This window comes from Nipponia nippon, unplaced genomic scaffold (genome assembly GCF_047370975.1).
Source record: "Nipponia nippon isolate SJK-2023a ecotype South Korea unplaced genomic scaffold, ASM4737097v1 scaffold_9, whole genome shotgun sequence".
NCBI classification, from domain to species: Eukaryota; Metazoa; Chordata; class Aves; order Pelecaniformes; family Threskiornithidae; genus Nipponia; species Nipponia nippon.
In genome coordinates this window covers 16,460,983-16,740,873 of record NW_028262413.1, presented here as the reverse complement: position 1 = coordinate 16,740,873, position 279,891 = coordinate 16,460,983, and the positions used below count along the sequence as shown (strand labels likewise).

The 279,891-nt window shown below is 37.6% G+C and overlaps 3 protein-coding genes across 7 annotated transcripts; 2 read left to right on the top strand and 1 right to left on the bottom strand.

The window, feature by feature from the left end:
- Window positions 1-44,445: 44,445 nt before the first annotated feature.
- Window positions 44,446-256,664, top strand: CACNA1D (calcium voltage-gated channel subunit alpha1 D). Of its 5 annotated transcripts, none has more exons than XM_087742997.1 (49): window positions 44,446-44,541; window positions 46,771-47,089; window positions 49,573-49,678; window positions 120,516-120,655; window positions 124,549-124,691; window positions 126,122-126,274; window positions 127,238-127,434; window positions 140,872-140,975; window positions 153,380-153,549; window positions 162,433-162,520; window positions 163,241-163,267; window positions 169,484-169,644; window positions 170,235-170,460; window positions 170,605-170,812; window positions 172,812-172,932; window positions 173,989-174,103; window positions 174,820-174,889; window positions 175,515-175,584; window positions 176,394-176,538; window positions 181,166-181,295; window positions 184,147-184,206; window positions 188,665-188,771; window positions 189,889-189,976; window positions 190,481-190,588; window positions 190,759-190,811; window positions 191,071-191,217; window positions 191,919-192,120; window positions 193,335-193,493; window positions 194,839-194,949; window positions 200,551-200,634; window positions 200,964-201,047; window positions 212,011-212,049; window positions 212,467-212,595; window positions 213,324-213,389; window positions 215,111-215,202; window positions 216,537-216,696; window positions 217,953-218,080; window positions 218,195-218,291; window positions 219,878-219,980; window positions 221,090-221,191; window positions 228,112-228,242; window positions 241,642-241,758; window positions 243,261-243,628; window positions 243,939-243,965; window positions 244,901-245,050; window positions 247,338-247,501; window positions 251,415-251,536; window positions 252,313-252,633; window positions 253,720-256,664. In XM_087742997.1, the coding sequence occupies exons 1-49, from the start codon at window positions 44,505-44,507 to the stop codon at window positions 254,011-254,013; spliced, it is 6,543 nt and encodes a 2,180-aa protein (XP_087599123.1). In that variant the 5' UTR covers window positions 44,446-44,504; the 3' UTR covers window positions 254,014-256,664. The 5 variants fall into 5 exon arrangements, with proteins under 5 accessions (XP_087599123.1, XP_087599124.1, XP_087599125.1 ...); XM_087742998.1 differs by lacking the exon at window positions 140,872-140,975 and adding an exon at window positions 140,283-140,386; XM_087742999.1 differs by lacking the exon at window positions 200,551-200,634.
- A 3,649-nt stretch (window positions 256,665-260,313) lies between these two features.
- On the bottom strand, window positions 260,314-273,295 carry CHDH (choline dehydrogenase). The gene is made up of 9 exons (XM_087743002.1): window positions 272,730-273,295; window positions 271,103-271,227; window positions 266,238-267,046; window positions 265,638-265,789; window positions 264,489-264,618; window positions 263,687-263,821; window positions 262,376-262,518; window positions 261,457-261,559; window positions 260,314-260,871 (listed from the first exon to the last, which is right to left on the bottom strand). The coding sequence occupies exons 3-9, from the start codon at window positions 266,989-266,991 to the stop codon at window positions 260,453-260,455; spliced, it is 1,836 nt and encodes a 611-aa protein (XP_087599128.1). The 5' UTR covers window positions 266,992-267,046; window positions 271,103-271,227; window positions 272,730-273,295; the 3' UTR covers window positions 260,314-260,452.
- On the top strand, window positions 272,734-275,401 carry LOC148050118 (uncharacterized). The gene is made up of 2 exons (XM_087743003.1): window positions 272,734-273,726; window positions 275,387-275,401. Exon 1 carries the CDS (start codon window positions 273,006-273,008, stop codon window positions 273,645-273,647), a length of 642 nt encoding a protein of 213 aa, XP_087599129.1. The 5' UTR covers window positions 272,734-273,005; the 3' UTR covers window positions 273,648-273,726; window positions 275,387-275,401.
- Window positions 275,402-279,891: the final 4,490 nt, after the last annotated feature.

The window sequence follows — 279,891 nt, the reverse complement described above, 5'->3', positions numbered from 1 at the left end:
GTTGGGCCAGGCTCTTCTGCCGGAGCTGGCACAGCTGAGCGATGGCCTCCACGCTCCCATGCTGCCAAGTGTCCAAAGACACTGACTGTTGCCATACCCTGCCAAGCGGAGAGCTGTGCTCCCTCCCTGCCGCCTCCCCTCTCAGCCGGCTGGAGCTCCATCCAGGAGGTTTCTGTCAGACATGTCTCTCAGGTCCAGCTCACACAATGCTGTGAGGAAAGGACTTCAGTCCTTTGTTAGAGAAGGGATCCTAGCAGCCACCCTACCCAGCTCCGCGCCCTGTGCTTAGGCCCCCTGAGCACGTTGTATGAGATTTTCAGTTGACTTCTGAGTTGTCTCCCCACATGTGGACATGTTGTGAAGAGAAATAGCTTCTTCATTTCAATGCAACAGATTAAGCTAAAGGTCTGTGTATTGTTTACACTGCAAGAGGACATTATTTTTATTGTTATTATTTATTTACTGACATTAGTAATACAAAGGTTTCTGAGTTTACTGCAGGCTGGCGTATGAAGTGTGATGAGCTGGGTCACAGGCTGGAGGAATTATCTTCCAGTACTTTGGGGGTGATGCTGTTTGTTCACATGTTTGTCATTATCTGGTATCTGAATATTTCACAGTCTGCGTGGGATATGGAATTTTCAATATTTTTAAAGAATTTTAGAATTAAAGACTTTATTTTTCTTAGGTATAGTAAACATATCAAGTGTCCTATGTAGTACATATTTAAGTTTGCTGGAACAAGTACAAGGTAACATTCAGTGCACTGAGCTTTGTTCCTGCAATTTTTTTAATCATTAGTGGATTTTAGGAACAGGAAAATGTAGAGTATTTATTAGGACCAAGGCATGAATGACTTCCAAGATAAGATCACTGAGATTCAGCTATCTTTGTAGCATTCTGTGCAATCTGACAGGAAAAAACAGGATTGTAAATTTCTAAATAAAACCATGTTTGTGCAAGCTTCTGACCCTTCTAAGAATGTTAAGAATTTCCGCTAAGCTCTGTATTACCACAGATGATGTTCCCCATGACAGGTGGACATACTTCTGATTTTAATACAGCTTTACAGTATAATCGTCTCCTGCAATGGCAGACATGTAATGCACATGCTATAAGCAAGGATCCAGCAGTTGTGTGGTTCCATAAAAACCTTTCTGACAAGCAGTGGCAATATCAAGTTCCAGTATAATATGATTTTTTAAATTATAAAAGTGAAGCTTATTGGAGAGAACATTAATTTACCTGTTTTGATGTCAAACAGTTCTAGTATAAAGTAAGAAGACATTTCTTAGAAAAAAATGTAATCTGGACACAAAACTCCTGTGTACTTCATCCCAGTAACTCACCCCTGAATCCCAAGATGTAAGCATCAGTAAAAAAAAAAATAATAATAATAAAAAAAATCATACAGAATGCCTTAGAGCTCCATAAATCTTCCATCCCCTTCTAATGGTTTTACCACAGGAGGGCCCAATCTAATCCATAAAATCTGGGTTTTCACTGGTTCTGTTAGTAAAGTACATAAAACTATTTCCGTCAAGGGCAAACAATGACACTTACTATGATGTAAAAAATACTTTGATGTAAAATGTCTAGTTATTATTCAAGAACACTCTATATAGGAAAAGATAGTATGAGGAAGTTAAAGTTTGAAAACAATCTTTTATGAAGAGACAAACAATATTCTAAGGGCTCAAATAAAACAGAAAGAAAATGACAAAAACTTTTTTAAGAGCTGGTTTTAAATGGCATCTTAAACATCTGCACCAAAACGCTTCTTTCTGCAAGATTGCTGTAAAGCAAAGGTATCTTTCAAAGTAAAAAACTTACTGGCAAAGGACAGCCTTCTGCTGTGTGAGATCTTCTCAAGTGTGAAAACTCCTTGGCTTCATCTTGAATTAAAAGTGAAACATCAGGAGCATTGATAAAAAAACAGAAGTGGTGGTTTCTGGTTATGGATTGTTTTCCTCCTTCATCTGCTAATTCCAGTTCTGCATTTTAGTGAATTTATTCTCCCTGCAGTTCTTCACTGTTCTTGCCTTGGAATAAAATCTTTTATATCAGAAATGAGTCATATGGCCTGCCATCTGCTTCCTCAACCTTGAAGTACACCAAAGTATATAGTATACTTAGACTGAAGCTGTGACCTCAGTGTAAACTGAAATGTTAGTTGTATCCATTCAGGCTTGTTCTGTGATTATGTGTATATTGCAAATCTCTTTGTCCTCCCTTGAAGCTATGCAGCAGTTACTGCTGGGGAAATGTTCGTCTATCACTCTCTGTTCCTGATTCTTGTGCTGAACCAGGCAGAAGTGGGATGATGTACATAGTGCCCTTTTGATGTTTTCTCTGTGAGTGGAACAGATTCCATTTGTGTTTCAACAAATGAAGAGAACGTTATGTTCTATATTTCAGTTATTCAGCTGAGTTTTTATAGGACAGGATATGATGATTTATTACCCTAAGTACTATTATCTACTTGATATATGTTAATATTAAGGTAGGTGAAATAGTAAAGACCCTCTTTTACACCTTCAGTTGCTTGTGACAGCATGGCTGGGTCTTTCCATTGATGTCTGCTCTGATGTTTGCAGTTATGTTCTACAAACTCTTTTTCTGGCCCCTGTTTTTCACGCAGCAGATTACTTATGTATTCCCAAAGCTCATTTGGGCTGCAGTCACTCCTTTCAGACTTCATACAGAAAAAGTCTTTTTCAGTCTGCAGCCCCTTTGTTTTTCCCTTGTTAGCTGAATATCATCAGGAAAGAATATATTGCTGCTGTTAACATGATGGAGGAGTGCAGTAAGCATTCCCAGTCAGTGCATTTTCCGTTATTACTAAAAGCTGAATTAGAGTCCAGTGGAGTCCAGCAAAGCTGAGTGACTCATAGAGCTCATATTCTATCTTTGCTGTTTTCCACTTGAAACAATTGTCAGAAGTTTCTGGTTTCATGAGATATTTTGCAAATGATACACTTTTTATTGGTTTGCTTACGGATGTTTTTCTCTGAATTGTAATAGCAGGCAATTCTTGGGCTATTGATTAGTAATTGCATTGTTATCTACACCTTAAATTTCAGTGATAATGGCTGTAATTCTACAGATTGTTTATTTGGGCTTAGTCCTAGCTAGGGCAAATTGTCCTGATGATAACTTCCTTAATCAATAATTTAATGAACTTTTATTTTGCATTTTAATTCTCTGAGCAAGCCTGCAAATGTTTAGCCTTTTTTATGAGATGCAAATGTCTCTGTTATTTTAAAGTGGTTAAAACAACAAGGGGGGTGCATGCTAGAATTTTGCAAGGGTTGCCATTTTATTTCATAGGAGGCATTACTTGAGCATTTTTATTTGCTTATTATTTATTACAGTGTTTACTTCAGTTGTATTCTTTGCTCTACTGTGAATGCACATTTGATCTTTGCTATTGGTGAGTCTGACAGTTCCTGATACTCAGTCTCCTTACTATACCTCAGTGTACAAATAGTTCTACCTGCAGTGATTCTCCAAGCTGATAAAGGATAACTGAAAACTGCTACAGTTGGAGATTATGACCCATCTCTTTGTAAAGGAGATTTGTAAAAATCTCACCTTTTGAGGATTAGCACAGAAATGGCCTTGCATGCTACTGAACAGCAGTTTATACCATATTTATGTACATAAAGAAAAGTTACCTTTCCTGGCAATTATTCTGCTCCTTAGGATTGCCGGGTGAATCACAAGCCTTTCATAGGTCTTCCAACTTGCAGTATGGTCTTGCTGCACTAATGCTGCATCCACAGGTACCTTATTGCATATTCATGGTGACAGATATTTATTTTTAGCTGTGAAAAATCTTTTTCCACCTTTAGAGGAAAGTTTTCTAAATTGTTACACATTATAGTGCTATAGGGCAGCAAAATTTTTCCTTTTTACCTGAGAGTTTTTAAAATTTGGATACTCTGCAGTATCTGTTGGTCATCAAATCAGTTTCCTTTTCTCCTTCTTCCCCTGGCTACAAAACTAAACTTGTTAAAACACTTGCTGATTTTCATCAGGATAAAATACCACCAGATGTACAGCTAATGTCCTTTCCTTGGAATTTTAGTAATTAATTCCATGATAAATTTGTCAATTCATAACGTCCTGCTTGAGTGATACACTCTGGGGAAAAAGCAAAAGAATTAGAGCGCATGCCTTGCAAGAGAAAATAAAAGAAATTATTATGTTGCTGGGTCAAAAGAAAGAGAAAATTAAAAAAAGAACATGGCAGTTTACACATTTGATATGTAAAAGGTTATTACAGAAATCAGTTCTCCACACTTACTGGCAAAACGACAAAATGAAATCAGGTTAATGTACAGCAAAAATAATTAGGCTGGATCCTAACAATCCAGATCAGTAGGAATTGTTAAGCAATATAACAAGTTACTGAAGGATGTTATGGTGTCTCCCTCACCATTGTTTTTTAGGATCAGATGATACCATATCTGTGAGGGATGATCTTTGCATACTTGTTCTTACCTCTGTCCATGACCTTTTAGTTAAGTATTCCATTTTGATATTGTATCATTTCTCTCCCACCTTTCTCAGGAGAGCAGTACCCCTTCACTTCTGCCAAGTCAATTGTTTAAGTCAGAATTATGAAATAAACCAATCATGTGTTTCTACAGTTCTTCACACCAAAGGTGACAGTTTCTGGGCTGGGTTTTGTCAACAGTTTGTTTTGTTTTTTTTTTTTTTCTGAGCATGTGATTACATCTGCAAATACAGTCCGGATGGATACAGAGCAGTGGTAATCTAAACAATTAAAATCCATGGGATAGGTTGGTGTGTAAAGTGATTCCTGGTTTTGGAGGATCATCATATTGAAGTGACAAGATATAGAATAACAGTTTTGGGACTGCTGACTTGCCCAGCTGTAGGTGTGGGATTTTTTCCTATTTCTGTGCTGTACCTAAAATAGAGATAATACATAACTACTTTGTAGAGTATCTGAGTTTTTCAGATGTTGCAATACTGAAATCTGAATTTAACTATAAATTACTTTGGTCTCATTTTGTCAAGTAATAGTTGCAGTCATGATTCTGTAACAGGAATGGATGACTTTTTCTTTTTTTCTTCCTTTTTTTTTTCTCCCTTTTTTTTTCTCCTTGTACAACTGGCAGAATGTTCTAGAAAATGTGAAGCAGGAAGCATTAAAAACAACAGTGAATTACTGAAATAATGTAATTTAATAAAGGAAAATGACATACAAAACCCATTTAGCCATCTATGTGTTCGCTGCCATTTTGAACATGAGTATTACCAACAGTTATAGTCCTGCTAAGAGATGCTAAAAAAACACAGAACAAAGAAAAAGCATTAAAATACACTTACAATTCAATAAGATCAAAAGAATGAAAATACTCAATTCGATTTATACAGTAAAGCTGTTCCCACAACAACAGTGCAAGAGGTTGAAATAGGTCACAGGCAGCCCTCCTTACATTGCTCAAGAACATTAGAAGGATTAATCATTTATGGATTATCTCCTAGAAACAATGATCTGGCGCAGACAGGTAATCCAATCTCCTCTATCTTTCTAATCTGGTTTGCCGTTTCACAGGGGATTGTGGAAGGGTGGCAATTTTTTCTAGGAAGACATTGCCTGCCAGCTTGAAGCATGTAAATTGCTGGAATTTGCATCAAAATATGACAGCTCTTCTCTGACGAAGGTAGGTAGTGAAATTAGACAGGTGAAACTAATTTTTTTTAACTAGAGCACAGAGGTTTGGCTCAGAAATTATATCATGTTCACCCTTAGTTATAATCTGTCACTGAACAGAGTAAAGAGAGAAATTTATCATTGACATAAATCAGAACTAGAGAGAAAACGTTATTCCTGGGACTCTGCATTTTACATAAATATCCAGTAATGTGTTCTTCCTGACTAAATTTGTCCAAAAATTTAAATACAACTTACTTTTGAATACAAGCCTTTCAGTGATCGCAGCCTCTGTAAGTACATTAGACGTAGGTGTACAGCCTGACTTTTACTGATTTATATACTTAATGTAATATGTAGGGGTCGGTACATACATCTTGAGCCAGTTTTGCCATACTTTATCCAACAGTAGATAGAAGGCCTGCTGCTGAATATATTAGAACTGTACTAATTTCATTACTGAAAATGAACTCTATTGCAAATCTCCATTGTGGCAAATTGGCAATTGGACAAAATATTGCAGTAGCAAAGGTGCACCATCAGGGATTCTCTATTGCTTATTTCATTTTACATGTAGTTTCTGTTTTATTGGTACAATAACATTAGGAAAAACAATATGCAACTACTATCACAAGGCAGAGTAGCCTGTTCTCCTAAGTCTTCTTGTACAGATTATTGACTGTACAGATCAAAAAAATTACAATTAGATTAGCAAGGTTCTGCTCTGTACAGAATTGAGAAATACATCAGGAATAATTGTGCATCACAGTAGATACCCTGAGCCTTGAGAAAGCTACTTTAGTAGAACTATGTCAGTTTTTAACTTGGCCAATTTTTAATTACTGAGTTATCTACCTTAAATATACTGCGTCAGTTTTATGGCATTATTGTGTGCTTATATTTTTGTTTTCTTGTAAGCATCCTTTTGTATCCTTTAAGGTTCCTGAGTCACTTTCGATGCCTCTAGGTATCTAGCCCTTTAAATATTGAGATCACATAAATCATAAATTTTAAAATGTGGGTTTATATGCTTCTTTATCTCTGAAGCCTTGCTGTAAAATAGCAAGTCAGAATTCCTTTTTAATGTTTTTAGATGGTCCTCTTGCAAATTATGCACATATCAGAGCAATCATCTTTAAAATAGGTTAGATAGATAAATTTTTTATGACCAAATGTGTATTTTTCAATAGGCTTTTCTTGGTGTGGTACAGTACTAATAAAATAGATGCAACACTATTCTGAGAGTAAATAGCTTCTAGAGCTTTTCAGACATGACTGGGAACAAATATAATGTAAAACAGCCAGGTGATTTTGCCTGCTTTTGATGCTTCTTAGGTGGTCCAGTGTCAGAGAAATGGGAATCAGTAAACTTGCATTTATTTCATAGGTTATTAAACCACTTCAGCTCTCTGTACCTTCCTTTTTCCAGCCATAAAATGAGTACAATGTATTTACTCATCATTATAAATTTCATTGAAATACTTTTTTGAAGAGTAATATAAACAGTAGGCATTATGATGATATTTCACTCATCTGGGGAAGGGCTGGTGGATCGCTGATCTACCACAAGACCTTGTTTGAAGGTCAGGGCAGCAGCTGCGTTGACTGCTGTCATCCTAATGCTGCAGTCCTGACAAAGGAGCAGGTTCAGGAATGCCGCTGTGCTCTGGCAGGGTGGGTTTCCTCAGGCCCCTCGCTGCCACCAAACACCCTCTCTAGGTGCTCATCTGCCTGCTAGGGTTGGGCTGCAAACTGAAAGATACACGTGCAGCCAGAGACCTAAGGCACAGCGCTGGTTAATTCTTAGCATAAGCACATGTATCTCTTGCTCTTTGCTTTGTCGGCTTTCTCCAGGATGTATCATGTCCAAGAGTATTCAGTGACATAACCACGTGGATTTAATGTGCGTTGTGTGCTAAATTCTGCCCCTAACAGTTGCAGTCAAGAATCCATAACGTGTTTCTGCTTTGAACTGAAACTCTGAACCAGACCCACTCAGTTTGGGACGGGATGGCCTTTCTCCAGGGAGTAAGGAAGGCAGGCTAAGAAAAGTGGGAAGGAGTCACCATACTGGTGAAAAGGGAAGCTCAATTACATCATGACTATGTAAATAAACTGGATGAGATCCTAACCTCTTCTTTGGCTTCTTTTCACCAATTAAGTTCTGGCTGATGGAGAATTCCTTTGCTATAGTCACGCAGAAGAGAGACATAAAGCTGTCTGCTGAAGATCCTCTGGGGACCCCTGTGGTTAAGATGTGCAAAGAATGGTATAGGAAGGGCGTTTCAAGGGGAAGGCATTAACACGCAATGCTGTGGAAACTTGCAACCAAACTAGCACAGAGCTTAGTGTAAGAAACTGCTATAGTTCAGGCAGGCCTTAAGGGCTGTGATGGAAGTGCAATTGCAGCCTTTCATTTTGAGACCTCACGTCCCTTGACTCTGATGTTAGAAAATAAGTGATCTGATAGTAGTGAATTACTTAAGAACAAAAGCAGTAACATCTTATTTAATTAATTTCAAATGGGTTGCGTGCAGTTATGTGCATAAAGCAAATGGCAGTCAACTAGTAAAATATTTTCTACAAAATTCTTTGTAAAGATTTACTGAATTTTTGTTTAGAAAGCAAATGTAACTTTAGAGATTAATCTACAAATTAGATTGCTTACTTTGGCATGTTTTCAAAGGAAAAAGAACTAATGTGTTGTGTGTTGAAACCATCCGCTGCATTCATACAGTAATTTTTCCCCAGTGGTATTTCATGATAAAATTACTTTTACATGTGGAATTAGTGTACTGAAATGATGAATCCAAAGAGCTTGTGTAGGGGTAATACATTTTGTCAGATAAGGATTGAAGAGCTGATGAGCATCTCTCCAATAGATTGTAATAATCACAAATAATTATTTAAACACCTCTTGAGTACCAGTTTATATGACAGGCTCTAACAGGTTCTTTCAAAACTCTCATGGTCAATACGATGACTATTTCTCATTATCAAAATTATTACCTCTTCTAAAGTCTATATAATCTATGTGATTTTCAAAACAATTAAATTTAACAGAATTTGAGAGCTGCAGTGTAAACAATGCATGCATGCAAAACCAGCTGAAGGACCATATCTCCTCTCACTTTTTCCTTCTGGTGTGATGCCTTCCAGAGCTGGCCAGTTCAGCCGCGCTCTGCAGTCCTGGAGGTCTAAACCCAGTGCCTGCGTAGCTGCCCAGCTCCTCCTCTGCCTGTGAGTGCTGTCTGTGGCTCATGACAACTCACAGAGAAATGGGTGATGGGTAGGTCAAACTTGCCACGTTTGCCTTTCCCCTGTCCCTGTGTGCATGCGTGCACCTGACGTTGGTCAGACACAGACAGGGTGTTTTGAGGAGGCCTGACACTTCCATGACAAAACAGACATGCCAACCAAGAGAACTGAGTTCCAGAAGTGGTGAACTGTCCTACAGGGCAGAAATGACCAGATTCCACTATTTACCCTTACAGAAAATAATTCAAAACCAGTTACCAAAAAATAGAACAAAAAAACACCTCTGTAAAATATTTTCACTCTGGGACAAAACTGGCATGCAGTATTTTTGCCTTTTTTGGATTAAGAAAAATTCTGATCAGCTCCATTTTCATGACAGACTTGTCACCTGACTAATTCAAGCGTGGTTATGTCTAGGAGGTAAGCTGAATACGGAGGGAGAGCTGTTGGTGTACCTGTGGTGTGTGGAGGGGGAGTGTGGGACGAGCCAAGGCTGATCCTCCTGCTCTTTGCTTTAGCTCTCAGTAGCAGGAGTGTCCGCACAGAAGTAGCAGGGGAGCTCAGGCTGAAGGAAGGTTTTAGCAGGCAAAGACGGCCGTGTCTTTGCAATGTATTTGTGTGGGAAGGGGACTGTTTGACTTCGGTAATATCATGGGCATATATTTTTTGTAAGATTTGTTATAATTTCTTTCAGTTATTTTTCTTGGGTTTTTTGGGCTCAGTCATAAATTCCAGCTGTAATGGGGAGCTGGCCAAGTAGGCTGTGTAAACTTTTGAGATTTAGCACTTCAGGGCCACTATGTGATGCACGAGCTTCTGCGACACGAGAGCTAGGCAATGCTGTTGGCTTACAAACAGCTGTGGGGGGTGCTTAAGTTAAAGGAGCAATAATCTGTTATTCTTTCTCCTTTAGAATATCCCCAAAATACTACTGTGTAATATCAGGGGGTTTACATTTATTCAACTTCAGATATTCCTTTTTTAGGCCCTAATCTACTTCATGGTGCTTGTTTAATGGTCACACTTCTGCAAAGTGCTCTCCATGGCTTAGTGGCACCATGCCAACTGCTGAGAGGTTTGAAGGGTAGTAACTATTTGTTTGTTTTTAAACAATGAGAGGCCTACTAAGTAAAATCCACTGCAAGTGAAAGCTAGTAACTGAAACACTGACTTTACCAGATGGGTATGGCTGCCAGTATAAGGGCACTTTGTCAAACACTTCAAGAAAGAAAAAAATACATGTATAATAATTAAGGCGATTGTACAAATGCATTTTGTTTATTACTGTCATGTCTGCAGAGCAGATAGAGAGACTTATTAAACTTACTCCAGTCCCCATTAGTTCTTTCTAACCTTGACAAAAAATCAGAGCGCAAGATAAAAATATTGCCTGTAGTCTATCTAAGTTGATTTTTCATTTGTACCTCTAGTCAGAATTTAGTTATTAATGTTTGCAAAAACATATTCTGGTATATGGGCTATTTGCAAACCGTTCACTGAGATTATTATTTAAGATATCTCTTAATTATAGTTTTCAGTTAACTAAGCAATATTGTAGTGGTTCTTGAAAGGCTCCCAAAGCCATCAAGCATTCTCCAGAGGATGTGCTAATGAGGCATATAATGGGACATCAAGATGAATTTATTATTTTAATTTATACATAAAAAGATTATTTTTGATACTTTTGTTACCTGTGTCTCATTAAAAATAATTTAATACTAGAAAATGTTTTCTCTGTAAAATTATCAAAAGAGAATATCTTGCTTATTTGTATGTAGCCAAAGGAATAGAGTAGCAGCAGGACTTGTATATATACTTCTATTATAATTAGCAAAACGGTAATAGAGGAAAAAGGCAACTAAGACGTAGATCTGTAGCAAGATCTTCTGTTCTTAGATTTCTGAGGCTTCTGCAGTCCTTTGGGGCTCAGGTTTTTCTCATATTTCAGCCGGAATTGCCTTTTTTTTGTGCTTCCACCGACCTTATAGAAGAGAGGAACTTTGCAAATCTCCATAACTTATTTTTCCAATGGGAAACTTTGCAAGCATATGTGTGGCAATCAGGAGCTTCACTCATCTATGTGAGCAGGGGAAGCTGTTACCAGCCTTACTCTGGATCTGAATGACCCAGACTGACCTCAGTGGTGGGCTGTTAAGGACTGCTGGCTGGGCTGACCCTTTCAGCAAGTCCACAGTCATGATGACTATGGTCACCCTCGTGAATGCTCACTGGTGCTAACATCAGTGCTATTTAAGGGAGCATCTAAACTTGTTCTCTGACTAGTCACTAGCTGAGGTGTATGGCTATTTGAAAATGCTCATTTGGTGACCTTTGGCCTGCATCCAGGACCTATTTCAGTCCTAACCTTTGGCTTGTATCTTGGTTTCTGACTCAGGCTCTTGACCTTTGGTATTTAGCCTGATTGCTGGTCTTTGGATGCCAGATCGCTTCTTTTCCTATGCTTGGATTCTGGTTTCAGATATTAGCTCTAACTGCTTATTGCAGCTTGGCACTTAGATCTTATTTGTGCTTTTGAAATTTTCCCCTTAGGTCACTAATTGTACTTCTTACATTTCTTTTTCGGCCTTTATGTAAATGATTCAGAACTCTTGTAATCAGAACAGCTCTACATTGCTCAGTTCTAAATGCATCCTTTCTCTCACGGGTCATTAAACTGAGGATGCAGAGCTGTTTGGACACTCCACCAGGAATCCTTGATTCCTACTCAACATGGGTAGTCGCTTGGTTGCCTTTGTGCTCACACTTATTTGTTAGGATGGCTCCTGGCCTCCGTGCAGGTGGGTGGGTGCCCATCAGCAAAGCCTCAGCCCCAGGTGGCCACGGGAAGTCTGCTTTATGGCTGGACGTTCCAAAAAACAAAACGAGTGCAAGCCTGATAAATCGCAGCCTCCTGTTTGCTAGAAATCTGTTGCTGAGACACCAACCTGTAAATTGGCTTATTTGAGCAAACGTGGCAGAATGAAAAACTCTCCATAAATTAAAATGAAATCCGTTAATTTCCTCCTAAGACATTTGATATGAAATGACAGCAAAATCATATTTAAGAAAAATAAAAACAACCCCCAACATCCCTATAGTATTTTCAGCAAAAGCACCACAAAATTCTGTCAGTTTTGAAGGTCAGATGGCAAGCTTCATGTTCACAGTCGTGACTACATGCTCACGTGAGTCTGTTTCCCTGGCTTTACAGGGACTGTTCGCATGAATAACTACTCCCGCAGAGTGAATAAAGGCATTTGCAATCTGGTCCCAGCTGGAAACTTATTTCTGAAGCCAGTTCACTCCCTTTGTAAAGCACAGATTCTTTATTTTAGCTTGTTTTGTATTTAGTTCAAATGATTTGAGATCTTTGGGTTGACTGCTACTCCATTCCAAATCGCTTCCTACTGGAAGAGACGTACATTTCAGAGCTCTTAATTCTTTCTGGACACGTATTTGGAATAGAGATATTCTTTTTCTCTGGGAGGAGAAGTGTAATTGCTGCCTGCCTGGATAACAGTTAATTAGCAGTCTCCTCACCAGTGGACGCCTGGCTAAATTCACTCCTTTGCTGAGTAATTTATTAAATAACTACAAGACTATTCAGGCAGCCCCAATAGTATCTTATAACAAAGCACTAATTACTTGGTATATTTAATGGCAAAAAGCGATGTAAGGAAACACAGGGCATATACTCTCAGTGGCTTACGAGCCTTTCTGTCACACCTTTCTCTTGGATTACAGAGCTCAGTGAATCAGATCCAGTTGTTCCTCAAGTGAGGATGCGGCATAATTCTGGAGGAGTTATTGACTATCCTTTTCTTCCACGGTTAATGCAATTTCAAACAGGAATCACTGTCATAGCCTTAGCAAGGCTGCTTAGATAGGGAAAATCAGTCCCACTAAGTGCTGATGCTTGTGTAGTGGCTTGGGAAACGTACGGAGGAAATGCAAGATAAACCTTTTGCTCGGCTCCCCTGTCACATCGTTGGTGGTGTGGCTGTCCATTAAAATGCCACTGGCTCAGTGAGAGTGCTGGGGTCTGCCCAGATCACTTGGTAGCTGTCAAGTGGATAAGACAAGCTTTCTGGGGAATGTACTAAGATAATTACAGGAAGGTGAAGTTAAATTGCATACATGTGCTGCACTGAGTGCTGTGAGCAAAGGAGGCTTTATTCTGTAGTACAGGGACCAGATGGACTCGGTGACTGTTCTTTCGGTTTCTGGGGAAGAATTCAGTACATATGGTCTGGAATCAACACCTCATTTTATCAGTTCAAGTCACACCACCACACTTTTCTCCGCCTGCCCCAATAATAATTTTTGTTGTCGTTTTATAAACAGAAAATCTACTGGTGAGTGCGAGCAGGTATGTGTTAAGGCAGCGTTTTGAAAATTGCCGGCTCTTTATCTCTTTTGCTGAACCCCCCCCCGGAGTCCAAAAGCCCAAGTTCTTTTCTTCTCTTTCCTGCAGGGTAGAGACAGCTGTTATTTTGAAAAGAGAGGCTATGTACCATAGCCATTCTTCTCAGGAATTCAAAAAAAGCACAAGCTGTCTGTTACTCTAATGCCTTATCAGATGGTTTGCTGTTTACATATATATAATATACTACTGTATAAATTGTGAAAATGGAAGGTCAGTAGATTCAATGGTTAGGTCTAACCTTGTTCTTTTAGGACCAATCCTTGCAGCATATCTAAGGTATCTTAGTACGCAAAAGGTATACACAAGTATTTCCTAGGTATTGCTTAATGAGTAATACCAATGGTCAGTTTTAATGCTGGGATATGCTAACTGGGGAGGAAGCATACTCCAGTTTTTCAGGTACTCCTTTCCAATACATTGTTCCTGGAAAACCGAACACACGCATGTTAAAACGTTATTCTACACAGCATTGTAGTTCATCTGTTGCAGCCTTTCTTCAGGGAAAGCAAGGATTAACTCCATATCTTAGTATACTGAGTAATTTAATGTGCTACAGAAGATTAATTTGAAGAGAACCCTTTTTGCAAACTAGTAAGTAGACAAGCAAATGTAATAAAATTGGGGACCTGGCTTGGTAACTCTAGTTTAAATGTATATGACTGTACTTCATGGTATGGTCATATAAAAAAAAATTAAACCCCCTGTAGTCTATTTGTTAAAATAATTTAAATTTTAATTTTATCTAGAACTTTTCTGCCACATTTTGAATTTGTGTGAAATCATGAAGCTTCATTTTTCATGAAATGTGTATGGTACAAAGAGAGAAACTATAGTTTTAGATATTCATATATAATAGGCAGAGACCTAAATAATAAGTTTTGATGTCTGTTAGTTCTTCCTTGAGTAAACGCCTGCCCATTCTTGAGAGGTGTTTGTGGTAGGGCAGTTTTGTTGTTGTTTCATCCCACAATTTTAGAATATTAAAGCAGTAAATAGCACAGAGAAGAAATTTTTTGCATAATGGAGGCAACTAAGTCAGACCAGGACCAAAATGTGTTAAAGAACAAGGCTGAAACATTGCACTGTCCTCTTGTTACAGAGCAGAAATCATGGGTGTGGACAACACAGCCCAGGTCATTTTTGGGCTTTGGCAGGCTTGACCTTGAGTCAGCTCAGAACTTTTTTCATATGAATAGCAAAACTGAACTAGTCTTACAGGTAAAGGAGAAGCAGGACCTCATGGTCCTCTAAATAATTTTTTTTTAAATTTAAAGGAGTAGTTAGTTTTCAGGGCAGAAGGGGTTAGTCATGATCCTTTAAAACAATGATGATGATTCCTTTTTTATCTAAAAATAATGTCTCCTTACTAAAATGTTATCAAAGGCTGTCTAGAATGTTTTTGTTTTAATTAAATGGCTAAGTGGAATTAGGTAAAGAATCACACTGAATTCAGAAAACTTTCAGATGGTGGTGCCAGTTTGCTCTTTATGAAGATCCGAAGGATTGCCGTCAGAATAGTTACTATTCCAGTACTTGTATATCACTGACAGCTGGAGCTGCTGTCTTTTGTTTTTGCAAAACTAGCACTGAAGTTTTATTTCATCCTGGTTTGTTTACACTGACTTGATGCACACTTTCAAGTGTTTCAGCAGCAGGTATGAAGATGATTACTTTCAGAGAAGGAATTTCCATGGATTCTTTATATTTGGTGTCACGTAAGACTTGTACCTTGCATTGTGGACTCTGTAGCTCAGTCTTATTTCTCATATTTTAGAAAGCACACCTATAACTTGTGAGACAAAAAAGTCATCGAAGCTATCATTGTCCATTGCACTCAGGCTTTGACTCTTCCTTTGTATTTCCCATTATGCATTAATAATGACATGGTGACTGATCTCACTCACATTTTATGATGCACAGATGCTCCATATGTATGATAAAGACCTGCCAAAGCCTAGGAGGCGCTTTTTTTTCCTCCAGTGAATTGATTATCTTCAAAGTCCTGCTCCATGGCTTTTTTTTTTTTTTTTTTTTTTTTTTTTGCAACAAGATCTTTCTCTTTGTCAGGGAGAGGAATCAAAGGTGCCTTTAAAGTAGCCTGTTTCTCCAGCTGACGGATCAGCCTTAAGATGGTGTTGGTTTAGGATGTGCTAGAGGGTTGGATGTGAGAGGTTTTACAACTGCACAACCTCCACTCTGATGGCAGGGGTTAAATTGCCTTTAACCTTCTCCAAGTATATACTAGCAAAAGATTGTTCTGGCTACTGTTTTTTCACTATAATTCCTATCTACTTCATAGATCTTACACTTAGATCTAAAATCTAATGGCCTTCAGGAAGCAATTAATATAACTTTCTACTGAAGTTATATTTCACTCTGAATCAGAGGCACTTCCTCTGCTCTGGCATCCCTCTGTGTTGGAGCAGGTGTAGTGGGTCTATTCCTGCATTCTGCATGAAATTGGCCCCTTTTGCTCTTGCCACAAGTGGGTTTGGACAGGAACTAAATAGCGGATGAAGCATCCACCATGAGGTCATTTTGCTGCTGTTACATATCCCCATATCAATGAGGCTTTCCGTGGTAAAAGTTTGGATGCATTGCGGGAAAAGGTAATAATGCCTTTCAACGTGAGAGTTCCCACCTTGCAGAGCTATGGAGGAGTGTCCTTCGTGGCCTTGCTCCCCTCAGACCCCTTTCTTCTTCTGCACCATTTTGAAACTGCACTGAGACCAACCAAATGTAAGTTCCCACATCATTTCCAGCCTGGCCAGAGACACTTGCAGAGCATGCTGGACCTTGCCCAGACTTCGTGCTTGGAAGTCTTCTCAGAATCCCAATTCTTCTACACTCAGAATCCCAATAAAAAATCTGGGGTTTGGAGAATAGTACAGTAATAGGTACTGAATAATTTGACACACATTTCTGACTGGCTGGTAGGTCATTTAAGGCTTTGAAACTAACTATGTAGAAAAAGGCGTGGAAGCTATGTTTGGGATAAAAGCATCTTTTAGGTGTCTTTAGCAGTTCACGACGATGAAGATTGTAAAAAAATAAGTATTTGTTCATATCTTTTCAAGAGTGTTACTTTTCTGTTAATATAAAATATTGACTTAAGAAAATGCTCAGTGCATTAGCTTTTAAATACCGCTAAACTTCATAGTCTCTGAATTTGGTATAGGCATTAAATTAGTAGCAGCTCTTTCTAGTCCCTTTTTTCCCTCCCTCTCTGAATATGGATCACAGACACAGGATGTACAATTTAGAAAATGTGTTCAAGGGCAGACACATACCTAAAAGTCAGGGCAGCTTCAGGTAGTTCTTTTTAATTTTACTGTTTCTGTGAAAGCTGATAAAATTAAAAATTTCCAATAAGCTGTAGAAAAAATAATTTTTACTGTTGGAAAATACCTAATTCAAAATGTCTTCTAGTAATATGGAAGAACTTGATATGGAAAACATTCAAAACATTTTAAAAATAAAATTGAATACTCCATTTCAACATTTCCATTTTTCATTTGGATCTTTTTTCATGTTCAAACTTTTAGACGTACAGACTATAATATTTCATTATTACTGTAAAAATATTTCAATGGGACCAGGTTGATATTTCCAAATTAAAAGACAGTGGAATCCACATTTTACTTACCATTTTGGGGTTTCAATATTTTTTACCCACTTAGGATGAAAATAAATTTTGAAATGCCTGTATTTCCTAAAGGATAAACAATTTATTACTCTGACTAAAAGGGTTTTTGCCACAGAGCTCCCTATCATAGGATCCGTATCCTTGTTACACAAAGCAGCATGCTTCCTCTTGCAGTCTTGACTATTAAAGCATGAGAGCTGTCAGATGAGAAAAAATGTGTAGCGCATAAGAACTGTGTATCAGTAACACATGGTTTAAAAATCAAAGGAAATTAAGACAAAAAAACCCATGTTTCTTTTCACCTTAACATTAAATCAAACAAACGTTAATTAACCTTCAGAGACAGCAATAACTTCAGAAAATAATGGCTTTTCCAGGATTTTCATCAGTGGAAGGCCCTTGGTCTCTAAATACATAGCACAGAACTGTTCTTACAGTTCCAAGGGATTATTTAAAGAAAAAAAGAAGTCGCATCAAGATTTTCAGTCTCACTGAAGTCCACGAGCATTGGATTAGGTCCTTAGATCCAGTTATGTAAACATTTCTGTAACATTTTTAGACTGTAATGTTTGGAGTGTTACTATAGAACACTGCAGTGCTTTTCATAGCTTGATGTTTTAATACCTACACTCGAAGAGCTTATAATTTATTTTCCACCTGATACATCCTCTTCCCATGTTAACATATACGCTGGTATTTAAGAGTATCACTCTTTCTTTTCTGTACTCATTGAAATATGTGAAACAGCTGCCTGCGGTCTGACAAAACATACGAATGTTGCTGAGCCTCAGTGATCCTTAACTTGTGCCAGAGGAGAAGTTATCCTTTGCATTTTATCTTGCAGCTATTTCCTGTTTACCTGTGGGTAAGAGTCGGTTTTTTTAATCCACTGTCGTAGCTCCTCATGCCTAGTGAGTGGATAAATACAGCCACCCATCTGAATGCTGCCTTGAAGACTTTCAACCTATTTTCTCTTTTTCTTACTCTTTATAATCTTTATCCTTCTATAGCTTACTCCTTGTATAAAGAGTCAGTGCAAAATCTGAGGTCCTTGCCCAAGAATGCTTAACTCCACTTAAAAACCTTGCTTCAGGTGTTACCTGGGGCTTCAGTGACACAGAAAAGCTGTGCTAGAGTTTGCAGAGGAGGCCTGGAGGCAGAGGACTAGGAAACGCTTGGGTTTGATTCAGGGAGCCGTATGTTCAGATACAAGATGAAGACAATACTCATCAATACTTCAGGGGAGGTTTAGATTGGATATTAGGAAAAACTTCTTCACCAAAAGGGTAGTCAGGCACTGGAACAGGCTGCCCAGGGAAGTGGTTGAGTCCCCATCCCTGGAGGTATTTAAAAGACAGGTAGATGTGGTGCTTAGGGACAGGGTTTAGTGGTGGACTTGGCAGTGCTAGGTTAACGGTTGGACTCGATGATCTTAAGGGTCTTTTCCAACCTTAACGATTCTATGATTCTATGATTCTATCATTCTGGGGTCCCATTAGAAGGAAATGAGGACCTCAGGTTTAAAAAGACCAGACTCTTCTGTTAATTCTGCATAGTGCACTGATTTTATACCTAATTTTTCCAAAAATGTATCTTACTACTAACTGGGTAATGTTAAACTAAGGGAGAAGATTGATCTAAAAAGAGTGAATAATAGATGCCTTGTATCAGAACCGCTGAAAGATCGTACACTGACAAAAATGAAATGTGGTCCCTCACTCATAGTTCATTCATTCTCGACTCCTGTGCCATCTGTTACGCTAGCACAGTGACACGCTAAATCATTGCATCTCAAAAGCATCAGCATTTTGCACAAAGGAAGCAAACTGAGAGTGCCAGGAAAATGGTTTTGAATGTGTGACCTGTATCTTATGCAAACAGCATGCCCTTCCCTGACAACACAGGCAAGCAGGGGAATAGAGTTCCACCTCTTCTCTGTGATAAATGACAGTAAATTTGATATTATAACATGCATGTGTGTCCTGAGAAACTTATGACAGAACTGTGGTTCTTAAGCAATAGCATTGTTAATTACTACAGTGAAAATAATTCCTTTGCTATCAAATTAAACTGGTATTGCGTAGACGTGTTTATTTTAATATTGCCTTTAATTCCCTGTTTCTTAGAACCATCAGAGCTCTCATAGGATGAGCACAATATAATTTTTCCATGTTCAGCAGTTGCACTGCTTTAGGAATGATGCACTAGACTTTCTCAAACACTTGAACATATATTATGCACAGCTGCTCTTCTTCAGAAGCTGCTGAAAGAATATCACAGTACAAACCTGCACTCATTTATGAGGTCAAGGAAGATGCTACCCTAACAAAGTCAATGGGAGTAGGTGACCTATATCATTGTTATCTTAAGGTCTTTGTAATAACAAATTCTCAATATGGGAACTAAGCACCTTCTTTTTTGACTTACTGGCGTTCTTCAAATCCTGATAAAATTTTACTGAGATAATAACAGCAATCATATGTTGCACAGATAGTACTGTTCATCTCTAAGTGCTTTTTAAAGATAAGAAGCATCTTCATTGATGCTGTAACAAAATTAAATGGCTTAGGTGCTAAGTCCCACACCACCTACTGACAGAAATGGGGAGTGAGTAAACCATCCAGTGCACCGAGTCTGTGTAACAGTAACTGCATCTTTGTTGTTCTTACTGTTTTCTATGAAAGTAATCAAACCTGTTAAAAACTTTTTGAAAATATAAAAAATAATAAGTAATACTGTGGTTCTACACACACTTTAACCTAGCATTAGCTAGCTCTGTTACTGCAAGAAGTGGTCCTAAACCTCTCTGACCTTGTCCACAAGCTGACCCATAGGAATGCAGATTCTCAGAGGCTGGAAGGGACCTTGGGAGGTCACCCAGTCCAGCCTCCTGCTCAAAGCAGTACTGATCTCAGACGAGTTGCTCAGGGCTTTGTCCAACTTAAAACTGACCCACCATCATAGCTTAGTTTTAATTTAACTCAGTTCTTTACTCTGGGTCATTCTGCAGCCATACAGGTACCAGTATTTAGGCTGACAAAGGAGCTGAGGGGACGAAGCAGAGGGGCAAGTGAGATCATTTCTTTCAATGGCAGTACCAATTCATGCTACCCTACAATGTAAGGCTTACTGTTGGACTAGAAGAGATATTTTGATACTATGCTCAGTCCTGCTTTCTTCTTGTATTTGGACATTTGTTGGAGCAACAGTCTCAACTCTGAAAGAAGGAAGGGAGAAAGGTACTCTACACTGCCTGAGAGAAATCTCTTATGTTAGTGGCACTTTCCACTCCTCAAACCAGTCCAAGCAGACATATTTTCATACATTCCCTAAGTGAAGTCTGATATCAGCTGTTCAGATGTAATATTTGTGTGTGGTCTGCCTCTTCTTTCTAGCTTATTTATTTCCATCATACTGCAGCATAAATTTAACTTAAATTACCATACTAATACTTAGCCTTCTGGATCTTTTAATCCGTTCATAGTAGTTTCATAACAATATATCTCACTGAGCTTTCAGTGCAATTCCCTCTCTATCACACCATCTTAACAAGAGAAGGGATAGTTCTCCTAGCTTCTTGCATCATGCTTTGTAAGATACTGTTTGTTCCTGACATGTGAAGGTATCTTAGGATGCTGTCCTTGAAGCCTTTGCTTTCCTTTTCACTGTGTTCTTATTGTGTCTGTCTGTGCCTTAAGTTTTATGCTCTGCCAAATTTTAGCCTGGAGTGACAGCAGAGAAATGAGCATTATAATGAAAGTGCTGACAAACCCTTAGCTGTAATGACGTGAATGGCACAGCTATCATTTGAGTTTGCTGTGTTCTTTACTTTAAATCTTTAATACTATTTTCTCCTTTTATCCTGTGTTGAGCAGTGGGATTACTCAAGTGGTTTACGGCTTAGAAGTTGTGCAGTTAAGTGCGTTGTTCAGTGGGGTGGAAGGACTCCTCTCTGGGGGCTACTTTCTTCATTTTAGAGGTGTGGAAAAGTTTAAGGTTTGAGGAGGAAAAACACTGTTAGCAAGATGTTCGATACTGCATTGCCATTCCAGCACTGCCATCCACTTTGCCCCCTGTGACCACTCACTCTGATGACACCTTATTTTATGTACCTCTGACTGAGGTGAGTGTCCTCTAAGGTGGAAGAAACAGGGCACTTTGTATTGTAAAGGGGAAAAGAGTGAAGCCTTAGGAGTGAGAAAATTTAGCTCATATTAAAGAAGTAGATGATGTAGGCATTAATATTTTAGACTGTAAGTCATTTGAAGCAGGATGTCTGCATTCCTGTGTGTATGGATGCTGTCCAAAACATTTCCGACATTACCACAGCACAAATAATGCATGGACTAGACATGAATCCGTACTGAAGTGCCCAGTCTCTGTCTGCATGTACCTAACATGGCAGCAATGGAAGTAACGATCCTGTGGAGTTTCCCATTGATTTCAGTGAAAGCAGAAACAAATTTTCAAGGGGCTTTTTGGATTAGATCTCTAACTTTTCTAAAATGGCAGAAGTCCTTTCATCTTGAATATGCCCTGCCATTTTATACTAGACAAGGATTTGGCTCTGAGGATTGCCTCTGGACAATATCTGCCTGATTCCAGTTGGATGCAATTACTGTGTGGGTGGATGTGTGGCTCTTGCTGTACCATGTGACCAGGTAATGCTAAAGAAGAGGGGAACTATAATCCCTTTAGCTCCATCATATATCTTCCCCTGGTGACTGAGATTAGCACTGTATTAATTTGAACAAAATAAATATAGTATGCATATATTAAAAAAGATAAAACAAGATGTATGTGCCGAGGGATGTTAACAGCCTACAGACATCGACTAACATGAGCCTCAGGAAGGTCAGCCCCTTCCTTCATCTTCATCTTCGGACATGGAGAAAACTTGACTGGGCAAGGCCATGAGCAACCTGCTCTGAGTTGGTCCTGCTCTGAGCAGGGGATTGGACCAGGTGACCTTCAGAGCTCCTTGCCAGCAGATATCGTTCTATGGATCTAGTCTATTAAAAGAAAGATTAGTAGTGAAATCATTGTCCCTTGTGTTGTGAATCTGACGAAACTACCGAACCAGTGGGTGCTTAGACATGCCTGGAGGGAGATTAATAGCTCTGGCAGGTTCATTGAAGGAAGACCCTTCGAGTGTGTTATACCAGCAACAGATTAGCTCATTGCTGTCAGCAAAGTTAGGGTACAAACTTTGATTTGATCTCCTGTGCTTCCCTGTCACTATGAGGTCTGTATTTCTCTCATTCTTTATTACGACCTTCGAATCAAAATGCTTTTGCCTCAAGAATTCACCTGCTTTGTCTGAAATCATCCCACTTTTCCTTTGCTTTACTGTATGGAAATTATGTTGATTCATGGAGAAAAGATTACTGTGCATCCTACCTGCCTTTGCTCTCATTTTTTTTTCTGCTTTTCACATGCGACAGCATTATATTGCAGGCCTTGCACCCACTTCTCAAGTTCTCTGGGTGTGATTTGGAGAGTTCCTGCCACCCTGTTGCACAGATGTGGCTGCCCTGGGGAACACTGCTGCAAGCTGCTTTCCATAAGAAACAGTACAAATTCTTCACATCATTGTCTCTCCTTAACTCCCCTTGGTCTTTCAAGATTTCGCTACCTAAAGAAGGCACTCAGACACACTGTCTATACAACTGGGTGTAACACTTGGTTTCTTGAGGCCACAACTACCACCAGTTAGTCATTAATAGTCTTTTGAGGGACAATGCTAATAAGAGTGAGAACAGCAGCAGTGGGGGTGATATCATGCTTCTCTGAGTCAGGTTTGATTAAAGGAGATAAAAAATCATCAGAAGAAGCTTCTGAGAATCAGAATTGCAAAATAGGTGATAACAGCCTTCAGATTTTGTCTGACTCTTCAGCTAAAACAGTTTTCTGTATTTCTGGGATCTTCGTTTCCAACATTCTGCTGGTCATAAAGCATATGAGCACAAGAAAATTTATGGAAAAAGATCCAAGTAACCTGCTTGCTTTATTTTGCTTTACCGTCATTGTACTCCAGAGCCGATCACAGCAGATGTAGGAAAGTCAGAACTTTTGGGGTGTTATTCTTACCCTAGACCTGTAATTGCAACAGAACTTGTTTTATCTCTGATTGCCTCATCTTACCTCATGTAAAATGCAGATTTTTGATTTATATTAAAAAGGAGGATTAGAAGCTTAATCCATTCATCTTTGTAAAGTATTTTGAAATATTTAGAAGAGACATGTGAGTCCAAAGTTTTGCTGGTTAGGAGCCTGCTCTGCTGGGTGACAATGGTATTAAAATCCAGATGCATTTTTTGATTGCTTTTCTGGAGTCTTGTTTTGCAGTGTGACATAGAGTTCAGAAAGAAACCTTGGCAGAAAATGCAGTTATACAGCACCTCCAGAATGGATACATGATGATCTCAGTAACTCCTGGGTTGGGAATATAGGTAAAGGAGACAGATACACATATTTTCTTGAGTGTATAACCAAAGTTATGCAATGATTAGTAAGACTTAAGTGTTAAGCATTATTCTGATTTCATTATGATTGCTCTTTGAGACACAGATATGAGCTGAAGTATGAAAAATACTGATCTGTTGAGTGTCTAGTAAGCTTTGAGAAAACTTCCAAAAGCACCAACATAACTATGTGTAATAAATTCTAGGCTTTTTGTCCTTTGTACCACTTTTCCAAATAGGTTATGGGAAGTCCAATGTGTCAAGTCAAGAGGAAACCTTTAGAAAAGCAATTATATATATTCTGCCCAAGAAGCCACACAATTTTGCATCCCTGAATACAGAGGCAATATTTGACACTAGAACATTCTGGTATATATGGCAACATGTAAACCCATGTTGGTTCATACCGACACTGTATATGTGGCTTAGCCAGACAGCCATGGAAAGAAATGTTCTGCAAAGAGACAGACACGTATGTGGGTGTGCTCTCAGTCATCTCTGCCCAGTGTCCTTTTTCTGGCAGCCTCCTTTTCACTGGATGCTAAGAGAAAATGAGAATTTAATTTTCCGAGGAACTATGGCAGAGACCTGTGGGAGACAACAGTCCCTTCAGCTGCCTCCCTGTCTTGGGGCTCACTCACCAACTTTGACTAAGAGCTGCTAACACTTGTCCTAACTAGTTTAGCTTGTTTCTCTTTTCCCCACTGAAACGTATGTACTACGTCATCAGCAAGTCTGTGTTCTATTCTGAGAATTACTTTCCTGCAGATTTCCCTATGGAGAACTAGCATCTATCTTGCAGGGAGAAAAAAGTGTGTAGATGTCTGACACATTACATTTTCTTCTATATTTGCCCTTCATTCGTGTACAGCAAGAGGCTAAAAATCGTCAAGGATATTGCTTGTCACTCTTATTTGTGCATGAACATACACATATAGACTTATGCAGAGACATGGAAACTTTGAATTTTAAAACAGTAAGAAAAGGTTTTATATCCTTGTTTATCCTCTAGGCACTGTGCTCTCACTTTTCTTTTGATGCTGATGGGAAAGAGGCTTATTAATGGGCTGGCTCAATAGACTTGTTAAAAGATTTTCTTTATAATAAAGGAAAAAAACACCCTCTTTGAAATTCCATCATTGAATGAAATTGCATCACTGATTTAGTCTTTATTTTCCAAATGACTAAGCATCCCATTTTTATGCAGAATAAAAATTCTTGTCAGGAAAAATTGGTCACAGTTCAGATGTTTTCTAACAAGACATCAGCTGCATCATTAGTATGGTTTTCCTCTCTAAACTGAGCATCAGCTTATATGAGAAAGAAGTGATATGCTGAGCTCCACATTCTTCCTCCCTCTCTGATCTGCATATCGCACTCCATTGCTGTGGTACATTAATTCTCTCGTGACCCAGCCATTCATAAATTAGCTCTCTCATCATCACTACAAAGAGCACAGAATTACAAACTTTAGTAAGGGAAAAATCTTATAGGTCAGCCCACTCCATTTCCTCACCGGTATAAGATTGTTCTATGATACCTAGAATCTACATATGCCTCCCCACTAATACAAAACAGTGTCTGTGGACTAGGAGCAAAGGAGAGAAGCAAGAAAGATGTGCTTGTGAAGGAGTGGGAGAAACCAGTGGCACTGAGTTTCCGGATTATTCTGGTGGCATAAGTGGAAACTGGGACAACCACCACTGAGATAGTTATTTTCCTCTCCCTGAAGAGTTTGAGACGCTTCCGTCTCTCCAGTGAAGACCTGGTATCCTTCTGTTTAGAAGCATTTCTCCCAAGGAAGAGTCATCCTGTCCTTTTCCCCACAGATTTCAGTGCAGAAGGACAGAAAAAAGATTCCTATTTTTCAGAACATTTCATTTTAAAAAAGATGTATTTGATATGTGAGAAACAAGCTATATATTTGTTCTGTATAGCTTGAAATGAAATACATGAATGTTATCCCAAATGTTCTAAAGTTAAATACAGTTGTATGGCAAATTTTGTTTTCAGGATCTTTTTCTAGTTTATGAGAATCAGTCTCATACAAATTCTATTTGCTTTGGTTTTAAACCCAACCTTGCGTACACTTTTTTTCTGCACAAAGCCTTGCGACGTTGTGACAGCTAGTGTATTTACAGACGCACACTATTCCCAGACGATGTAGTCAGACGAAGGTAACTTAGTAATTTTATAGAGGTAAATCTTCACACAACTATTTATCTTCTGAAATACAATCTCTCTAGTTTTTGTGTTTAGAAGATCGTTTAATAAATCAATTGTTGACCTTGTCTGCTCTTACAACTATCAGATCCACTGTTGTACTACGCACTGTACGCAGCGTGCAAAAGAGTTTGGAATGCTGTGTTGTGTTCACACAAATGGTATGTAATTTTTGGCTCAAGTTTAAAGGAATAAACCCACATAATTTTCCTAATTCTGCCATACTTTAATATAAAAGGCATAGTGCTTTATGTTTGAGAAAACGTAAAAGCTTAAACTCTGGTTATATCTTTTACACCCATTTTGTAGTATACTGACTGAAAACGTCACAGAACATGATGGTTCAGCGTTCAAGTCACTCTTATGCTCCTGGGCCGTAAGAGTGAAAATGTATTTTGACAATGCCATTCAAGCTGTACATCTAGCCAACTTACAAATATCTGTTGACAAATATCTGTTTTATTTCTCTGTGGAACTTTGCTTTACTATTGTGTGTTAAGACATGGACATACAAATGTATTTCGTAAGTAGCCAGTGACAAAAAAGATTATTTTATACATTTATTTCTTACACCCAGTGGACCTGTCAGTGCCATTCTTTATAGTGATGGGTTGTGGTCACTCTGCTACTGAAGTGAGAGTCAGCTAGTCTCCTGGAAGATACAGTTCTTTAAGAGTCTAGCATTTTCTTGATTATGAACAACAGCTTTATTCAGGTCAGGCAATAATTCCATCAGCTGAGCTCAAAAAACATCTCATGGAGCATTTTGAGACATTCCTCTAAGGCAGTTAAGAAAAGTTTCATTCTTATGACTGCTGCACAGCTTTGCACATTGTATTTCTGTTTCAGACTAATGTGCAGGGTGAGCCCAAAGTCAAATGTCCACTGGGATTTTAAGCTTAGTTCTTAACCCAGTTCAGAATGAGGATAAATGAAAATGGCCAGTTCTGCAACTGGCTTCACTGCTGTCAGAGCTAATCGTAAGCTTCTGCATGAACTCCTAGTCCAGACGAAACCTGGTAGGGACTGTACTAAGCAAGAACATTTAGTTTCTTCAGTAAAGCCTTCTCTTTATGGGCATGGAGCAATGTTCACAGAACCAATGGAAGAAATAATTTTCTTGTGGTAACTAAACATCAAAATCACACACACATGCACTGAAATGCAAATGCTACCTGCTGCTGTGAATGCAATTTGAGGAATGACTTAACAAAGAGCCACAATGACTAGAGAGGAGTTGAGGGGCAGGAAAAATAGAGAAATAGTTAATTAACATTTCTGAAACCATTTCATTGCTCACAAAAGTTCATTCATCTATGTGCCTTTAGCTGGGAGACATTTTTCTGTTGAGATTTGGCTACACAATAATCTGGATTATTATATCTCCCTCATTGTCCTTTACACTCAGTAATGTCAAATACACGTAAACTGAATGAGAATCTTGTTTATTGTAAGAAAGGGTAGAAAAAGAGGAGGCAAACGATAGACAGTATCTTTTTTAACAATACTCTAAAATTATTAGATACTCCCAATACATATTAATTAACAGCTGATGGAGAATTCAAACCCTGCAATTTTGAGTTAATTCCCAGATTTAAAGAACTCCAGTCAATGGGAAACAGCTGATGATGTATCCAGATCACAGAGATTGCTTGGTGGGACATTCCTGTGTTTGAAAAAAGTGAAAAATGCAGCCACAACAATTCAAAAGTTGGAGGGATAGTGGACTGATCAGCCCTATTTTGGCATCCACTTTATTAACCCTGTTCACACTGATCGACTCCCTAACATAAATGAAACTACTTTTTGGAGAAAGGAGTGTTCATTGTGTATAAAATTGCCAGAAAGAGACTCTTAAGGAACTAAAGGAATAGTTTGGAAAATTTTATTCTTCCTGTACATATTTAACTGCTTTCTGTCTAAGCCCATTTCTAAGGTTTTATTACTTCAGTTTTTCAGTACTAAATAACGTTTATGAAAAAATGATGGGAAGTTCAATAGTTGCTTCTTTTTCCAGATTTTTAATGGATTTGTGCAGGGAAAAGCTTTTTCTAAAAGATGCCTTCAGGGAAATGTCTTTTACTTTCTCTGCAAATGTATATTGCTATGACCACTAAAATGTGAGTTTGGAAATGAGAGTAGGCAGTAGCAGATGAGGTACCGTTACTGCTGTTTTGGGAACTGGAAAAAGATGTGATCACAAAGCGACAATTCCCTACTTTTTGGAAGTTTAATCACTATATTCTTCTGGCTGTTGTAGTTTCAGGAGTAAAGGGAATTAAAGGCATGTCATAGTTAAATATGGAGAAGCTGTTTCTAGTCAGCTTTGCACTCAATGTGTGGTCATAACTTTGGTAAAAATTATGTTCAAATATTATTTAAGAAAAGTATAATATGTATAATACGTAGTGTGTGATCTTTTAAAAATCAGTTTAACTTAACTCAGCACGAATGTGCACAGATGTATTAGTTTGTATATCTGCAGCACTGCGAGCGAAGTGGCCAATTTAAGCACATGATAGTAGAACCTCCCAGCCCACCATCATATGATATCTTTCCTTCTCTTTCAATGCATTTTTTAATTGCAAATCCTGCTGCCTCTGAATCGCTGATGCAGGCAGTCTCCAGCAAAGCCATTAGCCATACCTTCAGCTGCAGGCACCTGCAAAAAATCCCATTCATATGGGATTTCTTGCTTCCAGAGCTGGGAACAAATTACTTCCGAGGCACCTGCCCCAAAAGAATTAGGCATCATCATAGTAAATTTAGAAGAACTTTAAAGATAGCATTAAAAAAAAAAAAAAAGGAAACAGAGTAAATAAAGTACAATGCAGTATAGATACTCTATAAATAAATCATGCATGACTAAAGTACAAACTTGCAAACCTACCAATGTCAAATAGTATTTTGTAACAGACTGCCAGCCTATCAGGAAGGAAAGCTTACCCAACTGAAGAATCAGAGAGAAAGCTCTGAAGGTCTACGCCTTCTAAATGGAAACCTCTCCAACAATGGTAATTCAATGTGAGAGAAACATCATCTCACAGCAAAGCTCTTACTATCTTTTCACAAATGTAAAATTACTTTAACCTAACAGGGCACGCAGATACACGTATTTTGTCGTTCGCACTCAGGTTGATTTATGCTAACACTGCTAATTCTCTTCCTTCTTGCCTTTTGCTTCTGCTAGCTTAGCTGAATGAAATGATGTCTGTCTGAGACCTGTGCTTCCTATAGTTTCTTGCACTGTGCGCTTCAACATACATGCTTAAATTACTTTGAATAGTTTCTTATGCTGTCTTATATGCTTGGCTTTCTTAATGGGTAACTGTTGTTAAACCAAAGTTTCACAGACTGAAACAAATATTTGATTGCTTAGCTGAAATGAAATGATTAAATGTAAAGGTGAAAAATGTTACTGCGTCTTTCTAGGAGGAGCTCTGGTCACGAGTTGACTTCCTTGTTTCCCTAGAAATTTTTGAATACTTTCTGTAAAATCTTATAAAATCCAGGATTTGTGCTTTCTGGAAGATAAAGACCTCTGCTTGTAATGAAACATAAGGTTTCTGTTGAGATACGAATGCATTAATATAACGCAAAGGAAGGTCTATATGTCTATCAGACTTCTATTGCATTTCTATACTGATCTATAAAAAAAAAAATCTCATTTTCATGCTTGAATTTGTGACATTACTGAGTTTATTTATTTTTTGAAACTCAAAACACAAATCAAAGGAATTCCTGTTCAGTATAAAGAAGAAATTTCAGTGCCTTTTATAAAAATGCCACAATCCCACCTACCCACGAACAGTCTTTCCTGTTTTCAGTAATAGCTTTTGAATGTGTGGAGATATATGAACCGCTAATTTGTGCCTTGGAAAGATGTTGAAAGAATGATCTTCACTTAGCATTGATTCTACATGACAGTATATAAAGTACAGAGCTGTAGATTTTAAAACCATAAGAGACCATTGTGACTGTCTACTTCGATCTATGTAATTTTATGAATGAATCATTGTATCACATCCAACAGCTAGAACTGAAAGAGAACTGAGCTTTTAGAAAAATATCCAACTTTGATTTGAAGATGTTCAGTGTTGCAAAGTCCTTTGCAGGTGCACAGTATACACCTTCTTCATAAAGAACATCAGAAAATTTTTAATACATTGTATGCCACACTGCTGTTATCATCCTGTTTTAGTAATCAAAAGGACAGGTCAAATACCATAGAGAAGTCTAAATATAATACATTAATGAAGTTATTTTATCAAAACATATCAGTCTCAAAGAAAAAAAAGCAGCAAGGTGGTCTGAAAGATTTATTTTCCATTGCCCTATGTCGACTTGCATGAATTATATTACCTCCTTTAATTTTTTGTTACTTAAAAATTCCAGTGCTGGCTTTTCTATTATTTTGCCCAGGATAGCTGTCAGGCTGACAGACCTATAATTACCTTGGTCCTTCCATTTACTCTGTTCAAATTTGGCACAATTTAGCTTTTTTTCTGTCAAGCTGAATTTTAGTATTGAATTCTCCTTCCAAGCTAGGAAATTGTCCTTGGAATTTTTAAAAATAATAACTGACACTGTATTGTTCACATCATGAGACCACCAGCATATGTCATTGAGATATAAAATTCTTCTAAATAATTAGGCTTTATTTCTAAAAAAAAACCCAACACCTGTAGCAGTGGAGGACAACTTAAAATATGATACTTTTTTTTAAGAATTAACTTTGCCGGAGCAAGAATTTGAATACTTATTCTCTTTAAGTGTTGAATTCAGTGGTCACTGAGCATAGGATGACTTTGCAGCGCTGGAATTTCTGCACACAGAAGTGCAAGTTGGCATGATATGTTGTATTACTACTTAAAGATTTATAATAGTTTATTTAGATGTTAAATGATGACAAGTGAAAACAGAGAAGGACTATCTTGCTAGTTATTCAGTAATTCACAAGAGCAAATTAATCTTCAGGAGAAGTCAAGATCATCATGGGTTGATTAGGAATTCAGAATGGTCCTTCGAGAGAGCATTCCTGTTTACCAAAGTACTGCACTACTTTTTTAAATATCAAAGAAGTAAAAGACACTTGGGGGCTTTTCTGGAGTGGCCACATTCATTCTTTCTTTGTTGCAGACACACAAACAAAATCAAATGTTAGTTCTTAGTAGTGCTTAAAGTAACTATATCACCATGGATAGTGAATAAAGTCTTTGCATGACTAAAGCTCTGTAAAAGAAAAAAAAATTGTTTAGGAAACTTTTTAAAATTAATATGCTAGTCTCTTAGATTTCCCTGTAGACTTCCAGAGATTTACTACTTTAATACTTTACGTCCCATACTAAATAGTAGATGATGATTAAAACTAAGCTCTAATGATTCTCCTGGCTGCAACTTCATTGCCAAAATATCATGATTTGAAGACTGTTTTGCCACTAAAAAGTATTACACTATTCAATACAATGTACTTTCCTGAAGACTTGTTGGTTTATCTTCACAAATTTGATTCTATATATGTCCATTTTATTTCAGTGCCCATTTTAATGGCTTTAAGTTACTGTAAGTTACTTCAATAGTATTACATAATTTTTCACAATTTTACTCTGTTATAGAGGTATTCAACTTTTTCCTTCTCCTTTTCCATGAAAGATCACTTAATATTAAAATGTGTCATTTTCATCTCTTTAGATGATAATAAATTTTGCCATGGTTTATTTTATTTACTGCTAGTTTCAGTAGTGATTCTATTGCAAACCATGGGATCAATGTATATTTTATAGTGTGTAGAATCTATTGTGACATATGTAACAGATTCTTTGATATAAATAAGACTATTAAAAACATGGACCTGAATTCTGCCTGCTTGTACACTGATTTGATTGCATTGTCACTGGCTTGCTATCTAACATCAGTGAGTTTTCTTCCATTTAATCTTCATGACATCATTGCTGGAATAGTTTCTGCAGCAAAAAGTTAAGTCCTAATGCTATTGAAACTAAGAGCTCCCTCTGGTTTCAGTAACTCCATGATTTTATCCTAAATGCATAACCTTTCCTGATGTTGATAAAATCAATACAAAGCAATGAAGGCTACTGTTTTGGGGTGCCCACAAATAATCAGATTGATTGTAATTAAAATTCCACCCAATACAGACAATTAGTGTTGTGCTTACGTGGGATGCAAGCCTACTGAAACCTTATTCTTTGGTTTCATAAGCACATACGTAAACCTTTGCACTGGCTGTCATTGCAGGGGTGAGTGCACATACGTAAACCTTTGCACTGGCTGTCATTGCAGGGGTGAGTTTTGGCCTGATGGAATAGATGCCTTCAATGGCGTTTTGCCTGCTTGCTCCAGCAAAACACTTGGCTCCAAGTTCTGCATTGCCTGTGATTGCTCTGTAAAGCAATTAGCTAACTAGCCTTGCTCTTAAAGCTATGCTGATATCAGCAATGATGGTGGTGGCCAAAGAGTTTTGGCATGAATCTCTTTAATGTAATGTCATCAAATAGAGTATCCATAGTAGTTTCAGTACAGCCTGAAACACGGGATAGTGTAGGCTATTAGGGAAAGGTCAGAAAGTAGGTAAGAAGCATATCCGCAGACATTTAAATTAAGCAGCATTCAATGACATAAAGGTGAAAAAACCACAAGGTTGTTTGAACGTGCATTTAGAAAGACAGGTATCTTCGGAGAAAAAGAAATAAAAATTGCATAGTGGTGAGTTTATTTAGTGTGCAAATTCTGGGCAGAAGTGTTCTGAATGAAGAGAATAGTTGGATAAAATGAATTTTGCAGCCTATTTTGGCAGTTCTTACGCTTCAGACATCAGTTCAATAACCTCTTCACAGCAGAAAATGTGTTAATTAATCAAAGAAAGTAAACAGTATTACTGCATACTCGGGTACAGAGAAGCCAAGAAGGCACTAGCTTCTCTCTTTTGCTGTGGTTGACTAAATTACTTGATACAAAAGTTTTAATTAAACTAACTTTAAGTTACAACAAAATATTACGTTCTTTAATTTTGTCTGATAATATCTTTTGAATCTAAGAGGGTCAGTGAGTTCCTTCCTTCATGCTGCTAAATCTAGGGCCAGTGATTTGATGAAGGATGGGCCTGCTCACCTTTTATACAAAGAGCTGGTAGAATACAAGGTAAATACCCTGGTGTGAAGGTTTTCCAGCCTTGGGGTTATTTTACAGTGCTGAAATATGGCTCACGACTGATCCTAAAATACCCATTCTTTCAGATCTGCCATCAGATTTTAATCGAATCAATCTTAAGGTTTCCCTGACATTGTGAATATGAGTGCTGCCACTCTCCAATGGTTCTGCCTAAATAGTGAGACACTAGTTTCTGTGAAAAAACAAGGACAGAAACTGGGGAGAGGTTGCAGACTATTGTCTCAGATTGACTTCACTTCAAAGTAATGGAAAATGAAGTTGCAAACATACTACATTTGCAAAGGTTGTCCCATTGTGGATTGCTATGGAATGCTTTTTATTTCTTCCTAATGCTATGCATGGTTACCGATCTCATGCTTTAATGTTGGTAGGATCACTCTGGCCACTCCGGTTATAATGAGTCATCTCTGTTTTCCTGGCTCTTTCAGATTTGGTTTCTGAAGGCTGGAGTAGCGTTCACTTATTTTTGTGTTCATCTTGAGCTCTTTCTGCAAAATCACTGCTAAAGGGTCACTGTTGTTTGAAATTTTCTTTCAAGTATATTTGTCACAAATAATCTAGCCTCACAGCTTGTCTGTGTTATTGGTTATTCTAGATGGTACAAAGGTTAGTTCTTATTTTATTGCTCTTAAAATCCTATTTTTACAGTATCCTCCTCTGGAAGTTGTGTTCTCTTTCCTGGCATTTCACTTTACTGCATGGATATTGAATAGAAGTGTGCATTTACATTTCTAGCTTTATCTTGTCATTTTGTTAAGTCGTCTCATGCACAGGTTCTGTTAACAGCTCAGTAGCTAATTCCTTGTTGATCTTCACATCACTTAAATATTTTGAGATCCGTTATTGTTTTTCTTCCCTTTCTGAGCAATCTCACTTTGTCAATTCTGGCAGCCTTAAACACTGTTGTTGTTGGGTTTGGGATTTTTTTACAGCCTTTCAGTTTCACTTCATAATTCTCTTAATCCTCTTCAGATTTCATGTTCTTATATATGTCATATACCCTTTATTTTTCCTCAAGAGCTCTTCTGACATTCTTAGTCATCCACATCAGTCTTATCCTTTTATGCCTAGAATAGCCGATCTTGCTCATGCTCTCACAATCCCTTGACCTCTCTCCCTTGCCCCAACTCCTGTTTTGTTCATTATTTAGCACTGGATGTGGCTGGATTGAAAGAAATACCAGATCTCATGGAAGTCAATGATATTGAAGTGTCTGCCTATTTAGGGGAAGCATTGATGTTTAGCTTCAGTGGTTCTGAGTCAGCCTTTGCCCCCAGGCCACTGCCGCATTGCTGGCTCATTTGAACAGCAGAGAAGGTGATGCTTGGTGATGCAACAGGCACAGACTGAATAGACACAGATTTTACTTGCCAAAAGGTAAATCTGTATGTAACCAGGATGCTTAGGCAGAGGTAAAAAATAAACTTAAATTGTCAGATAATGTGCTGAGTTTCTAGGAAGCCAAAAAAAGTCCTTCTGTAGAGTGTACCAGCTAATGCACTACGCATACATGGCACATGATTTTACAGTGGGCACCTGTGCATCAGAGGCGAGATCAAATCTGTTTTCTATACACATACTCCAACCCTAAACCTTCGTATTTGGATATAATTTAAGTAGTGTTTCTGATGAAGTTATAACATTGAAATCTTGTATCTGAAAACAGAATTAGAACTGAAGGATGGAGAAAAAGAATATTTCACATGGGTTTACAGTGTAGACTATTTGACAAAAATCCAGCCTACTGAAGAAGCATTCCTGTCTATTTTTATATAGCTTGATTCCCCATGTTTTCTAAGCAGTTTAACAGCTTATTATTCTAAAAAATAGGTTCACAACAACCCTTTTTTGAAGTCCCTACTACATTTGCTCTCTCCATAGCTCTGAAGGTATGCTTCCCAGGCGTCTCGGCACCATGCCTCACTGCCATCAATGAGGAACATCTTAATCCCTCATTATAATAAGCTACTCCTTAACTAGAGCGAGTGTTCATGTGTGGGCATATGTATGTTGCGTGTACCTCAGTACCTGCCTGCAGTGAGTTTCCAGATGAGATGTACTGGTCCAAGAACACGGGCAGCAGGAAATTCAGCATTAGCCTTCTTTTCTTGTGTCAGATACTAAAGGTAATAAAAGATCTGCAATCTTTTTTCTTCTTGTTGTTGTCAAAACTGCCTGAAATTTTTGAGCTCTTTTTTCTCCTTTCCACTCTGGAAGAAAACATTCAACTACAATTTGTTCTTCAATTAGCACTGCTCTGTGGAGAGATGGTACTGACGGAAAGAGGTACTTTGCAGACATCTTTACATTCTGGCAATCCAGGAGTACATCTAGGGGCTAGTCTAATATCTGACATACATTAATTTACCTTGGAGACTCTTCAAGTATATGCCTGACTGCAAGATGCTAAGAAACTGTATCGTTAGCCAGGGATCTCCTTGGCAAAGGTCACAATCATTTGTATTTCCATTGAGAACACCATGTACTAAGGGCTAAAGCAGTTCTGAGGTTCCTCTGAGACATCAAAACTTCAAAAATAGTGATGGTCGAGACAAAGTCTTTGGTAGGATTTTTAAAATAATTGTGTTGGTCTCTTTCAACTTTGTTTAAACCTTGATCTTTTTATCAAAATTGTGCTGAAATTTATGAGAGACTGTGTAACATACAAGGTACAGCTGTAACATGCCCAGGTTGTGTGACTTTAGAATATGATTTTGCATGTGTAGGGCACTCAAATGTGTTTTATATTGCTAGGTACCTATATTAGCTATATTAGCTCTCAGGGGGTGTACTAAACACCATTTCTCTCTCATCAAGTGTTGTTTTACCCACTGTATAGTACGTAAAGTAGGTCAAAATGTGCTACAGCTAAGCAGAGCCCTTAAACCTAAATCAACATAATTTAAATTGAATTTCTAGGTGAAATTCACCATTTTGTTTGTTTACTATTTTCTAAATTCAGTATGAGACAAGAGAAAGCAATCTGTATTTTCAGAGAATTAAAAGATGTCCATAAATAAGCTCAATCACTGGCCTTTGTACAGAAGAAAACAAAACAAAAAAACCCCCATGTACTAAATCGGCTAGAAGCTGAAAATAAATTTTGAGATTGTACTCTATGTTGTTGGCTGTTTTTTTTTTTTTAAACTGTGTATTTATATGGAACAGCAAACACAGATTACGCCTTAGTAATTTTTATGGCTTCGGCATCTGTCCCTTTGCTTTTATTCACATATTTTCATAGCCATAATCTCTAGTTTCTTATTTGATGATGCAAACCTTTCAGATGCAGAAATGGATAAAAATCTTGCCGAGTCTAGTGAGAGTCATTTTCAGGAATAATCCTTTTATTCGACAGGAAATAAAGACCCCGGGCAAAAAAAAAGCAGCATGCATATTAAATGACTGAAGATATTAGCGTCCAATGTTTTCATAGCTAGGTTTCTGCATAAAGAAATGCTTGGAGAATCGCTCTACAACAGCAAACTGGAAAAGCCCCAAGACATAATCCACCTGAGCCTAAGTTTTATTTTGCATGCATAATAGAGCTTTATTGTGTTTGAAATTGCGGAGTATGTTGACAGGTCTGTCAGCTATCTCAAGCAGATATCCATAATGGAATATACCCCCTTCATCGGGAAATGGCACCCTACTTTGAGATGCCAGTTCCATGGTCATCGAAAGGAGCTTTACACATAAGTTCAAAGCTGTAAGTGAACTGCATCAACAAGCCAACTGTGTGAGGCAGGTGATTACAGAATATTGAGATTTGGCTGCACTCGCTGATTTTCAATTAGTTTCAAGGGCATGCAGAAGAAAGCAAAAGTGTGACAGAATTTGTTAGTTGTTTTAGAAACATTACTATGATGCAAAACCAGAATATTTCCATTAAATTAAACACATCATACCAAATCCTCATTTGACGTGCTTGGGCAGCAATGCCTCTGATGAAAACAAAACCCCAAACCCTCTAAGTAACAAACTGTACCCCACAAACACCTTTTGATAATTGCACCTGCTAGCTGGAAAACATAAGGAGAGAGTCCATTGTGTCCTACAGAAGTTTTGTTATTTGCAGCTACTCTATTACTGATTGAAAGCTCCTCTGTTGCTGTGTCTACTACTAGCATGATCCCTCAGTGCTTTTCTATAGGGATTTGTTTCCCTAGTCTATATCAAGCTGGTCTTTGTGTTGTCAAGGGCTACACAGTGAAGTCTTATGATATGAAAGGATATTTACTTTGCTTACTTATTTATGCTTTTGTCCTTTCAAACTCTTTGAACAGCAGTGAAAGCACAATTGTCAGAGATTTGACCTAACATGGTTCCGTGTTCTGTTGAATGTCACCATAAAGCCAGGAAGAAAAATTTTTGGTAGGGTAGCAATCTTGATATCCATTCAGAGACGGGGAAAGGAATTTTTGAGCAATAGGCAACTCATAGATGTGTTTCTGTATCCATAAAACAAAGACTGAACATCTATACGAGATGTTCACGTTAAAGCCAAAGATGGGATCTTTACATGACAATCTCCATTCCAGCTAGTGAGCCACTTTAAAAATGATTGTCATATCATCTACTGTTCAGATTATACCACAATTTCTAAAATATTTAATAACTGTAATCCTTTACTTCTGTGAGTAATTCAGCTCATTGGATCTCCTTGTAAGAATGTCAAACTTCAAAGAAAAAAAGCTTTAAAAGTTTGCTCCAGATCCGAAAACGTAGACTTCTACTTCAGTAGCATTTTATACTTTTTCTCTCATTCTCTAAAGCAGTTACTGTGACTCCTCCCTCATTCTGTAGGCCTCTGATTTTATTATTAGCTGTGGTTCCTGTTTCAGTGTGGGGTGCCAACATCAACAAAGAGACCTGGCTATAATTTCTCCAGTAGGTACCAATTAGCACAGATAGAAAGCTTTCTTTTTACAGTTGTTAGCTCCTACTTGCTCTAAAACTTGTTTGTGCTTCCTGCTAGTCCTACTTATTGTGAAAGAGGTACAGGCAAATCCTGCATGCCTTTGCTGCAATAGAATTTTGCCTTCCAACAAAGTAAGTTTGGAATACGTTTTGTGTTGTATCCATTGCTGAAATTAATTAATCGGATGAAAAGATCAATATAAATATTCACTGTCAGTTTCTTGCAGTAAGTGTAGGCTGTCTCGCACACTAGGTAGTGCGTATTCCTGTAAAAGGAAGACAGGATCATGTGAAACTGTGTCATGATGCAGCCCCAGAATGAAGTAGGACATTCCTTGACCTTGGTGTGCTGAACGATGCAGCTGTAGTCTCTTCACGAGCTACCTTTGACAAGGAATGCCTCTCAAAGTAATTTTAAAAATCTATTTGGGAAAGATTCTGCAGAGAAATTTGCTGAATTCATGTTTCCTGTATCTGGCAAGTGAGAAACATTTTTTGAACCCCAGGTAATGTGTTGTGTTTAGTAACTGGAGCAGAGACAGGTAAACTTGAGAATTTTATTTCACTCGGTACTCTGCTATGTGTTAAAAACCATGAATTTTTACTTACTCCCTAATCTCTGTGTCAGTTTCTTAATATTTAATACAGAACTAATGAATTTTACTCGTTGTGGCAAAAATACTTTCAGATAACATAGCAGAACAAGTTGGTTTACATTTGAAAGAATACATTTGTGTTTTCCTAGGAGAAATCAAAGGGCTTTGTAGGAAGAGGAAAGACTCTTGCCCAAAAGCGTATCTTCATTTGGGCTGGGCTCCACTCGGGAGCAGTACCTGGGCAGCGCCTCAGGTGGCTTCCACGGGGTGCGGCGGGAGAAGCTCCCGGGGCTGGAATTCCCACTTGACGCTGTTGGACCCGGACGCCCCCTCTTCTGCTGCCTCCCATGGCGCCCGCCGAGGGCTGGTGCTGCCTGGCTGTTGTCTCCTGCAGTCGCTGTGGGAGAGCCCCCACACAAACATGTTTGCTTCTGTCTAAAATCTGTGCAGTTTTTAGTAGTCTTCCAGCCTCCGGTGCGGGGTTTTGAAACTCCATCACAAGCCACCGTCAGAATATCCTGCAGAAGCTGGAGCGTGGCTTGTATTTATAAAAGCTATTTGTTTGCATGAGGCACATGTGCTGATACTGTGAGTCATCCATCCATTTTACTGTGACATTTTCAAGCACAATTATGTGTAGTGGAATTTTTTTGGTAGCTGGCTATGTTGCCCATCTGTGAAATCATCATTCTACTGAGCACCAAAAATAGAAATTAAACTCTTCAGAGAAAATTTTGAATCTACTTAAATGACAGTTTGAAATGTGTTCCTGCAGTCAACAGTTTAAATATTTTCTATCCTAAATATGGATACTCTAAATTTAAGGTGATGTAGTCCTGCTGTCACCACTTCGGTTCACCTTGCTAGCACAGTGATATAGTTGGAAATAATTTCTGGCTAGGAACCCAGTCTGGTGCCCACCAAAGCCAATTCACTTGGGCCTCAAATGACTAGGACTGGCACAGGCATGTGGGGCTTCTGGAAGGTGGGTAACACTCAGGATGGAAAGTATTAATCATGGCAGATCACTAGAGAAAAACGTGAAGACAATCCATGACTGTAGATCAGAGGGGAACAGGGAGAAGGTGAAAAAGAAGACCACTAGGAAATGAAGCTTTGAGGTAAAGAACAATAGAATATCTAGTAACTTCTAAGTGGCTGTGTTTTCAGTCAAATTATCAAAGCAAGTTAGTGAAAAGATATGGTAAACACTATAGCTAGGAGAGGGAACTGCTGGAAGAATATAAACTGTGCTGCTGAGTAATAGCATCCTAATTGAAGCCACAGAAAGCCAAAGAATCTAATTAGTCAGGAAAAAACATTTCATTACATTCTTAGTAATTTGTTTTGAAAAAATCCAACTGGATTTTAAATTTAACAGATTTTCAATATGTTCAGAGCAGATTACACTGTTTATGGTTGCATATAGAGAAAATGAAAAATATAGTTTCAGAGACATATACAAGAAAGCATTTAATTCAAAATCGTGTTTGCAGTTGTCCCTACTATCTGGGTACCATTATATAAAGTTCTGCTGAGAGGATGGAAAAAATAAATTAGGACTTTTGTTGAGTTGGTAAGCATTACTGGAGACCATCACCCATTTCTTTAATCCACAGGCAATCTGAGATATATTTGAAGCTGTAGCTCAGCCAAAAAAACCGAAAACAGCATTGTCTGCGCACCCCGCTGCCTTCCCTCCTTTACTCCCTCTCTCCCTCCCTGTTTCTGTACAAGTTTTCACAATGAAATTTTTTTCACAAAATGTACAGCTAGATCTCCAGCTAGACAGAAGCAGTGTTACTCACTTCATTTACATTTAGCTTTCAAAAATTTGTATTTTTGGTGAGCTTATATGCAAATGATTACATGGTAAGACCTCAGTGTGGTAGGTTTCTTGCATCTTGAATGTTTTTGTCAAACACTAAAGAGAGAAGAAAATCAAAATTATGCTTAGTATTAGGATACTTTGCTCATGCAAATTAATAAAAAACCAATTATGCAAAACCATAAAAGACTATTTTTGCAGAGAGCAAATAAAAAATCAGTGTTATATCCTCTTGGAAGTTTTTTACCTATTAAATCTCAAGTGTGGAAGGTCAATAACATGGACAATTAAGCCTCCCTCTGATAATCGTTATTCTGCAGTGGATTAATGTATTATAAAATCCATTTATGCGCATTTTTATCTATTTTTGAGATCCCAGTTAATGGGTTTTCAGAAGTATGCACTTTTTATAGTTGTCCATATAAACTACATTCATAATAACAAAGCGCTATTTTAAGTTCTTTAGAGAGTCATCATTACTTGTACTGACATCAGAAAGATTATATTCACTGATCTGATATAAACAATATACGGGCATATTTAAATTTCATCATGGTCTTTTTTAGATAAAAATTTGAACAACATCTTCAAACTCAAACTGTAACTCTACCATACTTCAGATGAGAAGAATGAAAATAGAAGTCTTTAGGCAAAAAGAAAAAGAGGATGCACCTGAAAATATATGCAAAATTAAAAGGAAATACATAACATGGACGGGAATGAATCCTGCAAGTCCTTGTTTGCAACATAGCCATCTTTCATTAAAATATTCTTCCCATGTATAAAGATAGTAATAGTTTAGTATATATTAGCATGCTAATAACTTCAGCTGGACTATTAGAATTAATAATGGATTAACCCGCATGAGCGAGAATCCCTGCCTTGTTCACGACTAGGCTAGTTCTGTTGCTTCCCATTTTTTATAAAATTACGTACTTGTTACGTAAGTTCCTCCCACATGCATTGCAATTGGATTTGTTCTTTCTTCCTGCAATGAACTACTGCACAGTATTGCTGTGCACTGCTCCACAAGTTCACAGCTGCTGAAGTTTTGGTTAAGTAGGTTTATCCTTCTGCGCAATGCTCCTAAATTCTTAATGGGCTTCCACTCCTATGATGTCCGCAAGAGGCTGCTTCTTTGGCTGCTTCTTTCCCTTAGAGAGAATAAATCCCTGACAAGAAATAAATGTTATCGAGGGGGAAATTATAGTAATTTAGTTGCAAATCTGCAATAAATGTATGATAATATTAAATGTATGATAATATTAAATGTATTTGTTCCCTGCTCTACCATTCTTCAAGATACAAAGTACACTGAATATGGTATAGCATAGAGTGTATGACAGATGAGGACATCCATATTTCTTTTTTCTCTGAACAATGGTTGTTTCCATTCCAAATGTCATCACTTATTATGGTAGCTGGTACACATTCTAAAACATCCATATAATGCTCACCATTTCATTCAGGAATGAGTAACTAATATCAAAGTGACATAAAAGTGAAGCAATCTTAGTGAAATAGACACAAGTTTCTAGAATAAGAAGGGAAAACAGCTGTTTAGAGAAGAATTGATGGCTTCAGTAATTAGCACTTTTGTGACTAAACAGTTCTTGAATACTTTCTCAAAACTTTCTACAAGGACTTGCATTTCTTTTTTAATTATAATTTTGATTTTGAAAACATAGTAGATAATTTGATCTAGCAATAAAGGGCCAGTTAGCTTTTGAAATATGCAAAACTATATGCTTACAGTTTTGGACCAACTGCGAAAAATTTTTTCTCTCTGTTTCATGGTTTTATTGGGAGGCTTACGAAGTTTGCCGAGGAGTATTTGGTAGCTTCCAGTACATATTGCTATGGTCCGTTCTAAGGACTGGGGGTTAGAAAATAGGCATTGGCAAGGTCAGAATCTAGGAATTTCATGACAACATTTGCAAGGGAAAGAAGCCCTTTTCTATGGGATGCTTTTTGCTTATGTTAGATCCAGGCCTTATTAGTTATGAATTGCTCAGTAGTGCCTCGGTGCTTAACTTCATAAGCCTCATTTAAAAAAATGATTTAGATACCCAAGTCTAGATTTGTAAAGGTACTAAGTGCCTAAGCAGGTTAGGCACTAACTCCTGCTAAGCACGCTAGGTGCTTACTTCTAATGCTCGCAGTGGTTGTTAGGCAACTAGTCTTGATTTAGATACTTTTGAAAATGTACCAAGCATTTTTGACACCTAAATATCTGACTGTCGAGAAAAGAAGTTCTAGTGACTTTCATGAACATTTAAGGCAAGTACCTAAGCATGTAGTAGACTGTTTTAATCTGGAAAAACATGCACCGTAATGATAGAAACGTGTCAAGGGGGTGTGGTACCTCCCCAATTAAACCAAACCAACAGATTGGCTCACGACTGCAACAGCTGAATCCATCAGGTCAGAAGATTATAAAAAAGGAAGTGCTGAAACCAAGGCCAAGAAGTGGCATTGGGGTTTTCCTGTCTTTAAAAGACTTCTCTCTAAATCAGCCTGGCTGCTCATGTTTTTTTATCCTTTAACTTACCAAGGTAACACCAAAAGGAATAGGCTCCACCTAACAGAGAGCTTCTTATAAAGCTGGAGGATATCAGCAGTATTAAGGTTTTCTTGCTCTTCTTCTAATTACTGTCTGTAGTTGTTATTCATTATAAATTAGATGGAGATAGTTGTGGATGAAGGATGGCTAAAAGAGTGGATAGGGACACAAAGAAGTGGCAGAGGAAAGGGATGGTAGAAGTGGTTTCACTGAAATGTTTTCTTAACAAAATACCACCTTTGTCAAAGATAAAGGTTCAAAACCACCAGGTTTGATCATTGCTTGTTCAAAAAATATCCTGAAGTACTCTTAAAAAACTATCAGGAAAACAGATTGCAGAGAAAACAAACTTTAATTTTGAGGAATCAATTTTGTTTTGAATTTGCATGTCTATAATCCTTACTTTATTTCATTAATTACTTTTTGTAGTGATTGAAATACTTGCAGTAACTGAAGGCAGCTGTCCTGAGTTTTCTCCTTTGCCTACACCTCGTGGCCTCTGCAGCCACGTGTATCAGTACGCAGGACTTCTGTGGTTGTTTCAAGACCAATGAATCAAAACCTAAATTAAAGTTTTAGGGTTCTGCAGAGAAAGGTAACGCCAAAAATAATTTTTTTCAAAGCCAAATTTATTCAAATTATTTATTTGGATAAGCTTTGAAAATCTCGGGGTTAGCTCGGAGCCAGAATGACGGCGTTTCAACAGGTTAGGGCAGTAAGCAGGGAGCTCGAGGTTGCAGTAACTATCTGGGCTTCCCCCGGGGGCGGAGGCCGCGGGGTGAGGAGCGGAACGGAGCCCCCGCGGGGCCGGGCGGCGCGGGCAGGGGGGGACGGGGGAGGCCGTACCGGGCCGGTGAGCCTTGAGCCGTCAGTACCGAGGGACACGGTCGCCGGAGTGCGCGGAGAGGGAGACGCTAAAGCCGCCTACGTCTCGGTGGCGTCCCGGGCGTTACAGCGGTACCTGCCCCGTGGGGCAGCGGGAGTCGGACGGGAGGGGAAGGGGCTGAGGGCGGCCTGAGGGGACGGGGCCTCGGCCGGGACGCGGCGACGGCGGGGAGGGTGCGGCTGAGGGGCGGGAACCAGGTGAGGCGGCGTGTGAGGCCGGAGCCCGACCGGCGGGAGAGGCTGCGCGGCGGCGAAGGGGTTAAGGCGGCAGTATTGGGGTTAAGGGGGCGGCGGCGGCAGCTCTATTTGCGGCTGCCGGAGCTCCAGGCGATTAGAGAGCGGCTCCGCGCCCCCGCCCGGCCCGGCCGCGGGAGCGCGGCAGCAGCAGGTGGCGGCGGCAGCAGCGAGGGAGTTAACCCTGTGGCGGCGGCAAGCAGCAGCAGGAGGAGGGGGACTGAGGAGCAGGCGGCGGCAGCAGGAGGAGGGGGATTGAGGAGCAGGCGGCAGCAGCAGGAGGAGGGGGACTGAGGAGCAGGCGGCGGCAACAGCAGCAGCAGCCGGGTTGCTAGGGATGGAGAGATCCCGTGTCACCCGGATGTGAGTGTCATGTTGGCCCAAACTCTGAGGGATTTGGCAGCGGCGAAGCATCAGCAGCAGGAGGAGGAGCAGCCCCTCGCGCGTCGCTAGTCACTACCATGGGGGTCGGGTAGCGGGGAGCGCAGGGGGCAGCGCACACCTGGCTCGGGGTGGGGTGGGGGGCGTCTCTGCCCTTTTTTGTTTTTTCATTTTCCTCTCACACGCTGGAGAAAGTGAGAATAATGCACCAGCAGCAGCAGCCGGAGCGGCACCCCGAAGGTAAGAGCCGGAGCTGAGGGGAGGGAGGGGGGAGCGGGGGAGCATTTCTGAGGGATTTGGGAGTCGGGGATTAGGGAAGGGGTTGAGGATGGGGTGGGTTTGGGATGGGGAAGGGATGAGCGGCTGGGTTCCAGGAGGGACCGGGAAGGGCAGGGGATGAGGTGAAGGCGAGATAAGGTGCTGTCCTCGGCGTGTGGGAGCGGGTTTATGCGTGTCTGTCTCTTGCCCCGAGGCCGTTAATACCAGCTGGCTGCGCTGGGGGAGGACACGGCTTGGTCTGGCTTTCCTTCTTTATTTGTGTAATTGTGGATAAACCTGCCCGGAGATGCGGCGGGCCGGGGCAGGAGGGCAGCGGGGGGCTGGGGCAGGGCGGCGGGCGCGATGTGCTCGGCCCCCTGCCCGGCCGGGGCGCGCGGGGGCGGGACGCGGGGCTCCTCAGCGTTAATCCCCTCCGCCGACGGGCGCCGGCGCTGCCACATCCCCCACTGTTGTTTTTAAATGATTCCTCGCTCCTCAATTAGCAGCAAGTTTGTGGTTTTGCCCGTGCTGGGGGCCAGGGGCTCCCCCGAGGAATGCAGGCACCCGCGTTTTGTTTCCCTTTCAAGTATTGATTTAACAAGACGATGGATAGATGGAGGGGTGGGTGGGTGGTTTATTTGCGCCGAGCCACGTTTCATGGCATCCCAAAGGGCAGGCGGAAGGCGGGGGAGACGGCTGTGCCATTGCTTTTTTATTAAAAAAAAAACACAACAAAAAAAACCCCCCAAAAAACCCAACAAAACCGCGGAGGGGGGGAGCAAGGATGCTTTGGAAAACGTTGGAGACAAAATTCCCACCTTTGCCCCCGGTGTCAGCCCGCCCTCGAGGCGGCACTGCCCCCCGTGTCACCCAGCTGTTGATGCGCCGCCCGCTCGCCCCTGGCCAGCGCTCGCCTCTGGCTAGCGCTCGCCCCGCTGGAGCCTTCGTGGGCGACGCGCGTGGGCCCCAGAGTGCCCCCCGCTCCCGCCCCCGCCGCCATCCCGGGGAGCCATCTTAGTGCTCCCGCGTCCCCTCGCCCCCGGCGCGCGCTGCCGCCCCTCACGCAGGCAGGGGCGCGAGCGGAGCGGGGCGGCGGGAAGCGGCGGCGGCTGAGGCCGGGCTCCTCCGCATCCGCGCATGTTCGCGGCTCTCGCGTCTTTCTCGGTGTCTGTTTCCCCCCGTCTAGAAAAGGAGGGGTGTGCTTTTTGTGGCTCCCCTCTGTTTGACGAGCAGCGATCGCTGCGGAGCTATTTTCTTCTCCTGCCTGGGTAGATCCATTTCACAGTCATGCCGCCTGCCAGCCCTAATTCCCAGCACGTATTTTGTGCCGTTCCTCCATTTTTTTTTCCCCACCCAGGCATCTTCAAGTTTTGAATTTCACTTAGGAGTCTCTCCTTCCTACAGGTGCACGTAGGAGTAGACTCTGTTGCTCTAGTCAAAGAGCTTGCAAGGAAGGATCCTTGCGAGGAGGTGGTGTTTTGCCGCCTTTGCTGTCATCTGGAGAAGGAGGACTTTATTATTATTTGGAAGGTGCAGTTTATTTTGTAAATCCTTGTGAAAAAGCAAAAACAAATCCCATTCCTTTATGGTGGTTTCATGGTTGTAATTTCTAGTGTGAAAGATACCCGTGCTTTATGAACGTGTTTATCAGCAGACAGTATTGGATTTTTTATTTGTGGGAGGCATCCATGCATTTTTCTTTGAAAATGCAGATTAGGACAAGGTTTAACTTGCTTACAGGACTTTCCCCCCTCGCTCCCCATAGTGTTGGTTATTCTTAATTGAACAATGTGTAAGTATTTTAAACAACTGCTTTTTTGACCAAAATGAAGTGAGAAAATAGTAAATGCTAAGGTATACAGCAAAGTTGATCTTGAGGAGTAGCTATGTTTTTATTAGATAAACATGGTGACAGAAAAGCTGCCATCCAGTTAAGAAAAAATGCAGTAAGCAGAAGAATCAAAACATGGAAGTGTTTGCGTAGCGCTTGCCTTGGCGCTTGGAGTAAACTTGAAGTTAAAATACTGATTCCTGAGCATTTTTTGCTACTGTTCAATCACATATATGCACACAGTTGTGCTCTGTAGTGTATGTAATGGAAGCATCACACTGCCAAGAGGTCTTAAAATAATCTTTTTGTCAGAAGTATTGTGACACATTTTAGCATTAAAAAAAATTATAACCAAGTACTTTTTTCTTTTTGTCCCACAGAGGTGAACTATGCAAGTAGCACCAGAATTCCTCTCCCTGGTGACGGACCAGCTATTCAGTCAAACAGTTCAGCACCATCCAAGCAAACTGTTCTGTCTTGGCAAGCTGCAATTGATGCTGCTAGACAAGCAAAGGCTGCCCAAAATATGAGTACCACCACAACCCAGCCTGTAGGATCTCTGTCCCAAAGAAAACGCCAGCAATATGCCAAGAGCAAAAAACAGGGTAATACGTCTAATAGCCGGCCACCCCGTGCCCTTTTCTGTTTATCCCTCAACAACCCAATACGAAGAGCCTGCATTAGTCTAGTAGAATGGAAGTATCCTTTGGTGCAGTTTCAGTTTTACAATCTGTTCCTTGCGTCTTCTGAATGTATCAAGGGGATTGTTTTACAGCATCTCTTATAGCATCACAGCTAACGCATTGGTTCACTTGCACCTGTGGGTAACTGTCGTTAATGTTGATGGTAGTTAATTTTGCTTAAATTGCTGTTAAAGATATACTTTTAGTTTGTGTCATAACGACATAGAATATAATTTTACTGAAGTAGCTAAAAGTCAGAGAAGAGCTCATAGCTATTCCTTTTTTCTTGGTGGAGATGGAGAAAAGTTTTCAGAACTTTAAAAAGCTACAAGCTTACATTCCAGCAAATCTCTGTATTGCATTTGTTACCCTTCCAAATAATGTTGAATGGACAGGAGTGCATCTACCAGTGTTAAGTGGGAGATGACCTAAGATGTCAAACCTCTATCTTCCACACTGCAATTTCGTGTAGTGCCGTTAAGGCAAATCAGTCAGATGTAGAAATCTTTTAAAAAAGATTATTTTTCCAAGTACTAAAAGTAGGGAATATTTTTAGTTAAGCCGAGAACTCACTCTAAGTGCATACAAGTGTCTGAAATATATTAATCTTCTGAACTTTTACAACGTATGTCTACCACCAAACATATTTGGAAGCATGTACATGTGTAGATAGGAGATGAGATATACTGCCCTGTATTCATGATGACTTGCATGCTGGGAAGGATTGGTTTATCTTTAGTTCAGTGGTTGTGATGTGGAAATATGTGGATTTCTTTGGCAGAACTGATAGCAAGTTGGTTTGGTATTTAATTCTCAAGAAGAGGTTTGAAATAGAAAATAGTTTTGTTGAGGTATGAGGAGAAAAATGTTTGCCTATTAGCCATGGCAACGTCCCTGTAACGGGAAACCGCTGTTCAAGAGAGTAGATTACTGAAGTAAAACTCGTTTAGTTACTTTAAACAGAACAGCCAACCTGGCAATAGAAACTGTTACTCATTTATAGGGCTTGGGTTTTTTTCAATTCTTTGAACATAATTCAATTGCAAATTAAAGATTCTGCTTTCATTTAAACTGGTAGAAGTCCAACTAATTTCAGTAAATTGGCCCCTCCTTGGATAAGGTCAGTTAAATGAAATTACTATGGATATAGACTGGAATAACTCAGGGCAGAATTTGTCCCAGTAGCACTACCTCATAAAACAAGGTTGTCAATCTTGTGCTGGTATCATTTCTCATTTCATTCTGGAGAATGCTGTATGTTAAGATGTGTGTTGTAACTTTATTTTCTACACAACATAGCAGCTGTTGATGTTGATAGACTTTGTGAACATCAACTCAGCCCTTGAGGTGACAAACTTTTTGTAGGCCAACAAACAAAATTTAACATATCTTAAGGGGCACATGGGCTTTGTAGGAGTTGGGGTTTTTTTGTTTTTTTTTTTTTTTTCAGGAAAAATATTTTAAACTGACAAAAATATGCTTTTGAGTATATTCAGTACTCTTCCTTTGAGAATATTCCGTACTCTTCCCTCAGTCTTTTGTGGGACTCTTATGGACATGTATCAGGAAGTTGTGCATTGCATTGAGGAAAGGATGTCAAAAATCTAAAAGCCAAAAATACTGCCTTTCCAGACTTCCACAAATAGGTTCATCTGGGTACCTTCCTGCTGTAGTTACAAGAAAATAATGGAATACTTTGGGGGGAAAGGCAAATTAGTGGTGAACTTCATAGGCATGAATTTTAAGAAATATTTTTTTTTCTGGAAGACAAAAGGTATCTCTAGGTTTCAACTGCTGTCATTCAGATAGGGTATAAGAAATGCAGCTGCAATTCATGCTGTTGTCAGTGTGAAAGCCCATAGCCTCTCAGTATGCATGGCTGCCAAGCCGCTAATGATATTCTATTCCCCAGTCTATTCACCTAAAGTTTCATCTGTCCTGGCCAAAGCAAAATTCTTCAGGAGTCCAGCCGTCAGAGTCATGAAGAGGAGCTCAGAATTGTACAGCTTTCCAGCTCCCACACAGGAGAACAGTTGCGATTTGCTGGGAATCTTTCTCTTGTGCTACTATGAACTAGATCCCAAAAGATTTTCCTTCTTTGGACAAACACATTTCTGTTAACACTAATGAGACTTATGTGAGCATACAAGGACAGAAGAGCTCAATAAGTATTCCTTACCCATCATGATGACCTACGTATTGATTTAAGAGTGTATAATTATATTCATCTCTGGAATTTAATATAAAGTGCTCTGTGGCAGCAAGAGTAATGGTTTTCTCTTTTTTTCAAAAAGAAGAGGATGTTGAAAGATCATTGTGATGGAAAATAATATGATACGGTGATGTAACTAAAGGTGATGAAGCGTTTGTCACAGTTATCAGTCAAAAGATTGCCTTAGAAGTAAGACTTGTTTTACAAGTGTTGACGCTGAAAGGAGAACTGGGCTTAAAAGTTTGTAGATACTCATAATTCATGAATTCCTTAACAAGATTTTCCAGACCATTTGACATATTTATACTACTGTCTATTTTTGCCAATTGTGTGGCCTTAGCTGTTTACATCCCATTCCCAGAAGATGATTCTAATTCAACTAATCATAATTTGGTAAGTACTCTTGAATTTTTATTTTATATCTGTTTGCTATACGTTTGAGTTGATGGTCATGATTAGCTGCTTGCATTTGAGACTGTAGTAAGTATAGATAATTTTAGTAAAAAAAGTAAAATTGGCATATAGTGATACTTTAAAATAAAATGTATATGGAATTGCTTTGGGGTTTTTTCCAGTTTTAATATATGCTCCCTTATGTGATGTGTTTAAAATAAGATTTTTCAGCAGTGATGTTCTTTGGAGGGGAATGTACATTAATGTTATGCTGCATGTATATGTATATTTGTGTGGTATAAAAACTTTAATTTGAATTTCTAATGTTTATGTTGATTAAATATATTTACTAGCTGTTATTGTGTTTCTGACACTTGTTTCACCCTTCTGAAGTTTACTGCCTTTCCCAATATACTTGTCTAGTCTGTTTTCATTTTTTAATGGTGTTATTTAGCTGTATATTTTACTAGATATTTTCGTTTTTAATGAGAGGATGGTGGGAAATTTTACATTAATACATTTTAAAGTGATAGGAACATCAATGTGAATTTTAAAAGCAGTCACTGGTGGTATAAGTAATCTTTCAGAAAGGGGTCATACTGCAGTAAGGAGTGTGTAGAGGTGTAGTTCTTCAATTGAAAACAGCATTGTGCTTGAAAATGTATCATGAAAACCGATTTTGTTTTAATTCTCTATTTTATTAAAAGTTATAAAGGCTATCAGACTCAAGGGTGATATTGAATTACGTTGCAATAATTTCATTGTTTATACTAAACACCATCTTGAGATAGCGGAGTTCAGTGGTCCTGTGCACTAAAAATCTGCAAGTGACTTCTTTCTGGGGGGAAGGGGAGGTTTGTTCATGAAATACAGGACTGGATTCTGTATGTAATTTTGGATTATTTTACATGGAAAATTTAGGTTGATATAAGGCCTTCTATTTATGAACATGTTTGTGTAATTTGTGGTGTGTAAGCCTGTTTATTTTCCTAAAAGTAATTATTCTGTGCATGTGATGCATTTTATATATATATATATATCTTATCAAGATTAAGCAAATATGGACAATAAAAAATGCTGGCGAAAGGCAGAATAATTCAGGTCAATGTAAAGAACAATTTATGCAGCTGTGTATTGAGCCAACCAACAGTCTTTCTCTCTCCTTTCTCCCGCCCCCACCCCCCGCCCCGAGAAATTCAGGGCACAAATCTCCATAGCTGTCAATCCACCAGGAGATCCGCTAATAACTAATTCCACAAAGCATTACATGAAAAGGGTAAAGCAGTTACTTGTGTCAGAGGCTAATCATTTTGAAAGAAATGTTTTTAGCATTAGTTTTGTTAGGCTAACGTCTGGTATTTCTGACCTAATTCTACAGTGCGCTAGTATTTAGAAAGAAATGGACATTTTCATCCCTGATGGTTTTTCTTTTTTTTTTATCTAATGTGGCCAGGTTAGTCTAAGCAAAAATAAATTACATTTTTTTAAGTAAGAGATTCTTATCCATTTTAAATAGAAAGGGTCTTGAACACCCCCAATTATATGTATGCAGTTTACTTGACCATGTAAATTCTCTCAAATTCCCATTGAAATTTGCATCCTGTTGATACTGATGTTGAGTATTCCGCTAAGTTTGCTTAAAGAACAGAATTTACCCTGGCAATGTACTTTCAGGTGCTGGGACAGATGCAAGCCCGATAAGGGAACACACAGGCACGTCCTGTGTACCTGATCTAATTAAATAGTTCTGGAATGAGCAGCATTGGCTTTTCTTACGACTAAGGTTCTACACAATGAAATACACTAACCAGTGATCTGAGTTCACTTATCTTCCTCTGGTATTTCACTGATGTTTTTCCTAGAGTAGACCCACTTCCTTAGCTGAACTCTTAGTGTGGATTCAAGTGTACTGTGAGGGAATATCATAGAAGAACTGAGTTAGAATTCTTCAGGCTTGCTTGGGAGCCTGCTTGAGTGTGCATTTCCTGATGCTTTGAGGTGTATGTATGGATATATATTTGACAGAGAGGGGTGTAAGTTGTCTTATAGTGGAAGTAGAGATTATTCTGTTGAATAACGTTCAGATCTTTTGTGATACTGGTCTAAAAAACAGACCAAATCTTAAAAATCAGTCTTAAATCTTATTAATAGGTTTGGTAGGATTTTAGCCTGCTGCTTGTAGGCATGTTTGTCTTCCATGAGCTGTACACTACCAGTTTGATCTTGCTAGGAGACTGTACCCCACTCCGGCTTTAATTCAAATTGGAAAGTTGAGAAGAATAAGATAATCTCCTCTCTCCTTCCAGCCCAGGTGTTTGGTCCTATCAAACCCCACAGCCTCTTCTCCCTGCTTGCTTGTCTCTGGACACAAGCATCCATTGACACTGCACAGATTGCAGCACTTGTATCATTTAGTGCCTTGGGTGGGAAAAGACCAGAGTGAGGAACAGGAACATGGTCTGCCTCCAGTGCCTTCACTTCCTCATTATGTAAACCCCAAAAGTTCAGCTTTATAAATTTTAGTTTGCATATGGATATTATAGCTAGGGCTTGGTTCTTAGGGAGTAAATCAATGTTGCTTCATTGAGTTGAATACGTTAATTGCTTTTCATCCACTAGCTGAACTGGCTCATATTTTTTTAAATTGGGAACAGAAAAATTAAATATTTATGCATGTGGGTTTGTTTTTTTTTTTTTTTTCAAATAAAGTATACATAATTTGTAATCAGCCATGGAAAGAGGAAGCAGTGGTACAAGAAGGCAAAAACCAGTGGAACACTGGTAAGTGGGAACTAGAAATAGAAACTTCTAGTTTTGCTTGGGCTGGACAGAAGACAGTTTGCCTCTATGAGAAGCTGAGCAGTTGAAGTGTTCATTGTTTATGACTTCAGGAAGTCTGCAATGACAACCTCAATCCAAGAGTGTACATGCAGAATAGGTATTTATTCCCCTTTGTAATGGGATGTTAGAAGACGGCTTCTGTATGATGGAATTTCCAAGACTTGTAAGAGAAACCTGAGATAGAATTTCTGAGTCTGTCTTCACCTGTGACTGAGCCAGTGAAACACTGACCATATGTCAAGCACCTAAGCACTGGTTGAGCTGCAAGTGAGCACTGTTCTTACTTTCTCATGAATGTTTCAACATGTGGTGTCTAACCAACACAAAGTCAGTTATGCATTGTGGTAGTAATGGCAAAAGAAACTCCAGCACAAATTAACCAAAAATATAACAAACATTTTAAGAAACAGGTAGGTGTATCTTAAGAGAAATAGTAAATCAAATGTATGCATATTTATGTATTTTTTTAAAAATAGGATGTATCTTGGGTATTTGTTATTCTTGAATCTGAGCCAATTTTTAATCTTAAATATCTTAAGATAGATGTCTGTGAGAAGGTTCCACATGCTTGTTTTTTGAAAAGTAGACCGTTGCAGAAATTGACAGTGCAAGCTAAGTGTAAGGATGGGACAATTGTGTGTTTCTGTGTTGTTCGCTCATCTTTGCTGAGATGCAAGTTGTGATTATTGATGTTTTTGTGATAGAACCAGCAGCATGCTATGAGATACGAGATACTTATGATAACTTAAGGAAGCAAGAGAGGGTTTCTTCATGATATCAGTGACTAAATTAAGCAGATGATAATCACTGATGGATAGGAGTCTCATTATTGTTGTTTGTCTGTCTTCTCATCTTCTGAGTAGACAAGCTGAGATTTCTGGTTTTCCTTTTTGCCATTCTCTGAGAGTAGATGGTGCACTACAGCTATCTTGCACAGTGGATTCGTGGTCATCCTTATTCTCTCTCAAGAATGATGTGTTAGTACTGGGTGATACAAAACAATGCATTTCAGTCAAAGCAGAAGTGCGGAGTTAAATTGTGACTGGACTGTGCTTGACCCCTTGCCAGTGTTACAGTTCTATGGGAAAGTTTATGTAATCCTCTGTCTGAAAACACCTTGAGGTGTGTCTCTGGGGTGTGCTGGGAGAGGCAGAAGGAAGGGATCTTCTCTTCTGTACTTGGAATGGAGCAGTTCTCTCCTGTATTTCTGTACTGCAGAGAGTGCAATACAGACTAATGAACTTTAAAAACAGTTATTGAACTTGATCCTGAATTATACTTAATTAATAATTAGTCCCTAATCAGTTAATATTCTTTTGCAAGTGGGCCCAGTTCTTCTGCAAGTAGATGGGTGAAACTTATTGAACTAAAGTTTTTTTTTTTTTTCTCTTATAGCAGTACAGGGCCAGTGGGATGAAAGCCTCATAAGCTCACTAGTTCATTCATATTTTAATGTTTCTTTCACCTGTCTTCAGAAGTTTCAGGTGATCTGAACTTTCCATGCTTGATTCAGCTCTTCTTTTGGCAGTGTTTCTTGTCTGAGCTTGATAAGAAGCAGTTTCTGGCAGGATGGGTTTCCTGTATATATCTTTCTTCTGTTTCTGTCTTTTCCATTTTTTTCCCCCCATCTGTGTTATGTTATTTTCCTTCATGTCTTTTGTCTTCGTTAACTTCCCACTCCTTTCTTTCTTGTTATCTTTTGTCTCTGCCCTCTGGCTTCCCTCTGTGTTTACTCTTCTGTTTGTCCTCTTCCGCATCATGCTTAGCTCTATCTCACTCTCCCACCTCAATTTTTCTTTCTTCTATCATCCTGCTGTACCATGTTCTGTTCTCCTGTGCTTTGCCTCCTACTGACTTTCCCATTGGTCTAACTAGCACTGGGCTTCTTTACAATGTGCAGGCAGACTGGCACAATACAAGTCTGGATTTTGGCCACAATTGAGACATTTTTGCTTATTTTTTTTTTTTTTTTAAATAAGTAAATGTGAACAATAAGAAAGCATCCATACTGAGTCTATGAAAACTAGTCCCCTGGAATTGAGTCTGCTTTGGGTGTACTGCATCTCTTGTGACTAGACCTTGAAGGTTTTCACTGGTGACACCTCTACTAGAGAAGAGATTGACAGCCTGTGCATTTCGGGAGACTTACTTGCACAAATTACAGCAAATTGGCAAGTGCAAAGTCAAGTGAGTAAAGTGCTTAATGCATAAAGGGCTGGAACCTAATGATAGTTAAAGACTGTATGCCCCTGATAGCAGGATTCTTCAGCCTTGTTTCTGACTACCATTGTCAGTGGGGAACCCTCTCAAAGAGTCTGGTTCTGCATTAAAAGAAGGTCTCTCCAGCCTGTGCTTACAGAGTAGGTTGGGTGATGGTCCTGGATATGTTTCTCCCAGGGAGCCGGGACAGGGAGAGCCATAGTGGGCGGGGGGACACTGCTACAGAGAGGTAACTGTTTGTGTCATATCTTTCAGTCAGAGATTTCCTCTGTAAGTAGATTTAGGTGGATCTTTCAGTGCCTCCAGCAATAGCAAAGCCGGTGTTGTCCCTGAACTGTTGTGCCTTCAATCTAGGGCACAGCAGGAGAGTACTCTGAGCAGAACCAGTTGAACTCTTGACTTAGAGGTGTCAGGCTTCCTATCCTTATCTTATTAGCAACCCCATGACTCATTCAGTTCTAAGGCCACATGACTAATTAATCCATCCATTGAAAAGGTTTTTGGTTTTTACCTTCCACCCAGTTAACCTCTATATGTAGCTATCTGACAATATTGTTGTAGAATGTTATTAATTTTAACCACATGTAGAATTATTTATTAAAGATTTCTGTTTAATTGCTAGATGTTCTATAATGTGTTCTAGAAAGACTTCTACATATATCTACTGTCTTTGCTGTGTTTACTTTTTCAGTTCAGAGGTCTCTGAGGCCTGGGTGTCTCTCTCCTCACTTAGAACATCTTCCAATCTAAATAACTTCTTGTCACTCTGTTTCCAGTCTTTTTCTACTTTTGGATTCTTAGCTAATGCTCTCTCCTAATGTCTCTGCTAGCTGGTATAAAAGTCACCCAAGTAAACTGTTCAGCAAAGATGCAAGATAATTTGGACTCTACTGAAAATACTTCATTTTGCATACAGGAGAACATGATGGAGACATTGTAATGTTTTGTGTGTATTTCACGAAGCACCTAACTACTGGTACTAAAGGCACTAGATTAATTCTTTGTAAGGGAAAATGTCATTACGTTTAATTTGAAAAAAGATTCAAAAACGTTGGATCCAATCGTAACCGATATACCACAGGAATTTTATGTTGCATATCGATTCAAGTCAGCAAAATGTATTTATAGCTTTGTGTACAAGTAGTCAGGAGGGCCTGAGAGAAAGTCAGTAGTTTAATTTTGAAAAAAAACCCCAAATGTTAGGAATTGTCCTTTTTCTTTTCACACAGGCTTAAAAATGTAAGAGGCTTGAATTCCCTCCTCATCAGTTTTTGTGTCTATATGCGTATGTAAATGCTCTGAGGGATAGCTTTGATAATTTTTTCTGCTATTTTTAATGTACATCGATTACCCTGGCATCTATTTTCTCATTCAAAAAAACATGAAGTAACTATTTAACTACTGAAACAGCCTGACTTATGTTTCTGAAAATTAATAGTAAAGCTATTTGATGGCTATTAGGTGAGACAATATGCATCAGTAAGTAACCTTTGCACAACTGCAGAAATGCCTTAATAGATGACATTTCTGCAAGGGAATTATTAAAAAAAAAATGATAATGCTGTACTGAGCCCTATTTTCATATTTCATTTTTTTTATATTACTGGCAACCCAAAATTTCCAGTAGTATGTGTTACCTAATTATTATGGATTGCTTTGACTTTTATCAGTGCAGATCATGTATTTAGAAAACTTTTTTCCCTTGTGTTGTAATGCATACCTCTGCAAAATAGATGAAAATTCTGAGTTGGTAGTGTCTTACATCCGCTTTGTCCTGCAGCCAGTTCCTAGGCCTATTCTGTCTGCTCTGCACTATTCCAGTAGCATGAAATAGCTCTTGAATTTTTTTTATAAACATAATTACATGTGTCAAGTCCATCTCTAGTGGTGAATGAAACAGAAATTTTATTTTGTACTCTGGCTTGGGAAAAGGGACATTCCTGAAAGAAAGATATGACCAGGATGACTGGCAATTTCCAACTGGTAGAAAGGTCACTTGGGTTTGTAGAGGTTTGGGAATAACATGAACTAGTCCTTGTTGTTGTTTATTTTATTTTGTGTGCCCCAATGCAACTTCGGATCTAGCTACTTCAGCACAGATGAAAATGGCTGTTGGGAGTGCGAGAGTATGAGAAGGTCTGCAACTTAGTTTTACAGGTTTCAGTTAATGACACTGCAAAAATAATTTCCCCCTTTTTTTTTTTTTTTTTAAAGCAGGAGATAGCTTCTCAGTTATCCAAACCGGAAGGCCTTACAAAAAGATGTACTTAATAATTACCATTTGAAAGGAACTGTTTTTTCCGTGTTTGAAGTTGCAAGCTCGTTCCTGTGGGGAATTCCTACTAAGGGCTTGTCTCTCCTTAAAAAGATTTGCTGGTAGTGCTTCACTGGCAAACTGCCTAGGGAGACAGAGCATACACCAGAAAGAGTTCTTTATTATAGCCTAAAGTCAGTCTCCCAAATGGAGTAGTGCTGCGCTGGTAGGAGGCTTCCTCCCCCTGCCCCCTGGTTTAATTGTGCTGTGTAGAGCAGTGATCCCCACTCTACCCCTCCTGCCCTTCTCTTCCCTTACTCCCTGCTTGATAAAGGTACGCATAGACTGGTCGCAATAAAAGTAAATCTGTGTACTTCTAAATACACAGAATAATCTTAGTAGTTACTATATCAGTTGAATGGTCAGTAGGAAAGTAGTTAGATTTGACATTAAAATTGTTGTAATTCAGATCTAAAGTGAGCATTTAAGATGAGTGGGAGAAGTTTGTACTTTTCATACAAACTACTGGAATAGAGTAAAAGTTGATTTTTAAATGCTCTGAAAAAAAACCCATGAACAAATGTAGGTTATAAAACCAGTTTACTGACTGTATGTAAAACATGTGAATTACTAATTTCCTCCAATATTGAGCATGTAAATTTAACAAAATACTAATCTACAGCTTTATTCCTTGACAATAGCTGCTATGCTAAAGGAAACCCTGAAAATTGTTTCTGAAGTTTCAAAAAATGAACACACAAAATTGAGAATCTTTACATGTTGCCATGTATCATTGCCACACCAAAAGCAGATTGCCATAAATATACTTGGATTTGCTTTATAAAACCTATCTTAAAACTCTAGGTTATGCAGAATATGGATGTTTACTTTCTTCTAAAAACATGTTTCATATAAGAAGCATATTATGCATTGAGAACTGTAGTGGTTTTCTGTTGTTTTTGTTGTTTTGTTTTGTTTTGTTTTTTTTAATATGGTCTCTGTGTGTGTGAGCACTGTGTCTTGAAATACCACAGAGTTGGGATCCATGACTTTTGAAAGTGCTGGTCAAGACTTGCTTGCTTAACTTGAGCAGAAATGGAGAAGTTCTGGGTACTTTCCAAAAGCCAGTCCCTGGATATTTCAAAAGACGCATGTAGCTGTTAAGATCAACTAAAATGTATTTTCTGATTTGGTGAGCTTTAATGACAAACTGTTTTCAGTGATGGCTAATTGAATGTGTGATTTGGTTTACCATTAATTTTGTAAGAATTCAAATTTGTTTATCCTGCTGTCATGCACCAAAACCTTTCTTTTGCTGGGCCATCTGGAAGGACAGGGCCATGAAGAAAGGTTAAATGAATATATAGTGATAGTGGGAGAATGTTAATTAGGATGATTTGCTTTTCAGTGTTAGGGTTTTTTTTGTTATTGTGTAATCCTCTGCAATAAAATTCTCATTTAATGAATTGCAAATACAGCATCATCCTCCCCCTTCAGAGGAGATTGAGAGCATGCCCTTAGTTCCTGCTTGTATAAAATTCACTTGGTAGCACCGATTAGCAGCCTACTGTTGTTTGTGGATTTTTTTCATAGTCATTTTTATGAAGAAAAGTGCTTTTAGAGTTCCATTCTTGAAGAATGCCTTGATTAAACTGTGTGAGTCTTCTCAGAAACCTAGGTGCTTGACTTCAGCATTTGAAACCAAACTTTAAATAAAGATTTGAGATTTATGCTCAAAATTTGGCTGTGAAAATAACATTTTTCAATGAAATCAACACAGCTGACCAGGATACATCATTTGACTGTTCATTGTTAGTAGGGAGTATTATTCTAGAATAATATTGTAGTGCTTGATAGTAATATAAAACTTTGAAATCACGAGCAGATTTATTTGCATGGATTTATTTATACCATTATGAAGCAAGATGTTTTTCCTCTTATTTAAAAGTAAAAGGTATTATGCAAGTACATTTTCAGTTTTGTTGAACAGCTAAAAGTTTGGGCAGGGCCTAACTTTTCTGTTGTCATTACGTGGTGGTTTTCACAGTGGTCACTATTCATGTGGGTAGAGAGCTGCTTACAAGTTTGAAAGCTTGTAGAATTATACCTTTTGATAATGTCATTATTAAGGATCTGAATCTTGCTATTTGTTACTGTGGTAAATCACATAATGCAAACTGTGATCAGTGTTGGTCAGTATAACAGAAGGGATGATGCTAGACAAAGAACTTGCAGAAGATCAGAATTTAATCTTCAAATTTATTTTTATTGCATATATTCTAAGAAACTAGTATTTGATGTGTCTTAATTCAGGATAGTAGTTCATCCTAATTCATTTGGCCAATTGTTTTAGTTGTCCTCTTCTCATATGATACAAAACAGGTGGTATGTTGAATTTTATTACACTTGACAGCTTAAATATGTTGTTCTGAGCTACCAGGTTGTATTTCAGTAAAATTGTGTGGAAGATCCAGTGGCACAAAGGAACATACAGAGCCAGTTACATTTGTATGGCATAAAAGCTGGAAAGCTCTTTGCAATGTAAGAACATAAATATAAGAAATGTTCATTAATAAGGTTCAGTAGTTTAATAATTACACTTTTCTGGGTTGGCTGATGGTGGCTGCAGCAGTGCAGCAGCCTCCAGCAAGATCGCTTCTTACGCCACTCAGCTAATCAGAAAAATGCAGTCCTTCCAAGGTACTGAGTAGCAAATACCCCAAAGCTGTATTATGTTTATCAGACATTTTGTTAGTGCGGTTTTCACTCTGATGGATTTATTATGATGCCATTACTTTTTTTTTTTTTCAAATACTCATCCAGAATCCTTTAAAACACATACCAATGATGTGTGGCATAAGTCAGTTATTCATCATGAAATGATATTTAAGTAATTACATGCTTATTTTCATCCCAAGAAGACTTACTAGTTCCGAGTTCAGGTAGCTTTTATTGTTCAATAATTTATTTCTTGCGATAGCAAAGGAAAAAGCTGAAAGAAAACAACCTACCAAATTACATAGATCTTGTACGCTTATTAAAATAAGGTCTCAAAATCTCTTGACACCACTGACTTCAGAAAAACTAAATTAAAAAAAGTCAGTAATTAAAAGGAACAACGTTAAACCTAACTGTACCTAGAAGTCTCATGGTATTAAATGATGCTCACTACAGTTTCTGCTCTGATTGATTGCTAGAGCAAAGATGAATACTTCTAGGTACAAAGTCTCTGTGACTGGCCTGCATTAGTAATGCAAGGCAGCTAGCTCTGTCTCTTGTTGAAGTGCCTCAGCTGCCATAATTCTTGAGGCATAGTATAGAACAGAAAGTTTCTCTATGTTCTAGTACCAAATTCAATGGTACTTAAAAATTTTTATATTTTGTCTTAAAAATAATGAAACTATCACATTTAATTGAAATTCCCTAAAACATGGTTTCAGCAGAAATTTCATGTTATTTTACTGGCTAATGATTCAGTTTTATGTTCACATTGTGTTGGGTGTGTTGGTGTAAGCCCATATTAAGACCAGACATGCCTGCCATCTGTATTCTTAATACAGTAAGAAGACCTTACCCTGAACTGTAAAACTCGCTGGAGGCTTTGCAAGCTTAACACCCGTAGTTAATGCAGATTGAGCATAAGTAGACTGAGCATGCACAGCATAGGTTAGATTTGTGACATTTTTAAAGGACTTTGTCTCCTGTAGTAAAAGACTATCAGCTGCTTCTCATCTATGTTTTCCCTAAGCGCTATATGGCTGAGAGCATTTATCAATGTGGATGAAAAATACATGGGCCACAAGTTGTGATGTAGCTAAGGTTGTTCTTCCAGAAGCTTCCTATTAAAAAGGGGGGGGGGAGAGAAAAAAAAAAAGGCAGCTTTTGCAGTCACATGCTATATGTATATGTCTTTGAGCTCTGTAACTTCTGAGAGCATCTGATTTCAACCAAATACAGCAGAAACAAAGATTTCAAAGTTAGTTTTACGTGTTTTTTTGAGAACAGGAAGAGAGTAACTTTGTGTTCCCTCTTTCCCCCAAAGGCAGGCTGCAGCAGGAGCCCACATGTCATACCAAAACTCATCAACCAATGCCAGGCTGTAGGGATGAGGCTTTCTTAATTTTCATGCTTACAGAACTGCTTGTCTCCTCGAAGAGGAACAGTGAATTATGCAGGTTAAGGAAATAAAATGGTTTGTTGCCATAGTGGAAAGGGTAAGAGAAGGTAGGTAAAATGCTAGCCAAGAGCTTCAGAAACGAGCATTGAATTTTTTAGTTTTTGCTTAACTTCTTGTATGTTCTTGGACAGGCTATTTATCTTTTTATTATTTTAGTTTCCCACCTGTAAAACAGTTTTCTGCTCTAAAAGGATATCAAAAGGAAAAGTAAGTTTGAGGCTGTGAAATGTTCAGATATGGTGATAGGCTTCATGTGAACAATAGAATGAGATCTAGGGAGTTCTCTGAAAACAGTCTCTTATTTTGTCTTTATTTGGAAATAGTTTGGCTGACTTTCTGGTGAACACTTTCTGGTGAATTTTGTTGTCAGAGGCTATATTTTAAGTTTGAGAACGTAGAATGTTTTGGCAGCAAATTTTGGCGAAGAAAAAGTGATTGGTAGTGGCAATATAGGAACAGAAGGAACAGCCACTGTTCCCATAGTGATAGAGCAAAAGCTGTTTACCTAAATGTCACTGCAGTAGGAAAGGAAATTTGGGGGAGTTAATGTTAGGTGTCTCAGCAGATACAGTAAGCTTCCATACGGTGTTTCATGTGTGTCTGAAAATGCGAATGTTAAGCTTCTATTTGTTACATTAGTAGCACAAGCACTCCTCAATGTTTTTTTTGGTGGGAAGTCCAGTGACTTCCTTGAGCAGGTGATCTGCGAATGAAACCAAGGCAGGCAACATCCCATTCAGCAGAAATCGCACATAGCAAAAGAAAGCATGATATTTTGAGTGTTCACAAATATGCTTATGTGAACTGTCCAGCTGGCGGGAATGGTACCACTGAAGGTGTTTTTAGCATGACCGTGTGACACATGGATGACAAGGGTATTTTTAGAAACCATTGCAGCAACGTTGCTATTGATCCAAATATTGTATACTTCTTAGCCCCAAATAATTATTTTAAATATATGTATGAAAGCTCAAATACAGGACCTTAGTACTCATTTTACTCAATTTTACTTTCAGACAAAAGTGGGAGAAATAGAATTCTGGAGACTTTTTTTACATTGAAGCTTTCAGGAAAGTTAGCTAATCAGTTAAAGCATGGATTAGATAAATTGCCTTCTGAAGTGTTGCACAGTATGGGGGGTGGGCGTGAAGAGCACTGACTGTTGGTATTAGTGTCCACACAGGGACACTGTGCGGGGGTTTATCTAGTCCCCATTGTCCATGTTTGTGAATGAGACTGCTTCAGAAAGTATCAGAAGAAAAGCAACAACTGAAAGGCTAATGGAAAGAAAGCGAACTTAATAGAGCAACTGCACAAAGATGGTATATTTTAGTGTGCTATGACATAGCATGTTTTAATAAATAATCTGATTGAGCTTAGTCCGTTCTTTGAACAAAGATAAGGCTATGCTGGATTATTTTGCACATGCTTTGTTCTGTTCCAGTGAAAATAGGGTGAAGATTTACAGATGATTTTGAGGCGTTGACACAAGCGAGTGTTTAGTGAATGGAGGGTTTCCAGTGATGGGTTAAGTAACATGGGTTGTAAGCACATTAGAATTGTTTTTTTCCTGCCTTCAAACAAGTGTAGAGGTAACAAAATACAAATGTGTTACCAGATAACCTTCACGCAAATTGATCATGGTGACTGAGTTAAGGAAACTATAGATTCTGGGCTGAGGATACCGGAAATATTTAGAGAGATGAATTAAAACTCTGTGCTTAAGGTCTCCTGTAAAACAGCTGTTTTCTAATGGTTAGAGAAGTGATAAATTATCAAGGATGCATCAATATTCTTCATACAACATTTATCAATATAAATGCATTTCTAAAGAATATGGTTAAACATGTAAGAAAAGTAGATGCCTTATTTTGTAGCTAGATTACTTCGTAAAAGTGCACTTTGAAAATGCCTATTTTGCCTGTAAAGAGGATATCTTTAATTCGAGGTGGTGATGCTGAAAAAGGTTTAATTGGCCCATGTGTCAGCCTCAAGTTGCAAGACCAATGCAGTCTTTTTGGATAGCAAGATTCTGTGTTCACAAATGTTGGTTTAAATTCTATATTCTCTCCATATAAAAAGACAGAATGGTTTGGGTTGGAAGTGACCTTAAGGATAGCTAGTTCTAACCTCCCTGCCATGGGCAGGGACACCTTCCACTAGATCAGGGTGCTCAAAGCCTCATCCAGCCTGGCCTTGAATACTTCCAGGGAGGGGTCATAAACAGTAATGTTATTTTCTTTGATATGTGACTTTGTGAAATACTACTAAAACGATAAAATGCTTCTGAATTTGCTTTTACAGAAGTACAAAACTTTTAACATTCTTACTCAAAAGTTTAATCTCTAATAAAGAACAAATTTTACATGTAGATAGTTCAGTATTTGGAATCCTTGGAGTGCAGAATTTATTTATTTTTGTAAGATGAATGTTTGCAATTTTCATTTTGTTTGTAAGAAGAAAACTGGTAGTGGAGGCTCCAAGCTGATACTTCCACCATAATAATGTGCTTTCATCTTGGCAAGTAATGGAAGCTCATCTGTTCTTCTGTGAAATAAATCTTGACTAGTATGAACTGATAAGTAACCTAATCAACTATCAATGAACTTACAGGATTTGGGCGCCTCTTCATAGTCATTGTTTGCACACTCATAGTCTGTGTAATTATAGAGTATAGTGCTGATGCCTGTTCTTCGCTAAACTATTAGGGAGGTCACTGAGAACAGAGATACTTCAGTTTCCCAGACAAGGGTCAGATATGTGGGCTCACATTTGTCTGGAGGAGGCATTTCCTCAACTGACAAGCAACATTCAGTGTGCCAGACACTCCAACACAGGGTCAGCACTCAGCATGTAAGGTGATCGTGAAACATCAGCTGTTTCTGCATTGTACAATTTGTAACCCCTTCTCAGTATGTGAAGACAGGACAGGGAAATCTCAGGGTATAAGAGCGCAAGTTTTCCTATCCTTTTTCCTGTAAAGCTTTGGAGGAGTAACCACAAGTGAAAAGTCCATGAGTTTAAAGTCCATGGGTTTACTGTATGCAGGGGCGTTTCAGGACGCACCCTACGAAGCTGTGATCATGTATTTTAGCAAAGATTTGCAAAATTGCAAATGCTTCCTCGCTTTTACTTGCTGTTACTCCAGTCATGAATAGTGCATGTTAAAGCCCTACTGGAATGAAAGAAAATCCTTGAAGCTGAATCCTTGAATTTGAATGTTACTATATTAATTTTTTAAGTTTGTAGTGGAATATTTGTTTCTCTAAACATGAAAAAGGGGTAACTCTAGTTTATCTTGACTTAGAAAGGGAAGTTAAAAGGGCTTATTCTGTTTTGAGCTGTAATTCTCTTTTGAAGAAGTCAAAGGTTCTGGACTTCTGTGTGTGTGTTACGGATGAAGCTGCATTGCTTGAAGATTTGAGTCTCTTCTGCATTTTAACAGTCTGACAGCTTAGCAGTAGTAATGGTGGTAGATGCTTCACTAGAAATGCGTTTTATAGCTTTGGTTTGTAGGTGAAAAAAGAAATTTCATGAAGTGTATTAAAACATTAAATAATATTATCATTCTATCTAGAAGATAAAACTGAGACTGAAATTTTTATTTTAAAATTATTGCTTATTAATATGAATCAGTATTTGTATCTCGTTGTGTATTGACTTGATTAGAAATGATTGGATGCTGCTCTTGGACAACCCCAGTTGCATAGTGAATCACTTTATGCCGCCTTTTTGATGGCTGCTTGTGTTTTAAATTAATACATTTTACTTGCAGTTAAGACGTGTTAAACACAAACACTTAAACTATAATGACTTACCTAATGAGTGATAAACTGCTGTGGTCTTATGATCACGTGCAAATACCTAACTCCCATGGAGCAGACAAGTTTTCAGCTTTCAGATTGTAACTAATTAAATGTTAGAATTCTTATAACTCTGAGTAGGATATGCAGTCTCAAGGGATTGTACTTTTTTAAGCCAAACCTACAGTGTGGATATGGTAGATAAACTTGCCTTCCTAAATAACTAGCTTCATAGTTCAAGTACTGTACCTGTTTTCAAATCAGAAGCAGCCTACCTAGGTTTAAGTTTATATTTTGCCATTTGTAGTATTAACTCTATTATGGATACTTTGCTGCATCTAATTAACTCCTTCCTAAGCACGGCTAAATACCAAAGGCTGTGCTCTCCAGAAGAAGACTGAAGAATTCGCTCACCTTTGAAAACCTATAGATAAGTACCTGTTACAGCAAAACTGTAAAAAAAAAAAAAAATCAGAGGGGAAAAATCGGAGTGGATTAATTTTTCATAAATGTCATGGCTTCATGATGAAATTTACTCCGTCAGTAACTGTTAGGTTGATAAAAATTTATGAGAATTGATTGCCTAATTTGTTAGTTATGAGTTAGATGTATAGTCACTCTACCGAAATAGTTGGATTCTGGTGCATTTTATTCTGTAGCTTTTCCTAATAGAGTTTTTCTTTCCGCACTAATAGATTTTTATAAATAGTGAGATATAAATGATGAAAATAACATTTCAAAATACATTAGAATTGGTGAATGGTTTCCCTCAACTTCAGTAATAGTTGGATGCTGCTATATTTTCCGCTAGTACATGCAAGCATTACTTGATTATTTGATGCTATATCTATTCAAGAATGCTGTAAATAAAATATTGCATATTTTAGCTTATAGTTGCTAGCTGTGACTTTGTATAAGCAGTAACAAGCAGTAAAATGTGTGCTATGTGGTTTGCAGTGACCTTTGTTGCTGGGAATAACTGTAAGAAAAAAAAAAATCAAAGACATGCTTAGAAATTTTTTGTTTGGAGGGCTAAATATGGCCTGTATTCTGCTGTCCTAATTGTGCATAGTGATTGGAGACCTTTTCAGGTTGGACAGACACAGATTTTTCAAAGGGCAGAATCAAGCACTCACTTGTGTTTTTAATTTTACAATACTGCATATATATCAGCCTAAAATGGAGCAGTGTGTGTGTTCTGAGATTTCTAGTCTGCATACATTGTTTTTATGTAAATTTGACAAGCATTCATGCCTCTAAAAAGGATTAGCGGTTGTTTTTATCAATAATTTAAGCATCGTAATTAGTTGGAAGTTAAATGTCAAGATTTTTCTTTCAGTTGGATGTGCCCCAAAATTAACTTGGTCATGCTAGAAGCAACTCTGTTTCAGCAACATTTTCCTTAATGTAGGAACAGCAAATTATAACAGCTGTACTGGGTTACAGCATCAAGCCCCTAATCCTAGCTCTAACACTGACCAGCAGGGGATGTATAGGGAACAAAATAAATGCATAGGACTGGATCCAGCAGTCCTCATCTCAAGAACGTTCTGAGGCAGAGGTAAGGTCTTTGTGTTTAATGGTTTTAAATGAGACAGTACACATCACAGTTAATAACTCAGTAGTTTCATGCCATACTTTCTTTAAACATTTTGAGAGAACATCGTCTGGTCACAGTGCTTTCTTATTAATTGTTCTCAATTTTTCTAAAGATGTTTCAGCTGAGATGTTTTCTAACATCTTCCCCATAAAAAAAAACTTCTGTTATGGACCAATCTCCCACTCACCTGCAATTTTTTTGTTACTCTTTCCATTGCTCCTTTAACAAGCTATTTTATTCTTTTATGTCACCATAGTAGATATTTTTGCTTTGTCTTTCTGCACCTGTAAGGAAGTAAAATTTAAGAATGCAGTGATTGTTGCTGCAGAGGTATTCTTCAGAAATGATGTTTTGAACCAGAACTGTTCATGGCATGATGACGTTTGGATTCCTGGGAAAGATGATCTGAGAAGCAGTCGTGTATAGTGTGTCATAATTCAGTATTGTATCAGATTGATTCTGACCCAGTATTTAACAAGCAGTGACCTGGGTTACTAGAATATTCTGGTTTTGTTTTTCCTGCCTTTTGAAGGCTTTCTGGTCTCATTTAGCATGTAATAGATAGATACTATTTATTCAGTAACAGATACTATTTATGGGGGAATAAAAATATTTTCTGTTAAAATAAAGCAGATGTCTTCTAAAAACTGCACTTAATTGTATCTTGTCTGTTGTTATTAATCTAATGCTTATTTTGGCAAGCATAAAGTTTGAAATTCAAAAGTAGTTGATGTATTTTCTTTGTCAGATGTCAAATAGAATCAAACAGCAAAGTTGATTGGTTTGATAATATTGGTCTAATTTCCCTCCTCAGCTGCCCCGCAATTTGAGTTACTTTTTGCATACTGCAACTACCTGCCCAACATCTGATTTTCTGTGTTTCTGAGATTCTGAATTGTAGCAGTATTCCTTGTGTAATGGAAGGGATAGTAAGAAAAGTGCGTTCTGAGAAAGTGGCGGCTGTGATCATAATATATCTGCTGCTTCTACACCACAAGTAAACAGTGTATGCATGTGGAACTTGCTACATCACTTAGGGCTGTGTCAGCTATGCCTTTCAGCAGATTTCACACTGTCACAAGTTTCTCATTTTGATTGCATCATTTCACTGTAGCACTTTTGAGTAATTTTATTGGTAGAAGGTAAAGCCAGTAGGTCCTGGACAAATTCTGGTAATGACTTTAGCTAAATCAGGTTATCTCCAGATATTTTAATATAGTTTCTGCACATTGTTGGTAATGATACTCCATTGCATATACCTACATATAACGATGTCTCAGAACACTGTTCCTGAGTGTACCATGCTTGCAGTATTTCTCATAAAAGTATATTCTAGAATCACAGAATCATTAAGGTTGGAAAGGACCTCTGAGATCAGTGTCCAACCTGTTAACCTCCTTTCAGGTAGTTGTAGAGAGCGATAAGGTCTCCCTTCAGCCTCCTCTTTATTGTAGTATTATGAAATACGCTTAACTTGTTAGTAAATAGAAACATATTCTATATCATGCCACTATAAATTTGTACATATTCTCTGGTGTTTTTTGTAAAGAAGACAGCCAGTAGTGATGTAGGTAAGCTACAGAATATTGAAACATTTGTGAATCGAAATGTGTGGTGGATACAATTTAACAACTATTTCTTGCTTTATTTTTTTTGTCCCAAGATTTTAGTCTAATTTGGTATCGTATGTTACTGATTATTGTGTAGTTTTCTTAAAAACAGTTTTCTATTACCAGATTACCAAATTAACATACGTATACAATAAACCAGTAGTGTATTCTTAGTCTTAAAAGATAATGAAAGCAGCTGGTTATTCCAGCTGAAGTAGGAGGAGGAAAACGCAGTTGGACTGAATTTGATCAACAATAGGCAGCAGCTGGTAAAAGAGAATCAACTGTTCTGTTTTCAGCCCACTTACACTATCTTCATTACCAGATGAATAGTAAATTAGTTAATCAAGTAGTCAGCATGGAAGTATCTAGGAGAAAATAAGACACTGTAGTTAAACAGTAGAAAACAGAAGTTCAGTTAGAATTCAATTGTGCCAAACTATGTTTGTTTCTGTTTTGTTTAGAAATCTATCCTCCCTCTTTTCTTCCTAAAATAAGAGTCTTTGTAGAAGTGTTGAAGGCCTGGAGGGGACAGTACTCCAACCCTGTTTCACGAACCTTTTTTTTCCCAGTCCTGTAAGAGATGATGATGGCAATCACATCACTGCATTGTTTTCTGGTGAGATTGACCAAAGTCTCTGTATGAGGCCCACGTTGATAGAAGCTTCCTAATTATTCGTTGGAAGAGCTTTGGGGTCCTGTTCAGACATGCTTTTAATGACCGTGGTGCTAAATTTGCTACTAGAGATGCTGTTCAGGAAGGAGGAATGGGAATGCTTCTGGGGAGCAACCTTCATTATCAGATACTTCTTTTGGCCTACAGACCAAGTGTTGTCTGTCTTCAATATTGCAGTGGTTCTAATACATGAACGCCCAGCAAAGTTATGAAAAGGTGTGTTACCCTCTTAGTGAATACATATCACTCCACTCACGCTTTTCTTTTCCTAGCTTGCCAAGCAGTTGGTGTTATCCTTCAGCTATCCTGGCCTTCATTAAAGTAGGCATTAAGGAGGAGGGGACTGCATATTTATTTCTCCTGAGAGTTCTCCATTTTCCAGAATCTTTTAATTATCTCATTGAGAAAGATAGCTACAGTAAAGCAGAGAAGATGATTAACAAGCAAGGGATATAGTCTTCGCAGAGAACATGCCTCATCTTTAAAATTGTTAACTTCAAAGTCTTCCAAACTCTAAAAGTTAAAAACATGGGATTTTGTTTGGCGGTTGGTGTACAGGCTTCATGCCTGTATACTTACTGCTGTTCCTCAACAAATTTATGCCTACACCTCTGCCATTTTTTTCTCTGTCCATTGTTTCATCAATGAAACACATCTAAAAATCATCTTAAAATTGCCTAGATTATGGAGGATTCTCTGACTTCTAACTACCATAAAACAAATCGGAAAGTCTCCAGAATAAAGTAAATGTTTTCCATTTATAGAGGGATGTGCATTGTAATTTAGGGGAAACTATAAGTCTTAATACTGCATAAAAGTAAGAAATGAAGGTGAGAAGCCATGTAAACAAGCTTAGAAAAATCCCTTTCCTTTGCTTTATAGGAACATTAAAGAAAAATTCCTAACACTTCTAAATTCCTTATCTGCCAGGAGCATCTCTGGTTGCTTGCAGATAAAACAAATGGATCCCGTTTTATGTTCACTGGTTTGTAATGTACAGTGTAGAAAGTCCTCAGTGGATAAGATCTTCAGAACTACTGCTTTGGAAGTCTGCCAGTTTTATTCAGGAAATTGTTATTGCTGAAATTGATATTGTTTCAGTAGAGTGTGTGTGTGCATGCATGTACATAAATATACATATATACTATAAGTTTCTAAGAATATACATATGATACCACATCAGTCCAGAGTGATTCCTCTGTATGAGAAAGCAGAGCAGTTGATATGTGGAAATTTTTTTTAAGAGAACTAGACCAGTCAAAATGGTCACTCATTGGTCCTAATTTATTGTTTTGGGTTGGTGGACCCGCTTGTAGAATAACCAGAATTTCTGCCCCCCTTCCCTTGCCTTGATTGTTGAATGTAACTCAAATTTTAACTGGGAGACTGTTCTACTTCCTTGAAAAGAGCACTCTCTTTAGCAGCTACTGCTGAACTGAAGTATGTAGTAATCAGTACAGTAATGATGAAACTACATTACAGAAATTCCTTTTTCCATTAAGATGCTTTTGGATCACTGAGAAGAGTTTCTATGAGTTCTTAAAGGAGAGTTTGTCTCTAAGTGGTACAGATTACTAAGTAAGGAGCCATCTCACAAGCAACTACATTGCTTGTCTAAGGTCAGCAGACTCTAGTGAGGAATCTCACAGATTATTCATCTCGGCTGAGCTTTGTGCTTTTGTCTGTAAATTTACATCATTTAGGAGGCTAGACAGGAATCAATAAGCTAACTGGGTCTGCTTGGTGTACCCACACTATGTGGATACGGGACTTTGGTAACTTAATACTGGCATGCCACAGTTTAAAAGAAAGTTTCCATGCAGGATGCCTACGAATTTCAGTTGCCCTTGCTGCATCCTCTGTTGGGGGTCTGTCTAGGAAAGTCCCAAAGCTGATCTGCCCATAGGGCAGCTGATCACTGTCTTCCCATCCTTCTACCCTGGCCACAGGCATGCACTTCGAGTGGGATGAGAAACTGGGAGCCTGATAGTGTGTTCTTCTCTTCCATCAGCACTATCTTCTGTCCTCATGATGTGGGGATAAGACAAAGTTGGGCTGAGGTGGTAAATGGGGCCTAAGGGAACTCTAGCCACTGTCTTGCTACATTTGTGCTGGAGGTCTGCAATGATGATGTAGTTCCTGAGAGCAATAAAAATTTTGCAAAATGACCAACGTGACTTATGCAGCAGGATGTACTATTAATGATGGTATCTCATCTTGACCAGAACCTATGAAATTATTAGAAAACACAGAAATTCTGGAACACATGCATCATTTTCCAGTCTTTATAAATTAGTGTGTTTTATAGTACTTTTACATTTGTATTCTGTGTTTTTGTGTTTTCTGTCATCCTCCAAAACGCAGGTTAGTGCATCTTTTGAAGTTGTTACCATAATTTTTATATGGTACAATTTGCCATTTGTTTAAAAGTAGGAAGTTGCTCGGTGCTGAAGGCTGATGTCTGTAAAAGTTCTTGTACTTATTGAGAAGAATCTTTTCATTAATCTCATCAGTCCGCTGTAACTTTCATTTTTGTCTTCAGATGTAGACAACAGCTGGGAGAGGAATGCTCTGGGTTGCTTTCATTGCTGATAAATACTTCAAAAATCATTAAAAAGAAGGCTCTTTCATGCTGAGGAAAAATCCTGCTTTGTTGTCTGTCCTTCCATGAAAATGTAGATGATTTTGTGTGTCTCATTAGTATTGTTATCTGTTACAAATCTGCCGACTGCCTCTAGAAAAATAAGCCTGCAGTTTTTTAGCACTATTCTCAGCTATCATAATGTTGTTTTATCCCTCATCAGCATTCATTGCAAACAGCATCTTACACAGGGAGCTTGCAACTCAAACTCTGTGCATTAATCCAGTTTTGTTTGGGGGGTGGAGGCGGGAATAAATAGCGAAGTCCTTACTGGACACACTGCATGGAATTGGTATCAAGGTCATATGCAGTAAGAAATGCAGTGAATATAAAATTCAGTTATATGAAATTATAGTCTAGAAGATTTTTGCTTTAGACCAGAACACTTTTAAAATTTTAGTTTGTGTCAAAACTTTGGCCCATATGAAGGTTTTCTGGATAGCTTGTAAAGAAATGTCAAGTTTCTATAGCCAGATGTCTGTTTTGCAGTGTCAAAACCTATTATATGCCAGGTTGTACAAAGTCAAGATGCTTATGTGTAATCTAAGATTCTCTCTTTAGGTCTTTTTCTAAAATGAGATTCCTAATATCACATTCAATCAACACTGGTATTACGAAATTTGCTTGCTTCATCAGTTGCTTTATGGAACACTTTTAGGTAAAAATGTACTGTGATATGCTGAAATTCTAATTTATTTTTTGTATTTTAAACAGTGACAACATATAAAAAATAAGGCAATAATATGTTTAACACAAGGTTTAGCAGTTACCAAAGGGGAGCTCATGACTCGAAGTTCATAACGCAAGTGCTTTTGTATCTTAGTCTTTATTCTAAAATTAATTACATGATTGAGGATTAAAAAGGTCACTAATAAATGCATATCTGAAATACTCATTTATGTCTTGGCCGTATAGTCTTCAACTTGCAAGCTGATTTGAGATATCTAGCTGTGATAAGAATGTGGTCCATCACCTTGGAACAGCTGAAGTGTCAAAGATGTACAAGTTTTTCAGTGGTTTTCAATACCTGAGCCTGCAGTTATGGTGGAGGAGGGAATAGAAGGATGTTGGAATGTGGATACTTTGATTGACAGCAGAGACAATGCACAGGAATCATGTTGTATCATTTTATTTGTCTTTTATTCATAATGTTGTGAGAATTGAGGTGTGGTTGCTTTCTAATTATACTGCTGAATTTGCTTTTGGAATTTTGGGGAGGGATTTCAAGATCATGTAATTCTTTAGATTTCGGGTGTCTGTGCCATGTAATGTGAATTTATATGACTGTGAGTTGTGGTCCTCAGTGCCAGTTTTACTTAGCAATGGCTATAACTTTTAAAAATGACAAACAGTCTAACACTATATTTGCTTTATAATTACTCTGTTTACCAAGTCTCTTTTGCTACCAATAAACTTGCATATATAAGGAATTTATAGGCTTTGTTTCAGAGGGGGGAAAGAAAACCCCAAACCTTCCAAGAATAGAAACCATACAGAGAAGTTTTGAATATTACAGACAACTGTGCATGGTGAACTTTCTTTATTGTAGCACTATTTTTTTCTTCTTTAAACATAAGGCTTTGGCATATTTGAAATGAAACTAATGTTAAGCTCATTTTAATGTTTCTTGAAAATCCCACACTTAATTCATAGTATCTGTTCTGATTTTTCAAAGAGTATGTATTGTGGTGGAACCTAAGTAGTCTTCTGAGAAATTTTGGGGGTGGTTTTTTGTGCATTTTTGTCACTTTTATGATTTCTTTTTTTGGAGTAGGTTATTCATTATGAAATTTCAAGAATGTTGGGAATTGTAAGAATGATCAGCTAAAATGGCAAAAAAAAAAATCATGAAGGTAAATAGGAACTTTCAAAAATCACTTTTGTTCGGTGTGGTTGATGCCCACTGAAACATTTAGTTCATTTTTCTTCCTCCTCTTAAGCATCAGCTTCCCATTTAGTTTCTTCAGTGTCTTGTGTAAGCAGTGCAATTTAGGAGAGTGAACTTGTCAGTTTACTTCCTATCCATTCATTGTGAGACTTGGACAATATACTTGAATTCTATTAGCCAAAATCTTAGCAAATTCTTACCTGTTGCCTGAATATATGATCTGTGCTAGCTTTCTAGCCTGTTAAATAGTTCATTGCTTATTGAACAAGATGCCTGGTTATGAATGTACACGCATTTAGCTGACATCCTATTGATTTCAATGAGTGTATTGATTTCAGTAACTGTTAACAGTGTAATTTAAGGGATCCTAATCTGTCTCGAGATGTTAATTAAAAATTAGTAACCTGAAGATGTAAGTTATGTACTTTCCTGTATTGCTTACTTAACACTGTACTCCATTTAAAAGGTGTTAAATGAACAAATACTTGAGTTTATCCCTGATGATGTTGTTCTTTTTATCTAATTCCTTGTTTATAAATCTTTGGTTTGTTTTCTCATTTCCCTGTTTTTCTTACCCTCTTCCTTTCTATTTCCAGTTCTATTTTTCTTTTGTGCTATTTGAACTGAAATTGCCGTGTCTTACCTGCTGGGTATTGGACTGGCTTTTTGGAGTTTGCTTGTGTATGAACTCTGAAAATGTTTTTCATGCCAAGTAGTGTGACTGCTTGAACTGTATAGAGCACATGTAAGGAAAAATATGCCTTCTACCACTATGTATGTAGAAGACATTTAGTATTTTCTTGTTTTACATTATGTCGAAGGAAAATTCTTGATAACGCTCACCAGCATTTCCTAACTATCTGTCACTTGGTGGATTGTCTGATATTTGCTTTTCTTTCCGGTTGGTATTATTTGTACTAATGATGGTACTCCTCTCTTAGAACTTGAGACTAGTAATGATTGCTTGACTGAATTTGTCAGGTCTCTTGCTAATAGAACAAAGATGTAAGAATGGGAGCCCATTCTTATGGCTTTGGAGAGAGGCTAACACTTCTGATTATGTTCGGAGGCTGGGATTAAGAAGGACCAGCGGCAGAACTCTAGGTGCCTTCATCTACCCATACAGCCAGGGAATCTAACATACAGAGGCTCAAGGACATGTATTCCAGTTAAATATGCTCCACATTAGGTTTCCTTGCAGAACAGAGATCCGAGCCTATAAATGGATGATAAGGAAATTAGGGGTGATAGTAGAGGCGAGACTAACACAGTTATTTGGGAGTGAATTCAGAGCACACTGAACGTATTACTTCAAACCTAATTTTAATACGAAAACTAAATTTGTGCCAGGATATTTGGTGAGAATTGTCTGTGTTTAATATTCTTGTTTGAAAGTAAAATATTTAATAAACTTGAAATTTTGTTCAGATACTGGGCAATGTCCCAGTTTATGATGCTGTTAAAATGAGAAAGTGTTTAGAATGAGTAGTGTTGAAAATGACAACAGAGGCCTTAATATTGATGGCATTTAAGTATTAACCAGGAAAATAGCAAGTAGTGGGAAATAACTATGTTCTTATGTAAACTTTGTAATTTGATATGACAAAAGGTTGTTTCCTTAGAAGTGAAAAGAACTGGATTGCTTCCATTTTTTAGTCATGTAAACTGGTACATGTACACTAAAGTGTACACATACAAAAATATTTTCCGCGTGTCTAAACTAAATCTTTGGTGTTATTGGTATTATAAACCATTGTAATTCAATTTAAAATGTCCATATGTGCTAGCATGGGAGTTGGATTATTTTGTATAATTATCACTTTTGAGCTATTAAGCATTTATGATGAGAGTGCAGTAAGTCTTCTGGCCTCGTTTGTTGATGTGAAGTTAGTTAGTTTAACGACAAGGAGGGTGGTAACTCTTCAGGAGAGTAAATGGATATTCTATACCATTAAAGTTTCCATAAATGAATGATTCAGGAATGCAGTCTGAAGAGTTTCATAGTTGTAATGTTTTTCTGCATGTATTCAAAAGCTGAAACGGGGTATCTTTTTTTATAATGGGCTATAGTGCTGTTGAGTATCAGAGTTTTATATCCTGCTCTCTTTTATTTTACCAGTACCTGATGAGCAACTGTTACCATCCAAATATTCTTTGAAGTCTGGTTTACCTAAGCAGAAGTGATGGGCTTAACAGGACTTTCTCCGTTTAGTAAGAATTACATAGATGAATCATGTTTTGTAGTCTTGGATGCTAGCTTTATTCTTTTTTCCTGCTAGAATGCCTGCTAGTGTTCTCTCTTGAATGATGGGCTTGGGTGCTCTTCAGAAGAAGCAACCTCAAAAATTATTTTCAGAGGAATAGGTTTCTTTACCTTTGTGTTGAGCTATTTTTCAAGCTGTAAGGAGGCTAAAAGTTTGCTTATGGTGTGTGTTAAGACTATACAAATCTGATTTTTACATGCAGATTTTTCTAGTGTAATATATTGATTGAAAGGTAAATTATGAAAAAAGTGCAAAATCTTTGCAGAGAAATCTAGCTTTTTAGATTGTGTTATAAAATGAAGTCATGAGAAACCGGAGAAGTGGAAAAGGATTTTGCATAGTAGTATAGACTAGTTATTCAATTCCTGGCTTCCAATTTTGATTTTGGCAAGCTAAATGACCGTATCTTTATTCCATTATTTTTGTGGGGCTGAGGAGGAAGGAGGGAAAGAGAAAGAAGAAAACTGTTAAATGTTAGAAAATTATAAGCATTTCCAAAACATTTAGAATTGTCAAAAAGGTTAGGTAGGACTTCTTTGCATCATGAATATTATAAATACAAAGATTATATAAAGCATTTATGGTTGCATGTTCAGAAGAGCTGTCTTATGAAAAGCCTTACTTCTTTTCTTAAACCCAAGCACTTTTAAAATTTAACATGACCGTTAGCCTGAAAGGTAGAATACATTGACAAAGGTGGGATAAATGTATTTTGCATAAACTCATGTGGACAGGTTTTAAAACCTGTTAAATATTATGTTAAGACTGATGTTCAAGTTTGAGGTCAAATTCAATTATACATATAAAAGATGTTATGTTATGAGTAGTTTTAAAAATATGTTGGAATATATTAAAATCCAGATTGATCGTTAGCCTCCTGTCTCTTCCTCTCTGACAGAGGAAACCACTGTCTCGTATCTGCCAGCCAAACTGTTGCTGTGGTTGTTCCCTACCCTACCATTTCAAAGTGAGTTAACTAAAACAGTTTAAACAATAAGCCTCACTTTTCAAAACTAAGCAGTGATGAGCAGCTAAGAATAGACTGAATGGGGTTCTCCTTTCTGCTACAGCTGGATCCAGATGATGTTTGCCCATAGTTTCATTTCCAAGTTTGACACATAATCTTTAGTTGACAAGGTTTCCCCTCTGTGAGGGATTCTGCAACCAGAATCTCCTTCCTTGTATTGGAAGTGCAGGAGGTGACAGAGGTTGAGAGCTTTCTGTTATTACACGGCAGCAAGGATTGGACCAAAGCAGGCAGAAGTGCTTGAGTTGAGGGGATTGCATGAAATTGCCTGTGATGGATTACAGTCTATAGTCTTTTCTTTCAATCAGTTTACACCAGCATTTGAATGCTGTGAAGCTTCCTTCATTTGTGGAGGGATGCAGTTTCAGCATCAGTGAAGAAAAAGAACTGAAGTTCTGGGAATGGAAACCTGGGGGTTTTTATTTGTTTTGGTTTTGCCCTCTGTGGACCACTTCCGTTTTGCAGATAAATGGTACTTACATTAGCACATGGCTAAGCTGTTAATTAGACTAGTTCAGGTAATAATAAATCTTTTTATGCTTCGATGCATATGCAGTGTAGAAGCTTTAATACATACATGAGCATGCAACATTTGGTAACGAGACATTATTATCAATTTGTTAAGCACACAATTGGTACCTTTAATGCTATACAAGGCATGAAGCGACAAGTTGCCAAGTTGTTCTTTTAGTTATACTGATGTTGCCTGTAATTTTGCAGTTCTAGAATTATATCTGATATTAGCCCTGGCTTTGGGGGGAAAAACAAACATAGTATCTGAAAAATAATTAGTGCTGTTTTTTAGGTATTAACACAAACAGGTGATTTAATTATTGCATTTAGCTTATCCTGTAGTGAGAAATTCTCTTGTGATGCATACATGCAATGAAGTGAGCTCAAGTCTACTCTTGGGAGTTTAATTATTTTTCTTGATTTCTGCATTGTTAAATATGTGCAGTTTTCGATTAGGAGCAGCTTCTCTGTTTTCATATTTTGTAAGGTAAGCTGACAAATGCCTATAACAGTCTACATACTTACAAGTGAAAAGTGTGGATATAATTTAAAGCATGTTGTGTCAAGCTGCCATTATCTTAAGGAACAGTATGCTTTGCCAGTAATAGAACATCTGCTCTCTGTTGACATTGTCAGAGGTTGAGGTCAGTAATGGTATGGTCTACTGTATACTTAGCAAAGAGCAGAGTAAAGCTTTTCTGTTTCTAACGTGTTCTGCGAGTTGTGTTTGCCTCCACCTCCATCATTGATGTTGTCTGATTATAAAAAACAGTACTGTTTGTAGTTTCCTTACATGCATTTGCACGTTGGTTTTACTATGCTCTCGGAGATGTGAGAAGCTGCTAGTATTCTGATCTGACTATAAAACATAAAAGATGTTGTCAGGCACACTTCTGGTGAATTTCACTTCTTTGATCATCAGGATAATATTCTCATCTGTGTAGCATATCTTCTGAAACTTGGGTCTTGGAAATACAGGTCTGTGGTCAGAAAGATTATATCACACCAAAGCTGACAGTGTTGGGTATTGCTGAGGAGCGATTATGAGAGTTTAGATGGCATCAGAGAGAGCTACTAAGGCTAATGGGTAGGAAACTGAGGTATAATGTAGGTGATCTGAATACAGCCCCTTGTGTCACCAGACGCAGCGGAGGAAGGGTATGTGATCAACAGTTGCTGCTACTGTATTGTTTTAGTGACATTCTGCTGATGCAGCAAAGCTGTGGCCATAGCAAATCATACAGCAAAAATACACTTTTCTGGGCATGTTTTGCTGATACTTCTGGAGGAAAAGGCACCTAAAAGGTGTTCCTGTACCAGTGAAAGCATTGTCAGTAATACTCTACCAGAAATGAATATGCTATATATCTTTTATGAAAAGCATAAGAAACTGAATTCTGCCCCCCACGATGTGAAATTATCACTAGAGTCTGTTTTGGCCTAACAAATTTCTAAGTGGTTCAACAGCAAACCAGAAGAGCTTCTTCATTGTCCTGGAGTATTTCATTAAATAGATTTAGGAAAAAATAGGACAAGATCTTTGTTTCTAATTAAAATGCTAATTCATAATTACAGGAGACACATATGACCTTAAATTACTGTGTAATAATCTGTTTCTTATCAGATCTTACTTCTAAATGGTATAGTAGCATTAACGTTTCTTGTAGGAGTGGTTTTGGTGATCAAAAGCAGCTCCAGTATAGCACAGTACTCTCTGGTCAGTAATACATCTTAGGTACAGAGTTTGTTTTTAAACTTAATGTGAATGCCCTTCATTAGGAAGTAAAGTACAGCCTCTCTGAAATGCTATCAAAATTATATATTTGTGGTCCTGCAAGCTGATCTGGGCACGCCAACCTCTAACCCTGTATGGAGAGCTATTAATTTTGCTGGTGTGTTGCAGCAGTGCCAGGAGAATAGAGGAGTGTGTTCACACGACGTGGTTTTAGCCTTGCTTAGATGTGCAAGCAAGGTGCTCAAGGTTGGAATGTGTTACCAGGGATCTTCTAAATACGTTGTATAATTGGATCTTGTTGATTACTCTTCCTGTCCCTCTGTGCTAGGTAAATATTTTATTGCATTTGAAACACAGATACTGATGTAGCATGGAAGTCTGGCTTTAGGCACCTGCCTTTATATTTATACTCCTGAAGCTTTTGCTGACTGGCAATGCAGGGGCAGTTCTCTCCTATGACTGTGGAGTTAAAGCTTTTATGGTGTTGCACATGTGACCTGGGGGCTGTTTGATGGCAGCTTCTTTCTCATTCTACGATTTGCTTGGGGATCATTTTTATGTGTTTGCTTATAGTTTTACGTCTTGCTCTTTCTTCAGTGGTCTGCAAGTTATGTCAAAATTCAGTATATATGGTGTGTTTTACACAGGTTATGTACTTCTTTGTTCTCTTTGTTACCCCCAAATTGGTTTGCACCACTCCAAGTCTGCATTTCTTCAAAACACCACCGGCGATTTGTTTGTAGCCTCTGCTGTCAGCTTACGCTTGTGCTCTCATCTCATCTTTCCACTTTTCAAGGCCTCTGCTATCATACCAGGCCTGTATTCCTCCACACTAATCATAAATGTTTCATTCTGTGCAAAATAACTACTTGTTACTGCTGTCTATATACAGCTATGGTTACGCTATATGAAAATAAGCAAAAGTAAAACAAATCAGGTATAACTACTTGGCTGTTAGAACAAATTGCTGTTACAGCTAAACGAAGTGAAAAGAAAGCTTCAGGTGGTGGAGACAAGTTCAGAGAAAGTCTGCCTGGTCAGCCTTGGTCCTGAGACCCAGCACACTGAGTGTGGAGCCTGTGCCTCATCAGTGGCAATACTGTATTTACAGGACTGCAGTTTGTCTCTGTGATGTGACAGAAAAGAGGTCAAAGTAATCCTGAAAAGTTGGTATGTGAGAATGGATTGCAATCATAAGAGTAATTAATTAATGTTTTAATTTTTTGGTTATAAAACCTGTACAGCTTCTGAGATGTCCCTCTAAAGAAGTGGTTATGAGGAAGCTGTGTAAATTATTTTGGCAGCAGGTGTGTTCCCAAAACTCTCATTTATCAGAAAGAGTTTGGGACTGGTGAGGGGCGTGCATGCTGTGAGGAGCACATACTTACAGATACTTGCAGAAATTACTGGATTTACAAATGTATAACATTCATGTTATGTAAACTCTCTTTCAACTTAGAGTTATACGTTAGAAATACAATGCATGTATGTGAACTGCAAAGAAAAGTTTAGAACCAATCCAGTAAGATCATAACTGTTGCTCCAAGGTGTGCTGTGCGACTTCTCACTCTATAATACTGAACATTTTCTTGGGTCAGTACCTTTTGGGGACAGTTAACTACAGGGGGAAAAAAGGACCGGTGCTTTATACTGACACACTGATGCTATGGTAATATAGGAGTGTCTGCATGTGAAAGTTGAATAGGGAATGACCCTCAGCAAGTGTAGCTTGCACAAGATAATGCCGTCACTTGTTCTCTTCCTGTGTCCTGTTGCCTCAGAATTGCAGGCATATCCTCATGGCATAATACGTGCTATTAGAGCTATCTCTGAGGGAGATATTTTCAACCACTGCAGTGCAAATGCGATGATAAAACTCGTTTCTAGTTGACTAATCTATTTAAATATTAACTGGGAATAAACTGCTAGTATAATGAAACCTTACATGTCCACTCTACCTGTTCCCACTTTCAATATAGGTTTTAGAGTAGGAAGGAAATACTTGCATAGTTGATGGTGGTGCAGGTATCTGTCATGGTAGTTTTAAGGCGATAACCTTGAATTTTTTCCTTCAGAGAAATCCTGAGATTAATATAACACTCAAATTTAGTCTTAGATGATCTCAGATTCCTTACTTGAATATAGAGTTAATTTCCAAGCAGCAGTGTTACTCGAGTAACTCTGTAGCTTCCCAGTGTTGCTGCAATAGTTTTCTAAATTAAAATTGGGAACAGTCATAATTGTTTAATGTGATGATAATAAACTAAACAGATTGTCTGTTCATTTTAAAAAGGAACTAAAATGCACATAAAATGACAGGAAAAGGCAATTTCGGTGTCTGCTGCTCACATGGGATTAATTTTCAGATGTTCTCTGACAAAAGTTGAAGCACAAGAAATTAAGATGAGAAAGAAACCACGTAAGTGCAGTTACATTTTATTTATCAGATTCTCTGGTTTACTTCTGTTTTTTCTTAATGTGCTCAAAAGCTTGGATGGACACATGGAGCAGAAGAACTAAAATCAAAATGAAATAATAGTATTGTCCTTTAATCTGTTGACTGCCCTCATGATTATTTGCAGGATCAAATCATGTGTTTGTGTCCTTACTGAATGCGTTGTACACAGTGCAGACCTTACACTGTGTGAATAAAAGTTCTCACAAAAGGAATGAAGTTACAGGATTTTTTTCTTCAAGGAAGTAGCTTATCTAGCCCTGTTCCTTATCCAGCTACTCCTTGATTAGGAGTGGTTCTTCTCTGAACTCAGTTTTGTTTCAGTCGTACAGAGAGTAAAAGAGGAATATGTCAGCTTTGGAAGAGAATGCTTCCTAAGTTCATTCTCAAAACCAGCGTCTTTTCTCTGGAAAGAATAATGGCAAGACTGATGACTAATAAAAGCCCTTCTTACTGCACTAAATTAACTAAACAAGAGCACAGAAATGGGGAAACTCTGAAAGTATGCAAGAAGAAAGTAGAGGAAATATGTGTATGTATGTATATATATAAGTACATATGTGTGTGTGTGCACATGACTGCAGACTGATGAATGAGTCTTGGAGTAACTGATACTGGAAAAATTGCATACCTTGAATAAAATGATAAGATATAATGTTCATACACAAGGTTAGTTCCCTAAAGAAGAGAACTTCACACGTGTCTTTTATGATCTTACCAGAGGTGTAATTCACCTCCATAGAAGGTTTATCTGATATTGGAATAACTGGGGGGAAAAAATATGGAAAAGTTTTAAGACTGGTGGAAAGCTAGTAAGTACGCTCATTGATTGTGCTTCATACTGCTGAAGAATTGTGTAAGAGAGAGCATTTTTTTTTTATTATAACTAAATAGGATTAATGTTTCATTTTTTAAAGAACACAGTTAATCAGCAACAGCGTCTTTAGGTGTATTTTAAAGGCCTATTTAATTTTTTAATGAAAACCAAACCAAGTAATTCTTCTGTTAAACTGGAGCGAAGGTACAGGTCAACAAACATAATTATAAACAATACTGTGATTATCCCCAAATAAATATGCTAGGCCTAGTTACGCCTGTCGGTCTAGTTTGATTTTTAATGTATTCCAAAATGCCTTAGTCCTGGAGACCTATATCTGGAAGTCTGCTATTGGAATTTTGGTATCAGAAGAAAGAATGAATAATTTTTAATAACGTGTTCAGGTAACATGATCCATACAACTGTGTACAAAGATAGTCATGTTAAAGTGGTCATGGTTTATGTATTGTCCTGGTACAGAGTCTACCTATAAAGTTCTGTGCTGTTACAGAAACCACATTCTTAAAAGTAAGATTCATCAGGATGGAAAGAACGTTGTACCAGGCTGGCATGGAGATTCACTGGCAGAACACTTTTTTTCCTGAATACTAATTTCTTCTTTTTTAACCTTTTGGTCAGGTTAACTTTCTAAGGAGGTGAATCGCACCTCGTGTAAGATTACAAAACCCCACAAAGCTGAAGTTCCCTTCTTTAAGACATTAACCTCATATATGAACATGTTACAATTTTGTATTTTTCCAGATCTCGTGACATTTTTTTCTTATGTATAGCTATGAATTGAAAAATCCCAAACAACTCAACCATTGCAACTTGAAAAACAATTGATCTATTTTCTGATCTTGGCCAGGTATATCTGCTCACCTAATGCTATTTTTAAAATTCTGATATAGACATCCAAAGCATGAAGAATTATGGCTTCTTTTTTCTTTTAACTTCTCCCTGTGATTAAAAAAAAAATAGTAGTAAGGAAATGGTTGCATTTCTACACAGCACATAATCATTTCTATGGGAAATCTGAGCAGTTAAAAGATAGCAGCTGTTGCAGCACTTTAAATTGCTCTCAATGGAATGTACTATTTTTACTGGCATTTTTTGTGGATGGTTTTGCAAGCCGGTTACCAGGAGCTCAATTATATAATCCTGGTTTAATCACAGACTAGTGTAAATTGAAAGAATATTTTGCACAGAAAGCCAAACTGATCTGGCTCATTGGCAAAGACCTGATTTTGCAGGAAAACCTTCACGGTTTTGGTCAATAAAAACATGTAGTAGCACAGGTGACCACCTAAGACCTTTTCTGGGAAATGTGCTGGCTGTGCAGGTCACAAAAATGTTTGAAATTGTCATTCCTTCTGCAATAACTTTTAATTATGTAATATTTTGGATTGAATTCTTTCAAGATATACAGGAAGAGTATAAAACATGAGCCTGTGGGCTGTATTCATGTCTGAAATTACAAATTTTTGACTTTTGTTCCAAGCACACAGAGGAGAAAACACTTCTATATCTTAAACAGAAACAATAATTCCGTATAGGACCTTGTAGGGTTTAAAGTGTTACCTAAGCTTCTGATAAGGAAAGTGCAATACAAGTGCCAACTATTAATAACAGTTAATCTGAGAGAAAGAGGATGATAGGTTGCTAACCTAGAAGAAAGATTATTCATAACATATGCATGCTTCTTGTTACGGGAGAGAATCTTTTTCTGGTTTCTATATGCACTTGAAAAGCCGTGTTTTGGAACACTTTCAGCTTGGTTTCTGTAAGTTTTAAGATGGATAGCTAAGAAATTGCAGGAACATCATCTAGGCCTTTCTTTTTTTAAAAAAAAAAATCTCTTAGAGGTTTATGATTAAAGCTGTTTTATCTACTGATAAGGTAAATCAAAGATAGTTTAAATATATTCTGGTCTGAACACTTTCCATTTCTCCTTCAGTAGTCACTCTGTAGAAGTTTTTCCTTTTGGAGGAGTAAAAGACAATGAATGCTGAAGTCACATGCCCTGGGAACTCGTTAGCTTTTCTGCAATCTTGTAATCAGAGCTCCATATAAAGAAAACTTCCTTTGTGAAGGTACTAATCTAGGAATTAGGCCTGTATTAATTATGTAATGGGAGTTGCTTTAGATGCAATTTCTAAATGCTACTTTGTTACAGATGACTCTGCTCTTGAAGTGACATTACATTTAGTAAGCAATATGCTTAAGAACTCTAAATCATGTTTGCCAAAAATAGGTAACATATTTTGTTTTCTAGCAGCAGTCAGCTGTGACTGTCCCTTCTAGCAGCAGAATTACTTTTATCATGTAAAATCTTATTGTTCATTTTTTGGTCCAGCCTGGACTAGGAGGAATCTTTGAATTGATCTGCTTACAATCCCTTAGTTTTTAAAATCTACTTTTATGCTTCCACTTGTATAAAATGCTTGGATTGTAGTCAAAGGAGTAGAACATCTGAACAAATCATTAAACTTTTTAAAGAAAAGAAGAATTCTGTGGAAAGGGTAAATATATGGATTGTGTTTAACTGTGAGATAGACACATATTTTGACAGGGTCCTTACTAATTTAGTAATAATACGATCCATATGCAATTGCAAATTTGTTTTTGTTTGGTCTTTATTGATTCACAATATTTTGTTAACTTACAGTTAAGGATACCTAGGTTTATTTACTGTTACTGTATTAATTTAAATTCAGAGATAAATGGTCAGCAAAAGGCAACACCCATCTAATATTCTTTCAAGTATTGTGTTAACCAAATTGAATGAGATTTTTGCAAGCAAAAAACTAATATCTAATTTCAGTGCTCAAGCATGTTCATGTAACCTCACTTAACCGCTCAACACTTTATTTTGTAGGCAGCAGTATAGATATCTTTACAATAGTTGAACCAACAAAATTCTGTGCCTGGACTGGCAATTTCTAGTACCATATCTCTGGCTTTTTTCCCTGCATAAAAACAGCTAAAGCAAGAGTATGACTATTCTTGCTAGAGGAGAAGTTTAAATATTAACTATCTTATCTGTGATATCTGTCAGGTTGAGCTGATAGAGGAATATTGTCCCAGGTTTTATCATGACTTATTTTATAACCTGTACCATAAATTACATACATATAGAATAACAGATCATCTTGAGTGCCATTACGTGGCACGTGTGGGACAACCGGGGGATCAGGCTGAGCCAGCATGGGTTTATGAAAGGCAGGTCCTGCTTCACTAACCTGGTCTCCTTCTATGACAAGATTACCCGCTTAGTCGATGAGGGGAAGGCTGTGGATGTTGTCTACTTGGACTTTAGTAAGGCCTTTGACACTGTTTCCCACAGCATTCTCCTGGAGAAACTGGCTGCTCACGGCTTGGATAAGTGTACTCTTCGCTGGGTTAAAAACTGGCTGGATGCCCAAGCTCAGAGAGTGGTGATAAATGGAGTCAAATCCAGTTGGCAGCTGGTCACAAGTGGTGTTCCCCAGGGCCTCAGTACTGGGGCTGGTCCTGTTCAATATCTTCATTGATGATCTGGACAAGGGGATCAAGTGCACCCTCAGTAAGTTTGCAGATGACACCAAGTTGGGTGGGAGCGTTGATCTGCTGGAGGGTAGGAAGGCCCTACAGAGGGACCTGGACAGGCTGGATCGATGGACTGAGGTAGCTGTATGAGGTTCAACAAGGCTCAGTGCCGGGTCCTGCACTTGGGTCACAACAACCCCATGCAACGCTACAGGCTTGGGGAAGACTGGCTAGAAAGCTGCCTGGCAGAAAAGGCCCTGGGGGTGTTGGCTGACAGCCGCCTGAACATTAGCCAGCAGTGTGCTCAGGTGGTCAAGAGGGCCAATGGCATCCTGGCTTGTATCAGAAATAGTGTGGCCAGCAGGCCCAGGGAGGTGATAGTGCCCCTGTACTCGGCACTGGTGAGGCTGCGCCTGGAGTACCGTGTGCAGTTTTGGGCCCCTCACTACAAGGACATTGAGGTGCTGGAGCGTGTCCAAAGAAGGGCAGCGAAGTTGGTGAAGGACCATATGAGGAGCGTCTGAGGGAGCTGGGGTTGTTTAGCCTGGAGAAGAGGAGACTGAGGGGAGACCTTCCCGTCCTCTACAACTACCTGAAAGGATGCTGTAGCTAGGTGGGCGTTTGTCTCTTCTCCCAAGTTACAAGCGATAGGATGTGAGGAAATGGCGTCAAGCTGTGCCAGCGGAAGTTTAGGTTGCATATTAGGAAAAATTTCTTCACTGAAAGGTTTATCAAGCATTGGAACAGGCTGCCCAGGGAAGTGGTTGAGTCCCCATCCCTGGAGGTATTTAAAAGCCGTGTAGACGTGGTGCTTGAGGACATGGTTTGGTGTTGGACTTGGCAGTGATAGGTTAACAGTTGGACTCGGTGATCTTAAGGGTCTTTTCCAACCTTAACGATTCTATGATTCTGTGAACAATTGCTCATAATTAGAATTACTAGAACTGCTTTTATTTAATAAAATAACTTCTATAGGAATTTACTTAAGTATCAGAATGGGTATTCAAATGTAGATGAGTACAAAAGTACAGTCTATGAGTACACATTGGCTTGAGAATGAAGTTCAAGTAGTTGTATTTTAAATACTCAGTTACAGTGGTGCAGAGCTTTATTATAATAAACCATAGCTTCTTTGCAGCTAATGAGTGCACACAGCCCACAACCTTAAGTCAATGACTAGCTAATTGTACAACCTTTTGTTTTTCTCCTATTTATTCTGAATCTTCATTTAAATTGGGGTTGCTGAAAACTTCTGACATGAATAACGAAAAAATTATGATCTGGTGAAACAACATTAACTGTTTCTGATACAGAGTTCACAACACCATAATCAGACCCTGACAGTTCTTTCATTTTCATTACTGGTTTAAAAAAATCTTTTGTAGTATGGATACCATGGTGAACAAGTTTTCAAACTTAGTTACTTATCACTTTTTAAAACAAATGATTTACTACATTCAAAATTTTTTACACTCTTTTTTAGTTGTTCTACAGATATTTTTCTGCAAAGAACAATTTTTTTTTTAAGGTGGTAGCTGATTTTAAGTGTTTGAAATTGAGGCACTCCAAATTCCACATATTCTTCTGAAAATTCACTTGGAAATAGAAATGTTATTCATTAAAGATCAGATTTGTTGCACTGTGTTTACAAAGAGAGAAAAACATTTGCCTTCCAGGCTTGTGCAGGAGCAAAAAGGCAGAGCCACTTGTTTAATATTATTTTATATCTGCCCTCATGGTTCCCAGAAATTATTGTTTGGTCTTATGATTCAGGTTAATCTGGCAGTTAAAAAAAAAAAATGTTGATCCCTTAAAGGAGGCATACAGTTTCAGTCACTTTTTGCCTCTTTGCCTTAGACAGGTTCTAACCACTCTCTAGGAGGCACGTGGTATTAACTGGACAGGTTAATAATTTGAAATAATTCTGCTGGCATATTTATTCACTAACCTTACACACAAAATACCAGCCTTACTATCTTATAGACTTGTGCAAGCCAAGGTCAAAAAAAATTTCTCCCCCAAACTGGCCTTTGCTTGATCTGCTTACCAGATGGAGCAGTGCCTACTTCTGCCGGTTTTTTCAGTTCATAATATATAGCAAATGACTGGTAATGAGTGGGTTCTTCAGCAAAATGTCATTAAGTTCATGTCCCACACACATGCTAGCTTACTTCCAAAAGTGCAAACCAATATTTTAAACCTTGTTATCATGTGTAACCCATTGTAAGTAGTGAAATTATTTGTGCACACAATGGGACCTTTTAAAACTTAGGGTATGATTCAGCTGTTCTTGCATTAAAGTACTTACTCAAGGTGTAACTCTATTTGTTTTGATTATTAGATGGTTATTGTAACACTTGATCAGAATGACTCCACTGTTAATTAGCCTCCAAGGACATGATGATGTGATTCATCCTCATACTGAACTATTTTTAGTAAATATTTATATTCTTACATAGTACTGAAAGGAAATGAACCCCAGTATGTTGACAGAGGAAGGAGTAAGTCCCTATTCTGGAGGTGTTCTAAGGTCTAGATTTAATAGCAGTCTTTTTTTTCCCCCACGACTGGCTTCTATGAAATTAAGATTTTCTAGACCACACTATTACTGAACGTGAACAAAGATGTCAGAGTTGGACATAAGAAATTAAATTTGAAGAAATTTCAAATCACTGGTTTCAGCTACGTACTCATTTTCTGTATTTAATATGGCCACTGTCAGTGTCCTTGAGCATGTTGGTAGTTTTGAGGGATACTATATATATATATATCTATGTGTGTGTGCGCGCAGAAACATGAGATGACTACTTGTTCAACTTCCTGTATAAGACCAAATTAGAGGGTGAAAAATATCGTAATACAGAGGTGGAACTGTTTTGTTGAATATGCGAAGTTTTGGGGGGGGTGGGTGTTTGAATATTGATATCATTCAGTGAATACTGGCTTAACAGGTACATTGTTTTGCTTCTACTGGGTTGGTAGGAGTATGTTTCTCTGCACTGCCATTATTCTGAAAGCACAGGCTTTTGGGTGCTTTTTCTCAGTTTGTTGTTGCACTAACTTGTGCTGATGTTCTTCAGAACATTGAAGCTTTTACTTTATCTTAGTCTGTCATCATGCTTTAAATTAAAGATCATATCATAACAGGTAATGAAAGGATATTCAGTATTTACCTACATTCCATTCTGTACAATTTATGAGCTTTTCTCCGGTGTAAGATTTTGATCTCAGTATTCCCAAATAAGGTAGTAATATTTCAAAATTGGAAGAAAGTCATGCTGTAAAACATACTCACAGAAATAGTAAAGTTGTCAGCAGCAGCTTCTAAAATACATCCTTGTTAAATATTTTAGGATTCCATCATGTTCTCAATCATTTCCTTAGAAGGGACTGTGATCACAGTGTAGAATGTGTTACTTTTCTTTGAGCAATGCGTCTGTAGTCAACAAGAAATAGTTGGAGGCTGATGACCTTCTAAAGTCCTGCCAGAATTCCAGTTAGAAAGTTACTCTATGGCTGTAAGGAGGGAATTAAGAATCCTGATGCATGAGAATAGAGGCCTCTGGGAGCAGAAGGTGATTTACATGTACCATGCTTTTCCTGAGGGGTCTCTGTTAGCCTGCTGTTTTTAAAGCAACAAGCTTTAAAAAAAAAGACATAAATAATTTCTGGGGACAGGTAATTTCCATATTTTTCTGCAGACTTCACTGTTGGGTAAAGCCTCCAGAGACACTTTTTGTTTCTTCCATCACACCAAGCTACTAGGAAGGTGTTCTGATGACATATGTGAGCAGATCTTTCTGATTATTTGTACTTGGGCATTCAGATAGTAAGAAGAAACAACATTAGAAACTTAATATTTTAATGGTGTGGAGATATGAGTGAAATTCATTCTGATAAATTTTGAATTTTATATTTGTGGTTTTGGGTCCTTGATAGGTAGTCACCTGTTTTACTGAAAATAACTGCATTCAAAGAGTTTTTTAAAAAATGATATAGCTAGGACTTCATTAAATGGTAGTAAAGATGAATAAAATTTAATCCACTAACCAAAGCATCTGTGGTGGTTTAAATAATATGAACTATTGAACAAAATAAGCTATGCTTTCTTCAGGCCATTTGACATAAATATCGATGCATTAATATAAGCAACTAAAACTAATTTGGCTTTGCATTCTTAAACTCCCCTTTCCAGTCTCCTTAGCATGAATATAGTGACTTTTTTAATACAGTTTTTGTTAGGTTTAAAAAAAATTTCAGTAACATATAACCAAGCTGCAAGTTATTTCTCAGAAGCTTCTCTAGAAGCTTATGATTATTTCATCATGCATTCAAAGAAACAAAATACTCCAGTGAGAAATGAGATCATGCAGCACATGCCACTGTGTTGTTTTTTTGTTGATGATGTTAGTGCAATTTTACTGAATATAGTGAATACGAAGGAAAGAACTCTGTGTTTGGGTAAAGTGGAACTTTTGCTTAGCTCTACCTTGTGAGATCAGAAGATTGAGCAAGGTTACCTCCATAAGCTACAGATATACCTGTAGGAGCAAAGAGAACCTGAAGGAGTTCTGGGGAAAAAAAGAAAAACAATTTGAAGAAAAAAATCATTTGGTCAAAATCTTATTTTATCTAACTTTTGCTTTCCAACTGGGCTGTAAAAATCTTTCCCATCATGTTCTCTTAAACATACAGTTAAAAGGCTTCCTAAAAAACACTCCTCACTCTCCTCCATTGAAAACAGATTCTTTTATTTAAAACTATTGATAATTCACTTCCCCTACAGTTAATGAAACAAGCTGGGTTAATCTCTGCAGTCCCAAAGAAAATAGTAATCTATGAAAGCAATTTGCACGTCTTTTTCTTCCATTAAGTACTCCTGCATTTCATTGCTATGCAATTGGTGCTAATCCAATTTGTTCCCATTATGCATTAGATCACATGACTTTGCCTAGTGCAAATTACTGTCTGTGAAATTATGGTAGACTCACTCAGTTTTTCTGAACTTAATTTTGTGTAGGCTTAGTTGTGACTACTGTTAACTGTGTTCGTTCTTTAAATTTTGTTTTACTTTTTTCTTGCGAATCTAGCTAGAGATATTTGTATCCTCTTTAACCTTAATTGCTTCACCTCTCATTTTAATGTGCAACTCTGCTAATCTTGTACTTGTAATTCATTCCATGTTTTTTAGGTTATTGTGTATCATTATTAATTTTCAGAGTAATCTGATTTAGAGTACCTAAGGACATTTTATCAAGATATGTCAATGCCTACATATAATAGGACTGAAAGAGTTCTGCATAGGCCATGAAACACTTGGACTGTATTATTACATTTTTTTCCATCCAAATACTAAACCTCTCAGATATAGTGATCCTAAATGTCTTAGTGCTAGAAGCTGAAGCTATACAAACTCTGAGATGTAAGGTGAAAATTTTGAACAAGTGGTATAAATAATGTTACAATGGTTTGACAGTATTATAGTAGATGCCCCATGTGTATCTGACCATTCTAAAAATCCAGATGGGATGCTCTTTGCTGACTGGCATGCTGCTCAAAGAAGGCGGAAGCAAATTTATGTTTTTGTAATTGTACACAGGTTTGTTTAGGGACCTGTCAGAGCTTTTAACCCAGCTCTCTAGTGAATGACACAAGGCTTGAGTATTCACTCCTAATACTTAAACACAGTTTCATGTGGTGTGGTTTTCTTCTGACAAGTTTACATATGGTCTCAGCCAAGAAAGAACAGAGAAGGTCAGAGGTATGTTTTGAAGGCAAAATGGAGTTACTAAACTTATTAAAGGACACTTCTTTATTCATAGATTAATTTCTTTCCTCTAGGTTGATTGAAGGGCACTGCTTTTTTGCCTGAAGGAAGGGAGAAGCTTTTATTCGTTGAGTTGAATCACTCCCTTGTTTTTGTAGCTATAAAATCAAGTCTGGTTAAAAAAACATTTCCCTGGGTTGCTGTGGCAGTCATTGTTTCAGGCTGGCCAGAGGTAAAACCAGTCTTAGGCTTTTGTCATATGGGGTATCAGATAATGATGATTTCTGCTTGGTTTTATAGGTCTGTTGCCATTATTGGTAACTTCTGTGGTCCCATCTTCAAATTCTTGGAAGATGAAATCTGGTATCAAGCTAGCTTTGCTTTCTTCTTTTCTCCTTGTGCTGAAGTTACTTAAAGGATCCACCTCTTGATACATCTTCAACAATTCCCCTGATAGATGATATGTCTTCAGTTATGGTTTGCTGTGTCATTTTATTTTTTATATGGACTCTTTTATTTTCTGAAAACTGCCTTTTTTCCCCTGAAAGATAGAACATCTAAGATTTTAGCTTGTTGAACAGTTTTCAGTTTCACTGCTTGCTTGAGCATTGCCTTCATTCTCCAGCACGTTTCTGCTGCTTCGATTGTACCAGTGTAACTCCGTGTACAGCTGTGTTGTGAGACAGATCAATGAATGAATTTGTGTTAAAATGGACCCTCCCCACAGGTTTCAATAAACTTTTTTTAATTGACTGGAACGACATATGCCCAGTAGTTGTTCTCATGTAGTTGAAATGGTGTTGCTTTTGTGAGAAAGAGTGACAAGACAGAAAGAGGGAAAAATGCTTGGTTTAATCCAGTACCACTGCTGGAAAAAAAGGCTTGTCAATGTCCTTCCCTGCATTTCTTATCCTCTAGCAGACTGGACCTAAAACCATAGGTAATTCATTGTACGTAGAACTAACGTAAAAGGAGTAACTGCGGAAAACCTAGCCTTTAAGTTGAAGTCCAGTAAAATACAGTTTGGTTTCGAGGCTGAAAGTACTAAACCAGAAATGCCATATGCACATGGTGTAGCATTCTGAACTCATGTAAATTCATGTAGCTGTGTCAAGTTTGCTAAATATTTTTTCAGTAGATAAACTTTTCATTGACACTTCATGAAGTGCAGGTATTGTCTCTTTGGCCTACTAGGTCTTTTTTTGATTTAGGAATCATCTGACCTACTATAGCTGTCAAAAACTCCTATAAGCTCCATATAATATGCCGTGAATAATTGAAGAGATACATGATCGTGGGCCATGTCTGATGTGAATCAGAATTTTTGCTACTGGGTGAACTGACGTGGATATACTGTGAATTTACGGCCTCAGCCTGCAGACTTGTCTCAGTTCTGAATTCTCTGAGCAGAATTTTAAGGGAAGAACAAATTTTAGCACACCACTGGGACTTGTGGGCTCCGACCTTCCAGCTGTGGATTTCTGAAGTTTGAATGAATACATGTCAAATGATTGCAAAAATATTCCTCAACACTATAGTAAAAATAATTTTTTTTTTGAGACATAGTATTTCAAAGAACATTTCTGACTCCTGTTTTCTCCTCTGTCTTTAAGTCTTGTAGGCTAATGAGTTTCCTTCCATTTGGAACTGATTTTAGTGTTGGCAGTTTGATTAGAAGTACATTATCATGGTTGCTTCTGTCAATGGAAGAATTACAAATACTATGCGCAGTTGTCAAGTGACTCAAAGTATTGTAACAACTATACAAGTTAGCTGCAGAGTATACAATATTTAGGCCTTGCAATGCTTTACTGGAAGGTAGTTATGAAAATGTTGAGGGAAAAGGATACCAGTTTAACAGACTTCTTTTTTGGTCTTGTGTGATTTTAGAATGAATGTAATGACATCCATTCTACAGAAAGTTAAGGATGTAGTGTCAGTATACGTTGTACGGTTCAGGGATGGAAAGACTTAAACTACATTTTTAAATGTTGGCATGGTTTCATGATTGATTACTTTTAATGCACTTTCTCTGGTAAATTGAGGTAAGGTAGCATGCAAACATACTAGCACTTTAAAATGTTTGTCATCTGTAGGTGTGTGATGCCATATAATAAATAGTCTGTTGCAAATTAATTTTAAATGCTAAAAGAATTGAATTTCTTTCATAACTGATGACTAAAATAGCTGCTTGCTTACATCTTTCGTGTAAGACTTGTACAGCATTCATCATATTGGTATCTAACCATCTGCATTCTTTATGGAAAGTGAATTTATTGCTTGAAGCAAACTGAACTTATTTATCTACAAAAAGATGTTATCCAGACAGTCTTCATGAAAGTTGTCAGATGCTTCATTGTGAGCCCTCAAGTACTGTAGTTACTGTTATCTACTTACAACTTGGTCTGGCTGGGCAAGTGATTGAAGACAGAAATTAGAATGGATTCTGAAGAACTCGACCTAAACTTTATTAAATTGATATACTGACATTTTTCAAGTAGGCAGAATGTAAGATTCTTACCATGTAATCTGTAACTCAGGGCAGGTTTCCCTCAGCATACCAGAAGCATTCAGCTCTTTACTTGAATTCTTCTGTTTTCACACTTAGTAGAAGAACAGAAAATAAAAAACGTTGTTATGATTTACAAAGTTATTTCCTTCTGTAAACGTATGTATGATCCTTCATTTACATTAGAGGTCATATTTGTAATTGAGTCCTTTATCTGTACTGAATGTTCAGTTCAAGTTGTGGCAAACTGAATCTTTGCATAGCTAAATACAGTCTCAAAATTTTAGTGTATGTTATAATATTTAAATTTTAGTAGTATTTACTAAGCAGAAAATAACTTCATCCACAGTTCAGTCAAGGGTAAAGTTAGAGTATTAGCTTTTTCTCTGTTTCTGCCAAACAGATTGTCCAGCTATTTGTTATGTGGACCCACACGGTAGAATTTACCATGAGCATACTAGTTGATTATACTGCAGGCTACAGAAGAACGTTCAAAGAATCCAGTTTCAACCACTATGCACCTAAATTGCATTTAAACAACGGTGAAAGGATTTATATCCTGTTATAACCTACTCTTCAGCTATGTTTTAAAGTTTTAGTCCTCTGCTAAATCTTTTCCTACATGAACTTTCTGTATTGGTGTTCATCCTAAACTGAACACACACAGGGTTTTCAGACTTTTTGCCCTAATCTCATTTTGCTGATGAAAAACAAAACTTCATGGAAATTTTTATGAAAAGGGTGTCAGTGACATTTTAATATTAACAGCATATGGAAGCTGCCCTCTCACACGAGGGGGAAAAAAAGGCTTATATTTTTGCCTTTTGCTTTTAAAGAGCAAAGATATTCAATGTAGTAGGAAGCAAAAATTAAGGAATTAGAATTTTGTTTTTTAAAGAAACATTCGTCTGCATTATATTGGTGTGGCAAGGAGAAATTCTCTAGATTAGGATTGGAGTAGGGATAATTTACGTATAAATAAATAAAAGCTCTGCATTTACATTTTCAGTTTCTTACTTCTGCTTGCTTCCTCTGGCTCTATATGTTAACGGTATAGCAAACATATGGAAAAGCTTCTGATGGATATATATTTCAGTTTTCTCCCTTGCAGTCTACAGTAGTTGGCCAACATAAAAATGTCAGGAAATAGGACCAGGTCATACTGACCTGCTTTCTTTATTTTTGAAGGGTGGGAGAATACTTTTCTATCCTTGTACTGTCTTTTAGATGTATTTGGGAATACACCCAAATAGAGGGGATTGGTTTGAAATCTCCTCACTTTCTCCCCACTTCTCAGAGCATGCTACTACAAGGAGTCACTGCCAGTTACAACATCTAAAAAGTGTTACACTTTCTATTCTCTGCTGTACCAATAGTTTGTGTATTACATATATACAGGCTATATTACAATATACAGACTATAGTCTGTAATATACAGGGTATGTTTTACAGTATGTATACGATACACTATAGTCTGTATATTTATCTAAGTTACCGTTAAAATACTGGAGAAAATGAGATGCATATAGAATTTGTACATAGCAGTCTTTTAGCTCTCCCAGCTCCAGCAGAGTGGTGTTGGCCCAGATTCCCGGTGTCAATTTGCAATGCCTGGTTTCATCACTGCCATATATGCTAGTGGTAGATGGAGGGTGTGGATTTCTGCATATGATTCTTAGATGCTGGAATAGAGACCCTAGACAGCCATAAATTACAGTTGTAATTTATCAGACTACTTTATTTGCCAGCCAATACCAGGTTTTATGGTGCTATCAAACTGCTATGTCTAGCTGGTATACACTGCAGTCTGTGGTTTAATTACAGAATACACAGGGTAGATTTAAAGTTACCTAGCTTGGGCATGAAGGTAAGTGCAGCTGCAGTGTCTGTGACTTCACTCTACAGACTGCAGGTTACTAACCTGTGCTGATGTCATGCTGCTACAACTCTAAGGCTATTAGTATTCAGCTAGATTCAGTTGACGCTAGTCTACCTACTTATGCCATGGTCACTTCGCTATTAGCACTATAGGTAAAATATATATGTATATATAAATAAGATAAAATAAATCTCCATGCATCTGTCCTTGATGCAATCAAGTTTACAGTATATATGTGTATTAACTACTTTTGGCTCAGTTAAACCAATTGAACAAATATAGAATCATAGAAGTGTGTAGGTTGGAAAAGACTTTTAAGATCATCAAGTCGAACCATTAACCTAGCTCTGCCAAGTCCACCACTAAACCATGTCCCTAAGCACCACGTCTACACATCTTTACACATTACACATCTACACCTTTGGGGACAGGGATTCGGCCATTTCCCTGGGCAGCCTGTTCCAGTGCCTGACTACCCTTTCAGTGAAGAAGTTTTTCCTAATATCCAACCTAAACCTGCCCTGGTACAACTTGAGGCCATTTCCTTTCATTGTGTGGCTTGTAACTTGGGAGAAGAGACTGACCCCCACCTCACTACAACCTTCTTTCAGGCAGTTGTAGAGAGTGAGAAAGTCTCCCCTCAGCCTCCTTTTCTCCAGGCTAAACAACTCCAGCTCCCTTAGCAGCTCCTCATAGGACTTGTGCTCTAGACCCTTCACCAGCTTCATTGCCCTTCTTTGGACACGCTCCAGCACCTCAATGTCCTTCTTGCAGTGAGGGGCCCAAAACTGAACAAAGTATTCAAGGTGCGGCCTCACCAGTGCTGAGTACAGGGGGACGATCACCTCCCTGGTCCTGCTGGCCACACTATTTCTGATGCAAGCCAGGATGGTGTTGGCCTTCTTGGCCACCTGGGCACACTGCTGGCTCGTATTCAGCTGGCTGTTGACCAACACCCCCAGGTCCTTTTCTGCCAGGCAGCTTTCTAGCCAGTCTTCCCCAAGCCTGTAGCGTTGCATGGGGTTGTTGTGACCCAAGTGCAGGACCCGGCACTGAGCCTTGTTGAACCTCCTACAGTTGGCCTCGGCCCATCGATCCAGCCTGTCCAGACCCCTCTGTAGGGCCTTCCTACCCTCCAGCAGATCAACATTTGCACCCAACTTGGTGTCATCTGCAAACTTACTGAGGGTGCACTCGATCCCCTCATCCAGATCATTGACAAAGACGTTAAGCAGAACTGGTCCCAGTACTGAGGCCCTGGGGAACACCACTTGTGACCGGCTGCCAACTGGATTTGACTCCATTCGCCGCAACTCTTTGGTCCCGGCCATCCAGCCAGTTTTTTACCCAGCGAAGAGTATGCCTGTCTAAGCCAGGAGCAGCCAGTTTCTCCAGGAGAATGCTGTGGGAAACAGTGTCAAAGGCCTTAGTAAAGTCCAGGTAGACAACATCCACAGCCTTCCCCTCATCGACTGAGCGAGTCACCTTGTCATAGAAGGAGACCAGGTTAGTGATGCAGGACCTGCCTTTCATAAACCCATGCTGGCTGAGCCTGATCCTCGGGTCATCCTGCACGTGCCATGTGATGGCAGTCAGGATGGTCTGCTGCATGACCTTCCTTGGCACCGAGGTCAGGCTGACAGGCCTGTAGTTCCCCAGATCCTCCTTCTGTCCCTTCTTGTAGGTGGGCTGGTCACATTTGCTAACTTCCAGTCCCCTGGGACCTCCCTAGTTTGCCAGGACTGCTGATAGATGATGGGAAGTGGCTTGGTGAGCACTTCTGCCAGCTCCCTCGGTCGCTTTGGGTGGATCCCATCTGGCCCCATAGACTTGTGTGGGTCCAAGTGATGTATCAGGTTTCTAATGCTTTCCCCTTGGATTATGGGGGCTTCATTCTGCTCCCCATCCCTGTCTTCGAGCTCAGGGGGCTGAGTACCTGGAGAATGACTGGTCTGACTATTAAAGACTGAGGCAAATAAGACATAAAGTACCTCAGTGTTTTTCTTGTCCTTTGTCACTGTGTTTCCCCCCCCATCCAATAAAGGATGGAGATTCTCATTAGCTCTCCTTTTGTTGCTAACGTGTTTGGAGAAACTTTTTCTGTTGTCTTTTACAGCAGTAGCCAGTTTAAGTTCCAGCTGAGCTTTGTCCCTTCTAATCCTCTCTGTGCATAACCTCATGACATCCTTGTAGTCCTCCTGAGTTGCCTGCCCCTTTTTATGAAGGTTGTACTCTCCTTTTATTCCCGAGTTCCAGTCAAAGCTCTCTGTTCAGCCAGGCCGGTCTTCTCTCCCGTCGGCTCATCTTTCGGCACATGGGGATGGCCTGCTCCTGTGCCTGTAAGACTTCCTTCTTGAAGAACGACCAGCTTTCCTGGACTCCTTTGCCCTTCAGGACTGCCTCCCAAGGGATTCTGTCAACCAGGCTCCTGAACAGGCCAGAGTCTGCCCTCTGAAAGTCCAAGGTAGCAGTTCTGCTGACCCCCTCCTTACTTCTCCAAGAATCAAAAACTCTATCATTTCATGATAGCTGTGCCCAAGCTGGCCTCCAGCTGTCGTATCACCCACCAGGCCTTCTCTGTTCACAAACAAGAGGTCCAACGGGGCATCTTCCTCAGTTGGCTCCCTCACCAGCTGTGTCAGGAAGTTATCTTCCACACACTCCAGGAACCGCCGAGACTGTTTCCTCTCCGCTGTATTCTATTTCCAGCAGGCATCTGGTTAAGTTGAAGTCCCCCATGAGAACAAGGGGTAGCGATTGTGAGACTTCAGCCAGCCACTTGTACAAGGTTTCATCTGTTTCTTCATCTTGGTTGCGTGGTCTATAACAGAATCCCACCATGATATCTGCCTTGTTGGCCTTACCCGTATACACTCAACCCTATTGTCACTATGGTTAAGTTCTAGACAATCAGAACATTCCGTAACGTACAAGGCTACCCCACCGCCTCTCCTTCCTCACCTATCCCTCTGAAGAGTTTATAGCCGTCCATTGCAGCACTCCAGTTGTGCAAGTCATCCCACCATGTTTCCGTGGTGGCAACTATATCATAGTTTTCCTGCTGCGCAGCGGCTTCCAGCTCCTCCTGTTTGAATATGATCAAATATGACCAAAGCTTAGCAGTAGTTTAGAAGTAAAATATCTGTTGTGATAGACAATCTGATGACACACAAGGTGAACGCAAAGCGTTTTTCTCTAACTTAGAGCAAACATACTCAGTAGTGTGAGAAAGGCAAGAGAACGTGATAAATATAAGCAAATATGGTGTATTTTTTCTTTGCAAACATGTTTTGCACTGATTTTTTGTGGAATTTGGTGAAACTTGGAGATAAAGGGAAACTAGGGAGTTAAAGCAGCTTGATATCAGCTTGTCTTCAGTTTTCTGTCTTCAGCATGTCAAAAGAATTTCATTGTTCCATCACTGTAGTAGTATTTTGCTGCCTGACTTCAGACTTTACCTGACTTGTAGTGTCTCAGGTCCTCCAAGGAAGCAGTGTTCTACATAGCCAGCAGCTGGGGGTTTTCATCTGGAAAATACCCTGGATCACCTAGCACTGAACTAAGTTCTCTTGGCCTTTTCTTGAGACCTTTTATGCTTTTCCAGAGGGGAGAATGGATGGCGTCTCAACACATAATTCTTCAGAAATTAAAATATGCCCTGTAATTTAATCTTATTTGATAACACATCTGTACTCCCCTTTCTTATGTTATGAACCAAAACCTAACTAACGTCGTTAGTACTCTGGTGTTCTTGGTTGTTAGATGGGATAATAGTTGCAGTAGTCTATAGTCTAACTTTCAAATTATCTTCTTTCAGCTCAGCTAAGTATCAGAATGGTGCAGTCTGTAGTATTTTTGTTATCTTTTGGGAAAGCAGGTTAATGTGAAAAGGTACACTCATTCAAGAGAGAGGCAAAGAACAAATGACAGCATTTTAAATGATCTGTGTCAGTATATGCTGTAGAAAACATGAAAATAAACAGTTACATAGCATAGTCCCTGATAATCATACTTCTGGAAGACTGCAAATAAAGGTAAAAAAAGCATTCTTCCTTCTAATGTGAACTATTTTTTACAGAAATGTGGGATACTTCAATAATCTCAAGCACTCATCACCTGGCTAACTTCTCTCTGCTCTTCTTATTGCTTATTGCTGTCACAGAATCTAAATGACAAGCATATAGCCTGACGACCTAATCTAAGCATATTTTGTAACAATAGTAAAAAGGCATTGCATTTGTCCAGCATCTTTAATTCAAAGAAAGCATTTCTACAACAAAGTATCACTGGATACCTTCCAAATTTTGGATTCAGTCCTGCTCCTTTTGACTTAAAAGAGAATATTGTTTAACTCTAGACATGATATATACACGACAGCACAGACATCACCAAGGCTTATGTAACATGGGAAAAGACAACTTTATGCAAACAAACCAGAATAATCCTTTTCTCTTCTAAGAAAATTCATGTGCATTTTAAGGATCCCCACAGGTGTGAAATATTATGGAGCTCTATATGTTTATGTAGAAAAGAGAAATGGTTAAGGTACTCTACTGAAATGGGGTGCTTCAAAAACTGTCGTAAGAAATTTTGAACAAATGTGACTGGAAAAACTAGTGTTGATTCTCTGGTGGAGTTCAAGTGGTGACAATTCTGATCCTAAAGTAAGGATTTGAAGGCAGGGAGTTTAGAGAGATTTTCTGAAACAGAGACATAGAAGAAATGCATGTTTTTAAATTACGTAACAGATTTATGTGCATACTTTGTCACGCTGTGGAAATTGCTTTCTGACGGAGGGTAAATTAATCATCCTCTTTTGGATCAATTCAAATAAATAGGTGCAGAGGAAGGATAATAGGATGACTGTGAAAAGAAAACTTATTTCATAAGAGGGAACTGTAACAGCATGATATTTTTCAGCTAGGAAAATTGAAGAATGAGAGAGAAGCTCATTGGGGGAACAAGAGGGGTAGAGAAAAGCTGTTTAAGCTAAGGGATGGTGTTGGCACAAGAGCAATTGGGTATCAACTAGCTGTGAGTAAAGTTACATTAGAGAAAAGAAGAGCATTCTAAACACCAGAGGAGTGAGATATGGGAACAGACTTCCAGTAGGAGTGAACAGGACATTCATTTTTGCAGGATTGGGCCCCCCAGCTTCACATATTATCTAAATGCTGTCAACTCTGCTGGAAAAGAGTGCAGCAAAGAATCAAGAAATATAATAGGAAAAAGATGCAAATCTCAATTTACTGACTTATTAATAAAATGTCTCTTGATCTACCCCCAAACCTAATGAAGTGCTAGACTGTATAATTTTTTGTGAAATTATTGTACAAAAAATAAGCTTTAGAATATCTGCAGAAACATAAAATATCCAGAGTTTATTCAGAATGGTTACTTGGTGCTACTGCTTCTGTTCACCAAAAACTTTGAAATTAGTGATTGATGTGTTATTGAGGTACATTGAGAGTCCTAAGCAAGTAATTCACCTGCTTCAAATAGCTATAGTCTCTTAGGATTCAATAGTAGTGCACGTTTTATTTTCTAAATGTATTTTTACTTTCTGGTTTATTCTTTATAGAACAAGAAAGATAGTATTTGTAAAGCAAAAGTCACTTCCTTAGTTAGAAAGGACTGTAGGTATTTAATTATATATACTTTTTGTAATGATGAGGAATTAATGACGATGATTTATTGGACTATAGTTTCACTATGATTTTTGAGCTCCTTTCCTAAGTGATAATATTTTGGAAATGTATAGATTAATCATAACCTGTGAAATTAGGAAAAAATGAGGTACTTGGGCAGAAGTGCTGAAATGTCTCATACAGAGAAAGAACCTGATGGAATTATAATGCAGATGAGACTAAAGGTGGAGAACTATTTTAAATATAAGTCATGCTTTCATTCTTGTTAATCTTATGTTTGGTACAACAAGAACCATCAAGAGTATCATAGATACTGTCACAGGACAAATATTATGTAATGGCGTGGAAATATTAAAATGTAAAGTCCATACCTGTTTTGAAGCAAAACCTAGATTTATTTCTGAAAAGTGGGTGATGTTGGTAAAAATGTAACAATAGTTAAGGTTAACCATAAATAAGAGGAATAAACGTAATATGGCCTTTTTATTTCCGTGAAATTGTGCGTTTTTTTGTTTTTGATATTTCTTTTGTGTTGAATAGCAGGGCTAGGTCTTTCAGTACACTTTTGCTGCAGGGATCATAGGAATGTTTTATGTAGCTCTACACCAAATACTACGGTAGGAAATTACACAAATGCTGGATGCCTCTCCAAAACTAAATGACATTGTCAGACAACAGAAAAATCGGTCTTTAAAAGACTCACTTCTGTTTATGCCTGAAGAGTTGTGTTCTGTGATAGATAAGTGAGTCTGGAGTCTTTCGGTGTTGATTCTTCTAAAATTCATATACTAGTCTAATTTAGCTGATTTTAGTGGCATTACTACCAAATTATGCTAGAGGAGAATCAGGCAACTGATTTTCTTGGGGGGCCATATTCCGTTTTAATTAATTGTAACTTTAAGGCTAATCTGCCTTTCAAAAAAATAACATTATTCTAACCTATTGTAGAAGTAAAGCTATCTTTGTGTTCCTGTTTTTGTCTTCTTCAGTGGTTTAATACTCAATTCTGAGAGTCATCAGTGAACCTTTGTATCATAAGTATTATAATATGTTTCTGTGAATAAATGAAAATGTATATTTTGCGTTCCCATAAATATCTTTTAGAAAAAACCCTAAGCTTTTAAATCTGAGCTAAGACGCCACTTGTTAATTGTGGCTCAGGTACTTTTCAAGGAGAAAGGCCAGATTCTTGGTCAACACAACAAAAATAAAACTAAGAAATTAAGATTATTCTCTGATCAGCAAGCACATCATACTGTCTCCAGTGTGTTTTTGCATGCCACTTTTTCTTCTTTGGCATCTTTCATTTTTTAACTGTATTTCCAGGATAAACTATGCAGATTAAAAGCTTGTAGTTTTCTGTAAACTGTATTAATTATACATGGAGTACACACATATTCAGTGCTTTGAAGAGCTTTCTTCAAGTGTGTAGCTCTATCAAATAGGGAAATAAAAGCATTAGTCTTACCTGCTGTGAAAAAAACAAATGACTAGTTGATATTTAAAAAGGAAATGGTATCATAGTTTAAATACCAGGTTTGAAACATATGATCATGTTGAGAATCGAGGTTCATTCCCTGTCATGGTCAGTACAGATTTTAACATTCCAAAATAAATACGTTGTTTACTACGTGACCTTATGATTCCTAAATCATCTTGTATTTAAGTACTAGTAAAAAATTAATGCATGCAGTCCAGGTGGTCATTACGTAGTCTGTTACATTCTTAATTACTGCTTTTGAATATGGCCTATATTTATATATAATTTAAGGACCGTGTCTGCTTCCAGAATAGACAGATTTTAGGTCATAATTTTTAGTAATCTGTGGGATTTTTGGAGATCAGAGTAATTGTAATTATTGTTACACACTTTTCTGTGAGATGCCTTTATTATAATGTACAAGGCAGAATTTGTTGGTGGCATTTTTGCCTATTTTTCTTAAAAAACAAACAAACCCAAAACAAACAACAAAACCCTCCAAACATCAAGTTGTTCAGATGCTTAAAAAGGATGTGAACTAAGCCATGTAACATGGCTGAATTTCCCTGAAGGAGGAGGAAGGTGTCAGTTACGATTAATGTGAACAACGTTTATGGCCCTTGAGATGTGACCTCTCATTACAGTAAATGTGACAGCATGAATTACTTTCACTTACACTGAACTACATTCAGCTACATTAGTTCTGACACACCTCACTAGGAGACTGCTGCTTTGATAGCTTTAACCAAAGGAAAAAAAGACAAAACTTTGGAGTGCAAATGTGTACGTCACTTAGGCAAAACCATTGCATTCTGACTATGAAGTATTATTGCCTCAGGTTTTACACACTTCTATTACATCATTTGTTATTTCCACTGGCACTTTCAGGTTTATGCCTTGGGCACTGGAGAATATGAAAACCACATTTTTAATATGCCATGTATAATAAATGTAAATGCTGACATTTTTTAAAAAAAATATTAGATGAATTATCCATTTTTTTGTCAGATAGCAACCTGCACCTTTACTTGGAACTATGATAAGCTGGGTTTACTAGCTATCAGAATGTCCCATTTGGTATGGCGTAACTCCCTTTGATGTTTATTAACACTATCAATTTATTCTTACAAATTAAATATATCGCAACACACGATATTTATCACTTGACAGAAGCAGTTGTTATAATGTCACTACTTTTTCCTTCAAGGTTCAATTATCATGCTTCAGTTCCTACCTCTAAGCTTTCATAGAAAATAAAAGATGCCCAGGGCAGAAGTCAACCTTTCACTTTTGCTACAGAGGAGATGCCATCTATTTCATGCTGTGCTAAGTATTCCATCGAAACATGAGTAAAACAATGCCTTTGGCAAATCATAAGATAGAAATAGCACTGAGCAAAAGAAATGGCTTTAATTAAAGCATTTTTTTTTCCTCTTTGAGGACTTTGCAGAGTATTGGGCATTTTTTCTGCAAAGATGAAGACCCTTTTTTCAAATTCAAGGGATTGGTGGTGTGGAATCACACTAGAAAACTTGCAATGTAAATTGCCAGTTAGCAAAAGAGAACAAAAAATCGCGGTTGCTTATTCCAAAGTGATTCTGAATTAAGGCTGTTTAGGGTAAATTCCTTTTAGTCTTCATCCCATGTTAAGGGCTAATTTTCAAACGTCAGTTTTTCCAATATTTTCACTGGCCATTCGATGTTGTAGTAGTGGATTGTGAAAATATTTGTAAATGTTTCAATAGCTATTTTAAAAAACAATATGCAATATAAACTTATTTCCATATGTCAGCGACTTCCAGGCCATTAAGGTACAAAGATTTGTATTTTAGTTGTTATACTTATTAAAACTTAAAATAGAATCATAAAATTTTTTGAGCTTTCTTCAAATCATTGAAACAGCGGGAGTCTAATAGCGTTTTCAGTTCAGCTATTCTGGGTGTGAAATATCCTCACTTAGGCAATCAGATGCCCTAGAAGTGATGAAGATTTTTTTGTTTGTTTGTTTGTGCAACAGAGAAGATTTAGGGGCTAATCTGAGTATCTCCATTGTTGTAAGCAGGAAGTTTGATACCAGAGAGAGATCATAAATGGTTTAGAATATGTCAAAACAAAAAAGGAGTTTGTGGCCCAATCCTTGTATCCTACCTGCATGGACAAAGCGGGATGGGTTAACAGATAACACCTTATGTTGATAACAATGAGTTTTCTCCTGCTTCTGAAGGTGATGCATACTATTAATTCAGTAATTTTCTTTATGCATTTTTAACCAATGATGGTGTTTCATGCCATCAAACCAAAGAGAAGCTTCACAATTAACTCCATTGGATTTCTTTTCTGCTGTTCGTGCATTTAAGTCCTCACTTAAATGTACTGATGGTACCTGACTGTTTTTAGTTGCAATACATAGAATTTGACTTTTTGCCTTTACATGACACCCAACAACTCCTCAACAAAATGGGAAGATCTGGATAGACTGTCCATGTGGGCCAGGTAGGCTGAGGGTCGTTAGTAAAATCACAGTATCGCTTAGGTTGGAAAAGACCTTTAAGATCATCAAGTCCAACCGTTAACCTAGCACTGCCAAATCCACCACTAAACCATGTCCCTAAGCACCACATCCACACGGCTTTTAAATACCTCCAGGGATGGGGACTCAACCACTTCCCTGGGCAGCCTGTTCCAGTGCCTGACTACCCTTTTGGTGAAGAAGTTTTTCCTAATACCCAATCTAAACTTCCCCTGGCGCAGCTTGAGGCCATTTCCTCTTGTCCTATTGCTTGTTACTTGGGAGAAGAGACCGACCCCCACCTTGCTACAACCTCCTTTCAGGTAGTTGTAGAGAGCGATAAGGTCTCCCCTCAGCCTCCTTTTCTCCAGGCTAAACAACCCCAGCTCCCTCAGACGCTCCTCATATGGCTTGTGCTCTAGACCCTTCACCAGCTTCATTGCCCTTCTTTGGACACGCTCCAGCACCTCGATGTCCTTCTTGTAGCAAGGGGCCCAAAACTGAACACGGTACTCGAGGTACGGCCTCACCAGTGCCGAGTACAGGGGGACGATCGCTTCCATAGTCCTGCTGGCCACACTATTCCTGATACAAGCCAGGATGGTGTTGGCCTTCTTGGCCACCTGAGCACACTGCTGGCTCGTATTCAGCTGGCTGTTGACCAGCACCCCCAGGTCCTTTTCTGCCAGGCAGCTTTCTAGCCAGTCTTCCCCAAGCCTGTAGCGTTGCATGGGGTTGTTGTGACCCAAGTGCAGGACCCGGCACTGAGCCTTGTTGAACCTCCTACAGTTGGCCTCGGCCCATCGATCCAGCCTGTCCAGACCCCTCTGTAGGGCCTTCCTACCCTCCAGCAGATCAACACTTCCACCCAACTTGGTGTCATCTGCAAACTTACTGACGGTGCACTCGATCCCGTCGTCCAGATCATTGACAAAGACGTTAAGCAGAACTGGTCCCAGTACTGAGGCCCTGGGGAACACCACTTGTGACCGGCTGCCAACTGGATTTGACTCCATTCGCCGCAACTCTTTGGTCCCGGCCATCCAGCCAGTTTTTTACCCAGCGAAGAGTATGCCTGTCTAAGCCAGGAGCAGCCAGTTTCTCCAGGAGAATGCTGTGGGAAACAGTGTCAAAGGCCTTAGTAAAGTCCAGGTAGACAACATCCACAGCCTTCCCCTCATCGACTGAGCGAGTCACCTTGTCATAGAAGGAGACCAGGTTAGTGATGCAGGACCTGCCTTTCATAAACCCATGCTGGCTGAGCCTGATCCTCGGGTCATCCTGCACGTGCCATGTGATGGCAGTCAGGATGGTCTGCTGCATGACCTTCCTTGGCACCGAGGTCAGGCTGACAGGCCTGTAGTTCCCCAGATCCTCCTTCTGTCCCTTCTTGTAGGTGGGCTGGTCACATTTGCTAACTTCCAGTCCCCTGGGACCTCCCTAGTTTGCCAGGACTGCTGATAGATGATGGGAAGTGGCTTGGTGAGCACTTCTGCCAGCTCCCTCGGTCGCTTTGGGTGGATCCCATCTGGCCCCATAGACTTGTGTGGGTCCAAGTGATGTATCAGGTTTCTAATGCTTTCCCCTTGGATTATGGGGGCTTCATTCTGCTCCCCATCCCTGTCTTCGAGCTCAGGGGGCTGGGTACCTGGAGAATGACTGGTCTGACTATTAAAGACTGAGGCAATCATCAAGTTCTGTCATATATCTGTAAAAGCATAGGAATGTCTAATATGAATTCATGAGCACATTTACATAGAACCCACATGAGATTAAATTACCCTAGCTTTTGGGGAATGCCTAATGATTTCTATTTCATTTTTATAAGTATTGAAGTACATGAAAGCTGGAAAAATATAGCGCTGACTGCACGTGAAAATCTTCAGCAAATGCATGTTTTTGAAATTCTGTGCTGATAACTGAAGAAAAAAAAACTTTTTTTTTGTTTTCGGCTCTTGGTTTCTCAGTGATTTGTATCTGATCAAAATAATATTTTTTTCTTGCTTACTTGGAAGTAGTAGAGGTTCCACTTCTCTAGGGGAAAAAGCCTAATTTTTCCAAAAGGGAAGTAACTTTTGTTCCATGTAATTACTTTCAAGAAGACAATTTGTAAATATGCTTTAGGGGCTATCTGACTGAATAGGTGGGAGAAGGTCACAGGGACTGTGACATTTTACATCAGCTGGAGAGCAGTTTTATAGGTGGAGAAAAAGCAGTTGTTGGTATACTCAAACTGTCTTATAGTGATAACAGAAGTGAACTTGAAACAGTGACAGAGCACTTATGAATATATTGTTGTGCACAATGAGTGCTCTGGAAATCAAAACTGATATCCCCGATAGGGGAATAAAGAAAAAAAAAGACTTAGATGCAGTTCAGATGGGAAAAATAAGAATAACAAAATAATCTTCCTGAGAAATAGTGTTCTGTGTGGAGAAGTGGAAAATGAAATAAGAAATTCAAAACCTAAATACATCTCCTGGGCTGCCAAATGGTATAGGAACGAAAGAAAGAAAATTATTTTGCATTGTAACTTTAAAATTAGAAAGATGCACTTAGAAGTGTTTGAGATTTTTGAGTACCGCTTACTGCCTTTAATATTATGGCTGGCTATGTGATTAAAAGAAACATGCGTAGTCATTTGCAGAATCTGGAGCTGTAATTGTAGCAGCCACTGAAGGGGCACTAACTAATGTCAATAACATTCTGCAAGATAGAAGGAAAACTGATTCATCCGTAGAGAAGACAAAAATTTGGCTTCAGGGCAGGCAGACTCATATTTTCCTTTCTAGCAGCAGTTGAAGATTATCAGTAAGGTTTGATCTGTAGATCACAGGAAGTGAACAAAAATATTTTTTCAACTTTATTCAGTAATCTCAGTTTTGTTTTTACTGTGGCAAGTTTTCCTGATACTTTAGCAATTGCTATCAGTAGTATTCCATGTATTTATTTCTTTCAAAATTAGTACATTTATTGTTACTTTTGTTAAACACTTTTCTATCGCGGTTAGAATGAAGAAAAGGGTAAGGCTTCATGATCGTGCTATTACTAGAACTAAATATCTTTTCATTTTCTAATGAATTTCCAGAAGAGCAGGCCAGTATTGTACCTGAGCACAGCTGAAATCAAAACAGGTATATCAGTGATCTTTTTTGTGGACTGGGTACAAATTGGTATTTTAGCTGTGCTATTTTTTGAATTTTTCTTGGAGCTCCTTTATAGGGAGCCATTCCACCTCTTAATATTTCTTCTCCTTCTGCTCTGTGTTTGCAACGTATGTCCAGGCTGCTGTCCTTCACTGTAGGGAGCAAAGGGCTTCCATTGAACACTGTCATGGCAGAAGAGTACGTTTCTCCCTGCAGCTGCATTTTCTCTGCAGATCTGGATTTTCTTGGTTATGGAACAGCCAGAGCAATCTGACCCTCAGATGCGTAATGAAAATATTCTCATGTTCATTGAGCCTTCTGTTCGAGTTGAAAGAATTATAGAGGTCTTCCCTTCCATAGTTATCCAAATACTTACTGGGCACAAAAAATGGGAATCTCCGTGCATTTTATTGCTGCAAGGAAATGCCAATTTCTGCAGCCAAATTAAATTTTGCATATCTGGAATTTACTACAAGATATTATTTCATAACAAAGTCTTTTTCAGTGGAAAAGCTTTGATTTTTGATGATTGTACAATAAAGCTTTTATTAAATAGACACTTCAACCATTTGGTTCAAAAACAGCCACAGGAGAGGAAGAGTACTAGGAAGAACTTCTTCAGCAAACTGAGACAATCAAGGATAAAGTTGTGCTTTAACATTTTCATGGATATTGCAGACCATTCTCCTGTCAGTTTGGATAAATGCATTTTTTTGTTCTTCACGTTGTTGTTCTGAACAGTGTCTACAAGGAGTGTTCTATCCTGCCCCTTTGTATAGTTGAAAATTTATTTCTTCACCATCATTGCTGTTGACATTTTTATAGTTTATGACTCCTAACGCTCTGGCAGGTTGTCCGCTTATAAGTAATGCAGTCTTCCTAGGCTTATTTGAGTGTTATCTTTTATAGTGCAGTACTGCATGTTACCTACTAACAAATATAAAGTAAATTAATGTGTATCTAAGTAGTTAAGAAATTCTTTCTAGAAGGAAAAAATTCCAAAGAGATGATAGAGCATGTAGCATGTCATTACCAGAAAGGCATTAGATCTTTCACAGTGGAACATGTTATTTACCGATCATACCTTCTCCTCAGTATAGAAGTGTCATATCCACATCATTTATTGCATTCAGTACCTTCTGTATGAAATTCTAGTGATGGTCTTATGTTAGGAAATGTTCAAGAAGAAGCTAGGAACTAAGTATATATTTCTCTGATCAAATGTCTTAACATTGTTATCCTAATATAAGGGATTTACATCCTCTAGTACTTTTCAAAGCCCTTGTTGATTTTTTTTTTTTTTTTTTATAATACTTTAATTCTGTAGCCTGCTACAGAAGACCCAATCCTGGTCATGGAAGTTGACTGCTCTACACAAGCAGAGGATTTGAAGAAAGTGTTCTTTTCTTGATCTTGCTGGCTTGCAGGAGACAATAGTAGACCACAGGTGTAGGACATAGCTCCCTGGTTGACAACTGGTCTGGGGGTCTGCCATGTAAAACTTGAGAAGGATGATTAGAAAAATTCCAGTAAAGTAATAGACCTAACCATGTCCTCTCTTCATATTCTGAGACTTCAAAGTCAGACCAGGACATATGGTAGATACAGATCTTGCTTGTGTGTTTCAGTTTTTGAAACCCTTAATCACGGGCATTTCTTTAACCTTCTTCACCATAGTTTAAAACAAGCAAACAAACAAAAAACAACACAACAAAACAACAAAAACCCCCAAACAAAAAAAAAAAACAAAACAAAGTAACACTAAATTATTTAGCCTTAGGTAATGAAAGTTTCTATCCTGCTACAGGTATTTAGAAAAACAGACTGTCCCATTGGATAGGTTTTTAACGAATCATTCTGTAATTTTTAAACTGACAAGGGCAAAGAGCTATTGTGGTCATATACCTGACAGATTAATGAGTAAAGTACTGTAATGAAACTATTCTGTTGGTTTTACCCAGTTCTTCTGTAATCAAAGTGGAAATTAGATTTGCAATCAGATGGATAAATCCAGGGCAAAAACACCTACTCAATGAATACGTAACTGTTCTGTTTCCCAGCTGACACTATCAGTGCAGAACATAACTACAAAACCAATCTGTTCTCTATATCGTTTTTTAATCTTTTTTTACAGAAAGTCCTTGGTGTTCTAAAAACACAACACTGGAACATTATAGAGCTGTCAATGAATAGTTGACCCACAAAAATGTTACCTTTTTGATCTCACTTCCTTTTCATTTGGGATGCCATATTCCTTCAGACCGACTTGAAGAAAGCTTGCATGAAGTATCTCCTGAAAAATAATCTGGCTGTTGGGGTAGACTTTTGCTTTGGCATGCTTACCTACATAAAAGCTGAACACAAAGTGATTATTAACTCACATACGAGAGACACTCTTTCATACATTTCAGAACTGTATTAGTCAAAGAACAAAATAAACAGGTTGGAAAACTATGAAGCAATCAGAAAATGGACATAGGTAAAAGTGGATAGACTTAAATCCAGGCTTTGCAGTATCACCTGAATAGGTTGATGATGTTTCTATGACAGTCTTTTAAGAAACGTACATATAGTATAAATACATATTTTTAAGTATGGTTAGCAAGAAGATGCATATGTGCTCACACAAAACACGGGGAAAGCTCACATAGGAGTATTTTTAGAGCAGAATTTTTTTTTTCCTTATATGTTTCATATTGAAATGTTGAAATGCATTATAGTTTGCTCTGATTTAATTGGTGAGATTTTGATCTGGAATTTTTCTGTTTTAAGGAAAAATCATTTATTTTGGAGATTTTTTTTTTTTACCCACCTTGCCCTTATTTTTTAGTTTCTCTTTGAATGTTCTTGGAAGTCTGTATCTAAGAAACAGTTGTTGAATGCAAAAAGTGGACTTATTACTAGTCTTGTAGCATTTGAAAGTTTTCCAAGTTCCAACGTATATTAAAAAAAAAAAAATCAGTAGAGGATTTACTGCTCTCAGTGCTCCTGTCTGTTTTCTACTCGTGGGTTTTTGCATGGTCAGAGGTGAATTTATAGGGATTAGAAAATTCTCTTGGTTTATAAATTCTCAGAGAATTTGAAGATGTTCACTAAAGCAGCTGACACCTAGTAGCATTCTCACCCCCCGCTTTCTAGCGAAAACCTGCTCTCTTACAAATAAATAAGACTGCTAGCAATTAACAAAATATATTTAACATTAGTGCTGTTTTATGACTAGATGCAGGTTTAATTCATCACTTGACCCTGACTCTAGTCAACTATGTAAGGTAAGATTATGTGACAACGTGACAGTATACATAAATGTTGTCTCTTCTGCTTATTTTGCTGACCTTAGTTTCCTGAATATCATCAACTAGAGGGTGGCAGAAAGACACCCAAGTAATTTGGATTCTATTCCACTTATATTCCTTATTGCTTACTTGGCCTGCTTTCTGTTGTGCAATTCAGATTCTTTGGCATTCTGTGCTCAATCTTCAATAGGAGTTGTATGGATTTAGGATTGAAACTCACATTTCACTGCCTGTTAGCATTTCTACAACTCACCTTTCACACCTTGTAACTATACAGTCAATGCGAAGTGATTGGTTCATTGTCCCTTTATTGATAATTTTTCTGTACATGGTAAATTTATGGGGGGTCTCTTACAGTTTTAGTCATTTATGAGCAAATTTCCAAAATCATGCCATTTACTTTGTTCCTTCAGAACAATATGAAACAGAAAGATAGTCCGTGCCTCTATAAGGGCGTGTAAGGGAGTGGGAATAGTGTATTTAATAATGTACATGCAGAATGGATATGTCTGTTGTTTCCACCTAGCTGTTTTTCAGCAAAGCTCTGTATTACCTGTGAGACAGCAAAGGGAGTTCCACCTAAATATAGAAAAGGAAAAAACTGGACCAAGAACTTGGATTTTTCCTATCTAATATTATGAATGGAAAATAAGTATTTAGCATATGTACTAAATAGAGCTTTTACATGAACAAAACCAGCACAGATCCACACAATTTCCTGTAACAGTATGAAAATCTGTCATTTGGATGCAACATTTCCCTGTCTGCACAAATTCTTATTTACAGAACTGAGGTGTTTAACTGTATCTCCGTTATAGTGTTATTTGCAACGTAAAGTGGAAAATAAATGATCATATTAAAAGTATGAGAAGCAATTACACTCAAAGATGAAATGCAGGTCTACAGTGCATTTAGAGGAAGTGATTACAGGAAATAAAAAAAAAGTAATCAAAGTGTTAAACATGATCTGCTTATTATTATCTCTGGCTGCCAGAATCTGTCAGATGAAAGTATAGGCGTTACTGCTACCTAAAACTCTCTTTGAAGGTTGACATACATCACTGAAATAGTAAGTTATTCAAATGCTATTTCAGACTACATTGATAAAAAAGGGACTTTAAGAAACTTAATTATGCTTAATCTTAGTTACACTTAATTACACTTCAGCATATAGCTTGCACATCCATTTTGTTCATTTGTTCTGCTCAGTATTTGAGATGCCCTATTGCACATTCTTGCAAGCATAAATGCCTGCTTGAGATCTAGAGGGTGGAACTGTTTTTTATTTGGGCTATACCAAGTGATTGTGAATTCACAGTTCGAATGAGATGAAAAGATTTTGTGTCCTCTTTGGAAACAGTGAAAATTCTGTGAGTGAGATTTATTGCTTGGGAGGGAATGAGAAATTGAAGGGAATGTGAAATCCCTTCAGTTTTATACAAAACTGGTTTAAGAATGTTAATGATGTGTGGCACCTACTTAGTTCTACTCCTAAATATGGAGTTTGCATTTGGTATTGACTTTTAAGTATCAACCTTGCTATCAGATGTACCAGTGCTAACTGCCAAAGCATCTGGATCTGCGGTGTCCTATAAAGATTGGAGATATTTCCGGGCCTAATGCCAAATTCCTGCCCAGAGTTGCCCTGAATTTTACATGTGAGCCAATGTATTAATTTCAGTTTTATTATTCCAGACTTTCACAACTAAAGCTAAATTTCTTACGCTTTTTGTAGTAGTTACTTTTGTAAATTCAAGAACGTACTTGGACTCTGACTGCTGGATAGTATCATAAAGGTTAGGAAATGTATTCTCAAATTTTCTCAAACAGGCTTCTGAATGCATAAAGACATATTATAAGTTAATATATGAAAGTGGCTTAGCCATATCAGTACTTTTTCCACTAATCCCTTCCGAATTTCTGAATTTCAGAAAGAACTACTCAGATATTTGTCCACACCTTCGTAGAACATTTTTATTTAGCATATGTATCTCGATGGGATGTCTTTTTGATAGAGTTGTTCAGCGGTTACCATTTAAGGAGGAATGCTAATACTCAACTAGAAATGTAGAGATCATTTAGTGACCAAAAGTAGAATCCGTATGACTAGTTAAATGGTTCTTTAAAATACAATGTCTGCACAAGCTGTCTCCTTTTCCACACTGGAATCCTAGTCCTCAGGAATTCTGAGGTCTGTCCAACTCGTCGTGCTGAGATCTGGGGATGAGGGTGTCCTGGGAGCAATTTTAGGTCAGGGGACATTGCTTGTCAAACGTAAAATGGTCTCGTGTACGTGGAACATCAGGTGCACTCAAAGTATGGAAACAACATCTATTGGCTTATGTCTGTATTATAAAAGTATGATTATGGGTATGTAGTTATATTTTCTGAAGTTGCTGCAGAGCTCCTCTGTCAAAAAGCAAAGCTGCACTTACAAGAACACTAATGCAGACAGCTGACATACTTGAGAGCAGTAGTTGTGTTCCCTCAGGTGGATCAAGACTGACCAGGAAGATGCAACGTAATTTAATTGGATTGATCAGAACACAAATCCTTAAAACGTTGTTTTTCAAACTCTCCCTCCTTTGTTTGCTATTATGTATCTAAAGACATAGTTAACCCAGTAGTTATCACTGAATTCTTGAGTGATAAATAATTCCAGTTGCTCTAATAAAGGGAGAGTAATTTCTGTGTCTAATCTAGGAAGTATTTAATCAACTTTAAAAGCAGAAACAAAGTAAAGCTTTAGTGCTGTTTTCTTTTTGCCAGGTATATGGATTTCATGTTTGTTTCATTTTCTGTATTGGGACACTACTATAATATTTTCCACTTGTGGCAATAAATAAGTTTACTTTTCTTTTTTTGGTATTACTGTGGTGCAGCACACAAATGATTTTCAGGGGAATACAGGTATATGAAGTGAAAACTTAAATTACTCAGTTACTTTTCTGTCTTACAAATGCTGTGTTTTCCCAGTGGCAGAATTTGAAAGAATGGCTGTTTGTCAAAAAGATAAATGTCTTTGTATGTTGTCAAGGCATCAGTCACACATCTTATTTAATAGCACGTGATTGATTATTAGTCCACAAATACAGAATGAAAAAGTATCTGGTTTTGTGTATGTCTAAACTGCAGAAAGTTGATCAGTTTGGTTACTTCACTTAAATTGAGTCACTTCATCTGCCAAGCATGTGTGTCACTTTATCTGATGCATGTTGTTACTCTGTTATTACATGTATTTTCCCAGTTAAGAAATAATTCCAATCTCTAATGCCCAGCGAGCAGAAATTAGTATGAGAAGACTTAATTACATAGCATAATAGATTAAGGTTTTGCAAATTAATGACTTTTTATTTTGAAACAATTATCTTGTGAGACATTTTAAGTTAAATGCAGAGTTTTGGTACATCACATTACAACATGTAACAGTAGCTTTGCATATTTCTTTCAGAGATTTTGAAAATATGAAGATAATAAATGATGACTAATGTGCACCATCTGGCTAGGGTGGGAAAAAAAAAAATTCTTCCTGAGCAACAGGGTTTCTGCTAAGCTGATTTACTTAAGAAAGCAAATGCATTTTTTTGCTGAGAAAATGAAGTTCTAATGGCTTCACTGAAACTCAGTGAATAAGGGTAGCCTTTTTTTTGTACTCCATGATCAATATCAAAGTGGAGCACATTGGTCTCTATCAGAAGGGCAATGTATCTTATCAGTCCTGTTGTTTCATCATATGTTCAGAAAAGGACTGCTGGCACTTGAAGATTTTGAGCAACATTAACAGAAGTGTTAGACAGCCTTGCAGGAATCAGCCCCCTGTAAAGAGAGATGACCTAGCTCTGCATGGTATCAAATCAGTGAACAAACTACTATGGATGTATACAGCCATAGAATTAGATCCTTAGTAACACAGACATACTTTTGTGCTTCATACCTTCTTTAGATTTACAACTGTCAGGTTTTTTTCTCTGCTACTTTTGTGATGCAATATAGAACTAAATGCAGTAATAGATATTAGAAATTATGTACAAATTCTAATTCAATCTGTGCAATTTCTTAGAACCAAAATTGTCTTCTCAGTTTCTTTTAATACAGATTTTGTTTTTCAGGCACTCAGTCTTATGTATTTCCTTATTTTTTGTTTGGTTGCCTTATTTCTTAGTGTTCCTACTTCCATGTTTAATGAAATAAAGTATTCAGTTATAGATCTCAACTAATTTGAACAAAATAAGATGTGCAGGGAAAGTTTTCTCTACTATAGAGAAAAGAAAGCAGATAAATGTGTGCTTTAAACAGTTAGAACTGCAGTCTTCACTCTGTATTTTAAAATGATCTCTTACTGCTTTAGATTTATTTTTACATAGCAACCCTACCTCTGCAACTCTTCAGTAATACTGAAAATGATATGATAGATTAAACGTTATTTACTCTTGAGTAATGGTTGCTTAAGCTCTGGACGTGCTAGGTGATGCATGGCCTACAGATGTATCTCAGTTGCAGAAGCAAAAATTGATGTCCATAGTGACTGGCAAGAAGTTACGGAAGTGTGAGAAGGGACTGCCAGTACCTTCCTGAGGGTGAGCAGGTTAACTTTGCAGTTGGTGTTAGAACATCTACTGGCTGCCTACTTATTAAGAAAAAACGAACAGTCTATAAAGAAAGCACAGCCTGTACTTTGAATATTGTTAACTACTCGGCCAAATCATTCATCTGGCCTCTGTGGAAGACACAAGTTGGGATGTAAGAAAAATAAGTGAGTGTGCAAGAGCATGAAAGAAAAAGAAAGGAAGGAAAGGAGGAAGGGAAGAAAAATTAAACCCTGGAAAATTATAGGCCTCTTTGATTGTAGATGTATAGAAATATCTGTGTTCCTTTTCTCAAGGTTTTCAAGCAGTCGTGGCTCTTGGATTGCCCAGTGGCTGTTGTTAAAAAACATCTTTCCCTTGTGCCATTGGCTCTGTTAATAGCATCATCCCTGATTCTATCTTGTATCCATTATGAATATACATTTCTAGGGGCAAATTCTGGAACCAGGCATATATATGCTTTACAACAGGGAACAAGGATTGGAGGAAACACTTCCATTCTTCCACAGAGAGGAAGGAAAACTTTCCCAGTATTAAACATCAAGTAGAATGCAGGGGCTTTTACGTGTTGAATGTGTAGTTATACATGCCCTGAATCTATCTGTACTTTTCCCTGTGATCATGTAAGGATTATCAGTCATATCAGAATAATAGAAATTACAGAACTGTTAACTGGGAGAGACCTCTGGAGGTTACCTCGTCCTTCTGCTCCTAGCAGGACTGTCACCAGCAGTAGATCAGGTCAGCTGTATCTTTGCCTTGCTGCATCTTCAAAACTTCCTGCTTTGAAGCTGCACGTTGCCGTTCTGCACTACCCTTCTGATAAAGAAGTTTTTTTTAACATCCTGCGAACCTCCAAACCTGCAGCTTGTGGCTGTTTCCGCTTATTTTACCATGTGCTGCCACTTAGCATTTGGCTTCATAGTCTTTTTAACCCCCCTTCAAGTAGTTGTAGAGTTGTAGTCTACTGTTAGATGTTCACTTAGCCTCCTCTTTGATGGAGAGGAGATCTTTCCTTCGCTGGAGTCTGCACTTTCTCAACACTCTTTTTGAACTAAGAGACCCGAAACTGTAGTAGTGTTGCAGCCTCACAGCACTGAATAGAGATGGATAATAATTTCCCTCTATCTGCTCACCATGCTGTTCCTAATACAGCCCAATATGGAATTTATCTGATCTACAGTGAGCACATATTTAACTTGGTGCCCACCGTGACTTTCAGGTCCTTTCTCAGCCCATGTTGATGTGGGATTATTTAACCTGAGGTGCAGAAATGTACATTTTTCCTTGCTGAGGTTCATGTGGCTTCTGTTGGTCTAGCTGTCAAGGTTTCTTACGGTCCATCTGCTAAGTGACACACACTGACCTTAAGCCCACCATTGGGTTTTAAAAATGAGCTTGTCTTCCATCCCATATTGTTTGAATAGAATGTTTGCAATACTGTTTAGGAAATAAGAAATGGTCCTGCTTCTGTAAAAGGGAAATAAAATAAACAGGAACAAGACCAATATTATTTTGAAAGATGGATACTAAGTGATAGGGTAGTTGTTAGATTTGAACTGTCACATTAAAATGAACTGCAAGAGTATGTGACCATTAAGCAAGTTATACTGGGGCTAGGACGGGTGCCTAACCCAAATAGCAGAAGAGCATTACAACATTCTTTGAAGGGGAACAGTGAAGGGCAGAGGTGCTTTTTAGGGTGGAATCTGGTAGGTTGATGGGTGGAATGAAATTAAATGTTTGCTGTAATAACAGGACACTGGACATGATGATGCAAGAGCTCACCTTGGCCCAGAAGGTCCCATCCAGTCCTGTGTCCTATGTTCCCTTTATGTAAAGAAGCTGTTGAAATTTTGCATATATGAAACTTTCTGTCTCTTTTGTCTCACCTTTTCTTTTACTACTATGATTTTGATATATATTTTGCCCATAGCAAATGCCAACCGTAATATTTTTTTCTTCCTTATGTTGTCTTACATTATTTATTTTTCTATATCCAAGCTGCAGACTTAGTTATATGTAGAGAGACAGAAATAGCTGTTATTGCGAAATGTGTACAGGGTGGGATTTGCTTGAATGTAAGCGTTTTTGCAGTATGTTTCTCAGGAATGCTGATAATTCATGTTATTGTAACCTCTATGGTGCTCTCTAGCCAAAGAAATCTGATGGCTTTTGGTGCACAAACCATTCACATTTCTTCTGTGAGGCCACTTCACTCTTGTTATCCAGTAATTGTTCCAGTTTACTGGTGATAAATTAAGTGGACAATTTGGAAATGACTATTAGGAAAGAAATCTGGAGGAATGAGGAGAAGGAGGATGTCCATCAGTTTCACTGTGCCAGGAGATCTCATGCAAAATATAACGCAGCTGAGGAGAAGCTGCCTTGGGTGAAGCTCTACAGTGTTTATGAACTGTACTCAAAGCAGAGGAAAAAGGCAGGAGTGTGGGACTGAGCTGAGCAGAGAATGAGATCCAGGAATCCTTGCTTTGCACTAGGAGAAAGTCTTACCTCTCATAGTGATCCCAGGGTGCTGCTTGTTGGAGATGAAGACCTGGAGAGGAGTAGGTAGTTTATTGATAAGCCTCTACGTTTATTAAGTCACCAGTGCCAGATTTTATACATGGATATATCACGTAATATACATAACCAACATATACATAACCAACCCTAAATGGCCTTTTCACGGGGAAAAGAAATCTAGCCTCACAAATTAAAGACTTTGCACATGAGAATATGAAGATCTTTGTTTAAATTGCAAACGGTGACGGCTTGTTTTTTATTTGGTTGTATGTGAAAGTGCCAAGCTGTGTAAGAAATAGCAAATACATAGTTTTGTGTGTAATGTCTCTGCTATATTTGAGTATATGATAGTAGAAGATTGTAGTCCTTACTGAGCAGTTATAGTCCATATAATTAATGCTGTGTGTGATAAGTGAGCAACATCATGTGTTCTTGAACAAGTTTAAAAAAATGAAACATTCTCTTTGTGTCTTTTATTCTTGGCTCTAATATTTGCATAGCAACAGATAACTAAAGAAAGTATTATACAAAGTGATGAAATGATGATTTCTGGGGTAAAAAGAACAAATGTGTTAACTGATCTGTTTTGATAGCAGTGACTTCTACAATTTATCCAAATCAAATATGCTATTACTATAGAAAGAAGAAGCCACAAAAAATATGCAATTAGCTAGGAAAAGAGATTCAGTGTATAACTCTGTTTAAAGTAAGAATTTTGGTAAAAAGAAGAAACTAATAATGTTCAAAAAAGCATTGAAACAAACTGAAGTTGGAGCTTCAATGATACAAGGTGGTGATATATTAACTTAGAATTTCTTCAGGCATATTAGGTTGATTTAAATAAATTCTGGTGATGTGAAAGGAAGAATAAGTCAATGTAAACTTCCACATCAAGATGAAAAAGATACAAGACAGTGTGAAATTAAATGAAGACCCTCTTTAATAGCTTATAATGTTTTGAATCTCCTTAGTATGGGATAACTTTCTCAAACTCCCTTATTAGGTAGAACTCTGTGTGTCCTAATTAAATAAAGACTGACGTAATGAATAGTGAAAGCAAGTATACCACTGCATACCTTTTAAGAATATTTCCAGGGCCCCGTTCTACGACATTTTCTGGTTTTAATGAATGCAAAGAATCCTGTTGACCTGGATGGGACCATTTGCTTAAGCAAAGGTACAGTATACTTCCATGTTTGCAGAAATAGAGCCTTTTTCTCTCACAGAATATGAAAACAGGAAAATTTCATGCAATTATGTAATTATAACCTTGTCAGTAGAGCTATCATTAAGTGCTATGCAATTAAAACCTGTAAAGTAAACTGCCATGAAGTATTGTATCTCCCTAGTCCTGATCAATACAACTTATCCACTTACTGCAAATTCTGACTAGTAAAAGCTGTTAAATTACATTGTCTTTCATTGTACTTTTTTGTCTTTTACAGGAAAAAGTAGAATATGCCTTCCTGATAATTTTTACAGTTGAAACATTTTTGAAGATTATAGCATATGGATTATTATTACACCCCAATGCGTATGTTAGAAATGGATGGAATTTATTGGATTTTGTAATAGTAGTAGTAGGGTAAGTAACTTATCCTTCATTATACAAAGATTTAAAATCTTCTTTACAATGAGGTAGATATAGGTCTGTTTGGCTGTGAGTAACAGCCTATGCTTCATTTCTATTCCTTTGGAGTAAAAGAATGAACTGATATAAGTGAAAAATTCAAAACAAAGTCCTGAAAGTTTTCAACGCTATCTGTGGCTGCAGGCTGTGTTGCACAATCAAGTTTATAGTAAAAGTTCCCAGGGAATTCTGAGTTCTGCCAAAAATTTTCTGTGGTTGTTGTCTTGCAGAATCTTTTCCATCTGATTTTTTCCAAGGTGAACTCTGGATGTCCTTCCATGTGATAAAGGTTGATGTACTTAGGTCCATAAATTGTTGTGTCATTTATTCATTTATCCTTATACTGCGGTTGTGTGGGGTTCATCTATTCTACAAAGACCTCTGGGAGAACCCACGTGTTTCAAAGTGGAGGAGAGTGGTCAGGGGAGACAGAGTTTACCAAGTGATTCCTTGACCTTCCCAAAATCAGAGGAAAATTGAACACTTAAGTGCTTTCCTTTGAGGTCCTGCACATCAGGCCCCAGATATATATGATTTTGGCTTGCGTGAGGGAGAATGTATGCTAAAAATGCCTTTTTTTTTTACCCTGTGTGCCTTGCTGGTTTGCTCTGCTCCTCAGAGGAGGGACTGCTTGGGCCTTATGCAGGTTACAGAAGAGTGGAGAGTGGAACATCCCACATGTACATTGTACACCTGCTTATGATAAATAATGCATCTGGCTTTTTTGTCAGCAACTTTGTGTCAATGGTTGTGCTAGTTCATTAGAAGATCCTACCTTCAGCTATCTAGGGAATTGATCTTGAGGCATATATTCCTCAATTCTCTAAACATGGAGGAGATTGTATTAAAAAAAAGGAATTTCCTGTACTCTAAATTTTGTTTATTGAAAACATTTATTGATATAGCACATGGAGAACATTACCCACATATAACTTTGTATGTTGTGGCTGGCTTACAAAGAAGACCTTAGCATGCAGTGTGCAATTCTAATTTCATTTTTAAGTTCAAACTATATCAAGGTTGCCTGTAATTGAAAAGGCCCAGAAATTAGAGTGTGTGCTGCTCTTAACTTACGTCATTACATAAAGGGAAAAGAAAAAGACATAAAGTAAAGGAATTTGTGGTAAAGCATTATTAAATTTGGGCAAGTATTATGAATGTATGAATACCCAATTTATAACTATTTAATTCTGAGATAGTGAATGTTACTGAGAAGATTGTATTTGGGCCAGTTGCTTGGCATTGAGGCTGTTTTGGTTCAGGACTAAAATTTGTGTATAAATAGAACCTTCATCAGGTCAGGTCATTCTCGACAGATTGGCCTCTGTGCCTGAAGGGGAAGCTTGGTGGGCAGGTGTGGAGACTATCACACATAAGAGCTCTGTTCTCTTGCCAGGCAGTCACTTGAATAGACCTTTTCCCTCTTGTCAAGTGACCATGGAGTTACAGTAACCCTGGAGCAGTCTAATTAACATGACCTCTATCTTTGGCTGTGTCCTAAATACATGATAACTAAAAAATTTTCCATTAACTCATAAAATGCTCATTATTGGAGACTAAATCTAGTTAGGTCAAATGCTCACACTGAATGCAAGGAAAATATGAAGAAAAAAGGACTACATCTTATCAAATATGTAAAATACCACAGTAATATTTAAATGCTAGCTCAAAACCAAAAGTTTTGGAATATGAACCATGAATTAGAATATGAACCATGGCATGTGTAGGTTGTCATCAGTCTACCAGGAAGACAAGGTGGACCCTTCGTAACATGTCAGGCACTGACAAAACTGTAAGCAATATTTTTATTCTTGCACTCTGCGAGCAATATTTTTGTTTCTTCTTTTAAGAAGAATACAATCCACATTAGCAAGTAAACAAGCATGAGTCCATTTACTTAATTACTGCTTAAAAGCCCAGTGAAAAATTGATTTTCACATATAAGCCAAGGTGGATATGGAATCACTTCTGGACCTGATTTTATTTGACTAAATTCATTGTGAAGTTTCATTAGGTATTTTAATAGCTTTGAAAGAGCTGCCATGGTGTCCTATATTGGATGTATTAGATGAAATTTGCTTCATGTGCTTTCTCAGCAGAAACTGTAGCAGTCCAAATGCATAAATCTTAATTATACCAAAAGAAATCTCTACTAGTAAAAGGGGAGCAAGTATAGAGACTTTTTTCCACAACATCAAATTTGACATTTAAACCTTGGTAAACTGTACAGGAAAATAAATGTCAATTTTAAAAATAATAAAGGAGATCAATGGTTTTATACCTAAATGGCTTTATAGGATAGACAAAATGACAGAGCTGTAGACATAGCTGTGAATGTAATGTTTTCTCCGGTCTTTCTCACTTCTCTCTGAAACCAGTGAGAGTATGAATTGCTTTCAGAGCAGTCTACTACTTGCCTGCATGCTATGCCACATAATTTCCATTGATTTCTGTGAAAGAATAAGGTCCTGGTAGAGAAAGCTTTCATAGCACCTTCCTAAGCCTGTAGCCTTTTAATTTTCTGAATGATGTATGGACTGACAGGTGAAAACAGCTTCTCTTAATTCATGACTTGATTCAGAAGTCTGTTTAATCATGTCTGCCTTTAGAGCATGAGTAGTCACTCTGAAATCATTGAGATGGCTCATTTTCTTAGAATTATGCTTCTATTAAATTATAGGGCTGAATCAGGACCTGAAATATTAAACGTCTGGGTATCTATGGTTATAGCAGTATGTAGGTTGCTGGTGTTCAGTCTAAGATCTGTAGTCTTCGTGGCTGGGTTTCACTCTGGAGGAGAATGAAGCAGAATAGGGATGGGTATTGACTGATACAGATCAGTTTCTTACGGGGGGAAGAGAAGAAAGTCTTCAATATTCTAGTTTGGGCAACCTATTAAATATTACCTGGTTTCTAGCAACTATCCAGCATGACAGAGTTGTGAAAACTTTTCTTGACAAAACCAAAAATCTGCACATTTTAGGAGTCCTTTACAAGCGTGAAACATTTTTCAGTATTGCAAAACTCTATTGACTTGATAATCCTTTCAGGAGAAGTTCAGTTTTGCAACTACTGAACTACAGACTCTGTGCAAAGAATAATATGGTTTGCATGGTCTAGCCACAGTTTAGAAAACCATGCATCTGAACTGCAGGTCCAAACTAAAATAAACCTAAGATTACTTCGCACTTCAAGCACTTGCATCACTTTGAATTGCTGATGGAAGTGGGAAAAAAAAATAAAACTCTTGTCTTCCAAACTGTTCTAATGAATGACTAGCTCATTTCTGCACTGAAGAAATAGAATATAATAAATGAGTCATCTGGGAATATTTTTATCCTCGAAGATATTATGTGTAAGAGACAAATCTTTTTGGTGTTATTAAATGTTGGACTCTAATTAATTTTCACATATTCAATTTTTGCTGACTGTATTTAGAATATTGAACTGCGGTGTCACTTGAAGTTCATATATTCCACCAAAATTAAAACAGGTGGTTTCTTGTGATTATCTATTTCGTGTTCTAAAGAGAAGACTAATGCTTCAAACCTTACAGCTAAAACATGTGAACAAAGAAGTGGCAAAGTAGCTTCATTTATTTAAAAATAGTAGATTGTGTATACAAGCAGAATGCTAATTTATTGGACACTGTGTGATCATCTCTCTGGAGGGATCAGAAACTCTTCCACTTCATAACTCTTCCTGTCATGATTTAATGTGTAAATATACCACTCATTTTGACAGCTGAACAGCTTTTCAGAATTATCTGCAGTTCAAGTAATTTCCTAATACCTTTGATTGCATGGTAAATGGATGGTGATGACCTTACCCTTCATCTCATTTTCTAGATTATTTAGTGTAATATTGGAACAATTAACCAAAGAAACAGAAGGTGGCGGCCACTCAGGTGGCAAACCTGGTGGCTTTGATGTCAAAGCCCTAAGAGCCTTTCGTGTATTGCGACCTCTCCGACTTGTATCAGGAGTGCCCAGTAAGCTCTTTTCTATTTAATTCCATCAGAATGAATACTGTAACTGACCTGATTATTTAACTTTCTTGTTCCAGACACTAACAGAAATGAGATAATATAAAGTTGATTTTTTGTTATCTGGTTATATATATAAAGTGAGTTTGGAGATGAGTGATACCCTATTTCAAGTTGAACAAAGGATTGCGAATTTATTCAGTGTATGATCTTCTTACACAGCTCAATAAGCAGACAGGGGAATACACTTCCTTTTTAGAAGCTTTATGTAAAAGTAAATTAGATGTTAAAATGCAAATACACCAGGAAAAAAAAAAAAATCAGATTTTTTTGTTCCAGAACCCTGCAGATCTGAAAGTGTAGGTGGTCCTAAAACAGTTTATATGTTGGTGAGTGTATGCCAAAGCACATTACACATTTCATATTTCCTGCCCCCTCCAATGCACATGAATTCCTTCTGTTTATCTCAGTAGAGCTAACAGATAAATTAGGAAACTTAAAAAGTAGAACAATATTATTTAAAGAAAGCAATTGAATTTTCTGATAATCTTTCCTGTTTTCTTTTAATACGTTATTAATTACTAAAGCTATTTGGGCTGAATAAGAGGTTCACGGCTTACAATTCAGCTCTTTCCAAGACATTTGAAAGAAGAATCCTAATGCTGTATTTATTATATCATAGTCTGTTACATGGAAATGATCGTGGTGGTACGTATTTAGCAAAAGAACTTCAGTGAAGAAAAAAGCAGTCTTACGAAATGTCAGAAAGGAAGTGTATTAAAATAAAAATGAGCCATATTTTGTTCTCATTGGTACTGTGGCAGCTTCATTAGTCTGGGATTTACTTCTTTTGGTAAGACCAAAATTTGGCTAAATATTTAATTAAGGAGAAAAGAAAAGAAAAATGAAGTAGTTTTGAAAGTGATGTGAGGGATAAATGATGAAAAAGTAAGTTTGTTCAGAGTAAAAATGCATTTTCCCAGGTAACTATACTCTTATCTATCTCTCCAGACCAAAAATACAATTCTACAATTGACCGAGTGTACATTTTTCTCAGGACTTGCCAGAAAGTTGTGGTTGTAGCACAGAACTTTCTAAAGGTCATATAAAATGACCTACAGCCACATACTGACTACATGCCCTTTCTTTCTAAAAAAACATAAATTCTTATGACACATTTCAAGCATTGACTTCTATGGCATAACCTTTATTAACAGAGGAAGTAATTAGACTTTGACATGAAGTTTTAGATTCTTATGAAGTATTTTATATTACAGGAACATTTTGTGGCTCTGGGCAGTAGAAATTTTTTTTTTAAACTGATTCATTCTGCATGCTTGTATCATTAATTTCTAATAATGTTTAATTATAGAAAATTTGGTAAGGCAAGACGTAGAAGTCTGGTTCATATCTTGTATCCTCTTTTTTTCTTTTAGGTTTACAAGTTGTCCTGAACTCCATTATAAAAGCCATGGTCCCCCTCCTCCATATTGCCCTTTTGGTATTATTTGTAATCATAATCTATGCTATTATAGGATTGGAACTTTTTATTGGAAAAATGCACAAATCTTGTTTTCTTATTGATTCAGGTAAGTCATGAATTTGACTAAAATAAGGCATTCGTTCTGTTTTCTTTCAAGTCTGGGCGATTTCAGTTTGGAATAGAACAGAGGCCAAAGCACTAAAAGTGTTGCAACCCCAGTTTTCACTGTGGTTCATAATTTTAGAAAGAGTGCATTAAATTTAAAAAACAACAACAACAATGCAAACTAGTTAGAGACTAGAACATGCTCTGAATAGGCTTTCATTTCTGAAATGTGTAACTGAAATGTCAGTAGTGAAAATAGTAAGGGTGACTCTCTGCAAGGGACAACTCAATAGTTTTTTCTAATCTCTGATCACTGAAGAGCTAGCTAGTCCTATTCCAGGGAGGATATACTTTCCTGAGTTCACAATCTGGCAGTGTCTCTCCTTCAAGATTTTGGCAGTGTGGTAAGAAGTGCATTTCTAAAATGAATAATGAAAGAAAACAGTGTTCCTCCATCCAGGTGAAATGGTGAAATGAAAGTGTTTGTAATGGGAGAATTTCAAAGGAGTGAAACATCATGAGGGAGAGTGTCTGATGGCTATGGGTACATTTTTATCAGCTAAGTAATGAAGTAAACTCTATGTAGGAATTAGTCCAGACCTGTTTCCTTGGTGGTCCATACGTTAATATGAAGTGGCATGAAGTGAAGAAACAGCAATGAAGAGAAAAAAAAATAGCACAGGATCATTCTAAAAAGATATGTTGTATTATTACATGCTTCTTTCCACTGCTTAATTACTCGATCTCTTTTATACAGTCAGTTTTGATTAGCCTATTTTAAGGCTGTAAAGCCCAGATATGAGAGACACTAAAAGCTCTGAAGCTCCCACAGGTTGCCTTTCTCAGCATTTCTCAGGTTGATATCTGGATTTACCTTCCAACAGGGTTGATGTTTCTTCATACAAAGAGTTAACTCACAAAAATTCAAGAACTGAAAGTTCTGATTTTTCTGTGCAATTTTCAGATATACTAGTTGAAGAAGATCCAGCACCTTGTGCGTTCTCAGGGAATGGACGTCAGTGTGTCATGAATGGCACTGAATGTAAGGGTGGATGGGTTGGACCAAATGGAGGCATAACCAACTTCGATAATTTTGCATTTGCAATGTTGACTGTGTTCCAGTGTATAACCATGGAAGGGTGGACTGATGTGTTGTACTGGGTAAGTTCATAAATCACTGAGCTTTGTTTACTTTTAAACAAGCTTCAATGTTCAAGTGAGAAATAAGCTGTGTTTTACAATACCATCAGCAGGAAATCTTGGTGAGTTTTTCAGGAGATGAGCTCAGCTGCATACTTTTTCCAGTCACAGCATCGTAAGACTGGACTCCTCAGGCTAAAAAGACATTTTAGAAACAAATCTATTCATTGCTTATTTGAGTTTTTTTTTGCCTATTCCATTTGGATAAATGTAATATTACATTTATGTCCTTTGGACTAGCAGTTTTTCATGCAAGTACAGTTTTTAAGTATGTCTTTTCTGATTAAGCTTAAGAGCTCTCTTTTTGCCGTATTTCTGCAAAATATTTCACAATATTAACATAAATTAGAACAAAGCAATCTCTCAACTGTCATTGCTTGCCATGGGGACTGCAAATCATTTGTTAACCATTCAGAAACAACAGATCATAAGAGCTGTGGGCCTGACGTTGTCTCTGTAGAAGCAGCAAAAGGTATTCAAAACCCTAACTGTGTAAGTCCCCACCGTTAAATGCTACTCTCACGTCAGGTATGGAAGCACCACAGTGTTACAACATAAACAGACAGCTGGACACAGACTGGGAAACTGAAGATATATTTAGTCCTGATTTTACAAATGAGAACGGAGGAAAAAGAACACAGAGATTTTTAAAGGACTATTTAGGATCACCTAAATATACAGGTAGGCAGTTCTCTGCCTAACCCCATTCCAATCTAAGGACATTATGTTCTTTTGAGAGTCTTTAAGCACCTAAATATCTGATGTGAGTGACTTGTCCAAAGTCATTCAAGAAGTCTGTGACAGAACCTAAATCAACGAGAATATTCTGTACTACTTGGTACTCGGCAGTAAGTCTTTGCAGCTATTAGGGCCTTGTAACAAATACATTTCTAACAGTTCAAATATTGGAAAATATTTATGAAAGAAGAAAATGATTACTAGTAAGGATCACTATTAGCAAGCTGTTAAACATGGATGAGCTATCTCAGGATGTATCTTACTGGAACTATACTCTAGGTTATGTTGCTCACAGCAGCTCACATTTTGCATTCCTTTAAGTTTGTCTGGCCAAGTGGGACTTTTTACTAATAGAACATCTGTTGTGGAGTATTGGATGCAATTAAGGATGTAGCATTATCCAGTGAATGAACACTTAAAATTAAGTGGTCATTTGTTGTAAATCAAGGTGAAATATGCTGTTACTAGAAAATACAACACCAGAGTGTAGTCTCAGGTAAAATCTGTGATACTAGAATATAGAATGTGGAGATATTTTTATGATAATGTCACTGTTAAAGATAATTAAGATTATAAACTGGCATTCTTTTAGGTTTGAAAGAAAAAAAAATTTGGTAAAATATGAATCTCTGCTTCTACTCTCTTATCAGAGTTACAAAATTGGGTATAAACATGCAAACCTTCAATACTAATGAGTCTAACAATAATGCCTAGCTACATATAGGCTAATGCATTGTTTCTCATACTGTAGGTTTATCAACTCTTCAGGTTTTGCTCTCCAACTCTTCCTAATTTTCTCAAAGAGACTGTGTGAATGTAGAATTAGTACGTGCTTTATATGATTTGTGTTCGTGATGATGGCAGTTATTTTTATCCCTCCTGAAAGAAGAGAGGTTTGCCATCATTCTCTAGAAAAAAATACACATGTAACATCTTTCAAGGCAAAAGTATGCCCACATTTCAGTATCTGATAATTCCTTCAACTGTCACCAATTTTTTCAAAGAAAATTAATATAAAAACTTTGGGGAGTTACTGTATTTAGAATATGATTGTTACAAAAGATACAGAAACAATTTAAGCTGAGTGGCTCGGTATTAAACATTTTCTCCCCTAAGAATTAATGAGCTAATTGATCTGATGCATTGTAAGAAATCTTTGTAGAGTCTCCATTGAAATAACAAAAATTAAACCCCTTAAAATAGGATGCTGAATATTGTCATGATCAGACAAAATGCAAGGCATAAGAAAATTAAAAATTCAAAAAATTCAAAACTGGACATATGAGTTATTTATTTCTCTATGAGTTCCCAATGTAGAAGATATTTACAAGTACATAGATGTCAGTTCTACAGATGTCAGTTCTACAGGTGATACTGGGATTATTAGTCAGAGAAGCAAATATTTATTGACCTAGGGAAATGTAATCAAAGTCATATTCAAGTGGCTTTGGAATCTGTCTTAACTGACATTTATATTATTAAATTATAGATCTGGATTCTTTCTATCTGTAGACCAACAAACTGTCCATTGCCAAGCTGAAATTACTTGCTGAGGACAAGAGAAATGACAATTTATATGTTTTAATTTTATCCCTGGATTAAGCTGAGGTAGATTTAGCTATGGCTAGCTAGAAACTGGAAAAGATTTTATTTTAATTGCAAATTGTGAAAACGTTAAGGGTATACCAGATTGTAATAAAAATGTCCAAAGAATCGAAGGAAACCATTTTAGCTAGACGTGCATGGGTTTCGTGGGTTGCTTTTTACTTAGAAATCTGTTGATGATACACAGACTGAATGATTTTTATATAAAACATAAACAAATAAAACCAAACCCACAAATATTAGAAACTGCACAGAATTCTGATTTCCATTTGGTCACTGCGTGAACAGTAAAATTAACTATATAGGCTTATCTTGCTAGCAGGTGTAATCTTAGTGGGTGAAATATGTGCAATATTTTGCATCATGCTATGTGGCATTCTGTTAGCAAGAATGGCAGCTGAAAATGACAGCTTCCAACAACACTCAGTAGCACAGCTCGTTGTCACCTGGTTAACAACAGTAAACTCAGCTTAAAAATTCTCCAAGCATCAATAATTATTTTTCTCTTATGCATATCTATTATAGATTGAGGGCTTGATCCTGCTACTGCTAGGGACAGTAAACTCAGCTTAAAAATTCTCCAAGCATCAATAATTATTTTTCTCTTATGCATATCTATTATAGATTGAGGGCTTGATCCTGCTACTGCTAGGGCACCCTTCAGATCCTGGTGACTCACATGGACATCCTGCTGCCCACCAGTTTGCATCTGAATCCCATATGTCCTATTATTTTTTAGACTATCTTCATCTGGCTGCTTTTCTCCCTCTAACTTAAGTGTAACTTACTGGATAGCGTGTATTATGTGTTTCATCCACAAAAAATGTGACTCCTTAGTGCCAAATGCTAGACTTAACTATGGAGGTTAAGGGGTAGTGTCCTTGTTTTCACCAGCCAGTGCAGCATATGTGTTCCCAAATTGTATAATACATTTGTGGCTGCACATCTGGACATCTTCTCCATTTATATCAGGACTGTGTTTATTCCCCGTCACAGGCCTTTCTGTTTGCTCTCTAGCCCTAACTGAAGGCTCATGCTATTAGTTTTGGATACCGGTGCAGTCCTTATTATTGGCAAAGTGGCAGCCTCTGTGCGCCCAAGTTTTTAATGCTCTGGCTCACATTCTAAAGCTGAGAGCATGGTATTCTTTGCCTCATTTTCAGTTTATGCTAGCAAGCACTCAAGAATTACAATATCTGAGTCTTTATTTGCATATCTGGCTCTAGATTTTTTCCATGTCTTTCAAACATCTAGATTTATAGTCTATTAATGGCAAACACGTATTTTGTAAATTGCTTTTTATTTTTAGCGATTTCACTTGATACGTAGGAACACACATAACGAGCAGCGGTACTTGCCAGTAAACCCCCCAATTTTCCTATGAGTACCAAAATTATCACATTTATTTCTTCTTGTTTTCACCATAGTGAAGTTATCTTGAGTTACTATACTTGAATAATCTACACTGGCACTACTGTAACTTGAATGAGAAATGGGCAGCGCCTCTGTGAAACAAACTATTGTGTGATGGGTTGCCAAAACAGTTGATTCAATGATGGAGCAACTGTATTAGCGACTACTGAATTTTACTAAGTTAATTTTATCGGCAGACGTTGCATTACTAGCTCAAATATTAACAGTTCCTCCGTTCTCTGACACCTAGCTAGCACTATTCGGATTGATCTTGGAGATTTTTGAGATTGAAGCACTCAAGCTGAAATTGTTGAATAATGCTACATAGATGTCTTACATGGTTTTGCCTATTAATACACCTACTGATATGTTAACAAGATATTCTCTCAAGGATTCATGTTTAAAATACACAATTCATTACCTGAAATGTCTAAGCAATCTAAAATATATCTAAAACTTGCATAAGGTTTAAGGAAAGGGGTGTCAGATTTTTTTAATATACCCTTTACTAATATGTCAACTTCTTAAAACTGTGTCCTTTACTACTGTTTGATAGTAGCAAATGTTATCATCAAAGAAATACTTCATTCATAATTCTTCTGCTTTTTGTTATAAAAGAAGCGTGCACTTAGAAATCTGTTTCTTGCTTTAGAAATTAAGCTTTGTATGCCCCAATATACTCCTGGAAGCATCTTAGAACATTTGAAGAAAATCAATCATTTCCATAACACAGTCTGTTTAGGCTGCACTGCACTTTGCATATGTCTGCTATTCAGGTGTCTACACAGCCATTGCATTAATGTTACTGGAAGTAACATATCAAGATAGAAAAGACTGTACCAATATTTCTTTCAATGTATTTCCATAATGACATCCAAGAGCTGTGGCTTCCTCACTAGCTTTCCAGTAGTACAAGACATCTGTCTTTATTGTGCATAAACTAAAAGGTAGAAAATCATTATATGTTTGTTTTCTAACTGGATGAGAATTTGAAAGAATGGTTGTAACTCTCACGTAAACCTATGCGTAGAAAAGAAAATAATTACAATAATAAAACAAAGCAGTCCATTGATTTTTCAGAATGTCAATCAGATGATCAGGGACTCAGACAATCTTCTAATCATGTCACTTTTTAGAATGCTCCTAGTTCAAGAATCCTAAAGGACAGCCTACTCAGAAGTATTAGAAGGGGATATAATGTACTTGAAACCAGCTGATGTGCAGCCAAAGATTTTCCTAAACACAAGGAAATATTTTGCAAATATTCATCACAAGAAAACCCCTTGGCTCAGGCACAAAATGTATTATTAGTCCATAAACAAAAAGTTGCAAAGTATCTTTGAAGTATTATCAAAACTGTCATCAGTGTGCTGAGCAGGAATCTCTAAAAAATATCTTTCAAAAAATGTGACCAACAGTCAAATAAGCAATAATACTCTAGAACTTTGAATTGAATGATTTAATAAGCCAATGGGAAAGAACTACTTTGGGTGATTTAAGTCATATTTGTCACATTACAGCTGCAGAAATGGAAGGCACGTTATTGCATCCAAACAATACTTGTCAGCAATGAATTTCAGCTTGCAGTCTGAGAGAAGTCAAAGGGTGCTTGACAGCTTTTTTCCTTGTGTGTATCAGCTGCACATATTCAGCAAACAATGTTAAAAATTGTGAGGGAATATGCTGGAAAAATCTTAGAAAATATTTCTGCCTTTGTCTGTTAGGTACTAAGGATAGCTTAATGCTCTTCTCTTAGCATCACTCAGCACCACTCACAGGTCATCTAAGGGAGACTTCAGTGAAACAAGGCAGCTCATCCCGAAAGGCATTGATGTGCTGGATGCACAGTGCACCCAGCCTTTGATGACTATATAGCCAGAAATTTAACACATGATATCCAGCTGGAGAAAGAGTGATTGAAATTTTGGATGACAGTACTAATATACTGCATAAATCACACTTAAGAGCCAGGAACTGCAGGCAGGATTTTTTGAATTTGTGTATTAATTACTTGAATCCAATTTCATGTTAAAATCTAGCTTAACCCCCTCACGTTTTAGGTAATGATTTGGACTAATTACTTTTTTATATCATCTCGATATAAAAAGCTCTGAATCAACCAATTTTAGATTGCAAAGAGACAAGATTTAAATTGCCAGTAACTGAGAAACCTCAGAAAGAGAGAAAAGGGAATGATCAAATTCAAACATGCAAACAGAGCTACAAAGCGAAGGAATGTACATATTAAAAGTTTGCATTAGCGTTGAAAGGGATGATCGTATAATATGATTTTTTTTCAAATGATCATCTTAACAAACAGAACCCACCTGAGGAGAATTTTAAACTATGTCAGAGGGAAATATCTTTCCCATGAAATGAACTTGATTTACTTCGACAAGATATCTAGTATCTTAGTCTTAGCTGACTGCTGACCTGTACTGCAGTCAAAGCATGGAACTAATTTCTTGTCATAGATCATTGCAAATACTCAAAAGAACATACTATTTCTCCCCAGAAAGTTTAAATAAAATGGATAGAAACTGGTTTAGAAGTAGGGTAGACTTTAGGTAGTGCTAAGAACTCCACTAGTTGAATAGCTAGAGTTTCTTCAAAAACTTTGCTGCAAGAAGCGAACAATCCATTTAAAACCATCCTAGTTCCCAGACTGTCCCAGGATAACAGTTTAGTAGATATATTCAGATTTACTTTGAGTATTGGGGTTCCATTCATTGTTTCTACGTAAACTAAGCTTAACAATTTGACATCATCAATCCGAATAGTACATGCTATTATGCTTCCATTTTTTTGTATCCAGCATATGGGAAATATTAAATAGATCCAATTATTATATAATGTTGTATGGTACATATATAGGTGGCATAGTAGATATGAAAAGAAAAAAGGTATTTAGTACGTATCACCAAAGTGGATACTATTACTCTATGCATTGTAATACGTTGTAGCTAAGTATTTAAAAATAAACACACTGTTCATCATATTAGTTAAATCATTTCAGTAGTTTTTTGAGCCCTTAGACTTAATAAACCAAATCAGTATGTAGGTTTTATAAATTTCTTATGTGAAATTAGTTTGGGCAATATAGATAAATAGGTAGAAGCACTAACAAATTGTTAATCCTAAATTAACATGCTGCTACCAATGAAGGAATCGGACACTTCCATTTTGTTATACGTGGAATACAGAGTTTGTTAAGCCTGGTAGAGTCCTCCCACAATCCAATAGAAAACCTTCTCTGGGTTACTACTTCGGAGAGGCAGTACTCATCATTTTGTTACGGTAGTGTCTGTCTGCTCTGAAGATTCAACCTGGGATAGCTACTTGAAAATAGAAAATAATTTTTTAGCTGTCACATCTAGGCTTTCCTTGGAACAATTATCTGATTATTTTTTCCCCCAGTTAAAGACAGTAAGCCGATTAATGAAATGCCACCATCAATAATTAGCTAAAATAGCATTAGATGCAAAATAAAGTATCTGAATGGAAAAAAAATATTAAGACCTGCATCTAAACTTGTTTCTAATCAATATTAGAAGAAAACATTATAAGCAATCAGCTTTGAAGAATAAATGCTTTACATGACTACCTAAATTATACACTTTATTAGCTAACGATGGATAAAAATAACAGAAGGTAGAAATTGAGGTCTGTTCAGATAGATCAAAGCAAATTAATAAAACCGAAGCAGTGTCTTACAAGTTGAGGTTTAACTTGAGAGAGTCACTTATATTTGTGCAACTTTATACCACTGTTTACGTACAGAAGACAGAAGCCAAATTTAGAGGTGATTAAGTAATTATGAGGCTCTCTAGGTACTGTAGTGATTTTTCATTTATCCAAGGGATATATTTCTCTTTAGCCTACCTTAAAGCCCAAGCCATGAAATTCTGATTTTTCCAGTTGTTGCTGAGCTGAAATGCTTAACAAAGCAGTGGTCTCTGAGCTCACATCCCACCGGTGTATCTCTCGGCTTATTTCTGTGTCGGCAGTGCAAGAAAGTTGAGTCTGGCCAACCAGGAGAATGTCAGGGAAATCTGTGCTTTAACTCCAGAACCCAGAGAAGACTGAAGATAAAATTACATGCTTTTACAAACCAGCCCAGAGGCTGCTATGCTTCAAGCAGACCCTGTTTTAAGTCAGGTTTAAGTTAACTCCACTTTAGCCTAGAATATCCCAGAACACAACCTTTGAAGCTAGAAGGCTTTGAAAAGCTGTCTGGTATGCTCTGCAATGAGTAGAATAAATAGCCTGTGATCTGAGGTTTTGTGAACCTACATTGTAGGCTTCAAAGAATGCAGGATTAGTCCCATTTCATAAAATACTGATTTCTGAAGGATTTTTACACCCGTCAACAGACTGAGTTTGTCAGTCTTAATCATTTTTAAGATTATTAGGTAGATTATAGGTAACAATAAATAAACGCACCAGTTATGTGTCTATTGGAATGTTATAAAAGGAGAAAGGTAAAATTGAAACCTGAGGAAACTAAGAAACTTAAGAAATTAAATGAGTTGGAAACATTGTGGAAAACAATTCAAAATAGGTTAATGTGTCAGCGCATTATATCTGTAATAGTACAAATGCAGAATTAGAGGTGTTACTGCATTGCTTTATCATTATCCCCAGGTAAAGCTTATATTAATTGATACATACAAAGAGCTTGCAACAATTTTCAGTAAACCAGTATCAGGTGTGCAGAAAAGTAAGACCTTGATCTGCATTCAGTTGTATATGGGGATTTTACGTACAATTACCACAGATAGGGATAAATGAGACACTTTAATGATTTCTAATTGATGTTTTAGATTGGAGCATGCCATCTGCTGCTGTGTAATACTAATGGTTATGTCTGCTGTAAATTTGGCTTTCTCCCTGTTTCACTTTGGAGTCTTGGTCTCTGATCATCTACACAGTTAACAAGATAATTCACTCCAAATGCCAGATGAGGCAGTTTCAGACTGTACCAGGTTTGTCCTGTCAGCTCAAGATAATTCAAGACTTGCAGACATATGCTCACAAACATATACATGTAGATATAAAGAGCCAAATACACAATGAAAATTAATTATTCTCCACCAGTTTAACTTGCATAGAGTAATTTGTCTCCAGATCTGGTAGCATCAACAAATGGGCCCTTTTACAAGGACGTTTGAACTGTTAGTTATGGCCTCACTCATGAAAGGGATAGGAAGAGCTTCAGAGTTCAGTTCAAAATTCTTTTCAAAGCTGTTTAAACATACAAATCTAATTTAATACCTGTATGAAAGGAGTGAAAATGCAGAGCATAGCCAGAAGTGGCATCTCTGAAGAATAAGCATATTTAAACACTTATCTAACTGAGTAGTGCACATCTACTGTTATGGTGAAACAGAATTACGTGATATGAAAAATACATTGTCCTTCATATCATCCATCATCTTATCTGTCCTGTGGTTGACATGATGGACAAGCTAATTAGAACTGAAATCCAAACAGTAAGACTAGATCTAGAAAAAGGCACAAAGAAGGGCAAGAAGGATAACACTTGGGGATCTCTTTGCAATAGGTGTTATGGACACAGAAAGCTTAACGGACTCAAAAAGAGATGGGACAAGTCCATTGAGAGCCATTAAATATGACACCTCCTTTGGTATAGTACATCCCTGAGCCACAGAGGGTGGGAGTCTTGCAAGACTTTTTGCTGAGGATTTGAGATGTGATATCACCTAGATTTCCTGGTGTTACTTTAGCGCAATTCAGGAGCTTTTTTTGTTTATGTTTCTTAGTTGCAATTTCCAGCGCATCTGGAATTTGTCTTCATAACTTCTTATTCTGCACTTTGAGTGAGAAGTCAGCATTAATCCTTTCAACTGAAAATACCTTGTTTCTGAGGATGGAGATTTTCCTGTGCTCATATATTAACCAAGCTCTGCCTCAATTTTTAATTAGAAGGCAAATTGACTCCTTTAATCTTTCTTTAATTGAAAGTTATGGAAAATGCCACTTGACGTGCATGAAATGAGCAGCGAAGTTTTCCAAAAGGAAAGGACTTCTTTTTATAGTTTCATCTCTGGTATTAATGCAACCAGAAATATTACTTCATTAATAGAAATTACAATGCATTACTTGAATAGAGTTTCATTGTCTCTAGAATTAAATGATAAAATTTTTGAGTAGATGCAGTTTCAGGCTGTTGCTTTTAGGAATTCAGTCTTAGGTTAGTACAAAGGTGTTCTACTAGATTAAGGGTTCCTGAGCTAGGAATGCTTTTGAATTAGTTCAGCATCTGCCCAAACCGAAGCATTTCTTCTAGCACTGGTTAGCTGCAGTTTCCAATTGTTATATCACAGGGCATTAGTCCTAGATAGATTAGCCTAAAACATTGGGCTTAAAATCAAACTGCGTAAATGAGAAGGAATTTTTTGTGTATGTTACACACTATAAAGTGAATGAATGAAATGCAAATCACAGTTACCTATGCTAATAGAGCCTTTATGACAGAACATGGAAATTTCCGCTTTGCTCCTGGGTTACTAAGTTAGCACAATGCCTGGCTTCTTGAATGTGTTCTCTTTGTGAACAAAAGAAGTGTATCAAGTTGGATTGCTGTGATTCCCAGAGCTCTTTTTTCTCAAAGTAAAATTGCAAATATTAATCTTTCAGGTTTTTCAAAAAGATTTATAGCAGGAAAATGTTAGCATCAACAGCAGATGAACTTCTGCCTTCACTCTGAACTCTGCTGACTTGCAAACAACTGTTTGCTAACGGTATAGCAGTTAGATGCAAAATGCATTCATATGTATTTGAAATTTAATCAAAATGTTCTCTCTTATCATCTATTGTTAGAAAAACACTTTGCCTGTATCACATGAATAATTTCTATGAAGCAAACTCAATTCTAAAGTAATAAAATAATTATGAATATGCATTTAAAAGACAATTGAGTAAATTTTATTCCTAAACCTTAAGACTAGATGCCTGCAATGGAAAGAAGATGCAAAGGGCAACACACGTTGAGACGGTCTGGGCAATAGGGTATTTTACTAAATACCTGAGCGTCTTCATTGTTAAGACTTCTCAAACATAGGGGACTCGCTCTGAGGGAATGGGCATGGAAGACTCAGAAAAAAACCCCACAATTTATCTCCTTAGCATAGGCGCAAGTATTGCTAAAAGTATTGCACGGGAGACTAAGTATAAGTAGGTCAGTATCATGGCAGCATTATGAAAGACTTTATTTTCCATATGAATATGCTTCTGCGGAATTGGACTATGGAAACTTGGGATCTTTTAAAATTGAAGGTAATAATACCAGCCTTTCTGAATGGCTATAACCGTTCTCCATTTTAATTTCTCCAAAATATAGTTTTATTGAAATTAAAAGGAAAAAATCCAAATCAAATATGTATTTTGCAGTTTTCTTTTTTGTCCTAGCAAGTCTAAGTAATTTTAAGTTACTTTTCAGTACCTCAGTTCAATTACTGAAGCATTTTAAAAAATGGTACATAGAGAGATTATTTTAAAGGATGCATTAAGAAGTTGTGTAAAATAATCTTCTTTGGTTACTTAGGAAGTTTGTTTACTTCAGCTAGTATAAAGTGGCATTATTACAGATCACCATTGAAGAAAAGTGGCTATGGGCCTTAACCTGCAAAGACTTAATGCGTGTGCTTATATCTAACCATCCATAGGGCCACCTTGCAGAAACTGAGATTATGATACATTTTCAAAAGATAGAGGAAAAAATAAAATAAGTAATACCATTTGAAAAATGTTTGTTCCCATGTTTAATATGTCTATTCCAACAGAGATGTTAAAGACAGGAGTCAAACTTGACTATCAATAGAGCTCAAAGCCTAATCACAAATTTCAGGTACAACAAACACAACAGCACTCACAGAAGAGGAAAAAGGTTTGCCCAAAGATTTTTTTACAATACCATATCCAGCCTCGAATGCTTATGCAATTTTTATTGTCTGCTGAATTTTCATGGCTAGAAAGCATCTTAAGAAGAATCTAGTGCAAGCTTGTTGGTATAAACAAAAAATCCAGAATAATTCCTCTCCCACAAGAGAGATTTCCAAGAAGTTCCAAGTCAGAATTATTTTTGTAACTTATCAAAATGTCTTTTTGCACCTGAATGCTACACAGAAACACAATTTCCCTGTCTTTTAAAATATCTGCTTTTCTGAATAGACCTTTTTAGATTTCCATGGGTATGTTTCTTAAGTCCATATTCTGATAGTTATAATGAGATCGCTAAGAATAGACAGTGGAAAAGGCCTTTATAGAAAAGCTTGTGTGAGTCTATAAAGAGTGTATTTAAAGCTCAGTTACTTCAACCTTACTTTAAAAAAAAAAAAAATCAGTAACAACTTTTTAAACTTAATTTAACGTTGATCTTGATATGGTTTTCGTTCAGCAATGTTTCTGGAATATTTCCATGTTTTCACTATGTTTCTAAAATTTGATTTCAGTTTTTCATTTTCCTAAAATTGTGTTCATGTTTTTACACAAATTCATTCTCATTTATTTCTTTTTGAATTAATGTAAAATGTCTGACTGCCTCCAACTGTAGTATTTCAGGAAAAAAATATTGAAATTCCATGTTACAGAAAAAATAATATTGCTTGTACTGTTGAGATTCATGTTACTGTTTCTTTTCTCAAAGGATCATTCATGTAGCTAGGACATACATGAGCTAAAAAGCCTAATATTTCAGTATACATTGTAAGCACCATTTTAATTAGTGAGATCTGAAATTTAGTTCATGTTCTAGGTATTAAAGAACAGAACTGTTGCAGTGCTCCATTTATGTTTGATAATATTTTTGATCTGAATGCTAGGTTCACTCAGTATTTTTTTTTTTTTAGAATATGTATTAGAAATGCAAAGTGATTGTGGCCAGTACTTTCTTTCTTGTATTGTTCTTCTTTGAATACTGAAGGAATGCATAGAATGCTCTCTCACCTGAATGATTAAATTATCTTTTTCTCTGACTCTTCATTGCTATTACTATAGTGATCTACTCTATAAGATCATCTTATTTCTTGCAGATGAATGATGCTATGGGATTTGAATTGCCATGGGTGTATTTTGTCAGTCTCGTCATCTTTGGGTCATTTTTCGTACTAAATCTTGTTCTTGGTGTATTGAGCGGGTAAGCATACACCTTTTTCATCATGAAGGCAGAGTCCTGAATTCAGTTGCCATGAACACACAGGTTATCTTATACAGGTGAGGCTTCAGTTGTGATGACGTCTTTTAATAAACCTCTATTTCTTCCTCCTCTAGTTAGAACAGAAACAGTTTTCTGTAGCTATCATATAAATAACATCCAATTGCCAAAATCAGAGTTTAGACGTACCAGTATATATTTTTCATGTCCATACTTGTGGCAAAATTATAAAAAGGACTAATAATTCTCCTGCACTTATTTAAATGTTATTTTGATTCATCTTCTAAGGCATCACATCTCCAACATAATTTGGGTAAGTAAAGAAATTAAATGTTCATTGATTTTTTTTAAGAACTGAGTAAGTCATAGACTTTCAGTGTTGAAACCTACGTGATCTGGCAGCTGCAAAAAGGACTCTGCTGTTTAATGAATGACTGAATCATAACTTATTTCCTTACATTTTACAGGTAAATGATGCAATAGGATGTGAATGGCCATGGATCTATTTTGTTAGTCTTATCATCCTTGGCTCATTTTTCGTACTTAACCTGGTTCTTGGTGTACTTAGTGGGTAAGCAGTTGAGTTAACATTGTGTATGCTACTGCTACTTGTAAGATGGCCTCTGCATTTACTCAAGCTTCTCAGCGATGGCTTTTTTGCATGCCCTTGAGATTCTTATGTCATCCTACCAGTGTTTGCTCTTTTGACTGAACTGTGTGATTCTAGTGCCTGTATCTGTCTGACATCACATTCACCATGCTTGCCAAAATATTTATTAAATGAGGCACTAATCTCCTTATTCTATAATATTCCAGCAGGGAGAAACATTATTTTGCGCACAGAGATGGGTGGTGCACCTGTACAAATATTCTCCCCTAAGGTTATAGAAAGGTGTCCTTTTCTGAAAGCCCAACTTTTGCTTTTGTTCAAATATCCATAAAGTAATTGAAGTGTTATTTGTGTTTACCAGTCACACTGCAAAATATTTTTAATGGGTGCTTCAAGATCTGTCTTACAGAAAGAGTACGACTAGGTTACCTTGACACAAAGTGTTTAGTGCTTCCTGTATCGTAGAGCTGTGTACTGCTGTGACAACCTGCACCAGCAAGCTGGTATATTTATCAATAATCAAGTATCAGTTCGTGGTTTAACCCCAGCCGGCAACTAAGCCCCACACAGCCACTCACTCACTCCCCCGCAGTGGGATGGGGGAGAGAATCAGAAGGGTGAAAGTGAGAAAACTCATGGGTTGAGATAAAGACAGTTTAATAGGTAAAGCAAAAGCTGTGCATGCAAGCAAAGCAAAACGCAGAATTTATTCACTCCTTCCCATCGGCAGGCAGGTGTTCAGCCATCTCCAGGAAAGCAGGGCTCCATAACGTGTAATGGTGACTTGGGAAGACAAACACCATCACTCCGAACATCGCACCCTTCCTTCTTCTTCCCTCAGGTTTATAGGCTGAGCATGACGTCATATGGTGTGGGATATCCCTTTGGTCAGTTGGGGTCAGCTGTCCCGGCTGTGTCCCCTCCCAGCTCCTTGTGCACCCCTGGCCTACTCGCTGGTGGGGTGGGGTGAGGAGCAGAAAAGGCCTTGACTCTGTGTAAGCACTGCTCAGCAATAATGAAAACATCCCTGTGTTATCAACACTGTTTTCATCACAAATCTCAAACATAGCCGCCTACTACAGTAGGAAGAAAAAAATTAAATTAAATTAAATGAAGAAAATTAACTCTATCCCAGCCAAAACCAGCACATATACTTGTCAGTGGGAGGTTGTCACAGCTTTTTGTTGGTTTGTGTACTCCAGACTTCAGCCAAGAATCAAAGTGGTGTCAGTTGTAGCTGCATAATGTGGTTTAAAACTGTAGTTTATGGCAACAGTTTGCAAGGCTTTCTTCTTACAAAGCCCCCTTACTGAGGTCACAACTCCACTTCCTTTACCATTTCCTGGTTTCTAACACACTTGAGCTTGGAAAACTCCAGTTTATGGTAAAGATATTTTCTGATAAATGAATAAAAGATCCTGCTAGCATTTGAATACGAAATAAAATTATTATTATTATTGTATGTATTAACTTTTAGTTATACAACAAATGATATTGTTCTGGCAATCTTAGGCAAGCTATGCCATCTTAGTTAGCCAACAGACAAATTTCTTTTGCATAGAAAGCAGCCTGACACTGTAGTTGATGGTGTCATCAGACTGCTGATTGTGTGTGCAGCCCTATTCGTGGCTTTGCCGTGTTGTACATTAGATTTGAAAGGAATTATAATGCGTTATTATATTCCTGGAAATCAAGCAATCAAACAAACTTTCCAGTTGCTGATAAGATAACTATGTTACAAGAGCATTTTTATCTGATGAGTGGTTTTACAACGTGTTTTTTAAAATCTTAAGTCATTTATCTGTGATAGATTACTGTTGCACCCGGAAACTAGGGAAAGCATAGTTTTACCTTACTGTCAGAATCACTTTACAGAGCAGATGTTTAAAAGCAAAGAGATAGTGCTAAAAACACATTGCTGATTTTTAGATTTAATCTCTTCCTTCCAAGACCTACCCTGTAAAGTCTGATTTATACAGCCATATTGGCTTTGTTTTATTCAGGAACAAATGTGTAAACTGATGCAAAAGTAAGGACCTAGCTTTCACGTCACAGCCACGCTGGACAAACAAAATAAGAAAGAGAAGGAGAGATAAATGAGGGTAGTTGTGGTATAATTTATTTCTTCTTTTGATACTGCTACCTAAGGTTGCTGTGTGACTAGACTTCCTACTGAAGTCATTAGAGGATTAGGTTTTCACAGTTCGTTTCTCTGGCCCTTAAGAAGGTCATAAGCAGCAATTAGTTTTCTTCCTGTTGTGTGAAGGTGTCCTGTGGTAACAGTTAACTAAATAGCCCCCTTTTCCCTTGGATGACTCAAATTGTTATTGGTTTCAGGTTTTTATGTTTTTAAAAATAAGTTGCGGGGAAAGTAATGCCACATTTGGTATTTTGTTGCACGTATTCGTTTCTTCTGCTGAAGCCTTGGAAATTTAGAGAGACCCTCACAGCTAAGCTTTACGTTTGATTTAATACATTTAAAATACTTTATAAGGTTTGCAACGTTATGATACATATGATATTTGTTGGAATATGGAGTTGTTCTTTAGCTGCTGTTGCAATACAGGGGAAGAGGTGTCCTCTTTTCCTTGGGTTCCATTCTGCAGACAAGAAATCACCACTGATTTCTAGGTATTGCTTGATCCGCAGAGCTCTAATGCTCTTCAGAACCCTTGCTGGCTTGCCTTTGATTTCCAGCAAACAGAAATGGCAGTGTCAAGTGTGATGTGAACTCTCCTTAAGTTCATAAATTCGTTCATTTCTAAGTTTATTTCCTGCCATAGTGTCACCTAACTGCAGTGTTACTTGAGTGTTCAGGGTGCTCGATGAATTGTTTGAATCCATGTTTGCCCTAATGTATTTAGGGCCCTAATGTATTAATCCATGTATTTAATGCAAGAGCCTTCCTAACACTCCAGTTTTTTGTTTTCTATGCTGAAGAAAATGATACTAGTGAACTGAGACATGTGATATATAAATATCACCAATGATAGACATTGAGAGCAGAAGGAGAAAGGAAGAGAGAGTATTCCTAACAGATACCTATCATACCAAACTAACGTTTGGTACATAAGTGAAGAAAATGTCCTCGCATACTTGTTTGAAACTCTGACAAGGGCCAGTGTGGAATACTGTTACACTGATTTATTTTGATCGCTAAATGCCATTTGTATGCTAATAATAAATATTTTTCACGTATTTTGTATTTAGACCTACCTGTCTAAATTTTATGGGCAAAAATGATGTACTAGTAAAATACTATGGATGTGTTTGTATTCTGTAGTAGAAGGCTAATATTTTTCATTCCGAGCCAGGCATTGAATACGTAACACATGCATTCTTTGATTTTTATTTAAGAGTTATTAGCTTTTACGTTTTACGCTCTTCAAACCATAGCATGAAACTTGGTTTATTATAAATCTACAAAGAAAGTTAAATTTTACTAAACCAATCAAAGTTCAAGAATGCAAAAATTATGCCAACTTACTTGAAAAGCATGGCTTTGCATACAGATTTTGGAAGTGGAATCTGAATGCCTAATACACTTTTTCTGTATGAAAGTGTTACTTCCTGTAATATTGAGTTATGCTGTGTACATTAAATCTGTCTGCTGTTTTGATCTGTTTGCAGTTTTAAAATATTCATTCATTCTCTTTGCACTCCTTTGTTACTCTGTGACCATCTGGCCCTTTGTATTTCTGTAATGCCTCTTGTGCACTGCATGTTTGATGTATTTAGATACTGTACAAATGGATGAGAATGATGATTTGGGAGATCTTTTGTTTTGCATCTAGCTGTTTCTGAAGGTGAGTATTTCCTGGTGATCCATGTCAGTTTTGCCTGCTGAAGGTGACATTCTTAAAAATAGAGTTCGTATTTTTAATAGAAGATGTGTAAATTAATAGTAATAATGTGTGTGTGGAATCTGCATGTGGTAAATATTGTGATTTCTGCATGGAAGCTGACTGTGGAGATCTTTTTCTAAATATTCCCTTGAGTAACAAGGATGAAGAGAACTCATAGGCTTGAGGTAACTAAGCTTTTTTCAAAATACTTGTTTTTTTACTCTGTATTAGACACTAGTATTATTTATATTATTCTCAAAGTGAATTCTCAATTGAAAAGCTATTTCAGTTTGCAGGACTCTACCAGAAAAGGCATTCTAGAAAAAGACTCCAGGTCAGGTTTTAGAAATGGCTCCAGACCCATCTTAGGCTCTAGTGCCCTCTCGAAAATTACAGAGTCAGCTTTAAAAGACACCAGAAATGGTTCCAGCTCCAGCAATGACCTGTACAAATAGTCCTAGACCCAGCTCTAGAGATGCTCTCCAGAAATGGGCTCTAGATTCAGCTCTAGAACGGGATTGTGAGGTAAACACCTCTAGAGCAGCTCTAGTAAAGGCCTCTACAAAGCGCTTCAGAAAGGGCTATGGGAAGGGGCTCCACAACATGCGCTAAATCCATGTCCAGTAAATAGCTGGCCAGTTGAACCTAGATCCAGCTCTGGAAAAGACCTCAAGAAATGGCTCTAGTCCTGTTCTGGGAAAGAGTGCTAAAATTGGCCCAAGATCTACTTCTGGAAAGTGCTCTAGAAATGGCTCTAGGAAAGGGCTCTAGTGATGGCTCTTGGTCCAACTTCAACAGAGGGCTCTAAAGAAGGCTGTGGCTCTGGCCTCAGAACAGACTTGACAAACAGCTCCTCCCTAAACATATTAGAAAAAATTGACTCTAGGTCCAGCTCCAGAAATGTATCTGGAAATGTGTTTGGAAGTGTGGTTCAAAACATGTGCATGTTGGTAATTTCTTTCAGCACAGTGAACCTAGCCCGACACCTGAAACTGTCAGCTGATCTTTCACAATAAGACTGCATTTTTTAATTCTTTCAGTATTTGGAAATACAGAGCAAAATGCTTGCAGCTCTGGAAAGCTGCCATAGATGTGTTCAGATATCTTTGCATTTTCATTATCTTGGGCTGGTCTGCATTTTGCTCATTCACATTACAAATTTAAAGCTGTAATTGGCTCTGAATAACTGTTTTAGCTCCTAGAAATTGCAGGGTCATCATGACATGGTCACACTCTATTTTGATTGCTGTATCTTTTGAGCCAGCAGCAGCCAGTGGGCTCAGTCTGTAAGAGATGCCAGAACACCTTTTTTTAACTTTGTAAAAATCCCTCTGGTTATGATGCAAGGATTAGGCAGTACATCTTTGGGGCAACTTCACACTTGATGAGATGGCACAGAAATTGCCACTGAGGAGCTGCCCGGCAATTCTAGCTCTGTGAAGGATGGTGGACTGCTTCAGGAGCCTGCTTTTACGTGTAGCTTTGGTTACACACAGTGTGTGTAACAGACATAAACTGGACCTGTCTTCTCCGAAGTCATGAAATACTAGGCACAGAAACTGGGAGCTGAGGACAGGCCTCCTCCAAATATTCCAGGATAAAAGACCAGAGCATATCGTGACTATTGGTGCAAGAGACAATGAGATGAAATTAGAAAGTTTCATTAGAAATTATAAAGTTAACGTTATTAGAAAGTTAACAAATAAAGCTAAACCTTAAAAAAGTAAGGGAGTTGAGAGATACTCATCCACCCTGAAAGTACCTTTAAAAGTGTGTTGAAAGTTAAAATAAATATGCTAGTAATTCAGCATGCATTAAACTGTTTTACTATGAACAGAGAAAATAATAAATTATAAAGCTTCATAACTTATTTATCAAGAGGCATGGCTTTTAATGATGCATGATAATCTATTCCTCAAGATAGTCCTTATCATTAGGGGATCGTTTCCACTGACAGCATTTTCTGCTCAAGGCGTTAGTATTTCTTTGGGTAGCCATGGGAACAAATAAGACCTTTCAAACACACTTTAATAAATCTCTATAAGTTGAATTTATTGCCTTGCTAAAGGACACCAAAGCATAAGCTTTGACATGCCCTTATATACATCCTCCTACATAGAAGTCTTGCAGGTTACTAAGAGAATGTTAATTTTTTCCATTTCTTTCCTACAGTATTATTTGTAATGTATGTACATAATGATTCTAAAAGCTAAGGGTACGTACTCATCCATGATAATCTCATGGCAATATCTGTCAATTAATGTCATATAAAATATGTTGGCACAGATAAGCTTATACACCTAAGAACTGTTGCCTACGGTACATATGGAAAAAAATCCTAGAAAAAGACATTTGAATAATGATGCACCAAATAGAAAACCGCAGTGAACTGTCATCTGTAGTCTTTCAGCAAAAGGGAAATGAACTGGTTTTGACAGTGTTGCTTTTCACAGCAGAGGGAAGGCTTAGTTTAAAAAAAAAAAAAAAGAGTTATGGATAAAAATTTAACTCCCTCACAAACAGAATATACATTCAAAAAGAGGAGAGGAGACTTCAGCTCTAGATCTCAGCAGGTTATAAGCTAAAGCAAGTTCTTTTGATTGCTGTGTGGCTGGTAAAAATAAAACTCAAACACACATAGATACAAAACAAGGAAATATCCTTGATTGATCAATCAAATATACTAACAATAAATAATTAGCAAATACTTTCAGCTGTATACAGCAGTAACTCTAACCAGCTGCTTTAGACAGAGGCCACTAAAGTCAATGGGAGTAGTTCATACTCTTGAATAAGAGCTTGAAGGGAACTGATTTTATTTCAGTCCTGTTTGAACTTACCACACCAAAGCTTCTTAGGGATTAGTCCTGTGAGATGCTTGCTGATGAGCTCCTGGCAGGTAACAGACCACATCAGTTTCAAAAACTGTGTTGAGAGTGCATATCACAATGGTGGGGTGAATACGCTCTGGGGTGTGGTCCTACCCTCAGTACTGCCAGTTCTTCCTCTAAGAAATCCAGTGTGTCCTGAGCCAAACAGGTCTCTACTCAGGACAGAATGAGCACATCTTAATATGCAGATATAATAAGTCTGAAACATCAGATCTCAGTTTTGTTGGTCTATCAAATTGTTCCCGATGTTGCTGTTGCCACAGATGATTCCACTACATTTATGTGCACTCTGGCACAATCACGCTGTACAGGCCCTCTGCTACACAGAGGTACTGGAGCCGTTGAATATACATTTTGTCAATTGCTAACAAACTATATGGAAATAACTATGGGTGGGTAACACCAGTCTGCATTTCCCCATCAAGAACCCAATGCTCCTTGTTCAAGGAAAATTCCTGGTAGAATTTTTTTGTGCTGCAGAAATAATTCTACAGTGTTCAGCCTATGAGTTTTTATTATTTCTAAAAGAAAGGGTAATGATGATGTATACAATCTCCAGTAATTAAAGATGTGTTGTTACTTAACGTTTTTTATGTCTCTCTATATCTGTTAACACATTGCACCCAGCTATGAGCTGTTGTCCATAGTTATCTGTACGGTTTAAGCAGTTTGAGTTCTCTGATTTGATTCTGCTAATTTGTTGGTTGGTATGGTTACCACTGTGTGAAACCTATTCTGTGAGTCTGGTGGCCAACACTGTACTCCTGTGTGAGTACGTTTTTGTTATTACGTGACTGTTCTCTGTGAATAAACGAGAGTCTAGGATGTCTGGGTGACAGTTCTACATATAGCATTAGCATAACACTTTCCACGTACCAGACCCGGTGTGCAGTGAGTTGCATACTGCAGTAGATGAATTCTCTCTCTCACTGCGTTTGCAGTGACACAAAAGGACAGTAATATGGCCAACGAAGAATTAGTGTCCTAGTTTATGCTTAGACATCGAAGGCAACTGTTTATTTCCTATCATCAGTGCTTAGTGATGCACAAGAGATACAGCAACATTCATGTTGCTGCACAAGCCCCCTTATGAAAAATGTCTAGCCTTTAGCATGGAAGAACTTTCAGCTGATAGGAGGCCAGTGTGGGTGTCTCCTTAGTTATTAGGTCCGTGAATTACAGAGAGAAGGGAGAATATACCAGATACTCATATTTAAGCGAATTGTTGTCTTAGGATTTTTGGTTTGATCCTGCCTCAGATTAAGGTGTGAGAAACAGAGAGCTGTAATTGAATCCCAGTAGGTACTCCCTGCTGCCACCTCCATCCTGTTGCATCAAGCCATGCCCAGCTGATGCATACCAGCAGGAGTTATTTCACTCTGTTGAAGAAAGAAAAACCTGGCATAAAATGATTGCCCCTGACTATCGAAGCATGAACTCAAAACCTGCATTTTATATGCTCTGCCTCGACAACCGCTGGTGATGATGGTGTTGTGCCTAAACGGAGAACTGAGATCATCTTTCTGCAAGGAGACAAGGAATTTTTGGGCAATAGAAATAAAACTTACATTTTACATAGTAGCTTAGTTATTACTAAAAATAAGTTAGATTATGTAGGTGAGCCTCCATATAATGCTTTACTTTGCAAGTAATGTCTCTTTTCTACTGCAGGTGCAATTGACTGTTATTTACACTATGGCTGCAATCTGAAGCTTTACTCAGTTTACAGGATATTGTCATATGCTGCAATTTTTAGTCATATTTAACTAGATCAAAATTAGGCTGGCTAGGGCTGGGTCATCTGATTTATTTGCATTTGCAGTGAAATCAAAAACTGAACTGCCTCTATCTAGGTGGCAATGGACTGTTTTGAAGAAAAGATATTTTTAAAGGCAAACAGGTAATTAATTATACAAGGTGTTGTTATACAAGTTATGCAGGTCTGCTTTATAAGATTCTTCAGAAGCAGAGACTTGCAAAAAGCTCTTTCTAGCACTGCTAGCCTAAAGTCCTAATTTTGAAGCATATTATCCTTTAAAATATGAGACAGTAGTAAGCATGGCTTTTTCTAGTTGTTGAAATTAGGACAAAGACACGTTAATTGAGTCCTATGTTTTATGAAAACTACTTAAATCCGTTTTATTTTTAAACTGAAATTTTACAGGCAATATGCCTGATTTTCACTTCACATATGCTGGTCAAATCAGAGTGGCCCCTCAGGATTATTCAGTTTGCAACTTGGGTGGAGACTGATGTAAATCACATTTTAGTGGAGACACCCTTGTGAGTGCTAGCAGAGTCACAACAACCCTTTGAATACAATTTTTGTCAGTTTAGTCAATGAACAACCCCCTGCCCACCCCCGATACACACTTTCAAATGCCAGATCCAGGTCATTTTATCAAACCAAAATACAATACATTATTTTGAAGTTAGCTCTTAGCACAGGCCTTTGTGAAACCTAATCTTTACAGAGCTTAAGTCACTTACCACAATTGATGTGCCACTTCCTAAGCCTGTCAACTTTATAGGCTTCTGGACTGAGTACTGGGTTGATGACAGCCAGGGAGGCCAGTTCAGGCCATTAGTCCAACCACGTCAGGACCTATGCTGCCTACATAGCCAAAAGCTTTTTCTTTCTGCAGTGGACCCAGCCTATGCTCTCCATAGCCATGAAACGCTGTACAAGCAGCTGTCTTATTCCTCCTTCCAGGAGATCAGCCAATGTCTACATATCTTTGTCTAAATATTCAAATGTCTTGTTGTCTAAATGTCTTTGAGCCAATGTCTCTCCCTCGTCTCACCCCCATCATCTTTTTCAAATAACTTCTTGTTTCTTGGGAAAGAATGCTTTTGTTCTGCTAACAGGAAACTCACTACGTTCCAATTCCATTTAATTCCATTTTCTTATTCATGGTATTTCAGTAAAAGGAATACGTACATATGTGTGTCTGAGGGATGTCACTTCATTGTGACTGTGATAGAAAAATATACCATAGAGCCAGATTCCTCCCTCCCCTAAGAAAATGCAGTCTTATCAGATGTTATACTTTGTTACAAACAGTCAGGTTTCAAAAATAAAAGTAAAACTTTTAAATATCATGGAAATTAAGCACCATTGCATCTCTCCCTACTGATAAATTGCAGCAGCATTTAACAAGACAAGGTCTGGCTTCTGTGCTGTATTAAAGGGAAAGGTCATAGTTAGCTGTGTATATAAAAAACTGTGTTTAATTCTTTGTGTACAGCCATTTGTTTAATTCTTTGTGTACAGCCATTTTAATGTAAAGTCAAAGTTAAAAGGTAGTTCAGTCATGGGTGAAGTGCTGTTGAAAATATTAGCCTTGCCAACTGTTTCATTATTATATGGAGTGAAGTGAAAGAAATCATTTAATAACAGCAGCTTTCATTTTACTTTACCCACACAGATCACATATCCTTCACCCTAACAAAAAACACCCAAAGGACCTAACTGAACAAAACAGCAGTACTTAGTAAAAGCTAGCAAGGCTTGTTATTTCTGATTTCATACTATGCCATGATAGCTCTTTTTTCAAAGGTACTGCCATGGAATGAGAGTCATGAGTGTGTTGCCTCAATCAGATGTAAAGGACGCTCTCTTTGCTACTCTCTCTGAGAGAAGCTTAAACCCAGCATTCCATAAACCAAACAATTTCTTGTGACATCTTCTGCCAAAACAATGAAATCGTTTTGTTTTGTTTTGTTTTTAAAAAGCAGTTATCCCTCAAAGAGATCTGTTGAGCTCTCTTTCTTTCATGAGCATTTTTCTGAAGAGATGGCCTTTTGAAGGACCTCGTCCTTGGATGCTAGGTGAAGGATAGCAAATGCAAAGCAAGCACTGGCATTCTTCAGCTTCATTACAGTGCTATCAGATGGAACAGGATGATCTCCACATGCCAAACCGAATTTTTGTTGAATTAAGTCCTCAACTGTAAAAGGTGTAGTGCCTGCCTCTTAGCTTTTGCAACAGAAAGCTTTTTAGCTTTTGCAACATAACATTTAAAAAAAAAATACAAAATCTGTATGGTTGCATGTGAAGAGCTTAACTCTTAAATTTACTAATGTCAAAGCAGAAATCTAGTGTTTAGAAGATGTGTTTGAAGACTGCAAATAAAATAATTAAAATTAAAAAAAATCCTGGAGAGATTATATCTTTGCAATTCCAAATAAGTAATGTCTGTCACCGAACTGAAATACTATGTTGAAGAATTATGAGAATTTCTATTATTCTACTGTATTTTGTTAGCAGGGCAACATCATATTGATGATTGTGTTCACCTTGTTAAAATATTTTGCAAGTCTTACACTAATTTCCTAACAGTTTTCCACTTGAAAAAGGATATTATTGGGTGCTTTAATAAATTTCCCCTTGAGAGTGTATTAATTCGGGAATATTTTCAAGTAAAAGTTGACAATAAAGAACAGGGTTACAAATTCATAGTAAATGAAATTACTACAGCCATTTTTTAGGTTTAATTTCAGCCCTATTGTAAGATTAACAGGTTAGTCAGAACAAGCTTAATTTTAAATACTGAATCGGTACATAGTACAATACAGTTGAAAAGTTGCTTGCCTACCCCTAATCATACATATTGATACGCAGATAAAGCGGAAAATGTTTGATCCTTCTAGCGAAGGGAGTTAGATGTTTGGAGCTGTGTATCACACCACATGTTGTAGTAATGTCGGCATATGAATGTCACGGTCCAAGAATTTACTTGATAGTGGTTGAGTCATACATCATTAAGAGAATCATAGATTCATGAGGTAAATCAGGTTGGAAAGACCTCAGTAGGCCTTTTTATCCAACCTCCTTCTCAAAGAACAGGACTTCATTATTTTAACGATCATTCCATGTTAATTTAGGGATTGACCCAAATCACGAAGCTAGACTAGACAGTCAAATGCATTGTCTTGAGACTGGGACAATGAGAAAGAGGATTCAATTTATATAGAAGGATTCATTTCTGATCTGTGAGAACAGGATTTCTAGGTTCTGTTACAGAGAGCAAAAGGGCAAAACATCCAGATCTCAAACAACACAGGTGTCTGTGCATGATATAATTAAGAGAGAGCTTATTAGTGGAATTCTGTGAACCATGCCCTGAAATAAGTATGTTTGGACATGGCCAATAAACTGTGGCTGGAAGATGAAGGATTTTAGAACTGGCTGCCAGAATTTCCTTTCCACTGAAACTAATACTCACATCTCTAAAATTACTTCACTACTGCAAGTTGATTTCTCTTCGTAGCCATTACATAAAACTGATTCTAAAGTCTATATAGAAGAGCACGTAACTAAATGGGGGGGTACATGACTCTTGTGATATGTGAAGAGTCAAGAATATGATATGTGAAGAGTCAAGAATACTGCTTAATTTTCAATTAAATCACAAGAGCTCTGAAAGTTTTGATGTAATATGATAGGGATTTGCCGTGACTTCTTTGCACCACTGTCTTGTTTTCAAAGAGGCTCCCAAATCTTCGGTGTAGTTTATTCAGTTCCTTTTGTATGTCAGTATGTTATTCTGCAATATCAAGACCTAGGTCAAAATGCCTGAAAGTTTGACAATCAGTATTTTTTTTCTGCTTTGTTTGAATTTGATAGAGAATTTTCCAAGGAAAGAGAAAAAGCCAAGGCCCGAGGGGACTTTCAGAAACTACGTGAAAAACAGCAGCTCGAAGAAGATCTGAAGGGATATTTAGACTGGATTACACAGGCAGAAGACATTGACCCTGAGAATGATGAAGAGGTTGATGAAGAAGGCAAGCGGAACAGTACGTGTTCTTTAATGTGTGTTACACTGAGGTGAATGCAGCCTATCTGATGTCGCTTTCTGATTTCCAGTTTGCAGAAGTGTTTGGTAGCAGAGCAATCACATCCATTAATATATTGATACTTAGTTATGGAAGATAATTTAGAATCTTACAACAAAATTCTGCTCTGAGCTGTCCATGTATAAATCATTGCACTCAATCGCTACTCAGACTTAAAAACTTGGTTTTATTTCTGTTCTGTAAAAAGTTAGGGCATACAAACTATGTGCCACTAAGTATCATTGTAAATCCTTAGTCAAGAAGAATATGTGTTTACCTATAGGTGCATGCAATAGAAATAATAACAATATAAAAAGCTTAAAAAATATGGCCAAAACTACAGTCAAGAAATAACCTTGTGCTAATAGTGAGGATTTTTTTGAGTTTTGAGGTAGGCAAATGATATTCTGGATCTTTCTGAAGAAAACTATATAAAATCTTTTTTTACTAGATTTATTAACTGAGTGTGAAATAAATGAAATCGTGGGATTTTTGTTCGACACTAGGATATGTAATTATTACTTACTTACAATGTATTTATTCGACAGTGGTGTATAGCGTATTATGGGAAAGGTAATATATGCTGTAGTGGTCCTCTAGTGTCTCTGACCTGAGTCCTAACATAAAGGAACATGTTAGTTCCATGATATTGCAACAACTGTAAAAGTTATAATCAATTTCTCTATGTCAGAAATTTCGAGTAACAGCAGTATTTTAATGTCATAATTTAGTGGAATTTATTTTAGCCTCTTTGCCATGTTTACGTAGTAGCAGTTAAAATTTTCATGAGAACTTTTAGTGCTGTACATAAATGAGAACATGGATTCAGGATGTGGTTTATGATTTAATACTAAACATAAGATTAAAGTCCAAATTTCAATATATATACTAATGCTAAACAGCACCTATTATTCGTGTGATACTCCAGAAAGTCATGATATTTATTCATTTGGATGCTATTGACTATATATAAGCAAATGCATCTACAAGTAGTTTGTCAAAGCCAACTCAGAATATTATTTTCTGTGTTGAAATAATACATTGTTACTGTTCTTTTTCTTCTAGTGCTGCTAATTTATTGTGAACTGTTCCTTTAAGCCATAGTACTTTTCAGAAGTAGTAAAATAGTGAAAATTACATGGTTTGATATTGAGGTATCTGTTTTTAAACTTATCTCCGTATTGCATGCAGTTAAGTTTTTAAAAATCTTTACATTTTTGAGTTTCATAATTTTGTTAGTCCTTTAGTTCGCCATAAAAGCAGGGTATGAAACTGTGTTACTGACTGGAAGGAAACAAGATGATTTTATGAGAGGCTGGAAAGCAACTTGTGGGTTGATGTTAATGCCAGCATCACCCAGAAAGGAATAATTTATGTCTATATGAAAATCTGTAGTACAAACAGAGTTTTTATCTAGAGCAGAGCAAAAAAGCCAAAGTTGGTTATTGCTACTAATGTTGTGTGGAAGGAATACATAAACTGTGGGTTTGAGTATCAGTAGAAAATCCTAAGACTGAGAAGTAAAAGGTTGCACATTTTATGAAGTAAATACACTTTGTACAAGACTGCTATGTAGAATTGTAGGTGATGCTGAATTTGCACAGAGTGTTGGACAGCCATGCTGTCAGCTATGGTGCTGATGGTTTGCAAGTCTGCAGGTGAAATCCCAGGAACTTTTTGCATCCTGCTCAAATTGGATGTTTGTTAATATGCTGCAAAAAAACCATTTGCTCCAGCATTCCTTGAATGGCTTCTAGGTCATACAGGTCTTTCATAAATCAAAAATAGTTGTTTGCTTAGTTGTTGAGTTTGAGAGAGCTTTTGGCTCTAAACTGTTAACTTAGACATAATTTTTAGGGTAAGTTAAGAGTTGGAGGAGGCTTGCAGAGTAAAAATAGGAGAAGGAAAGTAGTTAAAAGAACTTTAAACAAATCTCAAGAATTTAATTTCAGGCATGCGTACGTATTTTGAGTGGAAATTTCCAGTAGATGGGCAATCTCCTAGCACTCCTCTGGCTTTGTGCACACGTGCTTAAATGTGTAGTTTGGAATTTAATTTTTAATATCAGCTGCAACAGGGTGTAAAGGAGGAAGGGCTGCTGAATTGCTCCACCTCCTTGCTTTCAAGACACGCTCTGCTGCATATCCCATTGCACGGGGAGGTATAGTGAGAAACAGCACAAGCTATCTATCCAGTTACTCCATCGGAAGCTTTTGGGTTAGGAGCATCGTTATGATAATGAGCTACCTCTTTGGGAGTAGGTGAAATTTAGCTGGTTATCACCAGGTTAATAATCTTGAGTAATAAGCTTAGGAAATAAATTTAGTCCAAATATACTGGTGATGTGTTTCTAGAACTGGCTTTGAAGCATAAGGTAGGGCTGGGTCCCAAGATAGGCAGAATAATCATTCGCAGGCTTCTAGGCAGCTGTGTTCCTACTCTGAATACCTAAATCTCTGGATGATCAAGATTACTGCTGATTTATGGTGATGGAAGATCACCATAATGCTCTTCAATGATGTGGAAGAGCTCTGGGCTCAGGATACAGAAGATCTCTCTGTGGCAGGAAAAGGTACAGATTTCAAAGGCAGTTAAATCAGTGATTAATAGCTTCTTACATAATCCTTTAAAAATGTAGTTTAGGTTCCTGCAACCCCAGCATTTAAAAATTTCTAACCAGAGCAGTCATTAAGTCATTTATATATGAACCCCGTGTACTTGTACATCTCTGTTGCTGATAGTGGGCAGGTATTCAGTGCTGTTGAATAACGGAATACCTTTTAACTACTAGAATTGTAAATATGCCTTTAGTAAAAGTCATTAAGTCTTTATTATGAACCAATAGCTAGTTACCCTGAAGTCAATGAAAAACTTCCAATGACTTCAAAGTGTTGGGAATTTAGCTCAAAATACGAAAATTAGTGAGAGGTGAGGGATTTAGCTCTGATTAGTTATGCTGCCGGTAATTTCAATTTGTTTTGCCTAACATTGCTTGTGTTGTATATGGACACGTTTTTATTTTTTGCGTTGCAACTGCTGCCATCTACTGTGTAAATGCTGGGATTACATGTACTTAACACGAAGGGGTTACATTGGCTGACTTAATGGAAGAAAAGAAGAAAAGCAGACTTAGTTGCTTTGGCCGTTCTTCCAATAAACATGGTAAAACATGTTCTGATTTGCAGTTGAACTTTCTTTTGTGCCTGTGCTGCATTTGATGTGTTATCTTTTGAAAGCGCATAATGTATGCATTTTCTGTAACAAAGGCATATACATCTTTAGCATGTAGACACTCATGCATGCAGTTCTGCTGTTTTAAGTGCATGTCTGAAATAGACTGGTGCTGCAGTGCTCTACCTTCCTAAAGCATAGTCTTTAATCCGTTTAGCTTTCCACTGAGGTGTCTTTGTCTGTGACTGTTCTTGTGGAAGCATAGGTTTTCTTTTTCCAAAATCAGGTAAACCAGATAAAAAAAGTGTATTTTAAATTCAGGTGTGAAGAAATTAATCAAAGTATTTTACAAGCTTTATAATGGATCATAGTGTAAGCTTAGAACAGTATGATGATAATAATTACTATTTATTTATAATACTTTTAACGTAGAATCTAACAAAACATAACAAACTTTTACTGGATCTCGTCTTGTTACTGGTGGTTTTGTTTCTGTAATTTGTGTTTTATTCAATTCCTCTCCCACCCACAATGGAGACAGACAGGGGTTTTAAAGTATGATAGTTATTTTCAAATCTGCACTCTTTTAATACTGGCAAACGTATTGATTTGACATAATCACAATTGTAGTAAAAGGAGATCTAGTTTTAATCCTACCTACAACAAAATTACTGGAGCAACTGACATCCTTACTGTCCTAAGAATCACTATTGTGGCTCAGACTGAGGCTGACAAATCTGATCCAGTTACTTTAGAGAATGCAGAATATTAAGTCAGACATTGCTAGGACCCGATGGACTGATTTTTTACAAATACTGAGTCTGCTTGAAATTATTTGTGTAACTGTTACATATATTGTCTAATAGCTCGCACAGCTTTACAGACTGGAATAATTTTTCTATAAAAATTGCTATAAGACAGTGGTTGCAGTCTTACTTTGGATATGTGTTTCAACATAGCCCTTAAACTAGCAGGTTCAGGTTCTGATGTCAGTCATGAATCAGCATGGAACTGTCTGGAAACTTGCTGTCATCTACCAGCTGCAAATGCTGTCTCGCTTCTACTACCTGACCTTGCTAGTCAAACGCATTCTTAAGCATGCGTGCACTGACTTACAGTTTCATCTGTGTCTTGAAGGGCAGGTATACCTCTTATGAGTAGGATTTTTCCAAAGTACAAATTGGTGGCCTAAGTCTATTTCTTTCTGTATTTGTGAGACTATTATGCTGATCTGAGCAGCTCAGACTTAGACTAACAGTGGATTAGAAATCCCACCCTAAATATTTTTCTTTGTATTACCTGTACCTCTATTTCTATTAAAAGCACCAAATCTGTAGAGTATACAGCATTCCCAAGATTCATAGTGTCATCCTTCAGCTAGAAATGGTTGGTTCAGTGATGCTTCTGTAATGAGGACTGATTATTTCGCTCTCCTTCCACTGCTATGCAACCATTCAACCTTATCTTGAGTTTCCATGGGCTGCCTATAAAAAGAGAGAGCCTATAAGAATGATTGTTGGTAGTATCAACATTAAATCTACACTATAAAAACAGATACCTCACTACAGTATAATGTAGAACATCTTCCAGGCGGTCCCTCCTTAAACTGAATTTACCCCGAGGAGCTTCACAGTCAGAGTAGATAGTACCACTTCTTTCTGATGTGTTTCCTGATCACACAGCAGACTTAGGAAAATTTGTGATGAATTTGCAATGATAATGTTGCCTCTTTTGTGACTTTTTGTTTGTTTGTTCTGTTCTCCTTTTTGACTACCTCAAAGATTTGGTGTAAAGGATTCAGAAAATCCATGTACTGATTTAAGAAAGAATTAGGAGAATTTTGGAGCTCATGGAATTGGTTGGATGTTACTAGCAGACAGAAGATGACCATTTTGCAAGGTTGATCTAAAATTTTGCCAGTATAGCACCTTTTTAATAATTGTAAGATTCTCTCCAGTAGCTATTACTGGTTATCTGACTAGCTCTGCAGATCAGTGCGCTTCTGCAGCTCTTTTCCTTCAGCACGTGTAACCAGAAAGCTACCCAAGGTGCATCAGTGTGGAAATGAGATCAGCCTGTGGATCAAAAATGCATAGCTGAAGTTGAACCAGATTAAAATATTAATTACATACTTTCTAGAGGAAAACATTTCCAACAATAATACTTGCCACCACAGTTCAATAATTCAGGGTATAATGTAGTCTGCTTCTGGATTCTACAGTGACACTAAATTGTCATATAGCAGGATTATGGAATTTATTTCTTCTGACTCCATCTGGCCAGGACATATCAATGCTGATGGACACTGACTTGCTCTGAGCTATGCATTAGTTAGGTTATATCCTGGAGTGTAGTTTGAAATCCCTGCTCCAAAATCTGAAAACTGTTTAGAGTAAATAGTGAACATTATAACATGAGAAAAACAATCTATTTTTTTATCTGCAGAAATAAAATGTGGTAGTTGATATATTTGACCTGTTTTCTGTATACTCAGGAAACTATTAAGCTGCATGCTATATGGGTTGTTTATATTGCCTAATGCAAGCATTCTTTCGTTTGAAACCAGTTACCATAATTGAAGAGAGATGATACTATCTAGAAGTCTAGATAAATCTTTCCAGAAGAATACCAGTAAAATAAGGGCAAAAGGTGAATAAAGAATAGAGAAAATTTGGTATCTTCCTTTGAGTCTTATCAAAGCTGGCCTTCCTGAGATCAGACGGTCTTTCAAAAGTTCATTCTGTGTGCTGTACTTTGCCCAATTAACACCGCCCTTAAAAAAGCTGTGATCATGAAATTGAGTCCTTTCAAGGCTTGCCAGGTTGCTTGCATTAGCGAGAGTGGATGTGGTCATGCAGTGCTGTTGCTGTTATCTTCTGGGTAAAGATTTAATGACTTGCTAGCATTGCTGGAGCGAGACTTCCACATGGTGCCTTTCTCACTACTTCTGTCAAGTTTTTCTTTTGGCATACATATAAATTACAGTGTAATGATAGCTGAGTTTCTAATGTAAACTGAACTGTCTATGGTTCTTTTTTTCCTCTTCCATTTTTGTAACACAGCACCTGCAAGTCACTAATAGAGCTAGAGCAATAGCCCTGTCTGAAATAGAGAGTAACATTCTGACTGTATGTAATTATTCGCAGAACTGACACTGGCTTCAATAGGGACAAAGATTATTTTTTTTTTCCTTTGGTATTTTGTTTTTCTTCATGCAGTCATATTCAAAAAGGGCTGGTATTTCTTTATGTGGGTTAACGCATCAAGTCAGGATAGACTTAAAAATTAAAATTATGTTACCTTACTCTTTTAAAAATTATTTGGCATGTATTAGAACAAATAGTATTTGTGTGACACTGAGTGACACTTTATGAGGAATTGGATTCTAGGTGCTGCTTTTAGATCAGGGAGGGGTTGATAAATTTGAAACACAAGTGTGAGACACATTGCATATGTAATACTTGCAAAAGTGGGCCTAGCTCTGTTTTCCTGGCAGCTCTTAGTGTGTGAAACAAGACTTCTGCACTCATATTTTGGAGTTGCCCATCACAAGTGCTAAAATGTTCATCATTAAGTGGCTATAATGTTGTGTTGCCTAATAGCATGCAAGTCACCCAGCACAAGACAACCATTTCAGTTATTAACCAGACAGGGAAACTCCTTGCATTTATTGCAAAAGACCCTGGCATTTTTAAAGAAAAGCTATTAGGTCTGAAGGTCTGAGACAATGTCTGAAATAGTTTTGTAAATTTTTTTTTTCTTAAACCCTTTAAAATTTTAATACTTGAATTTGGATATCATCAAAGATTGTTTGCTTTACTTTTGAATGAAATTTCTTTTGAACTCTATGACTGTAAGCCGTGAAGTTAACACAAGACTAGCAATATTAATTTTTTAAAATCGATTTGTAAAGAAAAGCATGGTATTAGAATTGAGGCACTTGCAGGTGCTAACCAGGGGTTTTTCATGTATAAAGCAATTACAGTAATATTTTAAAAGAATCATCAAAACAGAAGAACCTTGTGAAAGAAGGTTTTGCTGTGCTTAGTGCCTGAAGTGCCTGAAGTTTCATTCAAACACCTGCATGGACATTTTGGATCTTTCTTTGTTATGCCAACTCTGTGTTTAACATTTCATGTAATGGTGACTTACATTTATGGGGACAGATTCTCAGCTGTTGCAAATAGTAGCTGAGCATCTAGCCTGCATAGACCTGTCACTCTCTACTTGGGTGGAATTGGTGGGCATGGAAACCAAACTACCATTTACCACTTCCATGTATCTCTATGTCAGTGTTGAGGCAATATAGAGGCTGTGCAGAGAAACTAACAGTTCTCATTTTGTACCTGATCTGTAGACAAATCAGAAAATTCAGGGCCTGATTCTTGAGTCTCACTATATTAAGATGTGTGTAATTAAGCCTGCTTTAAGCCTCCTTTAGGCTACCAAAATAGTGAGACATCCCTAACAGAAATAGGCATTGTAGGTAGCCCTTCTGCCTTCAGTACTCTCAGTCCACAGATATTGGCTTAAACCCTCTCCAACAAAACAAAACAAACAAAAAAACCAAATAAGCAAACCATCAAAACTGCAGAAGGTACTGAAATTACTGTAGACCAGCAAGAACAAAAGAAACACAGAATACCTTTAAGATACTCTGGTTTTCTTTTGTTCTTGCTGTTCTACAGTAATTTCAGTGCATCTTCCACCTCTCTTGTTTTTTGCTACTTTATATGGTATTTCTACTGTATAAACCAACAATGTTAATTTTCATCTTTGCTTGTTCCTGAGGTTTTCCTTTCATGCTTGCTTTGCAGACATGGAAGTAGTGTTCTCCCCTAGGAAGTACTCAGAACTTTGGCTGTTCATCATTTCCTAATGCCTTTTGACATATGTTGTCCTCCCTCTATATTTCAGCTGATTTGAAGATAATTGGTGTTGACCAATCTGCAAATGAGTTTTGTTTAAAAAACCATTAGCTACAATTGCTAACTATTCCATAATGATCACTATATGCACAGTAATTCACTGTGTAACAAATGTAATAATGCCCTTTTTATTAGTAGTAACTCTCATCATCCTTTGTATTCTGCCATTCCCAGTGCTCCTTCCTGTCTGCTCATATAGTATTTGCAGGCACAGTTACTTTCTAGCGTCTTGCCTTGGTAATTCATAATGGAAGTAAAAGCATAGAGTGTCAGTATGATCAGAGTGTGATAGTTCCTATTTTCAGAAGAACTTTGATGGCGTTTCTTGGAATTAGCAAGCATGTTAGCAACACCTAAACTGGTAAGCACCTCCAAAGTGTTAACAGAACACTTATTAAAATGAAAGGTGACAAAGTCTAGCTCAGGTTTATTTCTTTACCAGGGGCAGCATGCTCTTTGTTACAAAACTCCTCTACATTGTATTCTGTAGTGCATCTTCAACAGTTATGTGAATCATTGGAAAGAAACAAAAAAAAGCTACGATACACTCTGGAATTCTGTGTGCTTCCTTTTGTTATAAAAGGAGGACTGATGAAGTGTCTAACTTCATCTGCTGTTCCTCAGATCTTCCAAGCTCTCGTTAGAGCTGCAAAAGTGGAGGCATTCTTGCAATAGAACAAGAGATGACGTTCTGTATAATGCCTTGCTTGGCTATCAATCTAAAGTAATTTCTGTCTCCTAACAGCAAGCATGCCCACCAGTGAAACTGAGTCAGTGAACACAGAGAATGTCAGTGGGGAAGGAGAGAACCCAGCGTGCTGTGGGAGTTTATGGTGAGTACATGGACTGTTTTCAAGTACCCACCCTTATAATCTCAAAATTTAAAAGAATCATTCTTTCCTCACTGTTTATTTAGCCAAAACTGCTTTCAAATAGTCAAGCTATGTATGACACTGGGGGTTTTTTTTCCTTTCAGTAGTTTAATATTAGACAAATTATTACAGCATTAGAGCACTCCTAAAATTCTCGAGTTAAGAAGATATAAAACAATTAAACTAAACTTCTAGTGGAGTGATGTTTTCCTGAAAGCTTTTATAAAATATAGTTATTGTCCAAAACAATAAGAAAATAACAGAAGTCCCCTATGACGTGTAAAAAGAAGCATTTTCTGTTAAATTGTGCATGATCTGGAGAACATGTATTTTTTAGGCAATAACTGAATGTATGGAAGTATTTCTGTATCCCATGGTATTTGCTATTTATTTGCACAGATTTTCATGACTTCCATGCAGCTTCTACATGAGCAGTTTATTTACTCAGTTTTAAAGGAGATTTCCTTTCTTTCACTTAGAAAATTTGTAAAGCTTTACGAATGGTATTTCAGAAAATAAATAACAGACAATAGAATGTCAGAATTCATGATGCATTTTGTTAAAAGCTTGGGTTTATGTATATGTAATTCCAGTGTATTAATTTGCAAAATTCTAAAGAGAACAAATTTGTGTTAATTATTTTTTCCACATTCTTAAAAATGTGTTTTCCTTTTCTTCTAGTCAAGCTATCTCAAAATCCAAGTTCAGGTCAGTATTTTCCGTTCTCTTCATCACTCTTTTTCCTTGTGACTATTAACACATCATGATCATCTCATATAATTATTCTTTATTTACTGTACTTTAAATTTTACTCTGTGAAAATTCTTCCTAACAGTTACTGGTGAATACAAAAGTAAAGTATCCATGAACACTCTTGGAAATCAAACTCCCTGATTTACTTTGCTGATATTTGTGGCTCTCTTTTCACTTACTAGGAGCATTTGGGAATATGAGCTTCTATTTTCAAGTAAGATTGCAGAAGGGAAGTGTTATAAGCAAAATTAAGAATTAATAGTCCTGATATAGTAGACGCTGGATGTACAAGTACAAAACCAATAGGTTTCTTTATTTTGATTTTATTTTCCAGTCTTATAGGATACATATTTAGGATATCCTACTTATAGGATAATCGCAAACACAGAGGAGATACCTCTTTCTCTTTAAAAAGGTTAGGTTGCTCCATGAAGGAACAAAAAAAATAGCTATGTGATTTAAGGTAAGTAATCAAGTGATAGACTTAGTGAGTCACGAAGGACGAAGACACTCCTACAGTTGCAGACAACCCACAGAATAAGTATTTTTCACAGAAAATTTTCAGTGAAAAAAAAAGGACAATCAAGAAGATTTGGCAACATCTGGCATCAGCAGTTCTGGCAACATCTGGAATCATTCAAATTTTTTGACCCTAGTAAAACTGATTTCAGTATTGGATATATAGCAAGTAATTCATTGGTGACAGCAGTGTATTCTCCTTGCAACAGTGGAGAGGAATAGCATATCCAGGTTTATTCTACTAGCCTTAATAGCTCTAATGACCTACCAGCGCTGACCAGTTGCAAGCAGTTGGAGTGGACTTGTGTTCCTTCTGAATAGTCGTCTTTCTTTTTTGAAGAAGAGTTCCCAGGCAACAGTTCACTGGTGCTTTTCTACACTGAGCGTTTTTTCATGTGACGCTATGATCAAGCTTTATTTTGTCATCCCTTTCAGCCAGCAAACTGGTGACAGCATATAAATGTGCCTCACTCTGCTGAAGATTGTGGCCAATGGAGATCTGGCCATTTAGGATGGTAGTGAATACACAACTAACTTTTTAGACGTTTCATCATTAGTTATAAAAGCTGTATCATTTCTTGTATGCCTTCTGCTACGGAAACTGGCCTTAGCTACACCAACTGAATGGGCCAGTAATGTCCATGTGGACCTTTGAGCTTAACCCTTCATGAGAATTATGAGAGAGAAGACTGCTTTTAGCTTAATAAAGAGAAGCGATTCAGTGTGCTAATGGTCTGTAATTTCTCTTGCCGTTCCTTCCCGTTACCATAACAGTAGAACAAATGGAACAATTTGTTTAGTATTTCATTAGCTGAGAATCCCAAACAAGCGTGATTATTTTGAATGATGAGATTGTCTCCAATCAACCTTATAGCATATTCTTTATTGCTATGAAGCCTTCTCATGCTGGTTTTAAAGGAGAAACTTGAATATGAAGTGGTCATATGAAACTTCAAATACCAGGCAGTGCAATGCACTGCTATTATACTACATTCTCCAAGTTTGGTCTGTTTGCACAGTGAGCACTCATAGAAGCATTACAGAGAAAGCAAAGTAATGCCTATGTTCTGAACTGTGCCCATTATTCACATTTTAAGGAAAAAGAGAACTCCAGAAGCTCTGTTAAATGAAAGCTGCTACGTCATCTTTGAGAAAGGAAAATTTCTACCCAAACCTGATGTTTTTAATAGTCCAAGCAGTGAGTAAGAAGCAGTCAGTGCCATCCATCTCTACAATCATTGTTCATAATCAACACATCAGTTTGAAAGAATACTTATTTGCAAGCCAGAAAGTCACCAAAGTATCTCCAGCTGTCTAGATTCTGTCACTGTCCTAAATGTCTTTTACATGATCTCTTTGATCAGATCTTTACATGATCTTTGATTCATACATGTATTGCTGCATCTGTTCACAGAAGTTGTGGCAATTGGCAGTGGGACGTTGGTGTCTCTCATTTGGAAGTGCTGCAGGGGTCTACAGCTGCTTGAGATCTTCAGCCATACTGAAAGTTTTTAAGCTGAATTTGGTAATGGGAATTCCCCCTTCAAGTTTCACGTCTTTACTTGTAGCACTGTAGAAAGATCTATCCCTTTTAACGTAATGAATCCATGTGAGGAGTAGTATTGAGGCAACAGAGATCAAAATTATAGTTGTGCCATTGTCTTCCAAACAGATGTGGCTTGCGCCATGTCCCGGATGCCTAAAAACAGCTGACAACCTCTGTTATCAGAGAGTCAAAGCACTTTGAAGAGCTGCTGGCTTTGCAATGCCGCTGAGAACAGAGTGTATCTGCTCTTCTATCTGTACAAGGATCTGCAGACTCACAGTCCTCATCCCATTGCTTCTGGATACCCAACATCTTATATTTACAAAATCCATTTTTCTGATAGTCACAAGAATGTAATTTTGGTGTTTTTCATTGGAATCACAAGTTTCTAAAAAGCTCTTGTTTACCTAAAATACAGAAACTCTCAGTTCTGCAGCAAAGCCCTAGATTATGTGTTCAGCTGTCAGGGATGTCCTAGCACATTCTAAACCAAATGTTAAATCTTGGTCTAATTCCCACTCTTCTGGCGTCATCCTCAGTCCAGCTTCAGGAATGTTATTCTGCAATGGCAGTACACTGTGTTTCAGGGCAAAGTAAATTGGGACATAGCTTATCAAAATGCTTTTTATTGCAAGCTAGCCTACCTGCTGTACCACAAGTGAAAACAGAAATTAATCCATGGAAATATGTTTCTATACAGTCAGATCGGTACTTGGTTGAGAGAATTATATCCTATATATGGCAATTATCTGCCAGTTTATTAAGTGAAGGTATATATCAGCCACAGATTATGCTAGGATATATATGGGTAAATATGATCTGTGCTGCATATTTGTAATCTTCCAGGTGGAATTTGAAATGTTTTGGTACTAGAACAGCTGTTTTTTCTCCTCACATGGAAGCAACAGAGCTATGATTAGAGGAAGATGGGGATCTGCTAGTTGAAGAGATTTGTGCACGTTGTCCTCTGTGAAGATCTCTCTTAAAGAATTCACTTCCTCATTTGTCAGTATGATTATATGATCACATTAACCATCAAGTCATGCTAAAAAGCTGGTACTATGCCCTGAATCCTGTAGCTACAAAAATGAGGAATGGCAAAATAATCTCAAAGGCGTCTATTTTTTCATAATGAATGAGTGCTCTGGTGCAATTCTTCTGTCTCATATTTTATAAATAAGAGTAGTGAAGTTTAGGGTCTCTGCACAGATGTTAGCACCCACAATTACAGAAGAAATCATCGTGGGCATTAATATTTACTTCTCCCTGAACTTACTGGTGAAAACGTGAGGCATACCAGTTTTGCAGATGCAGGGATTATGCATGTGTTTCTAAACAGAAAGTCCAGTTCAGGAAAATACCATGTTATAATGAAAGGCTGCTGTTAGAAAATAATCTGAATGAATGTTCCTATCTTTGCGTAGGTCTAGTAGCAATACACAAACACACATGAATAGCAAGTAAATAAACTAAACTTCATAGATTCTGCATGACTGTCTGAAACTGAGTTCAGTCAGACTCAATGCAAAGCTGGATTTCCCATGTGTGGATTCAAATTTAAGACAGGCCTAAAGGGCCAAACTCAAATACCCGAGTGAATGAAAGTGAAATTGGAAACACATTTGTAACAATAATGATTTGCTCATAAATAGTTATGAAGAAAAAATGATAAATTATTTAATGAGAACAAAACCAGTGAATAATTTAGTTTGTTGTAACAAACTATGCCAACTATAGGTGTCCTCTGTGATTTTAATATTTATTCAGCTGCTATATTTTGTGAAAAATGCTTGATAATTTCATGAAAGCAATATTTTATCATTGCAAATTCATGAAAATGGAATTTCTCTTCAAAATAAAAGGGTACATTTCATTCTTCCAGAAAAAAATTATGCTATTTGGTTAAAACTAGGAGGGGCAGTTACTAAAATATAGAAAACTGTTAAGTGAAAATAGTGTAATTCGTTTTCCTATTTTATATAGCTGCAGGTTTTCCTGGCACAACAGGCCATCTATTTCAGTGTGCTTCTCACTATTTATTTCTTTACTTGTACCATCTAATGAAGGTAGAAAATTACTCCTATTCTCCTTTTTGAATTTTTGCTTTATTTCTGTAGGCTTTTTACATATGCTTATATTATTCATATACGTCTACATGTAGGTGCTGTTGCACACCCTTCGGCAGCATTTTCATACGTGTACCACTGTTTTGTCACTGATTCCACAGACCTTTGGGGGGAAAAAAAAGCCCCATTGGCTTCAGAGAGCTATGAGTTATTCACTTGGAGACTGTTTTTGGCTTCTATGAGTAGAGATATCCAAACAATATTATTCTTGTCTCATAAGACTCTTGTCTCATTTACTTCAATGATAGGGTGTTCTGTAAGTGTAAAAAAAGGCTGTTTTACCTACCCAGGGAGTGAACCATCCTGATGATGGCCATGGACATAGTGCTATTTAGCAGGGGACTGGCAAGATAAAAATGTTCTTGAATACTGTGTTACTTTAGGTCAGGACAGGATATTTTTCCTTAATATGGTTAGAATACTGCAAAGGCTTGAAACATCTTTGTACTGATGTCTGAAACCAATATGAATTTCCATTACTACAAGTACAAATTTAAGGTGCGTAAGGAGAACTCAATGCTTGAATGCAATGCTAAGTTCAGTTGTTTTTATGGTGTTGTTATTGCATATTGGTGCTATTTTCTGTGACAGATTTAAAGCGTTTCTGATTTTATACATACTAAATACAATACCTGCTAATTCAGACACTGAAAGCATTAAGAAATTCACCTAGTTATTTGTAACAATTTTCAGAAGCCATAGTTCCATGTTTGTGGTACTGCCAAAAGGGCTGCAGTGCCTTTCCTCTGTCTCAGCCACTCATTCTTCCCGCTCGTTCTGTGATGTGGCAATGCAATGAATTGGATCAGACAACTGACCGGCTAAAATCAACCCAGAAAAAAAAGAAATTGGTTTCCACCAGTCAGTTTTCAGGTCTGCCTCACATCATTAGGGCTAGTTTTTGCAAAAGGGAAAGGAGATAGCAGAACAAGGAGAGCAGACCACCCCTTTCCATTACAACAGATTTATGCTAGACTGGCTTGACAGTGAAACTGTAGAGAAAGAAGCTTATACATGCACACTCTTCTCAGTTCTTTGCTATTTTTAAGTTAGGTTAAGCTTCCATTGGGGTCTGAGCCTGCTCTGTGCCTTGAATTTTGGATGAAGCAGTTGTCGGTTCCTGAAATTCATTATCTGAATCCACGGTTGTAGTTCTGGGTGTGTGAATTTTATATGCCTCCTTTTAGGTAATATCAAGTGCTTCCTAATCCTTCTCTTCCTATGACCCAGCAATATATTTTCTTCCTGTTTCACAAATGGAAATGCAACCCAGGGAGACTTACTGGTTTACTAAAGTTCCCAGAAGTGAAGCAGAGACATTCAATCTAGTTTTATGAGTCCAAAGCTAAGCTAATACCCTCACTTGTGAATCCAGCTCATATCTAGATAGGGCCTGTTCGCTTGTCCTTGATTGTCACTCTTACTCATTTCACAAACATTTGCCCACTGACACAATTTCAAGGCACGTCGGTAGAAATTTCTAGAAGTTGCTGGCTGAGATTTCTAACATTATAGGGTAGATTTCTAAAAGTTGACCTCAACATCCTGCCAGAATTTTGCCTGTGGTTTAACTCAAAGCCTGCGTTTTCAGACTAAATGTTATTTGAATTCTAAGTTGCTTCTCCTGGCTTTTCTTTACTGCTATTAAGTGTATGGGGCCTGGGAAGACAGATATATCTTGTTACTCAATGAAATATTAAATGCAGCTAAATCTAATGATGTCACAGGCAATTAGAGGCTCCAAAAGTTGCGGTTTACATTTAAAAATCTATAATGAAATCTAAAAAAGGAATAACAAATTAGCACTCCCTAATCTGCATCTGGTAATAGTTTACACAACTAAGTATTGCGCACACATTTCTGAAAATACACCGCTCATGCATACATACTTGCACTATGTTTTCCACACAGAAGAAATCCTCCTTAAGTTCATATGTGTTTTCTGTCATAATAATAAATATGTTTTATTTGAACTTTCAGTCGACGCTGGCGTCGCTGGAATCGATTTAATCGAAGAAAATGTAGAGCTGCAGTAAAATCTGTCACATTTTATTGGCTTGTTATTGTCTTGGTCTTTCTGAACACATTAACTATCTCATCGGAGCATTATAATCAACCTGACTGGCTGACCCAGATCCAAGGTACAATCAAAAATTATTTGTCCTGTTTTTGGCTATGGATACTTGCATTCTTATCAGTGCCTACTTTTGTACTTTGCCATTTTTTTGTTGTTTGCTGTCCTGAAGGGTATTCAGCCCAGCCACAGGCAGATACAAGAAATGACTGAATGTATTTGATTTCCACAACTGTAATACAGCTTAATGGCATACCAGCAAAAACCTGACAACACCAAGTTGTAAATACCTGTACTTTTTTTGTTAAACCGTGCTTGAAAGATGAGGAAAGAAATGGTAACTGGCACAGCAGAACATGCTGTGGGCTGTGTTGCTTAATTTACAGTGTGGACTCAAGCTGTGAGTTGAGCAGCCATGAACTGCACAACGGATTGAAAAGATGAATAGTTTATAAGTGGCAGGAAGCTTTACATCCTTGTGTAACTTTTGCCACTTAGGCAACAAATACAGTCCAACATAAAAAAACAGTACTTCCTTCCTAAGCAAAAGGCTTCAAACTAGTATAGAAAGTATAGTACTAATATGTTAAAATAAAAATGGAATCTATGAGACAATTCAGGAATGTCTTTTCTTTTGTTTTTAATATTTTGTTCCAGATATCGCAAATAAAGTTCTTCTGGCTTTATTCACCTGTGAAATGTTAGTAAAGATGTACAGCTTGGGCCTACAGGCTTATTTTGTTTCTCTTTTTAACCGCTTTGATTGCTTCGTTGTTTGTGGTGGCATTGTTGAAACCATTTTGGTGGAGTTGGAAATTATGTCACCCCTTGGAATTTCAGTGTTTCGCTGTGTTCGTCTCCTGCGTATTTTTAAAGTAACAAGGTAAGATTAACTAATACTGCTAACTTTAGGGATAGCTGAAGGGTGATCAGCAATTCTTTCGTAATACTTCATCATGCGCTGCTCTTTTACTGTTTTGTTTGGGGTTTTTTTGGTGTGTGTTAACACACGCATTTTAATTTGTAGGCACTGGGCATCCCTGAGCAACTTGGTAGCATCCTTGTTAAACTCAATGAAGTCCATTGCTTCACTGTTGCTTCTGCTTTTCCTCTTCATCATAATCTTCTCGTTGCTTGGAATGCAGCTGTTTGGAGGCAAATTTAATTTTGATGAAACTCAAACAAAACGGAGCACCTTCGATAATTTTCCACAAGCTCTTTTAACTGTATTCCAGGTAACTTTCTTTCATCCCGTATGAAACATTTTACCTTTGATGATCAACAAAACTGTTTAAGAGATCATGTTGCCTGAAAATAAAATCACGAATACTATTTATTCAGTTTACTTTAAGTAGCATTCTGCTCATTCAATTCAGTACTCTGGTAACTCTGCACCATTTATACCATTTGTTTCATGTCTTACTTGATCTATCTATGCAACATAGCTGTCATATTACTTCACAAAATTAAATCTCCTTTGTCCATCAAATACCTGACTAGAAAAAGAGGTGGAATGTTATTTTTATTTTAATCAAATTATTTTCTTTAACTTCATTAGCTGTATAAAAGTTCAGCTATTCCCAAGCAGGAAAAAATGAGAAGCATTGTAAGAGTGCGTATTTGCATATGGGTCATATCACTTACAATATAAAAAAAAGTATGAATTTCTTTAAAGAGGCACTGTCAGGTTTATTAAAATTTTAAAGCAACTTGTCTGTTACTTGTGAAAAGATAGGGCTATACTTAGAGTTTACTTTCCACTATTTTATGATCCTTTTCATTTTTCCCCATTTGGGTACTGGAATTAGGCTAATTGTTTTCATCTTTCTAGCCATTTTCACATTCAGCTTTGCACATTACCACAACATTTGGTTTCAGACATTGTAGGCGAGTGTTTAAAGTTGACATTGCAAGACTCAACTTTATGTCAACTTCCTATGTCTTTGGTTTCATCTGGTGACGGCCCAGAGCAAGCAAAAAATCCTTCCCTGTAATTTTAATATAAGGAAATCTTAATAAGAAATTTCCTTAAGAGGAGAAGTGTCCACATTTGACCAACATTGCCCCTTCAAAAAATTAAGGCTGTACTTTCAAACTCAGCTGAGTTAGATTTTATTCAGATTTTGGGCTGCCTCATTTTCAAAGGAATGAGGCTTCCTTCAGTTTCAGAATACACTTAGGAGCAACCAACCTGTTAGGTGCTCAACAACTACGAAAATCAGCTTGAAAAGTTTAACTCTCCAAAAATCAATTTCAGAAATTGGCATGCATATAGTTTTCTTCAACAACCATGTAATTACTTGGAAGCAGAGGCAGTATTACATGTTTTCTCGGGATAGAACTGGTAATTTTTAAGATGTTACTTAGAAATATATAAAGTGGCCCTATAACCTGCATTGTAATGCTCAGAATTTTTGTCATAGTACAGAAAAAGTGGAGTTGCATCGTTGTAAACTGTCCTTTTGACTAATCAACAGATTTCTGTAAAATTGTTCTAGACTTACGTGAAATTATGGGAAGCAATAGCCAATAAGAAAATCATGTAATTCTCCCGCAGCATTGAACTCCATTCAGTTTAAAATAGCTACTATTTCAAAAGCTATAGTAGTAGTGTATGTGTGTGTGGTACATCTATTATATAATTTATGATAAGGTGGCCAGTCCCTGTTAAACTGAAATTGGGTAGACCAATTTGCAGAACTAACAAATGGCATACACTAGAAAAAATTTGTGGCCACTATTTAAAAAAAAGAGAACCTTAAAACATATACTAACTTGATTTTCAAGAGTGATGAATATTTGCAGGCATTACTACACATGTGGCATTACTAAAAATTGGGGCTCTTACTTTTGCATGCCAAAAGCAATAAAATTATAGGCTTTTATTTTTATTATTTTTGCCTTTGAAGTTCAGTGATGTAAATGCATAGCATAAAATAAAATAAAATAAAATAGAATAGAATAAAATAAGATAAAATAAAATAAAATAAAATAAAATAAAATAAAATAAAATAAAATAAAATAAAAGCCGATAGAGTTAAACCCAAGCTTTCAGGAGATGCTTATTTAAATGGAAATTTTAAAACAATGCATGAAAAGATTATGGTATTGCTTTATGTATACAGAAGGTTAGCCTTATTGTGTATTGTGGTCAGAGGAAACACATTTCTCTATATATCTATTATATATTGCTCTTTTTGATGTTGAGTTACTAATAATGTATCTGCTTCTTAGATTCTAACAGGTGAAGACTGGAATGCTGTTATGTATGATGGCATAATGGCATATGGTGGCCCATCATCGTCAGGCATGATAGTCTGTATATATTTCATTATCCTCTTCATCTGTGGTAACTGTATCCTTTGCAGTCACTGGAAACATCTCCAAATGGGGCTGTGTGCCAGGGACATATGCAAAGTTTCTCTAGGACGGAGTAAATTGCAATGGACATGCAAACACTTTCTGCATGGGCTAAGTCCTTTAAGTAGACTTTTCTTTGTACACCCATTCCCTAATGAATGAGATTCCAGTGAACTCCAAGTCCATCTTGAGCCACCACAATGGCAGAAAGCAGAGAATTTTTTCTTTCTTCCTTCAGTGGGAAAACAGCCTTACTCTACCTGCTTGTCTCTATTTGACATCTCTCCCTCTGAAAATGCGTGGATGTAGTCTGATCTAATTTCCTATTCATCCTTTTGACGCTTGATATCGCCCTGTTAATTCTGACACACACCGACAGTGGAGCCAGTGATCCACTATATAGTGCAGGGACCAGATGAGAGAAATCTGCACGGAGAAATGCTGAGTCAGTTAGGATTAAGTCTGCTGGAGCATTCCCCTTCCCTGCCTTCAGTGTTCTGGAAAAACTTCCTTGGCCCCATGTAGCAGCAGAAACTAGTGTCATTCTCAGAAGTTCTTAAAAGATCAGGAGGTGGTAAAAGGGCAAAAACATTATATTTTTTGTACTATACAGTACTTGTATCACTATTTGTACTTAACTGATATGGACTGAAATACAGAAGATGATAGAGGTTGTTGTAGACACAGAAGATAGTGCATTATAAAAATGAATTTTTCAAAATGCCTGAACAGTCTTCACTTTTAATAGACAGTGTTTCATACTTGAAACTTGCTCAGGCTAGCATAAAGCTGAATTCCATTTGTTTAAAAAATAAGTCGAGTATTCTGCTATTTTAAAATCAGTGACCCTAATGGATCTCTTCTTATTTTACACCCAGTGTTAATCTAGTCCATTAAATGAGTGTCATTTGCACTACACTCCAGCATCACACATCTCTACACCGTAGGTTGGGAACATGTGTTTTATATCTCTCAAGTTGTCAGTGTTTATGCTGATAATAAACCAAACAAGTATAGTAAGGCATAATGTCCTTAAAATGATTTGAAATAGATATCTTGCTAAATGTCTTCTTGGCCATTGCTGTGGATAACTTGGCAGATGCTGAAAGTCTAAATACAGCTCAGAAAGAAGAAGCTGAAGAAAAGGAAAGGAAAAAGAATGCGAGGTAAAATAGCATGGGCATGTTGAATAAGCAGGAGAGGGGATGAGGAGTATACTGAATTCTTTCGTAAGGATTTTCTTTACTTTATATAAATGTCTTTACCATCTTCAAAATTTATTGGACTCAAGAAAAAAATGAAAGGTTTACCTAGACATTGAAATAAAGCCCAATTAGTATGATTTTAGATAAAAGTTGGGTAGTAATTGGGAAAACGGGACATAATGACATTAAGGACTTAGTGATAAGCCAACTGATATGTAAACATTGCAATGGTAGGATTTATGGCGCAATTAGAACAAGAATGTATCTGTTGTTGCCAGTGCACAACTCCCTGTGGAATCAGTTCTCTGAGCCTTATATAGACAAGAAGAAAATCTTCTTTGAAATCAGTGCAGGCCTACTGAAGTCAATTGAAGTTGTTTGTATGAGTCCAAGGGCACAGTTTATCCCTCTAGAAAGGAGTAATGATCATGCATTGAATTTTTTAGGGATTAGCTACTGGAATTATATTCAAAATGATAATCTTTTAAATGGATCATTGCATTCACACGCAATAGATTTTATTGCTCTGACACCTGCAGCTGTGCAAATAATTTAAAATATTTTACTATATGGTTTTAGGTATGCTCTCTTAACTTTTCATAGAATGGGTATAGTTAACTTAAAATCTTCTGTCTTTACATGATGTGCTTTGTAATTGTTGTTGTGTTGTTTTGTAGAAAAGAGAGTCTGGAAAATAAAAAAAGTGAGAAGTCAGAAGGTGACCAAAAGAAGCCCAAGGATAGTAAGGTGTTTATTCTAAAAACTGTGTCTTCTCTAAGAAGCAGCTTTACTAATTTTGCTAGGAGTACTTTTCAAGACTACTGTGTATTGTACAATCTCTTTTATGAACGCATCATCCCTACATTTTTTTCTAGCCAAAGGAAACTTCGTTCTGATGCTTTGCATCCTCACAGAATCTCTTAACCCAGAAAATCTGTTGGTTTCAGGATATCCTGAGAAGAGAAACTCTTAGAGCCATGGAATAGTTAAAGTTAGAAAAAATTGACATCATTTTAGGATCCCTGTAGGTATTTTGCATGATAAATCCAATGGAAGAGATTAGTGAATGATAAACTCTTAGTAGAATGTTCAAACATTCTTGGTAATTTTTACCAAAACCTGATTGTTATATTCTAATTGTGATCTACATAGCCAGAAGAATGTGGATACTATAGAACAATCATCTTTTAAAGATGTGTATTAAACTGTCAGCTCTCCTCTCTTCTCAGAGTTACCCTGTTTCAGAAAACTTGAGACTAAGCATAAGAATCACGTCCCTGACTTCAGAGGCTTATTTGGTTTGCTTTCTGTTGAACTTTATACTCCAAGCTATATTTATTTTTCTTCTTGTGCATCCCTTTCATGGCTGTAGGTGACAATTGCTGAATATGGAGAAGGAGAGGATGAAGATAAAGATCCCTATCCACCCTGTGATGTACCAGGTATGTGAATACGAGCCAGAAGACACACACGTTTGAGTTTGCTAAAATATCCTAAACTTGCTGTTGCTGAACACAGAGTCAATTCCTTTGAAGTCGGTGAAGTTGTGCTCTGTTATCAGTGGATAAATAGGCCCGTAAACTGCTAAGTATTATCTTTTCCTGCAGCTTCCTAGACAATACAAACAGCATATGAGAGTTAATACTGTGAGCCTGAAGACTGCTGTCATAATACTATCTGGATGTGAGAGCAAATTCTAAACTTTTCTGAAACATTTGGCAAAAAAGGACATTCCAGGGCTGATGATGTTCGATCACTTTTCTCTTAGCTTCTTCCAGTCCAGTGAGCATACTTATCTAAAAATCAGTTCTGTCTGATTGTCTGGATGCTTATTACAGAAATCTGTCCTACCTTTTGAGCACTCAGTACTCAACCAGAGCACAGAGCTCCGCACCCCTACAGCACAGCTCAGGGGTGGCCTGACAGTCAGGGGCTGAGCTTAAGTGGGACTCCAGAGCCCATGTGCAGGGGCTGTGAGTGGAGACCCCAAATAAGGCTGATCAGGGCCAGTAAAGCCTATTAGTGCACTCAGGGCACTTACGTGCACACCCATATATGCACATAAACATGCATGTGAGCTCATGATAACTATATGCATGTTCATATATTGATTCATAGTTTTTTAAAGCCATGCTATAAATATGTATTTCCTGTAAGCCATATATATTTTAATATAAGCCATGCTTTTCTAGTGTTGTGAACAAAACCTCAGTGTTTTTTATTTTATAGTAAAAAAGTGTTTAATTTAAAGTAGGTGAAGATGAAGAAGATGAGGAGGATGAACCAGAGGTACCAGCAGGCCCACGTCCCCGTAGAATATCAGAACTAAATATGAAGGAGAAGATAACACCGATCCCTGAAGGGAGTGCCTTCTTCATTTTCAGCAGCACCAATCCGTAAATATAATTTTGAAAAATACTGTTTTAGTCCATCAAGGTTGAGCAGTGAAGGACCAGGCCTCCTTCCAGTGAGGTCAGGAATAGAACTCCAGCATCTTCAACAGGAGAGAGATTGGTGTCTCTCCTAAAATTTTCTGAATGACTTGGTAAATGAAAAGAATTTCATAAATATATTAATTTGCTTCCCACTGTTGAAGATAATAGCATTTTGTACATATAGTCTGTCAAGTCTGCACATGTCTGAAACATACCCTTTCATGTATATTAGCTATTTAGTATGTTAGCCACTGGATATAAAAGGTGTGACATAAGATCTGAGCATCTTCTACATGAGATAGGAATCCTAGTAACCCTAGGAACCTTTGTGGAGCAATACAGGTGAGAAAGGAGAAAAGAAAATAAGAGAAAAAGAGAAAAGAAGGAGAAAAGATGTGTATATTCCTCTTGGGGTAACAGCATTTTCCCAGACTCAAGCAAACACTGAAGTTAAAGGCAAATTATTTTAAAAATCAAGAGCAATAATAGTTGGATTTTGGGGGGAATTGGAATCTTTCACTGCTCAGTCTAACTCCAGAGCATTTGAAGTTCTACACTGATGAAGAAAGCCAACTTCGGTAGTCAGTCAAAGTCATTACTGATTGTTGGATGGAAGTGAGCAAGTGAACTAAATTCAGTTCCTACAGACTGAACATAGCTGTTACATTTGTATATAGCAATTTCATGAGCAGTCTTAGAAGGGAGATTATTTGGCATGGGAGAATGCTGTCTTCTCAGTGGTAGAGGTCATCACACTTAAGTTTAGAAGACGGTGTGATGATCGAGATACAGTGTTTTAGGGTGTATCATATTCATTGCATGGGTTGTCTAAAGCTCTTCAGAATTTTCAAACAAACTGGAAAGAGAGCTATCTAAACTAGTAATTTTAAGAACACATATGCTGAATGCAAAAACGTTATATTTGTTGAACATGTCAAATTGCTTTTGGCCTTAACTAATGCTACATATTCTCAGGCCAAAATGGCCATCTTACTTAACTAAGACACACTATACTCAAATCATCTACTTAACAACAGAAGAACAAATTTTCCCCAAGAACCTTCTGATTCTTCAGCAGAATTTAGACAACTTCAGTGTTAGTCAGTTACAAACCTGATCCTACCTTTTTGCCAATTTAATCCTGGACTTACTGTACCAGGGTGCTCAACAGCATTTGTAATAACCTTGGGCTCAGTGACTCTAAGCATATGTACAGTTCCACTTCATGTTATGTGGCTGAAACTTAGCAGCTCTGTAATCTTCAACACCCACTTGTCCTATAATTCTAGAAGAAAATCTTCATGGGAGATTCTGATTTGTGTTGAGTCGCTAAGTAGCACAATGAGACCTACAGTCTAAGCCACATAGAATCATAGAATCATAGAATCATTAAGGTTGGAAAAGACCCTTAAGATCATAAAGTCCAACCATTAACCTATCATTTCCAAGTCCACCACTAAACCATGTCTTCAAGCACCTCGTCTACACAGCTTTTAAATACTTCCAGGGATGGAGACTCAACCACTTCCCTGGGCAGCCTGTTCCAGTGCCTGACTACCCTTTCAGTGAAGAAGTTTTTCCTAATATCCAACCTAAACTTCCCCTGGCGCAGCTTGAGGCCATTTCCTCTTGTCCTATTGCTTGTTACTTGGCAGAAGAGACCGACCCCCACCTCGCTACAACCTCCTTTCAGGTAGTTGTAGAGAGCAATAATGTCTCCCCTCAGCCTCCTTTTCTCCAGGCTAAACAACCCCAGCTCCCTCAGACGCTCCTCATATGGCTTGTGCTCTAGACCCTTCACCAGCTTCGTTGCCCTTCTTTGGACACGCTCCAGCACCTCGATGTCCTTCTTGTAGCAAGGGGCCCAAAACTGAACACGGTACTCGAGGTGCGGCCTCACCAGTGCCGAGTACAGGGGCACTATCACCTCCCTGGTCCTGCTGGCCACACTATTTCTGATACAAGCCAGGATGGTGTTGGCCTTCTTGGCCACCTGGGTACACTGCTGGCTCATGCTCAGGCAGCTGTCAGCCAACACCCCCCAGGTCCTTTTCTGCCAGGCAGCTCTCCAGCCACTCCTCCCCAAGCCTGTAGCGTTGCATGGGGTTGTTGTGACCCAAGTGCAGGACCCGGCACTGAGCCTTGTTGAACCTCATACAGTTGGCCCCGGCCCAACGATGCAGCCTGTCCAGACCCCTCTGTAGGGCCTTCCTACCCTCCAGCAGATCAACACTCCCGCCCAACTTGGTGTTGTCTGCAGACTTACTGAGGGTGCACTCAATCCCCTCATCCAGATCATCGATAAAGATATTGAACAGGACCAGCCCCAATATTGAGCCATGGGGAACACCACTCGTGACCGGCCGCAAACTGGATTTGACTCCATTTACCACCACTCTCTGGGCTCAGCTGTCCAGTGGAGTGTGCACTTATCCAAGCCGTGAGCAGCCAGCTTCTCCATGAGAATGCTGTGGGAGACAGTGTCAAAGGCCTTACTAAAGTCCAGGTAGACAACATCCACAGCCTTCCCCTCATCCACTAAGCGGGTCACCTTGTCATAGAAGGAGACCAGGTTAGTGATGCAGGACCTCCCTTTCATAAACCCATGCTGGCTGATCCTGATCCCTCAGTCGTCCCGCATGTGCTGCATAATGGGCGCTCAAGATGATCTGCTCCATGACCTTCCCTGTCACCAAGGTCAGGCTGACAGGCCCGTAGTTCCCCAGATCCTCCTTCCGACCCTTCTTGTAGGTGGGTGTCACATTTGCTAACTTCCAGTCGTCCGGGACCTCCCCGGTTGACCAGGACTGCTGATAAATCATGGAAAGTGGCTTGGCAAGCTCCTCTGCCAGCTCCCCCAGTAGCTTTGGGTGGATCCTGTCTGGCCCCATAGACTTGTGGGCATTCAGGTGGAGGAGCAGGTCAGTGACTGTTACCTCTTCAACAACTGGGGCTTCATTCTGCTTCCTATCTCCATCTCCCAGCTCAGGGGCCTGAAAACCCTGAGGATGACCAGTCTGACTATTAAAGACTGAGGCAAAGAAGGCATTAAATACCTCAGCCTTCTCCTCATCCTTCATGGCAGTGTTTCCCTCTGCACCCAACAAAGGATGGAGATTCTCCTTGGCCCTCCTTTTGTCACTGATATATTTGTAAAAACATTTTTTGTTATCTTTAACTGCGGTGGCCAGTTTAAGTTCTAGCTGGGCCTTTGCCTTTCTGATCTTCTCCCTGCATAACCTCACAACATCCTTGTAGTCCTCCTGAGTCACCTGCCCCTTCTTCCAAAGGTGGTAGGCTCTCCTTTTTTTCCTGAGTTCCAGCCAAAGCTCTGTTCAGCCAGGCCGGTCTTCTCCCCCGCCTGCTTGTCTTACGGCACATGGGGACGGCCTGCTCCTGTGCTTTTAACACTTCTTTCTTGAATAACATCCAGCCTTCCTGGACTCCTTTGCCCTTCAGGACTGCCTCCCAAGGGACTCTGTTAACCAGACTGCTAAACAATCCAAAGTCTGCCCTTCTAAAGTTCAGGGTAGCGGTTTTGCTGACCCCCTTCCTTACTTCTCCAAGAACTGAAAACTCTATCATTTCATGGTCGCTGAGCCCAAGACAGCCTCCGACCACCACATCACCCACCAGGCCTTCCCTGTTTGTAAACAGCAGGTCCAGTGGGGCACCTCCCCTCGTTGGCTCGCTTACCAGGTGCATCATGAAGTTATCTTCCACACCCTCCAGGAACCTCCGAGACTGCTTTCTCTCTGCTGTGTTGTATTTCCAGCAGAGATCTGGTGAGTTGAAGTCTCCCACGAGAACAAGGGCTAGAGATGGTGAGACTTCAGCCAACCGCTTGTAGAATACTTCATCTGTTTCCTCATCTAGGTTGGGTGGTCTATAACAGACTCCCACCAGGATATCTGCCTTATTAGCCTTTCCTCTGATCTTCACCCATAAGCACTCATCCTTATCGTTACCTTCGTTGAGCTTTAGACAATCAAAACACTCTCTAACGTACAAGGCTACCCCACCACCTCTCCTTCCTTGCCTGTCCCTTCTAAAGAGCTTGTAGCCGTCCATTGCAGCACTCCAGTTGTGCGAGTCATCCCACCATGTTTCCGTAATGGTGATCACATCATAGTTTTCCTGCCGCGCAATGGCTTCCAGCTCCTTACCATATGAGTATCATCTTACCATATGAGTATTTTTGACAGCTTTAATAAGAATCAAATCAAACTGAGGATCTGAAATGACTTATTATCTAGTGTTGGTCCTTTTGACATTGGCCTCTGTATGCGCACAGTGGTACAAACACTGGAACTTGTAGTGGCATTCATAACCCATTGAAAACCAACAGGAGCTGGGAAATCCTCTCTGAGATTCCTTTGATAAGTGCATCTTCACTACAGGTGGATTGGATTTTTAATTTATTTACATTTTTAGAAATCAGAGTTATACCTTCAGCATTTGCACTGCTATTAGCTGCTGATGGTTGCTCTTTCTGTCATTGTTGTCAGAGTCATAGAAAACATGTTGTATATTAGCCATCTGCTGAATTCTATTTGCACACATGGTACATTTTTTATCTCTTTTTCAGAATTCGAGTGGGATGCCACAGACTCATCAATCACCACATTTTTACCAATCTCATCCTTGTGTTCATCATGCTGAGCAGTGTTTCCCTAGCAGCAGAAGATCCAATTCGCAGCCACTCTTTTCGAAATAATGTAAGCCCTTAATTTTTATGTCTGAAGATAAATATATCCTCACAGGATAACAATCCTTTGGGACTAATGCCTGTTTTTAATTTTCAAGTTAAGAAACTTTCCTTTTCCTCTTTCAAGTCATACATTTATAGTTTTTTGCTTTAAAAAACATAAATCTTTAAAGACAAGTAACTTTATTGATGGAACATCATAGGTATTAGAACCATTTATTATGTACATAATATTTTTCCTTTGTTGGCTATTAATATATCAGAATAAAATATGCTCAAGCTGAGGATAATCTTTATAATTTTCACATTTTTTATAATTTTCAGCTGGTGTACCTGATATGCATTTCCTGAATCACTCTTAGTGTTGGATGCTGATTTAAAAATGCCAGTTAAAATTATCACTGTTTATAACATGTTGGGAATAGACTTTGGCCTGTCGTCTCTTCTCCTTCATTGACTCTGTTACGTGGTCTTGGGGAACTCAGAGTATCACTCTGTTAGTGAGTATACGCATTTGTAAGGATATTACCTCTTCTTTCAAAGAAGCTACTGTGGCCACACTAATGAGTTTGAGTACCACCACATCAGACCTGAAGATCCTTGGATTCCTAATTGGCTAAATCAGAAACTAAACAAGTTTCACGTTTTTCTAAACTCACATGTGAGATGAGGATCAGAGGATGCCCAGCTCTTGCCTTGATTCAGAGTCAAATGCCATTTCAGCCTATATACAAACCCAAAAATTTGGAAGTGTTTCTTCATCCTTTTTTAGATATACTTGTAGAAACAAAATATTTGTAAGAATATTAATTTCAGAAATGTCTCTATTATTTAATAAAAGCGTAGTTTACGTGCTAAGTGTGTTCTCCTAAACCAAATTCCTGAATCCCCCATTTTATATTCTTAATATAGTAGAAAACTTGCCTGTTACTCAAATGCACAATTATTAGACAGAAAAACAGAAATAAATCCACTCTCATTACCACTAATGTTTGTCTTACACTTGTTGCACTTGTATTAGTGGTGAAGCAAGCCTCTCATGTTATCGTGAGTTGTGCATGCTTTAGATTAGGTATGAAATAGCTGAGATGATGCAACTTGGTAATAGTCTGTGGGGACGTTTGGGATACTTTAACAGAACTTCCAGGCCTCTCCTGTCTTAGGTATAAATTGATCTGTAGAGATTGCCATGGAGTTAGAGAAACTCTTACACTTCTTACAGGAAGGATGGGCCTACTAGGTCAGTAGATGTTGTATCTCTCTAGTTCTTGCTAGTGTAGATGCAGTCTCTGAAAGTCCTCTTTTGGTTGTTGACATTATCTGAACATTTTTTCAGTAACATTAGTAAAAAACAAAAAGTTAAAACTTTCTGCAAAGGTAAAAAGAGGTCAAAGCACAAAGACACTCTTCATGTACTATTCAGTAGAGCTATGTGCTTCCCATATTTATAAAACTGGACAAGTGCAATCTTACGAATAAATCACACTAATGGATAAGAAAAAGAGAGCTGGTGGGCAATACTGAAATTGCTATTGTAGAAATGGCTTGAAGGGCTGATAGTTGTTTTTGTAACTAGAAGAGTACTAGGAAAATGTAACTGGAGAGTGGTGGTAACTGAAAAGATTATTCCTATTTGGGACACGGGTAAAATGTAAGAGTGATTTCAAGAAGGCATTTCCCTCTTGTAAATATTCACAAATGCACCAGACCTGCATATTTTTCTTGTTACTACCTTGAATGATCATGTTCCTTCAACCAGCCAGCTTGGCAAGAGAATGAAAGTTTACAAACTGAAATGCCTTTAAATATTTTCTTTTGACTCCAGAATGAATTCCTTGCTGATTAATCTTTGTTGAATGGCTTTAATATTTGCCTATTTTTTCAGCCACAGCAAGGGACAGAAGGATGTGATCTTCAACTGAACATGGGCAAAAAAATTATTTCCTTTTATATGATCTAATAGGAATACTGTTTTTGTGTGTTTTCTCTTTATTTCTCCTTCCCGTTTTATTAGTTGCTGAGCCACAGGGAACATGTTTCTGTTACCAACTGTTTGCTAGTTGGATTGCTGGATCCTTGAAACTAAACTAGTACCCTACTGCAGTGCATGTTGATTGCTAAATTAAGTGCTAGCGATACGGCCACCTTGGAAGGGTTGAAATCTTGGTTGTAGTGAAATATATGGTAGTGTTCCTGTTGACAGCAGTGAGGTCAATGACACACCTACAGTCTTTTACAAAGTTTGCATATCAGTGTGCAACTGTTGTAGGTTCTTCCAAATTTTCTACAAATAAATAACTGCTCTATCTTCCCAGTTCAAGAAAAAAGAGTTGTAGTGCTGATTTTAAGTAATTTAGTTATTCGTTAATTTGCTTTGTGACACTTCAGCCCAGTCTATACAGAACAATACAATGTAGCAGAATGTAGAATGATGTGCAATCTAGAAGCATCCATTGATGTTTTATTTTTTGATGCAATACTTCAGTAAAAAAAAAAAAAAGACTTATTATTAAGAACTATTTATTCTTTGTGTAAGATTCTGTATCTCTGCGAAAGGCTGAAGAAAGTACCTGTGAAATCTGATAGAGGAAAGTCGGAATTGAAAGACAGTGTTGCTTATGGGGTCCTGTTAACTCTTTAGGGGTGAAATCTAATATCTAAGCACAGTGGCGTCTGATAAATTTTTATGCAAATAAAAATGGTTGCAAAACAGCTGGAATTTTGAACTACTATGTCTAAATTCCCCATCTACCTACTTAGAATAGTTGAGGTGGTGGTGTGCATGTGGTCTAAATTGTAAAAATTTATTAATAGATATTAATAGATGGATTTCTTACTGTGGCACATATTATACCTTGCAGATACTTGGTTACTTTGACTATGCTTTCACAGCCATCTTTACTGTTGAAATCCTGTTAAAGGTAATGCATTGTTAATTGATCCTTGTTAGCTCAAAAGCAGCTTTAGCAATAATGTTTGTAACTTTTTGTTTACCTTCCAGATCCTAGGGTATGCAGATTATGTCTTCACTAGTATGTTTACATTTGAGATCATTTTGAAGGTAACAGGTTTTTAAAGGAAGTTTGTTTAAAAGGATTTTCCTTGTGTGTCACCTTCCAAGAAAAGGCACTTGAAGTGTTCTTCGCCTTTTCTCTAAGCGATCAAAGCTAAACTTTTTTAAACCAGAGGATTTTTTTATTTGACAGTTCCTCATAGTTTTGATTGGTTATTTTTTACCATTGGATGCATGAAGAAGCTGATTTTTTATCATTACATCAATGTAATAATTCATTTTTTACCCTTTTTAAACTTACAGTTGTCAGAAAAGGGAAAAATAATTCACTGCGCATGAGCTTTTCCTTCTCCTTGCTCTGGCATTTCCAAAAGAGATAATCAGTCTTTTAAGGAGAGAGCATGTAATTTCTCATTTCTTTTGCTGAACTGTATTCACAGAGCTAAAATAGTAGATAACTATTTTCTTGCAATAGGACTTGCAAGATATCTTGCATTTATCTATCTATATACTAAGATACTTTGCATTTATCTTGGGCATACATTTAAATACACAGAAAGGCATAAATATGCTTGCTTAAATGTATTACCCATGCATGAGTCAAAAATGGGCCTTTTAATGTATAGTTTGTGTACTGATTATTAAGAATATCCATTGGGGTTACTCAGATTTTAGATGTATGAGGCTTACTCTGGCAAAGAAGCCGTATAACTGAGGATTAGGTTCACATGTAAGAAAATGCTGAACAAAGAAATAAAAATTTTTGGTCGGAATTAGCAAAATATTTTTTCAGAGATTTACACGTTTCCTAAAAGTTTCATGCTGTGCATATTCACCATGAGTTTTTGGTTGAGTAACCCTGATCTATACACTTAAAAATTTCTGGTACGCTAAGAATCTGTACATAAACTTTACATTTCCAGTTGAGGATTAAGCTTAACAAAATCTCTTCTCCCAGCTTTTGCTCATATTGCTGTGCATACTCTTCACATTGCGATTTGATTAATACTAATTGATGCAATGTTTGGGCTGTTTACAAGATAAGCTGTACTGTAAGTAGTAGACTACTTTTATGCTTGCAAATGTTCTCCCAGACTTACATTTATCCCCTTATTTCTCATTTTCAGCAGTGAGGAGCTTGCTATAGAATTGATTAATCTTATAACATTTGTAGAATTCTAAAATAAATATCCATTTCTTTCGCTGCTAGAGAAAGGCCGAACTAAAGGAAAGAAAGAAGCACGGAAAAGAACTGTAGCATTAGATCAAACTGGTTCCCAACTCTGAATTTGAGAAGCCATACAAAATATGTTACCGCCATTTCTGTGGCAGAGGAGAGTCGGTAAACTTCCACATGCTCTGAGCAGCAGGTTGTGTAGCTCCTGCAGTTCCAATTATGTTTCTCTAGGGACAGAGGAGTTATAAAGCATGTCATAAAGAGGCATAAGTGGATGTGTTAAGAAAAGCAACATTCCTACTAATTGCAGAAGATTCTGACACTGAGCAACTCAAGAGTTACCCAAGGGAAGCAGGAAGCTCTAGAGCTTGGGCTGCTGAAATCTGGCATTGTAAAATATTACGAAGAAACAAGAAGCCCCATCATAGCCAAAAATTTTGGTGCTCCTGACTCCACTTTCTCCAGGAAGCTCTGCCCTTCAGTGCACTCTCATATATTTATAAAGGACAATAAATTGTACCATAAAAAAATGTAATGGACAACCAGAACCATGACACATGTACATATACAGTGCCTGCTTTACTAACATGTCTCAGACACTGGCTTTGCTTGCTTATGGCTGGAGTCCTCCATGTCTTCCGTCTTGGGTTTTGCACTGTGCTTTCCACAGTATCTAATCACGCAGAAGCTGCGTGTGTTCTGCAAGGAGTAAATTCAAGACTAGACCTGCAGTAACAATAGCATTCCTTAATTTCCAGGCAAAAAATATATGAAACTGAAATTAAGATAACCATATTATCAGCTGCAGCGAAGAAACCCGTAAATGTCCACAAAACAAGCATTAAAACAGAATAACTCTCAGCAGTCTCCCTGTGCTCTGTCTTACTGACTGCTCTGCAGACATGAGGATTTCCACATTATATGGTGTCAAGTATGTGAATGAGCATATAAATAACAGAAAAGCTGCAACATCAGTTTAAAGCATTTAAGAATTCTCTTACGTAATCCCTACATGGCACTGAAATCCAGCTTGCCGTACTTGCAAAATGTGAAAACATCAGAGCAAAGGTCAGGTTAGGGCCTTGTGCTTTTAACCTTGCCCCAGCTGTGCTAATCCCACACCATTTAAACAATTTCCCACTGGTGTGGAATTACAGGCAGGAGGAAAAGAGCAGCACAGTTGGTGCACCAGGCACTCTGCTCAGTGAGTGTCCTGCAGCATCTGCTCTGCTGAAGGCTGCGTGACAGCGCTTACCACCTCAAACCCGCTCTAGCCTTTGCTTTGGTCTTGATCTGTGTGAAGGATAGAATGATTTTCTATAGAGAGTTTTAGTCGAATGCTTCCGCTGGGATTTGTAGTGGTTGAAATATGAGTCTCCATATAAAGATGCGGAGATATGTACTTCACCTGTATTTTTAGGTCAATATATCTTTACTTTTGTGGGAGTCTTTACATGAAACTCTGTGTGTTGCTAACTGATAACATACGACAGTGTAAATGAGTGTTTGTAGATAGATGTAGGTTTGATATTCGAGGTTATTTTAGTGTTCAACTCCCACTGATTTTAATGAGTTTAGCCATACTCTGTAGAGCTGTAAGTGAAAAGAGCTAGGAATTTGTTGGAAATTTTACCATATAGTTGTATTACCTCTCTCATGTCATGGCATAGGTTAAAACTTTAGGATTTTTATTCTTCTAGTTTTGAGGAACATTTAGTATTCTGATCGCGACAAAAGCAAGCTTAACATGAGAATAAGGAGAAAAGGGCTTCCAAGAAAAATGCACCTTTTGTAGTTTGCATTCCTTTGCAGATATACAGCTTTCATTGACACTGGTGGTTTTTCATGCAAAAGGCCTGCAAGTCTGTGCACACAAGTAGTGACACAGTAGACTGAGATGCCAGTTGCCAGTAACTCTGTTCTACATTGTGGAACGGTCTTGAACGATGTAATAGTTTGCTGCAAGAGGAAAGGAAATAAAATCTTTTCACTCCATCTTGAGGAACAGAACAGACTAGAAAGTAATGGATTTAAAACACACGGTCAATATCAGATGTTCTCTGTCTGGCATTGAGTTTTCTTACCTGTGGAAAACAATGAGTAGCTGAGAGTATTCAAGTCTGTTTAAGAGGACCTTAAGGCTGAAGAAATTAGAATCCGTGTGCCTGAACTGACTACTAGGTATTTTTTCAAAGGTATCCTTATTTTAATTTCAAGCTTTTAGTTTCAGTGTTTCAGTCTTAATCCATAACTATTGAAAAACCAATGCAAAATTCTACTCAAGTGCAGATTCTGTGCTTCTAATGGCTTAACTGATTCCTCTCTGCATTTTTAACTGGTACTTACTTGAAGTCACGGTAGGGGTCTAATTCATAGATTTAGGAGCCAAATTCAGCTTTGTGATACCTGAGAACATCTGCCCATATTCTGTCTGCAGCCACAATTAATAGAGCGTCTACCACTGGCTCCTAATGAAACCTGCAAATGATGCATGCAGGTTCCTTCACAAGATACCCTTTGTGTGCTTTCATCTTAATCTAGATGAAGAGAAAGTCCAATAGGGAGAGCAATGTTTGATATTCCCCACAGACCAGCAAAACTTGGGGACCCTTGTCCACACGTATTACGACACAATCTATGGGTTGTTCCAGGTTATTCCAAGATACCCACTCATGATCTCAACATGTGTCCTGTGAGCCAAAGGCAAATAGCAGTGTAATGCTGCCTTATAACAGCCTTGTGCTGGTTCTGTACCAGATTTGACTCTCAGATTTTTGGTAATACATTTTCAGCTCCTTCACTTCTCAAGATAGTATGAATGATTAGGAGTCAGAATCTGTACCTTACAGTTTAGTAAGCATGGCAATTTAATGGTTCTTGTCATTTTTCTAACAAAGGCCAAATCAATTAAGTGTAATCACCTCAGCCTAATCAGTTCTTACACAAAATATAACATTTGTTGATATCAGAAACAATTAACAAATTTGCTGATGTTGTTTGAGCAGAATTTTTATGATTTAAATGAAAGATTTAATGTACATAGTGGGATTCTTTTATATCTCAGTTGCTCTTAGAAAGTGAGATAATATTGTATGCATTCACACTCTAGGCAAGTGTCTTGTAAACAGCCTAAATGTGAATTTGAATAAACTGAAATATAGACTAAACGTGTAACAATCCTATTTTTAGATGACAGCTTTTGGAGCATTCCTTCATAAAGGGTCCTTCTGCAGGAATTATTTTAATTTGCTGGATTTGCTGGTTGTGGGTGTTTCTCTGGTATCATTTGGTATTCAGTAAGTACTATACTTATAATGTGAATGATTTATTTTTGCTTTGGGGTTTTATACTGAAATCAGTGTTTCAGCGCCTTTTGTTCCCCCGTTGTGTGTGGGTGTGCAGTATCAATAATCAGGGTTGGGACTGGCAAGAGGTAGTGCTTTATATGGAGCGTGTTGTAACTCATTACTAATACGGGTTGGAAACAAATCACTACCTCCCACTATTACCAAGAGAACAAGGAAGAGCACCATGACACTGTATTGTATAGCAAGTAATTCTGGAGCTTCAGGAAGTTTATATACCTTCTTTTGTGCTGTTGCCACATCTACAGTCTAGTTCTATGAGCTTGCTTTTTCAGCATTGACCTACTGGGATATGTAACTTGACAGCATTTGAAGGGGAGAGAAGTGGTACCTTAATCAGGACTGTAAGTGGTAGTGAAGAGATTTTTTTGCTGTGTTTGGATCAGGCTAAACATAGTAAAAGTCTGAAGATGCTTATTGATTCACTGAGCAGTTGTGCCTCATTTAAAATCATCTGTGAAACCCTTAGTGACTTAGAAAAGAGCAAGGGCTGGGTGTCAGTCAACTGTATCCCACTTTGTATTCTGCTTGTACTAGAATACCTATTACACAAGCTTTCAGTTTCACAATATGTTCTTTAAAAGGCTGTCTGCTATTACTTCCTCAAAAGGCAGTCCTAGCTACTTCAATAAAGGGAATGTGAGTCATTTGAGATCTTTTCATCTCCAGCTGGTTGGAAATTAAGGTATTCATTGATTTACAGGGCTTACACAGTGTCTTCAAAAGAGCTCATCAACACTGAAAAATACTTTGGGAACTATTTTGCTCCTAACCAAACTTAACTGCATTACGGTGTCAGGGAAGCTTCTGAGCTGTTAATTCCCAAGTGGCTGCAGAAATCAAATTAATTCTTATGGTATTTATGAGATTGATATTATTTTCTAATATTAATGAAGGATCAGTAAAGAAATACTTTTAAATATCTTGTATATATATCTTGAGACTTTTTTGAAATTTAATATATAAGGAAGTTGCAAGAACATTGTTATTCTTAGTAATAAAATCAGTTACCTTAAAAGTAACAGAATAACTTCTTTTTTCCCCCTAGATCAAGTGCTATCTCAGTTGTGAAGATCCTCAGAGTTTTAAGAGTCTTGAGGCCTCTAAGGGCAATAAACAGAGCAAAAGGACTTAAGGTGTTTACTTTTACTTTTTAAGTTATATTTCTGTTGGCCTGATTCTTCAGTCCTGCCTCAGGTTAAAAATTCTTGCACAAAAAGAATTGCCTAGAGAAGTTCACAGGGCAAGGACATAAATCAGTTCCTGATTTTTAAACATATTAGGCAAGATTCTGCCCACAATTACAGCAGTTTATATGTGGAGGAACACTAATGCCATGGAGAACAGATTTTTACTGTAATACTTGCTGTGAACCAACATGCCAGAGCAATATTTTAATTGTTTTTCCATAATGCTTATGTAATTTTCAGTCAGTTGATGTTGATGGGTCTATGTCAACAGATTTATAGACAAATATAGAAAACAAGTTTAATTATGGTAGTAGATATAATACTGTCAACACAAAAATAGTAGTTTTAAATAATAATCTGCATGTGATAAAATAGACTTTTACAGTATGTATTCTGTGATACTAAGTAACAAGTTGTATTAAAATATATTTTTTTTTTCTTTCTTTCCAGCATGTTGTTCAATGTGTCTTCGTGGCTATTAGAACTATTGGTAATATCATGATTGTTACAACTCTGCTGCAGTTCATGTTTGCTTGTATTGGAGTGCAGCTGTTCAAGGTAAGTAGACATGCTCACAATTTACACTGCATCAAGAAAAGCAAAGCTGACTTGAATTCTTGATGTCTTGCTGCTGGAACTGGATTGGTCCCATTCTGAACCAATCATAGTATAAATGTGTTTATTTTGCATATTCTGCATTTTGGCATTGCTTTTTGTTTTATCTGTAGGGAAAATTCTACAGGTGCACCGATGAAGCAAAACAGAATCCTGAGGAATGCCGGTGAGAACATCTTTGAACTAAGAATGACACATTATATTTTGAATAATTTAAACTGTAGCAGGTATGGGCAGGCATGTGTCAGGCCATTTAGGTTTGTGTAAATTGGAATTGTCATTTTAAATCCACCAGAAAACACAGGTTAGCAAGGAAATAAAACAAGCTTAGGGAGGGAGTAAAATAAATTGTTTTGAATAGAGCATTGAGTAACTCTGCGGCTAATTTAATATTTCACTAATGACAGTTTGTTTCTTTCCCACAGAGGGATATACATCGTTTATAAAGATGGAGATGTTGATAATCCAATGGTCAAAGAGAGGGTCTGGCAAAATAGTGATTTCAATTTTGATAATGTTCTGTCTGCTATGATGGCCCTTTTTACAGTATCCACTTTCGAAGGCTGGCCAGCGTGAGTGAATTCTCCGTGTTTTCACTGCATTGTTAATACAATTACATTTTCTTCATCATTTACCAGGCATTTTTGAGCAACAAAGCAGCCTTAAGTGATAGTGTAAAAGCTTATTAATGGAGGAAGGAAAAAAACCTGCTATCCTTCTGAATCTGTGCACTTTTCCTGTGTTTCTTCATTCACCTGTATCTATAAAGAGCAAATTTTTTTATATTGTTTGTTTCCTAATCTTTCAGCTACTTTTGCTATAATGAGCTATTCTTTAGCTCTAATGGAAGTAATCCTTTTAGATATTTATCCGTCGATGCCCTTTAATACCAATATGAAAATTTTAGGCCTTTGAGTAAAACTTTTACTGCAAAATCAGGCAATAGTACACTGCACAGAGAGGCCCAGGAACAGCAAACTACCACTCACTATTTCCCTACATGAGAAAAATCTTAGAGGATAGCTTTATGTGGGGGGAAGAAAAGTAAAACATGCAGTCATCTGCTCATTACCTTGAGTCTTTTGGAAAAAAGCATATAACATTGTGTGGTGTGATTCTTCTGGTTTCGATATGCTTGTAAGCACTGTCATTAACTAGAAAAAGATAACAGTAAACGGCAGACCATTTCTGAAATCTGTCCTCCGAGTCTGCATATTTTACTCTCTTTTGTCATTTTAATCCTAATAAAGATAAAATTTTGTTTGTTTTTCAGGCTGCTATACAAGGCCATTGATTCAAATGGCGAGAATGTAGGACCTGTATACAACTATAGAGTGGAGATCTCCATTTTTTTCATCATCTATATCATCATTATTGCTTTCTTTATGATGAACATATTTGTTGGTTTTGTGATTGTTACATTCCAAGAACAGGGAGAACAAGAGTATAAGAACTGTGAGCTGGACAAAAATCAGGTTAAAATAAATAATGAACTCTTAACTTTTGAAAGTATTCTTTTTTATTTATGCATGAAGAGCTTCCTTTCTGCTTTGCGTCAGAAGAGGGCACCAAACACATATGTTAGAAAAAAAGTGGAATTAGTACATACTGTCAATTGGTATTCAGGTCATAGTATGTTCCTCTTTCCGTAAGCCCAACCTATCAGTCTTTTTGTTGTGAAAGGTGTTACAGTAAGCTTGTTAGCATCTTAGTGTCTCACTTGTTGGTGTCACATTAACGAGAATACAGCACTTGCCAGCTTATCCACAGGCAGAAGTAGGTTTTACGATAAGAACAGGAAAACAAATTTTGTGTTCTGAATAGTCTGAAAGTGTTCGAAATGTTCTACTCTCCCCCTCCCCCCCCCCATTTGTTTAGAAATTCACAGGGGATATTCAGATTCAAATAAAAAAAAAATCTGTCCCCTTTTACTATTTAATCCTTTGACAGAGAAAGTCATCAGTCACCAGTCATGATTTTTCAGGTACTCTTGTCCAACTGTAACACACTTTGTTTAAAAAAACCTAAGCATGAAACTTTAGCCAGCATTCTTCTGCATTTTGTGCCTCATCAGTGAGCTTTTATAAGCATTCTTCAAAAGACAAGTGGAAGGCCCAGCCTACATGAAGATTTGAGGCACTAATAGAGTAGGAGATGAATCCATGATGTTCCTATGTATGTGACATGAGTTTGCTGGCAATTTAACTGAACTATTAGAAATAACTCTTCCTCCATATTTATTTTGCTGACTCTAGGGTTTTATGCTGTGCAGTTACATTGGTGGTTGAAAACTGAGTAAAGACAAAGCATGACTTATAGATTAATTAATAGTTATGCTATTAAGATTCATACTATATGCTATACATACACATACATACAGTCTGTGGTGTACTTCTGTATACTACTACACCGTATAAAGGTGAAACACTTCAGAATTTCCATGAGCATTATTTGATTCTTTGTGTGTGGCTGAGTAGTGTATATGATTAGGTAGTTATAAATAACGAAGTGAGGATTGGTAAGCTACTTGATTACTTTATTAACACTTAATAATAAAACTCCCTATATCAAGTAGATAGACTGCTTGTTTTTAAGACTTATATTTAACAATTTGCACTTACTAATTATATTATCAGTTGATTAACTCTTAGGTATAGTCTGACAATTTTTGATGTATTTGCTTTTACAGCGTCAGTGTGTAGAATATGCCTTGAAGGCACGTCCTCTTCGTAGATATATTCCAAAAAATCCTTACCAGTACAAGTTCTGGTATGTGGTGAATTCTACTGGATTTGAATACATCATGTTTGTCCTCATCATGCTGAACACACTGTGCTTGGCTATGCAGGTAGGAAAACCAGAAGCTCTTTTGAAACTGTTGGCATAAATGGCAGGGAAGGAATGGGTGATATAATGCCTTTCATTTATGGCAACCTGTATTTTTCTGTGAAGTGAAATTTAAAAAAAAACACCTCCAATCATAGTACTCTTCTGTGACATATTCTAATCTGTTCATCAGTTCTCTGAAGTGAAATTGTTTAAAACAGCTTGATGTTGATAAAGGTCTTCCTAACTTAATCAAGCTGTTTGAGCTTTATTTTGTACCTGCAGTGTAATTCAGTTTGTATTATATGTGTGTTCCCAAGATAATCCATGTGCAAGAAAATCTGAAGAGAACATAAAAGTCTGATTGTGTTAGCAAAAGTTTCTGTCAACCTCTTAGATTCTTTTATCTAATATATTCTTTCGTGCAGTGCCTTTAAGCATTACTTCACCTCTGTGTGGTTTCTGTACTTGTTCTGTGTTCATTTTGTGTATGTACTACTCCATATTTGGTGGGATTGGACTGGATGATCTTCAAAGGTCCCTTCCAACCCAACCCATTCTGTGACATTTCCATCCTCTGTGTCTGTATCTTCTTCAGAAGTTTAAAAACTTAATATATGGAGCAACTCTAGTTTTGTGTGATAATGCGAACCTCACGCAAACATGTTTTCATATATTAGCTGTATATCTATATATACTTGTGTGTATTTTTGCATGTGTGGGGTTTTTTGTGTGTACATATATTTTTATTATTCTAATTTTTCTACATTATGTATGCAGTTCTTCACCAGCTACTTCTTTACCTACTTTTCCAAGTTGTCTCTTTCTTTTCCCTAGTATTTCAGATTTTTATACGAAAAAGTGTAGTTCAAATTCAGTTTACAAAACCATTCTACTTTTTTCAGTACATTTGCATGCACTGTATCCTCTTAAAAATATCACTCCTACACAAGATATGTTATTCTGTGACTAACATACTGCAGGCTTTCTAAGCAGGTGTGACACAAGGTTATGTAATTTTAAAACCTAGCATATAAAACTTGGGAAATTGCTGTTGTCTAATACTCCTTTTTTGAGGGAACAGTTTTCTTCTCAAAACCATCTCTCTGGAGATTCCTTTAGCATGTAGCAGAATGATGGTTTTGTTCCACTTAGCACCTAAAGAGAATAGATTTAAACAACTCCATTCTTGACCAGAGATACTCAACTAGTCTTGTATGGATATAGGTGTGCACCATAAATACTACAACAAAATATTTTCTCGTGCTTCATTTTTGCCAACTTTGCCTTAGGCTGCCTTACTTTCACTTAATATTTTAAAGTTTTTTTTACTTTACTTTTAAATGTATTGTATTTTTCATTCACAGCACTATGGACAGTCTAAGCTCTTTAATGATGCAATGGACATTATGAATATGGTTTTCACAGGAGTGTTCACTGTTGAAATGGTTTTGAAATTGATTGCATTCAAACCCAAGGTAAGTTTTAGATATGATTTAATTAGGTCATCACCACAGGAATTAAGTATAACGTAAGTTTCACACTAGCTATGTATTATTCAAAGAACAAAAAGAACCTATGTTTCCCACATTTATCTATCAGTGAAATCATAAGAGAAGTGTTAACCTGATAATATGTATATATGTAACTCCAGGAAATGAAATGCAGATATCAGAAAAAATATTACAAGGTGGTTGATGAGATCTGGAATATTTTGAGGTAATGAAAATGTCCCTTTGTAAATCAGATAAATAATATCCTGTTACAAGTATTACCACTTCTCCTATTCATGGTACAACATTCATAACTTTATACTAAGTTAATCTCCAGTAAAGACCTGTACTTTATGTTATATTTCCTATTCTAAAAATCAAAATTATTTCTTTACTTTATAAAATATAGCCAAGTACTACAAACATACACGTAAATAATTTACATATTCAATGGCCTTTTTAGATTTTTATGTTTTCAGTTATACATACACCATATTTTGTAGAGGGCTCCACAGTGAGCAGTTGATTCCTTGCCTTAAAGGGACACTGTCAAAATGAATAATGCAGACACATTTTCAAAAGTAGATTTGCAAGAGAAACTGATAACCATAATTGCTAACTGAAAAAAAAGATGAAAATCAGACTGTGACCGTTAATGCAGTCTTTTTGTTCAGTTCTCATACCTCATTTATGACATTGCAAAAGTTAATAATGAAAAACTAAACTGAATTTTGTTTTCAGTACAATGAAATCAATATTTATTCTGAGCTAATATCTATGTAAGTAAGTAAAGTGTGGTCACTCATTATATATGGAATTTGAAAAAAAGCCAGTCATGCCTTTTGAAATTTACTGATCTCACCATCAGTACTTCTCATTTTCCATTGCCCTCCTTTTAAAGTAATCAGGATATCTGCATCTGTAATTGGCTGTTAACTGTGCCCTTTCTTGGTGTTAAGTAGCGAACTGGATGACTGTAGGCTGTGTGGGCAATCTTATTCCTGCTTTGAACAAGCTAGCTGTCATACTTAGAGCAACATAGTCATGGCTGCCCAGAGCTCAGCATGGAGTAGATGTCTAACTACTTCCCAGCTTTTCAGAACTATTTATTCAGCTTGCCTTTAGTCATGAACTCGGCTGTGGAGCCTGAGCTACTTGATTTAAAGCTAGCTTGTGTTTGCCTGCAGAAGTAAACAAATTATACATCACTTGAGGTCTGCTGTTGAGATGTGAAGTATGGAGTTCTGGGTGAATGCTTACCCACTCTCCCATAGTCTCGCTCTGCACTGTCCAGTCCATTGTATATTTCTAATGAATTTACTTGTATTTTTGTGTCACCTATCTTATTTAAATGCTAAGGATTTCGCATTAAAAATAACACAATATGAAGCCCCAGAGGAGATAGCTCAGATATGTGGACCACAGTGTCATGAGTATGCTGACTGTGTTTCCTGATTTGTACTTCTGTTCTATATCCTTGTTTCACACTGAAGTTTCAGAAGAGTTTGCTGCATTTTGTCATCTGCTCTTTGAAGGAAGACTGTGAATCCTTGTATGGTTCTCCATGCAGTTGTGACTGTAGTCAGAAACAGCAGCTAATGCAAAATATAGTGGTCTGATCATGAGTGTATAAATCACAGTGCTCAGTTTGTATTACGGACTTCCTACTCGTTATCAAATGCAATGTCTTAATATTGGTCTCTAAGACTTTGTACAATTTCAGTTTTAACTCTGTTGCAACATGCTTTCTATCCGATTGGATGCTTTTACTGTGAGAGATCCCTGGATCTGAACCCTGAGAATTTGAAGAGCAGACACTGTCAGTGAAAGGTCCTCATTTCCTGAATTTCGTTCCCCCATAGATGCAGAACACCTTGAACTTGTTAATCAGCAGGACAAGGTTAAAAGGTCATGATATTAATCAGACTTTTGGCAGAGATTAATTAGAAAGAAGGGAAGGGAGTTAAATATCTTTAAGGTTGTTCCTGTTATTCTTTAAGATTGTAACTCTTTTAATTGTCAGATACTCTTTAACAAAACACTTATTGGCAACATATATTACATAGTTCATTAATAATTGCAAATCAGCTAACAGTCCTAAGCAGAATGTGAATGTCTTTTAGTAATGTAAATTTTAAACTGGATTCATGCTTAAAAGAACAATGAATTGCTTTAACTCATATTAGGATTTAATAATAGTAGGAACAATCTGAAACCCAACTTAATGTTTTGCTTTAGGGTCTGTGAGGAAAGACTGATTCGTTTCCTCTATGTTTGTGTCACTAGTGGGTTTCTTAGTCTAGTCTGGCAGAATGGACAGTTTTATTTATTAATTATGTGCATTTTAAAAATAATTTCAAAGATGCTCAAAGCATCAAATAAAAACTCCATTACTCACTCTGTAAAAATAAGAATAGATAAAAACATGTCAGTTTTTACCTCATCTGCTTGACAGTGTCCCCTTAATACGTTGAAAAAAATCCTGTGAAAACTGTGATCTTTTGGTTTCGCTGGTCGTGCAAACTTACGGCTGCTATATATTATTGATTCTCTTATTATGATATTGTGTCATTTAAAACCAAGGGACTCCAGACTGCCTTCCAGCTCTGAAATACATAAAACTTGGATAAGTGATAGATATTAAAGGTGATGCTGAGTGTCTGGCACACTTCTTGACTGGGAGATTGGAACACACAGTACTTTGCAGAATGAGGCCCTAAACTTTTCAACAGAGTACTAAAAGGACTAAAATATTTATGTGGTAGATCTATAGAAACATATTTTGGTGTTAATTCTCTATGCCTACATATTCCCCAGGATTTGTGATATTATCCTTCAGCATTTCTCAATGAACAAATTTTTCATAATGTAAGTTAAAAGAGCAGGCAATTTTTCTTCATATTGTTCTTCACATTTGCTAAAATCTGTTACTTAGCATGGTTTAGTACAGTACAAAACAAAATACAGCTATGAAATCTAAAATAATACATCAACACATACTGTATGTAGAGCTTCATGATAGCTAGCTGTTACTTAAACTTGTAATGATTTTCCATGTCATTTTACATCAGATTTTTGTAAGAAAAAAGGAAAGATGGCTAGTAAGTGAATTGATCTTGGGTCATTGCAGTGGTGAAAACAACTTATTTGCATGATGTTTATTTGCTGTGACTTGTCCATTCCTCCCTTTTCCAAAACCATCTTTATTTTCTCTTAGTTTTTTTGTTTATTTGTATGCTTTTGCTTTCATATTACTTTGAACAATATTTGTCTATACTGATGGAAAAGGTTTCATAAAATAAATAAACGTGTAAAGTATTTTAGCTGTATTCAATCAAAATGTGAATTTGTTATTTCAGTGCCTTATATTGTACCATGTCTAGTAAAGTCACTTTTTCTGTAGCTGAAATTAACCTTTATTTGGAGGACCTTTTTTGGTTCCCGTTGCTGTAAAGGAAGATGGATAGCACACCTCAGAGTTGTGCTGATTATGTTTGCTGTTTGCCAATAGTCTCTTATTTTATGTATGTATATATAAATACCACTATTTTAAAATCAAGAAAGATACTACTTTTAAATAAGAGAAATGAGGAATTTGAATGATCAGGAAGAATATGAGAGTAGCTCTCCTTCTTTAGTTGGCAGCTGCTAATCTCTTTAGGATTATAAATTTCAGTATCATTGAGGTGGTTCAGCATGATGTTTAGCAGAAGCTTTGGGAATGGCTTGTTCTTGTAGGAAGGAGAGATAGGGAATTGTGCAGGAGCTCTCAGAAATGGATGCGTTTGTACAGGAGGCCAAATCCATGAACATTGGCTTTTGCCCCAAGACTGGAATTGGTGATTAATCCCAAAGAAGAAAGCATGTGGCACAAAGGACTGTAGCGATAATCATACTCGGATCTATTTTTCTCTTACAGCCCCTTCCTTAAATGAGAGAATGATTATAGTAATTTGTGTTTTAAAAGAGCTAAAAGAGAGTAGCATTGGAAACATAACGAGGCTTTCTTGACTCTGCTCAGTGCTTGCTCTCCTAGAACACACTGTAGGGCTGTCGTCTTCTGCAGCAGCTCTCTTGTAGTCTCCAAAAGCAAATTTCCACGTGAAATTAGCTTTTTTTTTTCAAATAGTAATGCACTCAAGTGTAACCTTTAAACTGTGAAGTTACGAGAAATTCTAACAGTTTAAAATCTTGAGAAAAATACTGTCCAGTTCTAAAAAATTGTGTAGCTGATTTTGCTTTTCTGTGCTAATAACACATGTAACAACTTAAACTACTCAGCTGAAACATTATCCTATAGTAAACAGTGTAATAATAAGTGTAACTAGATATAAGGTTAGATTAGCACACTTGTCATTTTAAACTTTTTGCTAAATTAATTTTTTAGAGCTTCAATAGTGGCTGACAAGCTAGTATTTTTAAATTAATTACCAGGAAAGTAGAAGTATGTGTACAAAATGTACATTTCAGCCTTTGTCATGTAATGCACATCCCTTAGTCATGGTTGGCTGATAAATTAATATATCTGAATGAGAAAAAAGGCAAGTTCAGTAATTTTTGCAATTCTGAATTTCTGTAATAACTAGGCAAAGTCCACATATTGCAGAAAACCTACATATCTTGACTCTGTAGAGTTGCCTTCAACAGAGTTAATACATCTTGATTTGTTCCCAGTGACAGATTGATCCTGGAACCTACCTCAAGGTTTCTTCTGAAATATCTGTTTGCTCAAACATGCAGTTTTGATGCCAATAGACAGCTGATTGTATGATAGCACTTTATAACCATTTGCAGCAGTGTGCCAGTAACATACACATAGGGAATATATTTAAAGCCATAAAATGTCAGAAGGGTGACTAAGCAATTTATGAAAATGAATTTTCAGACATTGGACTGGCTGCATTAAAAGCATTAAGAAATTGTTCAAGTTGCTATGATTCCTAGCACTGACTTCACTGGTTACAGATCGGGCCCTGACTGCAAATGTAGCCTGAGTTCCTATATTAAACCTAGTTTCTGAATAGAAGATTAAATCAGTTCTCTAATATTTACGCACAGGTCCATGTTAAAAATTGTGTGTGATTAACCAGTGATGAGCTTTGACCCTTTGAATATTTTTACCGGTCACTTAGATAGGATTATCATAAAGTCATTAATGTTAAGGAGTTTTCAGTTGGCTTGGTGTTGTAGAAATATTAAAGGGATTTTGTCGTGCTTGTTAGGATATATATGTTAGAATTTTTCAGCCTTGCTAGAAGTCCAAAACCAGATTTGGATGATGGCTTGCTTGCCAATGTTGTGCTTATACAATGGTGTATTATGCATGTGTACTGCGTGTGTGTGTGCGTGTGTGTGTCTGTGTGTGTGTCTGTACATGTATATATATAAAGTATATATATACACACACATGCACATATATGTTGCTTTTCCTTCAGTAGGCAATATTGTTTGTTTTGTTTTGTTTTCTCATTAGACCACAGGTTTTGTTTAACTAATTTCTGTTTATGCAAAACTAAACAGAAGTATGCAAATATTTGACATTTCATGTGTAATCACAAACGTTTGCACCCTGCCTGCTCTGTTCAGGGCTATTTTAGTGATGCCTGGAATACGTTTGACTCCCTCATCGTTATTGGCAGCATAGTAGACGTCGTTCTCAGTGAAGCTGATGTGAGTATACCCCAGCTTACTTTCCCCAGTCCCTACTTCTCTTTCTCTGTCTCCCCACTATTTCCATCATCTGGACAAGTCACAGATTTTGATCTGATGTTTCTAAAGTTTGAGTACAGACCAGTCATAGGTCAATTATGTTGATATGGGAAATAAATAGCCTTTTTTTTCTACCAATTTTTTTTAGCTATGAAAGGGAAAGATTAGATTGTATAATGGTACATCAGAGAAGCCTAGAGTGTTTCTGTGTTATAACAGTGTCCTTTTCTTCTCTTTTTCTGTTTGTGTTTTTCTCTTGCTCTCTTTCTGCTGAATGCTTGTCCTAACAGCACTATTTCACTGATGCATGGAACACTTTTGATGCCTTAATTGTTGTTGGTAGCGTCGTTGATATTGCTATAACAGAAGTTAATGTAAGTAGCAACTGTTCATGCACTAAAAAGTAATTGCTGTCATCAAGAAATACAGAAAATGTAAACTTTATCCCCCAAATCCTTTTTTAGAAAAGTATGTTTTATCCTGGAATCAAAGACCAAAACATTGATACAGATGTTTGTACAAGCTGTTATTATAAATCTGTATACCCATATAGTTGCACATGCACACAGCATAGTGAGACAATGAGAATTATATTTTTCTATATATATACAGAAAATACTTAAAACATTTTGTGTATAAAAAAAGGAATTAAGCTTCTGTTACTATTTTACTTGAAGCCCAGTGATTTTTGTAGGTAGGTTGACAAAGCTAATTCAAGATTCTGTAAGTTGTTTCAGTGACTGAGTTTAACAAATAATGATTTTTTTTTTTTGTGGGAAGTTTGGTTTTTAGAGCAATGTTGGCATTCATATCTCATGAGGTAGCAGAAGAAGGGTACATAGAGAAAGTAAGGTTTTCCATGCTTTGGAAAATAGAATGGGGTTTTTTTTCCTATTCCTTTTGCTTTTCCCATCCTGCAGTAAATGTTTTGAAATTGAATTACTCTTAAAGTACATGGAAAATTCCAACTTTTCACCAAAATTTTGATTGATGGCCATTACACATGTAGGTGTTTGGACAACAGAAGGATCCCTTCTGAAAAAAATAGGGAAATACTGATTTTTGCCTGTTCTCTATCCAACTTGCTGGTTTTAACAAGGAAAGCTGTATCACAAAAATGATAAATGAAAGATAACAAAATACATACCAGTTCTATAGTAGATATACAAGTGCTTCCCATACTTACATGTTTGTTTGTTTAACTAGTCAAAATAAAATGTCAGAGGAAAGTGCTTCTTCCCTCTAATGCTTCTTGAGACCTCAGAAAGGGAGACTGAAGAAGGTGGGACTTGCATCCAACCCAGCCACTGAAAATGCTCAGCGAGCACACAGACTGAGTAGGTGAGGTTAGCGTATTCCACCTGCTGAAGATCTTACCTATTTATCATTCTGAGAGCTGTTATCCAGAAATACCCATGATGCAGGAGATCCCCAACATTCACATATTTGACCTGTATCAAAGAACAGCTTAATCAGGGAAAGCTGTAGATATAAATAGTTGCTTGGTATTCTTTGAAGATATTTAGCTTGCATGTTTTTCTACAGCAGTCACAGTTTATGAGCTGGCTAATAACATTCCTTTTCTCTTAAATTTGTTTTAGAAAGCTACTTGCTGGACATCTTTTTTTTGCCCCAGTGGATTTTATTATTTACCCAAATGGTTTCTTTTCAGTAGGGATAATTAATATGCATCATCTTTCAAAATACTTCTAAATTTGAATAAATACTCTTTAGTGGTGAATATTTAAGTTGCAATATCTATCATATTTTGAGGAAGCAAATTCATCCTGTGGCTATCATCGCCATTTAATTGAAACACATTTTAAGATTTATTTTCCAAAGTGGTTCATGTCAGGAACCCAATTCTTAGGATCACATTCCTCCAGTCAATGGCAGAAACTGTACCCTTTACTCCATTTAGATAGTACCTTGGTTTTGAAACTGTGAGTATCATGATAATAAAGTTGCCCAGGAACATGAAATAGAAATTGTATTTGAAAAAACTGTGATCTGTTCCAGGCAGTCCAGGATGAGGAAAAAAAAAAAGAAAATGCAGAATTCTCAAGTAAAATCTGTCTAGAAGACAGTTCTTGGCTTTTGGTGCGTTGTTCAGATCAGCAGACCACCTACTAGGAGCTTGGATTTGTCAGGCTGGTCTTGATTGAGGCCATAGTTTGATGAGGATTTCTTTTGGCACCTCCGTCAGCTTAAGCAGCCTTCGCCCACCGCTGCCCTTACCTCCGTAGCTGTGTGAGCTGTGCTTCCACAACAGTTTCAGGATTTCACAGTTGGCTGGATGAGAGCACAAAGTATTGGCAAAAGTGTGGGCCATGGTAGGGCAGAAATGAGTGGATAAGGCTGCTGCTGAAGGCAATACTTCTTATACTGTGCCCATACAGGTCTCCCTTCAGAGCGTATTAGCATTGGCACAGACAAAATCAATTAGTGGCAGTAGCTGCTGTTGATAAACAGTGATGTACATAGATTTTAATCTTTGGTTCTAGTCTATTTGGTAAGCACAATAATGCCTATTATCAATGCATTTCAAACAAATAGAGAAAACAAATGTATTTTTATCTTTTTTTTAAGATGGCAGAATATCTTCAAGCATACACAGACTCTATTAGCCCTCATTAAAGACTTCAAATTTCTTTCTAAAGCTGCAAATTCTACACTGCCATCTCAAAGAGTAAACACAATCAAAATAATTTTAAGGCTGATTCACCTTAAAATTCCTTCCTGATTTTATGTTAAACTGTGAGAATCTCACAAGTGACTGCATTACTGGACAGAACAACGGAGGACTGATGTGATAACGTGGGAGCAGAAGGACCTTAGCCTGACCCTTAGATTTCAGACTGATTTTGCTCAGTTCTGAGCAGGTGATGGATCTTTCTGTCTGTGTACTGAAGGAACCTGAGCTGACAGGGAGAGTCAGTCGGCACAGAACTGCACTGTCCCATTGAGACATTTCTCAAAGTATAATTACAGTTCATGGAGCAGATTTTTAAAAGCTGCCTCTAATTTGTTTTTAGGGTTTGTTTGTTTGTTTGTTTTTAGGTTTTTTTTCCAGAGAAGTTTGGATTTAGACTTTCAGCTCAAGTATTTACAATTTACCCACTATTTCCATTCACAGTAGTACTGGTGTAGATGAGCATAGTGTCTGAGGAGCATAAAAAGACCAATCATTTAGAATAGATTTCCATAATAACTGAAAAACGTACTTGATTGTGAAGAGATTTAAAAATAGCTCAAATGTACTTCCATGACTACAGAAGATGTCCCTGTATTTAACCCTGTATTTAACACTGTATGGACAGTGTTAATTTGACAGCATTACTTGTAACTGATCACTGCTGAGCTTTCAGCTGTGAAGAACACTGTCATTTTAGTAATTCACACAGCTGTCTTGAAAATATTCTGGAGATCAAGAAGTGATCTTCAGGAAAAGTACACGCCACAGTCAAGAACTAGCACTGTCATTTCTTATTTTCTCATGCTATACTCACTAGAGAAAGAAGGCTCATCTTTGATGTCTTCTAGTACTGCACAGCAGGCTGTGTACTAAGTATTGTCTATTTCTGGTCTTTTCCACTTTCTTGTGCTTTGTTTGTGCAAGTCATTAATGTATTACAGTTTCAATAAATTTCTGAGCTTGATTTCCCATTTTCAACATGAAAGTGATTATGGCAGAGTGTCCAGGGAAATTTCTTGGATTTTTATTACTTTTATTGTTTTGATTCTACTGAACTATTCCTACTTCATTAGTTTTGTGTAAATTTCTATAATCCAAATTCAGTATTTTAGAATCTTTTTCTTAATATTTTTCCACATTCTGAATTGTGCCATTCCACCTGTACCTTTTATCTAACACTGACCGTGATCCTGGGAAATCTACAGCTCTGCTAAGATGCTAACAAGACTTTGTTTTCAATGGAATTTCAAGCACGATTGACATGGCACCTGTGAAAACTCCCAATATAGAAAATTCTTAAATTGAGGAAGCTCAGCCTTGTTTGAAGGGTAATCTGAAACAGTGTAAATTGCTAGCATTAACGTAAAATCAGGTCTTGTTGCAGTTGTAACTGCACGAGTACAGCCATCTTAATTGATCAATGTAAAAGAAGACTTGAAAGAATGTGAATACGTAAAATGATGACTAAACATTTTTATAGGTTTGCATATATAATTGCTTCATGCTGTGGAAACAACTCAGCGTCATTCTGTTAGTCTAGCTGTGTACATTTAGGCTAATTCCAAAGGCCAGCAACTTCTTCTAGTATATAACATGTTTGTATCTGACCCATTTTTTTCAAGAGAGTGGGTTGGACTTTCTAGTTATATATCACCTTGATTTCAGTATTAAATTCTGGAAATGTCATCTCTTTATTTTGTTGTTCCTTTTCTTATGTTTTTTAACATATTATAATAATGTATATGGTGCCCTGAGGCTGATTCTTCTGATCCAGTAGCCTCCCATTCACATATAATCCAGGAAATTAGTGTGTTTTGAATATTTTTGGTGCCTGTGGAAATCAGTGATTAATGCGTTCAGCAATTTACAGGACTGCTTAGCATCCTCAAGGACTGGATCAGTGACCAACTCCAGAAATGAACCACCTCAGAGCAACATATATTTTGGCAATATGCTATTTTCTATGATTGTTTTGTTATTTTACTCTGTCATTTAATATCCCTTCCTTTAACCAGTTCTTCTTTTATGAACCTAATTGGTTTTCATGTTCATTTTATTTTTAGAAATTTTTAGAGGCAAGTATATATAAGTAAATATATATATGGTATAGCAATAAAAAAATTAAAACCACTACTAAAACCTATATAATTACTTTGGGTTTTGTAACCTTTTGTTTTCAAAAAGTTTCACATGACACGCAAGATCTTGTCTGGTCATAAAAATGGTTCCTTTTCAATTAAAAAAGCAGAGTAGTGATTGTGAGACACGAGATGTGGTCAGTCCATTTTAGGAGATGGACATATATAACTTAAGACAATGAGAGATAAATAAATTCTGAATAAATGAGTAAGTTCTTAAATGCAAATAACAGACAAGTTTCAATCTGGCCTGACTGTATAGAAATTATCTTATTAGTCAGCTCAGAAACCATTTGGATGACCAGCACTGGATGACTTAGAGGCATGATCACATTGTTAACAGTAGTAGTTATGAAGGTTTTAATTCACATTTTTTTTATTTAAGTTTCTTTTACCATTCATGTGCTGCCAAAATGTCGAGAAAATAATAGAGAGTTCACTTTCCTCTTCTTTTGTGCAAATGTTTAATGCAGTCCTTATGGTGCTAATTTTATGCTTGAAGTAAAATTCAAGTTCTTTGCTGAAATAAGGCTTAAAGGAACAGCATTGATATCTTCCTCCTGAGCCCCTCAGGAAAACCTATTTGTCTTGAATCACCACTGTAAACATGTGAGGCTTATTCAATGCTTACACTGCTGCAACAACTAACAGTGGTTAGTAGCAATGTCATACATCAAAAAAGCGTCTCACAAAACCAGAATTGGGTGTTCTGCCATTTGGCAAGAAGGAGCACCATTATTACCATTTCAGCACTATGCAGTGCATAATGTTGACTTGCAAACAGTGGGATGCTCTTTTCGTTTGCTAGACTGCTAGTGGAGTGTGTGCTGGCAGGGCTAGTGCTTATTTTTGTATAGCTGCCCACTCACCTAGTGACTGGTGGGACAGCTGATCTGGCTTGTGTGGAGGAGTAGATTAAAACTTCATATCTACCTCCTGTAAGAGATTCTGGATTCCAGTTTTGAACAAAAGCACTGCAATTCAGTTTGAATCCCACTTCATGCATCAGTATCATATGTTAGAACTTACGTTTTGTTGCTAGTAATTGATATTTTTGAATACTGTTAATACATTTTGTAGACTTTTGCAAAGGTACCTCTTTAGGCTTAAGGATGGGTCAGAAAAATACATTCTCATATGGCTTTGCTTTTGTTAGTATGAAGTCTTATTGCAATATGAAATCTATACTGTGTTGCAGTATTTAATTTGGAAATAGAAGTAAATTTCTGAGCTGCTTTCATGAAGGTGTTAATATTAATAATTTAGTTACTTTATTGCACAACAATATTTATTAGTTATCATAGTACCCTATGCCATCAACATGTTAGTTATGAACTTAGAGTTTTAAATACATCTTTTACAAGGGAAAAGATACTTCTTTTCTCAACTCGGGGGTTCTTCACATTGATACAAAATTTTTACTAAATTATGTATATGGGCATTTTGTTCATATGTAGCAGGGAATACAGAGAGTGCTGTGTGTGGTTTAACCCCAGCTGGCAACTAAGCCCCACCCAGCCGCTCGCTCACCCCCCCCCCCCCCCCCCGGTGGGATGGGGGAGAGAATCAGAAGAGTAAAACTGAGAAAACTCATGAGGTAAAGACAGTTTAATAGATAAAGCAAAAGCTGTGTGCACAAACAAAGCAAAACAAGGAATTCTTTATATACTGAGCGTGACGTCATATGGTGTGGGATATCCCTTTGGTGAGTTGGGGTCAGCTGTCCCAGCTGTGTCCCCTCTCAACTTCTTGTGCACCCCCAGCCTACTCACTGGCGGGGTGGTGTGAGAAGCAGAAAAGGCCTTGACTCTGTGTAAGCGCTGCTCAGCAATAATGAAAACATCCCTGTGTTATCAACACTGTTTTCAGCACAAATCCAAAACATAGCCCCATACCAGCTACTATGAAGAAAATTAACTCTATCCCAGCCAAAACCAGCACACACTGATAAGACTATGAAGAAAATGACTTGCTAGCACATTTGAATTCCAATAATTATTCTCTGAACAAATTGTATATGTATATACATACATGCATACACTACACATTTCTGAAGATATTTTGGCAACCTGAATGCTTTCCTGTATATGTTATTGTCATCATATGTATTTGTCATTCAGATGTTTCCTTCTATATTTGTAATCATGATTACATCATTATGTGTTCATTTGTTTTGGCATACTCTCATACCCTTTGGCACAATCTGTAAAAAAGAAGCATTTGACCAACACCATATACTAATATCCACTGATTTTTACCACGTTTATTTTTTCTTAAACACAGAGCTACAGTTTGCTTCGAATGCATGATGCAATCTGTTTCACACTGTTCACAGTTTTGACATTGAAGCTTTTTTCAGTTAGGATGTTTATTTGGAACTTTTGTTGCAATATGAAGAGTGTAATGAGGAGTTACTGTTTAGGAAATGTGCTAAATTTTTCATAAGCAGCAGTAAATACTTGACCAAAATTGGCAGCAGATTGCAAACATTTTAGTCGGTGAGGCAGAAATTTAGGTTGATTGTTGGTTAATCTTTTTTGAGGGTTTGGATTGTTTGGGGAAGAAAGCTGCTGTGTTGAACCTTGATTAAGAAAAAAAAAAAGTTACTGCCTATTTGAAGTATTTAAGAATTGGCTTAAAATTACATAGTTATGAAGCGCTTTGCTGAACTAGGCTCTCAGTGTAGCTGGTACGTGGCTGACAGAAAAGGTAGAATAATTAAGCCAGTCGCTGTCCTCATTTACCTCATTACAGTGCATCTGTTAGCCAAGCAGGGAAAGCAGAAGCTGTCCATTTATTCTAGCTGTGCCCATTACCAGACTTGTAGCAGTGATCCCAGAAAGGACATCTGTTGTCTTAGGAATCACGTAGTCCCACGGGGGACAAAAAATCATGATAATGACCAGCCAGACCGGCCAGTCCCCAAGCATTTGGGACACGAATAGTATTGGAATGATTGATGGAAGGTGAGGGGAAAGAGGAGATTGTTGGTAGATTGCCTGACCACAGGAAATATTTTTATTTGCGTTCTTGTCAGCAACTGTTTTCCAAAGAGACACTCTCTGCTCAACCTGCCCCCTTGTCAGGTTCAAGGCTATTCTAATACTTTCCCTATATGTACACATAATATGCCACCTATTTACGTGTGTACATGTCAAGTAATATTACTGAAGTTGCAAATAAGATTATGTGTTTGGGTAGTATATGTTTTTTTCCTCATCTGTAGGAAGCAGATGTTCTCTGTTATTGCCAGTCTGTGTGTTATTGTTACTGAAGATTTTGATACCTTCCTTAATCTTACTGTCCCAGCTCTTAGTATTTCTTCATGCTGGATGGACATACATAAACATTAACTAACTTTGTCTCTTAGATGAGCATTTCCTTTATAAATAAGTAAGAATAATGTTTTCTTTGTGGTATATCACTCTATTACCTTCATTATAATTATTATTCATAATATAAACCAAGCTGCTGTATTATCAGAGGGAAATGCCAGAGAGGGTAAAAAATTAGATACACTCACTTTAAAATGTCAGTACCCAAAACACTTGGCCAGTGATGGGCAGCAGTTGAATATTTTCAGCTCCAGTAGAAAAAAAATCTTTTAGTATCAGGAGTTCATTTTCATTGTTTGTTTCTAGCCTCAATCTCCACCCTGGTATTTTTGTACAATTTACGTTTTGTGAGCAGGGTGTTTTCCTTTTTCATTCCTAGCCTGCTTTTTCCAGTGTCCATAATTTATAATCTCTTGCGTATGGCATCCTAACATTTCCCAACAGCAGCAGATCAGCCATCACAAAGAGGCAATTAGGGACTGCTTAGCACAAAGAAGCTGAGAAAGAGTGATTTATGAGAGGAGTGTGCGTTACACAGTCCCGTGCATACACAAATATGCATACACAAACACGTTCAGTGCCCTTCAGACAAAAAAAAAAAGTTGAAGGATTTTGCAGTCATCGTTCCTGAGCACCTGCAGTAGAACTGTTCACATAGGTTTGGTAATCTGATCTCTGGCTGCATTTTCAAAAGTGAGAATTAAGTAATTATTAAGATAGTTATATATAGAAAAAGGGGTTTTTACTGACTTTTCCTTTTGTGAGGGTTTTTTTCATAACCAAATCATAATGCATACTCATTATTTTTTTCTTTTGGAAAGCAATTAAATAAAAATCTGTAGGACTAAAGTATCCTTGTTCTGTTCTTATCTATCCCATTACATATTGCTATCCTAATACTGTTTGTAGCTTATTTGGGCCCCAGTCCTTCTCCTGTAAAACCTAGCAGGAAAAACTCCCAAATTCAAACCCCAGCATTTTACTTCATTTTTTTTAGTGTCAATTTGTGATGATACTGTAATTTAATCTCCTGTGTCTGTCAAATACCTCATTTAATTTTTGATGATACAGAATATTGAAAGCTAGTTAAGTAATTCACTCACTGATTCAGACAGTATCAAGCTCAGCATGAGTCAGTCACCAGAGATTAATACGAAGTTTCAGGCTTTGTCTGCAATTTCTTTAAAAGTTTCAGATAAAAAGGAATTTTTTTCTGTAATAGCAATGGGGGTCTGTGTACACTAGTACAGGTTTGTGACTGATGTAGGCAGACAGCTTTGCAAGGTTGTTTCCATGTTTTGTGATGTTTTGGTATTTATGATGTTTGTGATTATGAATTTCTCCTTAATATATATTTTGATGGTTTTATTTCAAATTGTTGAAATATGCAGGGAATTTCTAGTACAGCAACTGTCTTTCATTGGCAGCATTTTTTTGTGTATTTTATATAAGTGCTTACAAAGCTTAGATGTTACAGCTGATTTTACAAATACTCTGCTTACTGAAGTCTAATGAGGAGATCTGAGTTTTGGTTAATGTTAATGTTAATGCATCAATTTAGTAATAATCCCTTAAACAGTTTTAAAAATCTCTGTTTCAGAAAATACTCATATCCTGGCAGGATAGTAATTTATACATATGTAGATTGCACATAGTTGAACGGTTATTTCTACCTCATTTTTGCCTTGTGATACCTTTATATATGTTTTGCAAAAAAGTAACAGACAAAACAATTACAATTTAATAAATACCACTAATGATCTAACTTTAACAAAGTACTACCTATTCTTGTTTTTTTACTGTAGTATGTTTGTATAATATACTGCCAGTATTTTCAGCAGAATCGGCTCCTCTCTTTTCCCTTCCTTCTCCCCAGGCTTTATCTTGGGTAACAGCAATACTTGAGATTATACTCAGTGAAGCATGGCATTGAGAGTGTGTCTGATGCATCCACAATGTGTTGGAAGCAGCACTGGGGAGGCATGGTGGTTATTGCAGCTATATGTGACAATAATTGTTGAAAGGTGCCCCTTTCAACAGGAGGATATTTTAGGCAAGAGAGTAAGACCCATCACTTGGATCTAACGTCCAGAATCCCATTTATTCTAGTGCTATAAAGTTTTTAAAGACATTTCCATTCAATTTTGGAGAGAAAGAATTCACTGCTGTGAATCCATCAGTGCACAGACAAGCATAGACAGTTGGTCCTTTAAGCTTTGCTAGCTGCTTTGCTAAGTGTCTGACCATTTAGGCTATCGAGACAGTTTCTCCAAAGACAGACAGAGACATTATAAGGAGAGAAGTGAGTTTCTTCTTCACAGGACATAGAATTTGGCTCTGTGAACAAGAAGTTGGTGTGTGCCTCTCTTCTCCGTGTAGCTCCTGAGGGCTGGACAGATCTGTTCCAAAAGGGTCAATCAAATCCTGAAGGCCTTTCTCCATGCCTGAGCTTGTTACATCAAATTATGACTACTTTGTAGGTGCTGAGAGAGTACAAGTATTGCCTTCTCATTTGCACCTGTGTGGGAGGGTTAGCCTTCGTGTCATTGTGCTAAAAGTGTTTGTCTATCACTTTGGCAGAGTGAAAATCTGTCCTTGTTAAGCACTGCAAAACCCAATGTTCATCAGTGAGTGAGTTAACTCAAGTGTATTACTTTGCTTTAAGGGAGCTCCTGATGTGACATAAAACACAATTACTTGAATATGGTTAGATTCCAGTGATGGAGTAATTAATCTTCAAAAAGAGCAGAGCAGAAAAGGGACCTTGAAAGGCTAGTTTGACCCCAAAGCTTTGCTCTTGAGTTTCAGTTAGGCTTACTGCTACGATTTCATACAACCTGTGGAAGTTGATGGCTAATTTTGTTTGGCTTACATAGGAGCAGATATTTTATTTTGTATTTACTTTCCACTGAGTCTTTTAAACATGTTTTATACTAGCAGATTTTTACTATGAGTCCGCGAACAATGTTTTAGTATGAGTCAGCCAACATGAAATGCTAAAGGGAAGGTTTTAATAAGGATATTAATGTTTTGTTCAGAAAGTATATCGAGTTGAAAGATGTTAATTTACATTTAGAAATGAAAAATGTCCTTCCTTCTGTTTATGGTTAAGCTGATTTTTTTCATCTTCTATTTGATTTTAATATTTAATGTTCTTAATTTCTTAAAGCCAAAGCCAACTGAAACAGTCACAACTGATGAGTCTGGGGTAAGATTAGTAAACTGACCCCAGTGGTTTTACCTCTACTTGAGTTTATTCTTTTTACCATGTCTTTTTCCACCAATTTTATCTGTATTTTTCATAACTGTCGTACTATAAAGGTGTTATGCAGTGGTTTGCGTTCATTGTCAATGTACTATTGAAGTCTACTACAAACAAACCTGATATGATCCTTATTAACAAACCAGAAAACTTGGAAATGCATGTGATGTGTGAAGCATTTCTACAGGTCCTGTGTTTTTAGCATGTAATTTTTCCTTTCATATCATGCTTGTCAAGGTGAAAAGGCCCTCAGGATACATTTTCAAATCTTACCTCTTCCACCTTCACATTTGATGTTGTTTTTCTGGAAGTGTTGCATGTTTGAGTTTGTATTTGGTTTGACTTCTCCATGATGCTCTTCAGAACTCTGAAGACAGCGCTAGAATCTCCATCACTTTTTTCCGTCTCTTCCGGGTGATGAGGTTGGTGAAGCTGCTTAGCAGAGGAGAAGGAATCAGAACTTTACTGTGGACATTTATTAAGTCATTTCAGGTTAGAAAAATTTATTTAAATGTGCTTTATAATTACAACAATTTATACACCAAATTTTATTAAGCAAAAAACATTTCTTTCGAAATTCATGCTATCAGTAATGACATATTTATATATATTTGCATACTAACGCCAAAATAAACTTCACCAGTTACTTCAGTGAGTCCAAGGGTCATTCTTTGTCATTTAATATTGGCTTTTACCGTGAGATTTCTACGGTACTTCATAAAAAAATATGTGGTATATCTAAAATGGATAGGATAGGTTTGACACACACAGGTCTCATACTTCCACATGTTTTATTAGATGACTACAAAAGTGGAATTTAATCTATTTTTTAAATATAAAACTGATTCCATGAATGTAACAAATAGGTATTTGAATCCTTGCTCCTGAAAACTCTGATGAATGTGAAGTTAATGGAACTCTATAACTGTATAGGAGGAAATATCTTTGTGTTGTCAGAATCAGTAAAGAAAATAAAATTAAAAACAGCTAAAGGTGATTCTTCCCCTTCCTTGTTGGCAGAAATAATTTAAAATACAATGAAGCTTGTGTTGATTGTATGCAGCAGAATATTCAGAGTGACAGGTAATAACATTTTAAGCACTTGCATAGGAAGAAAAACTTGGAAAAGCCTGTGTTGTGCAGAGAAATTTTTTTTGTAAATGGCAATTGAAATTATGGTGTGAAATTATTAAAAGACAATGCACCTGTCCCGTTTCTAGGCTCTGCCTTACGTTGCCCTTCTGATAGCCATGCTGTTCTTCATCTATGCTGTCATTGGAATGCAGGTAATTATGGAATTTTTTTAGCATTAAACAAAAGTACAGTGTTGGCTACTCTGAGGCTTATTTACTAAGGTGCTTATTGAAACATTCCATTGATAGTAGTGCTATATATAAGGCAAAGCTTTCAGAGTAATGTAAAAATCTTTTTTTGGCTATGATTTTGGTAGTCAGAAAATTCAAAAAGATGCAAGAGAAGAGCTTGGTGTGAGCTGGTAATATCTTGGTTTGCTGAAAGGAGCCACTCCTCTTCCATGTACTGTGAAGTTTATTCCTATGCATGAATGTATGAAAGAATGCATGGCTTTTTTTTTACTGTAGACTTGTTTGGGGAATCAGGCATTAGAACTCCAGCTTTTTTTTTTTTTTATAATCTTTCCCATATGAAAAGAATAGAACTAGGAAAATAATCTAGCTAAGGATCTAGGCACAGCTGAGCCTGTGGTTAATCAAGAGTAGGATATAGGTACAAGATGTACAAGCCTAGAAAGGATTTTGGTAACTTAAAATGTGAAAATGTGCTGTTGGGGTGAAGGTGCCACTCCTCACACCAGCAGCAGTGCTGTGTGGGCAGAACAGGTTCTCCAGTCTTAGTACCTAGAGACAGCTAGGTAGGAGAAACCGGTCAGGAAACTGTCCCTAAAATTCATACTACTGGGCCATTTCTAGTGTGAGGATGAGAGAGCTGTTTGAGAGGGGACTACACAGACTGCAGGAAAGCAGCAGATAAAGGCGCTGAGCATGGAGCTGTGATTGGGAGTGCAGTTTAAGTTGCGTGGTAGTCTCTGGGCCACACGTGAGATCTAGAGCTTGCCTAAGGAGGTGCCTGAGGAGCATGGCTGGGTGACCATCAATGCTTTGCCAGAAGTTCCTGTTAGGTATCCTGAATTTTTTCCTTTTTTTTTACCCCTGTCTTAGGGGCAGGCCTTAGGATAGCTCTGCATTCTGTAAAATTTTACAAATGTTTTCTTTTGTTTTCAAAGTCGTAACGTTCTTCAAATCAACACAAAGGGAGGTCCTAATTAAATGGGATGAATAGAAGAAATATGCTGTGGAGAGTGGTTTTGTTTCCAGATTCCTTCTGTCATTTATCCAAAAGCAACTTAATGCCCTTACAGTCCAGCAGCATGTATACAGAGTGTCGTGGTGTTAATCTCTCTGAATTAAGTAACAGCTTTCACTGTATTGTAAGAGGATATAAATGTATTATATTGGGGAAAAAGAATGGTCTTGTGGCCAAGGAATTACAGTTTAATTTTGAGGAACAGAACTAATTTCCATCTCTGGCTGAGACAGGATGCTCAGACTCTCTGTGCTTTGGTTTCCGTCTTTGCATCTCTCTTACTCTATTTAGATTCAAGGTTTTCAGAACAGCAATTATTTCTTACTACAAGTACGTACAGTATTTAGCACAGTAGGGCTTTAATATCAATAAAGGACTCTAGATGCTAGTTTAAAACAAATAATATTTTCTCACCTGAAATACAGGAATATGTATCAGTATTATAATGGTTTATTGATGCAAAATTAAATAATTAAGAATAATCTTATACATGTGATAAGTTTACTGCATTTACATCATTATCAGGAAAAACTAAAGACAGTAAAGAAAGTGTATTTTTGAAAGTGTTTTTCATACATACTGAAGCAAGTTTAGACTGCAAGGCCTACAGCTTCTAACAGTATAGGTCACTAGGATGAAAGTCAAAATCCTGTTTTATTTGTAGGTATTTGGAAAAGTGGCCATGAGGGACAATAATCAAATAAACAGAAACAACAATTTTCAGACTTTCCCCCAAGCTGTGCTGCTTCTCTTCAGGTGAGTAAACCTTAACTCTGACTTAATGCATCCCATTTCATTGATCTATGAAAAATGTCTGTAGCTCTTGTACCATGGATTTGTTCAAAATGTGTTTGCAAGTGAGAAGCCGTTTAGCATAACAAGCACATATGGCTGTATGCTGAGTGTCCATTGGCACAGCAGGGTTCTAATCAAGTGATACAGACCTAAACTCATTACAGCTACTGTGAAACATCTCATTTATGCAGTAATTGTCTTCAGGTAGAGCCCAAACATAGTCAGCCCTGGTATCACTGTGTAGGTGTTGGGAAAGGTGAAAAAGACTGCCCTTAATATATTCTTTTAGAAGCACAGCTAGCATGACAGTTTGAAAAAATGAAAGGTTGTTGCAAACATAAAGAAATAAACTCTTCTTTACATTTGCCGAAGAGATGACAAGAAATAGAGGGTGTAATTTGCAGAAAGGAAATACTAGATGAGCAGTAGGCAAAACTTACTGATGGTGAAGGTAGCTAAATCTTGATGTAGGGGGATTACGGAATCTCCATAACTAGAGATCTTTAGAAGACGGTAAACATTTGCCAGGAGTGCTTCAAAATGTCCTGGAGCAAGGAGAGGGAGTGACATGGAACAGGGATGCCTCTAAAGGTAACAACCTTGAGAGCTGTCTTGCCTGTGGTTCTGTAACTCCACTTGGCTCCTATGCATTGTTACTAACCTGGTTGGCGAAACTGGCAGGTCATTCCTTATCTGAGACCAAGGGCATCACCCAATGAGATCTAAGTCACTTTATGCATGTAAAGACTTTCGCCTTTGAAACTAGGTAATGAACACATCCAAAAATGCCATAAATATGTAGTTGTCTTTTAAATATTTGAAATCATGGGTCTGTACACGAGCATTGCCCAACTATGCAAAAAATGCAATAGCAGAAGTTAGAGACAAGTATTTCTTCAGCCATGCTGAGGAAAAGGCAATTCCTCTTTTACAAATAGATACTTCCAACTTTTATGACAGATTTTCATACCCAACACCACTTTTGTACACAGCAGCTCCACTGCAATAAGTATTTAACTTGTAAATCACAGTTTGGTGTTCAAATTTTTACACGCAAGCCTTTATGGTGCATTAGTCTACCTTATAAAACATGTCTGCAATGTCAGATCTATGCTTGTCATTTCTGAAACATGCTCTGTATTTTTTTAATTAGTTCCTGCTCTGAAAAGTTCACGATCTGGCTTTACATTTGTGCTTGTACAGCTCCAAGCATTTTGTCAGAATTTAATAAATTAATACATCTTTAATCCATTTTCATCAAATAATGCTTAATTTATCTTTGTGACCTTATAAAGGTGTGCAACTGGAGAAGCCTGGCAGGAAATCATGCTGGCATGTTTGCCTGGAAAACGCTGTGATCCAGAATCCGATTATAATCCAGGGGAAGAATACACATGTGGAAGCAATTTTGCCATCATTTATTTTATCAGTTTTTACATGCTTTGTGCGTTTTTGGTGAGTCTAGCTTGTGCTTATTAACAGAAATGAGCTTTGGCATTTTGACATTCTTCTGAACTAAGACAGTAGTGAGTTCAGAGAACGATTGAAAATCCCGTATCTAAAATATTTTTACAAGATTATATTTTTCCATACACATCGTAAATTCTGTATCTTTTACTGATTTTTACGTTGAGGGTGGTGAAACACTGGAACAGGTTGCCCAGAGAGGCTGTAGGTTCCCAGTCGCTGGAAACACTCAAGATGAGGTTGGATAGGGCTCTGAGCAACCTGATCTAGTTGAAGATGTCCCTGCTCATGCAGGGGGGTTGGACTAGATGACCTTCAGCGGTCCCTTCCAACCCAAACTATTCAATGATTCTAAATTCCCATGTGCAAGATGTTCTTCTGACTACATGTATGCAGGAGTGGTTGGTTGCACATTTGACAGCTAAGTTAACATTCTTTTCATCAGCTATTATTTCATGCATTTCTCAATAGTATCATTAAACATGCATTAATAATAAAACTGCAATTCCTTTGACTTATTAGTAATGCTATTTGTATTATTTAAACTTAGCAGAATTTGGATTCGTGTCTCTACAAGTGTACTCAAACTGTGGCACATGAGATGTGAACAATAACCTTTCTCCCTAATTCATGGCATAATGGATTATTTGCTCTAAAATAATCTTTGAAATATGTTTTTCCTCATTGCAGGTGTCTGGTCTAAGCTGGTTGATTTGTTCTATTCACAGTACTGTTCTCCTTGCAAAAGGAGAGTGGTCGAACAGAATTCTGTGAACTAATGTAGACATACGTGTTCTGCTCTTCTGTATCATCTTCCATGTTAACAAAATGTATGCAGAAGTCTTCTTGTCATGACTTTGAATCCTATTAATACAAAAGCTGTTTCCTGAGATCTAGAATGTGTCAAATACATGTATTGGATCCAGTCTTTAATTTGATGTAGTGGGATCTGGCAAATCAAGGAAGAGAAACAAAACCATGTGACAGCATATGTCAAAGACTGAGTACTCTAAGATAGAATCGCATTCTTGTCATATCATTACTTGATAGAGTTCCAGTTAGTCAGTTAAATCGTTAGCAAGTATTTTCTGTGATATTTGATGATATTTGCCAAAAATCATCGTTCATGAGATCAATTTATTTGTTTGAATTCTTAACCTGCTACCTCATAAAAATATTTTTATTGCATAATTTTTAAAATTTTCAAAATAATTAAGGCAGATTGTTCTTACTTACTTTTTTAGATTATAAACTTATTTGTGGCTGTCATTATGGATAATTTTGATTATTTGACACGTGACTGGTCTATTCTGGGTCCCCATCATTTGGATGAGTTCAAAAGGATATGGTCAGAATATGACCCCGAAGCAAAGTAAGTTAGATCATTTCTCTGATAAGATCTATCTGGTAAAAACAATAAAAGCAGAACACAGAATATTCTTTGGGAATGGATGTATGTTTGGTAACCGATGTGTGTTGGTTCTAGGGGAAGGATAAAGCATCTTGATGTGGTTACATTACTGAGACGCATTCAGCCACCACTTGGTTTTGGTAAATTATGCCCTCACCGAGTGGCCTGCAAGGTAGGTTTTACCCTATTTTCTTTCTAGGTTTCTCTCACAGTTCATTCGTTCATTCCATTCTGCCCAATATGTGTCACATATGCACAGTAATCCTGTCTGTTCACAAGGTCTCCTTCACTCTCAAGTTTTCCAGTTTTTTTGCAGGCTTACTTTAAAACAGCAAAATTAGTCTCGGTTTTTTCAGTGTAGTCATTTGAGTAGTTACCACCAATGGAAAATTCGTCACAGCGCATCAAAATGGAAGGGGTCAGTTTGTAAATCTATCATTGGCCTATTTTTGTCATGTATATGAACTACCTCATCCCAGCATTTCTGGTGACCCAGTGTCACGTATAAGACTACTTCAACCGAGTGATACTTCTGATATCTCTTCAGTCCCAGGGTGAAGAGGGTCATAGTTTACTGTAGTTGACAATTAAGTTTTGATGAGAAGTTTGCTGCACATGAAACATAGAAATGAGATTGAAGGGTGGGGACTGCAAGATGATAAACCAAGCTGAAGTGAATAATGGTGTGCAATGCAATATGTAGCAGTGAGTGAGAAGGCTGAAAATTAAAGGGAATTTAAAATGATGTAGAATTTGTCAGGCACGATATGTAATTTAGATGAGGATTAATTGCATTTTAATATAAAAGTTGAAAAGCAACACGAAGGAGATTAATTATTATGTAATTTGAGGACTTCAGAACTATGGGTATTGTGGTTTTTACAATTTCAGTAGGAATGAGATCATGGCTTTTAATTAAAGGATTGTTACAACAGCACTGTCATTTGGATTTCTTTTATGTCTGTTTTATAAATAGGTAAGTTGACGTATAAAACACTGGGTTCAAATGGAATGCTACAAGGCATACTTAAAGCAAACCTATATCTATACATGAAGATAAATTATCCAGTTGAGGTAATGCTTTTAAACTAGAATAGAAGAAAATCCTAGTCAGACATTAGGAAAAGATTTTGATAGATTAAATAGTGTTCTTCTGACAGACAGGGTCGCAGTGAATACTGCTCTGAAAGGTGAACACTACTGCAGAGATGGACTAATCCAAAGAGGAAAGCTCCTTTCACACTAGTTCAGTATAGGTAGCATAATTGATGCACGGCATCACTGAAGAGTTACCTGAGAAATGAATCAGCTTATACAAGACAGACCTGGTGCTGTGGTTCTTCATGGAGCATGAGGCTGGAGGAACCCGTGGGAAACCTGGACCATGACTGCAACTGGAGTGCATGCTCTTAAATAACTGCATTTGTCCTTAATACTTGCATAGTGTGACTTACAGTCAGAGCCAAGGACTGGGCTTCAGTGTTTTCAAATTAACTCAATAAATAGCTCATGAAAACTACTGGACAGTTTTAGCTCTTGTATAAGCATGCATGTGATTAATATCAGAAAGAAGCGATATTGGGTGGTTATTATACAGAGCTAGGATGGAAGACAACGTTTTTTGAAGATGTATATAATTTTTATGCCTCTCAGTGGATATTATTCTTTGAATACATGAGCTTTTCAGAAATGAACATTACAGGAGGTTTTTTTCAAACAAAGCTGCATCAAAATTTGTTTCCCTTTTCTCATTTACAGAGGTTAGTAGCCATGAATATGCCACTGAACAGTGATGGAACCGTCATGTTCAATGCTACTTTGTTTGCTTTGGTTAGGACTGCTTTAAAGATAAAAACAGAAGGTAAGGTTCTTAGGTGTAAAGCCTTTTCTGCACTTGTCAGAAGGTACAATGAGGAAAAGTTACTATTTACTTTGTTCATTTTGTTGGACATGAGTAAGGCTGCCTTAGTCTCACTGGATTTGGTTTGCTTTTGGATCATGGGTTGTATTCACTGTTGCTAGGAATGATTTGCTAGAAAATGAAAGGAAAGGGACAGTGAGGCCAGAGCCCCAGAAATCTCAGAAATTATTATATGCTTTTATCTGGTCAGATAAAAACATGTAGCAGTGGCATAACAGGAGTTCTACTGCAAGGAATGAATGAGTTCCCCTTTCTGTCCAACCAAGATGCTCCTTCCTCACTACTCTTTAACTTTGTGTCTTGGATCCCACATTGGTGCAACTGCAACTTTTGCACACTTGAAAGCAACATCCTCAGTTTGGTCGAGGCCAGTTCTGACTGGGTTGAATGGATTTCTGTCATTTGCATCAGAGTTTTTAAAAAATAGTGGTATGTTTCAAAGAATTTTCTTTCTATTTTCATATATTTTTTCATTATTTTACCATGTTTTACTACTTTCTGTTCCATGTCTTCTGGTATTCTTAGCAGAATTTGAGTTCCACTGCCAATAACAAACTGATCAGATTAAGCCCCCTCAGGCATCGCTGTGGTTTAGGTGAGCACAGCAAGAGATGAAAAACTGCTCGGTAGTCAGTTGCCTGAACTTTCAAGCCTGTACAACTGAGTAATTACTATGATTAAACAAATAAAGGCTCGGCTTTGGGTCAAGAAAGAAGTGGCTTGTAAAGAGCAAGTCACCACTTGCTGCACAATTTAAGCGGAAGGTATTAAGCAGTGACAGAGTAGAGCCAAGATCTGCAAATTATGGCTGACCTCTGCAGTACTCAAGAGACTGATTTGAAAGCCCTAGGAGCTCGCTGTCTTGCACCCTTTCTTTTCTTTAGTTATTGTAGTCTTGTTATCTGCTACTTCTTGTAGCCTAGGCTTGCTGCAAAGCATCCTTATCACAGTCTTTATTTGTATACAGCTAGTTAATATCCAAAGGATCATTCATTGCAGTTGGTTAAAACATAATTGCCATCCTTCATTTTTCTATTTCATTGCCACAGGTAACCTAGAGCAAGCAAATGAAGAACTTAGAGCAGTTATAAAGAAAATATGGAAGAAAACAAGCATGAAATTACTTGACCAAGTTGTCCCTCCAGCTGGCGGTCAGTCTGATAAACTTTGCAATATGCTATTCTCTGTGCATTTTGGTCTTTCTAGATTGTTAAAAACCAAAGAAATAAAATTACTAAGTTTTGCAATTATGTCTTTAAAGGACAACAAACAATAATAACAAAATAAATATAGAGAAAATTATATCCTATTACACTAGATAATACATGTAGGACTGATAAGTACAACTTCCTTATATCAAAAAGAGAGGAAAATCTTGTGCTTATTTTCTTGCTTGAAAAAAATACCTTATTAGACTTAAATCTAGTCTTGATTTAAAGTCATTCAGCAAAATAAACTAAACTTAGTTTAATTTCAATGCATTGAGCAAAGTAACATGTTTTGTGCTAATTAAGCTTGACAATGTACACTACATTATAGCTATATCCTCGTATATGTTGAATACTTCTGGGAGAAAACTGAAAAATTTTAATTGCCAGCTTAAAAATAGTTTTGTTGCTAAACTGATAAAGCAGGAGGCTAAATTATCTCAGTTACACTAGTTTTAGCCAGAGCAGTTCCATAGTCAACAGATAATGGAAATGGTTCAGATTTATGCCAGTATGACTGAGATATGAATATAGCCCATGTAAAGAGATATCTAAATTCTCATGACACCAATACGTTTGCGAGAACTACAAGGCACGTATATTAGGTGTTCCTACGTGCTGTAAAAGGACATGTCAAATAATTGTTATATCTCTCTCTTGAAATATATATATTCTAATATATATATTTAGCCTTTTTCAATATATATGTTTTTATTAATATGCTGTAGTGTAGGTTTAGGTGACTGTTTTTACTTGCTTTTTCAAGTTTTAAAGGTGCAGGATCTGTTGCACTGTCACCCACACCCAGGATATATTTATCTAGACATCCAATACACAGGTCCATTGTAATCATCTGGTATTTCTTGTAGTTTATTGTACTTTTATAGTGTTACGGCAGCTTTCAAGACTGATCAGACTCAGGTTTGGAAGCAGACTCAAGATCCCAGGCCTGATGGTGGTGGAGGCTGATCCCTTTCTGAAGGTGATACTCTCAGTCTCTAGGGGAGGAAGAGCATGCTGGCTGCACTGCTGTTCAGCATGACCCAAGCAGCAGCATTAGCTTTGTCGCTGGAGGGAGCCACTTGCTACTGGTGTGGTGGCTGCCAGATAACAGTGGGGATGAAGGCAAAAATCTAGCAAATTTGACTATCCAAAGGGGAACTGATACTGCACATTTAAAACAACTTTTCGTGCTCTACTCTGTTGTTTTTAGCCTTACACCTAAGTGCTTGCATGGCATAGATGGATTGCTTTGTTATTGTTGTAACTATGTGCTTGAGCTTTTTCTGCAGCCTCTGTTCCTTTCAACTATGAGTCTTTCGAATATTCTGAAGCAATTCTGTTTTAGGGTGGTGGCATGGAATTAGTGTTGCCTCTTGCCAACTTTATTCCCCTACATTTTTTTATTGAAATAGAGATGCATGCTTCAGAATAGCGAGCTGTGCCTGCCTAAATCAATCTGACAAAGGATCTGTAAAGATTACATTCCTAGAACTAATCTCACATAGTAACTCACTGTTAACTTCAGCTTCATTTCATTGCTGAATGTAAGCTGTCTATTTATTTTCAGCTATACTAAAATTCATTGCTACTATTTATTCTGCAAATGTAGCTCTTCAGTGTAGCTAGAAGGCTGAAAACCTGGATCACTGCGTGATTGATAGGAAACAGTATGGCTTCTACAACCCAGTACAAATAAGAACATGTTGGGAAGTCCTTAAGATTTACGAATTTTTATTTCAGTTTGGTTTGTTTCTCTGTGGACCTTGTTGTGACTTACCTGAAAACTGAAAATTGTAACCCACCTAGAAAAAAAGAGGAATATAGCTATTTTACATTCATATGTCATAGGAGTATAAAATGGCTTAGTATACAGTGGAAATTAGTTTCTATTGATGCTCAATATTCAATAGAAAATTGTATATGACAATAACACCAGTGACAGCTGATAATAACAATCTACTAGGAGACAGAAAATTCTGTTCGGTATAAATCAACAAAGCATCCAAATTCAATATGTTAAAATCACTTGCACTTAAAAGTATTGAGCCGTCTAGTTTATAATGTTTTTCTCCAGTATTACTTTTGCTGGTATTACTGAATGCTAGATCCTTCATGTGCTCGTGACAATGCCTCCAGAACACAAACAGAACAGTTATTTGCGGAGCAGAATGAAAATAATCAGTATACCATTTTTTTCCTGAATTGTAAATAGAGGCACTAGAAGTGAACAGTTAGTTAATTATTGGTACTGGTTAAATAACTCATTACTGTAACTTAATTAAACTGTTAATAGTTAGCAACACATTTTCAGTACAGAAAAATGAAACTGCTTTGCAAAAACATAGAATGTCAGTCAAATGCCTGAATGAGTTAACATTCTTAGGAGACTAGACAGTAAGAGGAATACATACAACTCACTAAAGATTCACCTGTATTCTCTGAACTCCCCAGTCTCCACCTGCAAGCCCATTTAATCCTGCCTAATACTTTTTGCCCTCTTCCAAAAACTTCCTACTGAAATGATTCCTTTTGCTGTCACTAATTGTAACTATAGATTTGTCTATTCTGTGGTCAGTTATGCTTAGCTGCCTCCCTATACCTGTCTATATCTGGCTATATGTGTGTTACTCAAAAAACAAAGTCAAGGATGGCTCCCGTTGGCCAGGCTTCAGTTCTTGTGTGCACGTGTCTGCAGTACAACTGACTGTGCCTGTGAAGTACACATGCATCTTGTTCATACATACAGACTTTGGCATGCACAATTTAGCAAACTGGTAATGCATTCATCTAATATGCTTATAAAAAGTTGGTGTGTGTCCAGAGTGATCAATAAGGGCCCTTCATTTCTGCATACTGAGACTTTCTAGGTACTGTCATCTCAGGTACAGTCAGTAGTCATGCAGTGTCATAGCCTGACTTGAGACATGCTCTAAGTGCAACCCATATTAGTATATGTTATATCAAGTCTGTCACTTCTGTGTGCTTGTTCTTTCTAGGAGCCATTTGCTATATCACTTCCTTAAAAGTTCTGTTCAAATACTTGAAACAAAATAGTATAAAGCATGGGGAAAGGCTTATCTGGGGAGTTTGACCAAGGCTACATTGCAGATCAATGGATTCAGCTAAACTAAGGAAGGCAAGTTTAGATCAGATGCTTTATAAGAGATCTCTTCCTAATACAAAACACTGTTAGTTTCCTGAGGAGCTGCCAAGAGAGATTACAGATGAACATCAAAGCAAATATTCAGAAAAGGTTTAGAAATTAGATTTGGGGAGTCAATTAAAAAGCTTTTTACTACTGAGACTGAATCTGTAGACTGGGGAGCTTTTCTTGTGAGCTGTGGAGTTCCTCCTTTTTCCTAGTGGGAACTGGGGGGACTTGGACCTTTGAAGAGATGTCAGTATTTGGCAGAGCAGGCTCTTCAGTGTGCTAAGATATTTCCTGCAACAGACTAGTCTCCCAACCAAGATATTTTAAAGCCATTATTGTAATTATTTTTGCTTTGATACATTTAAAGACAAATAGAATTCTGCGAGAATACATCCCTGGTACAATTTTACTGAACTTAAAGCCTGTCGTACTTTCTCACATGCATACAGCCCATTTCAGACATTAGAATGAGAGGAGCTTATTTTGCATGGTAGAGGATTCATTTTGAGACAAATATTGTCACAGAGGTAAAAATGAGTTTAAGCAGTATTGTACATGGAGTGGATTTCCCCATCCTTTTTATTGATGTGAAAGCATCAAAGTCACAAAAAGAAGAAAGTTAATTAAATTTAAATTAGCAAAAGCTGTCATATTACAGGTAAAAATACTATTAGAAATACTATCATTAGTGAGATACTTTGGGACATATTATTGATAAAACAAAGACACAAGGAGACTCTTAATCAAATGTTAATGTATGACATTACAGTATATGACAATCAATTAGAAAATTTGCTTGACAATTATTAGAGACAAAGCTTGCTTAACGGAATGTGTTCATATGTAAAATAAACCCCACAAAACAAAATGAAAAACCAAACTCAAGTCTATCCTAAAGCTTCATTAGAGTTAAAATATGGAGAAAACAAATGACATAAAACTACAAAAAATCCATACTTTCTAACAAAGGTGTGTTAAAATGTGTCTGGGCACGTTAGATTTTCTGTGTTTAGTCAAGTCACAACCGTACAGAGTAACCCAGATCCTGAGATGTGTTAAGCACCTGTCTGTCCCAGCAAGGGCAACTGGAATGACAGGAACTTACTGTCCGTCAGGATGTGGGCCTTAACAGGGGAGAGAACTTTGATGCCTAAACCATACCAGCCCTCCTTTATGTATGGCAGTAGCCAACTAGCAACCATGTTGCAAATAGCTATCTCAAGATACTGAAAAAAATAGAGAGATTAGGCTACACAGCAGAAGAGGAAATAGCTAACTTCATGCCAGATAACTCTAGGGGGAAAAAAGTGTGTGAAAACAAAAGCAATGTTTTTGAATAGAAAACTATTCCTAGTTTTCTGGCAAGCGTTGCTCATCAAGAGATCAAACTTGCACAGCTGAATGATTCAATGGGACTCATAAAACAGGCACGTACATTCTTAACATGCTATGAACCAGGCGATTTCGATATCCTCATAAGTTACCTGCCTTTGAACTTTGAAAACTTTGAAATTTGGATTTTGTTCACAACAGTGACTCTCTAAAAATGCTAGGTTTTACTGCAAAACAGGGTTTGCCTGTCTTTTGAATTGTAATAAATTAACTGATGGAAGTTATTTTATATTCTGTCAGCACTGCAGAGCTGATACAATGATGTGGGAAAAGGCCATGTTGTTTCATATTTACTATTATCATCATCATCTGTCTAGAAGGTGGCTAAGGACCACATCCTCACTTAAATAAGAGCCTCATAGAAAATATGTGAAATTGTAACCTCTGTGGGATTTCCTCAGAGTCTAGAAACTGTTTTATTGGGTGACAGTAAGACAGCAGAAGATACAACCCAACATGAGCATCTGGGACACAAATAAAATTCAAACTGGAAGATGCTCGGGTATTACAGTCAGGGCATGACACCAATTAAAAAATGTGCATAGCAAAGCAGGCTGTGAAGATGTCTAAATCCTTATGCAATTAGAACAATGCTATAGTGATACACTGACTAAGCAACTTTGGTTCAGCAGTGAAAAAAAATAAGATGTTGTAAGCAGGACCTTTTTTTTTTTATAGAGCCACTCTTATGAACATAAAATCATAGAATCATTGAATCATTTAGGTTGGAAAAGACCTTTAAGATCATCAAGTCCAACCGTTAACCTAGCACTGCCAAGTCCACCACTAAACCCTGTCCCTAAGCACCACATCTACCTGTCTTTTAAATACCTCCAGGGATGGGGACTCAACCACTTCCCTGGGCAGCCTGTTCCAGTGCCTGACTACCCTTTCGGTGAAGAAGTTTTTCCTAATACCCAATCTAAACTTCCCCTGGCGCAGCTTGAGGCCATTTCCTCTTGTCCTATTGCTTGTTACTTGGCAGAAGAGACCGACCCCCACCTCGCTACAACCTCCTTTCAGGTGGTTGTAGAGAGCAATAATGTCTCCCCTCAGCCTCCTTTTCTCCAGGCTAAACAACCCCAGCTCCCTCAGACGCTCCTCATATGGCTTGTGCTCTAGACCCTTCACCAGCTTCATTGCCCTTCTTTGGACACACTCCAGCACCTCGATGTCCTTCTTGTAGCAAGGGGCCCAAAACTGAACACGGTACTCGAGGTGCGGCCTCACCAGTGCCGAGTACAGGGGGACGATCGCTTCCATAGTCCTGCTGGCCACACTATTCCTGATACAAGCCAGGATGGTGTTGGCCTTCTTGGCCACCTGGGCACACTGCTGGCTCATATTCAGCTGGCTGTCGACCAACACCCCCAGGTCCTTTTCTGCCAGGCAGCTTTCCAGCCACTCTTCCCCAAGCCTGTAGCATTGCATGGGGTTGTTGTGACCCAAGTGCAGGACCCGGCACTCAGCCTTGTTGAACCTCATACAGTTGGCCTCGGCCCATCGATCCAGCCTGTCCAGATCCCTCTGTAGGGCCTTCCTACCCTCCAGCAGATCAACACTCCCACCCAACTTGGTGTCATCTGCAAACTTACTGAGGGTGCACTCGATCCCCTCATCCAGATCATTGATAAGGACATTAAACAGAACTGGCCCCAGTACTGAGCCCTGGAGAACACCACTTGTTACCAGCCGCCAACTGGATTTATCTCCATTCACCACAACTCTTTGGACCTGGCCATCCAACCAGTTTTCTAGCCAGCAAAGGGCATGCCGTCCAAGCCATGAGCAGCCAGTTTCTCCAGGAAAATGGTTTGGGAAACGGTGTCAAATTTACTAAATTGTAGGTGGACAGCATCCACAGCCTTTCCCTCATCGACTAAGCGAGTCAGCTTGTCATAGAAGGAGATCAGGTTAGTCAAGCAGGACCTGCCTTTCATAAAATTAAGTGTATGTAAGTCATAGTAGCTTTTATTTTATTCCATTTATTCGAAGTAACTGAAGCCAGTCTTGTAGTTTCTATGCATACACAAACATGTTTATGGTTTTGTTAGAAACTTAAACAAACTTCGAAATACATGAGACTTGGTAAATTATTGTATTTTCTTCTTTATTAAGGATGAGTTCACTTAACTGACTGAGCCTAGACTGCTTGCGAAAACATTGCTTTTAAGCTAGTTACAGGTTCCATTGTTGTAAGCTGAAAACATAGTATCTATTGCACCCATCACATTTTTCCCCCCAAATCAGATACGAGTGTACAGGCTATTGATAAATGTGCTGACTTGGGAGAGATCTGTCTGGTCTGTTCATTTAGATGATGAGGTAACCGTGGGGAAGTTCTATGCCACCTTCCTGATACAGGACTACTTTAGGAAATTCAAGAAACGCAAAGAACAAGGACTGGTGGGGAAATATCCTGCGAAGAATACCACGATTGCTCTGCAGGTGATTTTGGTTTTACATTTTTAACTAACCATTGTGTGAGCTTACTTGAAATAGCAGGTAGATGAATATTGATGATTGTGCAGTGCTGCAAGAATTTTATTTAGCTGGGACACTTTTGGCCCTTATTGGTCAGAAAAGTAAAATGTAATCCTGCTATTCTGTCTATAACAAGGTAAGTGCAAAATGTTATTCTCTGTGGATTACTCAAAGAGTAGCAACAGTTATAAAATTTCTTAGCAAGTCTTGTTGAGACATCGCAGTGTGAAGTAAAATCAGATAAATGAAGTTCTGAGCTATCATTTCTGTTCTTTGTTTTGCTTTAACTGTTTAATTTCTTGTGTTCCTACAATGCTATAAGCCAGTTCTCAGAAACGCATTATCTCATAGTAAAGAGGTTTTTATATGGTATCATTTTTCTTCTTAATTCTCATTGTTCTTTTTCTTTTCCACTTATGATTACTGGTGAAATACTTTCCTATCAGTATTTTTTAATATTTTCAAATTCTGAACTTCACATTGAACAATTTCTTTTATAGGAAGTAATATTAGCATACTACATTAATGTCATATACTTCTCTCTGTCTCTTAAAACAAGCTATCAAATGGAAACCAGGACAATCGATTTGGCCATCTGTCTCTCAACCGGCCTGCAGCAAGCAGTCCATAGAGTATATGTGATCTAAAGAGTATATTCTGAAGATTTCTGTCCAGTGATACCCTTTGTATTATGAAATTTGAAACAGGCAAATGGAAGGCTGTCCTCAAATAATTCCAGACATCATACACTGCACCATTTTTATTGGACTGGGACTTTCTGAATTTCAGTTAATGCTGAGTAGGTTCCTACAAATTATAAAGATATTTAATATTTCTGATAGCTTTTTATTCTGATGCCAAAATTTAGGAATACATTGTGAAAATCCCTTTCTAAAAGGGGAGGAATGTGTTAACCTCAGATACTGTTTTCTTTGTTAAAAATCCTGCACGTTTGTACTTTGATCTAGCAGAATGATCTTTGTCTTAAGTGGGTAATTTGTTTCATTCCTGTTCCCTAAGAATGTATCTGCTGGCAGCTCTGACACACATTCTGTTCCAAGTCACCGTAAGCATGAGATGCAACAGACAGAGAAAGATTCATCACGATTCTTGCTATTGATGTGTGAGCACATGGCTTGCCAGGACAGTATGAACTACATTTGCATATCATGAGAGAAAAGAAAGTTATGGGGAATGGAAGAGATGAAAAGAAAAAGACTGGAAACAGTTGAGAGGGAAGTGAAAGACACTGGAATTTTAGGGAGGACTTTGCAGACAACTTCATTTCAGAAGCATTTGAGCAGAAGGAGCTCAAAGTTAGTTTTAAGACACAGTATTACAATTTTCCACTTGTATTTTCAAAGTTGCACACGTAACAACATAGAAACAAATGCTGAGTTTCCAAATGTGGGTGTGCTCTGTTGTTTATTATCAGATCGCGCTTCCTGTTCAATAACAAAGATGGAGGGCAAGATGAAACTGGAAGGAATTAGCTCTTCCTCTGTCTTTAGACAAACATTTTTCAATTCCAAACAGCTAAAAAAATGACCATAAATCTCTGCTAGGAATCTGCAAAGGCTTATGGGATTTGAGGCATGGCACTTACTTTTTTGCTGATGAAAACAGTGCTCCTGTGGTAATAAAATGAGCTAGGCTGGTAGATGGGAAGATCATTTCTTTCTTTCTCCCCATTTTCTTGTCTTCTACTTCTGTCTTTCTAACAAATCAGTAGTAACTCAACTTGATTTACGAAATAAAAGTGGAAACGCCATTTCAAAGAAACGTGAACCTATGGTTGGGAAAAAGCCCAGACTTACGGGGTTTCAGTGCAGCATATAAAGGATACTACCATTCAATACTGGAAGCTACAGCAAGTCAAATTCAAAGTAAAAATGCCATGTTAGAATGATTGGTTTTATGAGGATACAGGTTTAAAACAGAGCTGGATATCTTTCTAAAAGAGATGTTCTACTTCAACAAGGAATTAATTTCTTCTGATCAATGCCCCCGAGAACAGTCCTGTGGGATGTATTATGGGGAAGTTAGTATAAATGATCACAGAGGATACTTTTGGCCTTATAATGTATAAAAATCTGATGTCTCTCCGTTTTCAGCCTCTTCATTCCAAACTTGCTTTGTCCAAAGCTTAAGTGCTTATAAAACTTCAATGTTTTCAAAAACCTATATTCTTAACAACTATTTTTGTCAGCATAATTTACGGGTATACCATCAAACTTGTTTTTCAACTACAGAAATTTTGTTGAATGATCTGTGAAAGGCTTGTAACTAGAAGATGAAGATGTTATTTCAGTTCTTGGAGAGCTAATTGTAGCTATTTTTCCACTTACTCTCTCAAATACTCTAAGTAAACTAATGTTTGCAGATCTCTCTGGTAAACAACGTACTGAGAAAAGCAGAAACATGCAATATCACTCTGTCTCTCATCCAGTTTCTTAGGGAAAATGTGATGACTATAATGTTAATATACACCACACTTCCATCGTAAACACTGAAGGAAATTCATATAGCAATCACAGTGGACTTGTATCTTTATTACCCAGTTCATTCAGATGAATTTACTGTTTATTTATATATCTCCATGTAAACTAATCATACAAACTGCACCTACATTATTGCAGCACCTGACTTTGCTTACTAAGGTATGGGTGGAACAGATTGTGAACAAAAAAAGTACTAAATTAGTCAGCCTTCTCTCCTTTCTGGAGGGGAGAAATATCCTCAGCTACACCTGAGTTCCTGTCACTGAAATCTGCCAGTAAATATAGGACCTTTGTTTTTATTCTTGGCTGTATTTACCTTATCTTTTCATTGTTTTGAGAACTTTCTTTTTGAAATTAGAAACTTCCTGTAACCAGGGCAGGGATGTGGCTTCAGCAGCAGCTTTTCTTTAGTTTCTCCTTTAAACTAGTTAAGATCTCACAGCATCTAGTAGTCATGATAATACCACTGCAAAGAGCTTCTGCTTTCTGGACTGCTAGAAGTGATGAGAGCAGCAGAAGCTGGGCTAAGTCTGTCTTTAGTTTTTCAAGCTCTGTCATTGAGAACCTTCCTAAACTAGGAACTGTTTGCTTAAAGCTTTAAATAAGATGAGGTAAATACTTTTATCAGGCTACAATAAGAAAAGGCTTTCCAGCCATCCGATTCTTCTATTTGTAAAGAACAAGACCAACCGTATTTTCATATTCTCTTCAACATCTCACCCTATCACAGATCGGTTGTTATGTCGCAAAATCCTGAAGCAAACCAGCAGATAAAAAGCAATGTCACCTGTTCCAGTTTGTGTCAAAAGCTGTATGAGCGATAAATGCTCTTGTACTTTTGCTGACATCTGTAACTTTCTCTTAGGGTAGTTGGAATTATCTGCAGGACTAGTTAATTAGTTAAGAACATGCTTCCTAAGGATCTCGTAAACCCTGCAATTGCTGCATTATCTAGCCTGGCCTTCCTTGTCTCCTTTCTCCTGCAAGAAAGGGAGAAAACAACATGTTATCAAGCTTTACAATCCATTCCTATCTGTTGAATGAAGCGAGAGGCGAGTTACAGTTTTATAATCCTGCTGATTCCTATAGTTGGCCATGTCACCCTTTTCCTGGCTGCAGGCAGTAGACATCCGCTTTGAGAGAGAAGGTACATGCTCCTTGTGACAAAACCCATTCTGTGTTTTCATTCTCAGGATAACTGTTGAGGCTAGAAATTAATGGATGTTGCAATTTTCCCCGTTCTATGAGAAGGTAACAAATTTTTTAACATACATCGCTCCTCTTTGCCATCCTTTATTCCTCACGTTCTCAGTGATATTTTGTTGGGGTTTTGGTTTGGTTTTTTTTTGTTTTTACTATAGTTCTGTTCAGTACTTTTGAAGATACTGAAGGGAAAACCATGTAACTGTCATATGGCCAAAGGCACTGCTTCTTCCAAGAGAGTTATGGCTACTTTTTTTTTTTTTTTAAACTAGTCCTTCGGTTATATTCTAGGATATTAAGTTGTATGCCTTGCTTTTAGCTAAAACTGTCCAAAACATTTACTTCTCATGCTGCTGTTTCTGATGGAATGACTTATGTTAACATAGGCAGAAAAATGGTGTGCAATAATTCAAGAACTTTGGCATGCAAGATAAAAAGTTTTGTAGAACTGCAAAGCAAAATCTTCACAATATTACAACTGGAATTCAAGGCCATAAAACCTAATATTTTCAGCAAGAAAAGCACTTCAGAAAACCCCCTGGTATAAAAGATAAGGAGTCATCTACACCATCTTTAGTTAGTTGAAGAGATTTGGATAACACAGGACAAAATTCTCTGAGCTCAGGGAATTCCAATGAGGTTTTCCAGTGGCCTACATTAGTCACGTTAATAAGTCCTGTTTCAACAAGTGTGGGAATAAATCTGCCCTTGGAAGCCTGTGGACCCAGGAAGGCAGACTGACTAAGGAGCATGTGTAAAAATACTGTTCTTAGAAGATGTTATCTTTAGAGTGACACAGAAAGGATTTAATTTCAAGATTAAGTAAAAAGATACACTTTTTTTTTTGGTTAGACCAAGAAGTTTTGGCAGTAGATGTAATAATCAATGGCACCTTAATTTTACCCTTCTCCCAAATGTCTTTTCTGTCATTCACAGTTCACTAGATCAAAGCATTCTATGTGTGCAGTTATGTTGGCATCAGAATGTTTTTCCAACACTTTACAGCCAAATTACTACAGCAAAAATTTACTTTATCAAGCCTCTTATCCCACTTGAACCAGTTATTAGTGTATATTTGTCAATAAAATGCTCCTAAATTTGAAGTAACTTTTATCATCCTTTGACTTTTGAAGAATGCAAGGGAGGTACTTTTTTCTTACTTTTAAGGAATATTTTGTTATGTATTGTCACATAGTTATTGAAAAGCAGTTTTGAGTTAGAGGAGGTTCAGTGGCTTGAGGAAATAATTAACAGGGTTTTTTATGCTTTCTGAATTAACTGGTTTACTTAACCCTGCTTTCTTACGTACACACCTCTTGCATCCTTAATTACTTCTAGTTAAAGTTACAATGCTGACACTCAAATGTAATTTCAGGTAATGTTTGAAAAATTTGAACTAGTGAAAAAAGTTTTCTATTGCTTTAGGTTCTTCCTTTACTATATTGCTCTATAAAACAAAACAAAATAATCATAACTTGCGGCATGCATTAACTTCGTAGCCCTGATGATATTTATGTATCTGACATCAGTGATAAAGATGTACAGAAACAGGGAATCACGCTAAGGGAATCCTCTTGGCTGCTGCTTCTCTGATGTCAAAGGTGTCAGATGCAAAACATCAAGAAAAAAACAAAGAAAATAAGGTGCGTTTTTTCCCCTCCAAGGTTCTGAGAGTTTTATAGGTAATGGAGAGTTGCCCCACCTTTTTGTCAACAAAAATGAAAGCAGTTCTTTAAAGGAGTTGCACTTGCTTCTGCTTTCACTTTAAATGAGCTGCACTTTTCGTGCAGTGCTGTTAAAACTGCTGCCTTTGCCCTTTTGAAACTGTTAAGTAAGAGGATGTTATAGTTGATCATGATCAGTGACAAGTATATAACAAGACTGAAAACAGTTGAAATTGATATTGAATTCTCTAATACAAAAACTAACAAAGCTTTAAAAACACCTGTTGTAAAGAATATTTTTTCTTCCCCTCCCATTTCTCTAAAAAGAATGAATTTCTACTTGAATTTCTCTTTCTGCAAGGTAGTGATATTTGGTCCTTAATTTGATAAAATATTTCTTAGAAATGCCTCTTTCACGATCTGGGTGGCTTTCCACAGTGTAATGGTAGTGTAACAAGCTAAACTAGAGAAAGAACAGGAGAACTGATAGTGGTGGGTGGGCAAACATTCCCTTCTGTAAGAGATTTTATTCAACCGTGTCCAGCATTTGATCAGACTCTTCCATGCCCTGCAGTGTGAGGAGTGGCTTCGTCTGCCTCTCAGGTGACAGTGTAGAAGCTGTGAAATCAGCAGCTTCTGAATTACCACTAGAATAAGTACAGAATACATTTTTTTTGTCATTATGACTTTAGGAGTTTTAACACATGAAACTGTGAAAATCTCATCCTTTGCCTGAATTTTATTTGTTGCATGACACCAAAACTTGCGTACTATGTCAAGAGAGTGTCACTGGCAGCCCCCTCACCATTTTGGAGCCAGAACCTCAACCCACCTGGAATACAGAAAACAGCTTCTGCTGATACGGGGTTTGAGAAATGTTTGGGAGAGAGAAGAAACAATAAAAGTTTGCGCTGAGTTAGGAGATTAGAACAGAGCTCCCTGCAAAACTAGATTTGCTTTGTGAATGCCAGAGCATGCAGCAGGCAGGGATTCCCCTTCTTCCTCCACAATAACTGCATTCAGGGTGATTTTTATTCTGTATAGCTCAGTTTTTCCTCAAGGATGCAGCATTTGCTGTTAGCCTAACACAGGCTGCTGTTTGGGTACATGTAATCAGAGAAGAGAAAGCACTCTAGAAAGAGAAGTGGGTCTCAGGAGATACCTGCTCAGGCTATTCAGTAAAGTCTTTTTGCCATGAAGTTTCAAATTCCTCCTCACTCAGAAAAGGACACTTCAAATTACAACTAACAGCAGTCTGTCTAAGCTTGCATATTGTCACCAAAAACATCTTTAGAAGTGAAATAACAATATTCCTTGGAATTACAACAGTCTGTCCTCTGCAGACCTAGGGGTTTTCACTCCTCATGAAGGGAAGAAAAGCAAGTGGTTCTGAAATGATAGGTGACCAGCTCACGTTAACTATTTACTAATCATTTTGGTGGTGTTATATATTCTCCTAGGACATGAGAAAAAAAAAGTCCTTAGGGCTCCCAGTGCCTTTCTTATGGTATTGACTGATACTTAAGCAGTGAGAACAAATATATTTTCTGGGTAAAAGCAGAACAAAATTATATTTGTAGCAGTAGTTTAGGAGATGCCTTTTTTTAGTGATGGAAATTTGTATTGAGCCAAACAGTAGTCACATTGCTAGTAAAATACATGTTAAGTGAAGCATGAACAAGTTTAATTACTTTTGTCTAGTACTTAGAGTAAATGAATTCATTCTACATTATTTTTCCTAGGAAAAATGCTTACTTGAAACTAGGTAATGTTTGCATCTATATTTCACATTTATTTACATGCAACCTCCTTTGTTAACACATACAAATACAAGTTAAAAGATATTTCCCTTCACAAGTACACACAAAAGCACTGATTTATTGAGCTGAACTTGATTTTGGGAACGTGGTTCAAATTAAACTAATTATGCTTTTTTCTCTCTGCAAATTTTATAAGTAATACCAACCCTGCAGTAAACACTAAGAGAAAAAAAACTCTAGTAGGCATCAGCTGAGGGGTTAATATGTTGCTCAAGTTCAATTTAATTGTGCTTCCATGTTCATGTTGTGTTCACAGAAAGGCTTAGCTTGAAGGGAGCCTGGGTTTGACTGAAAGCACAGAGCTTTTGTGTAGTTGTAGAGCACGGCACTCAGCTTCAGCGTTAGAAGATGGGCTCCATGAAGATGAATAACACTGGGGAATCGAGGCTTGTCTACTATGTCTCTTATGTTCACTGCTATAGCGTAGGTCTATTCAGCTATTTTTCTGCATGCTTCTTTTCTTATTTTAGTAGTTCTTGCATTGTATTCTGTTCATACTAACCTCAATTTATTTTTGTGTTAAAGTGTCAGCGTAGCTTTGGGGGTTTTTGTTCTTTTTAGTTTTCTTTGCTGTAAAATAAGCAGGTAGTAAAAACATGTTCATTATCTACAAATGTAATGGTTTATATGAACATTTTCAGAGTCATAGGCTTTCAGTGTTCTGAAGCTCTGAAGACCTAAGTATTTAGAATTCATGTTTATGCTTTATTTCAGATCCACTGAGTTTATATAGCAATATACTTTAAATATCCATCATTCTTCTAAAATCCATGAAGCAAAGCTTACAACTGTCTTTTCCATTTCCTGGTGTCACTGTAAGATGCCTCAAAAGAGGGAGCATTGTGTATTTTACATGACTAGAAATAGTGTAGGTGATAGTGATTCTTATTATTTAGATAAGGGTATTGTGCTTGTACTTCTTAAACTAAGCTTAAACTGCATCTATATGTAGGTTGTACTATACCTCACAATGGATGTGGGCTGAGTTTAGATATAAGCAAAATTATCTTTTCATAGTTCCAGTATTTATAGGCATTTAAATGTTTTTCTAAATGTTATGACTCTGGAGTCTTGCGTTATACACAAATTTCTTGATATAAGACATATCTCTAAAATGGTGTTACTGTTTTATGCATACTGTAGATGTGGAAAATTGATTTAAAATCTATTTGGCATTTGTTAAATGTAGTCTTTTTAAAATTTTAACTGTTTAATGGTTTAATGTTTAACTTTTAAATGTTTTGATGTTTTGGTGTGAGGTGCTTTTCAAGCATCTTTAAGCTTATTTCTCTCTAAATGATCAATTCAGAAATACAGTTATTAGTCATATGACATTTTTTCTCACTGAGGGACTCCTGCAGCTCTGTTATTTCAGCATTTGAAAGCACATGTGTGTCATCTCAATGCTGTGTCAGAGACAGGGGCATCATTAATTGTCTCTTGAGATGCTATTTAGGACACAGCACTGGTGTATTAGTGCCTTGTGCCATCTTGAAAACATTGCAGGTGCTGTTACGCCTCATAAAGCACAGCTGCACAGAATTATCATGTTAATTTGAAGTCGTCTTGTGCATTTACAGGAAAGCCTCTTTAAAGACGTGCTTGGGTTTATTATGTAATTATGTTGTTCAGTGCACCGTGTGTCACTGGTTTGCTAACTCACCACTGGACTGATACGTCTCATCTTTCTCATGCCTACAAGGAAAAAATTAAGCAAGGAAGGCATCAAAAATTAAATTTTGGAGAGAAAGTGTCTGAATAAGAAATAAGTTCTTTTGCAAACTTCTAGTGAAATCTCTAGAATAGAATTAGAGGCAATCAAACATAGTAGCATTAATCTCTTTTCTTCCTCTACTTCAAAGAAACAACAACAAAATAGAAAAACCTAGGAGAAACAACAGATGTCCTCTTGCAGAACAGCATGAATAATTCAATGATGCAGTTTTGATCAATGTTATCCCTATAGAACTGGTGCCTAAACATCTCTTGCATGTTTTATCTGTTCTCTTAGACCCTTTCATCTTCCAGTGTCTTTGATGAAAACAAAATTTGCTAAAAGGTATAGGGTAAATGCACATAAATATTAACAACCATGTGAGGAAAAAAAATTTATTTTTTCCAGTTACAGGTACATTAGCAAAGACATTTGTGTATAGCAAATAATAATACTTTGTGTTGGAAAATTAAGAGATGAACAGAACTGAACAATTTTGTGTTCTGCAATATACTGGGGTTATTAAACACATTTTCTTAGAAATGTGATCCACCTGACTGATTTAACAGCCTTGTGAACCAGGCAGGTTTTCAGTCTGGTGAGCTGAGATGGATATTAGATGTATATATGATGGCAGAACTAGCCCCTTGCTTCTTGAAAGGATGTGAACTGTATTTTGGTCCTCAAAAAATAGGAAATAAATCAGTATTTATTACTCAAATTTCCACTTACTTAGGGAAAAAATTTAAAGGTGTTTTTCACTGCTGAAATGGCATAAAATAATCTTGAAGCTTCCTTTAAGGAAAGGTGAATTCTCTGGACATAAGAAAATCTTCAAGGATTAAGAATCTGCCATAAAAATGAGGATATAAGGGATACTAGAAAGAGTGTGACTTTTCCAGTAATTTTTACCAACCAAAGGAAATGTTATAAAAGTTCTTATATTGGTCTTCAGTGTCTACTCGTTGTTCTGTTGGGGGAAAGTAAAGAGGATTTAGCTGTGATTTCCTTCCCTCGGCAGCTCTGATAAGCCATGCTCAAAGACTGTGAGGAAGTAATTTCTGTAGAACACTCAGATTTCCTTTTTTTTTTTTTTTTGAAAGTCATTATAGGATAATGCTTCAGAAATGTGGCTAGTCTTGAATCATTATGTGTAATAACAACAAAAGGTCTTCTGAAGTTCTACGTAGGGAAATAATTGCCTCCTAAGGACTTAAGCAGTTGTAGTGAAAAAGAAACAAGGATGCCTCTGGCAGATGCAGACAAATCACTATCCAGGCTCTCTTGGAAAAGTCCCATCTACTCAGGTTTTTTCCTAATAGAAGAAATTATGTAAAATTTAAATGTAGCAGTTTTTAGAACTTCACAAATGGAGGACCACGTATACTCCCATTGCCCTGTTGTGCGTTATGTCTCTAGGGTTCTTGCTGGGTAGACTAAAATGGGCAATGTTATATAGGGAAATGTGTATCAGAAGGACCCTTCTCCCCTGTAAACTAATGGAGAGATGTGGGGAAGGTTGGCTTGATTTTTGTGTGTGCTCTTTTAAGAGATCTTTGATTTGGTTCTGAAGTGCTTGAAGGTAAAGTCAAATGTTTTATCAGTCCATGCTGCCTCTGCGATCTTCATCAAAGACATTAAATGTGGTTCAGAGGAGGGGTTTTCCTACTGACATATAGGTACCAATTCCTGCATTTTTACATCAGCCCCACTTCAGTGGTAGCTGACTGATCGAACGAAGGATTGTCTTACCAGTAAGAGCTCAGCGTGAGAATTTGTCTCACTGTGCGGCACTCTCCTGTCATAAAAATTGTTCTTAGAATACTTTTAGATTACACCAGGTAAAATGAGGCAGTACATGGGAGTCAGTCATTTTAATGATAGAGTTCACAAAGTTGTTATAGGTAGTTCTGTTAGAGCAAATAGACTGAGGAATATTTTAATTCTGCAGGCAGGTGTTGCTTGTAGAACCTGTGGCTTCCATACTGGCATTGAGTGAATAAAGCTGATCAGTTTAGTTTAACTAACATATACTTTTACATATGGTGATCCAGATTTTAGTCTTCCGGTGTTGACTGTGTCGTTGCAAGAGGCCTGTTACATGAAAATGAGTATTACTGAAAAGAGATGAGATAATAAAAGCTGCCTGCTTTCTTTCTTGAGCAAAGGAGTAATTCACAAGAAGCAAACCAGAAGGTAGTTCGAAATGCAATCAGAATTGAACTACTATTGAATATGTTGCTGCCAAACACATGGCTTTTCTCAGCTTTTAGGCATATATTTGTGGGACTTTGTCACAATTTGGCAGACAGGAATATAACCTATCAGTTTTTGCCAGGGTTAAAATTTGTAATACTGCTGTCAGAGTGTTGTGTTCACAGAAAGGCTTAGCTTGCAGGGAGCCTGGGTTTGACTGAAAGCACAGAGCTTTTGTGTAGTTGTAGAGCACGGCACTCAGCTTCAGCGTTAGAAGATGGGCTCCATGAAGGTGAATAACACTGGGGAATCGAGGCTTGACTACCGTGTCTCTTATGTTCACTGCTATAGCATGGGTCTACTCAGCTATTTTTCTGCATGCTTCTTTTCTTATTTTAGTAGTTCTTGCATTGTATTCTGTTCATACTAACCTCAATTTATTTTTGTGTTAAAGTGTCAGCGTAGCTTTGGGGGTTTTTGTTCTTTTTAGTTTTCTTTTCTATTAAATAAGCAGGTAGTGAGTGTGAAATGCAAGTGACTATTCTTCCTAATGATTGAATAACCAAACTATGATAGTGCTAAATATATGTGCCAAACTGTAACTCTGCTAAATAAATACTGCCTTTACCTCTGCTAAATAAATAGAAGCCATTGGTCTTCTACTTTGCAATCTGTATCTTAAAGTGTTAATTTTACTTCCCTTTAGCACCTTACAAAATGATGACATTAGCAACCTTGCTAAGGTCTTGACTATGCAATTAGCATAAGAAGTAGGAGAAAGCACAATGTATTCATGAAACGTATATTGTATATTAACTCACTAGTAAATGATTTTTAGAGCCTTGTTCAATTATAGCATAACTCTCATAGTTCATCCCTGAGGAAGAAAATATAATTGCCAAATACATGTAGGTAATGTGATTCATCAAGCGCCATTTTCAGGAAGTCAAATACTGGTATGAGTGCCTATAGTAAATCTACACTGTTAGGTACAAAGCTTTTTGGTTCATCCCTTTCCAGGTTCTGGTTGCCCACACTGCATAAATGCCATTTTGCTCCCCAGCAAGCCAACTATTCCCGTTTTCAGCTGAAACCTGACTGCAATGCTGTGGTGTGCTCCAGGGAACGTGCGTGATAGGCAGCGTGAATGGGACCAAGCCACGTTTGGTGCACTCCAAGGTCCTTCAGCTCCTTCTGGAGCTGTGAAACACACAAATTTCTCTACACGTCTTCATGCCACCCCAGGGCGAGTAACATGAAATGTCATGCCATAGAAGTACAGCTCTGATGGGCTGGGACAGCCCTCACCTGCATCAAAAAATGCAGAAAAATAATAAATCAGGCTTTTAGATCATAATCAAGAATTGAGCCAAGTGCTGCGCGTGATTATTAGTAGTGTAAGTGTAGTGTTAGTAAAGGGCCAAACAAACAAATCTTTGATTTCTTCTGAACCTGAGGAGATTAAAAAAAAGAGTTGGGAAGAACGAGATTGTGGTTTTTGCTTCAGACCATGACAGCCAGAGTTAAAACAGGAAAAATATCTCCATTATGAAGTAAGTAAGGCCTATACAAAAGCACTGAATTCTTGGCCTGAATATGATGTCTGTTTCCTCTCTAATGTGCAGGTCTGTCCTTGGCAGTTTCAGCATTATTCCTTTTCCTAAATGTTGCTTGCGGTAGCACGCTTGAGAGGAATATGAACCGATATACACCGAGGTCCATGCTACTGTAGCTAGATGGTTTTCTGTCCTAAACTAAAGCTTTAAATCAAATATCTGCCTATCACAGTGCAGTGCAGATGAGCTGGAATTATTTCACTGCTTTCTTTTCCATCTGAGCTCTGCTAAAACTGCTGTTGCTATACCAAAGATCTCCTTGTGTTTCCTTTTGGACACAGGCTGCAAACATGTTTTTTTTAACATTAAATATACATCTCATTGAAATGCATTTTACTGTAGTTCTTGCTGATTACTTATACTTTATTATAAGATTAATTTTATTTCCATAGGGTTCCATAAACATCAGTGGTCTTTTAGTCAGGATCTACACTGTGATATTAAAGACATGATCACCTCAGCAGGGTTGTACTGGAATATAAGCCTTTTATTAATAACAGTAAAGAGACGTATAGTAGGATGCATCCTCTATGGATGTCAGGATACAAAGACTTGTTAACTGTCCTTTAAAATAAATTTACACATCTGTAATTAAAGAACAAAAAAGAATTTGCATTCCTAATGTATTATGATATTGTCATTGATTTAGGCAGGACTAAGGACACTTCATGATATTGGCCCTGAAATACGCCGAGCTATATCCTGTGACTTGCAAGATGATGAACCAGAGGAAAACAATCCAGAGGAGGAGGAAGATGTTTATAAAGTAATGTCAGAACACAGCTACGTGAATTGTTTTATCATATAATATGAGATTAAAGAATGAGCTTATCCCTGAATATGGAATAATAATAATTAAACCCCCCCTCAAACCAGAACAACATAAATATTTTATAAATAAGTGTATTTTTTATATATCTGTAAAAATGGTATTACTGGGACACTTGCATCTCATCGTAAATTTAGGAAGCCGTTCCTGCAGGGTGATTCTCCTGCCCCTAATTCTTTCTCATTAATTCTTGTTTTTTTCTTAAGCTAATCCTAAGAAAAGGTATGAACCTTGCCTTCTCAAATTTTGATAGTGGCAAGGTTAAACTGGAAGTGTCTTAACTTCTGCAGTGGTAGACAGGAAGAAGGGAATGAAATTCTACGCAGCCAAAGCACAACAGACCCAGAGCTGCGTATTTTAAAATGAATACCTGGAATTACACAGAAGTCAACTAAATATAAACGCCATTTCCAATTTCCTGTGAGGGATATCAATAAGAACCAATCAGAAAAAAAGATTATTTTCCTCTTTTACGCTGTAGTTATTCAGTCTAATGGTGAACATGTAAAGTTGGTATTATAATCAGGAGTGATCTGCAAACCATTTGTCAGCCAGCAAGAAAACTTAATTTTTCACGAGCATTTCAGAAGAAGCAGATGTAAAAGCATGCTTCTGCAGTGATGATGTCAGAAGCCCCATAGCCTGCTATTGCCCTTCGCAAAAAAGGAGGATGTGGCACTGGAGACAGTGCCACAGCTACCATCAGTAGATGCATTTCTCTGCCAACCATCATTACGTCCTGTCTTCCCTAGATTGAGCTTCAAGACAGACTGCTGTCATCCAAGACCCACACCTGGCTAGACAGGGAGGCTACATAATCTGGGTCAGATGTAAAAGAGAGCTGCATGTCATAGTCATAACTTAGCACTTCATTCTCTCTGTCACCATCCATTACACTCTTCAGGGCTGATAAAGAGTTACTACTCTTTCTTGTACCCCTGCAAGACGAAAGAATGGAAGCACTGAAGCTTAATGTTACCTACTTGAGATATGCTTGCAAGCTGTTGCATGGCACTCCATCCTGTCTGAGCGACGCCTGTTGCAAACCGATGCTCTGGGAGAACAGGAGAGAATTCCACCAAAGTGTTCTCAAAAATTAAGCAGACACGTCCCTTTCTGAGGAAGTTGGTGCATGTTCATGTATGGGAATCTAGGTTTCTCCTGCATAATAAAATGTGGAGAAATCTGGACGTCACGTTTAGTTGTATGGAAAAAGAATGATTTGACTCTGAAATACAAATGTGGTCATTATCACAGTCACATCTCTGTCACTTCAGGAGATCCCATCTGAAGCATCATAAAATTAGAAAGAAAAATCACAGATTATTTGAATTGCTACTTTTGTATGCATGTAGGAGAGAAAAGTAAGTTATCACTGTCAAAAATATGTTGTGTTAAGGTATCTGATGTAATTTTTTCTTTCTCTTCCCCTAAAACAGAGGAATGGTGCCCTGTTTGGCAACCATATAAACCATATTAGCAGTGACAGACGAGATTCATTTCAACAGATCAACACCACACACCGTCCCTTACATGTTCAGCGGCCTTCAATTCCATCTGCAAGTGATACTGAGAAAAATATATATCCTCAGGCAGGAAATTCTGTATACCACAATCATCATAATCACAACTCGGTAGGAAAGCACGTTCCAAACTCAACAAATGCCAATCTCAATAATGCCAACGTGTCCAAAGTTGTTCATGGAAAACACACAAATTTTGGAAATCATGAGCATAGATCTGAAAACAGTTACCATTCATACTCCAGAACTGATCATGAGAAGCGTAGAAGGCCAAGCAGTAGGAGGTAAACTTACAAATAAGTATTTGCTTTTAAATAAATTTATATATTATAAATACGCTATAAGAAAACTTACGCTACATGAAACTAATTTGTATATTTAGCTTCATTTCTGTTGCTTACTGATGTATGAAACGTATTTAAAATACAGCTGATGTATGGGAGATGTATATAACTTTAATAAGGTTTGAAAGTAGTAGTTATCTTTAAAGTGAAATTATTAGTTACACCACAGACATTGTAATCACCAATGAATTTTTCTAAACTACCTGATTTTAAAATACCTTTCTGTTATTTTCTTGGCTCACCTGGATAGAACCCGCTACTATGAAACATATATTAGGTGAGTTGATATTGTTCTGACATAATTGAAGAGGACAAAGTAGTTTTCTTTTTTCTGTTTTCTTTTTTCTGCCTTTTTTTTCTTTTTTCTTTTTTCTTTTTCTTCAGTACAATTTTCAAAATTAACTGTATGACAATGCATATGCTGAATAACTTAAGTGATGATTTCTAGGTCAAATTTTCCACTGCCTGTTCTAAAAGGATAAACTTCTGGTAAAGTTCAAAATTATTCAAGCCAGTTTAAAAGTCCAGGCAGGTTTGTGCAGTTTTCAACAGGCAAAAGGTCACACCTGATGGTAGCCCTTGTTTAAAATTGACTTGCAAAGACTGGAAAAACACTGGGTTTAGCTTTGATAAATATTAATGCTTACATTTCCATTTGGAGGGGACCCAAAATCGTTCCTGGTCTTATGTCTGAATATTTTCTGAGACAGCTTTTAAAAATAGGATATATTGTGTTATTTGAAGTGCATTGCTAAATGTACATTCAGTGCTAGTTTTTAATGTCCAGGTTTGCACATCCGTTTCAGATTTTTCTTGGAACACCTCAGTGAGTGCTCCTTTATATTTTAGCCACATGGCAAACTTCAGAAATTTGAGAGAGGCTTTGTTTCTTCAAAGTACTCTGAATTACATTTTGTAAAAACGGCTTAAATGTATTTGACTTCACTGAGCATCCCCATATTAATTATTTTCCTAGTTGTACCATAAGGAAATACAGGGAGGTCATCTGTAAGAAACAGATAAAATAGTCATGTTCTGAACTGCAGTTCTACACACTTTCCTGTAACACCACATTCTGACAACAAGAGAGTTGTTAATGCTTGTCTCTTTTTTTCTTGGAAGCACATCAAAAAAAATGTTTGTAATATGTACAATATATAATTTATATAAGTAAAATATTAAAAAAAATAAGTATTTGTTTGCTGCTTACAGATCTGACTCTGGTGATGGGCGTCGACCTACTATTTGCCGCGAAGAACGTGAAGCTCCAGACTATTGCAATGATGATCATTATTTGGGAGAGCAAGAATATTTTAGTGGAGAAGAATATTATGAGGAAGACAGTATGTTGTCAGGAAGCAGGTGAGGATATTTGTTAAACTGGGAAAAATATTTCAATACATTAGGTATGTACCTGTAAAGGCTTCACTAAGCACACTTATACTGGAAATTCTCTAATGAAGTTAATACTCCACAACTGCTGGCAAGTGAAATGGTGAATAGGAATAGTGTGTGTACCAAACATCTTTGGTATTTGGCATCATTTGCTGACTCCAGCAAAACTTCTGTACCAAATTCAAAGGAAAGCACAAAGTTCCTTTGAACTGAGTATAAACTAGACAGTGCATAACCAAAGAAACATTTAATTTATAAATAAAATTTCACATACAATGGAAGAGGGATCAAGCTCAGAGAAACTTTTAGAAATGGTTTTCTTCTTTTAATTTAACTTAAAAAGAAAGGTGAAACTGGTAAACTATGGACTAAGATCATAAAGCAGTACTAGCTGGACTAATAAAGAATAAATTGGACAACTTCCTTTTGAAAATTCTCATTATACCTCTTTATTAATAATCCTTCTCTTGGCACCATTTTTTGTCTCCTTAGTACAAACACTTAACACTGTCATAGTTCTCCTGGCTTTTATTTGTTTGGAATAGGTGTTTTTTTAAGTTTTATTCATAAGCTTTATGGAAATGCCATCAATTGAATTTTAGTCAATGACTAGCATTTCTTACTAATTTGTATTACTGCATAATGTCCAAATCTGCATTAATCTGAGGCTCCTTACTGTATCTGCAGAGTTCTAGTTTTGTAACCTGTTTCCTCTCAGTTTTCTAACTCATTTCTGTTTTCTCCAGCCAAAACTTGGAATAGTATCCTAGTTAATTATACTGTTTCAGTCCAGGAGGGTTTTTCCAAGGCCCAGTAGTGTTTTTTAATAACTCTTGCCTGATCCTGTGTATTTAATTCCCGTGATCTTTGCATTTAATATCTTAATTTCAGATTTAAGAGGAAAAGGCCTCAATTTAATCTTGGTAAATTTAAACTTTTCTCTGAAACTTTATTTCACACAGTTTCTTCAGAAATGGACTGCGGTGGGTTTTTCTAACTTTAGAACAGTGGCTCCCAAGTTCATTCGGCTTTGAGCAGTACCAAATTAGTTTGATTTGAGCACTGTGCCGTTTGCTTCAGGCAGCGATGGCTTCAGCAACAGGGAAGGTCCTAGCTTTGCATTCAGACCGCTCCTGTACATACATACCAGGCTTCCAGTTGTTCAGGCAATGATTACCCAATTGCTGCTTTGGGAGGAAGTCCTAATATTCCTGATTTTGCCTTTAAAATGTGAGATTGTTCCAGTGTTTCCTGAGTATCAACATGCCATGGAACAGAACCTATATTTGGTAATACTGAAAGGCTTCCTATTTAAAAAAAAATAAATGCACCTTTTTTCCAAATATCTCATGATTTTTTTAATTCCATAATATTCACCTTCTCATGATGACATAGAAAGGCATACGCATTTACAAGATCATGAGTAGATTGTGTTCATCTTCCTTACAATAGCTACGTTTCCCTTCTGCTGAATAAATTCAATAACTTCTCAAAAATATCCTCCACTTCTGTCAATAAATTTTTATTTTGAAGTCCAGCCCAGAAGTAGAGGAATTTATTGCCGTTTTATCTTAGATCCGTAAGTGCATATGCATAAGTGCCAGACATGCTTAATTCTCTTCCTCCTCCTCCTCCTCCTATGCTGCCTTTCTTTGCCATCTGAATTCTGGCAAGATTGGCACCCTAATCTGCGTCTTGTTGGTTTGCATAGAAGCTAAGATTTGCATGAAAGCTAAATTTTACAGAATTCTCAGGTCACTAATTTTTTGATATGATAATTACAGTCAAGTAACACCCTTACAAGATTTGATTTTCAACAAGAGAAGTATCCAGAATGTAAAAGGCTTAATTCTATTCTCTGAGTTTCTGTGCTCCACACAAGGGCTCACAAGAGAGCATGGCAGGAGTAGAACAGAGGTTTTGGGGGCGGGGGGGTTTAAGCAGTGTACAACTGAGGTCCTACTTTTTAGCCTGTACTGGTAAGAATAACTTCATTGAAAATATAATTTGATAAAAATTTCACCTGAGAACTTCCTATGTAAATATACTAGTACAAAAGTGTATGCTCGGTATCTCAAAATCAGTTTGCATACAGAAACTGGATTTTAAAATTGGGTCGTGTAATTATATAATGTAATGTTTGGTTATCTTGCTGGAGAAAGAGTAGAGTTGAAAATCTTCTAGAAGAAATCTAATAGATCAATTTACAGAAACTGACTGAAATAACATTTTCTTTATTGTATTTTAAACGCAGGCATATATATAATTACCACTGTAGATATCACTGCCATGACTCAGATTTTGAGAGACCAAAAGGTTACCATCACCCACATGGTTTTTTTGAGGAAGATGATTCCCAGATCTGCTTTGATACAAAAAGATCTCCTAGGAGACGGCTGCTACCTCCAACACCAACACGTAAGTACATTAAGAACAATTTGTTTGCAAATCCAGAATTATTTAAATGCGCTCAGACATGCTCCAGTTTAAAAAGGCTTCTTTTTAACTTGGATTTCAAACATGGCATTTCTTGATTACTGTTGCTAGTGGATTATTGTGTGTGGCAGAAATATCTATCCATCCTGAGAGATTGCTCAGAGAATCTATGGATCCTAGCTTACAAGTCAGTCTTTCTACTGTCTCTTTCCTCACTCATCTAACAATACAAAAATAACCAATTTAATTGCCAGTTGTAACTTGACTTGATAAATTAAGAAAGAGCAAGGTAGAATGCAGCAGTAGTTTGCTTTGAAACTTTGATCAGAGGGTTTCAATCTGTGTGCCCTTTATTCACACGCACAGATGTGCAGTGTTGCCATGGGTCGGTGCTGTTGACTCTCCCGTGACTCACCTGCTGGCACGTGCCCTGTCTCTTAAGACGTGCTGCTTAACGACATTGGAATCAGTTCTGTTTCCATCTTTACCTAGTCCTGTTTTAGTAAACGCTAGAGTCTGAAGTAGGATAATTTTCAGGGAAAAGAGAAGCAAGAGTGAGCTTAATGGTGCTTTGGTTTGGGGTTTTTTTTCCTTGCTTTTGAAGTGCCTTTAGCTTTTTAACTTGAGTTTCTCAAATCCCTGTGAAAAATAAAAGTGTTATCCTGGGCTAAGCATCTTATTTCAGATTCACATTGGTACTTCATTCTGCCATCTCAGGAACAATGCTTAATATTCTGTGTTTCTTCTGAGGGAGAAAATGTTTCAATTTATAGATTGAATTAGTATTGTCAACTGATTTTTTTACCTGTTTCTTTAATTTTCATTTACTCTCCTCCTTAGATCTTTCCCTTGGTTTCCCCTTATCTCAAGCACAATATTGTTTTATCTGCATTTCTAAAAGCTCTCATGCTTCTTATCTTGTAATTTTGGTTTTGTGTGTTCCAGGCCATACTGCAGAGATTAGCAGTGCTAATCCTTTGGTGAAACTAGGCACAGACTCAAAGCTCTTGGATTTTGGTCTTTGATCTCTGACACTTCACAGAGAGGAAGCACTTTGGGGTTGTGAAGTGTAAAATAAACCACTTTCCAAGGCTAAAATAAAGAGCCTGAGTTGGTGCACATGAAACAACGTTCAGCTCCATGCAACCCCATAGTGTCCCTAAGGGTACCCTTACGCATGGTGTGGTCAGCACGGCCAGGTCTGGTACATCTGTCTTTGGATGATGCCATCTAACCAGTGCCATCAGACAAGACGATGCAGGATCAGTTCTAGAAGAGTCTCCACGTTTTGTCTGCTCTAAGGTGGATTGGCTTTCTAGCAAAACCAGAGTTGTCTTTCATCCTGATGATGCTAGCAGCCAGAGTCACAGTCCATTTGTCTGTGGAAGTATGACTGTAAGGACCCTGTGGGTAGGAAAATGGGTTTCAGTCCTTTCCTGTCTCAGGCACCCTAAAGAAAATGCAGGTATATATTTGAAAAATAAAAGTGTTTCGACACAAGTGTTTTGGGATCATTATACAATGCCTGAAGTACAGTCTCAGACTGTTTAAAGCTACAGAAAGCTGGAGTAAAGGGCAGCAGCAAAATATATTATTATATAATAAAGGAAACATTCTTCAGCAATACTGTCAGTGCTGGATCCTCACTTGTGGCACTCAGCCCCTTACAACAAGATTAGTAATGCTCTCTGCTATTTGGCTTTCTGACCTTAAGGGGCACAGATGGAAAAAGCAGAAAGAATATGAGTCTTGCAGTATAGAGGGTAAATAACTCAGATGAAAGCTAGTGAAGCGTACAGAAAGCTGCTAGCTGTCTTCCAGTAGCAGAAGGAAAAGACATCAGACAAAGGGGAGACTGTGAAAGGAGACTACTGTACATCATTCTACAAGCTTTTCTGATAGCAGAGGAATTTTAAGCCGTAGAAAGAGATGGGTGCTTTACGTATCCTTTGCATGCATTGCAGGAGAACAACCTTCTTATCCTCTGGGGCCTTCCCATGGAAGCGTTGAGAGGGGCAGGTTGAAGGCTTCCTGTGACTGCAGGGAGCTTCATTGGGCTTCATTTAACTTTTCTGATAAAGTTTTGATGACGGTAATAAGCAGACATTTCTTTAGAAGCAGCTTATGCTTTTTATCTCACGTACAAGAGCCTAGATAAATGTACTAGATAAGAGGGTATTTGATATCCTAGGATAAGAGGACCTAGTTCTGATCTAAGTTGCATAAGGGTAATGTAGGAATTAAAGTCCTTTGACTTACACCAGTACAATGTCACAAGAGCAGTCAGGCCACCTGCCATAACCATATATTTAATCTTCAAGAACACAGTTGAGAAATTTTAAAAGCTCAGTGTCTCAGCAGATTTTAAAAGAAGCTCAAACCTATTATTTGTGACTAGAGTATGGGCTGTGTGACCTGGGGAGGAAGCCTTGATGTTCTCATGTAAAGAAAGAAAAAAGAGAAAGAAAAAAAAAAAGAACCTGCAACATTGCACTAAATAGTTTCTGCTCGCATCTGGATTCAGTCCAAGTTAATGTAACATACAGTGCCTTGGCTGAGTACTGTAGTCAGTGAATCGAGCTCTGTGTCAAGCTGTCGAGAGGTTTTTATGCCAAACTCATCACCACAGTATTTGAGCAGCTTCCAGAAGTGCACTGGGAAATGATTAAAATGTTCTTTCAGACTCTCCCCTGGGGAGAAGCATGTGCAAAACAGTGTCTTGTTTTGGATGAGGGGCCTTTTTGGTTTGTTTTTTATTCATTTTGGGATTGGGATATTTAGCATTTGTTAGGATCAGGAGCTAAGGCTTACATTCCTGTATTTGGATTTACTATAGAAAGAATGGAAAGAGATGCAAAGTTTGCATTAAGTGGACTGAGTCATCTCCTGGAGGTGTCTATTTTAGTCCAATGGCTCTTTAAGGAACCTTGATTGTTAGTATCGAGCATTAAGTGCCTGGTGATAACTATGAGGAATCCTAAGTCTATAGCACTTAACTCTTCAATACTGTTCACAAAATTGTTGCTGTTGGAAAAAAAACACACCAAGAATAGTTTCAGTAAGTTTCAGGAGAGCACAATTTTGTGTCAGTGCTTTGTACAGTCAGGCTCTTTCCGGTTTTCCACTATGACGCTCACAGCTGCGAGGACGTATCTGGATTCCAGCTGCTGTTCAGCACCCAGATTTTCTTCACACCAAAGTTAACACAGAGGAATGATGCCCATGCGCTGCTTCCCATTGTTCCCTAGGCTTTCACCAAGACCAGCTGAAACATTTCCACATCAGCTAAACATCGTGATCCAGTTCAGATTTCTACTTTTTCCTTTCTAGCATTTACATGAGCAATAACAGCATACATAACAGCAGAGACCATGGCTTATCATTGTCACAAGTAACAGAATAAACATCAGGAACTGATAACATGAGTCAGCTTCGACTTGCATATGGTTTTTCGTATTACACATTGCTTCCAAGAAACTGGGGATTTGGTATTTTCTTTGGGAAGTCTGGTTCATTAGAATGAAGAGTTTAAAACCATGGGGAAGAAAGAAGAAACTCCTCTTTGTAACTATTCACAGCAGTTTACAGCAACACTCTGAAGTTAAGTGCCTGAACCAGTCTGCTGCATAACGCAAGCTTGCTTTGTGAAACATAGCTGCTTCAAATTCTGTCATGTTAGGCTGCTCGTATGGTTTCGACCTAGGACTGCATTTGCTCATATAATGAATCTGTCCTTTATCTTATGACCAGCTGCTTGGTTCTGTTAGCACAACTTATTTCTTATTGGGGGATATATTTTTATTTATGTCACAGTTGACTCACACTGGAATTCTGGAAATAATAGACTTTGAGGAAAAGTATTTTATTTTCCTAATGAATTATGGTTTCCCTGTAGCAAATAGACGATCTTCCTTTAACTTCGAATGCCTCCGCCGACAAAGTAGTCAAGATGACATACCGCTCTCTCCCAATTTCCACCACCGCACTGCTTTACCCCTTCACCTAATGCAACAGCAGGTAAACACAAAATCTTATTTAACTAATAAGGAATTACATTTTTCCAGCTTCTATATTGTACCTCTGATTTTCATTGTTGTTTGAAACAGTACTAGCGTATTACATAGTTTGCCTGTGCACGGCTTCTAGGCCAGTGTAGGCTTGTAGTTGCTAGACATGAGGCTTCTCACACATCGACCTTCTACAAAACATTGGAAATGAGTAGTTTGCCCCGATGACTTTTTAAGTGTCCACAAAGAGTCGGGATGCCCTAAGGAATTTTGGCCAGGACTGCGTGATACAGCAATTGTCAATTAATCTTTGCCTATGCAGTTACTCGGCTCCACTTGTGAGAGTTGGCGAGTACAACATACGCATCTTCTGAGGCTCAGTGCCCAGCTCTGACGTGGTCCTGGGAAGATGGTGGTTTCCGTAGTTTAGAGACACCACCCAGAATGCTTGGAAAATGCTGACAGCTTCCTATCCTGTCCCTACAGGACAGAAGAAATGTTTCTACACTTTGCTTTCTTTGTTTAATATATTGTATAAGCAATTATGTTTCGTCATTAATGCTAATACCAAGGTTTTGTGATCTGAGTAATAATAGAAAAAATACCATTTTATCCTGTCTATTTACCAATTTCAGTCCTGTTCCTCTTTTACATGACTATTAGACATCAGAAAACGGTAACTTTGCATAGCGGCTGCCTGACCAATGGGTTTGAACTAACTGCTGAAATGAGAAATGAGTTTGAGCATTTGAAATCACTAACTTCTAAAATTCTTCCCCTTGCCAGGTCATGGCAGTTGCAGGTCTGGATTCCAGCAAAGCTCATAAACATTCACCAAGTCGTTCAACGCGTTCCTGGGCTACCCCACCTGCAACCCCTCCCAACAGGGACCGTACTCCGTATTACACACCTCTAATCCAGGTTGATAGGGCTGAATCTACAGAACATATGAATGGTAGCCTGCCTTCCTTGCACAGGAGCTCTTGGTACACAGATGACCCTGATATTTCCTACCGAACATTTACACCAGCCAATTTAACTGTACCTAATGACTTTAGGCATAAACATAGTGACAAGCAGAGGAGTGCAGACAGTTTGGTAGAAGCGGTAAGTATTCCAGAAACGTCTGAAGTAGTCAAGAGTGTCTGTCTGTTCAGTTTTCGTGTTAACTTTAAAAAGCGTATCATTCAGTCCACATTCTCTGAAAATGTGGTATTTTTGGTTTCAAAGCCCAAAACTGGTTTTAGGTAAAGACAGGGGAACTTATTTGTAGTTGTCATGTAGTGAAGGATTTCTGCTGAATCCAAATCTTAACATTAGTGTGTCAGAGAACTGGAGAGATTTCAGAGAGATTTGAAATTTAAGTTTTCTAGATGAGGATCAGTTATGACGTTTCCTTCCACAATGGCTGATAGGGAAGAGATGATGCATATGCCTGTTCTCTCTGTGGTTTCTATAGAAATACATCACCATTTTTGCAGTAATCTGAATAAAAGAACAAGAGCTCTATCAATCAGTGTACTAAATGCAGAGGTTAATAACAACTACAAGGATTGATTTGTAGGTGTACTAAAGAATGTTAAGAATTCCCTTTTATAGTAAAAAAAGATTTGAAGATAAAGAGTGTATAGCGTTTCTGAATCATAATTATTGTTCTTGCTTCTATTTGTCACTTCCTTTCCATTGCTATGAGCTGAACAATATACTTTGTTAAATTTTATTTGCAAATGGGACTTCAGCATCTTTCTTCCATGTACTCTAAAGTACTGAGAATGTACCTAGAATTCTGTTTCAGGCAGTTGTTCTAATTGCACCACCTGTGATATATTAACTGTCGTCTTTAGTATGTCAGCCCAATGATGGATGTTTATCAAAGACTGCTCCCAAATTTCTAAATGTTCTAAATGCCAGATGTATTGCATTATAGTTACATTCTCACGTAACTGATACAGTGTGGTTTGGAGCCTTTTGATTGTTGGTTTGATTTGGTTGTTCTTTACACGTGCGGTTTTGCTGTGGGTTGCTGTAGTGAGTCAGCAACTCTAGAGAGTTGCATAACTCTAATACTGCATAACTAGTATTTCTGGTTATTTAGAAAACACTAAATTTTCTACAAATGAAAAACGTTGTTATGACCTGTCTGTTCTTCTGTATTTCCACTGTATATCTCATTCTCTCCCCTCCATCTGCCAGGTACTTATATCTGAAGGCCTAGGAAGGTACGCAAAGGACCCTAAATTTGTTTCAGCTACAAAACACGAGATTGCTGATGCATGTGACATGACTATTGATGAGATGGAGAGTGCAGCAAGTAATCTTCTCAATGGAAATATCAGCAATGGGACCAATGGGGATATGTTTCCCATTTTAAGCAGACAAGATTATGAACTTCAAGATTTTGGTCCTGGCTACAGTGATGAAGAACCAGAAACGGGACGATATGAGGAAGACTTAGCTGATGAAATGATATGCATTACAAGTTTATAGTATTTAGCAAGGAAAATTATTCTAATAACAGAAAAAGTGCCTCATAGTTTAAAGATGCTAGGCACTAGCTGGAGTGAATAACCAATCAAGTTTTGTACAAGTGATGTCACACCTCAAGGAAGCCATAACTAATAAATTGATTATCTCCAGGTTGCCGAAATGTGATCGGAGCTGCAGTACGTCAAGCCTCCTCCCACAGAATCTTCAGTTCCTCTGTAGGAATAAGGTTATTTTGAAACCAAGCAGATTGTGACAATCAGTTTTGAGGGCTAGAGCAGGATTCTGAGGTGTAATATCTTGCCTATCTTTCAACCTTGTTGAGCAGGATTTTGTCAATGAAAATGTCTGTGTAAGCCCAGCACAGAATTGCGTGGGAAATAGCAACACGAGATGAGTGATGACAGCCAATAATGTCATTACCTCAGCACTCAATAGCATATCAGCTACCCGTTGCATATCCATTCTAACATTGTTTTCAAACTTGCCTCCTGATTTCTTTTCTTAATGCTCTTCTAAAATACAGTTTGTCATGCTCTACCTGTTAGAGATCATTGGAAAAAGAAGTTATATAAAGAATAATCTTGTCATATGTAACACCAGTTTACATAGGAAAATATCATTCAGATAGTCTGTTTTATGACTATCACGTTAAGGGCAAAATATACTGGAATAATTGCATTCTTACTAATGCACTTGCAACCAGGTTATAGTAGAATTAGATAAGATAGTTTGCTAAAAATTATATAGTAGAAATTATTGTAAATGAATTGTAATATACAATGATTTGTATTTGTAAAGAGATGTTCTATATTTTGTAATTATTGTACCGTAATTGAACTGCAGCAATATTTATGGACCCTAATTATTGTAACTCTCCACAGAATTCTAGATAGAAGTATTTTTACTTGGAATATATAGATCTATAGCATAAATATTTAACTAGAGCCACCTCTCAGTGTAAAGCTCTTTTTGGGATAAAGTGTCAAGTTTGAACTTGGCAACAGAACAGATTTTTTTTTTTTTTTAATAATTGAGTCAAATTAATCTCTCTGCATAAGGGATGCACAGTTGACTATTTACAGTCTTATACTTGGAAAGGTAAAATATTTAAAGTTATTTTAACTTTTTTGATTGAAAAATAAGCTCTGATTTTATTTTTTTATTAATCCCATGCTAAAAATAAATATTAAAATCATTTAAAAATTGGCAAGTCCTTGCCAGGGTATTACTGGTCATGAGACAATTAGTTTTGACAAAGTATATTACCTACATGCCCTACTTCGATAGGAAGCATCTTGGGCAGAAAATATTTCACAGGTAAATGAAAATGCTTTACTTCAGTACTACTTACTCTGCTTGGAAAGACAAGAAATACGATAAAATGATTCTTCACAGAACCAAAAACCTTGATATAAGAAGTATACTATTTTATTGCCTCTACCTTTCTGTTGTTCTATGTGTACTATTTCAAAGATTTATTTTTATGCAATCAAGAGAGGGCTTAGATATTGTTCGCAATGCAGTAAAACCCTGAAATGACTTTGAGGCTGAAATGTCCTTGGAGGAAAATCAAAAACCACTGAAAGCTACTGTCTATTTTGTTAGCACTGGATAACAATGACTTGTTCTAACAAGTTATCTTATCAGGTTTTACCTGTAGTTCATACGCTAGATAGCAATCCAGTTCACATTTTTACAAATGTGATGTTTAAAACATGTCAATAAATATTTTGTACATAATGACAGTTTCCTATGAATAGCTTACAGACTTCCTCTGAAATCATTCTTATTTCAAATGCCAGGATACGAACTTAAAAGATTTGTAAATTATTTCTTGACCTACATCATTTTGTATTAAAACAAATGCAAAATGTTCTTCAAAATAAAACTGTGTAATAATTTTATTATACTTGGGACTCCTTTTACTAATAGTTTTCCACCAAGAAGCTTCGAAAGTTAAATTCTGTTTGCACTGTTTGAAGAATGGGAGGGAACATGTGGAATATAGTCATCAGCCTACACTGTCATAGTGTGCAAGTCTTTTATGAATGATTGCTGTTAACCAGAAAGAAATAAAGTGCTTAGAGTATTCATATGAAAAAGGGTACTGTCTACTCCCCTACTGTCTAGGGGAGGGTTACTTGCCTAGATACAGATCTATGGAAACAATTAGGAAAATCTGACTAAAATCCCCTAAAACGTCAAAACAGATCTTTCATGCTGTCTGCCAGGGAACACTTGGGTAGGTTACCCAGCAGTAGTCACTTTGTTACACTTTCCCAGCTTACAGATACAAACTTTAGGAGACCAAAATGGAGCTTTCTGGATCTGGTATCCTGTGAAATAACCATGAGTAGCTTTCAAAGTTCCACCTACTGTGGTATACCCACTTCTGAAAATTGCCTTTAAGGCAACTGAAGTTGAACATTTAAAAAAAAAAAAAAAGAGGAAAAAATCCCAGACCAGGTTACTTAACTGCATGGACTTTCGATAGCACGTCAAATTTGGCAGATCGAGCTGAACAACAATTTTTTTAATTAATCATTTGCCCCAGGAGACAGAAAACAATATGCTGACTTCACTGTATTTTCTTGCTAGTATGATTAGTCCTTACCTTGCAATAGTCTGATGAGAGACTCTTTAGGGCAGATAATGCTATTTTATGAGAAAACAGTCGTTACAAAAATAAAGAATGAAGGAAATTTAGTTACAAACCATGTTCTAGATAGTTAATGGTTTAAGGGAGAACATATATATATGGATACATAGAATACCTGTTCGATTTTATTCCAGAAATATATGGAAAGAAGTAATCAATATATGAACAATTACATGGTAATTGGCACCCTTAGAATACTGCCAGTCATGGTAATTACTCAACACAGGAAAACTAGAAGTTACTTCAACAATTCAAGCATATTTCATCAGTTTCAGGTTTGTTTATGCCACAGAAAACATTAGTAAAGAATTAAACATTGCTAAGTCATTTACAGTGAAGTAAATTCACTGAAAAAGTGAATATATAAAATATATTCATATTGGAACATTGTCTTTTTTGGAGCTTGGACGACAGTAGAGACTAAAAATTATAATACCGTAATAAGATATGCTTGTGTTCTCTCTACAATAACTTTGCACTTCAATTTCAGAAAAAATGCATAAATGCTTTTATTATTCCTCAAAATATGTTTCTATGTTTATGTTATAGAAAATGCATGTTACAAGCCCACTTTCCAGTTTTCCAGTGTTTATATAGCTGCCTCATTTGGTTGCAGACTAATTGAAATCAGACACTCGGAAAGGATTTGAAGCTGCAGAAACGTCAAAAATTCTGGTGTACAAAACCTTGAATGGCCTTACATAAATTAAATATAATGCAGTTTTACAAATACTGCTATTTGCTGCTGCTTTTAAAAGCACTTCTCATAGTAAAGCAACTTGAACTGAAATATGTGTACAGAAGAAACATTTTTGGTCACTTTTCTTTCTTAATCTCATTGTCCCCAGCCAGAGGCCTCCAGCTGTGTCTGAAGCATCTGCAGCAAGCTATTACCCTGGAAATGCTGGTGTTCTCAGTTGCAGTACTGTTGCTGGTTCAAGCCATGCTGGCAGGTCTAGTAACTTCCAAATTCTTACATCAACCAGCTTTTACAGTTAACTGGTTTTGAATACATAATGTAGCATCATCTGCGCATTTATACAAAAATTTACATCTCGGTAGAACTGGGAATAATATTCAGTTATACACTGTATTATTTTGTTAAATAAGTAAAACTCTGGCATTATCAGCCCGTGTTCTGCAATCCAATAAGGTGTAAAAGATGGTTCATTTTAGCTAGCAGACTGCCAGTGCTCCACAGAGCATGTTAGAATATCTTGTATCTGTTCTAAGTATCCCTTAGCAGACTCGACTCTGCTAGAGCAATTTTAACAGGAATTCAATATCAGCAACGAGATACAATGCAGGAGAAACTAATGGTAGCTTGATGCTAGCTAAAGATTTCCCCAGGGCAACAAAACTTTCAAATACCTGAGCCATTTCTTTAGCACTGCATCAAAGGAATGTCACGAAGGAGCCTCAACATTCTATAGCAGTGAGGCCTAAATTAATAAAGTAACTGTGGTTCGCAGCAATGAAAACATTTGTTTAGAAGGGGAGGAATCTGCAAGGTGTCTATGCATGTTTAGAACTGCGAGAAAGGATGTTTCCGAAGAAATGCCCAGTTATCTGATTGCACAATGCAGCAATGCGTACCCGAACATAAGCCACATGTGCAGTTTGCATATCTAACCCTGCTGTTTCCTCATCTTTTAGGGCTTGACGTAATGGCAGAGGATAGCTCTGTGCGTGGTCAGGAATAAGTTATGTAAGGCAGTGGCTAGTTAATCCTCTGCAGTTGCATAATCACAGTTCCCATCTTGCACGCCTAGAGTGGAGACCCATGCTGTAAATCTGCAAATGCAGGAACTTCAGTATTCCGTCTTTCCAAATTGTTTCCCCTCTCAACTGCACAGGACTGTGGTAAGTCTCACCAGTATATGTTACTCTGAGTATCCCAATACTTTGTATTCCAAATGACACTAAGATACCTAGTGAATACCTTTAAATGAAAATCTGAAAAGCACAGGTGCTGAATAAAAATTATTTGCCATAAAAAGGTACACCATACACAGTTCATGCTTTCCTCAAACTCACAGTTGCATCAGATGAATTGTCTTATTAACACAGCTAATCAATCGCCTATGACTTAAAATACCCTTGCTCTTCCCCTCATTCCAAAAGAATGCATCACATACATAGAAAGGATTTACCTGTCTCCTTTTGGAGCAGAGTTCACTGCTATCATCTTCCGTCCTCAGTATTTTTGGTTGTCTTTATGCAGATACTCTAATGAATTAAGTCCTTTCCCTCAGTTAGCAGCAGGGCTTCCAACCACTGCCTTACAGCAAGCAGCACCAGGTAGAAGTATCTGCCTTAAACATCTGCAGTTGTCCCTCTAGCCAACATCTGAGTCAGCAAGTTTTTTTTTACAATCATCTGCTCAAATGTGTAAAATTCCTTTTTTTCTGAAAAAAAAAGTTTATTATGTATGTTTAACACAAGTCCTGAGCAGTCTTGGGCTACAGAAGCTTTTACTTTATAATTTGACAGCTGCTTAGTCAGAAGTTATTCTGGAATACTCAATAAATCCAAATAATTAAGTGGATTCAATTTCATTCAATGAGTTCAGTTTCTTCAGGTTTGGTTTTTTTTTTTAAATCAGTACCTGAAAGTTAGATTGACACAGAAAACAGCCATGAAAGATCATGTATCTTGCTTTACACATCTGAAGATAGCAAAACAAAGATTGAAGTCCTAACTAAAATACAGCATTGGTTCACTGAGTTACTTGCCTTCTAATTTAAAAAGATCTCTTCCCATATCATCAATATCTGACCTTATGCAGTTATTCTGAGTAACCTTTCATTTTAAATCTAGCTTGGCTGTAATTTTTTTAATAAAATTTGAGTGATAGTAAGGCACACTCAGAACATTTGCTGAGAAATATCTTTTGCAAACACATCTTTGAGCAAAGACCAGTAACTTTAAGGGCATTCTAGGAAGTGCAGACCTCTTACTGTGCTAAAAGAGAAAGTGGTACAACTTCAATTGCGAACAGAATTCTACTAAGCTCCTTGCGAAAAAAAACAAGGAGAAATTCCAGTTTTCCAGTATATTTTTATAAATGTCAGCTCCCGTTCTGCATTTTTTAGAAAAATAAGTTTCTGATAAATACAATGTGTGTCTTCTTTCTGAATACTATAGTTAAGACTGCTAAGTATGGTGAAGTCTAACTTTCGGTGAGGATTTGTAAACTGTACATTCCTTTCATAAAAAACTACATTTGACAAATTCCGAACACGTGCGGGTTCCTTTCTCTCCTATGAATTCTGATACGAACTACTTTGGCCTGTGAATATGAAATTGCATAAATGCTTACATTTACTTAACCCTTTTTTTGCAGGATGTGGGGATTACTGACTAGCTGCTCTGCTGGGTAACACTCTCACAGCAGTTAAAATCCTTCCTTTAAATACAAGGCATACCATAATGATTTTCAAAATAGCACACATTAATCTCTTCCGTTCCGCATGCAATTGTGCAGTATTTCTGGCTTATGTGCACAACTGTCTTGTCATTTAAAAATAGCTTCTCTTCCACAAAAAATTTGCATTGTACCACAAAAGGTCATGTTTAACTAAAATAAGCAGCTTAAGCCAACTGATTAAAAAAAATGAATAGGTAGTGTAATATCAGAGAATAGTTCAAATTAATAGTTATTTTAATAGGATATGTTGTTTTGCACGGTATTTATTTTGTTGTCATGTTTAGTGTGTGATACCAACATGCTGATGAAAGCCTAAGTAGCAAAAGATGTGAAAGGATGAGAACATTTGTTTATCTCTGTGTTTCCAAGGTCTTGGGCTTATATACAGGAACATTTTTCTCCTGAAGCGATGGGAGGCCCTTAATTATATCTGCAGCTTTCTCTGCTATCATAATAGTTGGGGCATTCAAATTTCCACTGACAACACTGGGCATTATTGAAGCATCGACTACTCTCAAGTTTTCAACGCCAATTACTTTTGTTTGGGGATCAACTACAGCAGTGCTATCTGAAAGCTGACCCATTTTACAGGTGCAAGAAGGATGATAAGCACTATCAGCCTTCTGCCTTACGAAAGCATCTATTTCTTTGTCAGACTGAACATGGTTTCCTGGTTGAATTTCAGGCCCACGAAATTTTTCAAAAGCCTTCTGAGCAAAGATCTCTCTGGTCAACTTGACACACTGGCGGAATTCCCAAGTATCTCTTTCTGTATGGAGAGAAAATCAGAAAACTGTAAGTACACCCTTAATTTAGTAATACATACAGAATGCATAACGGAAAAAAATAGCATCAAAGAAAAAAGGCTGGAGGGAAACTCTCTCACTTATTGCTGAAAGCCATAATAAAGTAGGATATTTTTTCAAAGTCACAGATATTTACATTCACTGTGAACAAAACTGTCACTTATATTGCCCAATCCCAAAAGGGAATAGGTCACAAGGAAGAACTGCTCTTTATTTCGCTATACCCACCGTCTAGCCAAGGACAGTAGTCTCAGCACAAAGAAGCAAATGAGATCCATTCCTTCACAAGCAGAGGAGGGGATGAAATGAACAGCATGATGCAGCAAACGCTAAAAACCCTGACTGCATCCCCAACAGGGAATTCTTTTTTGGTTTATACAGTGCTTTGCACAATGGCCTCTTTTGATACTACCTGAGTTTTATAAATGAGAAATAAATAACAATGCACCAACCAGCACTTCTGAACTGGTGTTGAGCAGATATGAATATCTGTGACTGAAACAGGCAGGAAATAAGCTGACATCAGAGCAAGGAGAGGCTGCATTTACCTGTTGACATGTAGTTAGGCTCAATGATAGGATGGTCATTTGGGTCTGTATTCTTCAGCTTTAGCCAGCCCACACTCATGCTCCTCATGGGTCCCACGTGGACCTGCAACACCCACACTATACTCAGGGCACAATCCCACCAGACGTATTTCCAAATTCAGTACAAATTTTTTTTTTGCAATTTGGACAGTCTTTACAAATTAAGCAAATGTAAATGTTAAAGGGAAATAATGGAAAATGCCATTGAACATTTTTCCATTTAATATAAATTTGTTGTAAATATGATATTCCATAAAGGGAAGGGAATATACCTGTCTTATCAACTCACAGATGTTCTTTTAATTTAAAATACAACCATTCCAATTTAGCAGTAGCAGAGCATTCTAATACAATCAGCAATCAGACCAAATTGCTATCACTGAAGAAAAGAGATTAGTAAGAAGAAACGTGTATTCAGTGACAGTTCCCCAGCATTAGCACAGACTTTTGCATCATGATCATAGTCTAAAATGGGGCTTGGATTTGTGCCAATGAATAAATGATTGGCCTCGTACATTCTCGCTTAAACCTCTGTCTAAACTGCAGTGGAACAGGGAACACCTTGTTTTACTTTTGTACAGCATCTAGCACAATGGCATCCTAATCAAGAGCCCTATGGCACTTCAGTAGTGCAAATACTTAAACAGGAGTTCAATACTTGCCTACTTCCCCAGAGACAAAAAGTAACATAATTTTGGTAGCAATATTAAATAACAAGCTCATTTTTTCCCCACTGTAGGAGGCTAAGCCAGCTCTTTTGTATTATAGTGAGCAAAGTATTTTTCACTGTATAGCCAAATTATCAATATTTATAATAGAGTGTAAGCCTCCTTGCTAATCGCTACAGAACATTACTGGAATACGTTCTTCAAGAACTCACCTGGTAAGCTTCCATTGTGGAAGCAACCCGACCATGATCAATCACCTGAGAAGGGAGAAAGTGGAACTGAATGTCGGGATGAGGAACCCCTGGTTCACTTCGGATAAACCCACCAGATTCTAAGTGGGCAGTGGCTCCCTCACCTAGGGAGTGTAAATGAGAGAGAAAATGCCATTAAAAAACCTCAGAAAAGCAAGAAATCTACTTCTTCTTAACCCTTGGTTTCACTACTACGAATATTTTATCTATACAGTGGCAATTGGAAGGAACACAAATCCATTATGAACAGCTTGTAATTTAAGCAATATGCATCACTTTCATCTGCTTTTTAATCACTAGATAAATGTAAATATGCATAACTTTGGAAATCCCACTCATTTGAGAGTGGGATGTTACAGTTATCTTGCTGTAACTGGCAGGCCTGGGGTCTAACTCCAGAGGCAGATTTGGTCCCAGGGTCCTAACAGGTGTGGAGGGAGCTGACTGCAGCATCCTGATACGAGTGTGCTGCACGCTCCATGCCAGGCTTCCATGGGTTATCCCATCAGTCACATGTAATAGGCAGAGCCGTCCACAGTACCTGCCCTGAAGGGGAAAGATGAAGAGCCTGCAATGCCCCTCATATTATGTTATTTTCACATCCAGTTAAAACCACGAGTTAGCCCTCAATATTTACTTGCATGGTAAAAAGCAACCCAGCCTAAGTTGTCAAACACTAACGTAATAATTCAGCAAGTGATGAAGACCTCAACTTTGGCTAAACTATTTTACTGATTTCAAGGATTACTTTTACAGATCCTCTTTAAGGTACAATTTACAGCTGGGTTACTGTAAAATGAGTGTGTCGTTTTAACACAAGTCACTTCTGATTTACTTGCAAGCCTAAAGGGTTCTGATCAGAGCAACAAACTAATTCTTTTGGGGCAATTATACAGGAAACTTAATTCAGTTCAACAATATGTTTTTATTGACATATCTATTTCAAATAGAATTTTTTCTTCATTTTTTCAACAGCTTTTCTCAGTAGCACCAAGATTTTTAAATGTAGAATTGTTCTTAAAATGAGAGATATAAAAAGTTAAAAAACAGTCTATAAAAACCTCCCTTGTTACCTAAGATATAATAACAGTTCTAAAATATTCTGATTTAGAAAAAAAGAAATAGTTCAAGTCCATTTGCAAGCTCCAGTTATTTCCCAGAACATGAAAACAAGTATATTTGAAGGCTCCCAGACTTTGAAATTCATGGATAAAAGGCTGTAATAATTCTAAATCAATCAATGGTAGAATGATTGCATATTTTTTTTCATACCTGTAAACTTCCAAAGCCATTCTAGACCAATCCTCACCATGTTAACCGGCTTTTGTGCATTATATAGAGTAATAGGTTTGGTACACTTTTGCTGGACGTACACTTCTAAATGATCTTGAAGGTTCTGGCCTACCCCTGGGGGGGAGTAGAAAGGGGGAGGAGGGAGAAAGGGAAAAAAAATGTTATTTCACATAGAACAATTACACACACAACATTTGCAACCAGAAACAGCATAAATGGGAACTAAACTAACCTCTTACAAGGGCAGTGATGACTAAGACCAAGACCATGAGTCATATCAGCCTTTTGCTCATGTCAGAATAAGGTTTTACATAAACATAGCATAACTAGAATGAAAATAGAAAGTTAAATGGGAGACATATCACTTGTTCTAAAATTGCCAGATATGACTTCTAAATACAGTACTAGCTTTTCTAGTTTTAAGGAAAAGTTCCTGTTATTCCTTCTATCTTTGAAAATGTATGACAGTGGGAGTTTATACAACCTGTTGTGGATCAAAACTCATTCAAAATTCTAAATTATAAGTATGCTGCTTTACTTTAAAAGTACTCAGTAGCATTTTTCAGCAAGGCATTTTTCACTATCAAATGTAGCAAAGAAAGTGTAGGAGTTTATTGCTGAGTTCTAAAATCAATGCATGTTTCCACTGATCTGTAATGCTTACGTTTCAGTCCACACAACCTGACATAAAGACAACTGAATTTCATGGATTCATTTCATTTAATGGTCTTTGAATTGCATCCATAGGAAGATGTAAGGTTAAAAGAAATAATAAAATTACCAGGAAGATGGCAAACAACAGGGATCCCCAGTTTTTTTAGATCATCTGCATTGCCAATCCCAGATAACATAAGCAGCTGTGGAGAATTTATGGCACCTCCACTTAAAATAACCTCTTTACTGGCAAAAGCCTAAAAGGAAATGAGCACAGAAGTCCTAACATTATTAAGCCTGATCTGAATGCAAGCAACATGTCAAGAGCTTCTGTTCAGATATGCTATTCTGATCCAGATTAGACACCCTTCCCTCACATTCTTCTCATTCTAAATGTATTCCTATCTTGCTAGAACTTTCTGCAGAGAGAAATGATCAAGCTTTCGCTTTGATCATTTCTGTATTTATTCCCATGTTTACAATCCATTCAAACTGTATGGCACACACACACTCAGCTCAGCCAGTACAACGGCTGCCAATAAACTCCTGTGCTACTTGCCAGGAGAAACGTACCTATGACACTCGGATCAGTCAGCTAAGCATCTCTTCCATTTTCAATAATGGTTTGCAAATTAAAACTGAAACTCCTAAGGAAGATTTCTAATTCAGAGACACGCTAGCTCAAAAATTCTCAAGAGCTAATTTTCTTAATTCAACCAAGACTAATGTTTGTTTCTTAGCTCACTGTAGTCCTCGGAAGCCCCTCAACCACTAAAACACTACTGAAGAAAACTCTGACTGCAGGCATATATATAATTCTGTTTTGCTGGCAGACATTTCATCAAACAGTTTGCGTCTGAGCCCTGAGCTGGTTGTGATGCAGGCTGCTAAACTATTCCTCCGCCTTTGACTTGGTTTTCGGTGCTGGACAGTTCTTGTTCTAGCACCTTCTCTGCAAGTATTTTTGGCACATCTTCTTTCCAAGGATTTCTGCCCCAAAATATTCTCATTTTATTATTTATTTTATTCTCAAAATATTCTCAGTACCGAGAGATGGAAATATAATGGAGATGTTAATCTCTAAATTGATACAGCTGAAATACCACCTATTGTAAAATAACTGACAAGGAATCATACACTGGAAGAGAGAACACAGCATCTGAAAAGCAGACATCTTGCATAGTAAAGTGCCGCTTCTAATAAAAGTTTGTTTTAAAAAAAATTTAAATTCTGCTTTGACTCACACCTTTCATACTGGAAAATAAAAATCTCTTACCTTTTTCCTTTGCCCATTTTTCACATACTCAACACCAATGCATTTTGTTCCTTCAAACAAGATTTTTGTTACAAGTGTCTTCTCTGCAACTGACAAATTTGGGCGTGACATGGCTGGGTGAAGGTAAGCACTAGCTGTGCTCCATCTTTGACCTACAATGTATATTTACGTTAAACATCAAAATATTCATGCTCAGTATTCTTTAAGACTTCGGCCAATAACCATCAGGATGTTTACAGAGGGAAAGCCTTCATAGAGCTTATAGAGTTCAAAGCAAATGTGATTTGATATAATAACTACAGATTTTATTTTAACGTAACAAATTTCACAATGGAATTCTGAAAACCTACTCTCCTTCCCAAATTTAACTAGGAATCAAGACTTGCATGCCAATGCAATTTTCAATAAAATACACCCTAGACTGATAGCAAGCTGCTGTGAAATGAACAGGGTGTAAATACAGAGTGCCATAGCTGTTCAGTAATCTAAACAACCAAATAGCATTCAGCGCAGGTTGTAAGTCCACATTCCAAAATGCCTTCAGAAGTGCCACTGGTGGCTCAGAAATACAAATTACTTAATGACCCCTTTATGATTTACCTTTGTGTACAGTCATGTCCATCCAGCCAAATCCTTCTTGCTGATAGCCATTCATATCATCTGTGAAGGGATACCCAGCTTGCTGGGCTGCCTCCAGGAACGCATGATGAAGAGGATGGTTTGTTTTCCCTCTTGACACATACAGGGGTCCATTTCCACCTCTGTACTGATCTGGCCCCAGTTCATGTGTCTGTGCCTTCTTAAAATAGGGCAAGCAATGTTCATAGTCCCATCCTATAGCCCCCTCCCTGCTCCATCGATTATAATCTTCTGCATGCCCACGAATGTATACCATAGCATTGAGAGAGGAGGAGCCACCCCACACTCTTCCACGGGGCCAGTACATAATTCGGTTATCCATATGCTTTTGTGATGTTGTGTGGTAATACCAGTTGTATTTCTCATCACAGAGGTTGTACGTTAACGCAGCAGGCATATGAATCTTCCACATCAGTCTTTTACTACCTAGAAGGGTATCTTTAGGGCCTGCTTCCAGAAGTAGTACAGTACTGAGAGGGTCTTCAGTCAACCTGTTGGCTAATACACACCCTGCCGATCCAGCTCCAACAATGACATAATTATAAGAGTTTGCCTTTTCAGAACTAAGTTGAGATGATGTACGTGAAATTTGGAATTGTTGTTCATTGATGCCCAATATGTTCTTTAATACATGTGCTCTAAACAGAGTTCCTGTTACTCTGTGCATCTGATTCACAGGACTGCAACATTTAACTCCTTTCATTAAGTATGACATCTTTACTGGTTGTATAACTCTTGCAGAATTTCTAACAAAAATCCAGCGTATTACACTAGAAAAACAAACAAACAAAAATCCTTATTAAGATGTAAGCATTAATACAATGTATGACCTCTAAAATCTCGGTCATTTTCAAGTAAAACTGGTATACTTTACCCATTCTCACTATCCAAAAGGTTAACAATGCCAATAGAACAATAAACATTCACTGTGAAACTTGCTGTCTTATTTTAGTGTAGTCTATGCACCAGTCAAGTGGCATACGTAATTTTGTATTATACGCAGTCTGATTTTGATTTCCTTCTGATTCCTGACATAGATAGATACATGAAGCAGATTTTCAAGTGTTTGTCAAAACCATAGAGGATGGAAACCTTTGCTTACCTTGTAGTCTCTCTTCATCTGCCTCTAGCAGGTAAGAATTTAAGAAAAACAATTTCATAAACTTCTCTGTAAGTTCCATAGAATCATAGAATACCAGGTTGGAAAGGACCTCAAGGATCATCTGGTCCAACCTTTCTAGCACAATCTAGACGAGATGGCCCAGCACAATGTCCAGCTGAGTCTTAAACGTGTTCAGCGTAGCAGAGTCAACCACTTCCCTGGGGAGATTATTCCAATGATGGACTGCTCTCATTGTGAAAAATTTACCTCTCGTGTCCAGTCGGAATCTCCCTGGGAGTAACTTGTACCTGTTACCCCTTGTCCTCACCATGGACTCCTTGTAAAAACGGAGTCTCCATCTTCTTTGTAGCTCCCCTTTAAGTACTGGTATATGGTGATGAGATCACCTCTAAGCCTCCTTTTCTCAAGGCTGAACAAACCCAGCTCTCTCAGTCTACCCTCATACGGCAGGCTTCCCAGTCCTTTGATCATCTTGGTGGCCCTTCTCTGGACCCCCTCCAGCCTGTCCACATCTTTTTTGTATAACGGGGACCAGAACTGTACACAGTATTCCAGGCGTGGCTTGACAAGCGCTGAGTAGAGTGGGATAATGACTTCTTTATCTCTGCTAGGGATGCTCCTTTTGATGCAACCCAGCATCCTATTGGCCTTCTTGGCCGCAGCAGCACACTGTTCACTCATGGAGCTTCCTGTCCACCAGGACCCCCAGGCCCCTTTCCACGGAGCTGCTCTCCAGCCAGGTGGATCCCACTCTGAGCTGCACTCCTGGATTATGTTTTCCCAGGTGCAAGACCTTACACTTGTCTTTGTTAAACTTCATAAGGTTCTTGTTAGCCCACTCTTCCAGCCTATCCAGATCTTCCTGCAGGGTGGCTCTCCCTTCTGAAGTGTCCACTTCGCCACTCGGTTTGGTGTCATCTGCAAACTTCATCAGGCTACACTTGACCCCATTATCCAGATCGCTTATGAAGATAAAGAATAGCGTTGCGCCCAATATCGATCCCTGGGGGACCCCACTTGTGACGGGATAGAATCACAGAAGTTTGTGGCAGTCAGTGATACTGCACAGCCAAGTCACAACAATGGAAATGATAAGTATGCCCACTGTAGCTTCTGCCAGACCGAATCTAGGACAATGTCTCTACAAAACACATGTGTAACAGTGAAACACATTTTCAGCTATCCCTAAGGTAAAGAACTGCTGGGTTTTGAGGTATGTCTCCTAATATGGGCAAAGGCAAAATCTGTTCATCTGTGGCTTTCTACCTTATTACTAAAACCAGATCCTGCAGGAGTGCTCTGAGGACAGTTATAATCTAATAGCACCAGATCCTTAAGCTAAATAGGAATGGCAATATTTTTACTTTCAGAAAAGCCTGTGAGCCTTGCAAGCAACACAGGTTTAGCTCCGTGTTGCAGAGGTTCAGGTACAGGGACTAAATGCAACATGTTCACAACCCATGTAAGTGTCACAGGTACCAATACTGCTGGCCAGTCTGAAGTGTGTTTCTCTTGCTCTCTCTCCTTGAAACCATTTCCCTTGGTATAAACAATTAGTGAAAATGGATATCCTTGGGCTGTATAAAGTATTTCTCCCTGGCCCATGGCTTCTGTCTATGCGGTTGCCTTAGATTCTAGAGACAGCAACCTACCCAGAGGCTGTTACACTGTAAGGCACTGAAAGAGATAAGCAAGCTTTCTCCTGGAAATATATTGAATACTGTATTATGTTTATGAAATCTAATTTTGCAGAAATTAATTAAGTTGTTAAAGTTGATTTTCATACATTCAAGTTTCATAGTTATCCAATATTTTGTAATATAAGCCCTGTGTTTCTGTAAAATGTCTGGGGTTTTTCACTAAAAGAAAACATCCTAATGAATCACTGAAATAATCAGCTTTTTCTTACTAAAAGGTGGAACAGAACTGTACTAATTTTCTCAGGTGAAACTCTAAAATGTACAGTTTGTGAGAGCACACATGAGCTCTTAAGGCCCAACTCTGTAACAAAATGAGATGTAGGTTCCTGATAAATGTTAAAGCTCTTCCACATACAACTATATTTATTTACAATATGATGTACAATCTCATATGCAAAAGTATTTTTTTTTTCCTCTCGGGGAAAGGATGGGAATAAGCATACACCCCTTACTCTTCTCTAGTAAAACTTGTAATAGGCTGTACAAATACTCAAACTTCTGGAAAATGAACAACCAACCATGGAGAACAGTTTGCTCTGTGGAAAAAAAAAAAAAAAAAAAAAAGGATGCAGGGGATAGGTCTGAGCTCAGAGTTCACATAGCTGATTCTCACCTGGCTAATTCAAAATTTATCCCAGCTGAAGGTGGGGGTTGTCTTTTACAGGTGGAGAATATTAAAGGATTCTTTCTGGGAAAGAAGGTTTGGCAATTTCCTGTGATGCAGGAGAGGAGAATGCAAAGGTAGAGAGGTTTTTACTTGTTTTTTTGTTCTGTTTTGTTTGTGATGAAGAGGGCTACAATTCTGAAGCACTTATGTTTAACCTGCAGAACTGGTAAGTCACAGGATTTAATTGTTTCAGGAACAGCAGATATCTGATAGGGTTGGTAGAATATGGGCCTGGGCCCTGATAATCTGGGAAAGATACTTTGTCCCTATAATGTGAGTTGTTTCTTTTTCTCTGGTGGAGATTCACCATGATGAAGTGATCAACCTTACTCCTGAGGAAGTAAACCCTCAGGTTTTGGTCCTACAGATGGTCTAACACTTATTATTTAGACAGGTAGGGCTCATAGACTCTGGAACAAGTACTGGCTGGCTTATTTTGGCATGGGATCTATAATACCATCAAATATTACCATGCCTCCTAATTAGGTTGTAGGCTTAGCAGCCAGCATTCTACTTAGTTTTTGGCTATAATGAGGGTAGATTCTGCAGAATCCCTGGAATCATGTTCAGTCAGGGACTGACTTATTCTGGTAGTGCTGGAGGCTGCAGTTCTACAGCTTGCTACAGCATAAGCAGTGGCTACCGAGCTCCTAAAAATACTATTTCAAGTGACACTTCAAAGGCAGCATTGATGTTACAGGACTAAGTGTTTGTGTCTTGCCTTATGTCCTTTTGAAAGCTGATTTGTTAAGAGCATCTCCCATGTGCAGGCTTTGAAACTCATAGAACAATTCAACCTTGTATTGAAGGAGTTGGTATCAAGGACTGAGATCATGAAGTCCTGAAATTAGAATGTGATGATACTTCTCTCTAAAATAATCTGTGTAGTTCTATGAGCATACATGGGTTATCACAGCTCAAGTTCTTTTACAGAAGATAGTCTTGTGGAATTTTGCATGAATCCCTGTTTGAACAAGAGAACATCAGTCAAAAAGTAACTTAATACATCTTCACAGTCAACTTTCCCTGGGTTGTTTGGGGTTTTTTTGTTTTTTGCCAGGGAGAATTTACAACCTGTAAGAATTTACAACCCAAGAACTGTATTTCAGCAAGAATGTGCTTTTTCCACTAACTGGAAAAAATCAAGTTGTTATCCTAGTAGGTAGAGTCATCTGAGGCTCTGAGATGTGCTAGGGAAGCTGATCCAATTCACCCAGTAGGGAACGATAGTTTTGTGGCCAGCTCTATTAAATACTGTAGTAGCTATGTCAAAACAGAATATGTAGAAATAGGGAGGTTTACACAACATGGTTCTACTGGAATGCTCTGTACTTACCACCAACAAAAAGTTGTCTTTTGAGCCTTACTGGATATTACTGCATGTCTTTATCTGGATTCTCACGTATCATGACCTCCTTATGAACATGTAGTAAGATGTTCCTCAGGAATCAGTGAACAGACCTGCAGAAATGAATATGGCAGCAACATAAAATATATTCACTGTATTGCACTAGAGCTTCAAAATCTGGAGCTCATTTAAAAAAAATATGTATTTACAGGTATTGGTGCTATTGAGCAGGGCCTATAGACAGTGGTCTTACAAGAGTGAGGACCAGCAGGAGCATCTCAGCAGGAAAGCTCTGTTGCTACAATTTAATAATATATCTCATTGTACATCAGGTAGCTAGAAATGGGCGGTGGAGTTCTGAAGTCAGGTGTTTGGGGCTCCTTGCATCACTGTAACACATTTCTGAATGCAGTATCAGGCTTGCATGAGAAATACACCCTGATGTAACCCATGGGTATCTATCACTGCAATTCTGCAGATGTTGATTTGGGGTCACATGTGAAAATAGACTTCTCTAAGGGACAGTGAAGCTGTGAAAGGTGAAGAATGTGTTATTTCATTTTTTTTTTAAGGAACAGGGAGACAAAAAGGAGAGAAAAAGATATGTAAGAGGCTGCATAGGGATCCTAAGGACTAAATTGGCTTGCCCTCTCTGCAAGAAAGCTGAGCAAAAGAGCTAGGATTCAGCCCAGGGAGCTTACTTCTAGACTTCAAGATTTAAAGGGCTCACAGTCCACAACAAAGAAAGGAGGATAGACATCCTGCACGTTTGTCAGATTTATAGTTAGATGTTATTTCATGTTTTTCCTTGCTTTTTTAATTGTTGTTTTACATCAAATGGAACAGGACTGGCAGAGTAACATTTGAGAGAACGTTTATCTTGCAAAGCATGAGTTGGGAGTGAAGTCAGTCAAGAGTGTCCTGGTCATAATGTTCAAGTGACTTTGAGAATCAGTGTGTAGATGATTCACAAATTTCTGTGCTGTTAAGTTCTCAAGTGCAGAGGTCAAAAATCAAGCCATTCTCATTTAATTTAAATCCATACACAGTTGGATTGCATGGATGAAAACACTAGTTTTAATGCACAGTTCTTGTTGTCATATTGATCCATACCCATTCTCATCTATGCATGGTCCTCCTGCATGAGCACTATCGTACCCCAGTTCCTCTAAACTGATCCTGGAGCAAAGAGGAGATGGTCACTGTGGCTGAAACTTTACTCCCTGTCCTATTTTGCCGGGGCCAAAACAATAATATCCTCTGGCAGATGTAAAATATGACTCTCTTGGAGATGTCCAACAAGGTGGACAATACATGGTGCAGCAGAGCAATGGGATCTTTGCTGGACGCTTACCCTTCACAGCGCTGTGCTGCCAAATCCTGTCAGGCCTGCCTGTGTAAGATGCAGGAGAAACAGCTCCTCAGGTAAAAGCAGCTCTTGGGTTTGTTTCTTTTTTTTCCCCCCACTGCAGACTGTACACAATTTAAATTAATCTGCTGTGGGAGTGTTTTGGACTAACTTTCCCTTCAGCCCTGCTAGTAAAATGTTCAGTCACTTACAGAAACCTTGTGGTAAGTTTCATTTCCACGTCTGAAACTGTTCAAACCTACTTACCTTACCAGTTCCTCCTCTGTGACCGAACGTATCTGCCGGCCTAGGGCGTCAGGCTGCTGTAAACTCCTGCAGGTCTGCGGGCTGCCCGCCACCCTGCGCTGGGGCGCCTACAATGGCTCTTGCTCCTCACAAAGGCCCAGGGCCGGATCGGGCTCCCGCCCAGCCGCCCGAGAAGGAGGCGACCGCGGGCCCGTCCCGGTCCCGCCGCAGGGCACCCACTTTCCGGGCCGGGGAAGCCTGTGCCTCCCTCAGCCCCGCTTAGGGGGGAGGGCGGGGATGCCACCGGCGGTGGAGAAAGGGTCGCGCTGCCGAGCGCCCGCAGCCGCTGCCTGCTCCTGTCCCGCCTCGGCCTCACTCCCCTCTCCCGGCCCTTCCTCCTCACGGCCTCCAGGAACTTTCCCCTCAGAGCCTCCTACGCCCACCGGCTGCGGCCCCACTCACTCGCACGCCCTGCGCGGGAAGCCCCCGCGGCGCTCCCCGACGCAGCTCCGTGAGGCGCTGGGGCCGCCGGCGGGAGGGCGCGGAGCCGAGGGCGCGGTGCGCGGCGGCGGGGCCGGGCTGGGCTCCCGCGCTCAGGACTGGCCCCGGCAGGGGGAGAGGTCCGTGGGGGAGGCAGGGTGGGAGAGCGGGTGGAACTTCCCACGGGAGTGCACCCTTTGGCCGCCGTGGAAGATCTCAGTCAGTGACTTCGTGCTGTTTCGAAACCGACCAGAGCGGCAGCGGGCCGAAGTCCGCCGCCTCCCCCACTCCGCTGGAGTCCCCGGGCCGCTCGGCTCGGCGCCCCGCTCCCTCGCCGCTCCGGCACGGCAGTCGGAACAGGTCCACGAGCTCCGCCCGCGGGCCTCCAGGGGTGGCCGGAGCGGGGGCAGGCCGGTTGCGGAGTTTGCTACCTGTGGAAGAGGTCCTAGAATGGGTTGAGTAGTCTGCCCGGCGCTGAGGCCACCTCCCCGTCCCTTCCCAGGAGCGCTTTAACTTTTTCACCCAGCCCTTAAGTGGGGTAAACAAAAGGCATTTATTTTTTTTCCCTTAAAGCAGACGTATTCGACAGCGTCGCCACCTCGGCCGCGAAACCGTTTTCCATCGGACGCGTTGTGAGCTGTAACGGGGCTTGAGGTGAAGGGAGGGGGGGGGGGGCGGCAAGCCCCGGGTGGCGAGGAGGCGCCCGCCTCGTGCCCGCGCGGGCAGCGCCCCGGCCCCTCCCCCGCCGCCGCCCCGGTCGCCGACGGGCGGCGTTTGCCGCGCTGGCCTGTGGGCGCGGTGCCCAAGGGCTGCGTTTGTAAGTTGAGCTGGCATCTGCAATTCAAGTCAATTCAATTGTGGCCCTTACCTGTGTAACGCGTATTTGGAAGTGAGTAAATAGTAAAACGAGCTGTCCCGACGTGTCAGTCTGTGTTAACTAACTCGTTACCTCAGCAATAATTCTGAACAGTAGCCCACTGGGTAGCCAAAGTACTAAAAATACTACAGGGCCTTGGTAACTGTCATATAACTTTTCTGTTGGCTTTGCCCTCTAAGTATCTTCAGTATATCCTACTTAAGTACATGTTCAGTGTAGGCTAAACTGCATTAAAAGGTAGTGGTGGGGAGAAGGTGCCATAAAATTCCTTGGGCCAAGGATTGGTGTTGTGTGAGGAGCTGATGCCACTGCTCTGCTAGGCCTCTGGAAGATGAACCCAAGAGTCGTCTTTTCCCGTTCAGAACACTCATGGTAGAACAACGGTGATACAATGAAGAGTAATCTAGATAATTGTTGTGAGAACTTACACTTTCTCCAGACATCTTGTAATGACAATAATCTCTGCTACAATATTTCCAATACTGCTTGTAGATGCTGATTATTTTCCTAAGTCCTTCCTTATAACTCTGCTTGGAATGTATTGCATGACTAACAATTTTCTGGGATAACTGCTTGTTAATGATTTTGCTGTTAGTTAGATAAGTAGAAAATAATGGACAGTCTCTGGGTGGTTGGTTATTCATACTTGGGCACCAAACTGTGAACTTCTGAATAATTATTCATTAATGGAAAAGAGTAATTGCGCCCTGTGGAACTATGAGTAAATGTGTAGTTGATGTAAGTGGTCTTTAATCTTTGTAGTGATTAAGAATGCTTGAAACCAAGCTGATGGGTGTTTGCAGTGTTTGAATTATTTCATACACCTTCAATGCTTTTATTCAGTAAGCAAATAAAAAGTCCATAGAAAATATGCATTCAATGTGTATAAGAAATACATATAAGAATAGTGAATAGTGATTAATAAGAATATACATATAAGAATACATTAAATATATACGTTTAAGAACTATTCTGTTTCTTTTCAGTGAATAGTGGGGTTTTGATCTCTGATTGTATAGCACCAGCTGCAGTGGAGTCCTAGTCCTGGTCCTTTGCTAGAGCTCTTAAGCACTCTGATGACACTAATAAGAATAAATAATTATTTTTTATTTCCTACAAAAAAAAAGTTGTTAATTTTTTTATTCCTTCAATTTCAATGAGTTCTGCCCATGAAATGTGGCTGAAGCAGGACCTAAAAGTGTAGGCTGAATTACTTGTGTGCAGTCCTGACCCTCACGTGGAACAGACTCCCGAGCACCAGTCTCTAGAGCTGACAATTAGGATCTTATGGCAACTGGTGTTTTGTTTTTCTGTTGGAGAGAAGTGGGAGAGCAGGATGGATTCTGCTACATGCATTACTACAGTTGATTCCTGCTACATCAAAACTCTTGGAAAGACAATAAACCAATACATGAATTAGCACAAAGGTTAGTGAAATTTTAGTATCGATATTGTTTGTGTTACAGTATGTTTAAGTTATGTTTTTGGGAAAGCGGAGTCCTGAAGTTTGCACGGATGACCATAATTGCTTGGGTAGATCAATTATGGGAACATCAAAGGTACTAACTTGTGTTGACTATAATGTTATGTTCACATAGAAATGAACTATCAGCTCTGAACTCTACTTCTGTGATGGGTAGAAGATGTATTTTCTAAACAGTCTTTTCAGCTTAATTTTTAAAATCTTCATCAAAGTTTGACATAATTGTGAAAGAGGAGATGTATTAAACAACTTTGTCTCATTATAGAGTTTCTTCCCTACAGATTTATCTTCTCATTTGGGCAGTCAATGGTGCATACTTTCTATTAACCTGTTTTTTAGAGGTTGATGACGAGATGTTCTATAGTGAAATTTGAAATATTTTGCTAGGAAAAAAGCATAGAAGTATCTATGCTTGAGAATATAGTTCAAAGACAAAAGAAAAAATGAATTATTCCATAAAGGGCATAACTCTCATTTTTGTTTTGCCATAGAAATAAGAAGTTAATTATTCGAGACACTGTAAATACAGTCACAACAGGAAAAAAGTGAATTAATAAGTACACATTTCTCAGGAATAAAACAATATAGAAAAACAGAAAAGAACCAAACCCACTAAAAAGTAATGGATGGGTCCATATGCTAAAACTCTGTGGCCCTAGTTCTTGAAAATAGATTAGCATAAATCAGGATTATCTTCAGTGTCAGAAACTTAAACAAAAGCAGGGCATTATTGGTTTTTTTAAGCTACAAGCTACAAATGCTCTGACTGGAGTACAAGAAACAAATTAAAAGTGAGTTTGCTGTATTACCTATACGGATACACTAGGCTTAGCGACTATTCAGAATTTTCTGTAATTTAACCTGCTCCAGTTTTGCTACATTTTCTTTTCTTGCAGCTAATACTAACAACTGGTACTAATTTCTACTCTAGCTTCCACAGGAAAGTGTCTTCAGCTATGAATAAATTGAGAGGACTATAAAAGAAAACAGAATTGATTTTTAAATATTACTGTTCTGTTTAGCAGAGCACCAAGTGTCATGAGCATCTGTTACTGTTTAAATGTGCAAAGCAGCAGTTATATGGAAGTCCTTAATGAAGCGTTAGAATCAAGGCCGATGCTTCTCACTTGCTGTGTTTTTCAGCTTAGTTAGTGGAAGCAGTGGAAGTTCAATTTGAGTGGAATGTTTTCTAGAGATTAATTCAGAATCTGTCACATTAGGTCAAAAAAAAAATCATTCATGAGCTACTTTTGAAAGTCATGATAATCATGTTTACTCTTCCCTTCTCACATTAAGCAAATGGTAATTAAAAATTCTGTCACTTTTTTGTAGACGGTCTTTTTATTGAAACTTTTCTTATTATATGCAAGGGAAAACTTCAGTCTGGAAGGCCAAACTTCAGCCCACAAAGTTGTGCCTGTTGATGTCTGGCTGTTCAAATGAAGATGAAAATTCCTCAATTCGCTCTTCATAGAAGTGAACTGCAAGATTTCATACGAGTCTTTTAAAACCCCACACATCTTAATTTTTCCACTTTAATCCCATGCTTCCTGTACCAAGGCTATAAAATCTAGCGAGAGAAAACAGTGAATATTCTAGAAGTGAAATGCATTCTTTCTATGTGTGACATTTTCCTATGTCTTTTAAATAAATGTTTGTGAACTACAGAGATTTTCACAGCTATGAGTATTTTTGCAGCACCTTGGTGACAGCGAGAAAGAAAAGGTCTTTGAGGTGAACTTGTGTAGTATAGCACAATAGTCATATTTAGAAGCATTAAAAATCAGTTCTAATATTCAAAACACTTTAAAAGTTTAAATTATTTTAGTTTTATTATACAGTTTACCAACCATATAATTAAAAGTATCCAGGAATTATGGTACGGGCAATTAGAAATAGTTATTAGAATCAACTGCTCAAATAGCTGTTTCCTCATAAAGGAATTGACTGCCTGGGACGCCGGGAGTTTCCCCCCTTCCGTGTTTCCCCCCTTCCGTGTTTCCCCCCTTCCGTGTTTCCCCCCATCCTGATGCCCAATGACTTCTCCCTTGTTGAGATACTGGCTTAAAAAAGAAGTTTTATGAAGCAGTAGAGTAATTTCAGCAGTTAAGCAGGGGCAGATCTGATTGGACACAAGCAGAATTTTGTGCTAGTTTTGAATATGAAAAAATGGATGAGTTTCCCACTTCATTGCAAGGACTCCTCCTGCAGGTATCCAGTATTTTATGGGTTTGTTGTCGGTTTTTACAGATCAGTGATGCTGCATTATCCTTGGCTACTCTAAGGATCAGCCCTTCTGTCCTTGGCTCAGGAAGATCATCTGATCATCATCTGATCTTTTTTATCACTTTGTCCCATCATTATCATCTGAATCTTTTTAGTCGTCTTCTGTTGCTTTTCTCCAGTACCATCATCACCCATTTCCAGTCATGCAGTGTCCTGCTGCACACTGACTTTTTTTTTTTTATCAGAGTCCTCATTATTTCCTTCAGTTTCCATTTTCTAAAACTGCCCTGTTTGCAGCATGGAGGCAGGGCTCCTGTCTTGTTCAGTCAATCCTGCTTGTAAGCATACAACAAAAAGGCACCCATTTCTCTTTAGCCACGTTGACAGTAGAGGAAAAATATGTCCATTTTTAATAAGACATTCTGTAAGAAATTTCCATGAGACACACTCAGAAAATACCCTTGTGTGACCAGAATAAGTATAATGAGGGCTAAAAATAAATATTGGATATACGTGTGTACGTGCAAGGCCTGTATGTGGTTGATGTATTGTGGCGTTGACCTGATCATACAAAATTTAAGCTTCCATGCCTAATTATTTGAATCTTGGCACGCTGACCACATATAGCATGAACCTATTTGTTACTGGTCTTTCATAGGTATCCTACTACTCAGTGGCACAAATAGGGATACAGTGGAAAACTTGAGTTTTAGGATTTGTTTTTACATATGTTTGAGCTCTTTGATCTTAAGCAAGTCTCCTTTTGAGAAAGTTGCTCAATGTTTCCACCTCAATCCTTCATTTGTACTTGGGGCTTAAATGTTAATGAATATGTTCCCTAAGCTGTTTTTAGTAAACGGCTTAAATACTGTGGCAGTGACCATATAAACTTTAAAATAAATAGCATCCTTTTAGTTCTACAGCAGTTAATACTGTTTTTTCTCCATTGTTCTCACAAAATAGATAATAATGACTTTCACAAAGTACAGTTAGTGGTTGTTTTTGTCATCTGTTAAACCTCGAAAGTGGCTGTAGTACCTAAATATTTCTTTAAAGCACTTTAAAATCCTTTATGATGAAAAGTACATATAGACATAAACTATAACAGTATTCTTACCTTAATTTTGTAATGTAATCTCCTTTTAAAGAGACACTCAACATTTCATGTTAGCACATTTCATTAAATGCATTATGGATAACTTTTGCTCTTAGGAGTATGTTTGCATCTTGAATTTGTGTTTCAATTGAGAACAGAAGTTGATGTTTCACATTTTTGCTAAGTATTTGTAGGAATAGCTGCATGTAAAAACAAGTGTCACTGGTGGTCACCATGCAGTTCAAGATATGCATTATAATAGAGATGGATGATTTTTGTAAGCCATACTAGCTTCTCCCCTGCTAACATTAGTCCTAACTATTAGAGAGTGGGACTTAGACGCAGAAAGGTATGTTTAGAAAGTGTTAATAAACTTACTTACATTTATATCCTGAACAAGTGAGTTGAAAAAGTGTCACTCTTAGTTATCTAGGAAGCCATTAATATTCCTGCTTTAATGGCTAGATTGCAGAATTCTGAAGGATACTTTATTACACTGTTGTGGTGGAAGATAGAGGTTTTAAAGTTAGCACAATATTTGGCTGGAAAACTGAAAGCAATATCAAAGTAAATTAAACTGTGTGAGTTGTCTTTCTCTGCCTTATTCAACCAATGGGCTGTCATGTGAAAGATATGAATGTTTATTTCTCACTTTTGGAGACAGGGTGTGGATTTTTGTTACATCTGGTTTTTACACTGGAATAACTTCGTTTACTTCAATGGAATCAACACCCAATTTCATCAGTGTGAGAATCAAAATATTGATGGATATAAGAGCCTTAGCAGAAAGCTTTATTTATGGTCAGTGATTAAAAAAAGCAGTACAAAATGTGCTTAGTTCCTGTAACTGTATTAATAGAAACATATCTGATCACTGTGAGGTGAACCATCCTTAAAAGAAAAAAAAGTAGCGCATGAAAATTGAGTAAAGCTAACCATTTAGGGTAAGAGGTGCTAATAAGCATTTGATGTGATGGTCTTTCTGCTCAGTTTTAGTCAAAAAGATGTATGGCCTGGTTTT

Excerpts from the sequence above, each read along its gene's own strand:
- CACNA1D (XM_087742997.1), top strand. The coding sequence starts at position 44,505 with ATGCACCAGCAGCAGCAGCCGGAGCGGCACCCCGAAG. Across the intron at positions 193,494-194,838 it reads CACTGTGCTTGGCTATGCAG|CACTATGGACAGTCTAAGCT; the intron begins GTAGGAAAACCA and ends TTTCATTCACAG. Across the intron at positions 216,697-217,952 it reads ACATGCTTTGTGCGTTTTTG|ATTATAAACTTATTTGTGGC; the intron begins GTGAGTCTAGCT and ends TTACTTTTTTAG.
- CHDH (XM_087743002.1), bottom strand. The coding sequence starts at position 266,991 with ATGTCATACTTAATGAAAGGAGTTAAATGTTGCAGTCCTGTGAATCAG. Across the intron at positions 265,790-266,237 it reads GGACATGACTGTACACAAAG|GTCAAAGATGGAGCACAGCT; the intron begins GTAAATCATAAA and ends TATACATTGTAG. Across the intron at positions 264,619-265,637 it reads AAAATGGGCAAAGGAAAAAG|GCTTTTGCCAGTAAAGAGGT; the intron begins GTAAGAGATTTT and ends ATTTCCTTTTAG.
- LOC148050118 (XM_087743003.1), top strand. The coding sequence starts at position 273,006 with ATGCCACCGGCGGTGGAGAAAGGGTCGCGCTGCCGAGCGCCCGCAGCC.